Here is a 208020-nt window from a genome sequence, read left to right as displayed (position 1 = left end):
AATGATTAAAAATGGTTATAAAAGATGGTACTTTTGAGGCAAAAAGTCTTTTAGAAGAAGAGACTGACTTGGGTTTTGTGCTCCTTTGGTAGTAAACTGCATCCTCAACCTGTGCTGGACAGCAGGAGAGAGTTATGGCCTTTCAAGAGCCCTGCAGCTTAAAAGTGGCTCTTGTTTTGTCCTTTTCAGTCCTCTCTTTTGTCTCACTCTGCTGTCTGTGCATTTTTTTCTTTTTGTTTGTCCTTTGCCTCCAGTCGAGGTTTGGTTTATGGTTTGTTGCTGAATGATCTCCGGTTTTATGTATCACGTGATCAGACAGCAGTTGATGCAGCGGGGTCCCAGTCTTCTCTTCAGAGCTCCCTTTTTTTTCTTGGGAGTCAGGATTGCGATGATGGCCTCGTCAAACACCGTCTTCAGGCCCTTCTGTGTCAAAGCTGAACATTCCACATAGCAACATGCACCAATCTGATGAGAAGAGAAGACAGTCAGACCATCAGACAAAAAAAAAAAAATCCAGCACAATACAACGGTCAACTAGCAGTTATTATAGGTTAAGGTAAAGGAAAATACTGTCTTTCCTGCCAAGAGTTATATGAGACGATCAATAGCATTTCTGTAGTAAATGTAAAGACACAGACAGCAGCTGGTTAGCTTAGCTTAGCATAAAGACTGTTAACAGGGGGGAACAGTTAGCCTGGCTAACATCTAAAGGTAAGAGCATCTGCCTACCAGCATCTGTAAAGCTCACTAATTAACATATTATCTCCCATTTGTTCAAGCCATATAAAAACTGAAGTGTAAATACATCTATTTGCCATTTTATGGAGGTTATATGCCATAATATTTCACAGAACATCCTGTAAAATGGCAAACAACCTTTTTTTTGTATAGATGAAACAAACAATAAATAATGTGTTAGCGAGCTTTAGACTACTTGCCAATGTACTCTATTTGGCAGCTTGACCTTTGTTCAGTTGTACATGAAATGCCTCTTATGTATCTGCAGCCAGTAAGAAGTGACCTTATGTGTTAGCCCTTTTCAGACACTCCCTTTATTACATAAGCATGATGGCAATCTTATGTTGTGATCTGAATAAGCGCCCGGGTCACTTTTGTGTCACAATGGCAATGACAATCATATTATCTGAGGTGGAACCAAGTTAATTTTTTTTAAGTCACAAGTGAGTCTCCTGTCTTTGCAATCAAGTCCCAAGTCAAGACAGGCAAATCCTGAGTCCTAATCTGAATTTCAAGTCCTAAGTCATAGTGCACTCTTAACCAAATATAATGCCATTTTTAACAACAGCATAATAATATATTCACAAAAATATGACTGCTTTTCAAGAATAGTATTTATCTGTTAAAACAATTGCAACTGAATTTTATCATGATTTTTTTTGCTGACATTGCATTTTAGCATTATTAACCTAAATCAAAACAGAATGAATTTTGTATGTTTCTGTCCTGTCTCATATAATGTAAGTGCTGTAAAATAGTAATAGAGTAGGCTGAAGTTGTATACAGCATCACTGACCTTGACATACTTTTAAATCTTTAGGTTTAGGGAAGGTATCAGGTATTTTCAAGTCAAAAGGCTCATGTCTGACTGATGTAACAAGTAATTGGAATTAAAGTCAAAGTTGAGGTTCAAGTTTTTTCTACAACTGAGTCAACAGTCATCGAATTTGTGACTTGAGTCTGACTCAAGTCCCTCCGACCTATTATATTTCTGCAACCCTTCCATTGTGGCACAAATCTAAAGTTTCCCTGCATAAAAACTAGAAGCAGGGACTATTTCTTGGCCAGAGCAATGACGTCCTGGCAGTCATTTTTACTTATTTATTTGTTTTACAAATTGAACAAATGAGACAGAATGTATTAATTAGTGAGCCTCAAAGTGCTGGTAGGCTATTTTGCAACCTTTGAACAGAGCCAGGCTAGCTGTTTCCCCCTTTTTCCAGTGTTTATGCTAAGCTAAGCTTACTGGCTCCAGCTAAATATTAAGCAAACAGCTATGATAATGATACTGCCAAGTATTCAGGTTTTGTAAAAACGGATGCTCGGCTCTGTCATGCCAACATAATGGTTATACACAAAAGGCTAAAAAATGGGGATAGTTACATTTCATCATTCAAGTCTTGTAAATGTATTAAAATTTCGACAGGGATGTTAAGAAAAACAAGTCATCTATGGTGACAACAAAGTTGTAAGTAATAATGTCCAAGGTAAAATACTGCTCACACTAAACGAAATGACTCTAATCTGGGGACTGTCAGTTGTCTTAAACGTACTGTATTTTAAGAAAACTTAATGACTTCCACGAGACATGAATCCCACCTAAATCCTATCTAATGTTGCCAATTTGCATGAATATTAACTTTTAAAGGAGGCTGGGTTGTCAGTTTTGAACATTTGACTTTTATTCTGCGTTTCTGCCTGACAGGAGCAATTAATCACAGACCACATTTGGTATCTACGTCCTACAGCCTGGAACTCCTCTGGACATCCATGTTGACCCAGAATGTATTCCTGGATTCATTTCAAGGCGAAGAATGTACAGAGGTCTGATTCCAGGCATTTCACTGAGGAAATGACATTCCTACAGAGACGATCCTGGGTCAAATCAAGACAGAGGAATCTAACTGGACCTGACAGCTAACTTCTACAACACTTAAAGTGGAAATATAAGCCTCTAGTGTCTTTGGCTAGTTACTTGTTACTTCACTTCTTCAGTAGGAACAAATACAAACCTCTTTTGCTAGCTTTTGTCCTTGCTCAGTGGGTATGGGCTTCTCCTTCATATCATTCAGTTTGGCAATGGTCTTGGGGTCATCACGAAGATCAATCTGAAAGAGATAAGGGACACTTCCTCTGAGCTAAGTCACTCTCACAACATGGATATTAATACTAGTATGAATGTCCATTAAATACTTTGTTCATAGTTTTATATTCACTTTACCGATTGGTCAACATCAACTCAGGCATTACAGCACTTTTCTCCATGCTTCTAAACATAGCCACGAGAGCTGCATAACTGACAGTGTGTTTTCTCATTTTGAAACAAAGCCATGTTGGCCCACACTTCCTGCTCTTGTGCAAAGCCATTTCACAGCCAACCACAAGGTTCCTCACTCTTCTTTTATTCATTGCAATGCTCAGCACACACAACTCATCCCCAGCTTAGTAATAACCAGTTATGATAAATGCATCCACCTGCACAATCTCACTGGGAGCAACCTTCATTAACTCTTTTCTCAATTGGTGTGATTTGTGTCAGCGTAGCTCACTGTTATGAAGCTCGTGTACATATCAGCATCCGGCCGAAGAGCAGCAAGTGAGTTATGATGGGAACTGATAAAAGGGCAGTAAACATCAGCTGACACGAGATAAATCAGACACCCACTCCATCCTCCTCATCACCGCTGGGCCTTGGCTGCACTGGCATTTGGTTGCCAGGGAACACCAAAAATCACCCACAAGTCAGTGCTCATTTTCAAGAGGACATATGGTATTGGCAATGGGTTTTAAGGCTTTAGAAATGAGCTAATGCTTTGGATTAGTGTCATCTCTTAATATCAACACCATGTAGTGATGCCTCTATTGAAGATCAAAAGACATAAGCCTAGCTTTAGCATCTTTGCTTAAGTTAATTGCTGCTTTAAACATATCTGATTTAATTATTGCCTTTCAGCCAGTGAGGACTCCTGTACTAAGCCACAGACCTCACCTTTATGTGAGCCAGATCAGCTTGAGGTCCCCAGCCAGGTTTGTACTGACTGACATTTTTTTTTTTTTTTTTTGAATGAATAACTCTTCTTTGCCAAGGCTCATGTTCAGGGAACTCAGGCTGTGATAAGTGGTGGCTGAATTATTTTTTTTATCACTTCTACTTAAAGGAATACTTCACCTGCAAAATGATCATTTGTATAACAGTTACTAGCTGAGTTATCTTGGATGCGTGAAGAAAACTCTCATTTTTCTCACACACCTCCACAGTAAACGGAGAAAAAAGGTAAACATTGTTTATTAATTGATGTCACTGGGGACCACTACAGTGTTCCAAAGGTTCATTTATAGTCGTAAGCCCCTCAGCTCTACAAAACATTTTAGCATCTTTCAGCTCATTGTTTTGGCTTTAAGGCCTAGAACTTGACTGTTCTAGTTCAGTATCCTTGGTCTCATCAAACTCTGTTTTTCCAGCAAAATGAACACATAGACAAAGTTAGAGACTAGTTGGTAGACATTATTGAGCATTTATCGGCTAAAAAGACAGATATTAAAACATAAAAAAAAGAGCTAAAGGGAAAGTGATATCAGATTTACATTCATCAGGTGGTACAGAATGCTACTCCAAATGAATGCTGCTGCATGTCTGCTGGATGGCTAAATAGCAGTAACTTTTTGCCAACATGTTAGCCATAACAATTTTGTAAGGTGATAAAATTTAAAGCCTGTTCCACTGGTCCAAAGGAGCCAAAAAATGAATGAATGCATATTTAAGTATGAATTACATACACAGTCTATTGCCGTAGTAATATCAGGAGTAATACTTATACTGTTGTATTATTATTATTATTATAAATAGTAGTTCACATTGCTGTTTTTCATATGGCTGACGTAACCGAATGCATATAGTACATTCAGCAAAAAAGGTAACCTAAACCTAGTGTCAACATAATGCCAACATCTAAGGTGGTGGTGTAACATACACCATCAGGTGGCTGAGAGTGGCAAGACATTACTTCTGGTGTTGCTGGGCAGATTTTTAGAGCACCATCCCAAGTGTAGCATAGATAGTGAGCCACTTCATCAGTGTTTACAGAAAGTTTTGTTGAATTAATTGGTGAATTTACTGCCTGTTGCCTGTATGGAGTTTTATTTATTTTGTGTTTTTTGCTCTTAAGGCTCAATCTGTGTCTTCAGTTTTGTTGTGTTTATATGATGTTTGGTGCCATGAAACCTCAAATAACATTACTGAGAGTCACCATCCAAAGTATTAGAAATTAGAATAAAAGGCCAGTTATATTTGCCAAAGCTCAGAAGACATATTAAATGTGTTATTTTTTAAAGACCAACAGTCCAAAACCCAAATATATTCTTTTTATAATGATTTTGCTTGAAAACTGACTGAAATGATAAAAGGTCTGACAATGTTCTGACAACTAACAGTTTGCGGTCTATACAGTGAGAAACTGCTCTTTTCTTTTGTGAGGTTGTGTTATACTTCATTTATGTCTGCTACACATTATGCAGTCCCCCTTCAGGGTTTGGAAACATGACCATGGCAACACAACCAAGGTGCATTCAATGCATATTTGTCTCTGAATAAGAGATTGCTCTGTTGGCCTTTGTGGCCTCATTGTCTTCACATTGTAGCTGAAGTGTGTGTCCCTCAACAGAGACAATAGCAAAAACACAACAGTCTTATTTTCATTTAAAAATCTGGACAGTTTATATCATATAATGTTAATATAGTGTGGGTATAGATGTTCTTATTGTAGACCAGAATATCTAGGCATATATGTTAATAAAAATCTAATGTATGAAGTAATTTGAAGCAGAGTGTGAAGACCTCTGGCATCATGGACTGACCTGGGTACCAATGAGCAGGTAGGGGACACTGGGAGCATACTCCTGCAACTCAGGCACCCATTCCTCACGCACATTCTGGAAACTGGCAGGGTTTACCACAGAGAAGCATATGAGGAAGACATCTGTCATCGGGTAGGACAACGGTCTCAGGCGGTCGTAGTCCTCCTGGAAGGAGACAGGACAGGAATAGTTAACATTTGGGGTCAGGGGAGGATGAGAGGTCAGGACGGTGAGCAGACATGATTCATTTCCGTTTCTTAACGTCTGAGAAATTATTACTCATGAATTATTAAAGTGTGTGAAAAATGAGCTCTGAAACAGAGATAGACTTTTACTCCTCTACGGAGCCAGAAGATCTAACTTTACACTGTGCTTAGCTTGCTAGCTCCCTGGCTGTTTTATAGGAGTGATGTGGAATATTATGACAGGAATGATGTGCATAAAGAACTGCACTTGGAATTGAAGAGAAGAGACTGTGAGAGGGATGACCTTCACATGAGGGTTGACAAAGACGTTAAGGGATTATTTCACATTTGCAGTCCTTTAACGCGAGCTGAGCACAAGGCATCGCCACAAGACACTGAAAACCAGACACCCTGCCATCTCCCATATTGTATGTGTGGTGTAAATGGCTAATTCACAGACGCAAGACTGTCCTTTGTGCATCGGCTCAAGCGCCCTCTTGTTCTCACCAAAGATAAACCCTTTTGACAGAGTGTCCGACTTGCACACATATGAATATTCATGACCCATCTCACTTCTTCTTCTGATGGCATACATCAGGATGGTTTTCTGCTGCTAGCTCAGTGACACAGGCGATCAATGGATCTCCAGTAATTAGATATGACTCAACCAGACCAACTCGTACCAAGTGAATCAATCTCACTCTCTTGTCTGGGGAAATGTATCGTTCAGATGCCTGAAATCAAAGCAAACTGTATGCCACGTCCCACTGTGCCAGAGATAGTTCCAGTGGGACAACACAGCGCTGGCATGACAGTCTTTCATTCTGATGCCTTCAGCGAGACCCATTCTCTGCCAAACACACACGGCAGAGTCCAACACAATCACACTGCCACAACCCCGGAAACGAGTCCTCACGCAAATGCATCAAGGGAAATGGTTATGCACATGAGCTAAATGTCTGAAGATTCTCCAAATATCAGTAGAAAAGCCAAGAGAGTACGTCATCTTTTGTCGCCCATGTAATGGATTTAAGATATACCGACTTAATATTCCACTGGAGTAGTAGTATAAATCATCACGCCTGTGCTCATATTGTAGATGACTCAAGTACGCTCCACTGGAGTGGGTCAAGTGGTTATGATTCAAAAATGTATGAGCTGTCCATTCTCTTACTTCCAAATGAGTACAGGTTTTCACAGACCTGGCTCCTGCAGGAATTTCAGATAATTCTTAGTGGCTGTTTTGAACTTCCTTGAGTGGCAGCAGGTTGGGGTTCATAACAGGAGATGATTGAGTGTTTTGACAATCACAGTCATTCAATATTTGATTATCCCTTTTTGACAAATCAGTTATGAACGCAAGCCATCTGGTGATCAGAGAAAGCTGAAAAAATATGTCATGACTGTATGTTTTTAGTGGTATAGTTTAAAATATGCTGACAGACCAACACAAAGCCCTGAAGTTGTGGGCTGATTTGGTTAAAATTAGGCATGGCGTCTATCCTTTAATTATGGCAGGTGTGTTGGGCATTGTGGGCAGTGATCAATGCAGGACCGCTTTATCGAAATATTTGGTTTGTACCAGATTCTTGCATCAATGTGATAAAGGAATTTAATTCACTGGAACAGGCAAAAACAGGCAGTCTTATCTATGCTGAACAAAAATTTAAACGCCAAAACTTTTGTTTTTGCTCCCATTTTTCATAGGTTTAAGTTAAAGATCTAAGACACTGTCATGCACTCAATAGACACATTTCTCCCGAATGTGTTAAAATTTGCGACCAAATCTCCAATGTTGATTCTGTTAATTTGGCAGTAAATCCAACCTGCCTCAAAACCACAGACCACATGTAACCACATTTGCTCAGGCAACCACATCCACCTGTAAGATCTGTACGGCTGATGCTTTAACTGGTTTGCACAACCAAAGAATTTCTGCCCAAATTGTCAGGAACTGTCTCAGGGAAGCTTGTCTGGATGCTCAACATCCTAACCAGGGTCTTGACCTAACAGCAGCTTGTCACAATAACCGCTTTGTGTGTTTGTGAGGCTGGTTGGATGTACTGCCGAATTCAGGGAAATGACTTTGGAGACTTATGGTACTGAAATGAACGTTATGTTCACGGACAACAGCTTTGGTGGACATTCCTGCAGTCAAGATGTCAACGGCACGCTCTCTAAAACTTGCGACATCTGTAGCAATGTGTTATTTGATCAAACTGCACATTTTAGAGTGTGCTGTACACGCCAATCCTGAGCCTCCCAAATATGCTCACTGTGTGACATGTCTAATAAGTATGCAGGCCATACAAGAACTGGGATGTTTCCAGCTTCCAGTAATTGTGTACAGATCCTTGCAACATGGGGCCATGCATTATCATGCTACAACATGAGGTCACTGCAGCAGATAAATGGCATGACAATGGATTCAGGATTTCATCACGGTATCTCTGTGCATTCAAATTGCCATCAGTAAAATGCATCTGTGTTCGTTGACTTTAGCTTATGCCAACCAATACTATAACCCCACCTTAATTATGGGGCACTCTGTTTTCAATGTTAGCAAACGGCTTGCCCACACAATGCCATACACACATATTTGTCTTGTACAGTGTAAACTGGGATTCATCTTCTCCAAAGTGCCAGATACCATCGAAGGTGAGCAATGGCCCACTAAAGTCAGTTACAACAACAAATTGCTGTCAGGTCAAGACCCTAATGAGGGCGATGAGCATGCAGATGAACTTCCCAGAGACAGTTTCTGATGGTTTGTGCAGAAATTCTTCTGGTGTGCAAACCAATCGATGTATCAGCTGTCTGGGTGGCTGCTCTCAGACAATCTCGCAGGTGAAGACGCTGGATGTGGAGGTCCTGTGTGCCAGTTGAATGTACTGCCAACATCTCGGAAATGACACTGGAGACGGTTCATGGCAGTGAAATAAACATTCAATGCACAGGCAACGACTCTGGTGGACAATCTTGAAGTCAACATGCCAATGGCACCCCCCCTCAAATCTTGTGACATCAGTGTCATTGTGTTGTGTGATCAAACTGCACATTTTATCGTGGCCTTTTATTGTTACCTTCCCAAGGCATACCCGTGTAGTGATGATGTGTGAATGCTCACTAACACAGATTTGAACAAATTTGTGACCAAAATTTGAGAGAAATATACCGAGAGCTTTAAGTGCTTCAGAAAAGTCTTAGATCTTTAACTTAAACCTGTGAATATAGGAGCAAAAACAAAAGTGTTGCTTTTAAATTTTTATTCAATGTAATTTTTACATCCGTTAAGAATTACTCCATAGATTTTCCATAAAATGTACTTTATTATGATGTGTGAATGTACACACCCTGATAGAAAGTTTTATTTTCATGCTTTTATTTTATGGACTGCAGCACTTTCTGTTGTTTTAAATTTCTTTCTTGTATTCTATGTTCTATGTTTTGTTCTGACTGTTCAAACTGTGATGGATGTTCTGACTCTAACTGCAAAACTAGTTTACCCTTGGGTATCAATAAAGTAACCTGAATCTGAACCTGAACCTTATTTATACTGACCACCCCTCAATAAAAAACTAACCAGTGGTATATGTGCATAATGTAAATATACGTATATCCTGATATAATATAGTTTCCCAGTGCAAATGGAATGCACCACATAAAGGTGAACATGAACATGGTAACCATTCTTGTTAAACATCAGCGTGTTAGGATTGTTACTGTGGGCATGTTATCATGCTGACATTAGCATTTAGCTTATAGCATTGCTGTGCCTAAATACAACCTCACAGAGATGCTAGATTTATTGTTGATTCTGTTACTGTTTATTCTTAAAGTTCAACGCATCATTAATTTAAATTTATGGTCAAACTACAGTTTCCAAGGTCAATGATGAACTTTGAAGCTCACTAGAGAGTTGTTCTAGATAATATAACTAGATAAGACTGTCTGTTTTGGGCTCATCAAGCAAATTAAACACCTGAAAAATAAAATAAATCACACTGATTCAACAATCCTATGATTCCAGCGTTGCCATAAAGCAGTCCTGCTCCCTGTTGTGCAATTTTCCCTATAATGTCATTCCATACAACCAAAAATACTGAAGCAATAGCTACATTAAAGCAAAATCTGTAGTAAACAAATGTATATTATGACATAGTTCCCAATTCTAGCTGCCTTAACCCTCTTGTGTAGTTTTGCATTCATACATTATGTGCTTTGCTCTGCCACCAAAGATACAGTATATCTGTCACATGGGATCAAATGCACTGTGTGTGATGCATGTGTGTGTGTTACTATGTGTGACCTTTGCTTGCACAAGTGAACCCTCCGATCCCCCTGTGAGCCACAGACATAAAGGAACACAGTGTAAGCCACTCAGCAGTTTACTGTAAACAGGCCCAGAGCTTCTCTGAGACCCATCTCTGCCTCTCACTCTGTTTCCTCAGTACACCCCTGACACATTACCAAAGACAGTATGCCCGCTAGCCACTCCGAGTGTATATAGCGAGACACAGACAGAGTGTGTACTCCTACGTAGCTCCGATGCTCAATCTTATGTTTGATCAGCGCCGGGTCCAGAAATGTTTACACTCATGCTGCTGTTAAGGTGCTTTGGATAAAAGTTTCCAGCAGAAGTATGTCACACAGTTTTATTAGTGCAGTTCAACAGTTCATGAGCACATCACTGAGAAATTTCATAACAGTCTTTCCAAGGTAGAGCAGTAAATATTATGATCAGTAGAAGAAAGGCATGACAGAAAAAAAATGAGAGTGGCTTAGTGTGTGGATGATCTATTAACTCGAACTTCTCTCCATACATGTCCATACATTTCTATCAGGGCACGACTCTGCGTCTTCATTTGGCCAGCGTGTCAGCTCTGCTGTGTGACTGTGCTCTGTTGACTCAGTGACATATGAGTGCAATGATATCAGTGAGTCATTCCCTCCTCCTACTGCTCTCTCTTTTCTATCTTTCTCCTCTTCTACTCCCATCGCCTCCTCGGGGCTCTATAAACTGGCAGTGTCAACAGAGTCAGAGACGCCTGCTCTAACATGGCCGCCGGGTGGGAACGCAAGCCCAGACACAAGACGCTTCTATTCACAAAGTTCTGTCTCTGATCTGCAAATCTGCACATTTGGCAGAACTGGATTTAACCCCAGGAATAAGCTATTAATGCTCATTTCTGTTTTACTGGTCCTTTAATGGTGATTAATGATCGTTAATCAGAAGCTCCAGCTCTGATGTACTCTGTCTATTCATGCCTCTATAGTGAGAACATCCTGCCATGCTCCAGTCACAGATCTGACAGATTTATGATGCATTTAATGGCAGTGGCACATAAACTGTACATGGTTCAACATAAATTAAGGCCTGCTATGACTCATTTGAGGGGACTCTTCATATAGGCCCTTCTAAATCTGAATATACTACTTCAGGTGGAAAAGATGATCCAGGAAATTTCAAAAGATTGTATTGCTGAAATGATAACTTATTCAATTGATTAGTTGATTGATTGTCAATCAATCACTAAATCTCTGAGAAATATTTAAAGGGGAATTCCACTGATTTTACCAATAAATTGTTGCTTTCCTCACTACAGTCAGTACTACTCTGCCTATGGAAACTGCCGTATAATGTCCTCTGTGACTCCAGAGGAGCTTTGTTGAGTCCCTTATGAGGTCATCAGACCTTATCTTAGTCTCAGCTTGGAGATTACAAAATTGTTAAAGGTTAAGACTGATGATACACAATATTTTTCTCATAACAAGACTGAAACTAACAATACCAATTCTACTGACAAGTTTTGTTTGTGTATCCGAAGCCTGACATATCGTCTTCCTCTGTGTCATGGAGCTCCATTGTTGTCCTAAGCTATTAAAAACGCATCAGTGAGCCACACTGTTACACTGAGTAACATGTTCCTTCATTACCATAAACATACACACTGTAGTTTATTTTGACTCAATCCCACCCACTAGAGGACCAATTGTGTGTGAATCTGCAGCTGAAAATAGTTTCAACAAATACATTGTTTACTCCTGTTTACTAATTTGCTAAAAACTACAGCGCCCAGCTATTTCTGAAAATCAATAAGCATTTTTAAAAAATTTTTAATAAGTTTTCAGAGAGAACCAGTGCACTTGGAGCTCAGAGCCATAGACAAGGGGGTAAAGTTGGAAGGTATTGGCCAACGGAGAAGCGCATTGTTGGTTTGATCTTTTTCACAGGATTTTGTTTACAATAAGAAAAATACAGCTTGTGTTACACTTGTGTTACAATCTGGGACGAGGAGTTTTAAAAATGTACATTTAACAATCAGGAATTGGTTGCATCAAGGGAGATGGAGGATTCAGTGGTTTTGGACCTCGACCCATACTAGGTACTAAGGCTGCATTCAAACCGAATCAGGTTTTGCTGTGAAAGTGACCGTTCATTTGATTAGTGCATCTAGGCTGCGGTGGTGGGGTTGCAAGGCATGCCAAAATAAAGTCAGCAGCCTAAGATGGACAGTTGACACAAAATCAACTTTTAGAGAAACGCAACCCGACTTCACACCCGACTTCGCACCCGACTTCACACCCACAGTCCAAGGAAACAAGTAATACAGTCTCTTTCTATCATTTAATATTATAGTGAGTAAGAGACATAAAGAAGTACAAGGTATCTGGTAACAGCTTATGTGTACTACCCTACAAAGGAGAGAATTTGCTGTGTCTATGTGTCACACTTGTGTCTTTTGTGGCAGTAAAGATCCTACAGTGATGATAATCAAAAGTAATTATAGAGACCTTTAAAGCCAACATAAACAAACTTACCAAAGACAAATACTCAGTCACTGAGATGGGGAGATTCACTTTCTATAGCTGGTCTCCAACATAGGCTTTTTAAGTGGCATGCCCACATCGCCACACAACCCTGTAACACCTAATTTGACGTGAATGCAACCTAAAAGTCAGATTATCTCTGTGTTGTTGTGTCAATTTTGACCACTCTTTTTTTAAAATCTATCTGAAATGCAGCAGTAAATTGCTGGAGTGCCACTTTTTTTCACTATTTCCCAACATAGACAGATTAATATATTGAAAATTGCATTGATGAACGAAACAGTTGTTGCCTTTCACTGTTTCCCTAAAAAGAGTGGACGTTCCCTCCCTACAAGGAATAGCAAGCAGTGAGGGTACTGTAAATAAGGTTGGGCAATATGATGGTATATAGTATGCAATGGTAGAAATATGTTCACTAATACAGATCTGGCGAAATGTTTCTACAGCAGGAGCCAATCGGGGCAGGCTATGTAGCAAACCAGTGCTGGATCCTCATGTTATCTCCTGATTTTGTGAATGCAGCTGCCTCAAAAGGTACTGTGATTTGGGCAGACACCTGAAAATATTGTTCCCATTAAAGCTTCCATTTAGAAAGAATTTCAGTTTTACAGTTTTGAGTCTTGCTTTCGTGTAAGGCTTTTTTTTTATTTTTGTATCAACGTTCCAAACTAAAGAAGAAAGTAATCAAATGTAATTGAAGTGCAGAATGGTTAATTCAAACCATTTCTTGATTCAATATACTGAACAATTACTGTGTTGTGAAATCTTTCATTTACTGTTACATAAAATTGCATACTCTATGACAACAGATTTTGGCCATGTCGCCCACCCCTAGTCTAAAGAGTGCCATCTCCAGTTGAAAGTGTCAGCTGAGGCATGTTTACAGAATTCTTGTTTGTCAGTGTCCAAGCAGCTGAGTGGTGACAGGCTCCCGGCTGGGTGAAACCATTTCCAGTATTCCCCTTTCAGACCTCACCCCCATCCCCACCTGCCACCCCCACTGAGACATATGGGGGTCACTGGGCCATTTTGACTTGCTGAGTCAAAAGAGACTCATCAGACTGTACCAGACAGTAAGGAGAGAGGGCGAATGGGTGAAGTCAAGTGGTAAAAGTGATCACAGGATGTGCAGTTAAGTGTGAGAGCAGTTGACAGGCTGAGTAAATGAGGAACAGACCAAGACCAGAGTGGGGGTTATTAGGGCACCGGGGCACAGATCCCACGGGGTCACAACTCTTGAGTTCCTCTCCCTAAAGCGTTTCCATGGGTACCACAGCACTTAGCATCCACTTCCTGTTTCCTCCTGCTCCTCCTCAGGCAGTGATGCTAGATTTTCTTGAGTGCAGCAGCAGCAGCAGCAGCAGCAGCAGCAGGAGAATGAATGAATAAGTAAAGACTTTCCCCTCTGTTCCCTCGTCACATTCAGCAAAACAGACTTCGCAGACCTTCCATATGGAATAATTCAATAGGCAGCGGCTGGGGGAGCGACGTGGCAGCGTGCAGACAATAGCAGGCAGGGCAGCAGTATCAACAAGCAGACAGATCACAGTGGCACTCTGCTCAATGCCGAGCCGTGATTATGCGACCCTGACATGTAACACCAACGTGACAGCATGAAATCGCATCTGATGAGGGCATGTAATGCTGCTGATACCCTCGCGAAACAGCAAAGCATTGTGGGAGCTCTAGCCACGCCAGGAATATAAATATTACAGGGAGCTTGAGGCCAGTTGAACATGTGTAGCACAAGCCAGAGGTGGAGATGATAACGGGAGAGTTTAAGTGACAGAGTGACAGAAGTAAGAGAAAGGAAAATGAAACTGAGAGGACTGAATTTATCCACTTTCTGAGCAATTCCTCCTCCCCCCATGTGTGTCTCTCTCTCTTCCTCTTTTTGTCTTTCTTTCACTCTCTCGCTCTCTCTCCGTCTCTCTTTGGGGCGCTGGGTCTTTGATCAGAGGCTGAAGCTATAAACATTACCAGCTGGCCTTGTGCTCCACATAAAGAGGTCAGCAGAGTCGGGGGCGGAGGGGGCTGCGTTTTGAAGAGCAGTAACTCTACTCTCGGTGGCCGGCAGCACCCACGGCAGACATCTGGGAGAACTTCTCCATTTCAGAGACACTCTGAATCAGCTAAAAACAAACCCTCCTCTGACACACACACACCATATCAAACAAGCCAGAATAGACAATAAGATTGTGTTCCCCTTTTTACAACCGAGTCGTAACACCTCTACCATCTGTTTTCTCTGAGAAATATAACACAGCCACAGGTAGCTGAAGGAGGGAGGATGAATGAGATTTACTATTCATGGACTTGCGCATTTTGGCATTCATGAATGAACAGAACAGAGAAATGGCTGAGTATTCCCCGGGTGACCTTTCAGTGCCTAGTTTTTGTCTTTCTGATGAACGGATCAGATTACAGATTGTGACTCATTCTGACTTGACGCAGTTAAATCTGGCCCTGAGGAAAGTGTTAACTATTCAACATTTGACATGAGGACAGTTCTAGGCTGCCGGAAAGACAGGAGGTTAAAGGTTATGGGGTCTTGCAGTGTAGCTGAAGGGAGCTCAAACTTAAAGGTGCTCTATGGAGTGTCTTGTAAACAAACAGAAGTTGTGTTTATAATCAGTATGTCTCAGTGAAACACACTGTGTACGTGTGTGAGCACTGCTGCCAGTACTGTATACTGTTGCCAACTGTCAATCAATGGAATTGCTTCAAAACCTGCCCCAACGGCTGAGCATGTGCACTATACAAACAAATCGGGGCCCACTTGTAAAGAACATTGCTCCATGGCACTTCTAGTGGTCAAAAACTCCACAGAGCACCTTTAAACATTTCTGCTCTTAACAATAAAATACCAGGTTTAATGTGCCCTTTAAAATGTTCATATTAAGGTCCAGGTAAATCAAAAACAGTGACTGCTTTCTAAAAATATTACACGTCAGGAAACACTTATTGAAAATGTGAAAAGACTGTGAACTGGGTAGTATTCAATTGTGAAGTCAGACCGCTAAGCCTTTTTTCACTGTTTCTATGTCCAAGATTTTCTGGGAGGGCCTGAAATCATACCTCAATGATGCATTGGAGCCATCTTTAACAAACTCTGTCACGACCACAACAATACTACATTACTACTAACGTTAGATTGTATAGCATCAATGTCATTCAGTTCACCCCCTGGGAGTTTGCCACGTTCAGCAGCTGTCTTAGCACTTCCAGTTTTGCAAATACATGAATAACATCTCTACCAAATGCCACAATTATATAAACACAAGCTTAATAGACGTAACTAGCGTAACTTTAAGTCTTTCAGCCCAAATTGGCTACCCAGCTCGGCCCAGAGCTGAAAAAAAAAAAGCTGGGAAAAAATCGATACAGCATTGTATCTCAATATTTTTGTGTGGCAATATCGAACTGTCACACAGTGCCAAATATTCATTTCTTTATTATATGAATTATTAATAGTACAAATACAAATTAAACTTTAGGTAACCTACTTGAGTAAAAAAATTGCTTTTAAAAACGATTCCGTACATTTTGCTGCAAAAAAAAAAAAAAAAAAAATTGAAGTGAGATGAACAGACTGAAAACTTTATCTTATTAGATTATAAAGATGTGGACGTAGTTTTCCTTCTGGGACATAATTTGAAGTTGACAAAAGGTAATACATCCCAATGTATCGTAATATATTTTAGCGCAATATTCAGCATATCGCAACACGTTTAAAATCGCAGTAATATTGTATTGTGACTTAAGTATCGTGATAATATCGTATCTTGGTCTTCTGGCAATTCCCACCCCTGCTGCTCACTGCTGTAGGTGTGTGCTTACTGCTAATATTAGCTGCTGTTAGCTGCTGACCAAGAGGCTATTGCCACCTAGCAGTTCTCATTCTTCAGTTTGGGATATGTGTGCTGTGCAACCATAGACTGTTTGTGCTACTGGGTTAGCTGCTAATGAGGGTCTGTAGCTGCGTGAAGGCGCGCTCTTTGGCTCAGGGGGCTGTGTATGTGCTACTGGGTTAGCTGCTAATGGGAGTCTGTCACTTGGCAGCTGATCATTCTTCGTTTTAGCTCCTTCAGTGGACTGTCCCCTGGTGTCTCAGAGCAGAGAATACTGCTTATTTTTTTCACAATTTTGAAACCTAATTTCATACAACTGCTGATTTTTGTAACATTTAAATTCGGCTGGGTGATTAGTGACACGTTTTTCTGTGGCGTGACATATTACGCTTATTCATTTTTGCTTTACCCTGACACTAATGATCTGTGCCTGCCACTAACAATTATTTTCACTGTCAGTTAATCCAAATTTTTCAACGAACAGTTTATTGATTATCAAAACTGTTGATTAATTCATTTGTGTCAACTAATCACTTACTTGACTAATCATAACAGCTGTAGTGTAATTGTCTAAGTTATCACAGAGACCAAGCGATTTATCATTTTTGCTCTAAACTTCAGTCTGGAAGTTCCGGTGGCAATAAATGCACTATATCCTGCGCTGATGCCCTCAGTGAGCATGTGTTAACATGATTTCCTCTCTCTATGTGTGTTTACACTGGCTCTTCTGCTGAGTGGAAGCATTATTGTGTGTGTAGGCCAGTGCATTTTCAGTTTTAACTCTTGCCCGCTGAATGGCACATTGTAAAGAAAAAGCCCAGGCATTAGGCGGCCCTATTAACAAACCTGTGACATCACTACTGGACATAGGAGCCCTGTTCTCCACATAATAGAACTATTGAAACCCCTTCACTGCCATCACTGTCCATGGCACACCAGACTCTAGCAGTAAACCCATGTGCGAATAACCATCACCTGTTGCAGCTTAGTGTCTGGCCTGAATATGAAGCCTGTGGGCGTGTTGGAGGCACCGTCGGATAGTTATTGGTCCCAGGAGCGCATGGGGAGGCCGAGATAGAGATGGAGTGAGAGACCCAGAGAGTCTATGTGAGTGTGTGTCCTTGACATGCTTGGCACTTGGCCAGAGGAAAAAATAAACTGTACCTGACCAGCTGTGTCATACAGTCCCAGCAAGTACTGCTTCCCACCAACGTTGACACTCACTGCAAGGAAATGACAAAGAGCAGTTGAGAGGAGGAAGGAGAGAGGGTGAGGGTGGGGAGCAGAAAGGGAGGGAGGGAGTAAGAGAGGGGGGGTGCTCAGGGTCCCCAACCCCTCTCTGCTATGAGGAAGGCAAACAAGTGGTTTTGATTATAGCAACAGATGCAAGCCAATGCAGTTGGAGAAAGAGTGGAGGCAGAGGAAACAGGGATTTCTCTCAGGCAACATTATATTTTCTCCTATTAGATTTTAATCTGAGGAGGGATTACAAAACACACAATAGCAGCAGTTCAACGTGTCGTGATGTTATTATTAGACGCTCATGATAGACAGAATAATAGAAAATGTGTATCCATACCTGCATAATGATCAAAGACTGTGGGCACATACTCCTCTGGAAAGGCGTCATTGGCATAGCTCATCAGAAGACACGTTTTTCCCACTGCACCGTCCCCGACCACGACGCATTTTAACATGATGGTACCGGTTCCGTTAGCCATGATCCCGACCTTACCATCATCATCACCAGCCCCCCGACGCACTGTTGTCCTGACCCCCTCCTCTTCCTGCTGCTGCCGCTGCTGCTGCTGCTGCTGCTGGGCGGTGATCCCCGCACGGCGGGCATCACCAGCGTCGGAGGCGGACTGCGCGGCGCACCGAGTCGGAGTGGAACCGCATCTTTCTCTCCACACCACTGGTTACAGTACTCCCAAATTTGGCCGTGAAGGAGTTCCCTTTTCCACAGCTGAATATATGAAAAAGACCCCTCTTCTAGTCCTAACAGATGTTAATGCGGAGTTTCCCTAACCGAGAACCGGCCGTCTTTTCTCCGTGAAGTACCGCCGCTGCAAGTCCGTGCTGCTGGCGCTCCGTCGTGCCCGCTCCCCGGTGTGCTCCACGCCTGTGCTCTCGCTGCCTGGCGCACTGTGCTGCTGGTGGACAAGGTGGGTGCGCTTGCTGGAGAGGCGGAGCTTGGTTTTGAAACCAAGGGGCTCTGGATAAAGTACACTCCGCCTGGTGGGGATGTGTGTGTGGACCAAAGACTGTAAGAAATGACATCATAAATGTGAGGAAGATTTTATGCAAAATCACATTCTTTTAGTCGCTATATGAAAATATAAGAAGCACACTATGTGACCCCACAGGAAGTAAAACGATACCCTGAGGCAGCCTGTAAAATGCCAATGAGTAGGACTACCACACACACCATAGGGCTCTGTGGGACTATTAGCCTATATATACTGATACTGCTACAGAATTCAACAGCCTATAGGCAAGATACAATAAATCCATACAAGACTATGCTGGGAACATTATAAGGGTGTCATATTCAAAACATGACTTTAACATCACCCTAAACCCACCATAAGGAGCCCATCACTCTGTCCCTAAATAAAGACAATAGAATATTGATTTCACTTTGGCTAGACATACATCTGTCCCACCAGACAGTCCAGATTAACATGTAAGAGTATACCCCACCTGTTTGTTTAGACACTACAATGTAACTTAAGTCTGACTCTTAAATATTTCTAAATTTAGGGAAGTGTCTGTCTACTTTGCACATGCCTTTGTGGTTGAGATAAATGGATAGACATAGAAACATACATAGCCCTACTGTGCTATCGTGTGTTTGTGTGTGTGTACATGTGTGTTAAGGATGGATGAGATATGTGAGACGGAACCGGGGAGCTGCAGATGGAGACGCCACAGGAGGAGGGATGTGGTTGTGAGAGAAGGAGGGGAGGTACAGACATTTGACCTCTGTGTTGCAGTTGACCAGGTGTGGGCTGTCTCCTTAAATTAGTGCACCCACAACTATCTTCATAAAGCTTGGCTCTCTACAAATGGAAAGGATGAGCATGCACACACACACACGCACACACACACACACATACATACACTCACATATGTGCGCTCATATCAGTTTTCTGTCTCGATCTCTCTGCTCTCTAGGCCAAATGTTCCTATAGTGAGGGCCTTAAACTCCAGAGGTCCAGAAACATGCAAAGTAAGATAACAAGTGATGGCATTTCACAGGAATGAGCCAGCCTCTCTTGTCATATCTTTGACACAAAATGCACAATATTGTGCAAGAGACCTGTTTCTAACCATATGATCTAATATAGTATCACCAATACTCACTCACCACATGCCTGTTTCAGTTATACCTCACCTAATACAACAGAAGCACACACAGTATTGTTTCATTTGAGAAACAAATGCATCACCATTAAAATCCACTTGTCTTGTCTTAACATGGCATTGGAAGCTAGTTTACATGACTCCTATGCAGACAAATGCCACCCTGTTATGGAGATTTTGGCTTCTCATCGTTATAAATAAGTTCAAAAATCATTTGCTTATTAATTTGCATCTGCTTTGTCTTTTTGGCATCACAAATATCTTAGAGAATCACTATTACCACTATGTTTTCATAATATAGCTGTCTGAATCAGCACAATATATTGAAGACAACTTGTATAATGTCACAAGGATAATCAAGTGAGTCGCAGCTGACAGGAACTGAGCTTCCTCTGGTTGCTGATAACTGATTCTTTGAGATAAAAAGAAACCGGTAACCGCAAATAAGTGCATGTTAAAGACAGTGAAATAAGAGCAGTGCTATCGTGTGTGTGTGTGTGCGTGTGTGTGTGTGTGTGTGTGTGTTAGCACTAGATGTGCTCTCTTTAATCCACTGCTCATTTTTATTCACTGTTCATTATTATCCACTTTTCATTATTATTATTATTATTATTATTATCATTATTATTATTATTGTTATTTATCGCTGTTTCTTGTATTTTTGTACTTTATTTTGCATGCCTAGTTTTTAAGTTTTAAGTTTTTAAGTTTAAATTTTGAAATCTTTAATCTGACTCTTTCCCCTTGACTTGACTGCTGTAACACTGGAATTTCTCAATTGTGGGATCAATAAAGGTGTATCGTGTCTTATCTATCTTATCTTATCTGAAATAGCAGTTTACTGTCAGCTTTCAGCACAGTCACATTACTAATATTCTGCTTCTCCTTTTCACTCTTCTCTGCATTCCCTGGTTGAAACTCATCTCTGAGTGCGTCTATAGGCTGATCTCTTGGTTGATGGTCCCTAGTCGGATGTGAGTTGTCCAATCAGCCGCAGGGGGCGGGGCTGAGGATTCTCCTGCTATCATCACATTTGACAGCTGCTGCAGCAGCTCACATGACCAAACAACAATTACCTCATACATGTAGTACTCCTGCTGAAGGTGTTGCATTGGAGACAGCGCTCCCTACACTGGGTTGGGCAGGCGAGCAACAAGGGGGCTCTCAGCTCAAATGACAAAAGCCAGCCTGCTGGGATGATCTCTGATGGATGCTCCTTTCACTGATAGCCCACTAACATCCATATGATATTACTTTATTCCCATAGCAAGTGCTCTGTCGTTGAATAAAAAGGTGGATGAGCTATCACTTGCAGTAGTGCTGATCACGAGGCACACAGCCACCAGTCTGCTGTATATCCTCACAAAATCACACTTTACAACTATTTTACTGCCCATCATAACATGCACATAAGTTTGATACTATTTACTCTGACGTCTTTCATCTTTCTGTGTCATTACATTTGGTGTGCCCATCACTGTACCTATGCTATGTGAAAAGGTGTGTAGACCTAAAGAGCTTTATTTTAAATTCTGAATTCTGAAAGATCAGGAAGTTATATAATGATTCCATAGAGACATCTGATATCCCTGTTTTCATAATGATACGACTTCCAGATTTTGTCATCTGATGTGAGGATCCATCCATTAAAAATGTATCTAGGGTTTGAGTATTTCACTCACTGTGATATAATGTTGCTGAAGCTTCTCGATTGGTCAAACTGGATAGAAAAATGTCCGTGGAGTGACTTATAAAGAAAATATTAGGATTTAAAAGGTGGGTAAGTGATGCTAATTGAAAGAAGAATATATTAAGTTTGGAAAGGATTTGGCTTCTTCAACATTTTTGCCAGCAGTAACTTTTTTTTCTCAATTTTGTTCTAAATTATGCCTTCCAGCACTGATGCATTATGTTATTTTCTTACAGGGATTTGTAGTGTATCTCGTTATACTATTTACTGTGTTAGGCACATTCAAGCGCCCAGCCCAAAGGGACTTATGTGACAGTGGTCAGTCCATCACTACTCCAGAAAGAGATCTATAGTATGGATGAGCAAAAATGTTGGTACATACAGTCATGGTCCCCAGAGAATTAATCGTGTGGAGTGAAGTGGTGTGATTTTTCCTCTAGCACCACCATGAAGGGGATATTTGTGGTTTAGAGTGAAATAACTCAACTGTTGGATAGATTATCATGCAATTCGATGCAGACAGTCATCGTTTTTGTGAACTTAAAGGTACACCATGCAGAATTGTCAGTTACTGTTTGTAAACATGCTCACTAGTAAAAGTTAAAGTACAAGTCAACCCCAGTTTCACTCTCATTTGGTATTTTGCCTCGCTATATTCACATTTTTTTCAGCACTGTGTCTCTTACATGGCTGCTCCTGACGGTCAGGCACCTGGTTGTGACCATACATGACTTAAACAGAAAATAAGATAATGCAGGCAGAGGGCAGAGTCTCTGCAGAAAAACACACCAGAACACACTTTCAAAATAATGGCAGTAGCTACTTTGACATGACCCATAGGTTTGTGGACTGCTGTTTTGAAGCCTCGAGTTCGGCATTTCGGCTGTCGCTATCTTGGCTTTTTGGACCCAGATGTGGCCATATTTGGATAAGAGGGTGGAGCTGTGGAGGAGTGAGGGGTGGATCTGACTGAGAACCTGAGGACACTTTCTGTAGTTATGTAGACAGCCTGCCCCTTAAAAAGCCTGTGTGTAATATTTGGCATGGTTTATTGTCAAATCTGAATCTGAATCTGAATATTCTACCCATTAATATGTTTATATAAGTGTATAATTGCTATAAAATAAAATTTGTTTGGTTTTTGTAGCCTTATAATTATGCTTTTATATATATAGCAAGGGCCTTGCTTTAGAGAGGTCGCCATCTTGCGCCACCATGGCAGCCCTAGTGGACAATCCAGCCAGCCAGAGAACGCGTTTCACTTGTATAAATGAACCAACAAAGACAGCGGAAGGAAGGAAGAAGGAGGAGCAAACAGCAGAGAGTGTTAGTAGTTCGTCGATGGAGAATAGTGAAAAGTTTTTTTAGTTATAAAGTTTGCGAATGGACCACACTTACCACGCAACAGGAGAGAATGAACCCGAACCGTCATCTGCGAGGAAAAGAAGATGCAACTTCACTCCTTGTGATGCACTCTCTGTGGCGCTTTTCCTCCTGGTGATATATCTCCCCAGCAATGGTAGCACCGAATCCCATTCTGTGCATTCAGCCTCTCTTCTCGCCCGCTCAGCATCAAACACATGGAGTTTCTCATCTGTATGCTCAAACAGGTATTGCTCTGGGCTACAAGAAACTCTTCAAAATCACGTTCAAAGTCGTCCATTGCAGCTACTATAGTCCGGAGATATTGCTAGGCTAAATAAACAGCAGGTGAGGAGGTAAATAAGCAGCAGCGGGTACCCGCTTGGTATTGTAAACGAGAATGTGTGTTTGGAGTGTGTGTGTTACCCCCTGGAGTGTTACCGGAGTTTTTGGAGTGCTCAAATAAACTAGCCTTTTCCCCGAATGCTACTCTGGTCTCCTGCTCGTGAGGGATTCATTACAATATCGTAACATGGTTTAGATTTCTAAATAAACATTCACCTCGTCGCTAGATAGACCTACTCCTGAAAAACTCGTGTCTGCGCAAGGCTTTTTGTCCCTACAAGGCCACCGTCATTTACCCCACGGGAGGGGTGAGCGAGTGAGCCCTGCAATCTAGAATTTGACCACTGATGTCACTGTTTTCAACCCATTTTACACACTGGCCCTTTAAATATGCATAACATAAATTGTAAACAGAAGAGTTATAAAAAAAAAAAAAAATGACCCCCCCCCCCCCCGGGCGGTGGTGTGGTGGTTAGCACTCTGCCGGTTCGATCCCGGGTGTGGGAGCCCTTCTGTGCGGAGTTTGCATGTTCTCCCCGTGTCAGCGTGGGTTCTCTCCGGGCACTCCGGCTTCCTCCCACAGTCCAAAGACATGCAGATTGGGGACTAGGTTAATTGATAACTCTAAATTGTCCATAGGTGTGAATGTGAGTGTGAATGGTTGTCTGTCTCAATCACATAACAAAAGAGCCTTCTTTCTTTAAGGAGGCCATTAAACCTTCTTGTTTCTAGCAGCTGTGGACTGAAATGTAACTGTGTTGTGTGCACACAGAGATCTTTTTGACTTTCAGTTAAATTCTGCTTCACATAAGGCTCTATACTGTAGCTGCTTTTAACAAGACAATATGGTTATAGTAGCGATCCCATCATTTTTTTTATCTCCCTGTGTCAATACTGTATGTTTCATAAAGTGTCTGTGGTGCTTAATGAGTTTCTGCCTTACCAATCCATATGTTAGCTATCACAGCAACATTCCTGTTATATTTCTGTAGGGAGTTGTCCATGTAGAACTTCAGTTATTTCAAGGACATTCTTTGAAGGGCAAATATTGTGTTCATGCCGCGTATCTGGTGTAATAGTGTAGGTTAGCGTTGGCAGGTACTAGAAGATGTTGCTGCCCAGGAGTTCATTCGTGAGCTGCTGACCTTATTTCCCATGTGGATGATATTTAATATCAACTGTCTATTTCTGTATGGAGCTAAGTTTAAAGGTTGAGGCTTCAATAAAATATAATGGTCTGCAACATTCTGCATCTCAGCATATTCGCCTGTAAACAAACGTAAACACCAGTCATGCCTGGTTGTCACCTTGTGTATTCTTAACATCGACGGTGACTGAAATTAAATTGTGTTTATGTATCATGCACGCTGAATGAATATGAATGAAAATAAACATATTCAGTGGTATAGTATTACATCAGTCTATTTGCAGAGGACTGCAGTCTGGCCAGCAAGTGGTTTGCTGTTCTATTTTAGGAAAGGCAAACAAATGCAAGAGCTCTTCACTCCCATGTCTCCTATCCTCCTATCCAGTTTCCAGATACTATCTTCTATAGTATGCATGTATGATCATGCAGACAGGGATGCACACACACACACACACACACACACACACACACACACACACACACACACACACACACACACACACACACACACACACACACACAAAGACTTCCTCCCTGTCACTGAACAACATCAATCACAGTGTGGACGTGCAAAGTGAGGATGAGGCTGTAGACGGGTGAGAGTGGCGCAGTGCAATCACAAAGCGTTCAGATGAGCTCCTAAATTAGAGCGTGTGGCCAGCGTGGACTCCCTGGGAGGGTTTGGTTAAATTACAGACCATATTTTTAGTGAAGGCTAGGCTTCATCCCTGGAACTACCAGCAGCTGAGGACCATCACTCACACGCCTGTCTGCCCCCAGTTTGTTCAACACAAGATCTGTTAACACTTGTGTATGTGCGTGTGTGTATGCGTGCAGCTGGTGAGCAGGAGTATAACGAAACTGTTTCCTAGAAACAGTTTACTGGTTTATTGCTTTGTGTGTGTGTGTGTTTCAGTGTGTCTGTATGTAATTACCAGTAATAATTCAACTCAAATGTTTTGGCTGAGAAGTTTGATACTCGTTCCTCAGACTGTGTGTGTGTGTGTGTGTGTGTGTGTGTGTGTGTGTGTGTGACAGACACAGATGAGCTGATAAGCAGAAAAGGCGAGTGTATAGACATTGTTGGTGCCTCATGTCAGACATGTTGGTCATGCAAAAACATCACTAGACACCTCCAACAACACACACAAACATAAAACCAGATCAGCTGATTACAAGTGGACGACAACATGTCTGGAAGTAGGCTAATGGGTGAAGAGGCTGGACCTTTGTATTATTTAGTAACCCTGGAACACATGATGAATCACATGGTGTTACACACTGCACGTCGAATGTTGGATTTGCAGTAAGTGAGTGTAGTTTCAGAGGAAATGTTTCTGTTATGCAATCACTGCTGACCGTAACAAGGGCGAGATGAAGAGACATTTACAGCAAACAGAGACGGCTGATTAGTAACATAAATACTTCTTTGAAGCCTGTGTGGTGGGAAAGGTCCCATTTACACCAACACCTAAAGGTCCAATGGATAATTAGATTTTTCACAGCTGACTCATACACACTTCAGATCAGCGTGAGAGCTGTCAAAAGATCACATCATATTTGGCTTGGTTTTCAGGTAAACAAACAATAACATTTCCAACTTGTAAAATGAACATGTCCGCAGACATTAAGAGTGTAGGTTATGTTTCAACACTGGGAGAACACATATGACATGAGGGGGTTGGGGTTCTCCCCTAGGACATTTTAGTAATGTCCTGCATTTTGGTGAATTTCTCTGCATCAGTTTATCGTGCTAATGTCATTAAATTCATCAAAATAAAAGTCCTGCGCTACCATTATGTTTTTATTGGGGGGTGGGAGGGGGCAAATGCACATGTTTTAAATACTGAAGAGGACATGTCCCCCACGTTCCCCCGGAAATCTACACCTTTGGCAGACTTTACATATTTTAAATTCTGGGAAAGATTGTTCACAGACAACATTATTTCAAGTTGTTGACAGTTTGAAGAGGAATTATGAAACAGATCACAGTAAACCCGCTGACTCCTAGTCATCTGCTTTAGTTTTAATCGTGTGTGTGTGTGTGTCTAAATTAATTAAAGCCTGTCTTCCACTGTCTTTGATTCAAACCACTCCAAAGTGCCTGAAAGTGAAAACAGATCAGTGCTAGAAATGGTCATCTGTACTGTGACATAATGGAAATGGCCTTTTAGACACAAACTGTTAAATGGATCTCCACGAAATTTGGTACAGATGTACACAGTCCCGAATGACTTTATTAATATTCTGTCTTTTAATCACTCTCCTTTGAGCTCTTCCTTGGTCTCTTATATGCTCACCAAAAACCTAACTACCTAACGTTTCTGTTTGGTGCTGGGCAGGTAAGCAGCCATGTGGTCCATTGTTAAAATAAAATATTGACTTTAAAGCTGTAGCTGGTCATTTTTTTTTTAAATAACTTTTTGCTGTCATTTTTGCTGTCACTATATCCACACAGTCGTACATGAGAAGGATAATCTGTAGGGGAAAAAAAAAAGTTTCTCAGCCTTCTTGAATGGCCTTTTCACAAGTGAATGAAAACAACTGACGCGGCGGTCAATTATGCCAGTCAGTGTTAACGAACTGCAGTCAAACTGTCAAACTATAAATCAAGATTCTGTTATTACATTGCCTATTGCTCATCTCAAATGTTTTCAGAAATATATTTTAGTGTACTGTTTAGCTGTAAAATCAGGAAGTCTGCTCTGGCCAGTGGGCGGAGCTTGGTGCTTTACTTGACTGTGTCCAACACTTCAGCTCGGTCACAAATGTTCTCATTTTACAGCTAAACAGTACACTAAAATATGTTTCTGAAAACATTTGAGGCAAGAAACAGGCAATGCAGTAACAGAATCTTAAAAATCTCAAAAAATACTTGTGTTCGTAGAGAAATTTTAACAAATATGACAGAAACTTATTTTCATAGAAGTTAGAACTGTAGATTTAATTGAGATGATATCCTGAATGCTGATCTAGGCATACTGATGAATGACAAATTTATTTTGGCATTACTGTCTCATCCATCTCTGATCACTTACAGTAGGCTATTACACATATTCTTTTACCATTGAGCACTGTTCATACTTCATTCATTTATTATCATAAATGGCCTGAATCAGGAGGCTTTTCCAAACGCCAACATTTTAGCAATGAGTACTAAGTTGTTGAACTCACAATGGTTACTTTTTTTGTGACCAACTTTTTCCCATTCAGTTTAGGTACCGGAATATAACACAACAGACTGCATTAAGTTTTGGCAGTAGTTAATTAAGTAGTTAAAGTAGAAAATAAGTAGTAAATAAAGTATGAAAATATAGTGCCAAAAGTAAAAGTACTAATGATGTAGACTGGCAGCTGGTAAATAGATCTGCACTTGTATAGGGCAATTCTAGTCATCCGACCACTCAAAGCGCTCCTTACACTACGAGTCACATTCACACACACATTCATACACTGGTGGCCGAGGCTACCATACAAGGTGCCACCTGCTACTCAGTTTTTAACACACACTCACACACCGATGGAAGCATCATCGGGAGCAATTTGGGGTTCAGTAACTTGCTCAAGGATACTTCGACATGCAGACTGAAGGAGCTGAGGGTTGAACTGCTGATCTTCGATTGGTGGATGACCTGCTCTACCTCTGGGTCAAAGGTGGAGCTGGTTTTGCTTAGAATCTATATTGATAGGTAGCTTGTAAAATTCCCTCAGAGACCAAAAACACTGTACCCTTATCTTAACCTATAATAATACATCATTATCATTTATTTGTTGATCATGTTTTGTATTATTAATCTTGATATGCAAATAAACTAGTAACTTAAGTTGTCAAATATTTGTAGTGGAGTCAAAAAGTACAATATTTGCCTGAAGTGTAGTGGAGCAAAAGTATAAAGTGGCAGTAAATGGAAATACTCAAGTTGAGTAGGCCACAAGTACCTAAAATTGTACTTAAGTAAAGTACTCAGGCCTAGTTACTTTCCATCACTGTACACTTCAGGGCAGTCCCACATTGTGTGCAAGTAAGACAATGGTCACATGAACCAGTTAACTACTGGCATCTTTAGTCCAAAATGACAGTTTTAGTCCTTAGATATTCCAATTTAATGAAATTCTACTTTGTTTGCTGCAAGTATTCTTTACACCCAGCTGTCGTCATCTTGTTTATTGAAAATCACATGCTGACGAACACCTGCCCGACACACGTCAGAAGCCGCCAGTCTGCGACACTTCCTCGACGCTGATCTATCTTTAGTCAGTACAGGAGGCAAGAGCCACGTTCCCCCCAGCTTCCCGGCAGCCAGTATGTTTTCTCTGGGAACAGGAACCATTGCCAGACACTAACAAAAGAACTACACCCTTCCTTTCATCTTGAGGATGAAGGCAGGAGGTCAAAATAGTCTTAACAACATAAGCACGTTTCACTGTTGAGGAACATCCTGTGTACTGTCTTAAGCTTTTTCCATTACATGTTTGATAAAGAAATATGATGTGGTCATAAGGTCATTGGAACACACGGCTGCTGCACACTGTGGGCTGTTTGTTGGTAAAAGATGAGATTTCTTTCATCTTGATCTGACATTTTAACCCCCAGTAGGCCTACCTGATGGGGGACTGACTGAGGTTCAGTTAGGGTAAAGTATAAACAGACAGACCATTAATAGGCTGAAGTGTAAAATTACAAAATGGCTCTTAGGTCATTGAAATAAAGCACTAGCATTATAGAGCTCTGATGCTGGCAAATGTAGTAGAAGGTATCAGAAAAATGAAATACATCAATAAATGATACTGTAAATGATATTCAAAATGGTGGGTAAAAATCAATGACTTCCGACTGTGTAGCTAGCTTAACCGAAAACAAAATGCTGGTGGCTAAACACACTGAGCACCAACTTCCTCACCTAGCTGAAGCTAAAATCTTTATCACAACACTGCATTAGCTCCGGCGAGTAATGTTAATCACAGTTTGCACTGCTGTAGCAGCACTCACTAAACTCTTCTAACAGTAGCCCTAACTAAAGCGGGAACTGCCCATTGGTTCGACAGCCCATTGGTTCAACATCCCATTGTTCCGACCATATTAAACTCATTGTTCCAAAGTCCGTTCCGAAATCATCATGATGCACTGTGGTTAAGGTCTGGTTAGGTTTAGGCACAAAAACCACTTGGTTAGGGTCAGGAAAAGATCATGGTGTGGGTTAAAATGAAAAATAAAGTGACAAACACATAAGCCGTGAGCCTGCTCCGCCTCAAGCTGGTCGCGGCGCACCATACGCCCGCCGCGAGCCGTTCAGCACCGCAGACAGTCGGACTAATGGGATGTCGAACCAATGGGCTGTCGAACCAATGACATGGACCCGCTAAAGCATTGTAGCCGGCAAACTAACGTGAACAAGGATAGCTAGATAACACTACTTGGAAGTTCACAGACATCATGTCCGTGCTTTTCAAGAACCATAATTTACTTATTTAGCTTTTTTTTTTAACTGACTTGTCTTGTCAGAGCATAAAGGGGAGCATATGTTCCCAGGGTCCTAAGTTCCTGAATTCTGTTTACATACATCAGCCATTGTGTACATGCTTTCTTGTCATTCCCTTAAAACAGCTTTTGTTTACTCTGCATATCAGTAAAAAAAAAAAACATATCAGATGAAGAGCCATAAATACTCTAGATTACAGTGTTAGACTAAAATTGACTAGTAAGATTATGTGAGAAGGTTTTGAACCCCCTCACCAGGTCATTTTTTTAAACCTTAACCTGTTTGGCAATGGGAGTAGTTCAACCTTAGCCTTTTTCGAAATGGGAATTAATTCTGATCTTTGATCTCTTTTACATTACTTTTTGGATAGTTTTTTTTTTTAAATTTTATTTACTCTTTTTTTTATAATAGTTCAATTTCTTGGGCTGTTTGGTACTCTCCTGCAAACAGAAAGAGACACTATATTTAGACAGAGACCTGTGTTATCACTTTCAGTTATGATTTTAGACCCCGAACCTTCCCCAGTTCATTTGCATCTTTTTGTGGTCATTTTGAGACTCCTCTTGGAAAATCTTGCAGTTGAAGGCCAGAAGGGCCCCTAACACTTTGGGCCCCTGCCCGGTTGGCCTGTTCAGTAATCAATCCGTGCCACAGAGGAGGTTTCGGTCAGATCTCAGCCCTTTCTCAACTCACAGGCGCCATCTGCTGTTTGTATTGCATGACCTACTTTTCCTCTCAGCCTCATAGCAAATTTGTCCCATCTAGATAGCAGAGGAATCCATGCAATGCATCTAGAACCCATTGACATTAAAATAGCCTAATCTTATTTGTTGTAAATAAACCCAAGGTAATTTCTTGAATAAAAAAAAAGAGAGAAAGAAAGAAAGAAAGAAAGAAAGAAAGAAAGAAAGAAAGAAAGAAAGAAAGAAAATCACTTGATGGTTTATTACTACTGATTTATTTGTATAAAAGTGCAGAAAATCACAATAGGGTATAAATAAAAGATAATAAATGAATAAATATGTTAACCAATAGAAGCTTTGCTTGGTGTGGAATAAATAAAAATCATGTGGGATTTTTAAAATGTGAAAAATGTGTAAAAATTTCCAGTCGTTGGCAAAGTTTTTGGACTTGTTCTATATACACATCTCAGAAGCAATACACAAATGACTTGAATCAAAGTAATACAAATGATTTCTAATTGTCCATCGTAAATCTTTATGACAGAATCATTAGCAGAAAGCCATTTTTTCTCCAGAGGCATGGCTGTCCAGTGCCTCTCCTCCCAACCAGTCCTCATCCAGCTCCCCAAGAATCTCCTGCAGGGACAGCTCCGGCAGGGGGGTGTGCTGGACTAGCGCTGGGTGTCCAGACTCCCCACATCCTCCCAGAGGAGCCCCGCTCCATGAATCATCCAGCTGAGAGTACTGACCCTCTGATGGTGGGCTGTTCTCCAGACTGGCATCCCAGTATCCAGAATCAGGGGTGGTTGGACTTGAGGAGTAGGAGGTGGAGCAGGGCATGTACATCTGCTGCTCTGCTGATCCTGGATACTTGAGGGCTGCATGGCTGGAGTTTAAACTGTAGCTTCTCATCTCCAGGGGAGAGTGGCACCACTGAGGCAGAGCAGGGGAGGCTTGGTTGCCGGGCTGGGACCAGAAGCCCCTCAAAGGTGGGCTAGAGCTGCCTCCCAGCGGTTTGCCCTGCTGGAGCCCATACACAGAGCCATAGTGTCCATGCTCCTCAATGGTGGAGTAGGCTGGAGGATGCTGTCCATAGTAGCAAGCTTCCTTCAGCTCCTCCTTCACCTGAGTGGGGTAGGCTGGTGGAGGACCTTGAGGTGGCAGATGGACTGAACCAACCTGCATGCCCCTGCTGGCTACAGCATGAGGTGGAGGCAGAGCATCATGGACGGGGCTATCGGACTGCCATAAAGCTTTCTTGGCTCCTTTGCACTTCAGGGTGCGAGCTCTTCTGTTCTGAAACCACACCTGGACAGGAAAGAAAGAAGAAAGGAGCTAAGATTAAAATCAGTACAAATAAAACAACACATTCTGTTCTGCTAATCATCTCCGGGGTAAACAGGCACCAATGAAGTAAGGGGACAGCAGATCTAGTGGTGGTCAGCTGTCAGAGCCATGATGTACAGTCTATCTGTCAGCTCAAACAAGGTCCTGATAAAAACAGCTGCTGTCGTCTTTAAAGATAAAGAAATGAAGTGATAGAGGGATAGCAGTATCTACAATCCAATGCAGAATGCATTTGAAAACAGAGCTCTTTTATGATAAGGGAAAAAAAGCCTTATTCAACACAGCTCTAAATCTGTGTGTGTGTTTGTACCTACTATGTGAAAAGCATGTGTGCATTTAATCTTGGAACAACATCAGTTTCCAGCTCCCCAAATAAAGATAATTCCTAAACCTATTGAGATGACAATTTCACTGACTTTAAACAGCTCAGTTTAATTTATTTCATCATCATATCAACTCCCCAGATACAAACATTCTGCTAAATAAGGCAGCCTGAGCGATAGTTACCTGAATGCGTGACTCCGGCAGGCCTGTGGTCTGGGACAGGCTCTCTCTGAGGCTGATGCCAGGGTATGGGTCGGTCTCAAAGGTGGCACGCAGGAGCTCCACGTGCTCTTTGGAGAAGCTGGTTCTCTTCCTGCGGCTGGCGCTGCGAGAGGAGCCGCTGCTGGAGGCTGCGGGTCTGGCATCATCTGGGGGAGGAGAGAGCAGGTTCCATATCAGACAGGGTCCATAATAGTTGTTCTTTTCATATTTCTCTAGAGGATCTGCACTGATGCCTTGTTGTGCTCTGAACCAGGGACTGTACAGTAGATATATTTAATTCAATGCACAGATACAGAATGCTGAATATGAACAGTAGATGCAGATAATTAACTCCTTTGCCTTTTCTTGTTGCATGGTTCTGACACTAGACGATCTAAACAAATACACTCAGTAAAATTGAGGTCTGCGGATAAGGAATGAACAAGGATTGTGTTGGTATCCAGCCAATTATCTGTTAGAGTACAATACACATTTGTTTTTATCTTACACAGAAAGTTATCAGTCCTGGTTATCCATCATTCCATCCATCATCATTAGGTTACTGAGTTGCCTTATAGTATATGCAATGAGTGCCAAATTTATGCATAAAATAGTTGCGGTGGCTTCTCTGTTATTGTCTGACACTGCCTGTCTGAGTCTGGTGCACCCATTCACCTGGCACTGCAGGCCAGCTAAACAAATGCTGAACTGTTTAATCCAAGACTAGATCATACAAAAAGTTTACAAAAACTAAGACATGCCTGCAGATTATGAATACATGAAGATAACAGACTGTTAGATTATAAAGCATCTCTTACCGTTGCTTGAGTCCTTCCACATAGCAGCAGTTAAATGAATGAATCTCTGGGAAACAAATGGATTTCTGATGTGACAGGGTTCAGTATGACACTGTGCTCCTTCACAGAGAGACTCTGACTGTGTCTCCTGCTTGTGTCAGGGTACCTTTTATATTGACCACCTAAGACCCCACAAGACCATGGTAGAGCCAGAGGAGTGTTGGGGTGGGGCGTGGTTTTACTTTGAGGATGGGTGGTTAAGACTCTGACCAGAGCGGCCCCGTTATCACCTAATCCCTATCACAGAAGCAGCAAGGTCAATGGCAAATATGGCACACGGCAGAATGATCTCAGGAGAGACAAAAGAAAGTCTTCCTGTGATTGTTAGCCTCATCGATACCACTTAACTAAGAGAAGACAACTTACATGTGACTGTGTTGTTGTGGTGTTTTGTGCTGCTGAATATGTGACATTTCAATAGTACACACACAGAGGAAGGCCCAAGGACACAAGTTGTGGTTGTATCATTTTTATATATAGCTGGTATTTTTTGCTACACTATTTTAATGATGGCATAAAGAAAATTCAAATGCGTCATGGAGTTTTGTGGTTAACAATCAAAATCAGAAGTGTGCTACTTTACTGATCCTAGGGGTAAACTGGGACATGCTATAGTTGCTCTTATATGTAAGCATAGAAAGATGATAAAAAAAAATTGATACGTTATAAAAAAAAATAGTTAATATGCACAAATACATGCATCATACAATAAAGCAAGAATAAAATAATATCATTTGAAAAAGAATATTGCAGCAGTTGAAATATTGCACACATTATCTATTGTTAGGTCAATTTTGCACAGTTAGAGCAAATGATTTGTCATTTATGTATATTATTACAATGCATACAAATATATACTGCCAGTATTTTCACAGCACAGACACCAAGCACAAATGTCAAACTCAAAGCTCTAATTTAAAAAATAATAATCATGTCTTTCCCAAGAAGCTGCCCTTTAATTCAAATGTAGCACCCAGGAGTCACCTGATTAGTGTTAAACACAAACATCAGCAGCTTTGCAAACTGTTGAACACTGATCAACCAACAACAGTCTTGAAGAAATATTTAACTTGCAGACCTTAGCAAAATCCAAAACAGCATTCTGAGCTGAAGCTTATCAGCGCCTCCTGTTTTCTTTTCATATGCAGAGCAGCTCCCTGCTATCACAAGAGGACAAACAAAGCTGGGTAATTATTCGCTGATGAATTGGACAGTTACACAGCAGCCTCAGCACACTGAATAGGTGCATCAAAGTGAATGGGAAATGGTTTAACATGTCCAGGCCTTGACCGAGCTGGATGCAGATGCTGTGACCTTGAACATTTTGTTCAGTCTGTCTGCTGTGCTCTGACATGCTGCTGGAAAAAAGAAAACAACCTTGTGATTACTCTAATGAAATGTTGTGTTTTATATATATTTGCCTTACTGTATATGTCCATTCTGTAGTTATTCAGTTATAGTCCTGACCTCTGTGGCTGCATTCAATAATTCTGAGCTGCAACATGTGAAATGCATTGAAAATGTAAATGCTTACAAATGGAGTCAAACAGTGCAGAGGGGCAAAGTGCAGAAACAGACTTACAGTAACTGTAGACAACAATGCAGCTTGAAGTCTACCAGAGTTATCTAATGCTACAAAACAAACAAAGAACATTTCTTTTCATCTTTATCTGAAAAACTTGCAGAATCAATGTCTCCATGTGTGGAGACGGCTCCTGAAAGTCCCACCAACTCTCTCTCTGTGCTTTATCCAAATCCTATCAGACGTTATACAACACTTTGCCAACTGTGGAAGCTGCCAAACTCACTCACATAAATAATGATTTCAATGAATTCTGGATATTCATGTTAAACAGAGCTTACCATGTAGTTCATTATCTAAAATCAGTCTGATAAAATAATAAAATGGGAAAGAGTCTTATCAATAAACCATTTCAGCAGATTAAAGACTTGCCATAGCCAGGTTTACATACAATGATCGAATGGTTAAAGATAACTCAGCGCTGCCACTGGTTCAGAATATAGGCATTGAGCTAATGCAAAAATCACTATAAAGACCTTTGTTTAGTTTAGAGATCTGCATATTTGAAAAAAGCCCAAACTCATCTGATCAGCTTATCTCTTCATGTAAATTATGAAGCATAATCCTTAAAACAGGAGAAATGTTGTGCTGCCAGTGCATGTATAAACAAAACAGTTTAGAAGCAGTCACGTAGTTTGATTAAGCAGCACTTGGATCTCAGCGCTGAGGTAGGACGTGCATATAAAATATAAATGTTATATAAGAATTTGTTGCTTTGTGATTTGGTAGTAGTAAGAGATCATGCAAAATTACAAGGTGAGAGGAAGGTAAGTCCTTTTTACAGATCCACATTCTTGATCTTTGTTTGTGCAGCTGCATACCTCCTTATCCAAAATGAGATTGCTGTCATTATTTTTTTAGGAGTAGAATAACACTGAGAAATAGTCAAAATCATTATTGAATGTCTGCTGTTTCATTATTCAGTTTCTAAGAAATAAATGAAGCATTGGATGCTGCCCCGGTATAATGTCTGTTCTGCATCAGGCTGTCTTACAATTATTAGCTCTTTATAGGCATAATAGGACAAAGTCTTAAAAGACAGGGGTTTTTTACTTGATGCATCTCCTCACATTAGTGGGTTCACTCTGGGGGAAAAGTGATAAAATTAAGTATAAACATATGTTAGTATTTCTACTAAATTTGCTTCATTTTTGAGTATGGTGATGGTGATCACAAGGGTCCCACAAGAGGAATAGAGGAGCTACTCACAGCTGGAGGTCATTAAAAAAAAAGTTTATAGATTTGAGACAGACAATAAAGAATTAAATACACAGAAAAGCATTTTGCTTTCTCTTTAAGTCTGAACAAAATAGCAATAGGTTTCTAAAATCCCCCTCTTATATGTATATATACCTATACACACATATTCCTTATTACATACAATATGGAAAAGTTACTGTCTTAACAGTATGCCATGAAGACTAGTAGATAGTGTATACTTTATAGGATTACAGTATTTTATAATTTATATAGTGGTATTATATACAGTTGTAACCTGTATTATATAGCTAGTGAGGAACTGGGACACAGTAGAAAAACACTACATGAATGTTCACTCAAACCGACTGCTCTAATTTTTATTGTTTCAAAATACAAAAATAAGACTCTCTATCTATTTTAATTAATTAAATATAAATATAAATGAATCTTTTTCCCTTTTCGTCTCAAAGAACCCTTGCACAAACACAGCTACATGGTAAAAGATTTCAAAAACTGGCCACAAGGGGGCAACATTGCAGTGTAATGTTGTTATTAATGTGTTTACTACCGGTTAATATGTGTTTTAAATGTATATATGGCAGCTAGAAAACTCCATAGTAAGAAATATATAATCAGTTCATATATAAAGGAGGATTCACTATATATTTTTTCATTACACTTTTACATATAATACCAACCGTGAAAATGAAAACCACACTACCCTGTTCTGCCTCCCGTCAGATCTCGCCTCACCTCTGTAACTGCACGGTCTTATTTGACAGCGGGACCAACGCAGAGCAGCAGCAACTATGGCTAAAAGTGATGGATGCGATTACTTTAAAAGAACCAGCCTGTTCTGGATTGTCGCCGTGACACTCGGGATGGGATATTACACAGTGAGTTCGTTATATTAGTTTTAACCAAAATAAATAGAATAAAGGTAGGTGTTTCACATATTTTCTCCCCGCACTGTGTTGTGTTGCGTAAAATGTCCTCCGGGTCGTTTATCGTATTTTTTTCAATATCCAAGCCGTACTTTGGTGAACGCCAGGGATATTCAGTTTGATATCATGTTTTCTGTACTCCCATTTAAGACTTGATATCTGATAAACACGTTGACAAAAAGCCTGTGATGTCAATGCCAAGTTACCATTCAGTTGATAGCTTATCTTATCATTCAGAGCACAGGTCGTATAACCTTTTGTCTGAAGTCCACTGAACAACTTAGCTGAGCACTGTAGCAGCCATCTCTAGCTAAACTCGTCCCTTAAAAGTAGGTTGCCTTTAAAAGTAGGTAACATGCCAAACTCCATTCAAAATGTGATAATTTTAGCTTAACGCTCCTGTATTCACTGGCATATACTCGAAATACACATTAAAGCTAACAGGTAATGATAGTCAGTAGATTTCGGGGTGTAGTTGAAGTAGGTTATAGTGATGGGTGTATGAAATATATGCCGAATTGACCAGTGAACCAAAATATTTTTGACATGTAACTTGAGAACAGTGTTTTCATCCGCTGTGCTGTGCAGAGACGTAACATGCTCTAACACGTTATCTTTTAAATGGACTTGTTACACTCTATAGCTACAGATGGTCACGTATCGTAGACAGGTTCATATAACGTCAGCGTGCATTTATCACCACTTGCCACGTACACAGTAACGTACTGTAGACCTCACTGTAGTAAGGGACTGTTCTGTACTTAACACTGGAGGGGGCTGGCTGAGGTGTGAGTTTGTGTTTGTTTGTTTGTTTGTTTTTAATCTTGACCCTCCCCAGAGCTACAAATATTTTCCTTGAGCCTCTCTTATTAACTGAGGGAACCATGAAGAAGCCCTAATCTTTTTTAATATATACATTTAGATCACATTAAGGTATTGGAGCCAATGCAATGAGCAGACAGTATTGGTTTTGTGAGTTATCACCAAAAGTCACCTTATTTCCTAAGCAAAATGCAAATCCTACTCACAAACAAACAAAAAGGGTATTTATAATAAATACAAAATACAGACATTTAAAGTTGTGTGTCCCTCCTAAGCTAAAATTCCCTCCCCAGTGCTTAAAAAATGATTTAACATGCCTCCTCCATTTTGCGCCACTCCGTCCCCCCTTTTAGGTAAAGAACAGTTCCTAAGTAAATGACAGATATGGCTACATCAAGTTACACTGTTTATAAGTTATTTCAAAATCAGTAATGCTGAAGAAACATAGTCCTGCCTTAAGTTGCGTGTCTGACATCCAAACCATAAATGAACTGCAGTCTCCGGGTAGAGGGGCCAGTCCAACAATATCCCTTTGTGTTTTCATAGTCTATATGGATACATACCTGACACGTGTCAGGCGGACAGAAGAGGACAATGGCAGCATGGCACAATGCTACATTATGTCATTTAGATTTCACTGGGATTTGTAGTCTCTTGTGTGAGTCTGTGTTTTCATACTCAGCTCACATGTTCAAAAGGCAAAAATAAAGCTAGTAAGTGTGGCTTAGAAATATAGATTTTAGTCATGTCACCCTTTACTTTTGGTTCAACACACAGATGTGACAAAGTATATAGGCCTGATTAACAAATTGGAGCTTCATTATTCTGTTGTATTTACTGATATGGTAAAGGTAATTAACTATTATTGTGGCTTTTGAAAATAATAACTGAACAAATGTTTGGATGGCCATAAACAGGATGCAGTGATTGCTCCCTATCTCCTATTCAGTTTCTATCTGTACAGATGTAATCAGGTTAAATGGCTGTAAGCAGATTTTAATTTGTGTAAAACTTATTCGGACAGTAACACAGAAGAGCTTCAAAGCCAACAAATACATCGGCTCATGCACTTTCACATGACAACCCACCAAAAAAAAACCCATCACGATGCAGAATTGATCCTTCCCTAGAACTGTGTCACACTTAAAATCAGTGGTGTATCTCTCTACAAGGGTGCTCTTTGTGGTACATTACATATAGCTGTTACTGTCACAACTGCTGCAGAGGGTCATTCATGGTGCCATTCCACAAACAGGAAATCTGATATCATACAGTTCATGTTTGTAACTGTGTATCCAAAATAGCAACTCACTGCCTAAGAGCAGACAGATGATGTAAACCAGCCCTGGAATTTCCAGAAAAAAATGAACCAAAACATTTGGGATAAGTAATTTTTGAGAGGAAAATCCAATCATGCTTCTTTTGATTAGCTCTGTGACATGAAATGGTTGGCAGATTATTACAGTCATTATGAACATGATCAGTCCTTTGACTTAATAACTATGTTTAGCGATCTTGGAAATTCTGAATGGTGGGTAATTGTCTAAGAAAGTTATGAAAAGTCATGTTGGAAATGTTAGAGATGCTTACAAAAGACCCATTTATTTATTTTGAAGCATTCTTCAAAATACACAGCAGTTATATAGTTTGTATGGCTTAATGTTGAAGTGCTCCGTCTGTGTTTTGCAGTGCATTGTGTTTGCTCCAGAGAAAATCCCATTTGAGTACCTCGGTCCATATGGCACCTTCTGTAAATACCTTGTGGATAACCATGCTGGCATTATGTACAAAGGGTGAGTGATAAGAAGCTAACACTGTTAACATGAGAAATATTCTGGTTGATCACTTTCTCAGAGTAAATAAAACATACATGAAAATGTGGTTACTACACCTACAGTCTCAACAGTTCTCACATGTTCCAGTAAAGAAGTGTTGAAAGGCAATCACCGGATTTTCTTTACAGCAGAGCAGTCTCCATGACAATCAAATGATGTGCAAAGTACCCTACAGTAAGGGGGCTCAAATACACTGTTTAATCAATTACAACCTTAGTGTTTTTCCCCCATTTACAGATCGTTGCCACCACTTCCGCTGCCTGTAGAGCGCTCTGCCAATTAGTCGTTGAAGTCACATGACAGCTGTAGCAGCAGTAGAGTATTAAGGCAGCAATCAAATGATAATGTCTTGTTGTTGGTGAAGTCATGTGACACGCAAGACATTGAGGGCTTTACTGGAAGCCACCATTCAGTCTTTGTTGTTTGCATTTGTGAAGTGGGTTTTAGGTTGTCATGTGACTCCTGTTCATTCAGCACTCAGTGATGTAGTGGCAGCTGGGTGTTACTCATCTTTGCATAAAGGGAAACTAAATGTGATGTGCAGTTTCACCATGTTCCCATAGAGCACTGCTGAATTTATCACGGAAGACTGTAATTACAGCTGTCCTCATACATTTACATACCCCTGTCAGAATTTGTGAAAACTGGACTTTTTCTTTTTGATAATGTGACTGATGGTGCAGCCCACTTACAATATGACAAACCCTCAAAACTACTGGAATAAAGTCAGTTTAAGTGATGAGACCAAAACTGAACTTTTTGGTCACGACTATAAATGCTGTGTTTCGAGAGGAGTCAACAAGGCCTGTGATGAAATACACCATCCTGCTGTGTTTCATGGGGGTGGATCTCTGATGTTCTAGGGGTTGTGTGACCTACAGCACAGGGAATTTCATCAAAATCGATGGCAGAATGAATGAATGCAGCATGTTATCAGAAAACACTACAGGACAGTTTGCATTCTTCAGTCTGGAAGCTGTGCATGAGATGCACTTGGACCTTCCAACATGACAAAGATCCAAAACCGAAAGGCTAACTTGAACCTTCAGTGGCTGCAGCAACAAAAAAGGAAGGTTCTGGAGTTGCCATCATAATCCTCTGACCATTGAGCCACTCTGGGGAAATCTCAAACCTGCAGCTCATGCAAGAATATCCAGGAATTTACAGAACCTGGTGCTTTTTGCCAAGAATAACAGGAAATGGCCTTGACCACAACTATTACATAAGACTTCAAGCCGCCATTGATGCTATAGGGAGCAATACGCACTATGAAGAGCTAAGGGTATGCAAACTTTTGAACAGGGGCCATCTTAGTAACTTCTTTATTGCTATGTTTTGTTGAATTGTTGGGCTGTTCTGTGATGCCTGACAGTTTAGTTTGAATCCCATTAGACATAAAGAAAATGTGTTTTGCCTGATCGCTCATGTCTTCTTCAAAGAATCAAACACATCTCTCAAAGTCTGCCCAGGTATGTAAGGGTATGAGCAGAGCAGTATGTCTCAAGGATAATGTGTAAATGATTGATGTTAAATTGAATCTAAAGGAGTTTGATATGCATTTCTTTCTGTCACAGGTGGTGGGCCGCCTGGGCTGTCCATGTTTTTGAGGCCTGTGTTGCATTGAGAGTGTGCGGGTAAGAATGACAACACCCTGGTTGTCCACTAGATGGTGCTGTAATCACATTTTTAAAAACCTGTTCTGCTCAACTTCTTGTTTAAAATTGGGCTTCCTCAAATGTTTTATCTCCCCGAAAAGCCTCAAAACTCATCTCAAACACACTATTTGTAATTATATACAAACATCCAAACGCTGCCTTTATCATGTGGTTTTACCTCGTGCTTCAGTTTGGACATTATTATTGTGTGACAACAATAAATGAGCTATAGTCAAATGATATTTGTCCAATTTTGATGTTGTATTGTTATCACGCAGAGAGTAAATTCAAATAACAGAGGGCCAGTGTACACAAAAGACACATCAGGCAACCTGTCGTGATGAGCGTTTCTCACATTTAAGTAATTGTATTTTTTTATTCATCACTTACTGACACATTCGTTAATAGGAATTGAGGTTTCAAAGTTTGAATGGCAAATTAAATCAAATTAAAGGCTATGGGGATGAGCAACCACTGTTGGAATTTGGACACAAAAGCTGCAAAAAAGCTGCCAGCTCAACTGTAGTTCATTGTTTCTTCTCTGTACCCCTGCAGTAACAAAGGCATCACCAACATGGTCACTCGCTGCCTGTGGTTCGTCCAGACCTTTCTGTTTGGCTTCGCCTCCCTCGGTCTGCTCCTGAAATACGACCCCGAGCGCCCCAAACAGCACTGACTCCAGCAGGAGGAGCCCACAGAACAACAGTGCATAAGCTGAATCCAGAGCATCAATCACCTCCTTGTGCCTCTTCTTCCTCCGCTGGTTTTCTCTTTGATATGAAAGTGAAGGAAGGCACCTGAGCCTTTGCTGTTATTTTTACTTTTAACATAAAAGTAACTGAAGTGAGGACATATCCTTGGTAGAGATTACAGTTTTTCTTACATAGTTTATAGTACTTACTGTGTTCATGTGATGGACACGCAGCTCGATTTCATACCACAGAGTTTCTATTAATATACCACAGAAGTTTTTATTGATAATACTGTTAACAGATATGTGTTCAGCATCATTCTCTCAATGAATCTGTATATTTAGTGAAATACAAGGGGGATCTTTTATGAAATTATTTTGTACTCTCATGATGTTTACATTCAGCCTGGGTGAAGGCAGGAGGGATATTTTCTCAGCTGCTGTGATGAAGACTGGTTGGCTGCAGATGGTACACACAGCCAACAGCCTCAGAAGTTCGCTAGGATAAAAATAAGGAGAGCTGCTGTATGCATATCAAAATTCACATTTGTCTTTAATACTGTATACTGAAGTGCTTTGGGATCAACTTTTTAAACTACAGACTGGATGTTTTTAACGTTAACAATGCAAATTAAAGAGTGACTTACAAACTGCATGGAATGTGTGTCGCTGCATCATTTTTATTCCTCTTCAAATGTTCACAATGCTTCCCATATTTTATTAAATTTTAATGAAGAATTAATGAACAAAAATTAGAAGTGTACAGCCACGCCAGCATCTCTGAAGCTGTGCTGCAGCAGGCACAGCAGGGCTTAAGCTAACGGCGTACATCAGCATGCAGATAAGTTTAGTGCTAACATGGTATACTGTTTACCATGTTTACCCTTGTAGTTTAGCATGTTAGCATACCAACATTTGCTAATAGAGTGGTGCAGGACTGAGTCCTTACACCTGGAAATGAGTTAGCATTTTTGCATGTCTGGTTCCCTCATCTCAAAGTTTTGAATGAGTTTTGGTTGGATGCCTGAAATAGGGTCAGTGGTTTACACAAGCTTAAGAGAATGTGGCATTTTACAGCTTAAAAAAACATTAGTAAATACTTAAATAGTAAATTTTGAAGCTTTTACATGTCTCAAAAAATGTGGTTGCTAACAAGTGGCTAAATGAGACCACAGAACGTCATCATGGCTTTATTGTCTTGTTGTGGTGGTGACGTAGAAGACATGAGACCATGGTGTGGTGCATTAAAAGAGTGCTGCAGGGATGATGTTTATTTATAGGCCAACACTTTAAAAACATAAAAACTTCAAAATTTACAGTTTGATTTGCGGACGTATTTTTTTGTTATTAAACAAAATATGAACTTCTTTTAAGATGTAAGTCTTGTGTTAACCACAGACTTTATTTTCAGGCATCTAACAAACCTTTGTTGGCAAAAACCCAAAACTAAAAATCCATTGACTTCAAGATGTGGAAACTGGGATTGCAAACTCATTTCTGTGCTTCAGGACTCATTTCACATAGCCCTAATGTTACTTTTTTTTTTTTACTTCTGGTGATTGCATTTATGCCTTAATAAATCATAAAATGCTTATATGACATTTAAGCATAAATGCAATGGTGTTTACATGAATGGTGCTCAGTTGTAAAGATTACCTTGTTAAACAAAACTGGTAAGTATCATAAACTTGCATTTGCTTTAAAAAATCTTGTCAGCTTTTTGTCAGGAAACCAGGGCGACACTAACTTCTGGGTCAGCCTACAAAAAAACATCATCCCTGCAGCAATCTATTTGCACTGAACACAAAGTACAGCTGAGGCTGATGGGAATTTCATTAGTTTTGCAGGTTTTTGGTCATTAACCAAAAACTACAGCTATGCTAAATAAAATGCTGGATAAAAAGTTGAGGGAACACCAAAGTGATTGTAATTCATCCTGTAGGGAACTTGAATACAGGGGCTTAAATATAGACAGCGCAGGTAGTGCAATTACACCAGCACCCGTAGAGAGAGTGGGCCCTTGCAAGTGATTCAGATTGCCACCTTGAATATATACCTGTGTTCAAAGAGGAATGAATTAAAAATAAAAGAATGTCCCTAATTTAAAAGTGGTGCCATTTGCTATATTTGTCCTCAAAAAGGCAAACCTATCTATGTCATAGTTTACTCCCTTTTATAAGTAGTCATTAGCTATCTAGCTACACAAATTATGTGCTTTGTTTTACATGTGCAATGATGATTGCTGGGTTACATGTATATTGATGTTGTCCAATGTCAAGTCTCTCTTTGTGTCAAGACAATACATGTATGCTAGCATACACTCAGGCCCGTCATAATAGTGTGCACTGGGGCCCGTCGTAATCTCCTGACACCACTGCTTTAATATGTGCACCAAATTTCAAAGCAGTTCATCCAATCGTTGAAATAGTTAAGTCAAAACCACAAATGTCAACCCTGTGATGGTACCAGCAGAAAAGCCAGAGGATCACTTTTGTGTTCAGGATTCATCTTCTGGGAGCATGAAAATTTAATACAATTATATCCAGTAGTTTTTTTGGGGATATTTTACTCCAAACCAAAGTGGTGCACCAACCAACAGACTGACATTTCCATCCCTGCATCTCAATTAAAAACACAAAAACACCATGTATTTCAGAAATTCCTAGGCATCTGACTCAAACCTGCATCAACTGATGTTTGGCCGTTTGAGTCAGGACCAACAGGAACAACCTGTTACACCTTTTATGCTGATATGGCAGGTATGCTAGTAAATGCTAAACATGCTGCTAAATGGCATTTACACATCCAGCAGACACAGAGCGACATTAGCATTCATTTGAAGTCGTGTCTGAATCAACCTGACGAGCAGGTAAACAGTGTGACGTTGTCCAAATAAGGCTGAAGCAGTCGCTCAGGGTCATGATGTCCTCTGCTTATGGACTTAAGAGCATTAGCCCGTCTTAAACGGCCCAGTCTCCACTTGAGCTGTCTCCAGACATTAATCAGAAATGGACGGCATAGAAACATCTCACTTTCACATCCTGCTTCACTTTTACTCTTGAGAAATTACACCAACCATTGAGAGAAACAAGTGGAGGAAAGGATTTGATGAAGTAGATACTCTTTTTTTCTCTGCTCCACCCCCAGGCAGAAACCATCAGCACAAGTTATAGAATGAATCCATTTTTATTTGGAGAACATTTATTGGATTTGACTCTACCATTGTGGACAGTAGAAACACAGAAATATATACAACAGTTTAAAAATAATATGGATTGAAAAATACATCTTTTATGCAGGTGGTTAAAGGAGGTGTATAGAGTGTACTTGCTCACTAGAGGAATAAGCCTACATCTACAGTGGCTACAGTGCATGATTCATGCTCTGTGATTAAACTATAAGAACTACATTCATCCTCTGAGTGCAGCCCAGCCACTATTCTGTAATTAGAGGGTGCCATGATTAAAGAACAATAGCAGCATACATAATGGTTGTACAATGAATAGTATAAGCTATATAATCTCAAGGCTTTTCTGTATACACTTAGGTTTGCTTAATAGCCATTGTCTTAATTAGATTCCTATAACAGAGTTCATATATCATAGTAGTGTATGTCACAGGGTGTATTTGCACATGTTATGAATATGTCGTTTCCTTTATTGGTTTTTCTTGGTTGTCTAGTGTGAATATAATTTGTGTTGATGTTGTGATCACCGGTCCAGCCAGCATATTGAGGGGTAGCGCTCACTCAGCGTCTTGCGCAGCTGAGCGCTCTGTGTCTTATCTCTGGTTTCCACCACGCACTCCACCTGTCAACAAACAAACGCATACAGTCAGCCCTCTGACATCACACACAGCAGAAGCAGGGCAGTGAGCGGGTTGCCGGTTAATTATGCAACACCTTTCACCTTTTGACACGGCTGGTAAATTAACAGCATGGTGGCAATTTGTCAGAGTAGACTGCAGAGACTATAATGAAGAGCCAGGACATCATGAGACAATTCAGCCTCTTTCCAAAGCAATTGAACAGTTTCATTAACTTTTTTTAAAAGCAAGATAGAGCAAGGTAATTCTTGTATCAAGAGAAAAACAATTGGCTCAAGAAGATTAATGAATTGTTATTCTTTTCATTGGAGTTCATCCCTCTCCAGCCACAGCTTTTTTTCATTTGTTTGAGTAAAACAAGAATTTAAAGTGAGACTATTCATTTAGTATAAGTTCCTTTGAAAAATACCGGTAGATACAAAACATGGGTGGCTGCATCACTTCTGAACATTTTCAGCACTTTTGTATAATTTTTGTGTCAAAACAGCTCTTACACATTTAGCTGTCTCATGTCACATGACTGCAAAAACCTACTGTATGACACTGGAACCTAGTGTGTAGCTGCACACTGCACTGTTTGTAACAGGACAGTGTTACACAGCAGCAATAAATAAATATGAATTCATTATTAATGGTCGATATGTGTTATGTGATATGCTTTTTTTTCTCTCTTTTTTTAAAAATGACAATTATTTTGAAAATCACATACCTATTAAAGAAAAGACCGGTACTGGTAATGGTATTGCTAAAATGGTAACAAACAGCATCTGTATCATGCTAAATTACAAAGTTTTGTATCATTCAACAGAGGTCAAAGCTAAAATGCTGATGCTAAACCTTTACAGTAGCACAGGTGGAGTCATAATGTCTGCAAATGGACTCTGCCAGTTAGACAGTAAGTCTGTATCAATTGATTGCTAACACTAGCTAACATAACCCAACATATGGCTACTGGTCAAGTAAGGCTGTAACAATTGTTTCTTTTACACTGCCTCTTCAAGGCTGGAATTTCACACCGTTATGCTGCCTCACTGTTCTGTATATAAGGTACAATTGCGGAATGAGGGGACAGAGTTGTCTTGCTTTTAAGGCGGCAGCAGAGGAAATAACAGCGCCCGTGTAAATAAGACAGCTGGAAAGACACGATCATGCGCAGCACAGGTGTGATGTTTTGACAACATATTATGTATGCAACCCACCCCCAGAATACTTAAAAAGCAGCTGGTAGCAGTTAGAGAAAGGACAGCGGCCGAAAATGTCCACAAATTGGGAAAACAATGCAGTTCAGGAGCTCCTTACCCTCTGAGCAGAGAGTGTAGATCATTTTTATTACTGTTATATTGTTGTTACTTTTTGAAGGGCTGCCGACACGTATGTAATATGTCAAAATAGAGGCAGATGCTGTTGTGTTACATGTTACACCTGTCAGGCCTTTTTTGCTTCCATAGTGCTGTCTAAAATTGGGCTGTTGGTAAGTGTCTGCCGGCCTCATTGGTGCGGTATGTCCCACGCCATCGGCCCTAGTCAGTGCTAGTCGGCCCGTCAGCTGATTCAGCATGTTGAATCAGCGGTGGAGCCTGCCTGCAAAAGGAATACACTGATTGGCAGTTCAGCTCAGTGCACGAGAAGAGAAACAGAAGTGAGGAAAGTAAACAAAGAGCTAAATCAAGAGGGAGTGAGACCAAAACACACTTATTACGCAAGGTAAGATCATTATTCTTTAGCCACATGCTCTTTTGCAGAAAAATTTCGTGATGGTTTGTGTTACTGTTCACTGGTGCACGGTTAAAATGCTCTGTTCTTTCAACATCATCTTTGAACAGTTGGTTTGGTCTCTTGGTTTGGTGTCTGGGCCTTAAAATCACACACTGGAACAGTATTATGCTGCCATTCTGAGTTCTGTGTAGAAACGCAAAGGCGGCAGAGGGAAGTGACTCCGTAGCGGCCCTATAGTTTTCTTGCTTTTAGACCTTATTCAAGGCAAAATTATTCAGATGTTTTGGTATAATGAACTACAATACCATACCTTTTATAAAGGTGTTATGAACTGTAACTAATGTCTTCAGTAATAGTAGTAATCTTTTGATGGTGTTTATGTTTTCTATTGAGCATTAATGCACTTATGAATATTGGTAATCCATTATTAATTCTCATGGGTTCACTTTCAAGTAGGCCATCGATTCAGCATTTATAAATGTTATATTGAACCATAAAATATGCAGATGTAAAATGCTGATAAATGGATTTCGGTCCATATCATTTGCAGCCTTTTTTCAGATCCCGCTCCAGTAAGTCAGAGATTTTTTACTACCTGGCAACCCAAAATGTGCTGTTTTTTGATGGAATGTAACTTATCTATGACTTTTTAAAAAAATTTAACAAAGCCATTAATTAAAACTTTATGAGATATTTCTTGCAGTGTAAGCGTAGGCTTTTCTTGGATACACATTCCAGAGAAAAGAGCATAAATATATCCTTATTTTACTTTATTTTTATTTTTGTCTCTCTGAGTCACAATTTTTTTCCTGCCAACTCAAAGCCATAGTTCCATGGCAGTGACAGAAAAGTAGATGAGCGGATTGCAGAGGAGAAGGAAGAAGAATGAGGTGAGGAGGAGAGATTAGTCGCCTACCTTCGCCTTGAAGAGGTCTGACTTGTCACTTTGTCTCCGATGGCAGACGTCCAACAACCTGGGAGGAAAAAGACAGAGAGAGCAAAGAATTAAAGGCAGCATCAAGGAGCATGAAACATGAAACAGATTGGACCTCAGCATGAAATGACAGAGTAAAAGATCTTTAAATGGTCAGCTGTTGATCCCTACCTGACGTCCTCTCTGGACAGGACATCCAGCAGCTTAGCCATGTCTCCTGGCCATTCTCCCAGCTGCACAGCAAACTTACTGACCCGATCATCCAACACCAGGGCTCGGTCCACACACTGCCTCACTAGCTCCAGCTCCATGTTAGCGCTGCTCACCACCACAGCGACCCTGCAGCACAGACACACAGAGAGAAAGAGCATTGTTTTATTCGCAGCCAAACGGATTAGCTCTGATGAAATCACTGTATTGCCAAAACGTCGCTTCTCAGGCATGAAGAAAAATACCTCAGGCCTCAGTCAGAACTACATTCAATATGATACAAAGGTTTTTAGGCCTCATACACACATGGTTCGTATATAAACATGAAGAGGAGAGCTTCACTTACAAGGTGTTCACCTATTAAAAGCAGTAAATGAATGCTGCTCTCTGTTCCTGACTTCTGTCAGAGAATTTCCCAGTAGGCCTCAGTCAGGTTCAACAATATTAACAAGTCTGACCCACTTTTTGCCTCTCAGTTCCGGTAGTTGTCCGGCCAAGATGGCAGCCAGTCCCATGGCTCCCTCTGTGTCCACAGTGGAGCGTTCAAACTCCTGAAACCGCAGCATCGCCACCAGAGAGTCCTCCTCACTTTGAGGCAGAGGAAATGACAGAAAGAAAGTTACAGCACAATCAGTAACCACAAAGAGGATTTTCCACAGTTCATTACTTTTTACAGTTAGGTTCGCTGTGAAAAGATTTCATCCAAAATAATCAATTTCTGCATTAAATTAAATGCATTCAAATTCTGAATTTCCAGCCAGTCAATATTTCAAATGGCGAAATGTAATGATGGCTCATAACAGTAAACTCTAATCTGAATTTTAACATATAGGCTGTATTTTGCACACAGTGAGTATCTAATGTCTGAATAAAACCTCTCAAATGAAGTTTAAAAGTGTAAATATGCTATGTAGGTGCAGTACCTGACAGTGATGACTTTATCTACTAGTTTCTTTGCCAGCTGGAAGGTGTTAACACCCAGCGAACGCTCCATAAGATCTGAGAAGAGACAGAAGATCAACATATGTTCAATTACTGCTGGAGGGGAATCAAAAAGCCATACGAGCCTCTAATAGAAAACTGTGCAGATAATGACGACGTTTAGGTTACAATTCTGTGCTACATATCTGAAACCAGAGCCAACTAATATATGCTAATGTTTATTTACCTCCATAGAGTTTCTTATTGGGGTTGCTGTGCATGTCTTTGATTGGACCGTCTGTTTTCAGAGATTGTAGCAGCAGAGGGAAACTTTCTGGTTCAATGCCCTGTTGAAAAAACCCATTCCATAAGTCTTCAGCCATGCTAGCAGCTCTGTGAGGCTGTACAACACAAAGGTGCTTTGCGCCAAATGGTAATATAAGCAAACAGTTTTAGCATGCTAATGGTTAACATAAGGTATAATGTTTTCCAATGTTCTCCATTTTAGTGCAGCATGTTAGCATTATTTTTTTTTTTTCGAATGAGCACTAAACACAAAGGACAGCTGAGGCTGGTGGGAATCTCATTAGTTTTGCAGATATTTGGCTATAAACCAAAGTACTGGGGGAAAAAATAGACATTGAGCTGATGATGGCATTATATAAAAAGTTAGAGGATCACCAAAGTTATTACAATTCATCCTGAGGAGATGTAAATGTGTGTACCAAATGTCATGGTCATTCATCCAACAGTTGTTGAGATACTCAGTCTGATTGTGGACCAATTGACCAATCCACTTAATCATTTTCTCTTGAATTCACGTGGAACATGTTGTCAGTGGTGCCCCCAGAAATTTATGGTGGCACACCAAATCAAAAAACCTGAATTTCAAGAGTTCTTTTATGCTGTTGAAGAGTATTGGCTAGTTTAAAACTATGTCAATATGCAGAGTTAAGAAGTTGCATACTGTTAGACTTTGGTTTCTTATGTTACAATTAATATTATCAATTATCTGATGTGCATAGACTTATACTGGTACAGTCAACATTTTAGGCTCGACAACAATCTTGTTTTAATGTGTTATGTATCTATACGTGTTAGGTGAATCTTTGTTCTCAGATGCTGGTTATCCTTTTCCTTATAAAGACAAATATACAGCTGTAATTTGAAGGAGTACATCGATTGTAAGGAGCAAAACATTTACTGAGAACAAACCTCCTCAAGTTTAAAAACACCACAGGGAGGCCTCCAATTATTCTCTATTATTCCTTGGCCACCTATTGTTGGCACCTTCGCATTTAGTGCAGAAATTTTGCATACCTGGTCAGATTGCATTTCAAAATAAAACAAGAGACTGTCTTGTGATACAGCAATCCACAACTTAAAGCGAATGTCAGCCAAGGGCATAAAGAGGAGAGGCAATGGCCCCTTTTCTTCTTCCTACCCCCCTGCTTCTAACCTCCTTGTTTGCACACCCATCTCCAAATTTGGCCATAATTTTGATATCAACTACAAACCAGTTAAGTTACACAACTGCATCTTGCTCAGTTACAACATTATTGCACTGATAAAAATCTCTCCACAGACCCAGACAGTCAGACAGATAGAGATATAAACACCTGCCAAAATACTCAAAACAGCTTCTGTTGCAGTTCCCGCTACAATAGGTGCCATGAGGACCAAATTTCACCATGATAACAAACATACACACACACACACACACACACAAACTCACAAGCTGAGAACAATGCCAGCTGTCGCGACGCTGTCATGGCTGGTAAAAATGTTTAAAAAAAATTGTATGACTACTAGACTGAAAACAGGAGCGGATGATTGGCAGCCTTAATCAGCCTCCATGTTGCATTTTCTAATGCTCACTACTGGGATAAACTTGGCAGTAAATTTGATTGATTGCTTCCTCATACACAGGGATATTTCTGTAGGATTGAAAATAGAAGGACAGAGCTGTTCTGTTCCTCGAGTGTAAACAGAGTTAAAGCTGTCAGAGTTTCAGCTGAGGGCAGATAGTGGAACAAGGGAAACACTTCAAATACATTTATCGCGTTAAGGAAATCCAAGCAGAATAAGAAATACAGCAGGGAGATGTAGGAGGGGGACTTATCTTTGCAATAAGAAGTAAGAGTTTATGGAAAATGTGACCTCAATTTCAGAAACAGCACTAAGAGTAGCGCTGGGGTGAGATAGAGGCTACGACGGCTGTTCATAAATTCTGAATATTCCTTGAATCACTGAAGTCTAATTCTAAACATTTACTTACTATGACAAGAATTCGTGAGTCGAGGTGTTTGATGGCTGCAGCTGTGCCAGCCAGTAGACCATACTGTCCAGCTGCAGGAATAACCACTGCATCGAGTTTGGGCACTTGCTCATAGATCTCCATGCCAACAGTGCCCAGTCCTGCCAGGTACGCTGCGCTTTCATCTCTGTGCAAAAGAAAACAGAAAGAAAGAGTGCATTTAGTGAAGGGCTCCACAGTGTCCTGACTTCACAGGTTTCAGAAGGTCTCCTTTGGTATGCCATTCTTGTCTGTGTTTCTCTGCACTGTGCACAGAGATAGCAGACTTAGAAAAAAAGTTACAAATTCTTCCTTGTCAGAACCATAGACTGTATAAAATATGTGGACGTGGCCACCAACTTGTGGATGTCTTTTTGAAACCTTGAGTTTGGCGTTTTGGTCGTTGCCATTTTGTCTTTTTGGAACCAGAAGTGACCATACTTGGATTAGAGGACAGAGCTGTAGAGAAGCAAAGGGTGGATCTGACTGGGAACTCAAGGACACTATGCATGCCCACCTATACCAGCAACCTGACAATTAATTTTCATCAACTGAAAACACTGTTGAAAGTGTCAAAGTTCAAAGACAACACCCAAACACATGTTCACAGCTATCTAAATACTGCAAAAGTCTGCTCTACAGTTTGTCAGCCAAATACTCAAGACACTACAGTATATCCAGAACTCAGCTGCTTGTCTTCTCACACACTCCTGCATCCATGATCACATCACCCCATCCTTCATAACCTCCACTGGCTCCCCATCCCCCGGCATATCCACTTCAAACTCCTCATCATCATTTTCAAAGCTCTCCACCACCTGTCTGAGCTCCTCCACCAGCACATTCCCTCCCGCACTCTCAGGTCTGCTGATGCAAACCTCCTGCCCTGCCGCCAGGACTAACCGCCGCACCTGGGGGCACAGGACTTTTTCCATTGCTGCTCTCACCCACTGGAACTCACTCCCTAAAGACATCAGAGACTCCTCCTTACTCTTATTTTTTATTTATTTATTTTTGCTGTTGTTGCTCTCTGTACAGCTTAGAGTATAATGTGTTATTATTATCATTATTTTTAGAACCAGTGCCATGGATACACATTGCTATGCCTCTATCCTGACTGACAGGATGCAGTGGTAGCATATTGTCAATCACAAGGTAGCCATGCCTTAAAGCATACCCTGATTTATCATCTATTTCACTCTAGATAGAACCATGATTTAAAAATGAACATAATGCTGTATTGAAGAAAACTTAAAACTAGTGATTGAGACCATAAACTCATGAGGAAAATGTTTACCAAGGTAATAAATCAAGTGAGAAGTAGGCTCATTTTCTTATAGAATTCTATACAATCTGAATGCTTTTTGCAACCAGTGGAGTCACACCCTTCAGCATTGGTTTCACTTTTCAGACCTGGAGGCTATGTCCACCTCTTTTATACAGTCTGTAATCAGAGCCAGGCAAGTACATTACGCACAATGCAACTCAATCGTCTACTGTTCAGTTGGAGATTCTGGTGTGTTATGCTAATGCCCCACTAGCCTCAAGCAGAGATGAAGAGCGTGCTGCAGAGGTCTGGTAGGCTTACTTACTCACATGACATCACTTGAGGCAACTGATCTGATTTGCCTGGCTCATTCTGGAGAGACAGAAGGCTTTATACTACTTTATTTTGCACATATGCAGGTTGGAGAGTGGTATTCTCCAAGATCTGTAAACTGGCTGTGTGATATCAGTGGAGTTTCATTTTCCAAACACGTGAAATGGCTCCCACTGTCTGTTGCCTACAGTGTTCACAGTGTGCAGTAACTCTCCAGCTGGGACAAAAGAACAGACATTCGCAGCAGGAATTTTGGTTATATTATAAGACCTTGTATGACTAACCTGTTTCAGGCTGTACCAGTGTGTCAGTCTCACAATAACGTTGGTGGAGTTCTGACTCTTTAAGATTCTCTCCATGCACCTTGCAAGGAGGTGAACTCAGTACAGACACCCCTACTCTATATTTTGGAACATCATAACAGGAAAATCATGGATGTAATTAATGACATTAATGACATTTTCCGAAGTCCTTGTGTTGTGCATAGTGTCTCTCTGGCTGGAAGCAGGGCCATAGTCAATAATACCAGTTCCACCTGTGCTTTGACATGTTAAAATGAGTATTAGTGGGACTAACTCTTCCAAGTAGAGGTATCCGTTTTCTGTGGCCAGATGGCGGGCGTGGTTCTGGGAGTCTTGGCCGGTGCTGCCGTAGGAGATGACCATAGCGCCGTAGTCTCTGTAGATCCTGAGGCGAGGTGAGGAGCAGCATGACGGCATGATGACAAACACAGGGATCCTCAGCTCCACTGCATGGTGAGCCACAGCCATGGAGAAGTTACAGTCAGTGGCCACGATCACACCCTTCCTCTGCTGCGCCTGAGGGATGAAAACACATGCTTGACATATATCATAAATATGTAAAGTGAACAAACATCTATAGACAAAGCCAGGCTGTTTCCGCCGTTTCCAGTCTTTATGCTAAGCTAAGCTAATCTTATATTTAACTGACATATGAGAATGGTATCAATCTTCCCATCTAACTCTCCAATAAAAAGTGATAAGAAATTTCCCCAAATGGCTAACTATTCCTTTAAAAAGCTTAAGAGTAAACACATATATTGCATAACCACACAAGCACTTCATTGATTAGGTTGATTTCTGGCCTAAAATGTGCTACATGAAACATGCATACGTAATAAAATTGACACCACCTGATATATGCTAGCCTCTCTTTAAGACAGTGCTTCCCAAAATGTAGACCACAATTCCCATAATCCCTGATGCTTCCTGTCACAAAGAAGATCTTTGCATGGCTTTACTGACGAGGATAAAGACGTTGGAAGTCATTTTTCCATCAGTGTGCTCAATCCATCACCACTTGTCCTCGCCAGAAACTTAAAATAGCTTAAACCTAAGAAACTCAGAAGAGAAGCTTTGCTGGTTGTTCATTCACACTGCTGACAATGACTGAAGCTCAGAAGAGAAATCGGACTCACTGCCTCATAGACATAGAGTAGCTGTACACCTGCAAAGGGACATACTGCTAAGCCACTGTCCATTAAAGCTGCACTCAGACTATTTCCGTCACTACTGGTCAGTAACGGTCAGTTAACACGTGTGTGTCTGCACGAACACACACATAGTAGGTCACACTAGCTGTGGCCTGACAGACAGGAGGGGATCTTCCTCCCTCCCTCTCCCTCTCCTTGCATGATCTAACCTGTGTGAGGCAGGTGAGCAGGTACAGGACTCCTCTCTCCTTCACAGAGCCTGTGTAGTGCAGGTGCTCCTTCTTCAGGTAGATCTCCATACCGTACTGTTTGGACAGTCTGGAGTACTGCACACAAAAGAAGAAGCAGCAGTTTAACAGCAACTCTGTGTTTGATGTTATGAATGAACTGGAGTGTACAGTAGGTTGGCTTCTGAGCATAGTATCTGAGTATGTAGGGGATGTGAACTGCCAGTTACTGGTTACTGAGACATTCAAATATTTTTGGACCCCCCACTTTATTTTCCCACCATATCACTTCACACTTTCTAAGGTCATGCTATGTTAGCATACTGTGCAGGGTGTCTTCTGTATCCCTGACTGGATCCTGAAGGCTGCGGCACTGATGTCCTCAAAGCGGAGATACTGGATAAGAGGTCTGGGGAGGATCCTGAACTCGCTGACGCGTCTGGTTTTGGGGGGCTCCATGAGCATGATCTCAGGACCCCCCATCACCTTGGTGTCATATACCTTCACGTCCCCATTGAGAAGGTCCTCCTCACCAAAGTCCTTCAGCCGCTCTGGTTCAATGAGGGTGGGTCTGCGGCATGCAGTGCCGTTACTGATGGGGCCAGATTTGTAAGAGCTTCCAGGCTGAAAGGGGCCCAGACACAGCTCCTCTCTGGGAAGGACAAGAGACCGATGTTACATTTCATTTTCAAATTGGATATCATGCATTTGAGAGAACAGAACTGTATTTATGCAAAATGACTGACCACACAGATTAGACTAGAGTCCTTTTCTACTTTAATCTCATATTATAATGAACGCGTAGTTTTATTTTGTCAGACCTATGCATGGGCCACCTTAACAAGTCAGAGCTGGTTTATTTGTGGCTGGGAAGCTGAGATTCCAAATTCAATTTGCACAACTTATGTTGTCAGAAATCAAACCCAGATGATCAACAATCAAACAAAAGAATGGAGTGACTTTGATAGCTCCTTGAATTTAAAGGGTTGTTATTAAGCAGTCAGCTCCCAAGCCATGAAGCTGAATCCTCAAAACACATGAATGCACCACTGGTAGAATTTTCTAATCAATTTATGGTTTCGGCTGTAACTGTATGTAGGAATGGAAACCGTTGGTTAATGAAATTTAGGAAGAACAGTAAGAAATCTAGTATACTTCGCAGCAATTGGCAGCAATGTACAAAGTATATTTGCTTTGTAGTGAACAAAGACTCGAGTCAGCAGAAATGACTTAAGTTTGAGAATGTATAATTTAAACCTCTCTGATCCCCAGTGTTTCTGTACTGAGAGCATTTACAGTATTTGATTTTAAACCAAATCAACATCATCAAGTAGAGGATCTATTGGGAAAAACTCCAGTAAATGAGATCAGGGTAAAAACCAAATTAGAACCCATAATTTTAGAGATATTGAACTTCCAGTAATGTCATTCTCACTCACAGAAATTTGGTGAGTAAAAGTGTACTGTGGGAATAGAAACACTGATGCAGTAATAGACCTTAGGCAGTGTAGGGTGAAAGAGAAAGCGCACAGAGTCAACCAGAGTTTGTGTCTGTAAATTTAGAAATGAGATTCTCTCTTGGTAAATAGCCAAAATAGACAGTAGTGATGTCTATGTTTCAGCTCCAGCAGCCAGTATCACTGAAATTATTTCCTAAGAAAACAGGTTAATGATAACATCTGGTGTCATCAGTATACAGTTTTAGAACTACAGGAAACCTTGGTTAACTTGCATACCCACCACACATACTTGATTCACCAAGTTCACATTACACACTGAAACTATGATTCAGACATCACTGTTAGAGCCACTAGATTATTAACATTTGAGATTGGGTGTAAGTGACATTTTTTGAAAAAAATCCTGAACTAATTCAACTAAAATCAAACAGACCCTGGCATGAAGGTAGTGTATGTGAATTTACCCACACACACATACCCCCATTCCCTCAGTTTAAAGGCCTATTTGCACAGACTAGTATTACAGGGGGACCTGTTGTATTTTGTGATAGTTGTGTAGGTCATCTGTGATCTTAATTCCATGCGACTCTGCCACGTTTGCAATTAGTCATGTAAAAATTCTATAAAATTACCTGCTACATTTCACCGAATGTGAGTATATTAGTCTCGAGAACTGGCATCCCTGTGATTTGTGCTGGTATTTAGATTTTTTGATTTCTCTGCGCCTCTTATCAGCCTCTTTTCAGCCTCTTTCTCAGTCATGAATTATAGAGGCTTTGATGGTTATTATAAATAAAAGTTTTGACAACAGGTGCAGGAGGCTCATCTCGCTACACAGCATGGAGACCTATTTGCAGAAAGAGCAAGCTCAAATCCATCAGAAGTGCGAAATCTCTGAAAATGATGAGATGGATAACGTGACAATGTGTGGCAGAATCTGTTCTGTTTGTTTAACCCACATTTTTTAAAAATGAAAGATAAAAGGAGGTTCAAACTGTATATCACTACTAGCATTGCTGTGTAATGTTTCTGTATCGTGTAGAGTTACAAATGGCTGTGTGCATCATATCCGAGGGATAATGTCAGTAAATTCTGGTAAAATACAGACTTAGCTTATACTGTGCTAATGTGCCACACGAAACAGAGACATGGGGGGTAATTACTAAATCATATAAGGTCCCCTGATAATACTAGTCCTGTGCGAGTATGGCTTTACTTGAAAAATGTCAAGAGTCAACATCCCCTTCCTAATCAACAACAGGAATGTCTGTTCAGAAGAGAAAGAGGCCTCAGGCATGCAAAGAGACACTCAGTTTAATTGCTTTGTATGGTGGGTCTCCATGCTGTGTAGCAAGATGGGCTTCCTAAATTTGCCATGAAAGCGCTGTCAAAACCTTCATTTATAACTGCTAGAGCAGCCTCCATAACTTTCTAACAGACAAGAGGCAGACAAAAGGCGTGGAGAAAAGAAAAAACCTTGCAAAAAAGCCCCAAATCACCAAGATGCCAATTTGGAACAACAGATAATTTGTGGTGGAATTTTTTCTAGACAAATTACTAACATGGCAGATTCGAACAAGATGAGGATCACAGATGCAAATATTACAAAGTATTAGTGGTCCCCAGGTAATAGTAGCCCCGTACAAACAGAGCCTAAGATGAATTGATTCACCTTTCATGTCAACCCAGCTTCCACTCACTGTGACAGATTACGTCTATAAATCAACTTATGATTCAGTGGGTCATTCAGCTCTTCTTTTTAGGAGACGCACAAATGATTAAAGTGTCAATTTAGGGCCAAAGGCAGGGCAGTTTGATTTATAACACCTCAGTAAATGGGCATTAAATATAATCAAACAGTACAACTCATTTAGATTTCTTCCTAAATCTACTGACTCTACTTTCATTTCACAAATGACATTGCATAAAACTGGATTAGACTTCAGACTCGATTTTGGATGTTTCTCTAACCACGTAGTTAATCAGGAGGCCCTTTACACAATATAAACATAATAATAGGATTACACCCTTTGGAGATTAACCCTGTCACTTAGCCAATAAAGCAGATCACAAATGGTTAATAGCTAAGTTTGAATAAGGTTGACCAGTAAAGCCATGCCAGTGGAGTTCACGCCACAGTTTGAGTATACAGTTGTTTATTAGGTATTCGGTGAATCATGAGCCCAGGTAGAGCTGGGTAACTGAAAAAAAGTTTAAAAAAAAAAAAAAAAAAAAAGTGTGACCTTTTAGTGTGTTAAAATACCCTGAGGCCACCAGGTGGAGCAGTTCTCCCAAACAACCTTCTGAGTCTGCCAGCACTCTGCAGAGAACATCCCGGTCTATTTATATCACAATGATCTTCAATAAACAATATGGTGACCTTTCACCTCATCCCCAGGGTCCATTACCTACCTCTGCCCCACTTGTCAGTCACTTTCAGTCCATTATTAAAGCACACAGTGCGCTCTTAACACGACTGTGAATAGAAAAGTCCGAGGCTGCACCTGTGATCAGGGTGCTTTGGTTCAAAAGCAGAGTTCAAAAACAACATCAAAGGGGGAAAAGAGCAACACGGCAGCCAGAATCAAGCCTCAAAAAGCCTCCTCAAAGGAGATGAAGAGCTGAGATGGTAAAAATAGGTTCTTTCATTTCAAATTGGTATAAAAATATGAAATGTAAGGACAAAGCAAAAAGTGAAGGAGACATTTCAGCCCACCAGGCTTTCATCATTGCACTATCTCAGCCTTCTAATGTCCCTTTAATGACTAAATGCCCTAACTGGCTGCTGTACAGCTTCCTTTTCCTACTGGAACAATGTTCACTTGGGAGGAAAAAATGTCTCCTAACACTGTATGACCCTGATTGTTGATGTTGCATTGTTGTAAGTACAATTCTGCATCTTTCTATCAATCAGGCCCAGGTTCAACATTTTCCTTGGATTCTTTGTTTTGGTTTCTAGTTGTAGCCCCAGAAGGTTCAGATACTCACGCCAAAGTACTTGAAAGTTGGATTTCTTTCATTTGTGTTTCATGATTAAAGACATGTCTGTCTGAAATCGATCTGATGCATTAAATCCCGAAACTAATGGTGTTCCATGTTGGCTAAGACAACCCCTGTAGCTCTGTTTTGATTCTAGATGTGATGTAATTTATATATTACACAAAGCATTGCTGTACTTAAAGGATTTGTTAACAGTCAGCATCTATGATCCCATTTGATTTCTCTCTGTCTTTCTCTAAATCTGTGAGAATTACCTGAGGGTGAAGAGGAGAATAAGGTAGAGGACCAAGAGAAGTAGCAAGTCTACCAGGACTTGGAAGGTTGGGAGTAGTTCTTCTCTATAAGGAGCAGGGGCTGAGGAAGAGGAGGCAGGAGAAGATGGGGAGATTGAAGAGGAGGAGGCCATTTGTACTGGGAACTTGAATGGAGTAGGAGAGGGTTTGGGGGGAACAGTCTGAAGAGAATGATTACTTGAGGAGAGTTCGTGGAGCCTTGATTTGGGGATCACAGGAGCCAAACATGGATTTGGAAGACAAGTAGGTGGTTGTGTTGATTTCCTTTTGTGATTAAGGTGAGAAGGAGGCAGCAGAGGAAGAGATTGGAGATTTGAGGGTGTGTTTGTCAGGGCATGCTGCAGATAAAGCGGATCAGGAGGAGGAATGGAAATAACTGAAGGGAAAGGTATATCCTCTGGGCAACTCTGGGCAGAGGGTTGATCTGTCACTACGGGGCTGACCTGGTTAGGGAAGGGGTCTGGAGGATCCAGGGGACTACCTGTTGTAATTTCCCACCTCTGCCAGAAGGGGTCATTCTCCTCGCTGTCTTTCAGTGCAGGCCTGGGTGAGTACAAACGCTCAAGTCGCTCGCTCAAGTAGCTCGAGTAGAATAACTGGGCAGCAAAGTTCATCCTGGTCGAAGCACTGTCCTCTAAATGTCCAACAAGTCTCTGTATCTGAATCCCTCTCCTCCTCCTCCTGCTGTGGTGTCTCCGAGGGATAAGAGGACACTGACTGGAGCTGCTCCCACGTTGTAACGTCCCCTGTCCCAGCTCCCTCCCTCTTTCCCTACCCAAGGGCTATTTAAGAAGGGATTACCCAGGGACACATGCATGGTGGCTCTGCAGCTTCTCTCCACTGGCCTGGCCCCTCCCAGGGCTCTATTCCTGGGCCCAGACCCGGATTACTACCCCATTCTATGACGTAGCGCTAATCAGACGGTCTAACGAGATAGATGTAGACTTAAGATTTATCTAGGGAGCAGTGATCTAGAGGCTCAACCACACAGAGGAGACAACTACGGATGGGGGATCAGAAATAAAAGAAAGTGGGTGGTGGGTGCCTGGAGAGGTAGAGACGCAGGTGAGTTCCGAGAGAACTGAGGAGATAATTGTACCTGGAAAAAATAGTAAAATGGAGCCATAAGAAACTCTCATATCTCTATTTTCCATGTCAAGAATCCAGGTGTACTGCGCATTACCTCAAACTGCTCTCTATGAGGTACATAGAGGGCAACAGTAGACAGTTCCCTGTCAAGCTGTCAGATGTCAGTGCTTGCATCTGAAAGAAAACTGAAGCAGGATGTTGCTGCAGAAGAGCAAGGCTTCCCTGGATAAACAGTACATGTATAACTGCAGAGAGAAAGAGAGAGAGAGAGAGAGACTGCCAGCCAGACAGATAACAGAGACTTTAAGGAAACAGGAGAAGAGGTAAATTGGCTGCTGCCAGCACTCAGCAGGCAGTCCAGATCCTATTCAGCTCTGATCTGATGTACAAAGTGTCCCTTGAATCGGAACTGAGAGACGAGAGGGGTGCCAGCGTTCACTGGACGGCCTCTCCAGATAATGAGTGTGCCCCAACTCAGATCACCACAGGAATGTTTATAATCAGAGATAATCCCTTTAGCAGACATGGCTCAAACTGTATTTGCAAGTAAATCTGCACGTAGTGAATTGAGTGTGAGATGGGTGGAGCTTACACACTCATTTTATTTATTATATATATTTAGTGATAGGATAAGTCAAACTTATCCTTTAATTTATCGTCTTCATATATATATTGTTTTTGGAATTTGCAAGGACATCAACACAATCACAAAAATAAATAAATATAGTGTACCTGATAGTGTCAGGTAAAGTGTCAGTCACAGAAAGGGAAATTAAGAGGTTTATATGTCACGGCATTGATTATGTTTATATTACTAACAGTATCTGTCATTGTTTTTCAAGTCATAACTAAGTCTCAAGTCTTTGCACTCAAGTCCCAAGTCAAGGCTGACAAGTCCCAAATCCTAAACTTGAGTTTCGAGTCCTAAACAAGTCATAATGTGCTCTTCACCAAATGTTACATCATGAGTGAGTAATAGTTTGAATTTAAAAAAAATCCTGAATGCTTTTTAAATGTTGTATTTGTTAAAACAAGTTTGTTAAAAAAGTTACTTAGCCTTTAACATTAGTTAAGCATTAGCCTGCTAATATTAGCCTAGACTTACCGTTCTTTGTGCATAGTCAAATATCGAACACAGCTGGAAATTGTTGTGCCTCTGCCTGCAATTTTCAACCTGCACATTTTGCACAACATAATTTGAACAAAATGATCTTTGGTATTATTTTTTCCAACTGCCGCTCAGTAACGCAACATCAGTTCTTCATGGTTCTCTCCTGCAACTTGATTGGCTGCTCTCTGATTGGTTCAAACAAACTGGATCTGGAGTATTAAGTGTTGACTTGATGGGAATGAATAGCATTAACGTTAACCGATTCAGGAAATGAAGGGAAATTAATTGATTAATGGCACATGCTTAAGTACCATATTTTTTAATATTTGGGCTTGAGGGTAGGTATCAAGTATTTTCAAGTCAAAAGGCTCAAGTCAGAGTAAAGTCATGAGTCATTGGGGTTCAAATCCAAGTTGAGTTGAAAGTCTTTTTGATTTTTTTTAAGTTGAGTCTAAAATCCTCAATTACTGACAGCCTATAAGATGACCTGAACTATAAATTTGTGTCATGAAATTAAATATACGTAGCCTTTACTTAATGATGAATGAGAAAGTGAGCAAGTTTGGAACTTTTTTACATTTACACAATTTCCATCACTTTCTATCTGTACAAGTGAGTGCAGCACTGTGAAAGCCTTCGAGCAGAGATTGCATGGAAGTGTGGGTTGTTATTCCCATTTGTATGATTCTGCTACAATGACAGCATGATTTTTGCCCCACCTTTGACTGTGGCCATGTAGTATAAACACTTTGCCCTTGCACACATCATACAACCTACACTTTATTTCAAGCATGCAAAGCTTAGAGCAAAGCAATGTCATAGAAATACATGAAAAGACCATGACCTCAGTACGTGGTGGTGGCACGTAATGTGTTAAATTATGTGGTGGCGGCACAGTTAGATTTAGGCATCAAAACTATTTGGTTAGGTTTAGGAAAATTGTTTTCAGTTAAAATAACTATGCTTGTTACATATGGAACATACATAGAAAAGTGATGTAAGTATACCATGTAACATGACATAAGTATGTTAAGTTTTGCACAGGACATGAACAGCAGGCTCCTGAGTGAAAGTCCTGTGTCTGATTGACCCATTCTCCATCCTGATCGCTTCCCAACACCGAATTTCTTGCTCTTTATACTCCGGGGTCGTAACATTAACCACCACCTATTGGTGATGTTGTTGAACCAGGGAATTCATTTGTCCACCACGGCAAAGGATACTAATTGACTTTTTATCAGCATCGTTTCCATGGTGCCAGCACATAAATTTAATACATGCCACCACTATGTAACGCAGTGTTAGGAGGTTGTGGCTGCTGGGCCAACCAAAGTGGCATATTTTGGCACATTAGGGCAAAAAGACACTTGTGAGTGTCTCATTAGAACACACACCTACACACAATAAAGCTGCCAGTGTGTTTCTTCAGCAGAGCTTGTCAGATGGTTGAATTGTGTCGGAAGGAAACACATAAAATAATCAGAAAATTAGACAATGAAAACTTTAAGTGGAAGAAGACATCAGCATGACTTTGAATATAACCTTCTTTGCTCAGACGTAAAGGAAGTGAACCAGACAGCTCAAGTTATCATAACATAGAAAATGTCAAGTAATGGGCTATAGATGAGGACTATAGTTTTGTCTACAGAAGTTAAAAATGAACAGACCCTGGAAAGAAATTTACCACCAACTCTGAATATCTGAAACATTTATATTCATACTTTGGAAACTTAGTATACAACATTAAGTGATGAAATGCCCACTGGGCACAGTCGCACAGTTCTACCAGGCAGGCAGAAGAGATTTGGTTCCAGCCTGATATCATATATTGATTAAGCCGACCACATGACAAGCCTCCAAAAACTTGGAGTAGGTCTTTGACTCAAGCTGTTGATGGTGTCTTTAAGTACAGCAAATCTACAATAGGATTAAGACACAGTCAAGGGAAACCAAAGGTCAACGAATGTCTTTAAAGCAATGGGTGGAGCTTTGTTTCTTGCGATGGGGTCACAGACTTCACACACACAACTACACACCTCACCCAAATCAGATTTAGCTCCTTAAAAAGTGGCAGGAAGAGGGTGGATGCCAGGGGCCACGAAGGTGGAGAGCTGAGCTCACTTCTTGGCAACAACAAGGTTTAGTGGTGTCCATGTTGAGGTTAAGATAACTATTTGACTGGATGAAATGATGATGGTTCATCTTCATCTCTCCATGCATGTGAGGACATCTGGTCATCATAACGACCGGCAGGCATTACGTTGAATAAAACAAGCAGACGTATAGACAGCACAAAGAGGAAGACTGGACAGAAATAGACAGAGAGAAGGTGACCCCTCCTGCGGCAGTCTGTCACACCACAGATCAGCGTGACGCCGGCCCACTGGATGCCATGATCCTCTGGCTCTGTGTTTGTGAAGACGCTCTGTGCTGCACCATGTGTCCACTACCTGAACGAAGGGTCACAACATGAACTTTGACATACATTTACTTTTCATATCACACAGGTACAGAATACTCTTTCATTTCTGCTACACATCTACATGATATTAATATGTGTTTGGTACATTCCTATGAAAGCATATACAATTTTATTATATGATCATTTTATGCATGTTATACCTTGTAAATCACAACAAATATACCCCAAATTTACATCTCAGTTTTACTGCTTTGCATGTGTATTGTACACTTGTGTTCTGCATGTTTAATTAGTTATCTTCTAAATATAAATCTCATTTATTAATGTATAACTTCTTTTTTATTATTGCTCGACATGCTTATAAATTATTTGAATCACTTTTCACATTTTTCTTAAATTATCTTCTTGTATAAGGAGACTTTGTAATGTCTGCCCACGGACCTCAGATGAAAAATAGCATTTTGGCTAACTCTGCCACAGCTACAGCCATGTTTATTAATGCACACTGTCCCTGTTATGTAAACTAATAAATAAATAAGTAAATGTTTACTGAATAATTCATAAAATAAATGTAAGAGTGAAATCTGCATTTTGAGCTGATTCGTTGAGGAAAAGCAAACATCTTCATTTTTCTGTTAAATGTAAAAATGTGAAATTTTTGTTCAAACTTCTGAATGTGCCACATTAGGAAAGAGTTTCTTCCTTTTGTGATGCTTAGTGTATCAAATTCATTCTGACAGCATGAAATTATTATTCTTTTACTGGTGTTGTGTCCCTTCAAATGTAATTTGTAATCTTTCCTGGCTATGCCTGAAAGGATGTATGAGTTTCCATTGAAAATACAGAATAAATCAGTGACACAGACGGTTTGTCATAAATGAAATATATACAGTAGCTGCTTCTTTCCGTGTGTCCTCGCTCTGCATCTCTGTTTTGTTATCCACTGATGGACAGAAACGTCTTCCGACTCTCTCTGATCCCTTCACTCACTTTTCCTCCAGTTTTGTTTTGTGCCTCTTAACCTGTAGATCTGCTTAAGAGGCCAGACAAGAGAGCAGAGCACGAGGCTGAAGGCAGCCTGGCTTAATGAAGATAACCACGTTTACTACGTAATGGTCTTGGCCGTGCGTTTGTGTATGTGGGAAGGTGTGGGAGTCACATAGACACACACAGAGCAGGAAGTCAATTTAGTGAGAATAACAGGAACCAATCAATGCGATTATAAAGGGCATTCTCTGCTGCTGAATTGATTTTGATTTCTCTGACTTCCTGCTGAACGTAAACACCAACTGATTTTCCCAGAAAGAGCTCTCTTGATTTTTATCTGAAAATACAGTTTTAATTATGAAACAAAAACAAATAAGAGCTGGTCTATTTCAGTTTTACAATGAGTATAGCTAGGAATAAGTCATCTTTGATGCAATTCTTTACAGTTAACTGTGAGTGAAAAGATGGCATGTGTAATACATAGAAAAGCGTATTTTTATTTGCTTATTTTTGGAAAGGTGTAACTCCACTTATGTCATGTTTTCGTCATAAACTATGCACAAAAATGCAGATTTTTATATAACCAGTAAAATGCCAGTGACCACAGTTCTCCCCTTAAAAAGTCAGTCAGTGTGTGGCTGAACTGAGATCTGAGTCCCCTCCCCAGTACATCTTCTCCCGCCCCTTCCCAGATACTGAGCTTTTTGTTCTGCATCTAATGTTTTCATTAGGAAACTGGGCGCAACCAAGTCAACGAGGGAGGGGTAGGAGAGCAAGAGAGTAAGCGCAGGGTAAAGAGGGAAAAGAGGATAGCTGTGGAGGAGAAGAGAACTTTTTGTTTTCAGTCCGGTTCTGAATTAGAGGAGATTTTGGGGCTGTTTGTGTCTTTTCTCCCACAACACTCTTCACACTTCGTCACCAGCTGCGAGCCAGGTTGCACCATGACCTGCCCCTCTACCTCCTCAGTTGGACTCATCTTCCTTCTGATTGGCTACGTTGCTGCAGGTAAGAGATGTAGCTAGGTGAAGTTAGGAGGAGGGTGGGGAGAGAGTTCACAGGTCAGACAGGAAGTGTCAGAGGACACACAGCTGGGAATTAAACTGAGCAGATCAGAGTTCGGTGTGTGGGTTTACTAGAACAGATGATTTATAGAGTGTAGTGGAAATACATTATGTGATGCCGATCATGTCTATTCCATACGCTATGTCTTTGTTGCATGGTACGATACCTTCTATATATTTCACAGATGTGTGTGAGTGTGTGTGGACGATGGCTGGATGAACACACATGAGGCTGAACTGACATCATGGGTGTTCACTCACACACACACACACACACACACACACACACACACACACACGTGAGCCTGTGTGTGTTCAGGCACTGCCAACACATCTGTTATTAATTTCACCGTAGCTCTGGCTACACTTAATCTAATATTGTGTCAGCATAGTTTCAAACAATCCCTCTTTCCTTCTTCCAGCATGCCCATCTGCCTGCCTCTAACCAGTGTGTTTAGCTTTGTTTACCAGTGTTACTAAAATCCAATGGAAATTCACAAAAATGTGGGCCAATCCTCCAGAGCTAAATCTGTGAGTGACGGCCTCAAGTGTGAATTACACTGACTTCATACCGTAAGAATGGCCAACTGCAGGAAGCGTGCAGCAAAATGAACACTTGCTATATGCAGCAAGCCAGCACAAATACTCACTTACAAACGGACAAAGCTTTTGATCTCACATTACACCATAAAAGCTTAATTTCACTTTAAATTTGAAATATAAAAAGAGGTAAGCATGAATAGTTTTTGTTACAGAGACTATTTTCTAAGTGCAGTCACTGGAAACTGGGTACAGTCTTTTCAAAATGTTAATCTGTTTCTTGTGAAATTTAGAGTTACAGTGGAGGTGGAAGCATTTAAGCAGTTGAAATGTCAGCTGAAGAGTTTGAGATGACAGCCGCTGAAATGTCAGTTGTGTACGAGCACTGAAAAAAGTTGAAATGTCAGTTGAACTGTAAGAGCTGCAGACAGTGGTAGTGTGTGCATTTTAAGTAGCTGAAGTGTAGTTTACATGTGAGGACTAACTGCAGGTAAAATATTTTTGGGGGGGTGTAAAGGCTGAAAGTAGTTGATCTAATAGAAAGTAAAAATCAGCTGAAGTACCTGTGAGTGCTGAAAGCAGCTGAATTGTCTGTTGAATTGTGGGTAAAAAGTGAATAAAAAGTAGTTTTAGTTAAAGCTGATGCACTGAAGATAGTTGAAGTGTTTCCATTTGTAGTGTTAGTTGTAATGTAAGCACTAACAGCAGTTTAAACGTCCGCTGAGGTTTGAGATCAAAGTTGTTTAACCTTTAAATTGAAAGTAAAAATCTGTCATTTTATGGGCATGCATGATGATTAAAAATTATAAAATGTAAAATGTTTGTATGATATCCCATAAATTAGTGCCCCACAAATGATGTTACGTACTTAACTTGAAGTTATGGAGGTTAGGTTTAGGTTTTAGGGTCCTGTAGATCACACACAAATTACTGGCTCATGATTACGTAGGATATGTGCACATTTTGTTGCATTACTTTTGGTAGGAAAATGTATGAACAGTGCATGAGAACAGCCTGGCTAAAAACAGTTGAATTGTCAGTCGAGGTGCTGGTGATAGTTGAAGTGTGCACTTCAAGCAGCTAGTGTGATAGCTGGCATGGGAGCTCAGAGAGCAGTTGAAATGTTCCTTTAAACAGAGGCAGAGCCAGATGTTGTAAACATTCGGGGCTCAGCCTAAACCTAAGGGGGTTTGTGGGGGGTTGCTTGCCTGGGGTGGATTTTTTTCCCCAATGTAGGGCAGCTATATGCACTATTTTCCAAGCCATTTAACGTAACAGAATGCCTAAAAATGTGTGCATCACTTGGGAAAAACACAATAGTTGCGAAGGAAAAAATTATCCTGTAGAGCCTACTTCATATTTTGTATCGAATTGTACTCCAAATGCCTTATATGTATAATAAAAACCTTAAGGATTCAGGGCTTTTGAGAAAACATTTGGGTGAAGCCATCCCTAGCTTCATCACTACCTTGAATATAAGCATTTAAGGCAGCTGTAGGTTAAAGAATTAAAGAGAAAGCAGTTGAAATATCAGGTAATGTACTGGGGAAAACATTTGAAGTGTCAGGGCTCATTTCTTATTACACATCACCAAATGCAGTGTTTTCATCTTACATATTCAAACAGGCTGGTATGCAGTACACACATTTTAGGACAGGATTTAGTTCTTCATTGATCGTGCTTGTAAATGTTTGTCATGTTTTCTATGGGCGTCTCTCAGTTTGTGTGAACACTGTTGTTGTGAACTGACGCTCTGACCTACACTGACTTCTCAATTTTGCACCTGGCTGAACTCCCTCTCTCCTGTAGAGAGCCATGTCAATGCACAAACCCACAGAGCAAGACAACCCGGCACAGACACTCGACACACGTAGCACTGCGCACAGACACACACACACACACACGGTCATTCACCTTTGTCCTCGGGTGGGGTCAGTGAGTTAGATTATCATATCTGTTTGCTTTTCCTGTGGTGTGTTTCCTTGGAGTGTTTGGAGGGGGTTATTATATGATTTCACAACCTCCTGGAACAGTTCTGGCAGGGGGAAAAAAAACCTCTTCTTATGAGCTGGACAAAAGCAAACGCCAACACAAACAGGAACGCATGCCTTCTTGCTGTTTGGAACCACGGACTGGTGATATTATAACATCTCAGCCCATCAGCTATTTCACATCAGCCACATTAATCGCATCTGCTTATTGCATACAACACAGACACTTCTTCCTCTTCATAACAGCATTCATCATGAACATCAGCATGTTGCTCTCTGTTGCAAGTTTTCCCCTCCTAAGGAGCAGGCTGTGCAGTGTACACTGATCACACAAACACACACTGACACTTAGATGGAGGCACAGCTGTGGTTTGGGGGGATTTTATTTTTTTGCTGATTGCTAAACCAGCAGAACACTCTGCTACAGCTGAAGTCTGTGGTTGTTTTGAAACACAACAACAAAAAAAACACCACTTTAATAACTTCTACCTCCAGATGCCTTGGAGGAAATCTTTATGTCTTTAGCAGACTGCTGATAATTCATCTGTCACTGTCAAACCGAAGCAGTTGAGCTTTGCCAAATCTTCATGCCCCCTGAGTCAGATCAACTAAACCTCCGTCATTGAAGACACAAGAAGGCAGACATCTGCTTTGTCTGCTCAGTGAGAGAATCTGCTTACTGTACCTTCCCTCCATCCATCGCTCTCTCTTGGCCTGCTTCCTGCATGTAGTGAACTTGGCACCCCTCCGGTCGGCGTAATGGAGCTTGTAAAATGTTTCCATGGGATATCTCTGTAAAATCAAGGCAGCCTGATGCTAAGGCACGGCTATACATGGGAAGACAATGTGCAGAATGAGATGTGGGAATCATTTCTGGCCGACTCTGCTGGCAAAGCCTTTATTGCTTAAAGGAATAAAAGATTTTCAGGGTCAGTGGTGGACTAAATGACGTGCTAGGATGGATACAGTTTGCAGCATGAGTGATAAGCAGAAAAAAACAATTCCTGTATCAATCTCTGCATTAGCCAAAGATGAAAAATAAGGACTTTGACTATCCGCTCATGAAAGCAAACAGATACATTTTGTCTTCAGCTGTAGCTGCTGCTGAGGAGCTAAGAGGACGGAAACCTGAACAAAGCCCCAGTCTGTGTTTATCTGACAGCAGACTTTGTGTGTTTTTGTTCTAAAATTTATATTTCCAAGTGTGCACATGTGAAGCTCTGTTTTCCAATGAGGATAGTGAAACAGAGAGGACAACATGAGTAATCCCAGTGAGGGTAGTGTTGGCAGCCCGAATCGGGCCAGGTTATTGTGCCTGATACCGGGGCATCATTCATCTCAAGTCTCAGCCAAGTTGGGGAACTGGACGCGGCCCGACTTATTTTTGCCGGCGTCCCAAATTTTGGGGCAATGCTGGGCCTGGGCATTTTTTGTTTAGGGGCCAGTGATGGCAGTGCTGGCAGCCAGAATCGGGCCATCTTATTTGGCCTGATTCTGAGGCGTTATTCATGTTGCGTCTCTGCTGAGTCAGGCAACCAAAGCTTATTTATCCAGAAAGATTAAAAGTTGAGCAATCTTTCTAATAGTGCTCAAACAAGTGTTCAACATCAAAGCTGGGGTAGGAGATCCGGAGGAGAGCAGGCAGCAGTTCAGGGGACAGACTTTGGGTTGGCAGCTATAGTGGTTTAAATTCAGCCAGGAAAAACCCCTAAGCACCAGGTGTCACAGTGGGCTGTTGGAAAGTGACTGTGCCGGGTTTAACCTATGTGATGGCAGCAACAGAAAGTTTGCTGATCTGGTGGGGAGTTGAGGCTGTTCGGTTCCCCGGAGCTGTTGTTGTTGGCTGGATTTGGGTTGCTGGCACTGCTGACTGGGGGTCAGTCTCCAGAGCTGCTGTCTGCTCTTTTCCTACAGGAAGCCTTTGGCTTTGGTTAACAGAAGGCTAAACTATTAGCAACATTTTCTCGCCATCTTTTAAACACCTCACTGATATTGACACATTAGGTTTTGTTCATGGAGAGAAATCCAATAAGCTGAAAGTTTATTGTGGAAATTTTGCCAAATGACACCATAATAAAACTGCTTACCCAAGCTTTAAATCTGACTAATAAACCTCAAAGTTTGAAGATGTAGAGTTTTAAGTTTTTTACAGTTGAAAGAACTCAAGATATTTGGGTTCCTTGGAGGCTACCAGCTCATTGCCTGTTGGTTATAAAAGAAAACTTCAAAATGGGACCTAGTGTGTTTTTTTTTTATGGGATGAGCTCCTAACTAAATTTTTCCAGAAGACAAGGTGAAAGCACATCCTTGTTTGGTCACTGGCCAGCAGCCACAGTATGAGAGGAATGATATTGACAAAACCTGCTCTGCAGAGGCAACCTAACACTGCCTTAGTATCATTAATGTTCAATAACACACACTCTCAGGCATCAGCTGTCCGCATACAAATGTTTCATCGAAGTAACAGCGGCAGCACCGCTGCCAGCAGTCAGTAAATGAATGAGAAGTTCAGTCATTTATAAAGTATAAATGCTATCAATGGGAGCTTGGCCCGCAGCCACTAAGAAGGTGCTAGAAAATGGAAGCAGAGCCCTGCCAGAGAATGCAGCCTGCTCCTTAAATATATTGGCTTCAAAGAGACACAGATAATTGGAAACATGACTGTGAGGGGAAAACGGATGGAACAATGCATGTGGCCCTCCACACCATGCTGAAGTGAATTTTCAGCAAGCGTGGTGTTCTTCTCTGTCCTGACTGTTGTATTGGTTTATACCTTGGACTCCACCAGAGTTACACAGTTCACTGCAATTATGAGTTAAAAGTTGCTTGACTGAAGAAAACGCAACACATGAAATGGTTATTTGAAATGGAAAGGAGCAAATGATCCAAAAAGTACAGTGTCATGGTAGATTTTACGACTAAAAGGGATTTCTTTGAAGGGGGTGATCTACTTTATTATCTATAGTCAGTGTATTACATACAGTGAATATCAGTCAGCACACGCCCATTTCAGAAAAGCAGACATGAGTACCATCACAGAAGCTAAGGTATGTACTGCTATGGATGGGGACGGCAGCAAAATGTATTTTAGCCACTTCAAAAAAGGCCTATCTAAAAAGTATATATCAGTTTAAAGGTCCAGTTCGTAGGATTTAGCGACATCTATTGGCAGAATTGGAATATAACATCCATAACTATGTTTTCATTAATTTATAATCACCTGAAAATAACAATAGTGTTTTAATTACCTTAGAATGAGAGGTTTATATCTACATACAGACCAGGTCCTCTCCCATGGAATCCACTATGTTGCTCTACAGTAGCCTAGAATGGACAAACCAAACACTGGCTCTAAACAGGCATTTGTGATTCTGCTTTTTCCTGTCGTCACCGAAGTTCTCCGAAACAATGGCACAAAGAGAAGTTTCAGCAACCTCGCCACTAGATGACACTACATCCTACATAGCGGACCTTTAAGTGAATGCTATACTGAGAGTATTTTCAGTGCTTTACCTCACCTTTCCTTGGGCAATATATTTTCTCAACTGTGGAACTAATGTATTCCGATGCATCTCCCTCTTTTCAGCCCATTCAGTCTCTCTCTTCAGTCTCTCTGCAGGAGTTCTTTATGCTCTCGTTCATGACAGTATCCTCTTGTCTCCACAATAAACAGCACTTTTGTTGTCACCGTCATAATCAATCAGATTTTTCTTTTTTTTAATTTGCTGTGTCTTTCATAAACCATTGAAAGCTTGACCCTAACAGCTGACCTGTGGTACAATGCAGTATGCGGCATAGTTGTGTTTTGGCACAGGAATGCAGAAGTTCTACAGATGAGAAAATGTAGTGCCAGAGGAAAGGACTGTCTGACAGCAAAGCAGTGAAAACATTCTCAATATAGTGTCTCTTTCAGCTGATATTGATTTTAGATATGCCTTTTCTAAGGTGGCTGTAGTATGTATTTTTCCTAATCCCCATCCACAGCAGTACATAGCTCAGCTTCTGTTCTCCTGCCTGCTTCTCTGCCTCCCACTGATGGTAATGTACTGAATATCTTGTACAACCCACTTCGAAGAATCCAAACACCCCTTTAATGTTACATTAATTCAGCACACTGAAATACAACTTTTCAGTTATTGCTATTATTTCTGAGATTTGCCTTGTATTATGGCACCAAAGACTCAAAATTAAGAAATAATTGAACTCTCGAAAATCGTGATTCATTCTCAAAATGTCAAACTATTTCTTAAACTGTCTAATATTAGAGTGTACATCCTTGTAATTCTCCTTAACTGGGCAACCAGGTTTGTTTTGTGTGGTTGAAATGTCAAGGTTGGACTTTACTATCTCCTATTGTCTTAAAAAATAATTGCTCTCTTTAAGCTTGTTCCTACTGCTGCCTGTTAAAATGTGGGGTTAAAGTGAAATGCTCATTTTGAAATCAGTGTTGAAGCATGCCATCAATAGCTTTCATGTGTGATTAAAGTTTAAAGCTGTTTGTTTGCCTTAAGCTTCAGTCAAACACCATGAATCCACTCAGATTTACGCATCTTTTCTGTTTGCAGGACCTGAGCCTGACATGCGGCCTCGAGCGGTGCGTTCAAGTGCCTGTCAAGAGCACATGAGCCTTCACAACCGCCTGGATGTGGTGGAGAAGGTGCTGTTTCCAAACCAACTTCACATTCAGCCCTCAGTGGTTTGAAACCATCAGGATTTGGGATGTTGTTGCCCCCCGGTGTTGTCAACTTCATTATTAAGTGTCAGCTTTCTCTCTATCTTAGGCTGCCAAAAAACTCCTCAGCATTTCCTTTCAAGGATAAGATGTCGACAAAGCTGTAGCTCAGTGCCACATCCACAGCCACTTACTGTGCAAAAACACCATGACGTCTAAATTGTTCCCAAAAAGCTGATGAGTTAGTCGGTATTCATCTGACAAACCCCAATCCAAATGCTGACTTTGACCTCACCTTACTAGCTGTTTTGGGCAACTGTTTTATTCATATGAATAAGTGACTGTATTATTCATGGGTGATGATTCTATTATTCATACTACAACTTATTAATGCATTATTTATATGTCAACCGCACAACTATGTCTTCTGTCTCCTGCAGAAAGTGGAGGACACAGTTGACAAGTTGGAGGTTGAACTGGCTGCTCTTCTGGATGCTATTGAAGCCCCAGAGTGGCGCCCCCTGTTGGACAATGAAGGAAAGACGACAGTGGATATCCTGGAAGATCCAGGGCAGAGGTCTTAAACTAAGGGCATCGATGTAAGAGGGACTCAAGGCACCTTTCAAATTTGGACTTTGAATAATTCAGTTTTTTTCCATGACTTTTATGCAAACTTTTTTAAAAACTGTGTGTATGCATATGCTGTATCTGTATATCAAAATGAAGTTGTTTTCTTAAAAGAGGCACAAGGCCAAGCTTGTATGCATTATTTACTCTTCATAAGAGTGAAAGCCTTATCTCTTTTCCAATCATAGATTCTCGACCTGCAGTCACCACTGGCACAGCCCATGTTTACAAGACTACTCAAAAATATTAATACACTTTGGGAGTGACTACAATTTATACCCCTGCTCTTCATCGCCCTCTACTGTCTGCAGACAAACTGGGCCTTTGATGCTGTGTTTGAGTAGAAATGAAAAAGACACAGATGCACCAAAATACTGGAAGGAGATTTATTTCTTTATCAAAGCAGTTAAAGCAGCATTTTTTAAACACACGGAGCAGTTTCAGTTGGTACAGTAACAAGGCTTTTCACTGACTCCCCGTAAAAATCCCGCAGCACAATAACATTATGCAAAATAGGATCACAAGGAGGAAAACAGTGGCATAAATCACATTTTCTCCTTCATTTGTTTTCTCAACAGGGCACTGAGTTTCAGACTGTATCCACAGAGTTAAGACATCTACAGTATGGTACGCCTCAAGAGCATCCATCGGAAAACGGCTGAATAGGAGACATGCTGTTGCTGGTCAAACACTAGCACAATGCCTTTTTTTTTTTTTGAAACACCTAACGGCATCCAGAACATTAACACATAAAGAAACATGTCGGGAGGGTTTGCAAGCACGGTCCAATTAGGAATGATCACTGATATCAAGGAACAAATGCCAAAACTGTAGATTAGTATTGTAACTTAGAGAGAAGCTACACTTAAATTAACTGTCAAAACCAGTTATTATCATTTACAAATGATTAACATATAATTACACATCCACTTCAGGCCTATGTTGATTCTGATGGTGTGTAGACTGATTTAATGAGTCTTAGAAATAACTGAGCTTCCTTTTCCACAAATGGAGACATTCAGTGTTTTAGTAATGCAGCAAATTCTGTGTTGGGGTGAAGTGAGAACCTGCCCCAGTTCCAAATATTCTTCCTTTGTTGCACAGTCAATAACGCAACACTTAACCCACAACGGAGCATCACACACGACTGCTGACCTCATTCCACTCATCCAGCAAGGGTACGAGCCTGAATACTTGAACAAAGCATTAAGACAACCTACAGGATGCCAAAAGGTACTGCATATCATCTAAAAATATCATGCCGTCCATATAACACTGGGATTATACGATTTTGTACAGTTTAAAGTTCACAAAAGTCACTGTCCAGAAACAGTCACGCAGGCCAGTTATACTCTGATTTGGACTGTGTCTATAATCAGGTGAGCTATTACCAAAAGCTTGTGCATGCACAAATCAGCCAGTAAGGCTCAAGCTCCAGGCTTTGGCAAAAACAGGCTTATACTGTAAAGGTACATGCAAAAAAAGCGCAGGGCTTGAGACTATTAAATTCATCATATATTTTGGCAGACTTGGAGGATGCCACTTTATATCCCTTTAAAGAAGCTTCTTATTCTAATCATAATGTATAATGGTTCAAGAAATACTTCAACATTTTGGGTGATATGCTTATTTGCTTACCTTCTGAGAGTGACATGAGAAAATAAATACCACTCTCATGTGTGTGCATCAAGTATGAAGCTGCAACTCACAGGACATTAGCCTTAGCAAAAGCTTAGCAAAAGGACCGTAACCAGATGAGCCACTGCAACTTACAAGACAATGGTCATATGGCCAACCTGTTCTCATTCCCAGGGCATCGAATCAGCAGCCTGGTCAATGGCCCTTGGCTTCTGATACGCACCAGGCACCCTTTAGCATCTGTATAAGATGCAACGGGCTTTCAACAAACTTCAGTGTAAACCCATCCGCAGCAATAACGTAGTAGCAAGGGTGAGAACATCCAAGTAGGTTTGATGCTTTAAACATGCAGGCAGGTGTTTGTGTCCTGTGTGAAACCAAAAGTCACGTCTAAGTTTTTTTTTTAGCCACACCTAATCAACGTCCTGTGATATACAGGTGCACATCACATGACATACTTATTAATTTACTGCTATGTTACACATTTAGTTGTTTTAACCAAAACCTTTTTTGAAAAGACACTGTAGCATGTAACAAGCCAATGCTGACATAGAAACTGAGACGTCCAAAACTGATTCTAGAGGCATACCTAGAGTATCATAGTTCGAAGCACAGGGCCACTGATCAAGCTGCTGTATTTGACAAGTTGGGAGTCAGAACGTGATGATGTGCTAGCTTGGTCAGAAGAGACCAAGCTAGCACTGATGTTAGCAGGCTAATCTGCTAGCATGTTCACTGCTAGCCGAGCCTTGTTACGCATTCCACTGTCTCTCATGGCGAGTACTACCCTACCGTGCTGTGATTGACAAGAACTAGACCTAACTATGACCTCTATGCTTAATCCTATGCATCTCCAACCTTGAAATGTCAACGTGACAAGTACTAGCCGACCACAGCACAGTAGGGCAGGACTTGCCAAGGAAAGCAGTGGGGTCCATAATAGACCACTGTTGGCCAAGCTAATGTAGTGGTCTGCCAACTGAAAGCAGACTGATCAAACTGATCTGAATCATCTATCAAACTACATTTTAACCATGGTTTGGTCACGCATTGTGACAAGTGTGAAGTGTCACAATACGTGTAGCCTGGCTGGTAGCAATTTTATGCAAATGTAGCATACCGATGTCTTTGCATAAAGCTCACAAATTAACAGAATGAATTAACTTTTTTTACCCATCCAGGACTTCTGAGTAGCATTCGTGGAAATTAATTGCACCATGGCTGCTAAAAATTGATTAATACATCTTTACATTACTGTTTGAGTGTAGATTTAACACATAAGATCCTGTTACATAGTGAGCATTAGGGGATCCGGGTAAGAAATTTAGACTCAGACAGAGCCAGGCTAGCTGCTTACCCTGCTTCCAGTCTTTATGTTAAGCTTGATCAACATGAGATTGGTTTTAGTCTTCTCATATAGTTCTTGTAAAGCCAGCCAATAGGTGTACTTCCCCCAAAAATATTACTTTAAGTTCCCCCCCTTACCTGAAATAGATACTTTCATACATAATCACAATATGACTGTATAAATAATAGTATTTTCACTTGCAGAAGGAACACTGACTTTATGTTATACTGGGAAAAAGAGACATACACACTCACACATTCAAAGTTCCTTAGAAATGGTTATGCAAATGGTAGAAAAGCTTTGGCATATTTTGCCTACAAGTTGTGCCTGCACACTTGGAAAGAAGAGCGGAACGAAGCAGTACGAGGCTTCACGCAGCTCTTCCTTAAGTTTATATGTCGAGTTCGCAGTCCCACATAAAACTGTGGTGAGTTTAATTACCTACACTGTACGCTATTTACATGGTTTTCATTTTATTAGGCCTTAGGGTTTTAAGGTGAGCCTTTGCTACATGTTCCCAGGTGTTCAGACTGAGATTAACAGCACCACCTTAAATGAACCACTATCGCTATGACAGTAATAGACTAGCTCATCTATACAATTTGAAGTACCAACAGGGCACAGCTACACATTAAGTACAGCCTCGAAACAAGCTCTACAGGGAGATGATCTTTATACTAACCAAGCACTTAAAGAGATGATGATGTGTGGTGAAGGAAAAAGAGTTTTCTAATAGATTCTTAAAAGATGGGATTTTGGGTGATTGGCATTAACAGTAATTCCCAGAGCAGAGTTTCTGAGTGCTCTATGAGTCAGAGCACGGTGCAGGGCTAAAATACTACATCTTGGTAACCATTACAGACACAGTGACAAGCAAAACCTTTCATTCTGATTGCTGTACTGATTCCCCATTAATAACAGTACCTTATCATCCTAAAAAAGCTCGGAAAAAGAACAGGTGTCTAACACTTAAAGAGGGAACTAACATTCTGACCTATAATGCATCCATGGCTACAGTGGGATTAATGAATACTGATTATCATCAACAGGCACCACTTTTAACAGGTTTACAACATGAAATCAGCCGCACTGTCTTGGCCGACTGAAACCAGCCATGAACACTTACTGTAAATGTGTCTCGGGAAGGTGTTTCAACAGGAAGAAGGTGCTCCAGGAGAAAAAACTACTCTGAATTAGGGCACACATTACATGAAAGAGGCTGGGGGGGAGTGAACTGAAGATGCAGGCAACAACATAAACTGAGTGCCTGCATGTGCTGAATAATTCAGTCGTCCCCATCAGATCTTCAACAGGAAGGCTGAGAGGGAAGGCATCTCCAGCAAAACCACCGACCCCCAAAAACCATGGACTGCTATTGCTCAGGATGTCATCATGCTCGTGGAGCTTTCTGCTCGTGAACAACACCTCCTAGTAAGTGATGCCTTATTTGTCATGCTATACTGTAACGTTGCATAGAAGTTAGAGCTTACTCTAGGGCAGATGGGTACAGTAGGCGGGGACTCTCTGGAGATCTGCTTCATTCATGCCCTACCAGGAGGATGCTACAGAAAAAAAAAACAAGGAGGGGAAATGGTGGGAGCCGTTTTTTTGGGTCCTGCTGTGCATTCAGTCGCTCTGCTGTGCGTGTCATCCGCTCCTGGCTACAACAGAGGAGAGAGGTGAGAATGTATCTATTGGCATGGCACAAACATGGCAGCAGCCAGAGAGACACCTGCGATCGTCACTGTGAGGCGATGTGGCGCTAGCAGCTGCCGGGGGAGGAGCAGACTGAGCCGCACATGCTTAGCTTGGAGGAGGACTCGGGCTCCGGCTCGGGGTCGGGCTCTGGCTCAGGTGCGTCATCGTCAGTGGCCCCGGCTTCAGCTTCTCCGTCCCCGTCTCCACTGGCATCATCGCCCCCGGCCTCTGACTGACCCTCCTCCTGACGCCTTTTCAACCTGAGAAACAGACGCAGATATTATCATACAACCTGTATATGCATCCATAAACCATTATTGAAATCTCTTAATCTAATTCTAAGTTTAACTTTTAACCACTTCTTAAAGAACAGACTGGTAAAACTCTATGTCCTTCTATCTTTGCAAGAACATCTAGTCCTCAGAAAAGAGGTAGAATGACACACACAGAAAGAAACAGCAAGTTGTTGAATGTAATGAATGTAATAAAAGGCCTGGGGTCTATTATATAGTACTTGTCTCTGCTGTGCATAATTCTAGATATCATGTGCTCCATTATAAATAGAAATAGATTGCCATTAATTAGAACAAAAGGATATAATAAGACATTTGCGAAACAGAAGGATTTCAGTAACACTGCAGTGGCAGGACCCGGTCAATAATAAATGAGGCAATAATTTAGAGCAGCACTGAACCAATATTCCTCCTTTTTCATCGCAGAGAGGACACATATTCAATGATATATGAACCTCATAGTCTATATTTATGATGTACTGAGTATATTTCACTTACATATACAAAGGATTAGATGCATAATGTTTTAATGTTTAGTAACAGCAGGGCGAGTTCTGAAAAACCTTCTGTCATCTATGATTTACATATCCGAGTCATTTCATTAAAGAGGCTGGCTGCCATGCAGGTTTGGAATAATATGCAAACCACTCCTGTATGCTGAATGCCTTCCTATATCAGATACACTGCACGCTCTATGGGTTTGCTTTATATTGAACATAAATTGGTTTTTGCTGTGCCTCTTCTCATGCCGCAGCTGATACAAGTTCTTAACTTCCTCATCTCCTGACTCCCTCAGAGATTTTGCACAGCAGTGATGCTTCTGGGTACGTTCAGTGCTAGCTTTACATTCACAAATGCTTCAAGCCACAGTCATGGTTTAAATCCATGTGGCAGTGAAGGACATGTCTATTTCAAACTCTTCCTTACAATAAAAGCATTATATGTGAACCTTTGGTGTTGATTTCTTTTAAGGAAAATTATATATTTTTTTTCAATACATCTGACCATTATTTCTAGCAGTTATGATAATCTTGTACTTCCCAAAGTACCTGCTAAGGTCTGGAAACATGGCAATGTCAGTACATTCAAGTCAATACAGTCTGATGGGACAAAAAAACTTGAGCAGTCAGACGATTACATGGGTTGTAATCAATCCCCTAGTTTATCCAGAAGAGAAAACAATGACGACGATAATATTATTATCTTTACTGTTCAATGTCAAAATCTACTTTTTGCTCCCTGTTTCAAAGTTAAATTGTGAGCAAATTTTTTTTTCTAAATTTACAAGAAAAAAACTCACAAATTTAGGAGAAAACAAACCTCATTGTTCAATTGTGGTTTTGTATCAAGGAACCACATCGCTTCACTTTGCAAGGTTGAATCGTTCTCATCACACCAAAGACGGCACCGGTAAACATGGAGTCCCAGCAAACATTGAGACATTGAATGACCGTTGTTGAAACGTCCAACCGAGGTGGCTTGTGGTTCAGAAACAGCTCTAAAATTAAAGTTTTGTTGTCTTGAGACGTTATCTGGCCCTCGGCTGCTTAGGCGTCTTTGCAACATCAAAATATGACATTAACGCAAATGGACCCATTCAGCTATTCTGCTAAAATGTATGTATACAGTGCGCCATCAGCAAATGTGTACATCCTAAAAACTGAAAATAATAAGTCAACTAAGGCTAAAAGTAATAAGTGTAGGTTGACTCACATGAGACACAGACCCTGGTCTCTTGGTTGAAAGTTCTGTGCTCGATCCTTTTGTTCACCACAGCTTCCTTCCTACTAGGACTAGGCCCTGGAGACCCCTTTCTTGTACATTTATAACTTTAAAATCTCAGAGTATATTCAAGTTTTTCCATGTAAATGTTTTTTCTCATGAATTTATCCCCCTTCCTCGGGTCTATATTTTTCTTTTTTTCAACTGCTATAATACACAGTTGTAGTACTGTGTTTACACTGAAAAATTAACAAAATAAAGTGAACTCACAACAGTGGATATACACATTGAAATTGAATTTGAATTAAAATTGTACCTTTCATATCATTTCATGTATCAAATAAAATAACTGATCGACTGAAAAATCCCTGTTTGAGTCCCCTGCTGACGTACAGAATTTTTTCACAATGAAATGCTCAAAGGAATGGAGGAGTGTCTTACAACTGGAAAAACAGTGGATGGTGGTGAACTAGCTCCAGGAACATCTCAGAAAAAAAGAACTGTTACAATATTTGTTTGTTTGCTGTCTCTTTGATTGTCAGTGGCATGCTGAAGCCGCAGTTTGCTTGCCTTTGCATGGCTACGTGCTATGTCATTTCCTATTAGCATTAAGAAAGTAACATGTTAATTTCTTGCGTATTAACTGAAAAACACAGTTTACTATAAGGATTAAAATATAGCCTACTACACATTATTAGTATGCAGGATGCAGTTGGGACATAGCAATAGTTTTCCCTTGCAAGGAAGGATAATTAGTGATACTGCTGATGTGCGGACTTTGTAAAAAATAAAGTGAAAGCAAATCTGGCAAAACTGTTGGTTTGTTTCAAACACGTACAGTATTTACAACAGTTGAGTTTCCTGCCCTGTTTCATCTATTAGAAATTTTGCCACATTATGAGATCTCAGCTCTCACTGTAATGAGTACAATGTGTTAGTATAACTGATAGAACAGATGGCCACAGCTAGAAAATTTAAATTTACCTAGATTTCATTTAAGAGGAAATTGTGTTCCCTGACAATTAAGGAAAAGTTTAGCAAGGAAGAAAAAATATTTTGGTGTAATTCTCATAATATTTAGCCTTTTGCATTTCATCCAGCAGGATGCTAACTATCTCTCTGTGTTAGTGCATCACTGTTGAAGGACAAAACAGAAAACTCTGCTTTTAGCCCGTGTTAGAGATGGTCTGTTGCTCTTGTGTTCTCTTACTTCTCACGGTTGAAGATCATGAACTCTTGCTGCACCACTTCAAGGCACTCCTGTAGGTAGTCATTCTCCTGCAGGCAGGCAACAGGCAACACATGATCATCATCTTCCACATCAACATCAACCTTGTTAACATCATTAAGAACTGCAGACAAAACTTGACGTCAACTTGAATCCGTCAACTGCATGACCTCTGAGCTGAAAATGTCTTTTTCCTCATTTCCTTTTTATCCTTCGTTGCTCTTTTTAAACAAGTCATGAATTGTTTGTGAGCCCTCCTCAAATTGGATGTTTGGCCCGAGACAAAAATAGAAGCTCATATTTCCGAAAGCACTTGAGGCCATGACAACAGCAGTGAAGGCTTCATAATTTAATAATCCTGGTAATAACGGAGTATGGGCACACACGAGCAGGCACGCACACGTATGTGCTGCGCACTCACACAGACACCAAGTCTCATAACCCTGCTATTGTTAGAGGTACACACTCCCTGCACATGCTGATCAGCGGTGATAACACGTGACACACGCGCACACCGGACTGACGTTAATAACACTGATGTCATGATGACTGTCTGATGGGAACAGGCTGTTTCTCATAAATACAGAGAGGATATCTCCTGTCTGTGGTAAAAAATGTCTCAATCAAACATAACAAGGCAGAAGAGACAGAGAGACTGCGGTACAGTTCTGCTCTCAGTATACACAGAGCACATCAGGCTGGGCCCAATATGTGAGCGTGGTATCAATCCTCTCATCTGACTTTCAGCAAGAAAGTAGATGTGTGTTTTCAAAGATTGCAACCTTTAAGTTAGTTATCAAGCACAAAATGTTTTCTGGTTTTAGCTTCTGATATTTTATAGCCTAAAGGATTGATCAATAATGAAATGGTTAGCCTTAACAGTGTTTACTTTTTTTTGTTTGTTTTTTCCATCCTAAATAACAGGAGAACAAAATAATACAGTAGGGCACAGCAGTTTAAATGTTCTAAAACAAAAGAACTAAAGACGTCTTCACATTAAAAATGTTGTGTAGAAATGACCCAGTAGCCAGTTAGCTTAGCAGGTCTGAGAACAACAGAAAACAGCTAGCCTGCCTCTGTCTAAAGGTAACAAATATGAACCTCTAAAGCTCATCAGTTCCTACTAGGTATCTTTTTGCCAGTGTAAAAATGATAGGTTTGAACCAAATACTTGGATTTAACGAGTATCTGGTACAGATAATGTACTTTTTACAAGTATTAGTGCCATCTGAGTAAAATGAGTCAATATCCGTATTCGTAATGTAGGAAAATCCTCATTTTGGTAGCTGTGTTCAATCTCTTACTTTTGTGATTAGACTGGCCAATCCCCACCCTTTCCCTGTCCAAGTCCCACCCACTTTTGCTTTAAACCATACCCATTTCGAGTACTGATCCCGATATGGGTAATTTAGTTGGCTGAACAGATACAGATAAAAAAGCTCATATTTAAAGACATGACACTATAAAATGGATAGTTTTATATTTTTATTTATATATTTTTTTTATTTGCTGAGCCGCTTTCAAAGCCATAGTAAAATATTCTATAAACACAAAGATGTGACCACGTTACAGTTTCAGTATTTACTGCACCAATTAGTCATGTACTATCCCATGGGATGCAGAGTTAGAAAGGGCAACTGCCAACTGAAGCTTGAATCATTCATCATCTGCCAGGATGAGAACCATCAGCAGGATGCAACATTGTCATTCAATGAATGCACAAAAAAAACCCCATCAAGATGCTGGCAAAAGAAATCAAGAGAGCCTACGGGGATTTATGTTCCAGCAATCAGAGAACCCACGAATCCTCTGGCTTAACCGTATAAATAGCTGTTGTTTTTCCAATCCGCCAGCCTTTTATCTCCAAGAATAGGAGACAAACTACACCGACAATCTATGGTAAGTTAATGATGTAACTTTAGCTAGCTTGCACATTTTTTTATTTATAGCCTATTATGCTCACTTTTCTCTGGCTATGTTGTCAGCTGATGGCGGTATCGTTTTTGTTACGGTGTAACGTCAGCGTGATTACTCAGCAAATAACCAGGCTACACTGTAACAAATATGACTGTACCATAATGAGAGATTTTTTTTCCTTTCTTCATTGTTAGATCCCACGAGGGTGAACTTCTTTCGCTCTGTGTTGCCACAGTTTTGTAAAGCAGCCAGCACTTTGCACTGAGCTGTGTGTTGCTTGGCAACCATTCTGCTAAATGTTGCTAGCGGAAGAATAATAATTTGATTACAATTATTATCTTATTTTAATAACTAAATTATTGCATTTTTTGTTGCTGTGTGTTTTTTATGAAGCATTGCCAGGTATATGTAATAACGGCCTTATAAAAGCAATGGGTCACTGGAGGCCGTTGTTTACGGTGATTTTAGAACAGCTCTGAGTTGTGCCTTACAACTGCTCATAGCTGAAAACTGAAAACCACGGCCTGAAAACCACGGCCTCTTATAGCGTATTGCTTAAATTTACCATTTATTCAAAGAGAGTTGCTAAGCAACCAATGGAGAATCCTGGGGACTTACGGTTCTCAGCCAAGACATAGTCTGGCACTATAAAGATGGTGTCTCCCCTTCCTCTGTCAGTACAAAAACGAAGCCAAAATATGCCAATACAGACGCTGACATCTTCTCATCTGCCATCAATCATGATGTCAAACCTCTTTTAATAGCATTAAATAACTAATTCAACACTTGAACATTCAGCAAAGCACTAAGAACTACCTAAAATGACAGGAACCATCTGTGGAAAAAAATTATTAGATGTGCACTTTGATCTTTTAGTTTAGCCAATGTTCAATATACTAACTTGGAGGTGGCAGGGTTTATGACATATACTGCAGCCAGCTACCAGGGGGTATTTGAGATGTTTTGGCTTCACTTTTGGGGAGCTCTCATGTCCCTCTTTATATACAGTCAATGGTTTGGCACATAACGCCTTGTACAGGGGTGAGTTATCATTTCTAAACTTAGTTTTGTCTGGCTTTGAAAAACATAATTTTATGCTCAGCTAAGCAAACAGACAGCTGCATACCAAATGGACAGACATGAGAGTGGTATTGAACGTCTTATCTACCTCTAGACAAGACACAGAAAAAATGTACTTCACAAAAATGTTTCTTGAATTTCAAAATCCTCTTGTTTTGTTATCATAATTTTGACTTGTATAATATCCTTCCATATTATTCTTATTTCCCCCTGTTCAGGATCAAGTAAAATATACCAACATACCCTCACAATGGTTCGTATGATATCTTATGAAAAGTTATGCACATGGTTTGTATGATATCTTATGAATTAGCACTCTGACTGCTTAGGGTAGCTTTAGGAAAAGAATCATGGTTGGGCTGTTGACTTTTGGTTTCTCATGGAAAACTAATGCAACCCCCATGTCAGAGTCCTGTGTTTGTTTGACCTGTCCAGCACCCCGACCATTTCCATACACAGACTTTGTTAATCTTTTCACTCCAGTCATATAACAGAGGACAGCCTGCAACACATGTCACGTAATCACAGCCTCCTGGCTCATGATTACTTCAGCTGTATACGAATTATAGTGCTTTACTTTCCTTAGGGTTAAGTACAAACAGTGAATGAGAACAGCCTGCATATTTATTTCTGTATGGAGATATTTATGATCTCAAAAGATGTAATGAAGCAGTGTTTGTACAGGATGCCTACAGCTAGTATGCCTGTACAGTAAGTCCCTTTTTATATTCACCACCACAATTAGCTTTTCTTTTTTTTCTGCTGAGCTGAAGTAATTCACCACAGCTGAGGAAGTAAGATGCTGGGATTTGGCTCAGCTCCAATCTAAAAATACACAGTTTTGACAGGAACTGACAGACCGGAGACCAAGGTAAACCTGAGCAGCATTGTTATCCAAGACTGGCCTTGCCTCTTCATTTGTACAGTATCCATGTGAACACTCTTATACAGCAGGTTATAATTTGCTCAGACACATGTGCGTGCACTGGTGTCCTCTTCATAATCATTTGCTTTTAGCACCCACACACTGAAAATAACACTAACCTGATCTACACAAGGCTACAAATATCACATTAACAGAGAATCGGTAAATCATAGTATTGTATAATGGCAAATAACCATTTTAAATGTTACAAAAGCTAAAAAATATCACTCTCTATCATCAGAGGGAATAAAGGCAATTTAACAGATGCAGTGACATCTTGAATTCCACCTTCATCCTCACAGCTCCTAAGTCCTCCTCCTCAACAGAACATAATACTCTTAATGCTGGAAATATGCAGCATTTCACTTGTTTATCTCTTGTATCTAAAACTAAAATATGAAAGATGGTGCAGATTACTGGCTAATCTGAGGAATGTGACCTCTCTATTTGAATGATCTTTTAAGAGACGCAAATGAATGTACACACAGAGTGCTCCTGTAGTTTTGGTTTTAAAGACAGAGTAGTTCCTACTTTTTTTTTATTGACTGTCTCATTTGATTTTACAGTTTTTATTCACTTTTCCCTATTCACTGTTTCCAATATTTCTCAGATCTAGCTCTGTGCAGGCTCTGTTATTATATCCAGACAACTCCTGTACAACCAGCAACTGTGTGCAGAGGACGATGTCACTCACAGACTGTGAATCCTTGCTGTTGTCTCGAGACCGGTTCTTGGCCAGCCTCTTCTTTTTCTTGTGAAGGGGGCGCGACTCCAGAATCATCTCTTCCAGCTCAAAGGTGGGGTCGCAGTGGAGGCGACCTTTCTGTGGGAGGGAGATGCACCCGAGATAATTAGAAACAAAAACACTCACACTCTGTGTCATAAATCAGCTGCAGTATACACACAGCCAAGGAGTGCACAAATGCATAGTGCACACTAAAGTGAACATACTGATTAACACACATGGATGCATGCCTGTGCACACACTAATGTACCGTAAATCCACACACTATAGTGAAATACCATGAAGAAGCTGCATTCAGTTTCCTCTGCATTATTTATTTGCTACACATGCTCATTACGATCTGCAAACACGAAGGAGTGCCGGTGTGCACTGCTAAGTGCACACCGGCACTTAGCAGTATGTGTGTGTGTGTGTGTGTGTGTGTGTGTGTGTGAGTGTTGATATCTGATCGCTTCACACTAACATTAGGAACAAATCCGGCCTCCATCTTCTTCTCATACACAGCGTCCCAGTTGACGTCAGCGAGGTAGGGAGATGTCTGCATGTCAGACAAGCTGGAGAAACGATGCTCTGGGTTCACTGTCAGTAGCTGCACGGAAAGGACACACACATACATACACACACACACACACACACACACACACACACACACACACAGAGCAATGTCACCTACATCATGTCACCTTCTCGAGTAGTAATATCACCTTCACAACTTCTCTCTTCACTCACAGCCAGACTCTACTCTCTGGGTGGTGAAATAAACTCCACAAATTGTGGGGGAAAAACAAATATCAGTTTGGTTCTTTGCGTTTTATTGTGCATTCTCAAGGAGCAGTTTCAAAAAAGATATGTAGCCTCTGTGTGTGTGTGTGTGTGTGTGTGTGTGTGTGTGTGGCTGGACTAGGTGAAGTGAACATAACAAGGAGCCAAAAATATTCTGTTAAATATGTAATCCTTCCCAGCCTCCCTGCACTATGTCGCCATTAAAACCTCCATATTTAAGATTTTTAACTCTCTTGACTTTATGCTGCCATTATTACTGCCACATTTTCCTTTGGATTTGGAGATATTTTTATAGGCAATTCTTCTCATTGTTATTCATCTGAAGTTGGTGTTTTTATTGTTTATAAGCATGCACAATAGAGCCCTAAGTGTTCAATATTAAAATAAATAAACAAAAGACATTATGAATGACTCAACCACTGAAGGTCTACTGATGAAATGGTACACACATTAAGTAAGCCTCCCTTTTATTTTGTTTAACTACGAATGTTACTCATCTAGCCAGCTACCTGGCCAGGCAGGACTGTGAGCTTGGATTATTCCTTGCCAACACAGTGAAGAGCCGGTGTTAGCTGTGTTAGCTAGTTCCTGATGGCTAAAACGACCACAGAGTTTTCATAGAGTTGACTGTCTTTCCCTGAAGAACATCTTTTGAATAAACACTCTGCCGAGATAAACATCTTCCAGGACCTTAGGGGCTCTGTAAGCAGCCAATAGAGTGCTGGTGCCTTCGTCACAAACAGGCCCCCAGAAAGTGCGCCAGGCTTTGAAGCCAATTTTTGTGGCCAAACAGTGTGATTACGCTGTCAAGTGATGCCCTGCAGCCCAAAAAGTAATTTCCTATTGACTTGCAAGGTGAAAGAGACGTCTGTAAATCAGTGGATAAATGTTTTCGAGCGTTACAATGCCTGCAAATGGCTTGTTTCACTACCAGGATTTAAGCCATTCAGTCCAATAACATTTCGAAAGTCTGGAAGAGCTGCACAATTAAATAATTTTATTCCTATTCAAGTCAGGTGTAGAGGTGCACTAAACCGGAAGTTAGCTGTTCGGGTGGCGAAAGCTAGCTGTTCGGTTGCGCTCGGCTGTTCTTGACCACTTTAAGACTCCACTACACTTGCTTTATGGGCTGCAAAGTGCAGAAGTAGTGCTGATAACCCTCGGATCATCCAGGCATATCATATAATATACAATATAATATATATTAATATAAGTTAAAGCATTTCCACTTCATGTGCCTCTAAACAACTCTTACCCTGCGTTCAATGCTGTATAATACATTCATGGTCAAAGCCAGTGAGACTTTTCCATTGGATTTGGATCATTGCAGAAAATAAACTCTGTAGCAAACAAATGTTCATGATACTTCACGTTTTATTCAGCAAGATTTCACAAAGGAACACCACTTATGATTACTGAACCCGAAATGCCATCACCAGATATAAAAAGCTGACATTAGGCTCTGTACAACAACACTAGGGTGGCATGACTTAATATCACCATCACAACAAGGCTGTAAAGCTGTGTCCGTCGTGCTCATTCTGTAGTCTCATGTAGCCACTTCTACACTCATTTCCTGGTTTCAGGACTCATTCCTGGAGCACTCTATTGGACAATTTATGATTACTTTAACACTGTTGTCGCTCCAGCTAACAGGCTAAATTTCGCAACACTTGTTGAGCGTGCTAGCTTGAGTGCCAGGAGACACTTTCATAAAAAGTGAAATTATGAAATAAAAAGTGAGATAAAATAAAAGGGAGAGTTACCATTATGAAATAAAAACAGAGGTTTGAAAGAGTCATTTCTGGAATAAAACTTTGCATAATGGAAAAAATAATTAAGTCCAGTAAACCTTTTTATTATAAAATCAATATGATGAAAAACATTTTAATTCAATGAGCTGAGTTTCAGTAATTTCATTAATAATTTTTCAAACTGTTGGTTTATTTACTTATCTTATACAATTTATTCAATGTGATTTGTTTATTCCACAATAACTTGTTTATTTAGTATCTGTATCACTCTGTTGTTTTGTTGCCATCTAAATTAAAACCCATATTGATGTAGTATCCAACAGGGGGCAGTGTTAATCAAATCAGCCGCTCATCAGGTTTGAATCAAAATTGTTGCAGCGATCAAGACGGCTGAATGCCACACATGAGCGGAGTCACTTACTCCAGAGAGGAAATGAAAACTGGTTGTGTTTTTAATGGAATACCATCTGTTTCATTTTTCTCCTCAGGGTAAACACTGGAAACAATAATGCTATGTGGCTTCTGTTGTCATGTTAACTCTCTTCCTGTGCTTTATTTTCTTCCTTTGGTCACAGGTTGATTCAGTTTCTCCTGCAGGGCCAGTTACGTCTATCTCGGTGGAGTCCAGACATGGTAATCGATTAGCAGCAGAGCGGAAGAGACCAATGCTCTGTCCAGGACACTCAGCCATTCAGACACAGAACACATGCACGCACTCATGCTCACACTTATACTCTGCCAAAAAATATTCCTCTTAACAAGCCACGGTTTTTCATATTCACTCTAAAACCTTGTGTAAAATGACTGGAGAAATACTGCCAAAGGGAATGAGATAATTTGTTTCCAGCACAGTTTCACTTGTTCAGATGACAACATGTTGACACAAAGCAGAATAAGTTAGACTGTAATTATAGAAAAAAATAGTCTGATTCAAGGAAAGTGTTGAGCAGATTTATTTCCATTTAACACAAAGGGAATTATCTCATCCTACAGGCAGATTTTCATTTGTAAGAAAAGAACGATTTGAGCTTGAATATGAGGTTAAACTATTTGTAATGATGAATATTAGCAGTAGCATTACACTGCTTGACACACACTGCCTCTTCTCTCACCCACTTGCTCCCTATCTGTGCTTTCATCCCTCAGATTCCCATCTGTCGTTTTCCTTCTCTTTTGCCCTAAGGGTCTCGGCTCATCCTCCCTCCCTCCAGCTCCATTCCCCCTACACTACCTGCATCCTCTCTTACTGTGGCTTCAGTGCTTTTTACCTCAATATGTAACCCAATATCAGATCTATATTCCTGCTCTGCCTCCCTCCTGCTCCTCTTTCCAGGGAAGACCATCAATGTCCAAGCAGAGGGGTCAGGGTTCAATTAATTTAAACAAAAATGTAATGTGAATTCAATTAAACTAGGAAATACTGCAATTTGCATTCACATTCCTCCATTAATTCATATTTTTTCATTCACGCAGATTTTACCAAGCCACATTTATGACTCTGCAAAACATGATTATTTTCATTATCAATTATTCTGAGGATTATTTCTTTGATTAATTGCTTTGCATATAAAATATCACTAAAATGCTCATAACATTTTCTTTAAGTCCGAGGTGATGTCTGCATTCGATGATGCATAATTAATTACTATAGTTCTGACTGACACTGGTGGAAACGTAGACTGATTCACTGGATAGCACCAAGGTTGCGGGAGTCCTGAAAGAAACTAAAGCTAAATTTGTGGAAAAGGGGTATCAGTGGGAAAAGGTTTCAGGGTTTCATATTCTGAGGTAAGTACAGCTATTTAAATGAAAGAGCTGAATGTAAATGATACCCCATTGTATCTGGCTCACCTTCCTCAAGAGGGAAACCAGGTCCTTGGGCCAGGCCGGGCTGTACTGGACACTGACTGTACTGAAGAGCTGAAGCAAGGACTCCACAGAGTTACTAGCGTGGATGTCATAGGGCCTCTGGTATGGAAACGGGATGACAAAAAGAGGGAAAAATGGACAGATGAGATAGAGAAAAAGGAGGGAATAAATGGAGGAAGGTTGTTTTGCAACCTAATAATATAAACTCAAATCCCCACGATGCCTTACCCATCCACGCAGCACTTCGAAGATTGTCACCCCTAGTGACCACCAGTCTACTTCAAAGGCGTAGCCTGTTCCTCCACTTACAAAAGACTGGAAGATCTCTGGAGCTGAGAGCACAGAGAATCACTTTAGGAGCAGAAAAAGCACTTTTAAAACCACTGTCTAAACGTGGTAAAAAGTGTTGCTTTACAGAATGTGTTGACATTATGCAAAGCAACACTTGCCACTTTTTTATTTATTTTTTTTTATTGCAAAATGTCAACAGAAACTGTTCACGTTCCCACAGCTGTGCAGTGTAATCTCAAGACTAGATGGAACATGACATTTCTCCCTCATCTTTTCACAGATGAACACAAGATCTGTAATTTCTATCATTTAGTTCACACAAGTGCCTCTTTAGTGATGATGAGCAAGTAAAAATATGTTTAGAAGTCTAGCACCTTCAAGTAGAAGTATCTTATTTGAACACAGTGTATATCCGGTAAGGATATTTATTTGCACCAAGTAATCACACATTGTGACATGGTTGACAAGATGGATGTGATGCAGGTGTGAAGCAAAATTACCCATATAGGGCTTGGTTCCAGCTAAGGCTGTGGCTCTCTCTCCGTCCTTTATTATTGTTGCTATGTTGAAGTCTGTCAGGTGAGCGTGACCTGAAAAGAAGCAACCACAAAATCCATCAAAACTAAATACGTCTAAACTTTGGTATTTATAAATAAATGTCAGAAGAAATATTTCAATATGTAAGACGAAAATTAAATAAATGACAAAAAAAATCTGACATTTCAGTGGTTTTGTATGTCAGGCACAAATCCCTGACTCTTCTGACCTTGTTACTGTTGTGAACCATTAGTAGTCTTCAGGGTCATTTTTGTGTCCCACTTGTCACAATTGACTCAATCTCACTGCTGACTGTATACTGTGCACTTAAAAGGTTGCAGCTGTTAGGTGAGTTCCACTTTTCCCTGACCACACACTTAGAAACATGACTACACACTTACTGTACAGGTAGATGTCAGAACTTCAACTAAAAGGATGTTTCAGGCAAACAAATTATACAGTATGGATATATAACCTTTCTTCAGTGTAATTTAGATCAAGATCTCTTTTGCAAGAAAATCTGATTACAGCAGGAGAAATAAGGACAGCGATAAGATATACAGCCAGTTAGTCATACACAAGTACATTCAAATAACATCAGAAACAAAACCAGACATTTCTAAAAAGGTACAAAATGAAAAGTTAAAATTCAGTCCTTGGATTTGCTCTGATGGACAGCAGTTTGGGGTTGTAGAAGAGATGTAATATACTGTGGCAGCTTTTGTAGAAAACACGTATAAACTAAAATGATAGAGACTCATGGTGATTCAGAAATGACACAGTGGTAAACTGCATCAAGTTGAAGTTGGAATGAGCATCCCACAGTGGCAATTCTTGAGAATGAAACCATTTTGTCTCATCAGCATTCAGTCCAAGTCTGAGGATGTCTGAAGAACGTTAAAAGCATTCTGTAATCTAGACATGGCTTACGGTGGAGAGGAGCCATGTGCCAACAAGACTGTATCATCTGCATAAAAATGGACATCATAAATCTATGTTAGAGTAGATATATTGTTCATGTAGACTGCAAATAATAATGGACCGAGTAAAGAACCTTGTGGTACCCCTTGGTTATTAAAAGGTAGGTTTCTATATAAGACTATCAGTATTGTATAGATTGGCTGTCCTCCATCTGACAAATATTCCTGACACTGAAAAAGATATTCAGGCCTTGTTCACACTGCCAGCCCAAATCTGTTTTTCAGCATATCCAGACTGTATCCAGATTGATTTTAAAAAGTCTGGGCAGCAAAAAAACAAACAAAAACAAACATATGAAATGTAATCTCATGTGCTCAACTGAAATGCAATTCTAATTAAACATAAGAATGTGGACGTCAAATCCAGATTGACGAAAGTGCTGAGCAGAATCCATGCTACTACTAGCAACGCACTATGGAGGAAGACACGGAGGACAACAGTCCATGGGAAGGCGCAATTAAATTGAAATAAATAATAACAACAGTATGATTGTTTGGAGGGCAAAATTATGGACCTCCATTTGTCATGCTTTCGTGTTGAAAAGCTGTGTCACCAGCGTAGCTATATAGATTACATTGTTGCCACAGCAACATGTGCAGATAGGTTAGTGATGTACAGACACACAAATCTGATCTGATCACTTGCAAATAACAATGTGGTCTGATTTGCCTGCAGTATAAACAAAGCCTTTTTCCCTTCCTATCCAAGTAGACTAAAATAAATGCTGAGTGTTATTTAACCTGGGTCTGCTCCACACACGTACAAACACACACACGCACACACAAAGCAAACAGTTCATATACTTACCTTGCTCATCCAACAGGATATTGTCTGGCTTGACATCTCTAAAGGAGACAATGACAGACACACATATCAAAAAAGACCTTACTTCAGAAAAACAACCTAATTTTATACATTTGAAACCCTTACAGACATTGCAAATAAAAATCAGGTTTCCATCCAAATGCAGAGCAAATTGCAATCAAAGTAATATACATTTTCATACACTACTGTGATGAACATATTAGTAGTTAGCCGTGTCAAGATCTGTACAGCTGGTGGTGCTAATTCCCCAGTAAGGAGTTATAACACAATTGAAAGAGTGCCAGTAAAATGTAAAATGGTAAAAACAATGTCAAAAATGGAAATCAGTCCACACAGATTTGATGTTTTCATTTGTGTTTATTTTTTTTGTCTCTCCAGCTGAGGTTTTAGTCGACATTGAAGTTGCAGGCTTCATGTTTGTGATGATTTCTTCACTAAAGCTGTTGTCATTGCACTTTGTTGCATTTTGTTTTAATCAATATATCAACTTTTCCACCTTAGCCAACAAAAAATAATTTGTGATATTTCAACTTTTTTTCTAATTTGCAGCGTTTCCACTTTTTTTAAATGCCAGAATATTTATGCCCAAGTTAAAAATAGGTGGATGGAAACACTTATTGAATTGTTGCGTCTAGTAAAGCGTTTCAGATTTAGGGCATTTGCTAAGTGCCTAATTTGTTCCTATAATTCTCAGTTAAATCAGGCGGTTAGGTAGGGAAGACTGGTATTAGATGTGTACAGTAGATGTGGATGTGAAAGTCTGTAGGAGGTGTTTGTAGGCTGATGCATGTGTGAATTACTGTACATGTTGGTGCAACATGTTAAGTGTGTGTGTGTCAGTGAAAGAACGAGAGGAGGAATATTTTAATTTCCGGCATTTCAAACATTGCCAGAATGCATGAGAACACAACCATCATCGATCCCCCTGGAGACTCTTGCAGGTTTGTCTGCACATGCTTATTACACTGGGCACCCCTGCACCAGACAGACACACACTCACAGACATGCACACACACATATCTCGACATTTCCCAGTCCTTCCAAGCCCTCCACAGGCAATTAATGGAGCGCACACAGCTTATTTAATTTTGCCACACGTCACGCTGGTGTGGAGAATGCACACGGTCCACAGAGAGCATCCACACATCCCTTAGGACGCAACTGTTCGCTGTGGCTATGCGACGCTAAACTGATGCTAATATCATCTGCCAAAATTCTTGAGGGGAGTGGTGTAGGTGGGTCTGATCCAGCAGTACAAGGCTAGAGGGAAATACTTACATGTTCACAGGAGGAATCCTGATACGAGTGCCAGCTACAGCACTGTGCCGTTTTGTTTGATGTACAAAATTCACTTAACATTTTATTCGTTTTGCAGCAAGCACAGAAATCTCCCCCATGTGAGCAGTTTTAACATGTTGTCTGCATGATAAAGATAAATGAAGCAACCAGGCGGTCTGCGCAGAGAGGAAACACAAGAGAAGAGAGGAGAAAGGAAAAGGGACTCTCCACTTCTACTTCCCGTCTTCTCATAGGACCAATTTTACCTCCTTGGGCATGGTGGCAGCTTACTGTTGCTAGGAGACCGGAGACCCTTCTTCCTTCACTTGGTGCAACAAAATAATTGTATAGTATTCTCCTGTCAAAAACTTACAGGGTGGAACAAAATTGTAGAGCTGGGGATGGCCATGGATACCCAGGGATTGGATTACAGCTCTGAGAGCAGACACAATTGTGTCAAAGGCAGAACAGTTGATGTCAAGGAGACGATGGGAAAAAAAAAATTGAAAAAAAGATAAGCAGCATCTGTCACCTATCACTAATGGCAGTTCTGAAGTCTGACGTCTTTGCCAATTAGAGGGAAAAAAAGACACACCTGTCATGTAGTGAATGACTGACTCTTTGAAATTAGCATCACAAAGGCTTGTGATGTTAGGCTTCATAATGGAATTCATGACAATTATAACATTCTATGTAAACCTTTGTGGTAATACATGCAGGAGCACACACAAACAGCTTATTGTAAATACACCTATGTGGGTATACATGTGTGGAAGGAAATGTACATATAATAAATCTATTTTTAACACAATAATGTGTTTATTACTTACGTAGTAATGCTTGAATATTGCTTTTCATGAAAGTAATCATTTTGGTACATTCTGAAACATATACTTACTGGCTCTCTTGTTAGATGAGAAGATAGATACAACTATCAATGAGTCTTGATGGAGTCTCATCAAACGCAAAGAAGATGCCAGGCAACCAGTGAAGATTGCAAGAAGTTATTGCTCAAAGCCAAGAAAAAGACTGCGTTTAAAATTCGCCGTGCTATTTAGTATGCTAAAATAGTATGTGAGATTATTTTTAAGCAAGTCCAAAACCCCTTAGTATGAAACAGATAGTATGGGACTTGCATACTATTTCCAGTGAAATATTACAGTATGCACATACTGGACACTACACTGGCTTAAATATCCCACAATGCAGTGTGGTAGATTACAACGTTCATAACAGACAGTGAACAAGACAGCTCTGCAAGATCCATTTAAGTGCAAGTATGTAAGAAGTGTAAGAGTTCACTTTTCTAGGTATTACATGGTTTTATAATTGTTTTAATTACTGCTAGAGTGGAGAGTGTTTCCAAGCGACATGGAGGATCTCAGAAAGTGACATGATAATTTACTATTAACTAACACAAAAGTATGCTGAACATTGGTACATGTTTTGGGTATGTTGTGCATAGCAATTTTGAATGCAGCAATAGTTCAAGTTCAACTTGTTGTCTTTACACTTTTGTTGCCAAAATGTTGCTATTCACATGTTGTAAATCCTAAAAATGAAACTTAATTTCTTTTAAAAATCTTTTGTTCAGCACCGTATCTAATAACATATGAATAACCATTTAAAAAATGTAATGGTCAAACTCAGACCATTTTATTTGTGTAGTTCTTCAACGCGTTTTCAATGAAGGTTGATGACTGAAATGTTTATTTGAACCAACAAATTCTGAAATTCCATTGAGAAAAACAGATTTTTTTGTCTAACTCAGAGATATAGTAACACAAAAATACCAAAAATTAAATTTCTGAAAGATTCTAATCTATATTTTCGGTGAAGTGTAGTGTTGAGAGTGGGGACAGGCTGAAATACATTTTTTTCAGTTTTGTAGGTAGTTCATATTTTCTTATTATAAGGTTTCACATAATTTTTCTTCAAATTACAATCAGGACAAAGTGAAGGACACTTTGCTTGGTAATATAATGTATTATACAGATACTTTTCATGCATATTTATGCTTGTAATGTCCTGGGGACAGAAAAGGCACTGATTCAGATTATTATCCAGACTGAACAAAGAAGACATAACATGCTAATCAGAGAGCTTCAGAGTGGCTGGTGGTTGTATTTTTTTTACTTTTCGATAGAGCCAGGCAAGTCATTCCCCTGTTGCCTGTCATTATGCTAAACTAAGCTGAGATAATTGTCTTCTGGCTCCAACTTTATAGTTAACCCACAGACATGAGAGTGGTATTGATCCTCTAATTTAACTCTCAGCAAAACAGTGAATAAGTAAATTTCCCAAAATGTCAAACTACAGAATTACAATCATGCTTCTTTGTGTAGTTTCTATTTCTTCTATTTGTTTTTATTCTGTAAAACAGTTCAACACATTTGCAGGCAAGATGCTTCATATGTAATGTTTATATTGCTGTTGGTTGAAATGTGTAGGTATTCATAAACACAGGTGTAGGATGCTTCACTGTCCACAGACAGAAACACACACTCTCATTCACACACTGACAGTACACAGTTGTTTGAAGGCAGAAATGGAGCCCAAATGAGGTTTTGAACAAGGTTCAAACAGTTTTTCAGCCATCTGTGGCACTAAATCTGCAGTCTGCAGGGATCCGGCTCTTTCACTTACCGGACTGCACAGACGCTTACTGCTGTGCTCAGCATATTTGGACAAAAAGCTGCGGACAGCGAGTCCCACCCTGGTTTAAGATGATGGATGGTAACAATTACAAGAACAAACATTAGGGCTATCTTTATATGTGTGAGGAAGCGAAAATAAAAACAAGGATACCCAAACGCTTAGATAAGGTAATACCTTCAGCCCACACCAAGACTTATGGCATATTTTTGACCTTAACACTTTCTTTTATCTCTTCTTTTATGTTCCATTATATTACAATTACTGTTACTGTACAAGCTGATTTTGGACTTCTAAATAGAGGGTGATGAACACATTCTTCCTTATACTGTGATCATGAGATCGTGGATACAACAGTAGGGAAAAAGTCCTGTAAAAGAGAGACAATGTAGAGGGCACACTGTCCAAAAAAAAACATTACTAACCCTTTCCACTAGCCTTTCTAGGGAGCTGTAGGGCACTATGCACTCCTGTGGAAGAAAAATGTATTGTCATCTGAGCGGACCTGGTTCTAACCAGTGAGGTCAAAGTGAAAGCAGGTGAGATTAGTCAACAGTACAGGACGAAGGTGGGGGTAAACATATATATATCTATAGAGAGACGCTTGAGTCATGTTTACAGCCTAAAGAAGTGCATATGAAGCTAGTTGGAAAGGCACTGTGACTTTGTGCTTCTGATGAGTGCTTACACAAAAGAAAAAGCTTATTCCTTAGTTCCCTCTGGAACAGAGAGGAAATGATGCACTTTCACAAGTCATGACATTAAGAAAAAACACTTTACTTTTGCTTGAATTCATTTTGGTGTTTGAGTTCCAGCTGGAGGAGTAAGTTATTGCATTCATACATCACTGGCCATGGAAGCAGAACACAATGAAGGACAACTCTTGAATACTAAAAGTCACACACACAACCTTGAGTTGCTCTTTCAATGCAGGAAAAATTCTATGTTTTGAACTGAAATGAAGATTCAGTATGTTTGAAGAAACAAAATATAATGATGTAATGGGCTGACCCTGGTGCTTATAACACTAAAAAACACTTGAATAAGTGTATTTGGGAGTGTAACGTGTCTACCTCTCTCTGATCTGCTTTTTCTGAAGATTTTATCAAAACCCAGAAAATACGCCTGGTCCCACATTGGGACTGTCATTGTATTTAATGTGCGAGTCACTTTATTCAGTGTAAAACTTGAGACCTAAAAGAATTCATGTTACCATGACTTGTGTCAATGAGACAGATCAGCATGACAGAATTGTTGGTATTCATGGTCAAATTGTCTGGTCAAATGTATTTTTTTTTAATTTTAAAAAGGCCTATTCTTGGGACTGTTGCAGCCTGAAATACCCGATTTCAAGGCAGCTTTTCTTTAAAATTGCAATGCACGTTGCAAAATTTCTAAGTTGTTGTTTTTTTAAATGAAATTGCGGGGGCAGGTGAATATTGCAAAAATTACTTACTTACTTACTTAAATTACTATTAAAATAATCATTCAGTGTTTCCCACAGACTCACTTTCTATTTGTGATGTCAAATTTGGAGTAAAGTTGTGGTGATTGGACAAGTTACAAAGTTGCACAGAATTCCCTGGGATTAACTGAATTTGTGTTAACATTCTGGAGGAACTGAATCACTGACATAATGTAAAAGCAGTTGCTTATAGTAGCAAAGCCACAGGGTCCAAGAATGATCACCTCACTCTACAGTTTCCCCTCACCTCTGTGTAGCGTTTTCACAAATTTCAGTTTTGCAGATGTAATGTTATTGTTTTATATACTGTGCTGTTTCCAGATGCAGCAGGCAGCCGTTCAACAGTTTTAAAAAGTGACAATGACATTTTTCTCTCTAGGCAGTTGAGAGTGAAGACAGGCAAGACTACAGGAAAAATGTGTTTCTTAATAAATAGCCACAAAAGGAATGAAAGCTGCTGGACGCCATGAACTGAAGAAATGAAAAAGTTTAATGTGTACCTATGGATGATGTGCTGGCTCTGCAGGTAGTCCAACGCCAGTGTCATCTCACAGAGGTAGAGTTTGACAGCGTCCTCGCTGAACTGGACGCTCTGCTGCAGATGGTAGCGCAAATCTCCTCCCAGCAGGAGGTCCACCACCATGAACATGTCCTCCTCGTCCTGGAAGGAGTACCTGGGACCAGCGGGGGAGGACACAGTGCTCACTCACTGTCCAGTGTAGAAAGATAAAACATGCTATACAAACAAAAGCAAAGACTGAGCACACAAACACATACACAGAGGCTGGTATACTCTTGCAAGCAGCACACAAAGTACAATAGGTGTGCAAAGGTTACATGCTAAACATCTGCAGACACACGTGAATGTTTATAGAAACCCACACAAGGTCAAACACAGTCAAAGACCTTGAATATGTGCAGGACAACATGCCCTTTTCATGCATCTGTCTTGTACCTAAAAAAATACTTATGAATCAGCAACCTAAATGCATAATGCATATTTATGTATAAAACATTCATTGCTATTCTAATAACATGCAACTTATGTGAAGGAAATGCAAATAGGGAGGACGTGGTTGTCGAGATTAAAGCTTGAAAACTGCCTATCTTTGCATGATGTGACTTAATTGAAGGCTGCTCGTGGTCCGCTAAACATTTTTGTCAATCAGGCTTACTAATCATGCACATCAAATTAAAACACAGCCTCTCAGTGATCTGGGTGGGGATTTGTAACACTCCGCTCCACAATTTTTACCCCAGACGCTGAACAAAACATTAAGCCACACGGGTGAGCAAACTGTTTTTGTACAACAAAAATCTAATTTCTCATCTAAGAAAAGCCAGAATAATATCTTAATAGGCCCCCTATGTCAATTTGCAGAGAAGGAGGGGAAGCCAACCAAGTCTTAGCGGTTTGTTCTATCAGAACTCAGTTGAATGTGGTTGCTACTGAGCCAATTCTTTATTTTCCCATTAAAGCTCTGATACTGTGCCGATATTACTTCTTTTTATAGCTGCAGGTTCCATCTGTATCTTAAGGCCTGGCCCTCAACACTCAGGGGGGCATTTTGATTGGTCCTATTGAGGTGCAATTTCCTGCCTCTCTATAAGTGAGAAATGGGTCCAGTGTTTGCTGCGGAGGGAAAACCATTCCATCTCGTCCACAGATTGGTGGTTCTGCCACAGAAGAAAAACCCATTTGCTGTAGTGCTGGTTCTTTCTCTTCTCCTAAAACACGGCGTAGATTAATTGATGAAATGGCCCCGACTTTCATGTGATGGGATAGATAATGGGTGGAAAGCACACTTTACTAACTCAGTGAACACAAAAACAATACATAGCTTTGTATTACCATCAAAAAAAGTTTTCTGAACAAGACTCCCACATTTCCCCTTTCTCATTACACACCCTGCCACCACTGCGACGTAGCATGCACTCAATACGAAATGACAGTCAAGCCACCTACATCAGACACAGTAAACTAACCTGCCCCGACCCTTCAAAGATCATCCACACTGTTAAAACACAGAGCAACCTCGGCAGATGGCTGGCCCCAGGATGTTGTTGCCATTGGCAGGGATTCCTCACTGTCACCTTTTTATCACCTCATTGTCACAGTCTGATTCCCAGTATCCAGTTGACAGATGAGTTTCCTCTGAGGCGGCACTCGCTATCTCAGTGTTCCACAAAACGGTCTCCCCATTCCATTGCTGAAATATCTGGGCTCCTAAGAGAAAGACTGCAGCGGCTCGCTCTGGTTGTCACTCCCTTCCCCGCTTTCGCTGAGGTGACAAGGAGATGTCAGATATGGGCCGACAACTGGAGCATATGAAAGCTCCAGCGCTGACAAGCCTTGTCACCTTTAAGACTCCCACCAAGGATGGGACAGGGGAGAAACACAAGCTATTTTATTCCCCATTTTTGGGAGCACTTTGCTCCAAATAAAAACAATGCAAAGTCCACCAATCTGACAGTTCTTGAATCACATAAAGGACTCCTCTGCAGTCTGGGAGTGGAAAAGAATACTGGTTAAACAATAAAAGAGGAGAAAGTGACAAATACAGTTTTAGTTGAAGGACAATTGTTTGGAAAGATTATTTTAAGAAATCCCTCTATTCGTTTTCTGGCACTTATTCAAGTCTTGGTTCTGATGGCAGAAGGTTATAGAGGTCAGTTTGCTTCAGACAATTTCTGTGACTTTCTGAAAGCCAACATCTGACGCCCACTTCACTTAGTAATTGCCCAGATGTCCGGAAGTGAGAGCTTTGAACATTTTTCTCAAGCTCCTTTTTTTCCTTCTTCTCTGTACAACTTCTCGCTTTTCGTGTGTACAACCAAGAGCAAAACCATGAAGCGAATGCTCTTATCCCCATTTATAGGGGTCATTCTGTCTCATCCCTCCTCAAGATGGCAAACTTTATACCCCGTGATTCAGAACAGGTATTATCTCTGTTGTCCTTTAGCAGGAAGCCTGGACTCTTTTGCTTAAGGCCGGAGTGTGCTAGAAACCAACTTGTTCGCACAGCATGTCGTCTGACTATGTCAATTTGCCACTTCCTCAAGCATGTTCCTGGGGGATCCCAAGGTTTTCCTTAACCAGATAAGATATACAATCCATCCAGCATCTCATGGTCTCATGGTCTATCCTTGGGTCTCCTTCCAGGTGTACATGCCTGGAATACCTTTACAAGGAAGAATTCTAATCAGATGCCAGAACCACCTCCACTGGCTCCTTTTAACATGAAGGAACAGCTACATTGTGGGTTAGGAAAGATGATTTCAGACGCTGGTATTCAAGGACATATGTACTTTAAGGGAATAGTATACACTGGGGATGACATGGAGGAAGAGAGATGAAATGTGACAGGTTGTTATCTAAATGTAAGCTGATGATTTTGTCAGCATTTGGCAGACAATAAGATCAAATGCATAAAACAGATATTTGCATTTCCATCAATCATCTGCGTCATGCATGGAAAAGGAAGAGATCACATATGGCTTCCTCTGTTGTGCTGATGTTTGATGGATACAGAACTACGCTGTAGCCAAGAACAACTCAATCAAGCCCAAGACAGGTCCAAGACCAGGTGCAGTTGAGTCTGAGTCAAGACTAAGTCCAGAGCAAATCACGTCCTGTTTAAGAAACCAGTTTTAATTATTGTGGAATCTGCGTCCATTTTGCCATCACACGTTGGCTAAGGGATGTAGTTAGTGACTTCCTGTTAGTGATGTTGCTGCTACTGGTCTGTGATGGCGAGTGCTGAGCTCAGAGCGAGTGCTGCTTGCAAAATTGGTGCAGTGCTAGAGAGCAAGAGGCAGAGGGAGAGGTTTTTTTTTTCCACACATCATGTTGGTAGGATCAGGCAACGTTCTGTACAACTCATCCTGAATCAGCAGCCAGGAACAACTTGAACAATTTTCAATAGCTGAGCCTGAGACAAAGAAAGGCACGAGACTCAGTCAAGTGGTCTTGAGACTGGACTTGAGACCAAGAGTGGACTCCAGTACTACAGCCCTGATGAAGAATTTTTGTTTTGTATCTCCTGAGGAGTTAACGAGCACTAGTCACATACATCACTCAATCTGCTTGCCCGTTAGTTTTGCCTTACCAAATTCAAAATGCATCCTTGAGTAGAGGCCAATATTCACTACTCTTTTCAGTTTTTATGTTTGTTTTCAACAATTGATTGAAAGAAATATGTCTTTTTAGCTGATAAATGCTCCACTATATTCACCAGCTAGTTGCTAACTTTCTCTATCTGCTGTGTGGTGCTTGGCAGAAAGTGTACAGTTGGTTTAACAGAGCTTATTTGTTGAAACGTGGTTGATAAGAGCAGTGAGTCTGAACCAAATGGTAAAACTGTGGGCTGTAAAACCAAAACAATGAGCTGAAGAAGATTTTACGCTCCATAGAGCTGAGGGGAACTGCAGTTAATTTTTTCAGTGGATTTGTCACTATGTACGACACCTTTCACATTACACACAGCCATTTAATCCACTGTCAATATAAAAATACCGACTTGCGCAGCTTGAACTATTTTATATGAATGGTACAGAGAGCTTCACACACTGGGACACTGTAATGGGTCAATGTAATGTTTTACCACTAATCTCATTTAATGTGCCCTCTGTTGCTCCTCACACTGAAAAATGAGCACAATTTATTGAGTGGTGCTTTACAATGAGCACACAGGAGTTGCGGGTCAAACCCTCGAGTGTGAGTGAATGCCTGGCAGTAATCTAGCGTCTGGGGAGAGCAGTTATTGTCCAAAACCAGGAGGAGGCCATGTGGAAAGGCCAGGACAGGACTGGGCTGGGCTGCGACAGTCACAGCGACTAAGAGAGGAAGGTTAGCCGGCTGGAAGGAGTACAAGGAACAGGCTGAAATAATCAGGCCACAATGACAAACGAGCCCAGGGAGGCAGGGAGGAGAGAGGGAAAAAGAGGGAAGCGGAAGAGGAGAAGAGTTTTGATGAAAAAGCGACAGAGAAACAAGAGCTTGTGATTCTGTTGGCTCGAGTTGGTCTGCAAAGTTTCAATGGCCTACATAAAGTTGATGATAGAGATGGGCTGGCTGGAATTGGCTGCATGTCTCAATCACAAGACACTCGCATGCTCCTCTGCGGACTCCAGCAACAATGGTGTGAGTGAACGCTGCCTTTCCTCTCAGTGGCCTTCAAACGCTCGCCTTAAGACACAACACCTTCACTGGCCTGCTTTCACAAGGTGCACTTTCAATGCCATGCCCTACAAAAAAAAGTTCTTCTTTAAAAGTAGTGTGAGGAGCAGTTTAGGTAAAAGTCCTAAATCCTTCAAGGCCGCAAATCCAGGGCAAAATAATCTGTGGATGCACAATGCTATATTAAAGACACAGACTCCTGTGCTTTTGGAAATGATCCCATATTTCGCCTTTTATGAGGATGATTTAAGGCTAAGCCCCCTCACAGGGCTTGTTATATCTGCTGACCGGGGGTGTAGAGGCTAATTTGTTCCACATTCTCCTAAGGCCTTGTTCCATACAGGCCTGAAATCAATATTCCTAATGGACACTGAACAGGACACAGCACATCCATCCTCACCACTCCTCTTGCTCGCTTTCTGACTCTGATGAAGGGATGGATAGTAAAAGGAAAGCGCCATATACCGCTCCTTTAGATGACTCACCACTGTTTTGGTTTTGAACCTTTAAAATCCTTTAAGACGATCCCAAGGGACTGTGTTTAAAGCTCTAACTCTTTGACGACAGCGGCTATAACAACCCTAGCTACCCTTGCTGCTCTGCGATTTTTCAACAGCACTGTGGCAGCGTCCATTTGGTTATGATTCACTGCTGCGTCTCTGGGCCCTCAGGGAGGACGGGTGATGCTGTTTGAGAGTGATCTGTTGTGATGTAACGCTTAAGGCCAAACCTTGCTTTTATAATGATGTACTATACTCCGTAGACCAGGGGATCAAATTCACTGCTACGCTCCGATGCTGGTTATTCTCTGCTCCTGGGTGGGGAGAGGTGACCCCTGCACTTTGAGGCTTCGAACACATGCGAGGGAAAGTAAAAGTCAGCGTCTTCTCATGTGTCACAAATCCTTACAAGGATTTGTGTGGATTTGGTGCGTGCAGTAGATGATAGTTAATTTTTCCTCCTCCGAGGTAATCCATTCAGCGTACCCTCGACTCCTACACATCATATCTATGCAGCGAGGGAATGGTCGCAGCAATTATTGTGGGCTGCAAACTTGACATCCGCCCAGCTTAAGGCTGCCTTTACCCAGCTGACGGAATTCAGTGTGGGCTTTCACAAGGTTGCCTCCTAATGAATTTTCTCTGAAGCTACGGACGAAGCTGTTCAAAAGCACTGAGAAATTCAGGATGTCTCAATGAAAACGAAACCCCGCTTCGAGACAGAGAGTGTGTCTTTGTGTGTAGGTAAGAGCTGGAGGAAAACCTTACAAATCCTCTTAGTCTGCACATCTCTTTTTTGACAAAACAAATCAATGCCAAATACTTTTTTGTGCTGTCTTGTGCACCCCTCCTCTCTACTTGATGCCCCCCTCCTCTCTGTGATTGCGGGAATCATTACTTCCTCTGACAGCTGTTTGGTGTGTTTGCCTGCATTCTCTGCCGACTCTGCTGACTGTCTGTCTGGCTCCCTCCTGGCACTGTATCAATAAAAAAAAAACACTCCTATGAAGCTTTATCAAAGATGGCATTTCTCGTGAATTGCATCTTTTTTTGTTTGCTTTTGAGAATAGGCACTTCCCAAAACTCCAGCTGGTCTACTACGCATCCATTAATGATGCACTGAGGTGCCCAATTGCCAAGCACCAAAAATTGTAACATTCTGTTTGACAAGCCTATGGATACTGGCAACTGATCTGCAGGGAATTCGTTAAACAGCATACCTACGCAGCAAACCAATTAGGTTCCTAGTTGTTATACAGTACAGTAGAGGATGGGAAGATGAAGCGCTGTTCTCATCAGTCCTATCTCATTACCTGTCCAGCTGAGATGCCGTCTCAAGCAGCCACTAAATGAAGCAGACAGTTTATGTGCTGCATACAGGTGCAACACATAACAATGCTGGCACAGATGCTCACAGAGTATGTGCGTAAACTGGGGCAGAAATAACAAACTTACCATAGACTCAAGCTATAAATTGATTTCCTTTATGTATCACTGTGCTCTCTCTACAGCATAAGAAGGAAATGCTCAACTTTCCTTCAATTATACATTTTGTGCACAGAGAAAGCTCAACACAGAAAGGCTTTAGTCCCAGAAGATGGTCTTTACAGTGGTACTGTACGAGTCCATTCATTCGATGAGGACAGAAACAATCCACACTGTATTTTCAGCCAGCTTCTGACTGTAGGTTTGCATAATTAGGGTACCAAAAATGGTATTGTAGATACACATTGTCACTCTCTCTGGTGGCTTTGCGTGGGACCGCTCTGATGACACTATTACCAACATCAACATCAACACAGCTGCTCAAGTTCAGGGTCTGTGTATGCAACATTGACAGACTCATATAGTAACAGCTGCAACCAGATACTATCACACAGCTGTTTTAATGAAGCATCCCACATCACACAATCTGATGGCAGCAAAAACAGCCTGTTAAGGATGTGCCTTTGCTCTCTGCAACCCTCACCATGATGCTTTATTTGTTATGCAGATTTGACAGCTTCCCTATGCTTTTCATGAAGGCAAGCCAAATCCAACCTCTGGGCAAAAAGAGGGAGGGGGACGCTACTATTAACAAAAGCCATCAAAAGGCCCTTTGAAAGGTCGGTTCATCCTAATTACCTGAAGGTACAAGGGGGTCTAAGCAACTCACTTAATTATCGACTGAGTGATCAGAAAGCCAAGAGAATTGCTGAATAAGTCAGCGGAGCTCTTTTTGTTGTAACGTGGTAGTTTAATGCACATTTGCTTCCACTTGGTCAGGTTCAAATGCCCTCCTGCAGAAAAAAAAAGTCTCTTAAACCCTGATCACACCAAGACGTGTTGCAAAACCATTGTTTTCCTTTGTTATGGCACACCTGGTGCGCACTCCTCTCTTCTGCTGCATTTTTGTAAAGGTTTTTAGATGTGCATAAAGGTTAAATTATCCTCAACTTTTTAGTGCTTTGACTCATAAATACCTCACTTGGCCCAGGCAGCCAGTCAAACCACCCAAGAGGTAGGAACAGTGCGAAAATGGAAAATGAAGACGTAAGGTTTGCAGTATCAAATTACAATGAAGGTCACCTCACATTAAGTACTAATTGTCAAACGCATGCGTGAAGTTGAATGAGCAGCCAGGTGAATCTCTTTGGTGAGTATAATGCTGTTTATAATGTGGATAAATAGGCTCGCTAGCCAATTAGCTTTTGGACTGAGAGAGAGCTACAGAGTATGTGAGAGGGAAGGAGGGATTCATATCTCAAGTTGTGATAGTTCCATGTAGGCTACATGTCTTTCAGACAGAGACAGACTGCATGTAAGGGTGGGGACAGGGGAGATTACAGGTGATCAGTTTATATGTTTTTCCTTTAATCACATTTGATTGCCCAGTTACACACGCAGCCCCGCTCCATAGGCACACCACATTGTTTTGACCAACACACTCTGCCAAGGTGTTTTTGAAGCAATCAGGCTCGTAGCCATGCGTCTCAGTGTGACTGGCCCTTACTGTATCTCTAGTGGAATCTGGCCTTGCAGGTAATTTTGATTTTATTTGTCTAGGTTTTGAGATCTCAGAGATTTCTGTCACCATCAGATACAATGGAAGTAAATGTAAATTTATTTGTGGTGCTCAAAGCATTAACAGAATTTACATAAAAAATCAAACAGCATTGTTTCTTTCCAGTAGCAATGTCCAAGTTAGTTTGGATAATTCACAGTCCCAACAATGAATTACTTCCCACCAAATGAATTGTCATTGTAAACCAGTGACAGCTTGTCCTGTGGATAATCGATGCCAATGCCATTTTCAATGCTGTGAGCACCAGTGATCACAGCATTGAATTTCCCACCTATTATTTTAGGGTGGATGCAGAAATCTCAAATCCATGGCATATAAAATAAAAACTCTCTGCATGGCTGGATATCACTGAAGGTACATCAAATAGTATGTTTTTTCTAATCAGAGTGAACTGACCCTCCATGTTCATGATATTATCTATCCTCATTGGTATACTTATGGATGTAAATGAGAAAATGTGTATTATCAAGAGCAACTTGTGTGTGACCGTTACATTTTTGGTATGAGGGACTCCGGCTGAGCTCATGTTTTCTACATGCTCCCAGTGAGTTGGACAGGCCCTTTGTGGAGCATATTTGTGAAGCTGATTTAGAAAGCACAAAGAGGAGGTGTGAAACTTCTCATCCACATGTAGCCGCAACAATACAGTTTAGCATCTTTGTTACTAATGGCCATTTGAAATAGTGCTGGATGCAGAGTATGAGAGAGAGAGAGCAGAGCAACACAGCACATGGAAAACTAGAACACAGAAGGCTTTGGCAGCCATTCACTCCTGCAGGGAATTATACTATAAAAAATACACAGCCCTACTACTGTACGCTCATTAAAATGCCCTCAGTTTCTAGTGGAGTGGCTTCTCCAGCAGGCAAAAGTATCTCGTAGATTAAACTTAAATCATTTACAACTTGATGAGGGAACGAGCTTGATTTTGTCTTGGTTCATCTGCTCACTACCTGCACATAATCAATCCATCACGGAATGCGTGAATAACAAAATATTCTGCCGGCGATTGCTCAGAGAAGATAGGCACGTGCAATATCATTCAACCAATTACAGAGAAGTAAAGTGCTTTGTGTAATATGCCGTGAATGCCGTGCCAGGTCCCCAATTACATTTAGAAATGTGTCCCACTCGGAGATGAGCGTTGAATAATGAAAGCAGCCTCCATTCACCCACATATCAGACTCAAGGGAAGAGTAAGGTCATTTCAAACCACAGTAATTATCAAATGTGTGCTTCATGGGCTCAGAGTCAAAATTAATATCCCAAAAATATCTCTGCTGTTTAAATTGTTTTTTAAATTAATAGCTGTTGGTTTCTGGAGGAAATTTTGTTTCAAGCCTTAACAAAACTAACAAAACTTTTTTTCCAACTTTGCCAAATGCAGAGAAGAAAGTGCATGCAATACGAGGAGCATAATATTCACAAAGAGTACATCTATTTTAGGGCTGCAACAGATTTTAGAGTGAGCATGCACTTGTCTAGTGGGAGGGTAAATATACAAAATGCACAGACAGACAAAGCAGGCAACCGACACAGGCAGTGCAGACCACATTGAAAGTGTAAAAACATAGGATAGTCACCAGAGATTTACTAAAAAAACATGTTCAATTTCCTGTAGGATCTCAAGCTCTCTAAAGACGTTTCGGACCTCATCTCTCTCTATGCACTGCTGTTTGTTCATGTACTTCATGGCGTACATCTTCTCCGTGTCCCTCTTTTGTACAATGCATACCTGCAGCAAGTGAATACAGAAGGGAGAAAGAGAGGGGGCGGGAAAGAGTAGGAACGGGGGAAGACACAAAGACAGAATTAAGCATATTAGTACAAGATAAATGTGTGTTCAGACAGTTTGCATACAATATGTGCATGTGAATTTATAAAATAACAACAGTTCTAATTGCAGAACTGTATTGGCAGGGAAAGAGAATTACATCACCGCTAAGGTGTCGGAGCCAAGTTTCAGCTTCACAAACGCGGCCACGCTGCTATGCAAATGAAATATGTTTTCAAAATAGCCCACAGCATCTATCAGCTGTTGATTAATGCGACTGTTGAGATAGATGCCCTATTCTATGCAGTGCTGACACGCTGAGCAACTCTAATGAACTTCATTTTCAAACCCAGAAGTTTGTGGCAGAAACCACTTCCAAACAAATCATCTCATCATTATTTATGGCAAGTTTTGTGGGTTTTGTCAGGAAGTGGCTGTGAAAGGTCAGAGGCAAGACGGGACTCCAGAGAGGTCAGAGTCATTACAGTAACATTACTGTGGCAACCACGGTCATTAAAAAGCTCATGTGTCTGCTGCAAATCCTGCCTTGCAGACAAATAAGGTAAATCTTCACTCTTTGTTTTTTTCTTTGGACTTACTTTGAAACCAGATACTTAGGCATTCTTAATCAATAGATGCTAACATGCAATGGAGACATTGAAGAAATTAGTTTTTTTCCTCAGTCTATCTTTGTACAAAACTCATACACCAAATGTACGTTGAGAGAGTTGTGGCACTACAAAGGGATTGCTTCATGGCCAGCAATGAGAGGAAGAAAGCAACCAATAACTCTCTCAGCCTTCAGCGCATATAGCATGTCTGTACTGTAATAAAACAGACTTGAAAAAAAAAAAAAGAATCTACTCTTTAATGTGGCTTTACAGCAGTCTCCAAAGGGTGGTAAGATCTAATTTGCATGACTGTTGAGAAGGGATACCACCAACGCTCAATGCTGTCAGTAAAATGCCTAAGTGGGCCAGAGGGAAAAGGCACATTTACAGTGGCTTCAAATACAAAATGACAAACAAGATACACAAAAATATTCTTACTTCTTTATTTTTTTTACCTAATTTCTTCAGTATCATGTAAATAAGAACCCTGGTTTCCTTAATCTGGGGAAGGGATTGAGAGAAAACTGGTCAGCTCAGATTTCTAATGGAGATAGCGGATTTCTTTGTCCTGTTAATAATCAACCCAATCACCAGATAAAGTGTTGGCATCCTAGGTAAGTTTCTGCAAACAACAGATAGGTTTCATTAGCACGTTGTTATGTAGCAGATACGTTCCAACTTACTTACATTTCAACAATGCTGTGGTTAAGGTGTGGTTAGCTTTAGGCACAAAAACCACTCGGTTATGGTTAGCAAAAGATCATGTTTTGGTTTATTATACAGGGATTTTGAGGCACAATCCCAGCAGGAAACGCAGTAATGCCTTGTATAAAAAAAAAACAAAAAAACGCCTTTTGCTTTACTATTTTGAGAATGCAGGATTTCTCGTGGTCCCTAAAGTCTCCAAAAGTAGATCAGGAGCCAGAGCCTTCAGCTATCTGGCTGAGGGAAACACACTGACAGGTTGCTACAAAACAGCCATGTTTGGATCCTATAAAGCCACCAGAAAAACATACGAGTCACTACAAAACACGTCTGAAGCCTAAAAAGTCATGGGAAAAAAACAAAGGTTGCTAAAAACACACCCATGTTTGTGTCTAAAAGCCGATGGAAACACACCAACAGGTCGCTACAAAACACTGACATTTGGAGCCTAAAAAGCTGCTGGAAAAATACAGACTGATCGTTACTAAACACACACGTTTGGAGCCTAAAAAGCAGATGGAAACACAACAAGTGTTTGCTACAAAACGAAGTGGTCTACAACTTGACAGGCATCTTGCTTCGATGACATATTTCCACCATCCCCTCCACCTCCCGATGATTAAGTCAGCTTATATATTTCGTTACTTTAGAAACGTTGATATGATACAAATGAGATGTGCAAATGTGGGCCTTGTATTTTCGTGGTTTGCAGAAACGTACATTGGCAATATCTTCTTCTGGCAACTAGGCTGCAATATTCATGTGGATTTTTACAACAGTGTGTGTGCATGACAAAGACTTGAAAGTATCTCTGTGGCAGCAGTGCAGCAGGAAACATCATTACTCATCCTTGTAATACACTTGAAATATGCCAGCCTTGGTTAAAAGCTCTGGGAGGGGGTCGGATGGGAATCTGATTACCGACCACCTGCAAGTAAATGCGCTCTCTGATTTAATTTCTCTCAGCAACCTGGCTTCTTGTGTGCATGTAAACATAGTGACTGTGAAAATCCTCACAAAACACTGAAGTTCACATCATTATTCTCTGTCAAAGTACTTGAGGAATAAATCCTAAGCAGCTGTTTTGGCCCTAAAAAGTGTCCCCCAGTGCCCTGAGTGTAACACTTGACCATCCTGTGAAGCATTAAAAGCTAAGCAGCCCCCTGCTATTTCTGTTATAGACAGAAGGCCTTAGCTGGATTGAATTGTCCACCAAGGCACAGGTTTCCTCATTACAGTCGGAGCCAGACAGATGGCTGTTTTACACAGCACTCTGGCCCTGATGCACTGCAAAAAACACCCGTCTAAGCTAGTCCTTTACTCATTTGTTTAGTCTTTAAGTCTCACAAAAGACAGGAAAAATGCCAGTGGGGAGAGAAAATCTCCCTTGCCCCCATGCCGATGGATGTTTACTATGCAGATGCGATAGTTTATCATTTTTCATCATGAAATTAGTTACTTTGAAGTTGTCTGCTCTATTCAAATTATCTCTGCATTATAAACAAATCATAAAGATTAATGAAATCTGAAAATGCTTCGGTAACATAGATTCCCCATAGCACTGATGGAGTTTATTCACTTGATTGAACGAGGGGGAAAAAAAGATTTTAAGAATGAATACCAAAGTAAATGAGGTGTTAAAATGGACATTTTCCATGTGGTGACAAGAGGAAATCTTTTACTGTGTAAAACACCATCTATTTAATTGTGCTCATGGTTTCCCCTCAAGCACAGAGCTCAAATGAGTGCCAGGTCTGACTCGGCTGTCTCTCCTGTTTCCTCCGCCTGGATCTCCTCCAAGCACATGATTCCCCCTACTTCTGTCACTTTCATTAGCTCATCACGGCTGAAATTCATCAGACCTGTTCCTCCTCTTTATGAGGTGTCAGATTAGACTGAAGAAGAGAGTTTCAATGAGCTATGCAGTTTGACAATGATAACTGCAGATTGACTACTCGAATTTTTTGACCAGTTGGACTATATCAGCTTCTCAATTCTTGCCAGCAACTGTCCAGTTTGAGCTGGCAACAGTCACTAGATTTTTCAGCTTCAGTTAACTATCTAATTAAGCTAACATTATCCACACAGATACAGTCTGTGACTAGTAGGGGGTGTAGTGAGGGCGGAGTCAGTGAGGGGAAAAACAGTCCTTCTCACAGCCCGTAAATGCTGGGATAAAACAGTAAAAAGTGACTACGACTTCATAATTTCTACATTAATATGTCATGCTGTGTGACCTACAATTTGTGGGGAAAACTTAGATTTACTACAGATCTACAGATCTACAATTCAAGTCTAATTTTCCCAGTTGTATGCTCAGTACTTCCAGAAATTTGAGCGTGTATAGAGCCAGCACATTTTCATATCTAACTGGGTAAATTAAGTTTATTTTATTTCAACCAAACCAGTGTTGGTGATTGTTAAAATTATGGAAAATGAAGTGTTTTTTTTAAAATGATAACAACGTCTGTTCATTACATGGAGTCTGGTGGGTTTGACAATAGTGATTTCAGGGTTGTTACGGGTTAAAACAAAAATAATCATACACTAACAAAAAGATCTATCTATGCAACAATCAAAGCATGTCACTGGCAAAACCAAACACTTTTAGTGGAGGAAAAACTGATGGTGCAAACATGCCCTGAGTGTTATCATTGCAGCCTTGCTGCTACTCTCGCTCAATACTGGACCAATTTCAACAAATGTTGCTCCCATTAGCCACTTAGAGACAAAAACATAGGAAAATAGGGCCCAGGTTGAAAAATACCTTTTAACTCTGGATGTATAAGTTTATTTGACATGCATAAAGCCATGCAGTAACTCTTCAGCATAATAGATAATACTTGTTTTCCCCCTTGCTTAAAAGGATGTGATGTTTCGTGGGCGTTCTCCTAATTACCGACTGTATCTATGAATTTTTTGTAAACACTGCTTTGCTGTGTAGCTTATACTTACTGTTTGTATTTTTTAGCAGTATGTATTTCACTCATAATGTTACCAGAGAAAAGGCTTTTAGGATAAGGACTAGGCTATGTGTTGGGCACACATGAACACTATCTCCTCTAACATTGCTGGGGTTGCTACCATGGAAAGGTAAGAGTAGAGCTGCTATTGTTAACCTGAACTTTAACAGCATTCAGGACTGGCTTCCATACAATTGAGATATACTACACAGTGGATGTGCTAGCCAAAAAGGACTTTTACAAAGTAGTTAGTTACTGATATGCTCCTTCAACTTGAAAGTAACACTTGTTTACTTATTGTTAGCAATAAGCCAGTCAGCTGGACATACTACTCTCAAACTCAACTTCTGGCTTGTTGTTGCTACACAGTCATGTGGTGGAAGGATCACAGTGTGGGGAACTGCTTGGAAAAAGCAGCAAATTAAGATTTTCGTGATATCAACACGCCAACATGGCAAAGAGCTGCTGGCTGACTGGTTATAAAACTTACAAGGCTAGACAAATCCAAGTCTCGAGTTTTACATCATAACAGTTGGAGAATCAGGAAGGACAAAATGGCTGGTGACCATCAGGAGGGCTCACGTAAACACTGACGGACATGCTGACTAAAACAGACCCAAGTCCCACAAGGCAAATCATGCTTATGTCTGCCTTACTTATTCCAAACAGGTGAGAATATTGAACAAATCTCATACTAATAAGTCATATAATACTCCAGTGTGTTTAGTTTTGCATTTTGCCGGTCATCATAAGCCCAAGCTTGGCCAGTTTACAGTATTTTACTCATACTTGTCACTAACTCATTTTTAAGCTAGAGCAAAGGCAGTGGTGAAGGACAACCTAGGGTGAGTCTTCTCTTAGATCTCTAGAACACACATTTCTCTTAGATCTTGCCTAAGAATCACCAAAAAGGGCTTCGAAATAACTGAGCGCCATGTTGGCCTCAATATTATTCAATCGAAATGTAACTCAAGGTTGTGAAAGAAACCAGAAAGGATACATCACGCTGACTTCAGTAATCGATTGCTGCTTACAGTAGAGCAGAAAAACACTCTTTCATCTTTTCCTTACAGTTTTACTTGTTTAAGTATTTGTATCAATAAATCTGAATTGGTATTGTTATTAATATTATTGTCATTAGCAGACGCTGCAGACTTTTAATATCTGATGGTTTAAATACTGATAGGACTTTCCATATCCCTATAATGAAAAGACAGGGCTCTTGAGGAAAAAACACACATTTTTCAATTTAAAAATGTGGGATATCAGCAAAAAATATTGCTTATTGCTTTTTTTAAATTTAAAATCCTGCTATTGGATTTCAAGTCTCCCTATCAATTCAACCATACCCCGTACCTCCTTTTTAGACTTTTTTTTTTAGCCTTCAGCATGATAACACGCAGCTCCAGGCCCTCCCTTTTTCCATCTCCCTCGTTGAGCTCAGCACAGACCCAGTTTCTCTTTGCTCTTAGCCAGGCCAGTCTGTACCATCTGCACTGTGCTAGAAGGTAGACTAAATGAACTCTCTTTAAATCCTGCAAACAGGAACCCAAAAGGTTATCTCCACATTTTCATCCTCCTACTGTTAAGGCAAATAAGCCTCTCTCCCATATGCACCTCATCCCATTTATGTTGAAGCAATTTGCCATGTCTGCATCATCTGGGAACAAGAAACAGTCGATTTTTAGAGACACTCGCTGGCTCAAGAAAGACCTATTTTGGAAATCTTATTTATGGCTCTGTTGGGAGCAAAAGCAGTAACAATCTCTGATAGAGCATGCCAGAGGTCTCTTACATACAATCAGCGAGCCAATCACAAGAGACCTCTGCTGTGTGCACTACATGTAATATCAAAATACCTTGTGTAGGTGAGAAACAGCCATGATGTGTGGGAACCTGAGGTTTTCTATATGAGGCCCTTGAGTGACAGATGCAGTACAGCACTCCCTAGATATTACATTTATTTTCTATTATTGGGACAGAACACAATTTTCTGTGAGATATAATTCATGAGGTTGAGAGCACTATGAAGAGTGTCTCAAAAATTGGTCCCTGCTTAAAACTTCATTACTTCATGACCAATGGCATATAGGAAGCCAAATGTTCACTGTGGTCTATTATCTATTTAAAGCAAGCATCGAGTCATAGCATACAGAGACGAATGGTAGCAAGTAAATCTAAAATCTTGTAGTCTAATTTAGACATAGTTAATAATAATGTAAAGTATATGCATGTAGCAGTATTCATTAAGCATCATCCTTCAGCTTCCTTCATTCTTATCCTTTGAATTATTTATGTGGCTTCATTCAAATACAGGCTGCTGCCCCGTTGCCCTTTTTTTTGGTCTGATGTGCCCCTCTGGACCAAATAAAGAATAACTTTTAAACTTCTATTGCTGGTGATACTCTTATATTTACTGTTGTGAGAGAGCCTCCCAAGATCTCATTCAACAAGTCATCATCTTTACTGTTTTCTGCTTTACTGCGTTACTTTTTCTTGAAGATTAAATTGAGAGGGAAATCCACATCTTTCTTTTTCATTCTTTGTGAATGACCACTGAGTTCTTGATAATCATGTAGGTAGTTTGCTCAGCAGTTATTGTTAGTGTACATGTTTGTCTGAAAGAAAGAGCTAAAAGGACATTTTCAGTTTAGATTTTGATTATTGCAGGTGCCCATGCTAGGGAGGCTGCATGTTTCTGACTTGATGGTGCAGCATTAGATATTTTTGAGATTTCAAGCCTGTTTTAGCACTGTAAAAGGCTAATTGTTGACTATGTTTACCCAAAATGAATGTAAGCAATGGTGTGCAACGACACAGTTTGTAAATAGTTGCCCATTTGGGCTATCTGATCATTTCTTTACATATTTTAAGGTGCCTGTCACAAAATAAATGAAAAAAGAGGTCAAATGCAAGGGTCAGGGTCAACTCATGGTGCAGCTGAACTTGGGGAGAGATTTGTGATAGAAGGAGCTAATTAGTAGCGTGGACGGACTGAACAGGCTGAGAAAGACCAGGAAATTACCATGACAGATTTGGAACTGCTTTATAGAGCCATAAAATATGCTGGACACAAGGGACTTCCACTGCGGGGTCAAAACAGTCGAGATGAAGTTTCATGGCAGCTAATGATGGAGAAGCAGAGGAGTGAATGTAGCGCTATGATCTGCCTGGGGAATTTGAGTGGCCTCAGCGAACAGACAACTGGGTGTCTGCCACCATTCCAAAGGAAATATTAGAAATTTTGGCATAATATAGTCCAGAGAGAAATTGTGTCTAAGGCGAGGGAGCTTTCACTGTTAGATTAATGGAACCACCAACTACAGTGTGTCTATAAGCAGTATATTTGTGCGTTATTATGTAAAATTAAAAGTTGAAAATTTACATTTCTTTACATTTCAACAATGCTGTAGGTAAGGTGTGGTTATGTTTAGGCATAAAACCATTTGGTTATGGGTAAGAAAAGATCATATTTTAACTTAAAACACCTGCTTTGGGTGGCAAAATCACCACTGAGAATGCCAATGATGTCTAAAAAACAACCAGCGCTGTTGTTGGTCCTGAACAGAGGTCTGCATCTGGCAGCTTTCTCACCTGTGTGTGCACATACATCATGCACACTCAGTTATACTGTGCAGCACCCCTCAGTGAAAATATAGGCCCACACACATGAATATAGCTTTATACATGAACCGGTGGCTAGCCATAATGTGAATATTTATGACTGAAACATTGCATTAATCTGTTTTGAATTACTGCCACTACCTCTCAAAACTCTGTGCAGGTCTAGTAGTTGGAGTTCACTTCAATAAGTTGTTTCCTGTATACTGTCAGACTTTATACGTTAAAACTCCTGTTTATTTTGAATGGATTCATGTTTTCCTAAACCTTTCATATTCTGTGTTGCTATTCTAAGTTCAGGACATTGCATTATGTGCAGCTATTGCCAGATTTTCTTTATTAAGGAGACTGATGATTGTGGCAGCTGTAGAATGTAAAACCCACAGTTTCTCAACTAATCAGATATCCCACTGTCAGTCATCTCCCACCAGCCCCATCATATCTGGAATCCTCAGGAGCCGGTCAGCAGAGTGAAATCATGACTTTTAAAAAGGATTTATTCATATATTCATTGGGCATATTAGCAATTCAGTGCATTAGAGCAGTTTAGTATGGAGCAGAAGAAAGTAACAATTTTGAGGCCAGAGGTGCGAGGCAGAATGTTTTGCAATCTATTTGCATATGAATGGAGACATTTTCACCTAGATTGATATCCGTTGAGATGGAAGATTCCGGCTTTCTCTGTGACGTGCAGGCTGAGGGCTGAGGCACCGGCAGAGTGATGGCTTGTGAGACCAATTCTCTCCAAGCACTAATGGACACTAAACTGTTTCTAATTAATTCTGTAACGTTATCTCCAAAATGCTAATGGTCAGCATGAGCCAACCTACTATTTCACTGCAGGCAAGGTTTTCATTGTGAAATTCTAATTTGGGAACACCTGCTATTTAGATTGCCTTTGAATATTTGTCACAGATAAAGGTCATTTTGTTTTCGAACAGGAGGGGTGGAAGCTAGGCCGAGACCGAGGATGGTGCCAAATTTCTCTGCTGGCTGGCTGACTGTGCATCTGGGGAAAGAGCTGGCAAAAAAATTGGCACATTCACCAGACCAGCCTCAAGCCTCAAGCCAGCACCAGTCATCCAACAAAAGGAACTCATGGTGAAATAAACTATTTCTTTATACCATAATACACTGACTAAATAAGCAGCAATCAAAACATCTTTTGTATTATTTATTAAGAGTTTATCACTCAAAAAAGCCCTCTAATCTGCTTCTTCCGGATGAGAGTAAATAGTGCATTTGTTGGGGACTATTTTCAGCTGCTAATTCAATGTGCAAGTGAGTATTTGCAGCAACAACACAGTGTATGTGGTACTGCCTCAAAACACAGTTCTGTGCCTGTGTTTATCTTAATGAAGCAACATGTCACCCACTATAACTGTGTGGGTCTTTAACGCTTTGTTAAATTTTTTTGGATACACAGAAAATATTTGTTAGTAGAATACTTTTTCACTGGTTTTAGATTTTCATGGGATTTGCTGACAACGAGAAAAACACATTACCAGATTTATCCTTTTATTGTGCTGCCTTTGCTTGTATTCACTTGTTTACCATTTGAATTAAAAAGGGGTCATTGTCTGAGAAGAAACAATGAATGTACACCAATGTTTTGACCAGCTCTACATTCAGCATGTGAGTTAAACTTGCTGTCACGGTCCAGGTGACAGTGAATTCAGCACTGCAGCTGTCACACTGCTCTGGTCCCATGCAACAGGGAAGTTGAATGGTGTTGCGGTTAATGAGCAAATACAATTGAAGGAGAAAAAACAGGCCATTCACACGGGCTATGTCCAGTTTATACTTGGCTCCAGATTCCACGTCTCCAAGCAGCGGGAAAGATGACAGCGCTGGCCCCGGGTGAGATGCTGTCACAACGTTGGCTGTAATCTCTGACCACCAGCTGCACACAGCACCTGTTTATCTCTCCTAAAGAGAGCTTTTTAGAGGTGGCCAGGCACAGACACAGAGTAAACACATAGGCGGGACCTATCGATTTCTCTGTGGACAGCGAAGTGTGGAGTTATTTGATGTGGAGGAATTCAAAGATGACGACAACGCACGTGAAGGAACGCTACAGATGAGAGCACCTGTCCGTCTCATCCTCAAAGACAGGCCGCCCAAAGAAAACCTCCTTTGAATCACATCCTTTGCATCTGATGCTCACTTTTAATAGTTTTGAGCTCTGAAGCATGAAACTAACTTTGTTTTCTGCAGCACAATCATTATTTAATCAGTGCTAAGAAAGGAGAACGGCACTAATAACGAGGAGCTCGGCAGGCTATTTCCTGGAGTTAATCTCTATAGGGTCAGCCGGGGGCGCCTGGCAGCCAGAGAAACACGTTCCTGCGATTGAACAACACATTAAAAGATCCACCATTCTAAATAAAGCTGCCACAGTTATTCAACCATATGTTCTAAAAACTTTTGAAGATCTCTAATGAGGCAGCACGAGCAGCAATTACAGAATAACAATGGCTGGTCCTCCCTGGCTCGTGATGAGAGCAGCTACTTGTAAACTCAGGTTTGAAATACACAGTAACCCATTTATAAAAAGCAACACTAATCCATTAATAATTCAGTATTTCATATTCAACGGACCATCAGAGACTGCATGGTAAACCATGCAGGTTGCATACAGCAATGAAAGGGTAAAGATTGTAATTGTAGCACTTGAAGTAGTTGAGCATTTGATAAAGCTGATGTACTTGAATGATTTCTGCATACTGGGGTTGGCTGAATGCACTAATTATAAGTTCCTTTGGATAAACGCGTCAGCTAAATAAATGTGATTCAAAGTTATTCAAAGATGTTGTAACTGATTTTGGTGCAAAAAGGAGCAATACAGGAGCTATATTAGTGTACAAACGTTTTGAAATGAAAATAAAACAAAGATATAAAATCAACCAGTGAGCTCCGGGGCTAGAAAATGAAGCCAATGTGGAACTACCAAAAAGTGCAATTCCTCCAATGGCCATTTGAGGCTGGCTCTAAAGGTGAGTCAATCCCAATAGACCTGAACTTTAAACTTTAAACTTTTAACTTTGCCAAACTTTAAAGCAGTAATAAACATGTTTACAGCCTGGTGCAAAAAAACAGTTTTGGTCTCTAAACTTCCCGTTCATGACAACTGTATGAGGGTTTATGTAACTCCCCACTTCAAATGTTATTAAGACAAAAAGGTGTACATAATTAAGGGCATAGCCAATTTGAGTGAGAGGTGGGTGCTGTTGGTTAACAAGTTGCTACTACAGCGGACATGTTGTGTATGTAAGGTAACCATGGCATAACCCCAGTTTCAGAGTAGCCGTAGCTGTCGCTGTTGTAGTGTGTTTTCAGCCCATGAAATGTAATTGTTTTGGTTGCCTAAAAAGTCTTGTTTAACATTTGCTTGTACTAAAAGACCCTCTAACTAGTCAGAGGTTCAGTTTTTCAAGTAAGTACATTTCGTTTTCATGGTTTTAAGCCTGTTTTTGCTAGTGCAAATTAGCATTAGCATTATCACAATTAACCAAAGCTGTAAATGCACCTTGCTAACCAAGCTAAGAGCTATCTCCAACCTCTCATCCAAATATGGTCACGTCTGGCTTCAAAAATCCATGATGGCGATGTGCAAAATGCCAAACTCGAAGCTTCATAACTGGATTTCACAAATCAATGGCTGACGTCAGTCACAGTGGCTACATCCATTATTTTATACTGTCTATGTATATAATTTAACATCTCAAACAACAACGACTGTTTTAAAGCACGAGTCTTCCTAAATTTGCTGGAAAATTCCATTAAGGCTCAATGTGACCCTCTAGTATGACCTACAGTATGTACTGAAGATCACGAGACTAATTATATATTCCACTGAGACGTTCTCTGAGAGGCTCTAGCCTTTTTACCCTGTTGCTGGATAGGTGGATGAGGTTAACATTGGATAATGATTCCAGAGGACATTTGAGAATCCTATTTAGTCTGGGTAAGAGAAGCTGTTTGTGAAGGTCACCAGTACGATTGAAGCGTACCGATTAAAAAAAAAAAGTCTATTAGGTCACGCAGGTAATTCTTTAGCTCGGCTTAATTAAACCCAAGAGGTGCTTCCTCCTTCAATTTCATTAAAACTTTATCTGGACTCGAGGCACCAATAGTCCTAATACAAAAATAACTTCTGTGGTATTAAAAAGATGAACAGCTCCTCCAGTACCCTTTTATTAACTGAGGGATTACAACTGAGTATTGTGCTGCCACGGTTATGAAAGAAGAGGTGTAGAAAATATTGGAGCGGAGTAAGACTGACAGGCCTATAGGCAAGAAAGAGCCTCAAACTACACACATAATAGGAAACCAGGAAGTTCATTACAAGCCTTAAATAATGTGTTAAATCCATCACAGAAAAGGCATTAAATCCTACCAACCACTACGATCTCACTGATGGCTTTTACAATATATATATTGTAGACATTTATCCTATGATGAGGCAACAGGTCAGTGCATGTTGAAGGACACTTTGACACGTGAACCCAACATATGGCACCAGCACCTTCAGGGGCTCATGATGATTTCAGGGGCATTACTAGATGATTTATGTTATCTAATAACATAGCCCGGTGACATACTAATACATTATTGTTATGTGAGACTAGAGTTTGGATGGGTTTGGTTGTCATATTATATAGTTATGTTTCCTATTCTGAAAAGCTGCATTAAAGAAAAGAGTAAAAACAATGGTGATTGACTCTTCTTTAACTGGTTTAGTTTACCTGACTCTAACCTTTTTGGTTTTTTTATACTGGCATTATTCATGATTTTCTATCACAAAGTGTTATTGTATTTAAATACTGTATCCTCTGAAACTATCACAAGTCTACCCAAAAATATATCTGCATTATACAAATATGGTAATTTGAGAAAGTTGGACTGAAACTTAATTTGAGAACATTCCTTATTTATCCTTCTGATTATGTTTTTAAGCTTCCCCATTTGTTAAAGATGACAGTGCAAAATGCAAATAAGAAACTCTTCCTCTTAAATGAATGAATTAATTACCTTGGTTTATAAGAAGATCCTTATAGAGATAAAACTAAACTGAAAATCTATTGGAGACTGCTCTTGTTAACATCCTCAGTGTCTGAAACTTTGTTGAAGTCAAGTAGACCAATTTCAAATAAGGCAGTTTGAAATGTCACAGTAGCAAAAGCAAAGTTGGACATGATTCCACTTACGCCAGCCTCACACCAAACAACTTTTCTAACAATTTCGCTGGAGAAGACAAATTTCCAATATCTGAATAAAATCATGAGAGTTTTAGCTCAGTTGGTGTGTAGTCCCGTGATCTCAATTGTTTGGTGTGGGGTGGCCACAGAACTCAGTCCAAGCTGTCTTAGGTCAGTCTTTTTCTCATCTTGATGTCCCACGAAATCAAACATTTTTCATATTGTCTTGAGATTTATGTCTTGGCTCATGCAAATACTTAAGGTTAATGACATGAACATTATCAACAAGCAAGAGCTGCACTCTCTACAGCGCCCAACAGGTAAGGAAGCAGCGAAACGTCAGCATTTAATTCGACTTGCATCTGATCCACCAACAGGCACTTATTTTACTGAGAAATCTAAATTTATGAAACAGTTCTCCTCATTCCCACAGTCTCCTCCCACTAAAACAGCACTTCTAAACAACATAGGCTGGTTACAAATAGCAAAATCCAAAATGTAAAGTTGTACACAAATACAGTTTATCTTTATGGATTATACTGATGCCAAATCAACAAGAATACTGTCAACATATGACGGCCATCTTGGGTTTCTTGAATTATGTGTTTTTGCAGGCACGTGAGAAATCATTAATATGCCATATTTCTTAAAGGGGGTTTGGCATAATATTTTACACCGGGAGCAAGATGGGGAAATAATCGCAGAAGGAATCTAGCTGTAGTCTTGCACACAAAGACCCTGCAAGATTCCTAGTCTTTGCAAAATCTCATAGTCTGTCTTTAGATGTGACAGGCTGTTGCACTTCGGTCTTTTATGAGTCTGAGTTTTATAAAGTCTGCCGGTGTATGGGTAAGCATTAACTGCTTCAGTATCAGGGTCCTATTATTGTGCATGCTGGTTTGCTGTCATTCTGTCATGGCTTACTAGGACACTTGAATAGAAGGGAGCCAATATTAATGTTATTAGCAACACTTAGGTTTTTCCTACCATTACAAGTCAGAATGTCTGCTGTAAAAAAGGCCTTCTATCCAAACACCTCAATTAGTCACAAACTCTAATGTCCTTCAGATAATCCCTGTTATAAAGTCATAATTTAGTCACCTATGTACAGTACTATAGTACCAAAGCATCAATCATCACAATCAGACAATGATTGTGAAATGAAAAGGCTGACACAAGATCTTGGGTCAGACTCTCTTACCACTCAGCCACCTTCATGTGGTATCAGGTAGTATGTTGATATATCTCTCTGGGAATCTTACTCCTATCCTGTCCTTGTGTGCCCTGACCCTCGGTGGGTGAATCTCAACAAATAAAAATAAAAGCCCAAATTCCCTTTCTACTGCTCTAAATCTTTCATAAGTTTAGACATAGAGATCTAGGCTGCGCCCCAGACAACTGCCTCAGCCTCCAGCTTTTCTCTATCTACCCAGACCACCCTCTGGTTAATCTCAATGTTACGCGCTCCTTGAACACATGCATGTTTTAAATGCTTATTAGCTCAACATATCACCCGGTCACTACAAAAGCTCTCTCATGTTGTGTCTCAAAGTGGAGCATCACTGTTAAAATCCCAGAGATGGCTGCATGTTGTTTACCTTTACAATCCCCTTCTTTCTTACTCCTCGTCCCCACCACTCTTTTGCTATATTTCGCAGTGCTATCAATTGTTGTCAGAAGGTCTAAATCTCCTGGGACAACAAGGCTTGCAGAGAGGAGAAAAGGGGTTGGGGTGTTAAATTTAGTGGACTCAGTCAGGAAGCTGCAGTTTTTCTGTTTTCTAGGTCAGGTAAGTGCCAAGTCGGCCAGAAGCCTCTGACTGAGACACATGGGGAAACACGAACAGATAGAAGACCACTGCCTGAGGGGAGGAGAGAGAGGGAGAGAGGGACGGCAGCTTGTGTCTCTCCTGTTAAGTTCAGCGGAAATATACTGTACATCAATTGCAGACATCAATAATTCCCTCAGATTAACTTTCAGCTTGTGTTTCTTTTTGGTACGATGGTAACACTCAGCCAGCAGTGACTGAAAAAGACTTGCATAAGGCCTAGTCAACAAGTATGCAAATATTTTTTGAAAACGTAGCTTTTTTTATGCAATTTGTCCATTGTCCACATTATGGGCTGTCATCCTCTGGTCAGCTGGTCGATTGGTAGGTCGATATGCTCTTGTCAGGTCAAATTCTCAGTGATTGGACAATCTCTGGTGTTACTTGAATAAGGTCGTGTGTCCACTACAGCACTTCTTTTCCCAGCTGAAATTGGCAGTTGTTGCCATTTAGCACTCGAAGATGTCCAATGTGACAGTTGGTCTTTGTGGAATTTGTTCCACCACTTCTACACTGTGAATGGATGGCTGGTGACAGTGATGAGTGCAGCGTTTTACCCTAAGTTTAACATTTTTCAACACTCATTTTTAATCGAAAAAATGGATAAATAATCACATAAGAAGTATCGGATTTTATCACCATGGATTTATTTTACGAAGTCTCCAAAAAGACACTGCAGCACAAGGATGGATTATAAAGCTTCTGAAAGGGATACGATCACACCGGAGCCCTTGTTGGAGTGGCAGGATGGTTAATGTTAGCTTCTGGGCTAAAAATAGTGTCTCTCCCTGGTATGCAAACTGTGTTTTAGGTCACTGAAAACTGACCTTTTGCAAAACTCCTTTCGGTATGAAGAAGTTCATAAACTCTGTTTTCAATATTAACCTGTAGACAGGGAAAACTGAATTTTTGGCTTGTGATGTCAAAGTGTGCTCCCTTATCTCCTTGGTAAGGTGTCACAATTGAGGCGACATTTGGCGCAATGGCAGAGGAGGACAAAACAGTTCTGGTTCTAACCTTGTTATCAGGACTTTTTACATGTTAACACACAAATGTAAAGTTACCCTTCCATCATATTAAGGGATCACTGCTCCAGGTATCCTTCTGGTAATGGCTATTTTTTAAGGCTTCTGACTGGCCAACATCTTCTCCTTTGCATGAGTGGCCAACATGGCTAAAAGGGGGGTGGCGTTATATTGCAGCCTGTTGGTTTGACATAGTGCTTTGATTCTCTGCCCAGACCTGATTGGGCCTGACCCTGACCCACCGGGTTCGGACCAGGCTGTAACTTCTAAAAATTACCCTGGGCTTGAATTAGGTCGGGTTCGTATCAATTTGGAGGTGTTTTCTCATAGTCTGTGTAATGTCATGAGTAATGTATGAGTTGTGTTGCCATCAACCCATGAAAACTAATAATAATGTTGACATTAAAAATTAGATTTAAACTAATAATACATTAGACATAAAGCGTCATTTGCTCATATACCAAAACACAAACTCCAATGTAATGAACAGGAGACCCATGAAACTGGCACTTCTCATCCATTGGACTGAAGGGAAAACAAGAGAAAGGCAGAGAGAGGGAGGGAAATTCAGGTTTTAATCAGGCTCTGGATCGAAACTGCTGCTGCGGTCCAGGCTCAGGTCAGAATTGGATAGAAACTATGTGGTTTCATGTACGATTGGGCCTTATTTTTGTGGTCCTGATCAAAGCTCTGGTTTGTTATGCTCATGATTATGATGGCACTTAAATCGTGTTTTGCATTTTCATTTGGACTGAGATTTTTCTATAACAGTGCTTGTGTGGACAAGATTTTTTATTTTATTTTTTTTGGAGGATGATGAAGGAAAAATCCTGCTTTCAAAAATACCCTTGTACGTGTGGACTAGGCTTAAGTAGAGGATAACCTAAAAACATGCAACACTGACACTTGTTCACACACACATACACACTCTTGCCAACGCTGCATTTGGGCAAGAGTGCTTTGGGAGAGGCAAGCGAGGCAAACACACTTTCAGGGTCTGATGAACATGTCATCCAGGGAGAAGAAGGAATAATTTGCTCTTTCATTTGGTTCATTCCACTGGATGTCTTCTGCTCCACAGCGGCTGCTCTCAGCCTGCAGGAAATGAAAGGGTTTTGCTGAGCTTGGCCATCCCTTTGCACAGCTTCAGGATGCACTATTACAGCAGGCATGACCATTGATAAGCACAGTCATGGATCAGACTTATGAGACTGAGCAAAGTGAAGCTTTGCAGCGCATTAGAAAAAGAGTGAGAATAATCTCATGTAGTGATAAATACAAATTACATTACATTATATGCCGACACACAATACAAGCACATCAGGACCTCACAAAGACATCTCTAAAAGCCTGAGAGTGCTTCAGTGTTTGAAGCAGCATCCACCGAAAATCACTGAACATTATACAGGGAATTGGTGTCACTAATGGAAAAGCCAAAATAACCTGAGCAAATATTTTAAATTAAAAAAATAATGGTAAAGATGGAGCAATTGCAATTTTTCTCTTCCAATACCTTAACTAAATTTATAATCTGGAATTCTCACTGAATGGAACTTACTGGCATCATATAATGTAAGAGGCCAGGTATTGCTGTGACTGGATTTTCATCATCTATTAATTTTCCAATCATTTTCTAAAAAACAGTTTATCTTACTGTCAACAAAAAGTCAGAAAATAATTTAAATGCCTATTGCTATTTCCCATAGAACAAGATGACGTCTTCAAATGTCTTGTTTTGTAGCACCAACAGTCAAAAACCTGGCGATGTTCAGTTAACGGTGATATTTGACAAAAAACTGCAGCAAAACCTCACGTGAGTAACCGACTTTCAGTTTTAACTCTTGTTTGTTCTAGTTACATACAACTGTCAGAAACTGGTGTGAAAAGAAAGTAAAGCAGACTTCCCGATATTGTGATGCAGTCTACAACCTAAGAAAAACTTACACATGATTTAATTGATAAAAAAATCCTTAAATGCTCACTTGGGAAAAGACACATACTGCAGAAGAGTGTTCAAGCTTACCTCGAGTGTGTGCTTACCTCCAGTTTATGTAAAATGCAGAAAAAGTCTTTGAAGTCACTCGTGTATGAAGGTAGGAAAATATAAGGACGGCATAATGAGGATTACATGCATCACAGAATGTAAAGGAGACTTAAGATTCACAAAAAGTGCCTGAAGACTTATCTCAAGCATTTTCTCTTTAGGTTTACTGAAAGTCTTAGATGTGTAACTGCATGATTCATCAAAGGTGGGATGTCTCATACATACTCCTCAACATGACAGACGTGATAGATACCTTTTTCTATATCACCATGATGGTGAGATACTCATACTGCATAATGTAGCATGTCCTCCTTTAAAATTAGAGCACAGTAGAAATCATTGAGGAATAAAACTGACCATTAAAATGATTGACACCCTGTCTGTTACCTTGGTCCTTGGTCTTGTTATCTACAGGAATTTGACATGGTGTTTAAGTTCATGTGTCTGACAGCTTGCTCCTTTTCCTGTTTGGATGTTCCATTCCCTGAGCTCTCTGTTAGAAGAAATGTCAATCAGCTCACCGTTTATGTACTCATGAGACAGACCACAACACTGGCATGCAAATATTTGCTCAGTTAAATGTATGAGCACTTAAGCTCTCACAGTTGATTGACTGATTGGCTAAGCCCTGCACCCGTTAGCTGCTGCTGAGCTTTCTGTTCTCGCACAGTATGCAATTTACTAAGGCAGGGAGATTTACCATTCAAAATTTTAGTCACATTTTAAACCTTGGTCCTAGACTTCAGACAGAGGTCGACATAAACAGCCTATCATTTCTAGTTGGCGACTGTCAGTTTTGCCATTTGACATGACATCTGTAACTAGCAGATTTTACCAGCTACCTCTCAACGCAATTAAGCTAAGGTTAGCTACATGAGCTGATCGAAAACCAATCAGCAAACTTGATTTTAATGTTTCAAATGTAAAAATGAGAAATATCTTAAGATGTGCACCTGATGGGTATATTATTGAACTTGTGCTAAAGGACCAAGGCTAAAGCTACATGCAGGCAAAAAGTTAGCGTCAACACCTGATGAGGGTAGGGTAGTCATATTGGCGGAACCCTTTTAGTGTAAAAAGACTGAGGCGGCCTTCCGCAATGGGAGGGGCTGTTGAAAACTTGTGGGAGGAGCTGTTTATGATGCTGCACGTGCGACCCACTGGTGGTGGATAAACAGGAAACAGCTGATAGCAGGAATTAGCGAGCAGATGGTAGCAAGAGGGAAACGCAAACCTGACAGACACTGTAAAGATGAGCAACTGAGGAGACAAGGAACTGGGCACCCTCCTTGTCCTCGCAAACAAAGAGGCCATTAACCGTCAGATGACGGGGGCGGCAAAGAACGGGCCGACTTACGAGAGAATCACCGAAGGACTGACTAGCGGTGGCTTCCCTCCCACATCACTGTTTACGTCAAATGCTGAGCTACACGTTTTGTTACTTGCTCACGCCCCCCATTGCCCCAAAAAAGGCGCATTCTGTATAAACAAAAGTAGGTAGGCGGCATTTTGCCGCATTCCCTGATTTTGATTTTATACCGCCAATGCTGAAAGAAGACTGATTGGGCTTTCCTGCAAATTTGCACAATTCCTATCTAAAAAGGGCTACAGAGACAGCATCATTCTCATATTGTAGAGATAGTTAGTCTTAGTATTATTATTATTATTAGTATAAGTATGATAAGGTTGTGAGATCACAGTCGCCATGTTTCCATTAAATTTCCAAGTGAATTCTAAGCAAACATTTTAAATGTCACAAAAAGAAATGCAATATAGTTGGTTTCCATCAACTGGTTTGGAGTGCATAAAAAGGCTATGCAAAGCAGAGTTCTGTCAGAAGTTGGCAGTATAGGATACACTGTATGAATGGCTGTAATTCACCCGTAAACAGAGTAGAGGAACTGAAAGTTGTAACCCCAAAGGACAACAAGTTGCCTTAGCCATCTAACCCAATTTTGATGAAAAACAGAGAAAGTTCTTCAAGAATTTGTCAGCTAGTATTGGTCATTTGCCATGCTGTCTGGAGAAAACAGCTGAACAGTCATAAGTTAAATATTCACTACGTTAGGGAACAGCAAAGGCATTTCCATATTCCATTTCTCACATCAACTGTTTTTTGACAAAAGCAAACCACCTAAAGTGAACATAAAAAACGTTTTGCTAAACTGAGGACATTTTATCAAAATTTGCAGTTTCCATGCAATTCTTCTGAAGCAATACTTTGATCTAGCATGTCTCTGCTTACATACTTGTTTGTATTTTTTTAAATGATATGTTTCCCTGTTAGCTTTACAAGAGAACAGGCCCTAAGAATAAGGACTGACTGATGTTTTTGGTGAAGGTCATGTAACGTAACCTATAATCCAAAAACTAATGTAGTTAGTTGTTATGATATGCTGCTACTTGGCCTTGAAAGGGACACTACGCTGCAATAGGTAGATAGCTAGACATGCAATTGCAAAAGTTGTTTAGATTAGAGAAACACACTTTTTAATCAATTCTTTACCATTTTGCTCTTGTGAATTGGTTTTAGAAAAGCTAAAAGAAAACACACTACCCTTGAAAAGAGTTCTGCTCTCACTACAACCCCATGCAAGTTGTTTTAGGTGAGGTAAGATGTCGTTGGACCATCGCAGTTTGGGGAAGGTTGCCAACAGACAGTTGACTCCTTTCTGTTCAAGAGCTGTTATGTTAATTAATGCTGGCCAAAAACAGCCACTTATACCTTGGAATATATATATATATATAATTTATTCATAACTTATTAATTCACAGTATGTTCAAAGGCTTTAAAAAATCTTAAAGTCTCTGACATATCCTGATATCCATCTGAGGAAAGCTGCATTGATGATGAAAAGACACTGGCTTTGCGGGTCTTATCTGAACTTTAAAAGCTAAATGAGAGTCATTTTATCATTGTTGTGTATCAGATTTCATCAAAAAATGTAACCATATCCTAAGAAAAATGCTGGATACTGTCACACTTTTGCAATTCATTCTCCATGGAGCTGAGCACATATCAAAATGTGGAGGTGGAACAAAACTCTCTGTCCTGTTTCTGGCTAACACAGACAGTGAAGTTAAATAATAATACAGTACATGTGAATACTGAAATTCTGTGGTATTCTCTGGGGCAGAATGGTTGGAATGATAATGAATACAAGCAAGAATTTAACCTTATTATTAGTGGAAAAGCTACAATACTCATGGTGCATAGCTCATTGTGTCTATGCACAAAGACACGCTTTGGCATACTTGGACGATGATGAGAGTTTGAGAGGTCATGACAGCTTTCTGGCTGACAGCATTTCTGCCATTCTCATTTTCTTCCATGTACATTTCATTTTTGTTGGCAGGAATGTTAATATTAACGCCTCCAAATGCCCTATTTGTTTCTGGATTCTAAATTTGCCCTGGCATTTTATCTACAAAGAGAGATGGGTAAAATTATTAAGACAAACCACATGAACATGGTGCATTTCAAGATTTTCCGACCTGATGTTGTGTTTAAACAGCTTTTCAAGTCCTGCAGCTATTTAATCCATATGGCCCTTTCTTTTAGTGGCTATGCAGTGGGGCTTTGTATTGTGATTCATATAGAGGTTTAGTATAAAGGAAGAGCATACGTTTCTAGGCTAAAAGGTTGCCCGAGGGCTACACTGCAGCTGGGCTGTGCTGCAAAGCTGACTCTCATCTGAGCTCTTTACACCTACAGCTAGAAGGTAAAGAGGGAGGAGAAGCCCTTATGAGCAGGATGAGGCTCAACTGTCAGTATTTATAGGCAAGAGGACTCTCAGTATGCTGCCTGGGAGCCCTGCGGGGCTAACAGAGAAAAAGGTAACAAAGGCTTCATCATCTTCTGACCTTTCTGCAGACACTGGTATCGTCCACGATATGATGAGGGTGTCACATCCTCTCTTACTGTCCTTTCTCCTCACTCTATTATTTCCTTCTCTCCTCCACTCCCACTTACTTCCAGCGCCTGTCTCTGTTCGTCTGTCCTTCTTCTTCCATCATACTCCTAATGAGGGTTTATTTCCACTGAAGTGTGTGCATGGTGCAGGGTATGAGGATGTAGAAACCACCAGCTGAGCTCCAGTGCTAACTCTGACCTTTCTTGTCTCTCTCTATCCACCTCCATCGTCTCTCTCCTCCCTCTGTTTAGATGTTTACCTGTCCATCTGACTGTTGGCATTAAGGTGCTGTCACTAAACTGCTGTCAGTGCCGATGACTGTCATGCCTCCCTCGAGTGTCAACCCCCCCTCCAAGCTCTCTCGGCACAGGCATTAATGAGCCCCGCAGCGGAAACGATGAGATAGAGTGACAAGGGGGGAGCAAAAGTGTGATGCTCCTGGGGAAAAAGGTAGCAAAGGAGAGAGAGAGCAACAGGGGAGCGAGCAATTATCCCGACTCTGGTGCTGTATATGGCCATCCAGCCCTCTAGCAGGCACGGTACAAATGAGCTATATCCTCCACTGCTGTGGAAATAATCACACCCAGCTACCATCACTCTTCACCCCCACCTGGCAGAGGACAGATGCTCCAAAACATTATAGGGAGAAGTAAAGTGAGGCTGAGCTTAGAGTGCGAATTCAAACAATATGAATGCCATATTTTATTCTTAATAATACTATATTGCTTTGCCAACACAGATTTCTTTACTGCCGAGCCCATAAAACACCCTTGAAATGAATTGCGAGAGAACAGTGGGGGATAGAGAGAGAAACTAGGCCTGATATATTAAAAGGAGAAGGACAAGGGGGGGGGGTTACCTGCGCTGATATCATGGGAAAATGAACAGTGGGAAGACAAGGGCAAAAGAGAGTGAGATTCTAGGCAAAAGACAGTGTGTAAAGCCTAGTGCAGAATACACCACTTTCGCCATGATTTGCAGACAGAGTTTTGATTTCTCAGATATAAAGCCTTGAGTTGAAATGAAATCTTTGCCCCTGCTAGTCGACAGGCCATCCAGCTCAAGTGGTTATAAGACATGTCCAGACCTTGACATGAGCTGTCTCGGACACTACTGCAGTTTTCAGACATGTTTGATTTCATAACTGCTAAAAACAAGATGCAGTCCGATACAGGGGATGAGCTGTCTGTAATGGGAGCGGAAACTGGGGGCAACCCTTCAACTGGAATAATCCTGTAATGAGTACAATTTTTCTAATGCACCTGTACACTGTGTAATAACAACAATCTCACAAGTTTATTGTATGTCACACTATGAGACAGGCCTAAGAAGTGTTGGTTGCAATCCATTTGTGTTGGGCTGATAGACAATGCCACGGATTTTCACATGGTGCTACATCATAGCAGAAGCACAGAGTGTAATCTGGAAATAAGACCTGGAAATGTAACTGGTGTAAACTGACGAAGTCAAGATAGAAAGGCATTTCAAGAGTATCTAGCTTCAGTATTGTGACCTATTTCCAAGTGAAACAGGATAAGCAGGCAGGATATAATGTTAAGAGCAATTTGATTTGATCATTGAAAAGTGGGCGTGTCATAAAAGTGAGGCCTCATTAGCCGACAGAATAGCAGTATCTGTCAGGGAGAGAGACAAAATGTAGTTGCTAAAGCAGTCCACTGTAAAATGCCTTGAACTTAATCTGGAGGTGTCACAGGTACCACTTTCCTTGAAGTGACAAAGAAAATTCTAGCCAGCAGGCCAGTAACCATGGTATTTTAGGGATACAAAAACACAACAATGTAGCATGCTGTTGCTAGCTAACTCAATTGATCTGAGTTCTGTGTGTCTAAAAGTTGCAAACTTATTGATGGGTCATGTCATGATATTATTGGTCGACATTGGTAGGTATTAGCTTACGTAAGCACTTGTCATATTTTGTTTTACAGGAAGAAAACACGATTGGACTTTTATAAAAGAATCAGAAAAAAATATTTTTTGTATTTTGGGGGCATATATTGTTAAATAGGTACGTAATATGGCTGAGGATGTGAACTGAAAGGGTTAAAAAGGCATTTTTCAGTTCGACTTTCAGGTTTCACAAACATCCCACACAACCATTAACTTTTGTTTGGTACAGCCTGAAATGGCACAATGTAATAAGGCACCTTGAGATCAGCTGTATACTTAGTGCATCCCCATGTTAATATGATTACAGCCTGGGACAAAAATGTCTTCTACTCTGAGCTGTGCAGCGATGGTGAGGTTTTAAAAGTCTTGCAGACATGGGACACAGAGAGAAGCTCTTGTGTTGAAAGAGCGAGAGCCAGAGGAGAGGTAGAGAAAGATACATACCCTAATACTGCACATATATCAAAAAGGAGAGATATGGAGAAAAAAGAAGCGAGAGATGAAAAGCAGAGTAAAATCAGTGTCAGCCATGTTTGCGGATGGCTTTTAGAGGAGGTTTCCTCCGCTTCCCTTCTGACAGCTTCTTCTTTCTCAACTCCAACCTACCTCACTAGTCCCCACTGTGCAAGAACGAGCCCCGCTACACTCATTCTCTCACCTTCACAAATTCACACAGACATGCACACACACATACAAATCTACAGTGCAGCACACCAAAGAGCCCATTTTCTTAGTGCACCTACACAAGCCAGAATATACAGATCATATTTCACAGTGCGACAATGTGAAGTAAACACTTCCTTCACTCTTTTCACACTATTATCTCAAACACACACATGCCAATGTCTTTATGTTTATGGTTTTGTTTCATATAATGATTAATTTACCATTTTAGTGTAATGTAAATTACTATAGCCAAATTTCACTGAGTAAAAAATAGCATAGTATCAAGTTCAAGCTACACTTCTTGGTGCAAAAAGTAGAAATTCTTCAAATATTATGTGTTTTGCTTTCAAATGATAGTTTTGTCTCGTCTTCATGCCAATCGGAGGTCATGGTTTACCCATCTTCTTTACTACAAATAGTGCAGAATACACCACTTTCGCCATGATTTGCAGACAGAGTTTTGATTTCTCAGATATAAAGCCTTGAGTTGAAATGAAATCTTTGCCCCTGCTAGTCGACAGGCCATCCAGCTCAAGTGGTTATAAGACATGTCCAGACCTTGACATGAGCTGTCTCGGACACTACTGCAGTTTTCAGACATGTTTGATTTCATAACTGCTAAAAACAAGATGCAGTCCGATACAGGGGATGAGCTGTCTGTAATGGGAGCGGAAACTGGGGGCAACCCTTCAACTGGAATAATCCTGTAATGAGTACAATTTTTCTAATGCACCTGTACACTGTGTAATAACAACAATCTCACAAGTTTATTGTATGTCACACTATGAGACAGGCCTAAGAAGTGTTGGTTGCAATCCATTTGTGTTGGGCTGATAGACAATGCCACGGATTTTCACATGGTGCTACATCATAGCAGAAGCACAGAGTGTAATCTGGAAATAAGACCTGGAAATGTAACTGGTGTAAACTGACGAAGTCAAGATAGAAAGGCATTTCAAGAGTATCTAGCTTCAGTATTGTGACCTATTTCCAAGTGAAACAGGATAAGCAGGCAGGATATAATGTTAAGAGCAATTTGATTTGATCATTGAAAAGTGGGCGTGTCATAAAAGCATGCCCGTCTTCATGCCAATCGGAGGTCATGGTTTACCCATCTTCTTTACTACATGCCCGCTGACACACACCAACACAGGCCTCACTGTGTTCAGTGGAGAGCTTAAGACTCATGCTGTTAAATATTCAGAAACAGCAGGAACACAGAGTGTGGCCACAGTGGGCATAAAAAAACACAGACAGGATGACCTCCAACAAGGACAAACTTTATCTGAATGTCTCTGAGAGCATCTGTCTGACTGTGTGAGTGTAATCTGTCTGTGTGTGCACGCACGTGTCTCCATAAAAGTGTGCACAAACATGACTGTGTTACAGATATTGCATAAGTGTGGAAGCCAGTTCTCAGACAAGAACCGTGCCTCAAAAAAGAAATAACACCTTTCTATTGAAACTCTGTTGTCACATCTGTGGAGTTTTTGTGACATCTATCTCAGCCAGGAGAGCAGCTTATTTCAAGCTCTTTATGTTTGAATATTAAAACCTAAATCATGAATGAACATTTATTTCAATGTGACATTCATTCCAAAAAAAAAGTTAAATGTAGTGTAAATAATCTAATGTGCAAAAAAAACTGGGTTGCCCTGCTTCTGTCTCTAAAGCTAGGCCTACATGCAGCGTATTTCCTGGCTTACTGCAGATTCCCTTCAGTATCATGAGGGAAGTGGCAGCAGCTTGAGGGAACAAAGCAATAAGTAAAAATTAACATAAATTCACATGGAAATGTATTCAGCATTGGGCAATGACTTCCCATATAACAGAGGGACATGTTTTTGAAAAAAAGATTGTGTTTTGAGAGGAGCAAAGCAGAAAGAATTTGCAAAGGCGTGCACAGACATGAGTATAATGAACAAATATTAGCCGTGATATTTGGGATTCAAAACGAAGATAAACTATTTCAATCTCTGGAGCCTAACTGTGCGTCGACACACACACGCTACGCCCTGAATTCATTACTGAAGTCTCATGCAGGCATTCAATACGAACACAAAGGAGTTCTTCAACTAACAAATGGCCCAAAGTTAATCCAAAATGTCTGTTTTATCAACAATGGCCACCAAGGATGATATTGGCACCTGAGACAAAGTTGAAAAGAACTGCTGTAATTTGGTTTGACAATATGCAAAACACACACACACACACACACACACACACACACACACACACACACACACACACACACTCACTCACTCACTCACTCACTCACTCACTCACAGTCTTCAACCCAACCATTGAGCATGATGACAAATACAGCTACATCATTGTGCTGCTCTGTAATTAAATGGAAACTTGGGGTCAAAATTCCTAACACGTTGGCTGGCATGAGAGGAAAAGTAAATTGGCTCTCCTCTAAGTGACTTTATAGAAAGAATTACGTAGGCCGTATTTATAACTATTATTAAAACAGAAACATTATTTTTCTTTTAAGCACCATAATATCGTGAGAGCTAAGGTGTAATCTCTCACAGCCCGCTCTGCCTGGTCTTCTCTGATTCTTCTGTGGAGATAATGACTGTGTGGGGTAAGTGAAGATAGAGAGCACACGTTTCCACTGAGTGAAAAATGGAGGTTACATTACCTTTCCAAAGCTCCCTTTCCCAATGGCCCGCAATATCTGGAAGTGGTCAAAGTTTACTGTGAAGAAAAAGAGAGGAAGAGAGAGAAAGAATCCGTCAGCATGAGTTAAGCTACAAAACAGAGGCCAGGACATATAGTGTAATCATAAACTATAGCACAATGAAACCTTTGCTGTTGTTTTGTCTCTGCAGTCCAGCACATTTGATTTAAAATGACTATGAGGTTAAAGTTCTAACTTAAGACATGAATTAGAGGATGTTTGCATCTACACAGGATGAACAAAGGACGAACTGCATTCTGTTATTTACACAGTCCAGCACTTTTATGGGACAGAATCGTAATTGGACAAGTTAACACAAAGTCATCATCACATTTAATGGTTACTTGCAAATCCTTTGCAATCAATATCTGTCTGAAGTCTGCAACCCACACACATCAGCAGACTATTCCTTGGTGGTGTGCTGCCAGGACTGTATTGCAAGCATCTTCACTTCCTGCTTGCTTTAAGGGCTGACTGACATGGCCAGTAAAGAACATTCTGTGTGGCCTCAAAGTCCTTGGTTGTCTTGTCTGTAGGTTGATAATCACTTTCCCCTCTGCATAGTCCTAATGACAAGACTAAGGCCCAATCTTACAAAATTATGATATCCAAAATCTAGAAGATATCTAGTCAAATATCACAATATTGACATTATGTAGCCATAACACTTCGCCCTACCTCTCTATCACAAAAAGACCCTACCTCTAGAGGGGAACACATAAAATGAAGGGGTGGGACTAAGTGGTACATGCGAGGGGTGTATTGGGATTGAGCCTAAGAGACAACAGTCATGTAATTAGACACAAATGCTAACATTAGCATGCAGAAATGCTCAGGGTGACAAAGAAGACATGCAATTGTAATGGTTTGTTTACTAGCAATGCTAACATTTGCTAATTAGCTGTAGCTGTTTGGAATGACATTAATTTAGCCAGTCTTTTGGTCATGAACATCAAGTAATGGACAGACATTAAAATTTGGCGACTCTAGATCAAGCAAAGTAAAAGGATCACCAAAGTTATTACGATTCATCCTCAGGGGAACATGAATGTCTGAACCAAATTTCATGGCAAATCATCCAATAGATGTCCACACATTTTGCTTAAAACTCAAAATGTGAACCTCATGGTGGCAAGAGGAAAAGTCAAGAGATCAACAAAGACCTTGAATGTCTGTACAAATTTCATGGCAATCCAGATGTTTCAGTTTGGACCTATGTGTTGGACTGACTGACATTGCCGCTAACATGGTTAAAAAGCGGTCTGAGCGCTCGCTGCTCACCCACAATGGATCTGAAAGTCGACACATTTTGCTTAAAACTCAAAATGTGAACCTCATGGTGACAAGAGGAAAAGTCAGGAGATCAACAAAGACCTCGAATGTCTGCACAAATGTCATAGCAATCCAGATGTTTCAGTTTGGACCGCTAACATGGTTAAAAAGCTGTCTGTGTGCTACACTGCTCACCCACAATGGATCTGAAAGTCAGCCTTAATGTTAACTGCTTAATGTCAAATCCAGCGGGCTGGAATACAGAGCCAAAACAATAAAAATATATTGTTGTCCTAACACAATCTGGTTGTACTGTACATTGGATTGGTACTGTCAAGTTGTAGCTTTGCAATCACAAGAACGGAAAAGATATTTTACATCAGAATGAAAACCGCTTATCCGAACACCGAGGGAGAGAGAAAAACTGTTATTTGAACAATGAAAGGTCTAGAAAATTGAAAAGCAATGACACTCTGAATCAGAGCACAGCCATTACAACATGAAATATGTATGTCTTTACAAGGTCCAAACAGTTTAGCTTCAAAATAGTACCATGAATCAGCAAGGGAATTGCAAAATAGATCTTGCAAACATTTTCTCTGATCAGAGCTGCTGCATGATTCTGTCATCTCATAACTTTACAAAGGCTTTGTTGAACCAATTACATTCATAAAGATATTTTTTTTAAACTTTCTATAGGTTGTCTCTTCATAACACCAGAACTTAAAACACACAACACATAAATAATTCAGCGCATTGAAAATGATGAGAATTTGTTATACCCATGTCACAGAAAATTGGACACTTTTAAACAAAGCCGTGAAAATTGTTACCAAGATGAGTGACTGCATGCTTTAATTTGTGCAAATGTACGAGAAGAAATTAAAAAAAAAAGGCCCATGATCTCTAAATGAAAGTCTTTACTTTGGATTTTCAGTTTATCTAGTGGGAACATCAGAGGCAAACACAGAGGAGTCTCATTTCAGTAAAACACCCAGCTCACAGTACTGCAATCATTCATCTTATTTTGTTATATCAATATGTGTAATGGCACAGTTAGATGTTTTGGCTCATTGCCTTCTTCAGTGGATCTGTGCTCTGCTGATTGATAGAGTTGTCCTGTGTATGGTACAGAGTTTTAACACAGTCCTGAGAGGAAGGGTGGTTGGATGGGAGGAGAAATGCCTTGTAAAGGGGAAACACAAACTCCTGTATAATGTAATGCAACAGATTATATAATCTTTTATTTCTGTTGAGACATTCTCAGAGAGCTAGGGCTGAACAATTTCAGGAAAATATTGAATTGGGATTTCCATGACTAATACCGCAATTGCACTTGCTATAAAATGCTATTATTCATTTATATTAAAAGATAAAAAAGTAAAAACACAAACCTGTATTTTGTGCTGTGCACAATACTAAACAAGGTTTAATTTCACTTTGCATTATTATCTTGTATATTCACATAAAATAATGCTTTTGCATTATATTTCATTTTTGCATGTATAACCAATTGTATACTTGATATTACTATATAATATGTAACTATAATCATTATATTCAAAATTGATAGCAGCTACATTGATGGGCAGTTATGGTATTAATAACAGCTGGTAAGTCAGACTGACAACACCTAACCAGGCGCCCAGGAAGTGCACCGGACTTTGAAGTCAATTTGACATAGTGGCCAAACTGTGCAACTACAACTGCCACTGGGCCCAAAATAACTTTTTCCCATAGTCCTCCTACATTGTGAAAGAGACATCTGGATTTGATCCATTCAGTCCAATAACTTTTCAAAAGTCTAAAAGAGCAGCAAAATTTAATTATTTTATCTTTCTTCAAGTTGGTGGGAGGCTAAGCCGAAAGTTAGCTGCTTGGCTGGCGAAGTCACTAGTGTGATTCAGAAGATCCAGGTACTTTCATACTCAAGTCAAACATTTTTGGCTTCATGCACCCCTGAGCAACTTTCATTGGAAAGAATGGGGCTCCACCTATAGACATATATACATAGAAGCCACATCGAGCGCTGAGCCGTACGTCAACGTCGCCGCCATATTGGATGTGGCAAGGCTGCGCTGTAAACTAATACAAGTGAATGGACTTAATTTCATAAAGCGCCTTTCTTCAAAGAAATTTATGTTAATGCCTCTCGTTTATTCATTCACACACACACTAATATACTTGGGAAACAGTTAGGCACCAAAAACAATGTATTTGATCGTCTCAGATGGCTAAGATAAGAACTTTATTGATCCCACACAGGAGCAATTCACCTTACATCAGCCGAAAAACAATACACAGTAGCATATATGTATATATATGTATATATATATAGATATATATATGTATAGCCAGGAAGTTTCCACTCTGAGAGAAGCGTTGGAAACACAGGCAAGCGTGATCGAAGACCAGGGAACGGCTGCGGCTCTGGATCGCCGGATAACGGACTTGGAGAGGTGCCATTGCCATGGATCGCCTGGCCAGGCCGGTGGGGCTGGGGCTGGTGGTCGGGATCGCAGGAGAGGGAAGCGCCGGGGTCAGCGGAGCCTGCTCAGCAGTCACTGGGGGTGACGGCGTGCCCCCAACTCCTCTCCCCAGCATGGAGTACCGTTCTGAAGGAAGGGAAGCGCAAGCCTCAGAAGCCCCAAAAGTGTAATTGTGTAGGATATCTGAGTCACCAAACAGCTTAATTTGAGCGCTTGCAAATCCTGCCATGAGTACGGTTAGGATCACCTCAAGGCTTTGGAACCATTGGCGTTTTAGTTTCTATGCAAATATTTGCTATTTTTGTATCTGTCTGTCCTTTTACTGTGTCTTGTAGATTTATTGTAGGCCTACTGTACTATGCACACACACACACACACACACACACACACACACACATATATATATATATATATATATATATATACTGTGCATTGTTTTTCAGCACTACCTTGTTCTTTATAGCTGATGTAAGGTGAATTGCTCCTGTGTGGGATCAATAAAGTTCTTATCTTAGCCATCTGAGAAGATCAAATACATTGTTTTTGGTGCCTAACTGTTTCCCAAGTATATTAGTGGTGTGTGAATGAATAAACGAGAAGCATTAATGTAAATTTCTTTGTAGAAAGGCGCTTTATGAAATTAAGTCCATTCACTTGTATCAGTTTACAGCGCAGCTTTGCCACATCCAATATGGCGGCGACGTTGACATATCGCAGCAGCGGGCAAACCCACTTGATGCGGTGTCTACGTATATATGTCTATGGCTCCACCTCCAACCCTTTATCCAGTTCTCTTTATACATCGATGCACCTAATGCTACTGTTGAGCTCTGCACTGTAGCTGCTAAAGCTAAGATTAATATTAGCTTTACAGACTTACAGGACAGACTGCTTGGTAACTCTGAATGCTCAGGGTCAAAGATTTTGGGGTTATAAACCTAAAATTATGTTATGATGTGTGTAAGAGTTTAACTGCAACATTGTGACAGATGCTAAATGAGCTAATAAGCAGCTAGCTACCAGTCTGAAATCACTCCCTTGTTATTACATCATACTTACTCTTCGCCATTTTATCTGCGTAATAACCACGGATGTATAAAGAGAACTGAATACAGCTTTGGAGGTGCTTCCTATGAAAGTTGCTCAGTACTGCATGAAGCCAAAAAAGTTTGACTTCCTGGATATTAAATTACCCCCATCTTCCGTATACTTGAGCCCATAGAGGAGACGCACTAGCAACTTCACTGGTGGTGCAGCTAAATTACAACTTAGCACTCCATTAACACGAATGTGCATAAGATGATTTAATTGTGCAGCTCTTCTAGACTTTCAAATGTTACTGGACCAAATGGATCGAATCCTGATACTGAAACACTCATTCCATGGGGGTTGTGACGCTCAAAATAATGTATCCACTAGACATCTCTTTCACAATGTAAGTCTATGGGAGAAGGTCTTTTTGGGCCCAATGGCATCACATAGAAATTGTAATTACATATTTTCCCCACTATGTTAATTTGGCTTCTAAGCTCTGTGCCGTTCCCGGGGTCTTGGTCCAAACTCTAAATGTGTTTGTAAAATCATCCACTATGATGCCCTTAAAAATTTCTTAATGGGAAGAAAATCCAGTGTCCATGGCATGTGCACTAATGTCTAACAATTCCAGAAGGCAGTGCAAAAATGACACTTGACTGACTCAACTGTCAGTGATGACGCAAAATGATGATGATTATTAAGTCTTTAGTAAATCTTAACATGCTTTTTAATATCGATTCAACAGAGTTTGTAGTTTGAAGGCAGTGAATGAGTGAATGGTTTTGGACACCTAGACTGTTTCTGTAAAAACATTTGGTCTTTAAGGAATAACAAAGAGTCATAGAGATGCTATAGTTTCAGTTGAATAAAGTTGGTGAAATCAACAGTTGCTGGTTTAAACTTCCACTTGCTACAGCTTATTAAGACACTGTCAATTACATAATTTACAATCAAAACTGCAGTGGTTGGTGTTTTCTGTTATTTTCTAAGGTTTCGACTTATGCTCCAAATGTTTTTTTGTGCCTTGGTACTGATTTAAGCCAAAAACATCAGTCCCTATGTTATTATGTACTGCACGTACAAATGTGGGCTTGTGAGCTGGTGGGTTACCACTGGACCGACCTCCTCCTGGTCATCTGTGTTACTGATTGAGACTTGCCTCTGCTCTGTGTGTTTGTGGCAGTGCCGCAGGCAGATGTGAGCACAGCAGGCACGAGGCTAACTCATGCAGCTCCTCCTTAAAAGTCAGTCAGCTTCTGAAGCTCACATCCTGATCTGCTCAGCCCCCTGTCCGTGTAGACAAGGAGCAATCATGAGAGATGACAGCACATGCTGGGCTCCTCCAGGCAGACCCGCTGCCAGCTGACCTATGCACCCCGGCTGAATGAGGAGGTAAACCCCACATTACTTCTTGCCTCCATACAAAAGACACAAGGTGTGGTTTGCATGTTTTGTCTAGAAGACAGACTAATCCAGTGTGGATTCTCCCTGCTCAGTCTTTTGTACATGGCTAATCCTCTCATATGGCATGGCTCTGACTGCACCCTGGTGCCGACACACAGAGGCACTGTACCATGAACACTGCTATCCATAAGGTATTAAGAGGGATAAAGGAAAATGTGAAGAAAATTGTATCTACGGAATAGTGGGTTCATAGATTTAGTGGTTCATCTTTCAGATGAGATGGCAGTATGTGCTGGCAGAAAGACCAGCAGCAGTGTGCAAAGTCAGCATTAACAAGACTGAAAAGTTAGAGCTAATAATAAAACTAATGAGCTGCGTGAGGTGTTGCATTCCTGCCAAATCAGCCGCTGATGTCATGAATCTGATCAGCTCACAGACCTTTATCTGGTCAATCTCAGTTTGCCCAACATCCTCCAGACATACAAATATGATCTGCAACTCCTGACAGATATCTGAGAAATCCATTATGTAAAAAACAAGCAAATATGTACACTATGGTGTCTCACATCATGCTGCAGGGATGACGTTTCGTTTTGTAGGCCAACCCTGAAGCTATTATCATCGTGGTTCCAACTGAAAAATAAAAAAGTTTAAGATAATTACAGGTTTTGTAAAGCAAGCAAATCTCCACAAGTGTACATCACTGTTTGAAGCGTAAATGCAATCACCAGCAGTAAAAAGCTAATGTTAGGCTACAAACAAACTACACAGTCACGACATAAACATCGCCACCACAATACTATATAGCTGTTTGGCGTGATGATGTTCTGTAGTTTCACTCGTTAGCAACCACATTTTTAAGACTTCAGAACTTTTCCATGACTTTTCAAGAACCCATTATACCCCACTTGTCCTGCGTTTTTCAAACATATCATATACAAACTCTACTCAAGCATAATTTAAGATATCTCACATACATGAAGGGAGATGGAACGTGGGGGGAATAAAATTAACGTACGTGATGGTAAACAAGACACACATCCACACATATTTGAGCTACGTTATGTCATCAGTTTAAGAAAAAAAAAAAAAAAATTGCTGTTATGTTACATTACGTGGAAGGTTATCCGTAGAAGATTACTTTAAAATTTCATTACAAGCAACAAATTTAATAAAAAACGAAAATCTCTTAAGCTTGTGTTAACTACAGACCTTATTTCAGGCATCTAACCAAAAACCCAGTCAAAAAAAAAAAAAAAAACCCGACTGACTTCAAGACAAGGAGCCTGGGAGCGCAAAAATGCTCATTTGCTTCATTTCCACATTTTAGAATTCATTCCCACACCACTTTAATAATAATAATGATAATAATAATAATACATTTTATTTATAAAGCGCTTTCCAAAGTTCTCAAAGTCACTTTACAGAATAGGTTAAAAACATATCAAAAAAACAATTTACAGTAAAATACATCGAAGACAAAGAGGAATAGCAATGGGAGTGAAAAACAAGTAAATAAATAAATGAATTTAAAAAAAAACACAAAAAGTAGCTAAACATTAAAAGCAGGAACAGGTGAGTTTGAGTAGTGATTTGAATGATGGGAGGTCAGTGCAGTCACGGATGTGTTTTGGGAGGGAGGTCCAGAGGGTGGGGGCAGCAACAGAGAAGGCTCTGTCTCCAGGCTCTGTTTATTGGGGTTGAGCTGAATACTCGGATGAAACAAGTCTCCAGTAAAGATAATGCATGTTTTTTTATATCATCTGAGTAAAATGTGTCATTATCCTACTTGTGATGAAGAAAAATCCTCATATGGGCTGCGTTCAATCTCTTAGTCCTGTGATGAAAAATAATTTGAAGCTCAATTCTGAGGCTGTTCAGTAAGTAGTTTTCTAATTTATAATAAATATAGCAACTTCTGATCAACACAAATCAACTTTGGGTATGAATGACAACTTCCTGTTAGGTCCCACACGTTTTCTGTTTAAAATCAACCCACATCCTGTTTAAACTATGCCCTTTCCAAATACAGATACAGACACAAATAGTCCAGATGGTTCAACAGATACAGACACAGACACAGATAAATGTGTACTCACTCATCACTACACTCTGGTAAGCCTCTTATTTAACCACCTCTGTGTGCATTGCAATATCAAGCCAAAGTGAAATTTGTTATAGATTCAGCCTGATATATATCACAAGGTAAGCAGCAATATCTTTTATTATTCAGTAAGGCTGCATAAAAAATTAAAGCAGTATCAACAAGTACATAAACAGGCTGTATATAATATTCATAAAATATCCCAATGGTTACATATCTGATTGGGTTTAATACCTTGCAGGCAGTTTCTCCACAGGTGGGTCAATACTTTTTACAGAGACTTAAATAAACCCTGCCGCTGACTTCAATATGACAATCTTCACACAGCGCTGAGTCACACTGTAAATATGTGTCAGATGGTGTAAAGCTAGGGCTACTTGTAAATTAAAAAAGGAAACCAAAGAAATGTAAATGGACAATCAAAGACTTGGATGACTCCAGCACAATTAAGCATCCATATTCACTTTTTTTTTTTTTTTTTTTTTAACCCATCGATCGATGTCCCCAGTATCACAGTGTTTCCTTGAAGTATGAGTCATCAGGTAATGGGAAGCAAAACAAAAGCCCCCTCCATTTAACTGGCCTGGTGAAAAATGCTGCTCTTAAGACTCAGGGGCTAAAGAGATTTGGGCCTTGTTCCATTCTAAAGGGATAATTAAAGCAGACACATTTCCTGTAACCATGACTTCAGCATCAGAGGCTCTCCCCGATGTGCCAGGCTGGCTCCCACATGCTGGAAGGAAGAATTATGTGGGAGGCGGTGTAGGTTTTTCATGTCGTGCTTTACACTGACTTAAATCACAACGCCGAGCGTCCCTGGACTGGCTGACCAGTGAAGTCAAGCAGCAGAGGTAAAGTGCTGGAGTTCAGTCAATTAATGGGTTAACAGCAGCACAAATGGTTTATTGCTCAGTACCAGCCTTGACGGTTATCATGTGAGAGCTCAAGCTCTGTCCGTTTACCTGTGGACTAACACATCCTGTGCACCTTAGAGCATTTCAATAGATGTTTTTCTAGTGCTGTCAATGAGCACTTTTCTTTCCCAGCCTCAAGTGGTTGCTTTCTCCACAGTTGCTGCAGTAGTTGTTGAGACAGATGATTAAAGGACAAGGGGCACCCATTCTATAAACTACAGTCAACAAACCCTGCTGATGGTGTTTCTAATTTGTGTCGTTTCACTTTCAAGTGGTTCTCATGAAAACCAGCACAATGATGGTGAGGGAGGTTGGATAGAAAGGAAAGTGTCTATCGTGCAGTCACTGGCTCCATCAGCTGCTCTCAGGTTTCAGTGAATGCTGCACAAAAGACTACGGCCGAACCCTTCAGACAAGTGCAGCGTGTAGTGTGAGTGAATCTGATATACCACGGAGACAGTGGGAGAACGACCACATCTTTCCCTCTAGGGTCTGGAAGCTGCTGACACACCAGGATGATATGCTGAGTAGGCTCCACAGGGGTCCTCGATGGGTGATTGGCTTCAGTGGAGGAGCTGATACTGGCACAGAGCCCATGTCAAGGGGCATGGAGAGTATGAGTCTGAGAGGGTCTGAGAGTGAGTGTGTTCATGCACTTAAACTCTCTAACTGAGCCAAAGTCACAATTCAGCTCTCACTAAAAGAAGTCAAAACACTCCTGTCAGCTGATTGTAATGTAGAGTTGCAAAGTGGGAACAGTTTTTAGCCCATTTTGTATTCCCATTCCAAATGTTATGGTGCTATATGCTATAGTGGTATGCTATATCATCCAGTTTTTAAACATTTCAACTTTGTTTCTGGGAAATCCCTGACTGACTAAACGTTGTTTTGATGTGCATCTGTATACAACCAGGCAGTGATGAGGACTTCAAGGGCTGAAACTAAATTTATATAAATACATTCTCAAGTTGTGAGAGATTGTAGCTGCCCCAGTGCCATGGTTTATGAATACATCCAAAATTACCCAGAATTCAAAGGCAAATGGATTTAAACTGCTTCATTTTTCACAAAACCATAAACTTTAGCTTCCACCTTCAGTGCTGCACATAAAATTATTTAAAGTTCTGTTAATGGATGTTTCTTGCCAAAATGTACCTTGAGAGTCGTTGGTAATGTCTTATCTTACGTTTTAATGTATACAAGCTTGTACCATCTTAGCTGTGAAAAAAGGAAATAAAAGGGATTTTTGCATCCAGGACCAGGGGTATCGCTTACCACTTCACAATTCTACATATTTCCATCAAGTTACGTCGTCTAATCATGCATCAGCTTGTTCTCAACTCCCTCTGACTACTGGCAGAGTTGACAGCACCTCCCTATGACAAACTGCATTATAACAACAAATGTGAGGGCTGCTTTGGATGTCACAAGCATGAGAGACAGCTCTGCTGCACAATCTTCTAGAGGGACAGAGCTGCAATTAACTGCCATTTTCATCAAAAAATATCCTTAGTCTACAAATGTTTGGCATTTTTCCTGCTAAATTAATTAATTATATATATATATATATATATATATACACATATATATATGTATATATATATATATATATATCTATATATATATATATATATATATAAAATTGTCTATTGAACATCAAAATTGTTGATTAATGTACTATTTGTAAATGATAGTACATTAATCAACAATTTTGATCATTACTTGGGCCTATGAGTGTGTGGTGATCAGGGTTGGAAATTAACACCGGCCACCAGCCAAATGCTAGTAAAAATATGCAGGCTGCTAGATTTGCTTCACCCACCAGCCACAAAAATAATGGAAATCTATTGAGTGGCTGGTGGATTTTAGATTTCACCATCCAAAGTGGCAGGTGGACAAAAAGTTAATTACCAACGCTGGTGGTGATACAAAGGGAGCTGGACCTGTAAGCTCAGGTGCGGCATAACTACAGCAACAGCAAGCCAGTAACCTTGGTAGTTGTATAACTGATGAAAAGCACAGCTTATTTCTATGATGACTTCAGTTAATAAGATAAGATTAAGATAACATTAATATATGTTTTAATATAAGACTAATACAGAATGCAATTAAGTATAATATAGTACCATACTGTAGTATGGAATATAAGCTATAGTATAAGTAGGGCTGGCCAATATGGAGAAAATCAAATATCACAATATTTTTTACCAAATACCTCGATATTGATATTGCAACAATACTGTAATGATTTACACAATGAGATTTTTGATCAATAATCATCAGTGATGTGGAAATAATGGCTAATGGGTAGAGGCAAATAATAGTAGAGCTAAAACAGTCTAGTAAAGCAGCCTTTTAAACCAGGAAAAAGGCAACACTTACATTATCACGATATCCAAAATCTACGACAATATCGATGTAATACTGATATACTGCCCTGCCCTAAGTATAAGGTAAAAATACAATTAATCGTGATGTGGATAATAAAGGAGAGCAGAAGAGGTGAACCACTTAGAGGACACCTTCAAGACCATGGAGAATACATTATGCATCGAGATCATTAACCTTGCTAATTTCACTCTGGGAAATACTGAATTGCAGAGGGGTCTGAAGAGAAAACCTTTCAAAGCATTTCTCCTCAACATGGTAACTTTTGGAGAGTAAGACAAATCTGCATCTCGCACAACAGCAGTCAACAAATGGGTGTTATCAATCCTTCAAAGATGAAAAGAAATTGCTGCATAACAAGCCAGAGTCATTATTGGAACAAACAGCTGGGACCACAAACAAAGAGGCAGAACATGTTGGCACACACACAAACACAAACACATACACACACACACACACACACTAACTGTCTGAAAATTAATATGAATTTAGTATGTGGCGCAAAGTTTCTATAGTCATATTTAGGCATTAATTATAAATCCTAAGATAATGTAATTTTCATGAGACGTTCTTTATTAATCACCATCACAGTCGCTGCTTGCGGCACAAAGAGGGTCGTGTGAGGGGAGGAGGGGTGGCAATTCATCAAGAGCGCAGATGCTGATGAATTATGAGTTGAACTCATAGAAGTACCTGCAGTTTAGAAAGCTGTGGTATGATTCACTACAAACAGATGCTCTGTGCTTCAAGGTTGAGAGTTTATGTTATTTATGCAATGTCACTTGCCTGAGAAAAGTTAGATGGACTTACTGTTTTATGGCGTTGCACAACATGATGATACAACAGAGCAGCTGCAATGTGGGCAAGCAAACACATTTCCCAAAGAGGTGCACTCATATGTCACCTTGTGTTTTCAGTTTTTACTGTAGCTCCATCTTGAGCTGATCAGTGTCATTTTAATGGATGACTGAACATCAGATGTAGTGTCCTCATTTTTATTCGGAAATTTTGAGAGTACTGAGATACATCATTTTTCCCTGAAAACGTTGACCTTCGCGAACACACCGCACTTATCTAGTAGAGAAAATATCTGAACTTCAATTGGGTTTAATTTAAAACCACTCGGAGAGCAGAAGATTAAGTATTGATGCATTCCTCACATAATCAAAACACCACCCACAACATCACATTCTCCACTATGCCGCCTCCAATTTCACCCTGGGTTCCCCAAAGAGGCTACACCTAACTGGAAGAGAATCACCACGTGATCAATAAACTGGGCCAATGATCCTGTTCCACTGCCACCTGAAACTGATGCATCGAGCTGAGCTAGGATGCTACCAAGGCACGAGAAGGAGGCAAACACTATCTTAATGGGCGGGGGGGCAACCTAATACCTTTGATGTCAGTAGAGCCGGAGCACATTGATCTTTGAGATACCGCTTAATACGATGGAGCCATGGTTCACCGTGCTCATTCCACACTCAACTCGTGGTTTGTGCTGAGAGGGCTGAATTGGGGAAGCCAGAGATTGATGGCCTGTCACTGTTACATGTAAAAATGCTCCCCTTTAAAAACCTGACTGTCTGACCCGCTCACACCTGCCGGTGCTGGGTTAACATGTTTATACTCAAGCAAAAGTAGAAAACTGAAAATGCATATTTTAATCATTTTAAAGACTATAAATTCTTATTTTGAGTGCCAATATAAATGGCTTTCTTCATATGATTAAGGCTTTATAAAAAATATTTACGCATACATTTTTTTATACATAGTTTTTTATTTAGCTCTTATAATGTAAAAGAGTTGGTTGTAATGTAGATGTCACCTCTGCAGTTTTGTATAGCTTTCAGTCACTTTCAACACTGTTCAAATTGATAGGGCTTCAATGAATAATTCAAACGTCTGTGCTTCAAAAATTCATAACAATGCCATTCAAATTCTTAATCAACATTCAAATGTATGGAGTCCCAAAAGTCCCCAGAAATGATTATCTTTTTTTATTTTGTGTGCACAAGTTAATTATCTTGTGGGAACAATAGGCTGTATATAAAAATGGACAACATGACAGTTCCCCGAAAGTGAAGCCGAAACATCTGGATCACCCCCTGGTGGCTGGCTGCAGTTTAAGTCATAAAGCCCATTCTCTCCATGATAGTGGATTGGACATGGGGTTCACATCAAATGTTTTTTCTTCCCAAAGATGGTTTTTGGGGGTGGGGGGGTCCAGGTTTATTCTATTTAAACCTGGAATTTCTGCACAGTTGTAGATAAAGATTAGGCTACACAGTATTACACTGTAGACTGTCTGTAGACTTAGGGAGCGATCACACTGAGATGAAACGCTAGAAACGCGACGCCAGTAAAACCATTGTTTTCCTATGATACGATGCGTCTGACCGGCATTCAAGCGTCTTTTTAGACGGGCGTTTTTCCAGCGTCTTTTTAGACGTGCGTTTTTGTAGATTTCTTTTTAGACGCCAGTAGCTAGCATGCATTGAATAAGCGCTTCCAGCGTTTCAAGCGTCTTTGAAGCGTCCGCGTCTCTAGCGTCTCATTTCTGTGTGATCACCCCCTTAGATTCCAGTGGTGGCTGCGTAGGATTGTTTCCAACTCATGTGATCCAAACATTTCTAACAACTGCAGAGTGTTGTAAAGTCCAAAAGTCAAAAGTTACTGGAAAAAAAAACAATAGATGTAACAATTTCCAAAATTCACAACATGTTTTTATCCAACAAATATTCTACTTCAATCTCAACTGAATCACTCAACTGGCATTTAGCCTTTCAACAGCAACGTTTTCACTGCTGTCAAAAAGTTTTCTCCTCTGCTCGCCATACACAAAGGGAGGCATGCAAATGTATTCACGGGATGGTCTAGCAGCAATCTAACAGCACCATGAATTACTTTTATTCATAGAAGAAAGCTGATTTAACAAAAGAAAGACTTTCTCATTTAATCTGATGAATCACTTTGTTGAAACTGAGGAGTTTGTTCAAGGATTTGTTTTTTGTTTTTTTTTGTTTGTTTTTTTTACCTACGATGTGGTAGATGGATACCATTATTGGCACCAAATGAATCATTATTTCAATGATGGTACAATGACTTTGTGAGTATTGAAATATTGGTAGAGTGTAAATCATTTATCAATATTTAAGTAAGGCACAATCCTCTCTAAATGTAAAGTAGTTTGACACAGAAATTGAACCCTAAAATGTTAATGCAGAGTACATTTAGAGTCGGACCCAGCCATCAAATCACACTGAGTGAATGCACCCTGTGTGGATAAGCCCATTGGACTGGGATCAAAAAACCTCCTAGCATCGATCTCTTCCTGTTCTGTCTTTGGAGAATACGCCTCTGCTTCTAATCCAATCCGATGCTGTCTGCCTCTGTACTATGTTATCAGCCTGTGTACAAGCTATTTCTCAGATTTTGCTGACAGGTTTCCATTTGCATACACAGTGCAAATAACCACTATGCTGTGTGCTTGGCAGCTTTATAGCATCAGCATCAGGCAACGTTGGATATGATGAGAGCGATGTACTTTGCTCAAGTTCTCGTGGCGGTAGTTTAGTATCTCTACACAGACACTGGCAGAGGGATCAGAGTCAGCGTGCATGTGACACTTCAATGAGCATGTGACACTACACAGTGCCACAAGGATCATAGTAAGAACTGCTCTAAAAAAACTGTTTGCTTTACAGCAGATTCTTCCCCCATGTGATTACTGAATATTTTATTGCAGTAGTAAGCCATATTTCACGGTTTGTAGTAGTCATGCTGCTGCACACCAGAGTCTTTGATATTGAGCATCCAATCGAAAGAATTGAAATGTAGATGCAGGGAGAGTTACTGTACAATTCAGCTCATTGTAAATCCAAGACATTCTTCTATTGGCATTCCCCATTTCTCAAGCTATCTCAGAGACCGAGCGCTGGTTATGGGCTATCTTGATCTTGACCTTGCACTGATCTTCTTTGATCTTTCTTGATGGGCCTTTCAGTAGAAGATATAGGGGAAAAAGACTCACATGTTCTTTTGATCAGCACAGGGAGGGCTGCGTGTGCCACGGATGGCGATAATGAGAATACGATAGCTTGAATTATCTCATGTTAACAGCATGCTTCATTTCAAGTACTTGAAGTTTTAAGACCACGCTTTTGGAGGTGCTTCTTGCACATATCAGAGGGTATTTGCTGAAGAGTGTAAAAAATGAGGATCAGGTGAAAAAGTCAACACTATAATGCTCAACTTCCAGTTCCTCATTGCTTGTTTATGACAATACAGAACCACTGACCCATTTTAACAAGGTGCTTCCCTGTTTAGCTAAGAGATTTGTCTGTAGCTAAGGTAACTGAGGGACAAAGGGCAAATGCTCCCTGTCTTCAGTTTCAATCCATCACAAAAGGAGTGTGCCTCTGCAGTGCGCTGAAGGCCACATTTGATGAATCTGTTTACTTAAATCACTATTATCACTGAGCAGCCATCATCATCATTTTCTCCTTGTACACTAGAGTGCTAATACAGCCTAATTGCGGTCTCTCTAAACACAGCATTTCATGAATATTCATGAAGACTACAGAGCTCATTGTCTTTACAGGCGTGACCATTTCAGCTATGGATCTCAACTGATAATTGGACAAGGACAGGGAGATGCACAGAGAGGGTGTGCCTGCACAACTCTGTATTCCATTCCAGTGGTGAGTCCACAATCCCTGCGGGCAGACTGTCATGTGCTTATATTGTCTTTGAGTCTCTTTGCATGTGCATTAATTACCCTGAGACTGTTTTTTTGATCTTCATCTGCTGGATGGCTTTTATGATGACACAAAAGAGTCATACTGCTGGAAAATTAAAACAGCCATTAGGGCTTGATCTGGCGTTTTTTTTCCTCCCCTGGTTGTGTTTGTGTGCTTCACTAATGTGATGAACCTCTATTCATAAACAACTAGTGGTGCGTGTGATTCATACACTGTACCTTGTTGCTAAGGTTACTCTCTAAATTATAATGAACTTGATCTGCTGGTGCCAGAAGATCAATAGAGGGTATAGATCAAGGATGCACACGTCAGCTATTAAAATTTTATTGGATGTTTCATTGCCAGCAGAAAGAAACTACTGATTTTTTCCCTGAGCAGTCATGCCTGTTTATTTCTACATCCATCATTCACCTGGCCCTTCTCCCCAGACCTGGGTGGATGGCAACACTGGCCAGTAATCTTGTTTGCCATGTCTCTTTAGATTATCCATTTCTCTTTTCCTTGCTGTTCCCTGTTTAGCTGCTCTCAGAGTTTACCTTTTCATTCTTTTGTGAAGGTGTTGCTCATAAGGCCCTTGGGTAATGTGTTTCTTCAAAAATTCATTCAACGTCATTTAACGTAGCCATTCAAACCACAACTGCTGTTACCAAATAATCACAGGTGTCACCGAATCAAGCAGGACTGAGATCTTTAGCCCAGTTCGGACCACAGACTGTATATAAAGATGGATAACGCTGCTCCACTTACCCCCACTGTACAAAAATTAAGCCAAAATTTCTCGAATACAGCCACTGCCATCTTGCATTGGTGTCATCATTTGGAGACGGAGTCTGCATAGTAGCAATCTCCAGCACTGTCGAGTTCTCATCCAAATAACGGTCCAACCAATCACACGAAGCACCGCAAGCACACCAATTGGCACACGTGGCTGTCAATCATGACATCAAACCCCCTTTCTATAGTACCAAATGACTAATTAAAACCAAACTTACCAGAAAAGCAAACACTTGAACAAACAGCAGCATAACTGCCTAAAATGACAAGAGCCATATTTGGGAAAAATTTACTTGATGTGTACTTTGAGTTTTCAGCCTTGCTCATGTCCCTTCCGCTAACATGGAGGGGGCGGGCTTTATGACATGTACTGCAGCCAGCCACCAGGGGGCGACAACATGTTTTGGCTTCACTTTTGGGGAGCTGCCATATCATCCATCTTTATTATGGTCTCTGGTTCAGACCAAAGATTTGGGATGAAACAAAGCTGCTTTAAAACATTGCAGGAAGATGTTGTAGCAGTCTGACCTGGCCTGTCTCCACTTGATTCAAGCCAACTGATGGTGTCGCTGGGGACTCAGCTTGTCAAGTCTCCGGTGGCTGCTTTTAGAAGGTCAGGCAATTTACCTGTTTCAACAGGCAATCAGCTTGTAGTGATGTCAGCTGGTCAGGTCATTTACAAGCTTTCAGCTGGTCAAAATGGTAGAGTTCTGGACGCTGGAAGGAGAGGACCACCTCATTATTTTGTACGTCACTCAGAGTTATGTCAGTTAAAGTGGATTTGGCTGTTCAATACAAATATTTTACTATTCGTTCCTTTCTTTCCATATAGGGTTTGAGAGTTTGGACAGGGTTCAGTGGGACGTTCAGGGACACGATGACACTCACGTAATGTAGTAAACAAGCCAAGTCAGCCCTCCAAGCGATTGTTTGTTAACTACACTCACGACAGATCTGAAATGTGCAATAGCATTTTTTGCTGACACCAGGGGCTCTAGTTTCGCAGACCGGCGAGGCGGGGGCGCAGTGCACCTGCGCTTCGTCAACTGGGTGTGGCCAGGCGGATTTTGCAAGTTTGGCACACCGTGCGCACTGGCGCAGCTACTCATCTGTCCCACCTCTGTCCCTCCTACCTGCGCAAGTCGGAAAGAGGGAGGAGAGAAGGCGTGGAGTGGATTTTACAGACATCACACCAATCAAATGAGCCCCTCTCCTCGCCCTTAAATGCACCGCCTAATGAGAGTTTACTCAATTCGCCATGGCAGAAGAGAGCAGCAGCGTCAGACGGCCAAACTTCTCCCAGGAGGAAACTGATGTTTTGGTCCGGGAGGTCCAAGCTCGCAGTGTCCGAATATACGGAACTGTGAGCAGACCTCCACGGGCTGATGATGCAAAGGTAGCCTGGGAGGAGGTCACCACAATTGTAAATCAATGTTGTGTTTCTCTCATGCACGCACACTCTCTCTTTCTTTCTCGCAGTCTCACTCTGTTTCTTTTCTTTTGACTTTTCTAAGATGACAGATGCTGAATATATACTCCCTATCTGATGCTGTGGCTGTTTGTGGTTGGCTGAGAGGGATGTGAACTCATTAGTTTGCAGCTGTGTTAATCAAATCAGGTTGGGTTTCCATTACGCGTGCCAAACGTGCCAAACGGCACCAATCCCTTTTGATCTGACATCAGATGTGACGAGACAGTCAATACAGAGATACATTTATGTGCTGACTGCAGATAGTTGCATTGAATAGTGGTTTTGTGGCTATTTATTGCATCGTTAATGTGCCCGACATTCTGGAAACCTGCCTGTGAGGTTTTGGTGACGTGTGCACACTGTCAGCCGGTCAGCCAAACTTCGGCTTACACCAGCTGCGCTCCACCTGTGCTGACAGTAGACGTGGTTTCAGTTGGCGAGCTTTTAGCGCACCTTCGGCGAAGCCTTTTGGCACGAAACTGTCACTGCGCTAAGATGGATCTGTCGACACCTCCCCCTGCTGCGCCGCCACACCCATCTCAGCGCACCTCAGTCTGCCAATCTACCAAACTGAGCGAGCCTTGGGTTGCGCTGCTCAAAACTAGCTCTGCGCGGGGTTCGCCACCCTGCGCTGCTCCGGGAAACTAGAGCCCTAGATGTCAGCCAGAAAATGTATCATGTTAAGCTGTTGTGAGCTGAAAATGTATAACTTTTAAACAGAAGGCAAAGAAGAACATTATCTGACCTGACCGGGCAAAACCTCTCTTCTTCTGGGCAGCTACCTCCAACTCACACAGACTCACCCTGGTCTGGGTTCGCAAAGATTCCTGTACTGGAGGGCTGCATGAAAACAAGGAGTACTAACTCGGCAGCTACTTCTGGGGATGTTTCGGTCCTCAACTGTCACTGTGCACTGACTGTCAAAAACAAAACAGTGACTGCTTGACTTTAAGAATCTCAGTTAACTGAGGCGTCTCCGACTTTAAGGGAGTATCCCTTCAAGTTGTGGAGCAGCCGTGTCTATATGACACAAGCCTTAAAATTCACTAAAACAAGAATTGAATAAATAAGCATTAACTGATTAATCGCCACTGGTTTTTGCCACAAATTTTATCCAGCTACAAAAAAGCCTGAGAGGTTGAAAGTTAGAACGAAAGTACAGAGAGTCTTTGCTGTGATACAGTGTTTTGTCTCGTCGCATTGGTGTAAACTGGCAGGTTTTCATCATATGGCAGACTGATGCATTGCAATTAGTTGCAGGTTTCAACTCCTCTCATCATGACTCTTTGGTCTTAACTGGGCGTAAAGGATTATTGAGTGTTTTGTATGTTTCCCATTAACTGTCTGAGGGAAGAGTTACATCCAATGGCTGGCCTACAGTTTCACAAAAGACACCCACCTGCAAATGTACTTCCCGTGCATTTAGATAAACACACACACATACACAGTGGTAACGCTGGGGCAATACAATGTAAAATCAATCATAAACTTTTCTACAGTATGTGTGAGTATGCACAGCATTGTGTAGTTGTAAAGTTGAATGAGTTATGAAAAAGCTGCCCAGATGTCAAGTAAATCTTCACAAACAGGGAGCCATGTCGCTGAGAATGAAAGAGGAGATGTGAAATTGGACCTCTACACACAGAGAAATCACTACGGGAGGCTGCATCGTACATCTAAAGGCTGTCAAGATGAGGAGGGAGCAAGACGAGAGCACTTCAGAGGATAATTCTGCACTGCAGCATGGGGACTCTCGCATGCACAGCACTGCCACAAAGAAACATCATCTGGACCGTGTGAAAACTTCTGAGGTTACCATAGCAATGTGTCCCTTTGTGTGTGTGTTTCTCTCTGTCTGTGTTGCGCTGCAGTGCTGCCACATCATCTCCCAGTCCCTGCATTGGCATAATTAATTCACTGTGATTCACAACTCCTGGGCAAGCATTGACACATTGTGTATTCATCATGTTTTGGCTCATTAATAAAACACAGGGAAAGCATTGTGCTGGACTTGAACTATCTATGGCTCATTCTCATATCTGAGGTCATTCAGTATATGGAGTCTGTCTACACTGCAAGCTAGTGTTGGCGCAAGTTCCTCCTGTGAGCAATGGATTTATTGCACAGCCCAGCCTGACTCCTCAAAGGTCATCATCCCAAACAAGCACCTTGAAACCAGGTCAGCCACTACATAATCATGAACGCTGAAGGTAGACAGCCAAAGCTGGTTCCTGGTTTGTATCAAATCCTGGTTGGGATTCAAAGAGACCAGCAGATTTAAGGAGAAATAAACCTGTCACTTGTCATTATTGATAGGGTATTTTGCATCTTTTTAAATATGTTAATATCAGAAGTCTCTATCTGACCATGCAAAAGTTGAATGTTCCCTGTTTGATGCTTGTTTTTAATTAAGTCAGACATGCTCGCACCAGCTTCATTCTGGGACATTCATCGACATCAGATTCTTATTCGGTGCTGCACCTTCCACCATATTGTTAACACTATACACATGCAATGACTCATGCATATCCACCTACATATGTAGACAGCTGTTCAGAGGGTCCAGACTTCCTGCTTCCGATGTTTCAACCCTGTTCTTCCAATTAAGAACTGTATATCAACACCCAACACTCTCTGACCTCCACCATTCTTGTGCATGTTCAGTAGGACCTGGTTTCTCAAACCACTGGGCTGTGACACACTGCAGTGGAAAAATAGACCACGCTACGGGGTTAAAATGCCATAGTAACCTTTCGACTGTTCACAGGGAGATACATTAGGGATCTATTTAGAGCCTGGCGGGAGGTGGTGGGAGGGAATGCGGTAGTGGGATAGGAGGAGGAGGAGTAGCAGTCACAAAGAGTATTTTAGAGAGAAGAGAGATTGTGATGGTATACTGTAAATAGAGTTCCATAATGTCCAGCTCTATACTGCTCAGGTATTGAGTCTGGGAAAAAAAACTGAGGGTCTGAAACTCTTTATTTCCAGCCCCTGAGAGGTGAAAAGTACACTGAAGGCTAAATAATGCATCTTCACTTCCAACACCAGCTGTCCTCAAATGAACACAGAACACAGAAGTGCAGTACGTGCTTCAGCAGGACGGTGCTGATGTAACACAAATTATTCACTATAACATCCCGATTTAAGATAATTTCCAGGGAAATTTTTAATGTCGTATGCATCTGTAAACCAGAGGAAAGACGACTTTTATTATCAGTACATCACAGTGCAATGCAAGACTTTGTTTTTGAACCTTAAGAAAGAGACAGAATAGATAGAACTGTGCTTAAGATGATGCATAACAAGTATGACATGGCCTTTAAGAGTGCGTTTAAGGTGAAAGGAAATGGGCACTTCAGCCTAGTTCTTTCTCCTTAGCAGCTCCAATTTGAAGCAAAGGCAGGACACATTGTGTTCTGGCCCAGATACACCTGACTTCTGTTAGTCCTCACAGGTATTTAGGACAAGCACCAGAGCTGTATATTCAGTTCACCAGTCAGGTGTGCGCTCACATGATGCCTTAGCCCAAACCCACTTTTCAAAACCCCTACATTGTTACACAATACTCTTTTCTGACTCTTTGAAATCGTCTGAGGCACGTCTCCTTCGACACCTGTAAGGAGCTGTGTGACTGTTTTTATAAACCTCTGATCTTCGAAGTGAAGGAGGTTTGTTTGCATACACACTCCCCCTGGGGTGGTAACTGGCAGCTGGAAAGGAGGAGCAACTGTCAGATTTAATAGTGTCACATTTCAGTGGCCATTCACTGTACAGCATTTCAAGAGTGAGAATATGGACGCATGTGTGTGTGTGTGTGTGTGCCACCAGTGAACCAGTGTGTTTGCATGTGTGTAAGTAACCTGGTTACTGTTGTCTGTCTGCAGTAATCTGCAATTTTAAATGTCACACAAATGAGAAATTCACTTTCCCTAATTGGGGTAAGGGATTAAGCCATGTGTACACTTAACTGTAACTGGTTTCCTACTTACAAAAGCACTTAGGCATGACAAAGACTTCAGAGAGGGGAAGTATTGCTTTATGCGGCTGGATGAAAGGGAAGATTATAACATGCAGTGGTGCATCCTAGTGTCCAAAATAATTAAATCCAAAGCCCGTGGTTAAAAAGTATGGTTGGGGGTAGGGGAGAAATCAGATTACTGACCAACTGCATGTAAACACGGGTTTTACAGTAACACGGATGTTAACGCTCCGATATCCTGCCGTAACCTGATTTCTCCCAATAACCTTGTTTCTTGTGTGCATGTAAACATAATGAGTGTGACAAACCCTCAGGCAATACAAGTGAGCTCAGAGCTCTACATAAAGAAGTACAGTGGTGGTGGATGATGCGGTTTTCTGACATAAGAAAGGCTGGCCAACAGGCCGGCAGTTCTGCCCTGTCCTCATGCAGTACTGAGAAGAGCAGAGTCACCTTCCTCTGACCTTATTCTATCAGTTACAAATAGCCTCCGGAAAAATCATATCTCAGACGCACAGCTATTAAAAAAGCAATATTTTCATTTGAAGTTTAACAGTTGGCCTACTTTTGCAATCATACAGACAGAAATTTAAGATGTTGTCACAGTACATTACACTGTTGTTCTAAGGTTAAGAATCTATATCCATTATTATGGATTTTATTGACTGAAAGGAAATACTGCTACACCACATCACCATAGATATCATAAATCTTTAGAATTGACTATTGGCTTAATGCCTACCCCATACAGTGATTGTCCAATCATAGCTTAGCAACTGTAACTAGGCACGTCAGGTCTATGAAGATTTCTCCACATATTAAAGCAGAGTGCATGGGGGGCTGGAGTAAGGAAACTCCGCATATGATAGGGATGTCAGTTTCTGTCAATTTTGCTTTCAACAGCCTGACACCCATTAACTTTTAACCAACCACTTGTTTTAAGAAAAAACATTAAATGATGTGAAAAAGGCCTAGAGGAGGCACCAGGACTTGAAATGAATGCTTGCCCACGACAAGTAACTCTGTATTTGGGCAAGTGTAATGCCTTATGCAGTTGTCTGATAGCACAAGTGAAAAATAAACATGATGTCAAATGTAATGTTAATGCTATCTAGAAAAGAAAAAAGGCATAGGCTTAATGTATCGCTGAGCTGCAAGTGCAAGTTTGTCTCACCACGGACTGAACAGGACTGATGAAAAATCTGACATAGTGGACACTATGGAAGTTAAATCTGTCTTCAACAATATCATATACAACACAACATTAAATATCTGCGACATGCAAGAGAGACCTACTTTTTTAGCACAGAATCTAATGCTAAACATCGTGCTGTTCCAAAGAGGGCACTGGTGTGACCATATCTCTTTCAGAAGCTTTGTAATACATCCTAGTGTCTTTTTGGAGAGTTTGTCAAATAAATCCTTAATGATGAATCTGGCACTGAATTTCTTCTGTGATTATTTATCAATTTTTCAGTGTTGAAAACAGTTACTGCTGTTGTTAGCCATAACCACTAGCTGTTGATGATGGCTTAGGGGAGAGTAAAGGGCAAGTGGCTGAGATGTGCCGGGTTGTCCCCTTTCAGAAGTTGCATTATGTCGCTGCCAGTGTAACACCAGCGGCAGCGGGTTTCTCTGTGCATGCAAATTAAGTTATAGTCTAACATGCATAACCGGTCCAAAATATTCCTCCCTAATATATTAAGAGTTTAGAGGGCTGTGTTTTTTTTTTAGACTTTATCAAACAAAACAAAACAAAAAAACTCAAACTAGCTAAAGTAGCAGTGTAAGGAACTGATTAAACTGTGTTTCTTTATTTCAGTGTCTTTTACGTGGATCATTTACTAAGGATTATTCTGAGTATTTGCCTGGGACATACAGCTTCAACGTCAGTCTTTTAGAATATCATGTATGTATAGTCATCAAGGCCACAAGACCTTTAAAAAGATTTAAATACAAGTTAGAATGAAACATTAAAAAGTCAATCAGAGGCAGCATATTCACCAGATTCATGTAGCTAACCGTAGCTTACTTAGTGAGACACAGCTAGTGAAATCGGTAGTTGTCATGTGAGCCGGTAAACTGTCTACCTCCCTCTGAAATCGAGGATCCACAGAACATTGAATATTGAAACGGTTTTGACATGGAAACAATGCAGGGATGCTGAGACACTTATCTGAACACTCACTGGTTTTAATTGGTTTCCATGGGATAGAATGTCTAGGCTGGCTGCTACATGCAAAGTAAGAGCCCTGAGTTTGTCTCACTACACTGCACAGAGGTCTCACCACAAACACTGTCAGACACTACACACACACACACACACACACACACGCACACACACACACATCCTGTGTAATGAATGGGATTACAAACTACTGAGAGTTTACATCTGTCAGTCTGTCAGCAACTTGTGTTGACTTTGTGATTTGCGACCCGAGTCTTTATCCTCTCCGATCCTCCTCATTTGCTACGAGGTTGCCTGAGCATGGGCACAGTGAAAAAGTACTTACAGTTGCATTCACGTTTCCTGCAGGAACTGGCAAGGCGAGAGTGCTGCTACTCTTCCCTCTGTCATGAATCTAGTTCAGTAATCGAAGCAGGGGGAATTAACTGAATGCGGGCTGAAAGCAGTCATATAATTCTCCATAAAAGAACTGTGCAACCCGAGAGCCAAATATTGAACTAACCTAACTACTGCTGCAAGGCTGCCTACAGGTTACAGCTTTGTTTGCTTTATTAGATGCCCTTCTTATCAATTCCAGTCTTTAATTTCCCATTACAAAGATGAGGGGATTTATGGTCAACAATAAACCTCTTTAAAGGTCAGGAAAGTGCAAATGCAGTAACAAAAACAGAAGACAATGAAGACAACACAATCAGCAAGTGTGAGAGAATCCACACACGCTCCTCCAAGCCCACTTCATCTGCACTCCCCTTGTCCTAATCCATTCCTCCCTGACACACACACACCTCTACAAGGAAAGGCGACCTTTCTTCCCTCTGTTGTCACCACAGCATCAAGCTGAGCTCATCTCTTTGAAGACGCTCTGGCACTAGAGCTGTTACAACTGTCATCACCTGCACATCACCTGAAGCAAACAAGGTTACATAAGACTGGAGAGATGGACAAAAAGTAACGGAGAGGCACTGTCAGCTGCTTTTAGGAAGTGTTGTATCTGGGGAAAAATTTTGAGAAAAAGGGGTATCTACCCTTGAAATATGATCGATAGCACCGAAGGCCTTCTTCACAGAAGCCACTCTGTCATGTCACAGAAGAAACAACACAGGTGTGAATAATAAAATGAATAATAGTTGAATTCATTGTAGCTGCTTCAGTGTCAGGGTCCTAAAATTTGTGCATGCTGGCTCGTTGTCACACTGTAATGGCTTACAGATGGACAATTGAATAGAAGCCATCATTAATGTTATTAGTAACACCTGTGTTTTTCCTATCACAAGTCAAAATGCCTGCTGTGAAATAGAGCCTACGCAAAGCTGTCTGCAGCAGAGGGTGCTGTCAGTCAGATGTGAAAACATTGTCAGACCTGCCTAGCAGTTTGTCATTCTTCTCATAAGTAGCCAAGCATGTAACTGTTCAATATAAATATAGCACCAATTTTAAGTGTAATGCATATTTAGGAATATTATTGAAAAATGTCTAGAATGTCTCTGATGTAATATCTTAATAAATGTGAGTTGAAGTGATCAATGTTTCTACAAAAATAAAGACAAGATTAAGAAAACTACCTGGTTGCCAATTCAATATGTATTGCAATTGTATTTACGTTCTTAACACCAGACAATGTGAAAAAGTTGCATCATACACTTCTAAATACTGTATATTGTGAGACATATTTCCAAAAACAATGCACATCACACATCATTCAGTCTTTATGCCTTCTATTTTAGCAGTCGGGGTGTAACAATACATTGATCTGGATCGATATGTAATAATCAACAATCAAAAAGGTGTAAAAGGTGCTAAAATGTACAATAGACTCAATAAAAAATACTTTTTGAGTTAAACTTAAACTGCTACATTTACCTGGCCTGCTCATTGAGCTAGTTATCCAGTGTTTCCCAAACACTGATTTATTTGTGGCAGCCACCACAATATCAACTTTTTTTGTATTTAAAATGGGTCAAATTGGTGCACCCTGCAACCCCCCTGCCTCCCCGTCACTAGAAGACTATTCACCAGGAGGAGAGATAGCAGATGCTCCAGAGACGGACCCTCAGTAGCGGCTGTAGCAGCACCCCAGCACTGGGATTCACAGCAGGCTGGGTCTAATCTGTGTAACAGCAGCAACAGAAAGTTTGCCGAGCTGGTAAGGAGTTTTCTCTAACTGAGTCTGAGCTACTTCAGCCGCTACTGAAGGTCTGTGTCCTCAGACCCTCTGCCATTTTCTGCTTTCTCGCTTCAGCTTTGGTTTTCTTGAAACAGATATGACGTCACATTACTCAGAGATTTCCAAAATAAAAGCGGCAACTTCTTTGCACCTCCGCATTTGAATGTTACCAATTCAAGCATCAAAAACTTAAATCAAAAAATATTTTAGAAAATGTGATACTTAAGTGAATCAAGTGAACGCCCTGTAATTAGCACATCAGTTGACACTTGACCTGCTTTCATTTATAAATCAACAACTAACAGTTTCTCTGCTTTCAGCGATTCTACTTTGTGCACTTAAAATGACACTTCAAACCCTTTTAGGGCCTATGTCTTCACTTTTGAATAAAAAAAAACTTCCACAGTTCACACAAAATTCACTCAAACCGCTTTCAGTGCATACACTTATGCTTACACTTAAACTAACATCTGCTTTCAGTTTTCACACTTGAACTGAAATGAATATTTTTCAGTTTTTCCACTTCAACTGCCATATTCAGATCACTTTATGAACTACACCTCGACAGACATTTCAGCTCCTTTCAGGGCTTGAACAGCACTCTTCAATTCCTTTCATTTGAACTGACACTTCAACTTCATACAGTCATTACACTTAAACTTCAGTTTTTATTCTTTTCAGTGTCCTTTCAACTTCGTTCTGTAACGGTATTTTAAATACCACTTCATATTTTAGCTATTTCCAACTGTTCAGCTGGAACGTTGCTTCTGAAAATTTTGCCTTTTAGAGTTTTATCTGATTTAACAAACATAAAGAAATTTTGCTATGCAGACTACAAAGAAAGACCTGTAGTTTAATTTATAGTAAATCACCGCAACATAAATCAAAGCATAAACTGACAATTGGTCTAAAAAATTGCATTTACATATTGTCCTCAGATCATTGAGCTTTACATTACGTTTATTTTGACATCACAAGGAAGTTCCCACAAGAGAAATGCTCAACAGTCTGAACTGTGGCTATCCTCTGCGATCAGATGATACTGCTATATGACCAGGACAGTATTCCCCACCTCTTGCACTTTACCGCTATGACCAATTATGGTGGCCCTCCGCTGTGGCCAGTAGCTGCAGGCAGCCATGAAGTTGAGTTGAATAAAGAGAGTGAAAGAAAGTGAGAGTCTGTAACAGAGATGAAAGACAGTGAGCGCCTCTGTATTCAGTGCAAGTAATCAGCCATCTCTCTCTGCGTCTATCTTTATCCTCAACCAAATCTGCTTTCATTGCCTCATACACTTATCCTTGACGGGAAGAGCAGTCACGCACACACTCAGACATTCAGGCACACACATACACGCCTACACGGAGGATAGAAGTTTATCGTCCACAGAAGTGGAAATTTGCCTTTGGCTTAACAAGGATGATCAAATGCACACAACAATGTAACAATACGATAAACAGACAACACAATTAACAGCACCCTCCGCATACACAATCACTCCCACACTTCCAATACTTTGTAAATCTTTCGGAGCAAAAATAACAAGTACACCAAATCTGTGCCCATGCTCAATTAAAGCAGGCATTAGTCAATTCTGCACTCACTCCTGAACACTGAGGCACATTCACAACAAGTGCCCTCTTTCAAAAAGTGACAAATTAGCACTATTCCAAGTTCAGATGAGGATTTGGAGAGAGTGAAGCGCTCCTTTGTCTGGAGCCTGGTTAACAGTTAAACTCAACAGCCACTGGCACAAACCTCATTTACATTAGGGCTGCAATTAATAAATGGTTTCTTTGTTAGCTAAATTTACCAATCATTCACACAGCTGATTCTGTCTGCAAAATTTTGACAATACCCACCAGAAGCCCAGAGTAATATCTTGTGTTGTGCTTGTAGCCTGACCAGCAGCCAAGAATCCTAATTTTCATTTAAGAGGCTACAACAACTGTCTGTAACAAAGAAATCAATCGATTAATCATAAGTGCTGCAGCTGCATTCTTGACACACAGCTGCTTACAGTTCATCACTGGTCAATAAGGACATGGCACAGAACAGTGCTTTCCAAAATAGTTGTCAGGACCCCCATTATGGGTAGCAAAGGGGTCATATGATGAATCATAAGAAAAGAAAAAAATTGTTGCACAAGATTACATTTTTTCCCCCTATTTTTTCTACAACAATTATACGAATTAACCAATCTGACTCTTTGCTTTTAAGACTTTTTTTTTTGAGTTCATTATACAGTGCAACCACTGGCAAAAGGGCCCAACTATCCATTGCAACTGCCGATAAGGAAATCCAGCAGGTTATTCGTGAATTTCTACAAGGGAGGACGGACCCCCAGCCCCTGTCTACTGTCTAGCTTGCATTATGATTCAGTGCCATTTAACTGAAGTTGTACCTCGAATAATTTCAAGTGACAAATAAATTGATTGATTGATAACAGATTTCATTTTCTGTGCCCTCAGTTAGGATCTGAGTGGGTGTGTTTGCTCAGAGAATGCTCTGTGCTTTGTCTCCAAGTGGCTCTGTACAGTGCCGCTTTTAATAACAGCCAGAACATGTGATGAGACACACTGGTTTTGAACTGTCTTTGAGAAAAATGAACATTTAAGAGTCTGTCCATTCTCAATTCAAAGCTCTATGTTTCACTCTTTAGAACAAGCTATGTTAAATGACTTTTCTTTGATTCTCTTATTTTCCCGACTGTTGTCTCTACCCTGTGTGTGTCTCTCACACACTTAAGTCCCAATGCTTATTGTAATGCACAGATTTGATTAGCTGAGTAACGTTATGTGAGATGATTTAACAAATGCACTTGGTGTGTGATTTTTCTGGTCTGCTAAACCAGTTATACATTTTCAATAATTTTTCAGTCATAGGTTGGGGTTTTAGTAGGCATCTGGGTGTTGACTGAGGGGTAGGAGAGAGATGGCAGGTCAACAAGGGGAAAGCATTATGGTCATATTGCTGACATGAAAGATTACGTTCCCTCTCAAATTGTCGAGTAAGCAAAACTTAGAGCAAACACTCAAACGGGGAGAAACAACTAACCTGGCTCTGTCCGAAGCTAACAAAATCTACCTGCATGTACCTCTAAAGCTCACGGATATCACAATATATTTTATTTGTTTGATCCATACAAAAACTGAATTATAAAAACACCATGTTGTGGTTTTATGAGGGTTACGTGTTGATCTATGTCTTGGCCGGATGCAGTGACTACATAGAGTCTTCGCTGGTTGCCTGTCTGGCTTAGAAACAGTCCAGCACTTCTGAAATTTAACAAGCTCTGCTCAGCAGCCATTTAGCAGCCAAAAGAGAAAAAGAAGAGACTTCTCACAAATGATGATAGCAGCCATGCTAAAGTGTCTAATAGACCAGACTGGCGTGAATGCTGCTGTCAAAGAGTTTCAGTGAGAAAAGCAATGCAGAAACTAGCAGGATGTGCACCTCAATCAATTCCACAGCTTTCCTTTGCTAATCAAACTATCTGCCAAAAAAGCCCTTTTGGCAGCTACGCTTGGACATCAACCTGACCACTTGATTATGTTTGCAGCCTTTTGAGCCAAACGCTGCTCTAATATTACTGCCTAATGTAGGCCATATGCTGTTTTCCAAGAAGCCAACAGATACTGTTTCTAAGAGACCTGACAGGCAGCAAGAGACATAGAGTCGAAGTCAGCATCCACTATGCAGAGCACCGTGGTTTGCTCAGACTGTTATCAGCGGTAGGCAGCGCTTTGAAAGATGGAACAATGTAACAGAGAAGCAGCTGCTTTACAAAGACTGTAAACTATGCAGAATCGGCGCTTCACAAGTGTTCAAGGTGATCCACCTGACATTAACAGTTGTCTCTTTTGAATACATGTGCCCTCCACTTGCTTTACTCCATGCCTACTGTTCACTGTGTGCAGGAAATAAAGAGTTTCATTGCTGCATAAAGGGACACTCTTAATAATACATCCTTGTAATAACATTATTGCATAAATACATCAAACACACCTTTGCACCGAGGAACAGTCAATCTATGCATCTATGCAGCATGATAGAGGCAGGTCTGAATGCCATGCTGATAATGCAACTGCACTGGCTCTTGACAGCGGATGGAAATTGAAACTGAAGCTGGTATTAGTTTTTGTAGGTCATGCATAAGTGGCACCTGCTTCATATTGATGATAGGAGCGTATGGAAACTGACTTCTGTCTGATTATAAGCATGGTACAGGCTGTCTCTCTTCAGATTCAGCACAGAGCGGAGAAACACACCATCTCAGCCTTGAGAGGTTCAGCCCTGTGCTTCAAGGCTTCTCCTTTAATTACACAGAGCAGCTATAAAAACAGAAATTTGTACAGCCTGGCCAAGAGCATCTCTCTAACCAATATGGGCTTTGATCAAGTGCTGTAAGGGTGAGACCATACCACTTAAGGCTGTAGAGCCACTCCTATTCTTTTCAACAGCTACTTACTTTGATAGCAATCTGAATTAGAGCTAGACACTTTTCCTCAAGGCTATTCTTTGTATGTAGAAACACACATACATACACACACGGAGGCCATATGACCACATCCCTGCAGTGAAACGACCTAATTTACTCAAGTTTGCTTGTAACTTGGCCAGCACGTTGATGAGAGCTCTGTAGCAACACTGGATTTCTGAGATTCGGTGATTCAGTGCTGGGCTTACTGGGGTGCACTTCCAAGAAGCTTATTTCCCATACACTGACAAGATATCATGAATTAACATTACTTCCATGCATGACACTAATCTTGACTTAATTATGCAATTAACTATCTGTCTTCAAATAGTCCTCATTTCAAAGAGTTCATTCAGGCATTAACGTATTTTCTCACAGTGAGCAGCAGATATTCCTGCTGTGACTGAGTGGGAATGCTGCACTTTGTGTCTCTCATTTGATCTGTACATGGGCTAATGTGAAGTGGAAACTTTGTGTGCTGTCAGTGCACGTTGTGTGGGCGTTATTGTGTGTGATGAATATACAAATTTTAGGTTACTTAGCTTCTGTTATCATCGCCTCCAACATTTCCCAAAGCACAAAAGCAGCCTTTGTTAAATGTAGGCAACACACTCTTCCTCGTCGTTTAGGATCACCTCAGCAGTCTCAACAGCAACAGTTTTCTTCTGACAACATTTAAATTCCTGTCAGAAACTTTGACAACTTAGCTTCACTATCACAGCACAACTCTGTGGCAACATTACAGGCTAGTGCTAACTGGAGAAATAGTACTAAATTGACACTATACATTGATTATTAACAAACAAACCTGTACTTCTAAAGTAGTGTTATTTTTGACAGGGTTTAAAGGGAACCCTTGCTTTACTTTTCCATCACTTACCATCTTCCTTTTCATCGAACACTGGTCTCTTTGAAGAACTATTGGCTCCCATCCTCTTCTTCCACTTGCCCCAGTGAAACATTGATGCTCAGATTGCATTCCTCGCCTCTTGAGGAGAAACTATAGCTCTGTGTTGGACACCCTCCTCAAAACACAGTAATACTAACCGTACATCTCACCCAAACCGTGTCCGTTATTTCGCTTTATTTATCCGATATTTATTCAGCCGAAATTTGAGCGCCGCGACTTTAAGTCTGTCGAAACCAGGCGGGAGCGAGTGTAGCAAGTCCCGACGGACTGTGAAATATTTTTCAAACAAAGACTAGTCGGTTTGTTACAGTTGGAGGTTAATATAATCACTCGGTACTGGTAGTGTACAGTTGTCTTCCGTAGCCTGCCAGCCAAACCGAGAGACTTCTGTTTTGTCGGGGCTGAGAGTAAATGCTGCGTCGAGTTAGCCATAGTTACCTGAACGGAAACAGGAAGTCATGCAACGGTGCCTTAAAAATAAAAGCCTATAAATATTGCAGAGGCACTGCAGTCGCTTAAAATCGCCCCAGTCGGAGAATTTACATTCATTACGTATGAATTCAATGGTACAGTGTGATTATATATTAATTTATTTGTTACATTAATTTACATTAAAACAGTTAAGTCCAGCTGAGTCAATTTCCTTCATATCGATAACCAAGCAATCTAATGTACAGAAATGTATCTGTGATTATAAGCAGTTTGACAAACTGTTAGAGCTGCAACAATTATTTGATTAGTTGTCATCTATTTAATCAATTTCCAACTAATTTAATAATCAATTAATCGGTGTGACTCTTGGGAAAATTCTCTCATTTTAGCCTCTTAAATGTCAATTTTTAACTCCTCTATGACAGTAAATTGAATATCTTCAGGATGTGGACCAAAAAAAAAAAAAGACATTTGCAGACGTCCTCTAGGGCTTTGGGAAACACTGATAGATCTTTTTCACCATTTCATTTCATTTCATTTCATTTCACCATTTTCTGACATTTTATAGACCAAACAACTAATCGATTAATCAAGCAAATAATCCACAGATTGATTAATGGACAATGAAAATAATCATTAGTTGCAGCCCTACAAACAATACATGCAAGTGAATGATTATGATTCAGAATAAATAACTGTTTTCCTCTATGGACTCTAGCATACAAAGCGTGTAAATTAAAGCCTTTAGTCGAACAAAAAAAAGGTTTTATATATTTCAAAATTTCTACAGTGCATTTAATCCGCTTTCCTTTACTTCCAACTATTGCCCAGGGGACTTTTATTGTGAACGTTTTAACCGGAAGTTGCCCGCTGGTATTCTGACTGCCTTGATAGTTGTGAGAGTAGTGTGACAGTTGCTGGCCAGTGACTGTAGTCGACGTAGCCCTGTATCACAGACTGTCATGCATATCAACACATAAAGACCAGCCTCTGTAGGTGAAGCCAGGATAGCTCGGGAGAAAACGGGGGGGCTTTTGTCGCTTGTTACCAGCAGGAAACTGATGCTGCTTTCCGTCAGTCTAAATGAACCTCAGTGAAATATTCTACAATCTCATCAGGAGATGGATGGGTGGTGCCGAACCACTGAGGGGGAAAAAGGATTTAACACTTTGTCTGCAATACACATGCTCACTAGGTTTATCAGCTCTGTTACAACACTGCATGTTAAAAAGTGTAAAATATATAAAGGCGTTGAATGTGGCATGTGACCTGCTCACATTTACACAGTATTTTTTTTTAAAAAAATCTCTGGTTGATACATTATGGATGCAGTTCGCCTTGTTTGCACGTGGACAGTTGCCGTAGTTTGTGTTGAGCTCGTTGCCTTGGTAACGACGTATAACTCGTTAGGCGGCACATAGAAGTTAGCGTGACATTTTCCCAGGGTATGTCTTTACCGTTTAAATAAAGTGTTAACTTGAAGAAGACACCGAGACGAGTTCACAGACTACGACTATGTTTATTCATATTCCAGGTAACGTTAATACGGAAGTTGTACAGTAGTCGAACTGTTTGCTAATGCTAGCTAAAGTTAGGCAGCAGCAATGAATGAATGAATAACTTAGCTAGCAGGTAAATTACTCTTCTGCTGTTTCGACGAAACCTGCCCTTTGAATGTGTTACACACTTTCTCAATTTCAGACACAAGGACTTGGACACCATGAGCAGTGGTCTGTGGACACCAAACATCTCAGCATCATCACTTCTACCATGTCATCCCTAGAGGAGGGGGAGGAGGTTCCTGACCTGCAGCTGAGTTTTGTGTTAGGGGACAGTGCTGACAAACCACAGACCCCCCACATTCTGCCTGAGGATGCTGAGCCTCAGGAGCTCCCTGAATCTTATTCAGCAGAGACATTATATCTGAGCAGAACTCAGCTGAAACGTGTTCCAGAAAGTATTTTGAAAAATAGCTCACTAAAGGTCAGTTTGGACTCAACGTGCATTTGTCAGCCTCTATCCACCTAGCTTCTTAATGCGGCTGTGGTTTTCAAGCAACAACAACAACAACAAAATCACAAACTTTATTCCAACAATTTTATATCTTGGTACAATTTGTTCTTTTGCATTTGTTCTATTAATTCTGACTGCTCATTGTATCATTTCCAGTATTTATATCTTGAAGGCAACCAGATATCCAGTATCCCAGATTCAATGTTCATCAGCTTGCCAAACCTTCTGTGGCTGGACCTCAGAAATAACCAAATTACATCACTCCCCGCCCAAATTGGCTTGCACAGGTAGGTTACTTATGCAACTGTTCTTTGAAATATATTCTGACTGATTCCAATCCTTTCGGCCACCATGGGAGTAGTTTCCTCTTTGTCACATTTCAGAACAGCTTTAGATAGGAATTTTTCTATTTTAGAGTTTTGTTTAGTAGCATATGGTCCAAAAACTAAATTTAAGATTCCAACGTGCGTCAAAAAAAAGATTCTTTCTCACTTATTGTACAATATCCTCATGTACACTTCAGGACTAAACATGTGTTGCTACACAGCCCTTGCAATCATGTATCTGTGATTTTCTTCATATAGATCTCTGAGAACAGTACTTTTGGAAGGAAATCCAATCTCAGAACTTCCACCAGAGTTGGGTGAGTTGAGCTCAGTCACCTTTACCAGCGATCAATGTCTCTGTTCTTTCAGATAACAAGCTGTCTTCCTGTTTCATCAGTTTCACTAAGCCTCACTTGCAGCAACTTAGAGTGGGATTACATGCACTGAATAACTAAGTTATTAATAGAAAAAACACACAAAAGGGTGTCGCATATTTTGCATTCCTTTTAGCTGTTGTCACTCATACTGTTGTTCATACACTGTTGCTTCCCTGCTCAGTAAATTACGTTGGTAACTAAGGAAGTGTACAGTGTGTAGGATGCACTTATTGTAAATCAATTTCAGTGAGTGTCAGCTAAACGCAAAAAGGATAGCCTGTAAATATAGTTCTAAGGGATTCCTTATTTGTCATTTTTTTCCCAGGAAATGTAATCACTCTCAAAGGCCTAAACCTGAGGAACTGCCCCATCATTTTCCCTCCACAAGACATTGTGAGCCAGGGGCTGCAGAGCATCCTCCAGTACCTCAGGACTGTGATGGCTAAGCGGCCAGTTAGCATGGGAAAGAGCCCCCCAGGTGAATCAAAGGCACCTTAACTTTGAACAGTGCAGCAGCAAGGTGTTCAGTATGCACGTGCATTCCAGCCATCTGCTCTTTTTGTCAAAGATAGGACGGCTGGCCACAAAAATAGCTCCTTGCCCTGGTACCACTTCACTGGTGTGACTTCTGTTCCCTTGGAGACAGCACGTGCCGCTCGGCTGACTCTTTTCCTCCCCGTGTTCCAGCGCTGTAATATTTTTAGCCAGATGAAAATGATCGATAACCTGTGGGCTCTAAACAGGAGCTCTCTGTCACTAAGCACTGTCTGGAGGTAATCACTGTGAGAAGCCCAAGACAGCCCTCCACAGGAGAGGCTGCTGCTGCACAATGAGCAGAGCCAAACCCCTCAATCAAACCATTTATCTCCCTGCCTACAAGGTTATAATGAAGACAGGTCTCCAGGGGGAAATCTCCTTTCTTTTAATTGGCGCAGTGTATAAGTTTAGCAGATTTGGATATACACCATTCATTTACATACTGCATTGTCACCTGCCCTTTTCAGCTGCGATAACATGGAATATTTAGCCTGAGTCTTATTATCCTACATGTGGGTAAAAGTTACATTCAGCTCCTTATTTTTATAACTCTATAAAACTTGCCATATTTTCAGCTCTGCAGTAAGAGGTGAACGTTTCACCTTCTATTATTAGTAATGTGAATTTGTTGGTAAAATGTTGGCACATCTTTGCTGCAGTTTGAAAAGTACTCCGTATTCTATCACTAATTCTTGATTCATCATGTACTTTTTATCAGCCACCATAGCTGTAGCCAACAAAGATTGTTGCCAGCACTGGCTGCCCCCACATTATACTTGTAGCTGCCATGGTTGTTTTGTTGGTAGAGTTGCCAGCGGTGGAGAAGCTCCAGCTGTCAGAGCTGATGGGGTCCAGTGTGGAGGATGAGTCAGTGGATGAGGACGAGCTGCAGAAGTTTAGGGAACTCAAACACAAGATGAGCCTGCTGGACAAAGCTGAGCTGGGCTCCACGGGGCAGGGTGACAGAAACACAAAGTCACGTCTTCCTTCTGTTACCAAAAGGTAAGTCTTTTGTGTGTGGGTGAAAGGAATAAGATATGTTTTAAGTGACATTGCTTTTCCTCTGTTACAGTTGCTTATTGGCTTTTTTCCAAGAGTTAGCAGAGAAGATTGATGCCAGTCTTGTATGTGTGCATTAAATATAAAGCAACAGCCAGGATATGGTTAGCTTAGCTTAGCATACAGACCGGAAACATGATGTACTAGCACCTCTAAAGCTCACTGATTAATTAATTATATCTTGTTTGTTTATTTCATACAAAAACATAAGTGTAAAAATGGCAATCCACAATTTTGCTTTATTTATTTATTTCTTATCTTATGTGCCAGACAATTTCTTGGCTGCGACCAGTAACTATCTGGAGTCCATGCTGGTGGCCTGACAACTGGTCCTGGCTGAGATATAGTCACATATCACTCCTGTAAGACAACAAATTGTCATTTTTACACTTTTGTTTATAGAGAGATTGGACAAATAAGTTAAAGGAACACCTCACCTGACCATTTGTTTATCAGTTACTTATGCATGGATGTTACCTTGAATTTTCTTGCACGGCTCCATAGTGAACGGAGAATCCAAAAAAGGGGAACATTCGTCATGAATCGAAGTCATAGGCGTCCATGTTTAACTACAGCAAAACTGCTTCAAAACATCTGTTTACAAACTCTCACACAACTCCTGAGGGGTATTCCAGGTAGGAGGTTCAACAAACTCTGAGTCTAACCCTGAACTCTGAGTTGATTTACCCTGAGATGGGAAACTCTGAGTTCCCGGTTCCAGAACAGCTGATTTGAGTTAGTTCAGTCAACTCTGAGTATGTTCACTCTGAGTTAAGCTGACAATAAAAAGCCATCATCAATGGAGCTCCGACTCCATGATTCACCATGGCAACAGGTAAATAAAAGACAGCACCTCCATTTTAATCCAGTGGATGTAGAGATATTAATGCATGTGTAGCAGATGGTGCACGTTTATCTTGAAAAGAAGAGCCTGAGTGAGAGCGAGGAAAGTGTAAATAAGTTAACCATAAAGTTAATAAAAAAGTTTTATTCAGTGTTGTCCGTTGTGATCCGTCATCATTTATCAGACTTAGCCTACATTTCCTTAATGAAGCTAAAGCGGTGGAATCTGACTGTGTATTAGGCTGTCGATACATTACATTATATTAATAATATATAATAATATATTTGTTCAGATTTAATCTGATGGGGAAAAACACAGGAGGCAGAAGATTTAAAACATATAGGCTAGGCTATAGATCAAAGACATAAAGACATGACTGTAAACTCACAGTCTGACCCAGTAATAATATGTTTGGTGAGTTGCATTTGAAAGATGTTGAGGTTAAAATACAGTAGATTTTGAAATGTTGGACATTTGTATCTTGACTCAACAGCATTCAGTGACTTTATTTCAGCTACAAATGTAGTAAATTTAAAGACACTGAAATGCTGCACCATTGCTCACTCAGAAATATTAACATATAATCCCCAATATTAGGCTATAGGAATTATGTTCCATCAGTGCGACCAATGACATCAGTGATAGAGATCATTAGTCATTGATACTACGTGTCTAAAGCTTCATACCGATTTTTAAAATTTAAATAATTAGACCTACACATTATGTGCAATAAACATTTGGGAGCTGCTCTAGCAGACTGACAGTCTGATCCTTGTGCACAGTGTTATAAAAAATAATAAATATAAAGAGGAGGTTTAATTCTGAGCTGAGGATGAATTCTCGCTGTGTAATATTTTAATGTAAAAACAAAAGCTGATGTCCAAAGAAATGATTGATGTGCATAAATTCAGTAACTTAAGACAGTCCTGAGTAACAAACTAATATCCAGCAGGATTTAGACTGTGACAGACGGTAAATCTCCACTAATTAATGCGCTTCGATACAAGCTTTGACACGGACTGAAAGAATGAGGAAATGAAACGGCGTGTAAGAGGGAGGAGACAGAGAAAAACTCAGGGTTTATTGAAGAAAACCTGCCAGCAAGCAGGATAGGTTCACAGACTCAGTTGCCATGGTGATTGACTCAGAGTTTGATTTACCTCTCTTTCTGGAACTGAAAACCCAGAGTTTCCCTCATTTCAGGGTTAACATACTCAGAGTTTTCACTAAACCCGCTTTCTGGAATACCCCTCCGCAGTAATATCCAAGTCTCATTTATCCAGTCGTGTACTCAGTTCTTCCCAGTCACAGGCATTTTTGCTACAACATTACAATATCAAACACTTCTGCCTATGAGTAACGTGCCTGAACATGCACACATACACATGTATGAGCCCTGCAGGAGAGTTTAAACGCACGTGTGTCCAGGCACGCTACTCAGCCGTGCTTAACACTTTATACTGACATGTTTTAAATCTCAACATTTTGGCGAAAATGCATGTCTTTTGGAAGTACCCAGCACATGACTGGATAAATGAGACTTGGATTATTCTGCGCCAGTTGTGTGAGGGTTTGTAAATGCATGTTTTGATGTAGTTTTTCTGTCGTTAATCCTGGTCCCCGTTCACTTTTATTCATGAAGAATATTTGCTGTTTTTGAATTCTTTGTTCACTGTTAAGGCATGCCAGAAAAACTAAGTCCTCCCCACAAATTCAAGGCAACACCCACCTTCTCTGTAAGTAACTGATGTACAAAGGGTCATTTTGTGTGAGAAGAATTCCTTTAATATGTGAGCTTCAGAGGTGCTGTGATTAGGATTTTGTTACTTGTGAAAATTGCTTGGTTAGCTTTATCCAGTCTTCATGCTAAGCTAACTGGCTGCAGGCTTTAGTTTAATATTGAACAGACAGAAATGAGTTTGGTATTGATCCTCACATCTCTCTGCCAGAAAGCAAATACGCATAAGCATAATAACTCCTGCCATTGTTGTGGTACAATGTATCCAGGCAGAAAATATCCATTGGGCATAAATCATTTTCACCTGCTCAGGTATACTGTGCTATGAAGTTTGAAAGTGTTGTTTGCTATCTAATGGGAGGACAGAGAAGGTGAATTTGTTTTGTTTCAGTAGATAACTTTTGTGCTGAGGTTTGGAGTTGTTCTATGGCATGGTGCCTTGGAAAAGGATAGCAAAACACTTTTTAATGACATTCTCTGCAGAGGAGACCAAGTGATAAAAATCTCCCAGGCTGTCTCCACTGGGACTCAGAGCTCGGGAGAGCAATAAAACTAAAGCATTTTGTTTCAATTTACTTGTCAGAAAAAAGGCAACTACCAAGGCCGGCATAATTCCTGAGCTCCCCCTGTTTGAGACACAGCACTGGAAGAGGCCAGAAGAGAAGAGACAGGTGTAAGTGAATTTCTAGTATAAGAGCTTGAGTTCAGTGTTAAAAAATGCCCTGTTTATTATCCATTTGCACCACATTTTGAGCATGAAATTATATTTGATGACTTGTATAGAATATTGAGGCCAGGTAATAGCACAGATAAGATGGAATTTTATTTCATGCCATTTGCCCAAGTGACCAACAGTAGGGAATCCATACTTGACTATGTCAAGGAAAATAGCCCAAGGACTATTTTCCTTGACACAGATCATTACATAGTTATCCGGCTCTCCCACAGAAACCAAGAGGCTCTTCGGAAGTGGCGCGCACAAGCCATGATCAAACAAGGGAAGAAGATGTCTGAGCAGAAGAAGCGTGCAGAACAAAGAAAAAAAAAACAGGTATGTGTTGGGGTACATCACTGAAATTACCACCTGAAAACCTGTCAACCACAAGGGGGCAGTAGAGCACCACCTTTGTCATAATGGGTGGAGGACTGTAACAATAAATATGATATAACATTTTCATGGTAGTTCATGAGTTTTCAGGTGCTAGCATCAACAGAGTTAGTGATTCTTTATAATGTTATGGGGGACAGTGCGGTTGAAGGCAGCAACAGATGGCAGTGCTTCTGATGGAGATGGAGTGTGCCACATCAGTGATCGCGCAGCAGCAACATATAACCATCAAAGCAGATGTATACATGCAGGCAAGCACGATGCAGATGGATGGTTTTGAGTAATTCAGCTGCATTTCCACGCATACAGCTGAACTGTAGCTTATAATATTTACATTTAAGCCGCAACATCAGGGCAAATATTTACTGAAATATACAGTAAAATTTGGGGTACTTTGACACAATGAGGCTGCTGTACAGCTGTAGCTGTGGGCTGTGGTTGTAGGGTGTGTTACAGCAGCTGTATCATCCTATATATACACAAGCTCTGCACTCTAGGACAAGATACTCAACACTAAATAAACAACCTGCACTCTGTTACAGGAAGCTGAAACAGATTCAAAACCTAGTGTGGAGGACAGCAGTGACACTCGTCAGAGTCAGACGTCCAGCTTGTCCATCACAGATTGTGAGGCGTCCAGGTAAATCTGGTTGAACAAAATACTGACCACCAAAGATGACATAGGTAGAGCACAACAACTTGAGACATGAACCAATGTTATAAACAGAGTCACACCTACTACATTGCCAGGAATGTTTTATTTTCTTTGTTGAATGACACTGTGTGTACAAAAAAATTGGGGCATCTTCCTGCTATTCAGTCTCAGCCTTGATTGAACAAACATACCAGAGTTTAAAAACCCCTCCCTTAAACATAAATGCTTCTGTTTCTCTCCATTACCTCCTTCGTGCTGCATGCAGATTTAAAAAAGAGGCATAATGGTTTGTACTTATATTTTTGGGCATTTGGTGTGTACAATTTAAACAGAGATACAGAACATGTTGAGCCATAGTAGTACAGAGACAACAAGTAGCCACCAAACGGCATTTCGCATTATCTCCAACAGTGAGCAGTGCAGATGGAAAGCTAGAGACACCTAGTGGACAAAGAAAGACTGCACAGCCACCTTAGAGCATCAGCAGTTTCTTTTGTTCTCCTTGAGCAAGATAATTCCCAAAACCATAAACACCAGATTAGATAATACATCTTAGACTTTTCTGTTTTCATTGTTAGACTAAACCCTAAATGAGGAAAAACAGCCACACACACACACACACACACACACACACACACACACACACACACACACACAGGCTTGCATTTTTAATTAGCTGATGACCGGACATAAAGGCTGTGATACTTCTGGCTATAGTTAGGCATCTCAATATTCAGTATTTCCAAATGAAATTTTGACCTTTGACCTGTGTGGCTGTACAGATCAGCCCGGGAGCTGGAGCGGAAGATTCGTGCCCGCGTTGAAAAGATACATGAGAATCGCAGGAATCCCAGTGGCACGACTGGTGATCATATGGCAGCGGCAGAACAAGATGTAGAGGAGGTCAGGCCTGTACTTCATTATTCACACAACTCATCTGTATGAAACTTTATTGGTCATTGATCTGAATTTGTTTTTTGTTTGGCTGTGCTTCTCCCAACTCTGAATGACAGATAAGGAAGCTTCAGGCTCGGCTTTTAGAGAGGACGAGAAATCGGGGGAGGGATATCGGAAATTGCTTTACTCTCTTCTCTGCAGACACCTGGCCGAGTTTCTTCGACAAGTGACGCGGATTGTGACGTCTGTTTGAGTTTTGTGGTTTTGAATTCATACTCAGAATCCACTGTGAAGACTAATACTTCAATGGATGGCCATTGTAATGCTCATGTCATAAAAATAAAAATCACAGTGCTGTTTCGGGGAAAGTGAGTGTTTTGAAATGTTCTTAGACTTACATGAGACAACCTCTCCACACAAGACATTTACCCAGTACAGAAATGACTCATATTTCCCATTTACTTACCTTATCATCATTTAGTTTATCAAATATGCAAAGTCTCTCTGGTAATGTCATGCATTTACTGTGTGAAATGAACTATTCAGTTATTAAATGTTACACTGACTCACCAGACATAATAGCATCATATATAAAAACCTGAATTACCATCACTTAATGTCCATCAAATGAGGCTTGAAATATAAAGCAGGACGAATTAGAAATAGTAAATAAAGGTGAACCTGAACTAAAATTATTTATTTTTAAATTAGTATTGACCCACCTTTTTAGGCTGACATAAATTATAGAATTCAAATTAATAGTGCGTGGATTTGTAGTGAAGTACATTTCTTGTATTGTGCCCGATTGAAGGATTTAAATGGCGTTTTAGCAAATAGCACTTTTAATTCTGTTGTGAAAGTGTAAGTAAATGTATCTGAGATTGATGGCTGTTATGTAGAGGTCATATTTATCTAACATTTGTCAGGTTTCACGTTTAAAACACATGAGAAATGTATCCATGCTTTATCTGTTTTCCAGCATAATGGTAGAGTAAGTCCGGAATGAAAACGGGGGCATCCCTGAGCTTTAAGTCCGTACTCATGAATGGCATCAAACAAGTCAAAGTGAGACAGAGGGAGGGTAGGCCTTGTCTTGAGAGATTTTTGCTCCTCTAGCACAGGGAGCGTGATGTCAGCGGTGGCAGTACTGTTGTAATTGACTTGGTGGGGGTGATGGCGTCATTTTATGCCCTGGTGTAGCCTCCTGCTCCAATAGCGAAAGGGAGACGGATCTTTAGCCGACGCGACCGTGGCTCCCTTGGCCGGGATCGAGCACCGCCGAGCCGGACACTTCACGCCGGGAAACATGGAGGCTGTGGCCGAGGAGCTGCGGGCCGGCTCTCGGGTACCTGTCACTATCGATCAAATAGTTAACGATACACTGGTGGTGACGCTGACCTACCGAGAAAGGAGTTACACGGGGATATTACTTGATTGCAACAAAAAGTGAGTGTTATTTCGTCTATTATCTTTATACATTTGTCTTTGGAATTAATTTGCTAAACTCAGGTAACGGCTAATCTACCTTTGATGCTAACGAGTCAAAGCTAGCTAGTTAGCTGTTAGCTAGCTGTGAGCTAACTGGGCCCCCATACAAAAGACTCGTAGGTTATTGTAGCTGACAGGGTTGCTATCTGCTAGCTTGTCGGCTAATGCCAAACTGATTTAATTTTAGCTCTATAATGAGGTGGTGAGATACTTTTTTTTAACTACGGTGAAATACTATATGGCAAGATAATGCCCCTGTCTACAGATACTGCAAATGACTTCTCTTAAACAATAAGTAATGTCAGTGGGTTCATCTATAGCTTATTGTTAGCCTAATCTAATACAGAGCAGCTAAAACGTATTCAGTAATAGGGTAGGCCCTGGCTGAGCAATATTGTGTATATCACTTATGTGTTAATGTGTTTCTACATGCAGATAGCACTGTATTGTGTACTAGTTTTCTGGAGTGATGTTTCAATTCAAATAATCTGGAATACAGTTGCTGTTTTGAGGGATGGCACTTCATAAGCAGTGACTTTTGATCTGCATAAACAATGGAAAATGGCAATAAAGATACATGTGGGGTTTGATGAATCACAACTGTAATGCTTTTTCTTCAAACCTGGTTCTGATAAGATCCAGTGACCATCTTAGGTTTTGTGTTTGACAAGAGAAGGCCCACTGTTGCCAGTTAACAACACAGTCCTGTTCAAATGAGACAACCTCAAAGGTAGAATTTGACATGTATCAGTGTCATGTCTTATCTGCCTGTGTCACATGTATTAGCCTTGTGTTGCTCCTGGTGCTGTGCACCTTAAAAGCCACTGGCTTTAGACTATTTATAGAGCAGTAGAATCAGAATCTGACTAGCTTTGCCCCTTAGTATGCTTAGATGGTTTTTCATGTGAGAGCTCAAGCTGTCCTGAAAATAACCCACCCAAATGGGAAAAGGCAGGCCTTGGAATAACTTAAAATAGGTCTATATTTCAGGCCTTGTCACTGACAAAATTTGACTTCTTCTTCCTTTTCAGCTCATGGAATTACATTTCCTGGCATTGTTTCCTACTTTTTTTTTTTTTTTTTTTTTTTTTTTTAAATGTCATCGTCTAGGCCTATCATTCAGCCAGATCTCTGCATCTAGTTTCACTGTACACAACATGAAATGGCAACAGTGCTGTGAATCATGGCTGGTCATATGCTGCGTCCTTGTACTGTGCTTAACTGCTAGCACTGCCTGTTCCCTGTCACCGGCAGCCCTGTTTGTGCCGTGTCAATCACCGTGAAGGCTAATATTCAGCTGCTTTAGGGCACATATAAAAAGGTGAGAGGAACAAACCACAACGAGAGACTATTATTCGGAGGTGCCTGCCAGTTGCTTCTCCTGGGGAGGAAAATGGGCTCCCCAAATGTGCACTAATTAATAATCTCACCACACATAAGCCCCCGTATAGACACGGATGCAAAAACAAACTGAAATCTCCTGGCTCCTTCCCTACATCTCTGAATCCCGAGTGATTCATGGGATTGTTTTTGTTCAGTCAGATGTTGGGGAGGGGGGGTTCCTGGGCATCCTGTAGTCTCTTTGTCTGCTGTCTCCTGACTAAAGCAGCACAGCCATGTTACTGTTGCCTGCCAGCCACCTCTCAAAGACTCCTTGGCAGTTGGGCCTTCTTTGGACATGTTTGCTGGTCCTAGAGCCCCGAAAAGACCACATGAATTCACTGAGAGAGTCAGTGATACTATTGCTTCATTTTTGTGGCCTAAAGGCAGTAGGACGGATAAGCGCCTGGCTGCTTGTGAACCCCAACCCCCACACGTAAAGAATTTTCAGCATACAGGTGATATGGAGAGTTTTGTCAGTGTGTCCAGTCAAAGTAAGTCAAAATGGTGAAATAGGTTTTCTTATTTTTAGCTTTTTGTAGGCCACTTCGTTGGAAAGCTTTGAGCAGCTTTGGGTGCTCTGTTTTTTTTCTTTTGGCTTAATTGAAACAGCAAGGTATTTGATTTGTGCTCTCCCACTAGCCTTAAAGGGATAGTCTGAATTCTTTTACATGGGGTTGTTTGAGGTACTTATCCATATTTAGTGTATTACTTTCAGTAGATGGTCGTTGCCAATTTCCCAGTTTGGAGAAGCAGGCAGGACTAAATCCAAGGAAGCTAAGCAATGCACTGCTGTGGACAGTGGCAGAAGCAAAATGTGTTTTAGCCACCTTTTTAAAAAAAAAAAAAAAAAAAATCTATCAATTTAAGTGTATATGTCTTGAATATTTTGATCACTTTACCTTGCCTTCAGACAGCCCTCATCGGTACAGCAAAAGTCAACTCGTGTTATCAGAAGAATGAAAAAGAAAAATATAATGGAAAAGTAGGCTGCCTGGCAACAGTAGAAAACCCAGACGTACCGCCAATCATCACATTTGTGTACTGTAACTAACTGCTGCTTATGACAAAGTCAAAATTATATTATACTGCTTTGTACCTCCTGGGTTGCCACTGTTTCCATTATGGCATTTTTTTAGCTTTTACAGCCATCCCTCATGTTCTCCCACACCCTGCAGCAAAAATCCACTTTCTTTCCAATAATTTAATGCCATTTAAATATCCCTGTGGTCTCATAATGAAGAGTCAGATGTCTCTACCGGTGAACCTGCTCAGCCAGTCTTGCCTCACAGGCGTCCCTGTTGAACTGAAAAGCACAGCACACACAGTGAGTGCCTTGTTCCAAAAATTCTGAAGTGTACAACCAAGCGCCGTGACAATTTTTGGAGTCTTTGCGCTCAATGCTAAAGGTGTGAATATGTCCTTTTCTGACACATGAAGCACGCTCTGGGGACATTACAGTGAGCACAAACCACACATAACAGTAACTGAGCAAGGCAGCAGTAGCACCTCGTGTGTTATAAAAGGTAAAATTACTGTTTTTGTTAAAGGGGTCTGGTGGCTTTGAAGACAGCATAGATAACAGCTTTAGTTCCCTGTCGGAAAAGGCTGTCTGACAAGGTAAAGGAACATTTTCTAAATATAGTGGTCACTTAATCATTTTGTTTTGTTTTGTTTTGTTTTGTTTTGTTTTAGATGGCTTAAACTTGTTTGCTGTTGCCCCCCAGTTCACAGCAGTACATTCCTTAGCTTCTGTGGTGGTACTCCTGCCACTTCTCCGGGGGGGGGGGGGGTCTACTGTATGTACTGCCTATGGATCAGTACATCATACCACCCCACTTCAATAAATCCAAACTATCCCTTTTAGTCATCTCACATGGTGAAATACAAGCATGGCATTACAATGTCATTCTTGTGGATGAAATTGCTTAACTAAAAAATTCAAGAAATGCTTGTCATGTGTAACAAGAATGTTTGTGTTGGCTTGCATGAACGTCACTGCACTCTAATGAAGCACAGTTATTCATTTACTGCTTCTTTTTTTCTTCTCTTCATCTTAGGACTGGGCTATTCTGTCTACCAGAATTCACAGCAAAACCCGGGGACTGCCCAATACCTACACCGGCTTGTGAAATCCCAGAAGTTCTAAGTGAGGAGCCGGTTTCCAAATCTCCCAGCCAGGCTTCACACAGACCAAAGGATGAAAACACCCTCCCAGAAAGCAGCATACCTACTGCACCTCTCCCCTGCCCTGTACCCACACCAGTGCCAGCTGGACAGACTCCTTACCCTCCTTATTTTGAAGGAGCCCCCTTCCCTCAGCCCTTATGGGTGCGCCACAGCTACAGCCAATGGGTACCTCAGCCCCCTCCGCGACCAATCAAGAGAAAGAAGAGGCGGACGCGAGAGCCTGGCCGCATGACCATGAGCACTATCCGTCTTCGGCCACGGCAGGTACTGTGTGAAAAGTGCAAGAACACACTGAATAGTGACGAGGACAGCAAAGATGGCATGAGCAACACTAAGACTTCTAGAAAAGAGAATGCACTACACAGCGATGATGATGGTGATGACAAGGATATCCCCTCTAAGCTGTCGAGAAAAGAGGATGTAGTTGTAACCAAGGACACTAAAAGACGTGAAAATGGCACCAGCCTTGACAGCAAGCGCCTCAGGAAGGACAAAAGGGGAGACGCTGAAGGGGAGAAGTTCCCCATGGGCGACGTTATCCCACACAGTCCTGTTATAAAGATCTCCTACAGCACTCCACAGGGCAAGGGCGAGGTCATGAAGATCCCTGCCAGAGTCCACGGTTCAGTCAAGCCATTCTGCCCCAAACAGCTCGTGCAGAATGGTGTGGGAGAAAATGGCAAGACACCTTCTGATCCCACCAAGGAGCAACGGCACATTTTAGATGCCACAAGGTCTGGCCTCACCGTGTCCATTCCCAAACTCAAACTCACCAGGCCTTTTACAACAGTGGGTCAGGACTTGCCTTCTCCAAAGATCCATTTGAGACCCCCTCAGAGGGAGAGTGAGGAGAGTATGGTCGAGTATGAGGCAGAACTTGTAGGAGGCACCAGGAGACGAAGCCCCAGGGTGCCTGGTCCCTGCCTCCCGCACTCTGAAGACTCAGGGGAAGGTAAAAACTCTCTGGAGTTGTGGTCGGGGAGTTCGGGAGAGGAGGCAGAGCGCAGCCACAGCGACCTTACACTTCTCATCAATTTCCGTAAGCGCAAAGCAGATTCTTCTAGCCTGTCTGTCTGCAGCAGCGACAGTCTAGATGAGTCCAAGTCCTTCAGCTCTGACGGCACCTCACCAGAGCTGTGCGATCTGGCCCCAGGTGAAGACCTGTCCGTAACCTCATCTTCTGTACCCTCACGGGAAGACTGCAAGACAGTGCCGCCGCTCACGGTTCGGCTTCATACCCGCAGCATGACAAAGTGCGTTACAGAAGAGGGTCACGCTGTGGCGGTGGGTGACATTGTGTGGGGGAAGATTCACGGCTTCCCTTGGTGGCCGGCGCGTGTGCTCAGCATCAGCGGCACCCGCAAACAGGAGACGGCCAGTTGCGAGGCCCAGTGGCCCCAGGCGAAGGTGGCGTGGTTCGGTTCGCCCACCACCTCCCAGCTCTCCGTTGCCAAATTGTCGCCCTTCAGGGAGCTCTTCAGGTCCCGCTTCAACCGCAAGAAGAAAGGGATGTACCGGAGAGCCATCCTGGAGGCAGCCAAGGCTGTGGGCCACATGGGCCCAGAGATTACATCGCTGCTTACCCACTGTGACACGTAGGTTAGTTCACAACAGTTGGATCTTACATGTGGTTGCATCTCATCTTCAGTTTAAAATAAACATGTCCCTGTGCTTTCCAAAACTTAAAATAGGGCTGGGCAATACATTAAAATTGGCCAAAACCAACATTATTTATCTCTCACTTGCCTGATTTAATTATGTCAGTGTGTTTGATTCATTAACTCAGAGAAAATGGAGCAACAGGGCTGATACTGATGAGCTGGCACAACATGTACATCCCAAGTCAGTGGTGTGAGCACACTTAGGCTTCAGCATACATGACACAGAGCAAAACAAAGCGAAATGGAAAATACTGTTGGAAAATATCTGCGGTTACAAAAGGAAACACTAGTAATTTGTTCCATCACATGATAGATATACAATATGAAAAGTGTATGGCCAAGAAAAAGAAGATACAGCAGTCTACAAAGGCGTTCGCAGGGATCTACAGTTTATTTTAAAGGGCAGTTGTGCCCCAAAGTTGTAATTTTTATAAAAGAAAATAACATTAAAATATCTCATACATACAGTATGCATACACAGTGTCACATTGACTTAACAGAGGTAACTAAGGTGTCATGAAACTAAGGATGTACTGCTTATTTTGTTGAGGCTTTGCAGTTAGAGCTCAGATCTGATAGCATGTTATCCAATCGCATTCAGTTTTTGAATTTGACTCCATTCATATCCCATATTGAGTCTTTTTTTAGATTTAGCATTCAAAAGTGTCATGACTCAAGAGTTTCAGTTGATATGTCATATCAGTTTTTGAGTGGCAGTCTTATTAATTCATTCCAAAATAAACTTTGCCAAATAAGCTCAGTATACATAAGTAAAAATGAATGGCAGCAGAGGATATGACTTTTTGATTAAATATTTATCTGACATATTGAAATAACAGCTGACACCTTTAACAGTCTACTTGATTCAAATATGAAGCAACTGATTCATAACTATGAAGCTGAGCAGTTTTAATTATTGACATTGATGAATTAAAGTTTAACAGGGAGACTCCTGAAACTGATTGGACGCCATTAGTCAGATCGTTTTACTGCAGGAGATGTGCCAGTGTTGTTAAGAGTCTCTTCCGTCACAAATAATCTTTGGCTTAACACTGACAGCAGCTCACAGAGAGCCCTCTAACCAGACATTAGACAAGTTTAATTTGGGCCTCTTATCATGTTACTCACTGAATTAACATTAATTAGCGACAGCTGATGTGAGCGGTTGCTATCACTGTCTGTCATCTTAACTGGTGAAAGTGAGGGTCAGTGTGGGCTAAAAATCTGAGGCTGCTACCTAAGAAAACAAAACAAAAAAAACGATTTGAGTTAAGCACATCTGTATTTTGCCACTGAAGTGTCAGAAGTCAGAGCTATGTTTACTTGAAATGTTCACACTGTAGAGCCCGGATATCCTGGCAGCATTCTACACCCTAAAATATCCTTTAGATTGGTTGGGTGTTATTCACATCTATTTAAACTACGCAAAGAGTCATAATCCTCAGCGCACATAATTACTAAGACGTTCAGTACTAGAACAAAGGTGTGTATGTGTGAAGGTGTCATCATCATTACTATGAATTATGATTACATTTCAGGTCACATTGTCCAGCCCTGTCCTTAAGTGTCTTTTAAAATAGCTAATTTGATGATGTACATGTTAAAGTTTGGGGAAATGTGAGCTGTATGAACATGAGTCTGCATAAAATACTTAGTTTTTGCCATGCCAGCCTTTGGAACATCAGCTACATTTATGTCATGAAGGAGTTGCTGTGTACAAAGCTGCAGAACAAACATTAATACCAGCTTTAATGCTGGCACAGGCTGTACTGCTTACTGTCAACAGGAATAGCTTAGTGAGATGGCTGGTGAGTCCTAACAGCTACAGTAGCACAATGAAACTAATACCTCATTTCCACTGCATGATTCAACTCAACTCACTTTTGGTACCAGGTTCTTTTTCTGTTTTGTTTCCCACTGTGGATAGTAGAGCTACAAAGATGAATCGATTAGTTGTCGATTATTAAATTAATAGCCAACTGATTTGATAATCGATTCATTTTTCTTGAGTGTGATATGCTCTTGTTTCTTTACTCCTTTGTAACAGTAAACTAAATATGTCTTTGGGTTGTGGACAAAACAAGACATTTGACGATGTCATGTTGGGCTTTGGGAAACCCATTTTTCATTTTCTGACTAAAGATCAAATGATGAATTGACTAATAGAGAAAATAATCAACAGATTAATTGACAGAAAATAATTGTTGGTTGCAGCCTTAGCATATATTACTCTCTCAGTTTAGATGGGATTCTCAGCTGATCGCCATAGTGATGCCACATGAAACTGCCCTGCCATCATCTTCAAGCATCGTTGAGTCCTATGGCACAGTGTACAGCATAGTTTTTTTTTAAAAAAATCTGGGTCACGCTAATACAAAATAGCTGTCACGATTGATGGTATCTTGGCTATTTAGAAATGGAACGTTTGTCCCGGATGTGTTCGCAAGTAACGATTATCACTGACCAAGCAATGTTGCTCAGTGTTTCAACTCTTGTAGCGGCTCAGCTTGCTTGCAATTAGGGATGTCCTGATCACATTTTTTTTTTTTTTTTTGCATCCGATCCGATACCGAGTCCTTTATTTTGAAACCGAGTCAGATACTGAGTCCGATCCAATACTTTGCAAAGCATTAAGAAAGAAAGAAAGAAAGAAAGAAAGAGAATGCATCCAAGTTGTCCCATAAGGTTTGTTTTTTATATTAACAGTATCCAAAAAGCTTATCGGTGGTTCAGCAGCACAAAATGTAAACATATTCTGAATTGTAAACAAATTGTCCCTCCAGAGTTGCCGTAGGGCTGTGGTAGGCGAGGTTCCACTTTAGGTGTGGCTTTGTTACTCGGAATAAAGAGAGAAGCAGTGGCCGCTGAACCTGTTGTCTCGACTCCTGTCCGTTTATTGCTCATTAGCTGCACTCAGGTGAACTCAGGACGCTCAGTTATAATACATTGGAAAACTGAGAACAACATAGATGAAAAACCTGGCCATTTTTGGTTTTTTGATTCCTCCGATCTTTTATTACCAATTCTGATTTTGTAAAAATAACATGATTGGTGCTGATACCCGATCCAAGGATCGGATTGGGACATCCCTACTTGCAACCTCGACCCAGGCGGTACTAAAAAAAGTACAAGGTACTATCCACGACTTTTGCGAGTGGAAAACCAAAAAAAAAAAAAAGCAGAGATGAGTAGAGCCATGCCATACCATGCAGTGGAAACGCGGTGTAATTATAATTCTACTGTTAAATACTGCAAGTGCATAAAAATAGGGTTTGGTTCATGCCTTAAAAGCACACTGTCATACAGTGACTATGCCAAACTGGTTTCCTACTACATTTTCCCCGTGTAGCCAAACAGCCTGTCCTTAACACACACTCAAAGATTAAATATTGTCTTTTGAGTGATAGGAGAGACAGACAGGCTGCTCCCAACCCTTCTGTTTACTCCGTTATGGGCTCAGTAGCCAAAAAGAGCTTGGTTGAGAATCTACAAACTAAGGAGTTAAGATGAGCCTATATTTGGTGCTTTTTCCAGAGCTCATAAAGGAAGCGTTTTTCTTGCTCTGTCAGCTACACTGAGGTTTTCAGCAGGCTGGAAAGTAGCTGACGTTCACTTCAGAGTGCTCCATAATCTTTAGATGACTAACATGACACATTGAGGAGGAACCACATCTCCCTTAGTGCTGAGCCTTGTACACTGTGTTAAGAATTCCCAGCACCGGATATATGACCTGCCTTATTTGCTCATCGTCTTTACTTTGTGCTCTTTCTTTCCCCCCCTCTCCTTTTTCTCTTGTGTAGAGGCTGAGGACTGAAGAAAGGTCTCCGAGGTTTTTCTGAATTCTCAGACTGTGTCATCAAGACCCAGGAGGGAGTACGTGCGGTTGCCACGGCTACTATTTATACGCCGTTTTTGTTTTGTTTTGTTTTGTTTTGTTTTTCTTTTTCACATGGCTGGTTGAAAAATGGCCGCCAAGGTGGAGTGTCGTTGAGACTGGATAAGGGAGCAAAAAAAAGACCAGGCATCTCATGGTCTACTATGAACTAAACTATTCCTCCTTTTTTATTTTCTAGATTTAATCATATTTCAATAGAGTCGAATAACGACACTACAAGGACACAAATGTATTTATTATCTGTAACGGTTCATTATGATCCACCCTTCTACTACAGTCTTGCAAAAAGAAAACCTCCCAGTCTGCTGCTGTCATTATCGTGGTCCTCGCCGCTGATGTGTTTGCTGCGAGGTTCAGTCGGAGGAAGCCAGTGGCATCTTCAAAGGCACCCCCCACCCCTCATCCTCCCGGACACGAGCCGTTTGACCACGGTTTAAAAAGTCTTACCCCAAATCCTCTTCTGAAAATGTGAACGGCTCCATCCAGAGACAGTAGTGAGTGTTCCAGCTCTTCTAGCGATCAGTGTTCCATCCTCGTAGCCTTCTGCGACATTAGTTGGATTTGTGGATGTATTTATACTGAACTCTATTCCTCTCCAGAATCATGTTGTGTCTCTCTTCCATTTCATTTTTAACTTTTAGGAGTGTCATGTCAGCGAACTTTCCCTCCTTCCCTCCAACTCTTCTTTTTCCTGAGAACCATTTTTACATCACTTTAATTATTTAAAGCGTCACGTTTAAGAAAAAAAAGCACTTTATCTGTACCTTGGTGGCCTGCTGTATGCTCACTGTCTAAAACACTTATGGCGAGATACAGCCCTGATAGGCAGCAGGGGAGTTCAGAAGTCTTTGTGGTTGACTATCCATGGCCTTGGAGATACAAAAAAAAAAATCTTTTTTTATTTTATTTTATTGTATGATTTTTGGGGACACCAGACACGGATGGTTGTGTACACTGTATTCTCGCATTTGACTTAGGTGCGTTTCTCTCTCAGCTTATCTGCCACACTCACACTCACACACACACACACACACACACACACACACTACAAAAATCCAAACCTTTCCACTGGAGAAACATGGGTGAACAAATGTGTCAAAGCCCCCTATGCATTATCAGTTAAAGCTTTACGAGTGACTTTGGGAGAGAAAAAAAAAATAACATGCTGTAAGAATACTGTGAATTCAACTGCTGAGCGTGCTGAAGAAAAGCTTGCTACTAGTCAGAGCCTGCAGTTATTAAGTCATCTGGCTAAAGCAGACTGCAACACTGACCTTTAGTGACCTTTGTGTTGAAAGCGGCACTGTTGGAACTGGGGGGGAGGGCGGGGGCAGCTAAGGCAAGAGACCACGGCTGTCGAGCACAGCTCGGTCCATATGAAAAACGTACCGAAGATTGCACACAGTCACGCTCAGCCAACCAGCCCGTCTCCCTTCCGCCTGTCTGGGAACACTTTGTCCAGATTATGGCTGAAAACTAGCTCCCTGGTTGTCAATGAGAGAAGTGCATTTGTTAGGGGAGCAGGTATAATGTACTTCTCCCATTCTGATAATCAGCGGTTTGACTGTTTGCCGTCAAGCTCGGCTAGTTTCCAGGCAGCCTTACAAGACGAGGAGGAGTGGGAGAGTCTAAATGTTCTGTATGCCTGAGAGGGTCGTCAGGATTTTCCCATGTGTGAGCAACATGGCTATCTACTGTTGCCCACGTTGGTCAATGTTATTGGCTACTTTTTTTGTTTTCTTTTTTACATGTACTGTACATAAAATAAAATATAAAGCAATATCTGTGCTGTTGTGGATGGGTCACTTTGCCATTGATCATCAGAGGAGTGGTTGTTTTTAATGATTGAATTGCTTAAGTGGGAGCAACAGTGTAGCCCATGGTAATCAGATTTAAGCCTTATTACTAAAGGGGGGCATTTTACCAATTTTCCACATGAAGAATTGTCGAACTGGTGCCGTGCCCTTTATTCTCACACCTCACTCATCAGGGAAGTACTACTTTACCTGTGGAGACAGCTGTATGATGTTGTCTTGAAGCTGGCCCTGATGATGTCATTAGGTCTATTTTGTGAATTCTTTTTTTTTTTTTTTTTTTGACTAAATGAAATCTGTTGGTGTGCAGTTTTAAAGACTTGGGCACCACCAACGGTTCTAGTGAAAGATCTTATACATTTTAACATTTTTACATTTTCATTTGTCCGCCACAAGTCTCCTAACTTTCTGTAAGTGTAATATGATAATTGCTGGAGTGGTCCCTTTTACAGATGAAAACATGCAAGGAAAGGAAGTAAAGTGACTGCTGTGACGTCTCCTTACAACAATGCATGTTTGAATGCAAGCTACTCTAAGAATTGTCCAGTTTAATACTATTATAATTACTGTATATGTAGCACTACTTTTGACAACTTTAGGAGGAATGTGCAGTTCATGTGTGTTAAACTGCAACTTTGGGGGGAAATGATGATTGTAGAACAAGAAATGTCAGATAAGCTAACGCTGCTTAGCTAACGTAGCTAACGTCAGTGGGCTAACAACATTGTGTAAGAGCTGTGGTGGTTACACATTTGTTTACTCAAAAACTAACTGATGAACTGATGTTATTGTGAAATAATACTGTTATTGGTCAAACTAGGGCAGTGACTACAAAGTAAACATTTCGTCTGCATCACAAACAGAACAAGTACAATGCTGTTCAGTGTTTCGGTTTACTGAGTGAGTGTTACCTGGTGACTCAGCAAAAAGTCGTTGTTCCTAGTGACGGCAGCTGGTGAAAACAGGAGCAGAACTTGTAGGTGTCCTTGCAAAAGACACACTCATCTGTTCATTATCTTGCATTATCTGCGTCAACCATTTATAAAGGATAGTAGGAGCAACTACGGGCACGTTCAGCTGAAAGTCACCAGTTAACATAGTCACTCATTAAACCAAACACCAGCTGCTCTGTTTAGTAGGAGTGGGTCTTTTTTTTTACCATGGAAAACTTAACTGGTATTTGGCAGACAACATAATGTCTACATTTTAAGCCAAAATTTGTCATCAGTTAGCTGAGCTAATTTATAAAATCAACAACCTCTGCTGCTGCCAATGTCAGCAGACAGCAGCAGTCACAGTAATAATGGCGCTGCTGCAAGATGGCAGAACACACAAAGCAGTTGCCGGGTTTGTGTATGCAGTAAATTAATAGAAAATACAGATTTTTCATATTAAGTATGAGTGGCATCCATTTTCTCATCTAAGTCTTTGGAAGACAGCAAATTCAAAGAATGTTGAATGGATACTTTAATCTTTATTGGTCCTTGGATCTGTTTCAGGTTGAAACTCGTCCACTGCTCCTCTGATTTCTCTGTGGTCACATGCTTGCTGTCATGCTGTTGCATATGCTCAGGTTCGGTAACAGCTTGGGATTTATGCTGTCTTTATTGCTAAAATTGAGCTGCCTCTTTGTCTTATTTGATATAGAAAAAGCAAATTTAAACCCTAAAAAATGCACAGGCTCATGTCAGACAGCCTACAGGACTATGACTGTACCTTTGTGTCTTTGAGCGGAAATGGAGCTAAATCTAGCAAGGTTATTGGCACACAAAGCTGTCCATAAAAATCTCTTATGTTGTTTCCTGTACAATAGCCTCCCCCTATATCTTTCCTTACATCTCTCTCTCTTCCTCTGCCCTCCTCACCCATCTCCCACGGTCTTCCTCAGCTGCGGTCATGGCTGTTGATTTGTAGCCTCTGTGTCACAAACAGGAGTGGTTAAGTATGTCCGTTACATAACTAGCGTGCAGCTCAGTGGATAGGCCGGTCAAGGTGAGGTGACCCTCGTCTGGCTATCTCGTGATCAGATAATTTTTCCTATAGAGGCTCAGCTGTAGATTTCCCACCCCCACCCCCCGCCCCCCCCCCCTCGCCTGCTCTCATTTCACGACTTGGCCCTAACTGTGTCGACAGTCATGCATTTCATAACTTTCCACTCTGCTTCCCTTAGACCAAAGCTGCCTCAAAATAAATAGACTGATTTACAGAACTGTGACAAAAAGAGCGTGTGGTATTAAACATAATCCAGTAATAGACCAGTTTGGTTGTGAAAGGTCAGTGCTACTACTATGAACGAAGAGTTCAGGTTGGTAATCTTGCATTCTGTTGCCACAACTCACTACAACGTGGTCAAATAGGGCAGTTACTCAGCTCTGAAAAGTGATTAAATCTCCTTTTAAAAAATGGAAACTTCACACAGTTGCCAGACATGTCTCATGCTTCTACACCGTGTCACAAACATGCCTTTTTTAGGTTCTGTTGACTTTGTATCTCTTAGTTTCATCCTTACAGAAGCAGAGTAGGAATATAGATACCACTATCCTATCTGTGCCTTAAATGTGATGCTACTGCCAGGAAATGGTTAGCTAAGCTCAGCATAAAGACTGGGAGCAGGGGGAGACAGCTGGCCTGGCTCTGTCCAAAGGTCACAAAATCTGCCAGCACCTTTAAAGAAGATATATCTTTAGTTACACACAGCTAAGTTAACCATGTCCCGGCTGGCAGTTCATAACTAACATAAAAGGTATAGATGGTATAGATATAGTGGAATAGATCTTTTCATTAACGACTCTCAAAAATGTCAAACTATTCCTTTAATTTAGTCAAAATCAGTTTGATAGAAAATGTGTTGTGTGGCACTTTTCCTCAGACTGTAAAAATACATGTCTGACTATACTAAATGACATGGTTTTTAAAGGCCTAACTGCTGCATTGGATGTGTCGCTAAAACTCACTGTGAGCAAATTTGAAGCTATCAGTGAAGTTATACTGTGGATAGTGACACAAAACGACATGCAGTCTGCTTTGAAAAATAGTGAATCTATGGTTTGAGTGAAGCTGATTCACAAAATGATTATAATACTGTATATCTGCAAAGGGTTGATGGGATTGTTGTTGTTACCAAAGACTCCTGTTGTGAGTTCGTCCTGCTTTTCAGGCTGACAGTCAGTGAGACTACTTTCAAACATGTACAACAACCCTGAATTTATCTAGACATTACCCAGATGAGCTGTATGTGAGAATGCAAATATCCAAATCAGTTGGAGCGGACACTAAACTGACTTCACCTGCCAGCTCCCTAGTACAAAGTTCATCTAATGTCTGATTAAGCCCATGTATGAATACAGCAGGTAATCAAGGGAATTCACCGGGAGCGAGTGGACATATTGATGACATGTCTATCTATAATTGGTGTGAAAATGAAAGAATACAAACATAGGGTTACAAAGAAGGGTCATTCACACAAAGACGCCTGGAGAGATGATGAGATACAGGAACTTATATCGGTAAAGGCTGAAGCCGAAATCATCAGACAAACTCAAGAAACAGCAAGAGACTGGTGTTTCAGATCAAATTTCAACTGGCTTCGTAAACAAAATACTACACATACTTTATACATCATGTCCCGCCTCCTGCACGCTACACACCCATGTGCCAACCCTTGCCTGAACCAAATGTAGTATTTCCAGTAGATGGGATTACGTCTGACACAGACGATCATCTGCTGTGTGCTATATGTGTGAAAGGGACAAAGTATGGACCTGATTCTCTGGACATTGTCCAGAGTTCATACGAAAAACCGGCTTGAGAAACCCTTCAAAGGAGTTCTATAGTGCCCATTGCCCACTGAAGGTCTGACTTCCAGTTAGAAGCTGTTGCACTGCTGGTCTGTTGTGCTTCCTGGATGTCAAAAGCATTCATTGTTTTACAAAAATTGATTAATTTAGCTACATAAAGGAAGGGGAGGGCTGTGATATTGAATTAGATGAGACCGGAAGAGTAGTTAAGTCCCAACTTGTTTGTGGCTTTAGAAAGCATTTAGATTATCAAATGCAACACTCACTGGCTGTGAAAGAACCTCCTTCATATCAGAGGTGACTGACTGTTACTCACATTTACACATTCACGTGAACGTTCAGTGTCAGCCCGGTGGAAATGAAACCCTGATTTACAGTTTAGATAAACCCATCTGGTTCTGCCTGTGTGTTTATTACAGCTGTGTTGGTTTTTCTACTTTGTGTTAAGTCTGTTCTTCCCGCAGGCAAGCCCTTGCCATCTGAGTCCGTGTTTGGCTCAGTGGCTGTTGCTTAGTGTCAATCCACCACAATGTGCAGGTGAGGGTGGGGGGAGGAAGGCAGGCAGGCAGGCAGGCAGGCACGCTGCGTTCCTGAACCTTGCTGTGCCACACACAGATAAACACATACACTTATGTACAATATGTGCGAAACAAAGAAGCTGTGTTTGCTGGGAGATCCGCAGACAGGACAGCAGTGACCACTGTGGAGAGATCCATCATGCTGAGGGCAGTTTTTACTGAAGTGGAGCCAACATCACCTTTCACTGTGGATCCTCTGGCTATGAAAGGGAAAATGTCTGTTTCCAATTTATTCGCAGTGGCATTTCTGCGCGCATGTTCCAGTATTAACTGTGATTCTGAGCTCAGATTACTTTTTTATTTATTAGTATTTGGATAATCTGATGAACAGCACGCATACACACACACACACTCCATTTTAACTTCAGTATGTGCTAGTGGCGTCAGTCCTGAGAGCTCAGATAGAAAACCTAATGCAAATAGACATAACAGAATCAAATGAAGAAAACATGAAGCAAACACAGACAACACAGCCAAATACAGAAACACTGGAAGTTGCACAGAAAATGTTTCCAGGGTACATTTAAAACTGATTTTGCCCAGGCATTAAAGTTTTTACCGTGGTTGTCATTCATGTCCTTAGTCACTGCATGAAGTATGATACAGGCTGTATTAGCCTGCACATTATGTATGCTTTCTGTTCGCTAGATGAAAAGCAGCTTTTCACAATAATATCTGACAAAATCAGAATGTTAAAACTGAAAACTTGTATATGACATCTGGGTCATTAATATAGCAGCTTACCACCATTTGCTATGTAAAGATCTAGTGGAGTAATGGCGTCTTGAGCAGAGAATGAAGTCATGCAACCTGTGTGTGTGTGTGTTGTAATCTGACCTTCTGGGTTCTTAGTTGTGGTAGACAGTACAGCTGTGCATGCATCTTAGTGCATGTAAGTCTCTTTAAGTGTTACTGCTGATAATGTCATTGGCGGCATCAAAAAAGTGTAGCACCCACTATCTGGTTCCCCCCAGGTTAACACTGTTACGACCGAAATACAAGGGGCATGAACGCAACGCATCACGTGCCTGTAGCCTAACGTTAGCTCCTAGCTGTGTTGTTCATCATGTCACCTTGTTTGCTGGGAGTTCATTAGCCTATTTTGTTCTAGTTTTGTACTTTGGTGATCGTACATCATTGTTAGCTAGGCTCTAGTTAAACTAACGTTAACTTCTGGAGCTTAGCTTCATTAACTTATCTGTAATCGCAGAGATAACAAAGGTTGGCAAACGTTATGCTGAATGATTCAGTGTAAATACTGTAGCACCAAACTAACGGAGAGACACTCTTGGTAAGGATGGTAAAAAAGCTGTTATCCTTTTCTCATATTCTGAGCCAAAAACCTTAACTTCAGTGGTACTTTAACTTGTTGTCTTTGATGGTGACGGCAACGAGATGCAGTTCTCAACAATGAAATGATGAATATATCCCTCCAATGCGTAGTTTAGGCCCTTTTGGTTACTTCTGAATGAAATCTGATCGTTATGTCCCCAAAAATCATCAATTGCCTCCTGCAAAATGCCGTGTACTGTGACACCTGCCATAGCGCCGGTCACTGAATGTTGATAGTTTGTGAGTGACTGAAGAGGGGCGTGGCTTAGCCATAGGTCAATTGAAGTCACATAGTGGAAACAGGGAGTAGTAAAAATTGTGAAATACTGTAGGTCATTCCAGCACCCATACGCCATGGAGGATATGCTATCTCACCTCTGTGTGCAGTGTCTGACTTTCACAGACATGAAATGTCGCGTCAGTCAGCATCCTGTCAGCACCTCCACGTTGCATGCAAGGGCCCGTCCATCACTGCTTGCAGCTTTTAATTTTTGTTTGTAACTGTTGTATAATCGTATGCTTCGCTTGAGGGGGAACTTTACCGTGACTACTGGCACAACAGGGTGCCAGGGCCTAGGTGCTTGCACACACTCTAAGGTAATGTTTAAGGTTAGGGTAATGTTTTTGTTTGAAGTAATGGGAAGTAAAGTGGTTGTAATGGTTTAATATCTGCTTGTGACACTAGCAGCACAAATGCAAACTAGATCAAAGAAACTAACCTGCTGGTTATATAGATATAAATGGCCCATTCTGTAGGATTTAGGGTCATCTATTGGCAGAAATGGTATGAAATATTGATAACTACGTTTATATTATTGTACAATGACCTGAAAATAAGAAACACTGTGGTTTCATAACTTTCGGATTAGTTTGCATGTGCGATGTGAACTGTGGTCTCCTTTGTATACTGAAATTGTTACATTGTGCTACAGTTCCTAAATGCTGCTCTCAATCATATTCAGCAACCTTGAAGGCAGAAATCTGATGAGAAATGTACGACCATATCCACCACCTAGTGTAGCTGCAGTGGGTTGCATTCTATGTGTTGTTTAAGGGCCCTAGCTTGAGCATTGCCATATTTAGGCAATGATACATCCGTCTCAACAGGGAAACTACGTCGTCCTGCAGGTTGCCTCTTTGTGGAAATCGGGCGGACACAGGTTAGCTGAGGATCAACCTCACTGTCGTCTTCGTCACTTAGCTGCAGTGGGTGGCATTCAATTCCCTGTTCCTGCAGTACCCCCCACAAGACCCAAAACACATGTCGAGTTTTTGTCAAAAGGCTTCACCGTGGTGGCGCAGCAAATTTCAGTGTTTTGACATGACACCAAAAGTTGTTGTAACTCGATTCCACATGGTCATATCTTTTCAAAATTTCCCCACATATGATGACAGTCACAGCTTAAACATATCTACAGAGGAATTTTGAATCACTATCATAGCGCCACCTACTGGCAAAAGGAAATGACAATTTTTATATTTCACTGTCCTTCTAGCAGGTTTATCAGAGCCACCTCAAATTTGTTCAGAGAAGTCCTAAGACCTTCATGATACTCAGAAATTACAACTGACCTATGGCTAAGTCCCGCCCTCAAACGCGATGAGCCAATCACGATCGATTTTATGAGCTTTTTCAGAGATTTGAAGTTTAAAAATGGTCAAACGATGTGCATGGGGTACATGCAACTCCGACACAAGGTATCCTGAGAGGCTGGGCGACGGGGTGTATTTTTTACCCTTTCCTAAACCACATCTCAACCGAGAAAAGTGTCTCCTTTGGATAAAGTTGTGTGGTAACGTTAGACCACAACATCAACTCAACGTGAATAAGATTAACAATGATGTCTACATCTGTTCTAAGGGAAGTCAACATCGTGTTTGAGGCAACATATTGTCACTTTGCTGGAAAGAAATATAAAGTTATCTTTAACATCTCTAGCTAACATTAGCTAAAGTTACAGTAGGCAGGGTAGATTTTTTTTTTTTTTTTACTTGCTACTCTATCTCTGTAGCATGTGGTTGATGCCAGCTTTACTGTGCGCTCAAAATGCTGCGCAGATGTTTCCTTCATGTTCTTCTGTTTTGTCTCTTTGCATGTGATTTCTTAAATTAGTAGGGCCACCATAGAGTACCCTGTATAATACTGTAATACTAGACCCAGTAGATGTTATATAAGAGCTCTGTCTCCATACAGGTGGAGTGTGGTGGCGTGCTGCAGCAGCCTACTTTACAAGTGGATCCCTCCAAGTGGGCTTCAGCCATCTGCCATCTGCCCAGACTGTATAACAAAAAAGCTCATTCCATTTTAGTGAGAAAAAGTGCAGTTCATGGTTCAACGTGTACCAAACAGTTCCACAACTAAGCAGCAGGAAACAACTGCCTCACTGTTGATATGAAAACACATACACCTATAAACATGCATATGCTTACACAACAAACAGGTACTGCCTCTCTGTAATCCCTGTATTTCCTGAAGTTAATGTGGAGCAGCACCATTTATCCATATGTGCTGTTTTTTTTACCCAGCCCTCTTTAAAAACCCAGTCTCACATTGATAGATGTGAGCACATGCTCGCACACAGAGGACCTGGAGTTGCATCACTCCTTCCCCTCAATCCACCGCATTCCCCTTCGCAGCATGTGGAGAGGGTGCACTGCTCCTTCATGGATCAGTGCAGCGTAAATCTGGGACAAAAAAAGGGAGGCACATGGCAGTGGGATGCTGTGTGCAATTACTGCTAATGATATGCCTTCATGCAAGCTGTGGCCGTAATTAACTTTGGAGGAAGCCTGGCCTGTCTGTGTGAGGGGATGCTCACAGGAACAGGCGCAGCACTGAGAGCCAAGGCTAAGAAAGCAAACCTGCCTTGACATTGTTCAGACGACATGTCTGCTATCCCAGATTAGACACTTTGGGTGGTCCCATGTTAGGAGTAACATGATGCGGATGTTAATGGAATAGTCTTCCGGAACTTAGCTAAAACTTGGGTTGACTCAAGAAGGTGTGGTGAGGGAGACCGGTTGAATTGGAGGTCAGCAAGTTACTGTATAACTGGATTTTGGCAAGTATGGAAGCCCAGTTCTGCCAAAAGAACGATTGATGTCTATAAAACTTAGTCATCATAAAAATGTATTAAATACTCATGGCTGGACAACATCTCTACATACTTTCTAAGATAATAATGCTGCATTCATGTGCTCCTAAATGATCCCATTTCCCGTTTTTCTGACTTTGTTGTGTTTATGAGCTTTAGGTTGTAACGTGGAAACAACATGGACGCTGCAAAGACGATGTGTTGTATTTTATAACTCAGAGCATTTCAAAAACACCCTAATAACAGTTTTGAGCATTATATTACAAAGAGATTTTTGTCTCAGACTTGTTGCTGCACCAATACACCCCCTAAAACTACTTAAATATTGCTTTACCTGACTCATGCTAATGTTTTATCATGTCTGATTAAAGAATGGACCTTTTTCACAGCAGACATTTTGACTTGTGTCAGTAGAAAAAGCACAGGTGAAATTGATAACATTAACGATGGCTGAGTTCCATTCAGTGTCCCAGTAAGCTAGTAACATTTAGCCAACATGGACAATACCAGGGTCTCCCCTAAGTGGAACGCAGCTGTCATTAGTGTCATTGAACACACCTGTGTTGCTCCTACTCTGACGTGTCAAAATGTCTGCCGTGAAAAAGGTCTTAGTGGGTCAGATTATTTAGTTAGCGTGACAATATCTTTATTAGCTTGACTAACTTCCACTAACATATTTGGGGGGTTTTTTTTGGTGGAAATGGGCTTCCGTAGACAAGAGACCACAAACAATGATTATGCACAATATATTCTTCATATGGACTCATTAAACATGGAAAAACTCGTACACACAAACACGTTGTTATGAGGATGTGGTTTCCACTTCATTTACCACAGAGGATGCCTTTGCTCTTAGTGTGTGAAAATGTGCACCTCAAAGCTTTACAGTCACGAGGAAAATGAAAACCATCCAGCTTAACGTGTTTTTGTTGATGTGGCGTGCTCCACCTGTCTCCGGAGTTGCTAGGCAAACGGCACAGTGGCTTCAAAAACAGGCCTTGGCGTGTGTCCAGAGCTGAGCATGGGAGAGCTGTCTCCTCCTTTGTCCTTGATGCCACAGAGTCATTTCTCACTCCTGTCATCTGTATTGACAGCCTAAGTTTGCTGGCCGGGCTTTTTTTAAAATTGGGTCGTTTTATTGATCCGAGTTAATCATTTGGGGTTTGATCACTTCAGCTTCCCATTTACATCTAGTGGCAGCTAGCATCCTCCTCTATCTTTGCCTTTATAATGTAATAAGGATGATAAACTGTTTATGAATGGATCATTTTCTTGTATTCATTTATTTATTTTAACTTGAAGGTGAAGAGAAGTATTGGACCTTGTGCTGTCTGTGCCGGCCAACAAAGCGATCCTTCTTCTCATTACAAACATTTCAGCATTAAGATGCTCCTTGACAATAGCCACATTATGCAATTTTTGAATTTCTTTTCTCTAATGGTTGCCAAATATGCAGCCTTTCCCAAACTTGCCCCACGCAATTGCGGGAAGAGACTAGATACATTTCTCAAGGATCTGGGTGCAGTTCCTCTTGACAATTTACACGACAGCCTGTAGGTCAAGCCATGTGACCTGGGTAATCACAGTTTGGGCTGCGACAGGAAGCAGCCGTCACTTATGATGGACTTTAAACCTTTAAACAGTGTGTTTGTGTGTCATGCCTCTCTCCTGGCCTGTGCAGCCACACAGCGATTCCTCAAATATTAACACAAGTGGACAGATTGAGTAAACATTCTTTGTCAAGGCCATCTTTATTTCAGGTTGCTCCAGTTCGTGGTCGGTCGTGGCCGTGAGCACGCATGAGTTCTGCACTGAATCCTCCTGAAGGATGTGGCTGTGGTTCTGCCCGGCAGTGAGCAGCAGCCCCAGGCCTCCCCGAGCAGCTGTCAGCAGGCTCTAGAGACTGAAAGAAAGCGAGTCGCCCTGCCCCCAACTTTACCAGCCTGCCTGCTCTCACTGCAGGGACTAAAGGGGGATGGGCACTCATGCAAAGACACATAACGTGGAGAAATCATGTGCAATTCCTCAGCATCTCCCCATGAAATTAGTTTTAAAGATGTGGACTTGTGTGAATCATCATCTTGACTTACTGTCTTTTACCAAATGGTTTTAACAGTAGATGGTCTATTAAAGTCTTTGTCTCAGTCCTATGTTTCTTCCCATCTGGCCTTCTCTTTCTCAACCTCCTGTTTACCACCTCCTCCATTGTCCTCTGGCTGTACTGGTGTTCTGTACCGAAGCCACTTCCAGGCGAAACATCCTCAAGGGTTTGAAGTCACCACGTGTGCCAGTGTCACCATAGGAAGTACGACAGTCTGTGCGTGAAAAACAAAACGACAGGATAATGTAGACCTGGCTGACTAATGATTGCATAACAGCCCATTGTGACAGCTGCATCTATCAAGAAGGCTTATTTATTTTGTAGAGGAAATGCAGCATGAAAAAGCAGAAGTTAAAAGGTCATGTTGGATTTAAAGATAGAGATAGCCACATCTTAAATGTTAAAATGTTGAGTGATGTTCCACCTCAGATGGAAACAAGCAGAAATAAGAATGTAAATGACTGTTGAAGCTTTCGCTAAAATCTTATTGTTATGTAAAGTCTTTCTGTTTGCCATTCTAAGTTTGTCCTTGGTAAATCTGTCTGAGTATGATTTGTTTCTTTAAGGCCACTTTACATAATTCCTGCTTTGTTAGATAAAAACCATTCTGACAAGTTGAAGAGGTGGGAAAAGATGAGAGGTGAGATGCAGTGGTGATAATGATTCATATTCAAAGTGAAGACACAGTGACACCTACATCTTACAGTGCATATATTTAGTGCATATGAGGTATGGATAATATACTTACTGGGGACCGGGACAAATACTGTATGTAAGTACAGTTAAAGAAGGCAAGAGGTTTTTGAATATGGAGGTAATAATTGTGTTTTCAAGAGGGACTAAAAAATACACTGTCCGTTATATAATCAGTAGGCATATTACTGAATATTTACAGCATACAGTAATATTGTTACTGTAACACAGACTAAATAAAGGGGTAAATGATGATAAAATCATAGGATGCAGTATTGCCGTTTTGAGGTCCAGTATAAGGTTTATCTTTCAGAGAAGAACCTGGCGCTATTCAGTTACTTCACATAAGTAAGAGTAGGCGCTTAATACCACACTGTAAGACTACTCCATTATAAGTGAAGTTTACTTTGGTAAAAGTATGTACATAAAATCTGGAAAATGTACTTAAAGGGACCGTTCACCCCAAAACAAACATACATATTTTTCCTCTTACCTGTAGTGCGAAAGAAAAACAATTGAAAATCTCAACAGCAATGTCTCCTTCCAGAAATCATGACATAGTTACTCAAGATAATCCACAGACCTTGTTGTGTGCAATTTAATGTAGGAACTATTTTTTTCCTACCATTGGGCCTTTCTCTGGTTGACCTATTACATCACAGACCAAACAGTCAACAAAAAAGTTAATTATTGGTACCAGGGTGGACAACTTTATAGCTCTGTACATATTGTCTGTCCAAAGATGCATGGCTCTGGATGTAGATTTCGCCATGTTGTTACCACCTTCTTCTTCTATTCTGCATTTAATGATCTCGACTTCTTGGGGGGGCAGACATTGTGGAGCATGTACCAAGTGCCCCTGTCAGTTTGGGTCCAATTGACTGTATACATGCAGGAGTACTTTGACTCCCAGTCACATTTTCTGGGTGTGTTAGTCTGACTTTAAGAAATTCAATTTAGTACGATTTCAGCAGTGATGTCATGTAAATATACTGAGGACACCATTATTGTTTACATCTCACAGTGTCACGAGCACAAGCCTCTTGTCCATGAGTAGATGCACGCTTCCTTCTGCGCAGTGATATGGTTGATGGCTCCTAAATTAAACTGCTCACAACAAGGTCTGTTGATTATCTGAGTAACTGGCTCATGATTTCTGGCAAGAGGCATTACTGTTGAGTTTTTCTTTTTTCTTTTTTTTTGGCACTTCATAGTTCTGTTGTGTTCAAAGAAGGCAGACATCTCTACGGCAGATATTTCCTCACACTTGGCACCTCACACCATGACAAACTAGATTCATAGATACAAGTAGAGTACTCGATGTACATTCATTCCACCACTGCGTACAGTGTAACTCCTTTTCATGACATAGTTAGAAAAGACACTTATAGGCATAGCCTGTCTGTACCCTGTAATTATTGAATATGTACAGGGTAATTAAAACATGCTCACAGTCTAATTTATTGCTGAGGCCTCTCCTAGGATTCACACTGTAAAAACTGTGAGTCTTACCAAAGATACTGCATGTACATAAAATACAGAGCCACCTGCCTGTTTCATTATCCTAACTATGTATTAAATATTGCTAGTGTTCTGCCAGTGTGACCATTTCTTGCCATTTGCCCTCTCACAAATCAACACGCAAACATGGTTATGCCATCAAATAGAGCACACATTTGAACATTACATCAGTGTGTTCTTAAAACAGGAAATTCAAGGAAACGTTGCATTTACCACACCTCTGTGTTTGCTCAGCTCCCACATTGCCAAGAGCCAGAACTGTCACACAGAGAGAGAGTAATAAAGACAGTCATATCCACTGGTGAATAACTTTTTTACTCAACACTGTTTCAAATTTCACGCAGTAACAGTTGGGTGGGTCAGTTTGTGGCTTATTGCGAAAACAGTGCTATATGAGCCTGAACAAAGGAGCCGTTAAGTTTCTCATAAAACATGAACAGTTTAGTATTTTAGCCACACTAGAAGCATAGCATAACGCGAGTTGGTCAGCCAGTTGGTCCACCACTTTGGTCCAGAATTATATAACCAACAACAATATGAACTGCTATGAAATGTTGTACAGACATTAATGGTCCTGTCATAGACTGTCATAAAGTTTAGCTCATTAATGTCTCCAGTGCATAAACAGTATTACCTTAGTCCCTGACTTTATTTCTGACACTATCAGCTCATAGTTTTGCCCAGTAGCTTTGGTTTATAATCAAATACCTGCCAAACTAATTCCCATAAGTCTCAGATGTAGTTTTTATGCTATTAAGCATGCTAAAATGCTAAACTAGAATAGTAGCTAAATATGGTAAACATTATACCTGCTAAACATCAGTATGTTAGGTTAGCGCTGTCATTGCAAGTGTGTTAGCCTGCTGACATTAGCATTATCTCAAAGCAGCACTGTGCTTAAAGGCCCTGACACAACAAGCTGACGGTCTGCCACCCTAGATTTTGTGGTGTGTCCCGTGCCATTGGTGCTAGTCAGCCCTTGCAAGCTGTTTTTTGGCTGGTATGTTGAATCAGACCCAGCAGAGTCCGGTGGTGAAAGATATCACAGCAGTTCAGAGCAATGCAGAGAAACAGAAGTGAGGAAAGTAAACAAATGATTTAAGTCAAGAGGATGAGATAGAAACAAACTTGTTATATAAGGTAGGAATATTTTTATAGCCATTGAGCTCTGTAGTAGAAACAGTAAGCGTCCTCTCGCTCGCCCCTCTCAACCGCCGTGTCTCCACTGTGCGGCGGAGTAGGAGGAAGGTTCCTGTAAAGTTACCGGGCTCTGGATGTGACGTAATCGTTGTGCGACCATTTTAACCAGGGCGACGCAGCAAAGAAACAAAGAAGAACAACAACAAGGAAGAAGCAGCAGAAGTACGAAGCAGAAGTAAGAAGAAGAAAGCAGACATAAGAAAGACGATAATCAACATGGAAGGAGCTGAGGTGGTTGCTGGGTTTCTGGCGTGTCTCTTTTTTTACATGGCGGTGGAAGCTATGAACGAGCTAACCCTCGTCTGCTGACTTTTAAAAATGCCGGCTATTTTGTCGCTTTCTGTTGACGTCACATCCTGCCTTGAGTATATCCAATCAGCACCAAGTAAATCCCAAGACCCAGCCAGGAGTTTTTCGGGGCCGTTCTGAGTACCTACTCCAAGGCAGGGACTTGTTTAGCCCCTGTAAAAGTTCTGGAACTCTGTCCTTCAGGGGTGGTTCCTGCGGTGGAGACACGCACCAACGGCCCCGGCCCCGTAAAATTACCCCAAAGTTCCTGCGGTGGAAACGGGCCTATTGTTGTTGCACACAGTGAATACCCTTTTTCTTTTAACATCGGGTTGTGTTGTTAATATGCTAACTGGCTAACGAGCATATTGAATCTGTTTTGACAGTTTTCCCGTTTCCCTTTTGGAACAACAAATGTGGGCAATCACAGCCTGCTAGCATGAAGAATAATTTCTTCACACGCAGACACAGAACATAAATGCAGGTTGGCCCATGGTGTAGTCTTTGTGCTGTGTTCAGGTGCAAATTTAGCTCTGTTTCCACCAAGCAGTCCAGTTAAGTTCAATTCTGTTTGCTACACATAAGAATGGTTCATTTTCTGTTCCTGTTTTGAAAAATTGTGAATGGTACTAATAGAACTTTCACCATTTTTCATCACCCCTCTGTTGGGGTAGCTAGCCCCACTAATCCGGTACTAAAAGGTGGAGCTAGAAACACTGCAGAGCGATGATTTGTCAGTATAGAACTGTCTCTCCCTCTCAGAGCTGAGTTGTGGCTGATTTTGAAGCTTATAAACTACAGCTAATAAATTAAAGGATGTTTTGCTGCCTCTAGCAACAGCTGTAGATCGAGAAGTTCTTGAAGTGAATCACTCAACACACCCTAAATGTCAATATGACAACTCTGACCTTCCCATTTGTTTTATTGTCTCTCCTGGATAAGTTTAAGTTTATTTACTTTATTAATCCCCCTGAGGAGAAATTCAATGTTTTCACTCTTGCTTGTCAATTACACACAGGTCCGAAAGACACACACATGCACAAACAGGACCTATACATGCACAAAGTGGAGAGATGTCAGAGTGAGGATGACATACGCTTTAGTGATGATTGGATCTTTAAGCTTTTAAAAAATCATTTAAGAGTGAGAGACATGTTAGAGTACAATCTACTGTCTAGGTACAGGCTCTAAAGGTATTATATCAAAAGTTTTTGGTAAAAATGGGGCTCTTTTGACGGAGACACAGGTGACATGAGGCACCGCAGCAGTCGGCCTTCATCACCACTACTTTGACGTTTTGGTGTGTCTGGGCCACAAGAGCCACTAGTATGGCTGTAGACTCTTATTGGGAATCCACTTTAAAAGAGAGACATAAGGACTATTGAGGCATTCAGTAAATTGAATGCACACTGACTCATTCGGCCTCCACTGTCCTCAGAACCAGTGGCCAGACCAACTGTCTTCACCAGGCTGACTGACAACAGAAATCTACTGAACAAAAATAGCTTTCATGTAGG

General features: G+C 40.7%; 7 protein-coding genes across 9 annotated transcripts in view; 4 read left to right on the top strand and 3 right to left on the bottom strand.

The window, feature by feature from the left end:
- The window catches only part of rhoq (ras homolog family member Q), a 22798-nt gene extending 4175 nt beyond the window's left edge, over nt 1-18623 (bottom strand). Inside the window, exons 1-5 of the mRNA XM_049599858.1 lie at nt 18039-18623; nt 17624-17682; nt 5593-5757; nt 2751-2846; nt 1-465 (exon numbers count right to left, since the gene is read on the bottom strand). The exon at nt 1-465 is cut by the window's left edge and continues 2701 nt beyond it. Coding sequence (XP_049455815.1) covers nt 304-465; nt 2751-2846; nt 5593-5757; nt 17624-17682; nt 18039-18180 — 624 coding nt within the window. The 5' untranslated portion in view covers nt 18181-18623 and the 3' untranslated portion in view covers nt 1-303. The remainder of the gene's footprint in view (nt 466-2750; nt 2847-5592; nt 5758-17623; nt 17683-18038) is intronic.
- Nucleotides 18624-36795: 18172 nt separating this feature from the next.
- Nucleotides 36796-42645, top strand: tmem254 (transmembrane protein 254). Its single transcript, XM_049600579.1, has 4 exons — nt 36796-36939; nt 39499-39602; nt 41219-41278; nt 41855-42645. Exons 1-4 carry the CDS (start codon nt 36853-36855, stop codon nt 41973-41975), a joined length of 372 nt encoding a protein of 123 aa, XP_049456536.1. The 5' UTR covers nt 36796-36852; the 3' UTR covers nt 41976-42645.
- A 2582-nt stretch (nt 42646-45227) lies between these two features.
- Nucleotides 45228-60642, bottom strand: LOC125903569 (L-threonine ammonia-lyase). The gene is made up of 11 exons (XM_049600561.1): nt 59887-60642; nt 55497-55824; nt 55155-55271; nt 54069-54310; nt 51875-52040; nt 49844-49943; nt 49599-49674; nt 49138-49263; nt 48637-48804; nt 48448-48505; nt 45228-45799 (listed from the first exon to the last, which is right to left on the bottom strand). The coding sequence occupies exons 1-11, from the start codon at nt 60537-60539 to the stop codon at nt 45701-45703; spliced, it is 2133 nt and encodes a 710-aa protein (XP_049456518.1). The 5' UTR covers nt 60540-60642; the 3' UTR covers nt 45228-45700.
- Nucleotides 60643-66276: 5634 nt separating this feature from the next.
- LOC125903581 (placenta-specific protein 9-like) lies at nt 66277-79105 on the top strand. Of its 2 annotated transcripts, XM_049600581.1 has the most exons (4): nt 66277-66539; nt 73692-73783; nt 74239-74397; nt 75004-79105. In XM_049600581.1, the coding sequence occupies exons 1-3, from the start codon at nt 66476-66478 to the stop codon at nt 74380-74382; spliced, it is 300 nt and encodes a 99-aa protein (XP_049456538.1). In that variant the 5' UTR covers nt 66277-66475; the 3' UTR covers nt 74383-74397; nt 75004-79105. The 2 variants fall into 2 exon arrangements, with proteins under 2 accessions (XP_049456538.1, XP_049456537.1); XM_049600580.1 differs by lacking the exon at nt 75004-79105 and having other exon boundaries at nt 74239-74559.
- Nucleotides 79106-79173: 68 nt separating this feature from the next.
- On the bottom strand, nt 79174-169897 carry LOC125903573 (serine/threonine-protein kinase 32C-like). The gene is made up of 12 exons (XM_049600567.1): nt 169455-169897; nt 137111-137166; nt 109784-109935; nt 99958-100131; nt 94042-94079; nt 92217-92306; nt 91654-91757; nt 91408-91524; nt 87483-87608; nt 86969-87097; nt 82335-82402; nt 79174-79369 (listed from the first exon to the last, which is right to left on the bottom strand). Exons 1-12 carry the CDS (start codon nt 169534-169536, stop codon nt 79174-79176), a joined length of 1332 nt encoding a protein of 443 aa, XP_049456524.1. The 5' UTR covers nt 169537-169897.
- A 961-nt stretch (nt 169898-170858) lies between these two features.
- Nucleotides 170859-179829, top strand: LOC125903574 (leucine-rich repeat-containing protein 27-like). Of its 2 annotated transcripts, none has more exons than XM_049600569.1 (11): nt 170859-170908; nt 171618-171899; nt 172086-172216; nt 172514-172572; nt 172958-173110; nt 173976-174171; nt 177394-177483; nt 177759-177861; nt 178461-178558; nt 179356-179476; nt 179587-179829. In XM_049600569.1, the coding sequence occupies exons 2-11, from the start codon at nt 171687-171689 to the stop codon at nt 179698-179700; spliced, it is 1278 nt and encodes a 425-aa protein (XP_049456526.1). In that variant the 5' UTR covers nt 170859-170908; nt 171618-171686; the 3' UTR covers nt 179701-179829. The 2 variants fall into 2 exon arrangements, with proteins under 2 accessions (XP_049456526.1, XP_049456525.1); XM_049600568.1 differs by lacking the exon at nt 170859-170908 and adding an exon at nt 170952-171450.
- Nucleotides 179830-180525: 696 nt separating this feature from the next.
- On the top strand, nt 180526-191866 carry pwwp2b (PWWP domain containing 2B). Its single transcript, XM_049600562.1, has 3 exons — nt 180526-180916; nt 184399-186123; nt 189990-191866. The coding sequence occupies exons 1-3, from the start codon at nt 180777-180779 to the stop codon at nt 189994-189996; spliced, it is 1872 nt and encodes a 623-aa protein (XP_049456519.1). The 5' UTR covers nt 180526-180776; the 3' UTR covers nt 189997-191866.
- The last annotated feature ends 16154 nt before the right edge of the window (nt 191867-208020 follow it).

This window comes from Epinephelus fuscoguttatus, linkage group LG16 (assembly GCF_011397635.1).
Source record: "Epinephelus fuscoguttatus linkage group LG16, E.fuscoguttatus.final_Chr_v1".
NCBI lineage: Eukaryota > Metazoa > Chordata > Actinopteri > Perciformes > Serranidae > Epinephelus > Epinephelus fuscoguttatus.
This window is presented reverse-complemented; position numbering and strand designations above follow the sequence as displayed.

Bases quoted from the DNA above. Each gene is read 5' to 3' on its own strand.
- tmem254 (XM_049600579.1), top strand. From the start codon at position 36,853: ATGGCTAAAAGTGATGGATGCGATTACTTTAAAAGAACCAGCCTGTTC. The intron at 36,940-39,498 runs GTGAGTTCGTTA...TGTGTTTTGCAG, and splicing joins TCGGGATGGGATATTACACA to TGCATTGTGTTTGCTCCAGA. The intron at 41,279-41,854 runs GTAAGAATGACA...GTACCCCTGCAG, and splicing joins GTTGCATTGAGAGTGTGCGG to TAACAAAGGCATCACCAACA.
- LOC125903581 (XM_049600581.1), top strand. From the start codon at position 66,476: ATGACCTGCCCCTCTACCTCCTCAGTTGGACTCATCTTCCTTCTGATT. The intron at 66,540-73,691 runs GTAAGAGATGTA...TTCTGTTTGCAG, and splicing joins GATTGGCTACGTTGCTGCAG to GACCTGAGCCTGACATGCGG. The intron at 73,784-74,238 runs GTGCTGTTTCCA...TGTCTCCTGCAG, and splicing joins GCCTGGATGTGGTGGAGAAG to AAAGTGGAGGACACAGTTGA.
- LOC125903569 (XM_049600561.1), bottom strand. From the start codon at position 60,539: ATGAACTTTGCTGCCCAGTTATTCTACTCGAGCTACTTGAGCGAGCGA. The intron at 49,675-49,843 runs GTAAATAAACAT...GTCTCTTCTCAG, and splicing joins CAATAAGAAACTCTATGGAG to ATCTTATGGAGCGTTCGCTG. The intron at 49,264-49,598 runs GTACTGCACCTA...TCTGCCTCAAAG, and splicing joins GATAAAGTCATCACTGTCAG to TGAGGAGGACTCTCTGGTGG.
- LOC125903573 (XM_049600567.1), bottom strand. From the start codon at position 169,536: ATGTTTCACTGGGGCAAGTGGAAGAAGAGGATGGGAGCCAATAGTTCT. The intron at 100,132-109,783 runs GTGACTATCCTA...CGCTGGTCCCAG, and splicing joins GTTTTTTTAGTAAATCTCTG to GTACTCCTTCCAGGACGAGG. The intron at 79,370-82,334 runs GTAAGAGAACAC...TCTGTTTCTCAG, and splicing joins ATGATCTTCAACCGTGAGAA to GTTGAAAAGGCGTCAGGAGG.
- LOC125903574 (XM_049600569.1), top strand. From the start codon at position 171,687: ATGTCATCCCTAGAGGAGGGGGAGGAGGTTCCTGACCTGCAGCTGAGT. The intron at 173,111-173,975 runs GTGAATCAAAGG...TTTTGTTGGTAG, and splicing joins CATGGGAAAGAGCCCCCCAG to AGTTGCCAGCGGTGGAGAAG. The intron at 174,172-177,393 runs GTAAGTCTTTTG...TTTACTTGTCAG, and splicing joins CTTCCTTCTGTTACCAAAAG to AAAAAAGGCAACTACCAAGG.
- pwwp2b (XM_049600562.1), top strand. From the start codon at position 180,777: ATGGAGGCTGTGGCCGAGGAGCTGCGGGCCGGCTCTCGGGTACCTGTC. The intron at 180,917-184,398 runs GTGAGTGTTATT...TCTTCATCTTAG, and splicing joins TTACTTGATTGCAACAAAAA to GACTGGGCTATTCTGTCTAC.